A 281556-nucleotide genomic window follows, 5' to 3' on the forward strand; every position below is an offset into this window, starting at 1 on the left:
TAGATTGTGCCCCAAAAATCATTTCCATAGGTTGATCCTAACCCTCCAATCTATAGAGGCTTAGGATCAACCCGATCAACCCTCTAATATTAGGATCAACCCTCTAATATTCAGTCCCTTTATAGATCAGAGGGTTAGGATCAACCTATGTAAATGATTTTTGGGGCACAACCTATTTAGGCTGTGGCCCATCTAATGGACGGTTTGGCTCACCATATGGTGCGGGCCATACCATACTTTTTAATAGTGTGAGGAGTGCGATCATCAAAATACGATAGTGGTGATATCATTTCCCTATTTGCACATCCCCAAATAAGAATAATTTGCAATAATTTCAGGGAAGTGACATATTCATCCTTCGTTTTACTTGAGGCAGCCCCATTCTAGGGTATTTATGAATTTTGAATTTTTGACTACTCTTTTACACTAGAGGACGCTGTCCCAAATATAAAAACAGATAAAGGTTTCTGAGCGATACCTCATATAGCTTATTTGAGCAAGCTCATAAAAATAGGGTAGGTAGCAATGTTGCTTGGATTATGTTTGATATTGATTCTATAAGACCTAACATAGATAGGGTGTTACTAAGAAATTATTTCCATAGGATCATGATAAGCGTTAATTTGTGAAGGTTTAAATTGAAGTCTAGAAAATGGGTCCATTTTGTGCTTGTACAGATCGAATGGTTAGGATGATTGTATGTAGATGGTTTGTTAAAAACACCCTATGTCCCTATCTATGTGAGGTTCTATGGAATGAATGGGTTGGATGAGTCAAGCAACATGAGAGATGGTGTATTTATAGTGGCTTCGTTAGATAAGCTATAAAGCTCAAAAACCTCGCCCCATGTAAAAAAGGGGACATATAATTTCCCAAATTTTATTTGCAGATTAGGACCGAATAACAGGTTCGTACGCTTCCCTTATTTAGAATTTGAAATAGTTTTGCTGTTCCGACTTCCAAGCGGGTGTAATTTCTCTCTCGATTCAGTTCGTTCTAGAAACAAAATCCATCTTTCATTTCTTCTCTGCGTCGATATCGCGACAAAAGGAAAAAAAAATTCCTCTTCCTTTCAGCTTTCTCCGAAACCCTAGATTTTCTCTTCTCGATCTCGATCTGCCATTGCTCTGCCACTCCAGTACTAGAGCATATCTTTTACTTCTTTTTCCTCTTTCTCCTCGCCATGTATCTCAGTTCAAAACCCTAATTCTCCCAAACAGGTCTCTCCTCTGTAACCCTATATGAAACCCTAGCTTTTATATCTATAGCTTAGATCGGCCATGGCTCCTCCAATGCATTCTCAGAGATCTTCTCCATCACCTTCTCAGCCATCCGGGTAAGTCAATTTCCCTAATTTCCCCTCACTTTCTTTTACTAAATTCGTTCTAAAACCTCATTCTCTGTTACAGAAAAGGTGAAGTTTCAGATCTCAAACTCCAACTCCGGCAACTGGCCGGAAGCCGAGCGCCGGGCACCGATGATTCAAAACGCGAGCTCTTCAAGAAAGTGATATCTTACATGACTATTGGCATTGATGTTTCATCTCTCTTTAGTGAGATGGTGATGTGTTCTGCAACATCAGATGTTGTTCTGAAAAAGATGTGTTATTTGTATGTTGGGAATTATGCAAAAGGAAATCCAGATCTAGCACTTCTCACTATCAATTTCCTTCAGAAAGATTGTAAAGATGAAGATCCGATGATACGAGGGCTCGCGCTGAGGAGCCTATGTTCCTTGAGAGTGATGAATCTGGTTGAGTATCTTGTGGGACCGTTGGGATCGGGGTTGAAGGATAATAACAGTTATGTTAGAATGGTGGCGACGATTGGAGTTTTGAAGTTGTATCATATCTCTGCGTCTACTTGTATTGATGCTGATTTTCCGTCGATGCTTAAAAGTATCATGCTTAATGATTCTGATGCTCAGGTAGGATTTCTTTTCTCAATGTTGCATTGATGAAGGTTTCATGCATTTGATTTTTGCGAGATTTGTTGATGTACACAAATGGGTCCTGATTGGCTCTATTCAAGTATGAACAAAATCTGGTTTTAACAGTAGTTGCTTGATAGGGAGAGTTATCCCTCTCTGGTAGCAGGGGATATTCTTACAATCATGTTTATAGCGTGTGCTCTTATTAAATTGCAATCGTGGCTATGCTTTAAATCTCTGAGTAGGAGATTTCTTTATGGTGGCTTGGGTAGAAGCAAATAAGACTAATATCTACCTTTTCATTGCTCCTTTGGTTGTTTAGTCAAGGGATGATTTATAGAGTATACCAATATTAGTTGGTCTCTATTTTTTTTTATTGTAAAATGAATGTGTAGACTCAAGATGGAGGGTATTAGTCAAGGATATTCATTGCAAAATAGATATGAAAAAGGTATGTGATCATATGGAGTCGGATTTTCTTGGGATTTTTGCTTGGAAGGATGTGGTTTATAGATTGATGGGGTTCTGTACATGTCCCTTAATCTCTTTTTCCTTTCTTGATCCATGGTTTTCTCAGAGGGTTTCTTGCCAACCTTTATGGCTTTGGGGCAAGGGACTCTCTGCGCCTTTCTTTTTATCATCGTGATGGATGACCTTAGTGGAATCATCTTATGGGTAGGGAATCATGAACTCTTTATGCTTCGTTTGGTTGCACAAAAGCTCGGCAGCCGTCGGAATTTAGTTTGGATTTGGCATGCTATTCCACGTTTGGTTGCCAAAATGAATTGGACTCCCATTTATTCCCTTGGATTTCTCTCATGTAATGATTGCTTGTCTCTTTCTTGTCCCCTTAATCCAAAAGCAAAGAATTATGGTTGAACTTTCTAGGGAATGATACTCTCTCTCTATCTCTCTCTTCCCTCTCTCTCCTCTCTCCATATATTGGTAATGACACTCCCTACTTTTTCTCCTACTCTCCCATTATTTGCCGCGCAACCAAACACTACTACACAATTTTCCAAGGTAATTCTAGGCAAATCAAAATTCTTGCCTCTTCCCTTTGACTTCTTATTCCACTACTCTCCGAGCCAGTCCAAGCAACCAAACGTAGCATTAGGAGGTTCCAAACTAGAGACTCAAATACATTTATCTCATCTTCTATTTTTAGATGATAAATTCTGATTTTGCGATATTGTGTTGGATCATTACAATCCTCCTATCTATTTTAAGTTCCATTGAAGTGTTTTCCATCTGTGGAGTGAATATGTGAAATGTGTGATTGTGAGAGTTACGATGGAGGATGATGTTCTTGGTAGATCTATTGGGGGTTGGGTTGCAAAGTATGCTTCATATCCCCATATTTTGACCTATCTTTGTGAGTGTGATCCTTCTAAGCTGGTGTAGGACCTAGTACTGGCGAGATTCAAAAGAAAGTTAGTAATATGGGAGCAATAATAGATTCCCATTGGGGTTTTGGGGTGGGGGGGGGGGAGTGGGGGGTCGATGCTTTTATTTAAGTCTACATTGGAAAATTTTCCAATTTACTTTCTTTCCCTTTTTAGGATCCCAAGGGTGGTGAGAGAAGCTAGAAATATTTCAAATGGTTTTTTGTGGGAGGGAAGAAGTGAAATTAGAAATTTCATATCATCAATTGGAAGGATTTTCATAGAGCTTAGAAGGGTGGGAAATACGAATTGGAAACATAGAGAGAAACTTATTATGGGGAAGTGGTGCATAAGTTCGTTGCCAATCTTGTTGAGATTTCCAGTGAAAGTATTAGGTATAGGGTGGGGTGGGTTTAAGGCTTGGAAATATTATTAGTATTTGTTCTTTGTGTAGGCCTTGGTGGGCGCTAGGACCCAGATCAGAGGTTGGCCGTGTGGTCCTAGGCTTGTGTGCCAACAATATCCCCAGACATTGCGATGATGGTACTTAATAAAGGTAATGGTTGCGCCTTTCCCATCACCAATTGGTTTTGGGATAGCTGGTAGCACCACAATCCTACAAGTGGTATCATAGGGAAGTCGAGTGTTCGAATCCCCTTGGGGTCATTGTTGAGAGAGGGGTGGGAGATTGTTGGCCTGGGTGGGAGCTAGGACCCAGATTGGAGGTTGGCCTCGTGGTCCTAGGCTTGTGTGCCAACAATGCTCCCAAACACTGCGATGGTGCTACTTAATAAAGATAATCATTGCGCCTTTCCCATCACCAATTGGTTTTGGGATAGTTGATAGCTCTATGATCCTACACTTTGTTTACTAACTTTTGTTGGTTATTTCCTAGGGAAGGGGGTTGAGGTAAAGGTTTGGTATGAAGTTTTAAGTGATCGGGTGATCTAGGTATGTCTTGAAAAGAGATCATAGAGATGTAGAAATTGCTTGATGAGTGTATAGTCCTAGTGTGGGCTTGGTTAGAAGCATTTTTTAGCTGGAGACTAGAAGTGGTCTTTCTTAAGTCTTTCTTTTGAGCCTTAACTTTGGGGTGAGAGTCCCCCCTTTGTTATGTGCAAAGTTATCAAGTGTCTACATTTCTTTAGAATTTTGTCAGTTTGTTGAATGGTGGTAGCAAGATACAACTCTCAGACAAGTTTAGAATATGGGTTCTAGAGATTCCCTTATATGTGCATCATATGCAAATCAACAAATTGATCAATGGACATCTCTATTTGCAGTGCGGTAGCAAGAGAGGTGTGGATCCATCTTCTAAACCTCTTTTGAATATTTTGGACAGCTCATGCATCAATAGCCGAGTTGGTTTGTGGTTAGGTGGCAGGCCCTTTTTGACATCAGTGGTTCGATTTTTTTGTTGTCAACTAGTTAGCTTAATAAGCTAATCAGGCTAAAATTATCTTGTAAGCAGGTAGTGCGAGACTCCAAATTATTCAATATTTGGGAGGCCCTTCTTTTGTTTACACCCCTTGTTAGGTTGTGTGTGGTGCTCCCTTTTTCTATTGCATGGGCAAATGCATGGAGATAAAATCTATATTCAAAGGTAGTCGTGAGGGATGACATCAGTTTTTTTGTGGAGATTCGCGGACGCGATTGAGGAGATTCATGATTTGACAGAGGACCATGGCATTGAATTTAGACACACATGGCAATCTGCCAATTGTGAGGTTGGCAGGCTTGCTTTTTCGGTGTTGCTAGAGATGACATTTTAGTTTTCGGTGTTTATTGTTGATCTTTCTTCTATTTTCTTGAAAAGGACATTCATAGATATTCGTTAGATTCTTTAGGGATTCCTTTGTTTTCACTGCTGTATTGGTCTCTTGCAAGAAAAGAATTTGGGGCACATATGTGGACGATTAGTATTTAGAATTGGGAAAACGTTTGTAGAACCTATACTCATTCAGGGTCGATAGCGGCTAGATGGAGTCTGCCTCAATGCTTCCAAACTAGGACTCGGATGACAACTCGGTCATGGTAAAAGGGAGTCGGCTCCGGCAACTCAATGACTGGATGGGATCCCTTTGGTTGCCGTGTTGTATATGGACCGAGAGAATCAAAGAATTTTTGGGGATAGCGAGTCATGAAAACCAATAATTGACAGCTAGTTGTCCATCAGATATTGGTCTCTTGCAAGAAAAGAATTTTGGGGCACATATGTGGACGATTAGTATTTAGAATTGCGAAAACGTATGTAGAACCTATGCTCATTTAAGGTCGATAGTGGCTAGATGGGGTCTGCCTCAATGCTTCCAAACTAGGACTCGGATGACAACTCGGTCATGGTAAAAGGGAGTCGACTCGGTCAACTCAATGACTGCAACAATCATTTAATCATTAACTCGGACAGGTCAAATGAGTTTTGATTGACTTGCTTTGGCAAAACTCGAACTAGTAGAGAACTTTGACATTAGCTATCGAGGCAACCTTGGTTTGGCTGAGTTGGTTGTGTATTTAGTTGTGTTGCACGGATTCTTTGCCTCCTATGTCGAATCCGTGTCGACATGCATTTCGGTCATGTATTCATGTGGCACACATCTAGATTCTTGTCGTAGCCATTTCACGCACGAATCCTGTTTTTTAAGGTGAACGTGACACATCGCTGTCGATTTTAAAATTTGAATCTTGTAAATTTTCCCTTTAAATGCATTTTTCTTCTGAACTTTTTTCTTTCAAAAGCACAACTAGTCATCTCTTAATAAAACCTTAATGCTTCGACCCTCTACACTTAAACATCAACCCCTCTCCCCCTTCTCTTTCTACTCTCTTAATAAAAACGCTAACGTCTCAACCCTCTCCCTTCAAAATTTTCATGAATCTATACACACACACATTTAATTTTTTTTTTATTTAATAAAATTTACCTTATCCATGAATCCTACTTTTTTAGGGTTTGCTGAATCTGACACATCGAATCCGTGCTAGATCCCGACATGTGAATATGAATCCATGCAACAAAGGCTTAGTTGTCGATTTCGTTTCAGTCGCCATTTCGTTTTGGCGACCAGAACGGAACGTTTCAGAAATTTCGGTCATTTCGTTGGAAACTTTTCGTTCCGCTACGACGAAGGGATTTTTTTTAATACTTAAAAATATAAAAAAAACGAAAAAAAATCAGATTTTAGAAAAGTATAAGAAACATTTAAATGAGCCAAATATGTAAAAGATCCAATATTTACTTAAAGGAAAACCACAGTTAACTGAAATGTTGACATGAGTGTGGACCATGTGTGTTGAGTGTTGACCATTGCCTGACAAGATGAAAAATTTTTAGAGACCAAATTATGAGATTTTTTTACCGGCCTTTTGGGATTAATATTGTTTGGGCATGATAGAATTTATGAATTTTTAAAATGGGAAAAATACCCCATCGTTTGTAAGTTAAAAAATTGACTCGGCCCGATTTTTTTCAAATTTTGTACTAGAATTGGAAAGTTGACTTTTGTCCTTTTAGAATTGGGTCTTGAAACTATTTTTAACGAATCCAAATGGGGAGGGGGGGGGGTATTCCTTTATTTACGTGTAAATCTAAAGTAAATGGACATTAAAAATAGTAAAGACATTTACTTAAATGACCTAAGAGAACCAAGAAGAAACAAAGAGAGTAGAAGTAAAACAACTAAATTTTCAAAATTTCGGCCGAAATCAGGAATTTCGGCCTTTACGGACGAAATTTCTGAAATTGACCGAAATCCAGAACGATACGGTATAATACCCCATTTCGTTCTAGTTTTCCATTTTGGGCGAAACGAACAAAAATTACAACTAAGAAAAAAAATATTTTGAAAAGGATTATGTGGAATCAGACATTAAAAAAAAGAGAACGAAAAGAAAATACAAGAGCAACAAAGAAGCATAACTAGAGTTCTTCCTGAAAAGATATTTGCTTTTTCAATTGAGATGGGATGATTCTTTGAATCAAAGAATGATCAATAATATAAAGTATTTAGGTATGCATTTGGGGATCGTGGAAATCTTCTTCAACCCTATTGGGTATGCATTTGGGGATCGTGGAAATCTTCTTCAACCCTATTGACCTGAAGAACTTGAATGAAGAGGAACTTCATGCTTTGGCCGGGTTGGATGTGTATTTAGGTTCTTCAACCATATTGACCCGTAGAACTTGAATGAAGCGGAACTTTATGCTTGCTAATATCGCTATGAATATTCAAGTATCAGGTCCTTTCTGGGTGAATGGTGACTGACACTGTGATTGTGCTGGCGTGTAGATCGAGGCCGGGCCTTGGCGTCTTGATAATTTGATCTAAGAGATGGGTGACTTTACCTTAAGTAGAGATTTGTCATGTTCCTTGAATCATATTTTGAGGAATGCTAACGACACGAGGGATACACTTTCTTGCGGGCATGTCGTTCTTTAGTTATTTCTTGTCGTTTCTATTGGCGGCGCCTCGTCTCCTTTGTAATTTTGCTTGTTGCCGTCTTGCTAATTTGATCTAAGAGATGGGTGACCTTAAGTAGAGATTTGTCATGTTCCTTGAATCATAGTTTGAGGAATGCTAATGACACGAGGGATATACTTTCTTGCAGGCATGTCGTTCTTTAGTTATTTATTGTTGTTTCTATTGGCTGGGCCTCGTCTCCTTTGTAATTTTGCTTGTTGGTTTCTTAATAAATCTTCTTGTCATTTTTTCTGTACTGGTATATAATTTCTGTTTCCGACATTTGCTTTAAGCTTCCTAGAATTGTTCTATGCCTATGACGTTGTGAAACTTACATTTTGAGATCTTTTTCTGTTTGACGCTATGTGGTCATTAGTCTATTGATAGGGAATCTGCTACAAATGCAAAATTTCATTGTACCACTTTCCCACCAAGCACTTTTTTCTGCTTCATAGATATCTTATGTGGATCAATGAATATCATGGATTTGACTGTCCTTAAACAGCCATTGGCATTATTTATATGACGCATTGTTGTATTGTTCCTTTTTTTCTGTTGATGTTTATATGTCATGCTCTGCACAACTACCCATATTTTTTATTTGAATTGTTTTACAGTACCTTTTTTTTTTTCAGGATAAATTCCTTAAAGATTTATAATTACCAGAATGCAATCCCCATATGATTATATGTGTATGCTAATCATTTTTTTATTTTCTTGCCCAGAAGTCTCGTGCTTTCTCTGACTAGGTTTGCTTGCTGTTTGATACTAATGGTGATAAAGAATAGAAAGAAAATTACCTGAAGGGCAAAAATTGTCAACATATGCCCTATCTGAGTGTCTGTATGCTTATGATGTTGAAACTACTTTTGTTATGATGTAGTTCATAGGAGTTATAGTTGGCGATCCATGTCTTTAAATTTGTTAGTGGTAATTTCATATTAAGTCGTGGTATCTTTGCTAGGTGGTTGCAAATTGTTTATCCTCATTACAAGAGATCTGGAGCTTAGAAGCGAGTACTTCTGAGGAAGCATCAAGGGAGAGAGAAGCATTGCTTAGCAAGCCAGTAGTATATTATCTTTTGAATCGGTATGCTCTTCTTTTTTCTAGATCTTTGAACTCTGTTTAACACTGTCACTACTTCGTTAAAAGCTACGTCATCATGATGGATAAACTTATACTTGCCATCAGTCTAACAGGATTGTTGAGGTCCTATTGATGTTTTGTTTTGATGGAAACACGATGCTAGTTTGTTTGATTTAGGTATTCACATCTTTAGAAAAATGCTTTGGATTTGAAGGAACAATTTGCATACCCCTTTGCTGACAAGGCCTAATATGAAGCTCTAGTTAGCCAAATTCTAGTAGTCATTCTTTCCTATGGAGCATGGGCAGATAATTTACTTCACATCCCAACTCCTCATCTAAGTATCCGATCAATAAGTAGGTGTTTGCTAAAGAGTAGAGGCATACTTGTAATTTGTGCAGCTATTGGCATATTTGTAATTTTAATTATATGGCTTTAGTATGTATACCATTATATAATGTTTTTGATAATAGGAATAATAGAAGGTACACCTCCAAGTTTGAGTTCCTCGTCCTATTCTTTCTCCATATTGTAGCAGAATTTACATGGTATCAGAGAAAGTATAATCTTGATCAAATCATCGTACCCTCACCTCAAAGATGAGAGTCAGTAGTTCAAAGTATTCAATCTAAAACCCAAATTTTCCTCTCATTCTCTTCGATCGAATACTTCAAACCAAGACCCACCCATAAACCCTAAGCGCTCCTTCTTTCCTTTTGCAAATCCTTCGTAGCCCCAAAACCCAAATTCCTCACTTGGTAATCTCAAAAACCAACTCCATCTTTATGTGGCTCAAAGCCTAATGTAACGCCCTGTTAAATCCTATTTTTTTCATGGCTTATGTACTTTTTTTTTTAAGAAGGCAACTTTATTAAAGAGAAAACCGATGGGACAGTTGATTCGAAAAAAAGAAAAGAAAACCAATGGGACAGTGGCCGGGGAAGCCCCCAATTACAAGAAAATTAATACTCTACTTCATTCCCAATCTTAGCTATTAATCCTGTTCCGGTTGGCTTTTTTGCTCACTGGAATGGAACATTTTGATCTTCCATTATGGAAAAGATGCTAGCCAACCCCAACTAGTTTGGGACAAAGGCTTAGTTGAGTTGAGTTGAGTTGAGTATTATGGAAAGGATGCTATAGTCGGTAGAATTTTTTTTTGTAAGTAGTTAAAAAAAATTAAAGAAATGGTATCGGCAAAAGTGTCATTTTGGAGAGTAAAAGGCATCAATTTCCCTTCAAACTAACATAAAAAACTGTTGGTACAAATGGGTCCAAACTGAAATTTCAAAAGAAATGCCAAATTTTGGAAAATTTTGTGGAAGAAAAGGGAAATGAACAAGTGATGGAAATTGGCAATTTTTTGTGTTTTAACCCTCCCATTTATTTGAGGGTAAAATGACATAAATTCCCCTAAAAACAACTATAAAATGGGTAGAAAAGTAGACTAAATTGGGGGAAATGAAAATAAAAAATAAAAAAGAGGAATTTGAATTTTTTCTAGAAATTTGATTCGGTTTCAGCCGGAATAGGGGTTTTTGCTCTGTTTCGTCTGGTATGGACGTAACGTAGCAAAACAGGGTAGAATGGACAAGATTTTTGACCAAAATGTTGCACCCTGTATCATTATTCCGTTCTAGTCACTGAGATGGAAATTTCTGGATGAAAAACGGGGATTGTTAACTAAGTTCCCAATTTTTTCCAACATGTCACCATAAAGGCCACTCATGACAACTACCTACTTTGGGAGTGTCAAATTCTTCCCATTGCCCTTGCTCTTTTAGATGGGCTTGCAATTCTAAGGTGATCGAGCCTCTGGTTCGACAAAGTTAAGTTACACAAAAACATGTTCAATTTTTGCTGGTTGACAGCAGATGTGTCCTCTTCTTCTTTTTAATTAGTATTGCCATTCATAAAATGTAAATTGCCAGTATGGTGCAATGGAGCTCTGGCTGCTACATCGCTTAGAACAACTCCACAATTTCCCTTGATATCTATCTGAAGGACGGACTAGACACCAAGGAAATTTTCGGATCACACGTGTTCTTCCTTCACTCTCTTTTGTCAAATTTCCTTGACTCATCAGATCTGCTTCTTTATCATCATTATTTTCTATTTATTGACAATTTTGATTTTCAAAGAGTTCGATGGATCTTGGTCCTTCATCATCTCTTTTCCTTTAAATTCCATTCTAACCCAGATTGCCTTAATCTGTTTTGTTTTTTCATTGTTACTTCTCACGCGATTTATTTGTCTTTTTCTGTCCCTCCGCGTCCAAAGTTCTTTTTGGCACCAATCTGGCATTCCTTCATGCTGTGGCCTATCCTATACCATTCTTTACAATAAGAAGGTAAGTTTTGATACAAGTAGGGTTGCAACTTGGGCCAGACTCAACTGGAACCTGATGGGCTCAACCTGATTTCAGCTAGGGTTGGGTTGGCATTCATCAGGGTCACTTGGGTTAGGATTGGAAAAAGGCAGCCCAATTTAATTTTGGGTTGGGTTAGGTTAGGATTGAGACCTTGGGCAACCTGACCCGACCCAAACCTGACTCGGGGGCGCACTCACTCTTACGGTGTATCTTTCCATGATGGGTCAACAAGGAAATGGGAACAACGCCTTAAGCCATTAGGTGTAGGTGCTTTCTAGCGGTGGAATCATCTACTTCTTCATATTTGACCCAAAACCGACATCCCCGTAATTGTACATTGCTTTTATCGCAATTTCAAAATCTTGGGGTTATGGGGTTTTTCTCCCTGTTTTTGCACATGGCCATCCCAAACCCGATTCATTCCAACCCAACCTGATTTGGAAAATCGGTTTGGTTAGGGTTGAGAGATTTAAAGGCGGTTTGGGTTAGGGTTGACCCTCCATGGAAGATTCTACTCCTTCAATTCGTGGCCATAAATTCAGTCCATCACTTTGTTTTCTTACCATCAATTTAACGGCCACAAATAGGGCTGGCAATTTCACCCGCCCTGCCCCGCCCCACATGGGGCGGGGACAGGGACTTAAAAAATTCCCCGAAGGGGGGATGGGGCGGGGAAGGGGATGGAGATGGGCCTGCCCCGTTTTAATATGCAAGCCATTATCAATATCCTCTTATTTTAGTATTGTTTTAGTGTTTTTTTTGTTAAAACTAAATATTTCTTTTAGGCTAGTGATATTGAAACTACCATATTTTAATAAGTGCACAAACACGGCTTGTCTTTTTCTTTTTTATAGGCGTTAAAAAAGTTTTTTTGAGGTGAGGTTTTTTTGTGCGGTGGGGATGGGGCGGGGATGGGGATTAGATATTCCCCGTGGGATTCCCCGCCCCATCCCCCGAAGCGGGGATGGGGCGGGGATGGGGGAATCTTCCTTCCGGCGGGGACGGGGAGTACAACATCCGCGCCCCCACCCTGCCCCGTCCCGTTGCCAGCCCTAGCCCACAAATTGGAGGGATTGAATCTTCTGATAGAGGATTTTGATCAACGGTCCATCTCTGGCAAGCTCTAAAGGATAAGTGGTTTCACTTCTATTTTCCCTTTGAAAAATATGTGCATCCATCATATAAGAACCCATCATAAACTGGAAAGTCTGTTATCTTTTAATCGAACAATACTGCTATATGCTAAGTGTTCTGTTGGAATCTGGTGCCCTTTTTAGTTGCTTTTTGGATGAAAATATTAAATTATAACCTTGGTATTTTCAATTTAGTATTACTTAACTATAACTTAACTTAACTTAACTGTAATTTATTTGTTCTTTTCTAATGCTGCAATTCTTGAAAATTTTCCCTGCAAAAGCATACACATTTTTAGCTTGTTGGTCCATATTCATAAACATTGTTAATGAATCACATTATGTAGCAAACTTCATCTATGGAATTCTACACTTGAATATTTGATACCATCTAACAAAACTTGTTACTTCACAGGATAAAGGAATTCAGTGAATGGGCTCAATGTCTTGTGCTTGACATGGTCTCCAATTATGTACCCTCAGATAGCAGTGAGATATTTGACATAATGAACCTCCTTGAGGACAGGCTTCAACATGCAAATGGTGCTGTTGTCTTAGCTACAGTCAAGTTATTTCTGCATCTGACCATGTCTATGGCTGATGTTCATCAGCAGGTTTTTTGCGAAAATCACTTTATTCATGGTTTGAGAATGAAGGAATGGTTACTGTTTTTTTTTTTTTGAATGGTAAAGGAATGGTTACTGTTATTGTTAGTTTCTCAGTACTTGAACACTTAGAGAACTTCCAGAGGTTTTTGTTTGGGCTTCAAATGTTACTCGTGCCATGGATGTATGAGTCATTTGTCATTAGTAGTATCCTCATTCAATGGTCTTTCCCGACAAAGTTCCATATTTCCATTAGTTTGACATACACTACCTGAGTCAATGGATTATGCATGCACATGTGTCTTAGATAAAAATTTTTTGGCTTGTTAGTTTGTTCCAAAATGCTGCTGCCACGTGTTCTCATACTTGTCAGTTGCTTTGAACATGCTCCTTGCTCCTTGACTTTGCTTATCCATTTGCAGCTGGAAAAATAAATAGGACGAGTTAGCTGCCACAAGAAGTATTCCCTCCCCCCCCCCCCGCCCCTCGGCAATAGAAAACAACCTGTGAGATTATTAAATTTCTTTGGACATTGAATTGGGAATATGAACTTGTAGTTGCATGCCTTGGTCCGGAATACCTGGTGCTTTGTGCGTTTCCGATTAAGCATGCAGTTGGGCCTATGATGCTCATTGATATGCTTTAAAAATCCTGATAGCAGATTTTGTGTAGTAGTGTTCTAAACTTTCTGATGGATTTGTCTGTAAAGATGACTAGAAAAAAATGATTGATGTATCGAGGTGCTGGAGAGAGACTGACCAAATTCAATACATAAAGTAACATCTTCAGAGTTCTAGATTGTTCTTGGGCAAGATTGGTCAATACTGTGGAATATATAGCACTTTTAGTGGTTTTTAGTCCCAAAAGTTTTTTTTTCGGGCAATAAGATCTAGAAAGAATTGACTCCCAATTTTTTCTAATTTGTTGTAACATACCATGTCCAATTCCACTGGCATGCACAGGTGCACACTAGCTTAGGAGGTTAATGATTAAAGGATGAGATAAGTTATGCTACGAGCTCTCTAAAAGCCACCATAAGTTTTCATATCTGTATCACTTAGTTACTTTTATGTCAGTTGCTCTAACTCATGCTGATGCCTCCATATCTACACCAAATAGTTTTGACTTAGATTTAGAGTTTAGGTTACCAAAACTTGTTTTTGGGTGGTCATGTTTGTCACATAAATGGCCCTTTATAGATTATCATAAATTGTTTTTGGGTGGTCTAGTGTTTGTCACATAAATGGACCTTTGCATTCTTCCATCTTTTAACATGCAAGGACATGCTTATCATTAAAAAAAAAAAAATGCAAGAACATGCTTCCTGTTGTGATCAATTCATTTGCACTCATACCAAGCCTTTAACTTGTCATACTTTGAGCCCTGTTTTATTTCATTTGTTTGCACCAATCATTCTAGGTGTTATTTTCTTTCATGTTATGATGTACCACAAGGTTTCTCTTAGCCTTCCATTGATTCCTTATTTTGAAATTGAAATTTCCTCATCAGCATGACATTTCCCTTCTCTATATGCCTCCGGATATTAATGCTTATTGTTTATTCCTTTTAGACCATCTTTTTTTTGTTTCCTAAGTGCTCCGTTAATCTTATGTACTCAACTTTCTGTTTAGGTGTACGAACGTATCAAAGCACCTTTACTCACCTTAGTGAGCACTGGAAGTCCAGAACAATCTTATGCAGTTCTGAGCCACCTGCATCTCTTGGTGATGCGTGCCCCGATTCTGTTTTCATCAGACTACAAACATTTTTATTGCCAATACAGCCAACCATCATATGTTAAGAAACTGAAACTTGAGATGTTGACGGCTGTGGCAAATGAAAGTAATACCTATGAAATTGGTAAGGGCACTATTATCACGATCTGCACTTCTAAAATTGTGGATGCTACTTGACGTTGGATGTATACAATTTTTCCTTATCTGTGGAGACTTTTCCTCCAGTTAGAGGCATGTCTTGATAGGAGGAATAATAGAGTGAAGGGCGCCTGCAAAAATCATCTTCAAGGGGGCTCCTATTGGTTGATTTCTGCAAAGTACAGTTATGGTGGCGCAGGAAAAAGTGGATGGCGCAGGAAAAAGTTGAAACCGTGTTGACTTTGCTGAAATCAACCAATAGGGGCGCCCTTGAAGCTGATTTTTGCAAGGGTGCTCTTCATTCTATCATTCTTCTTCTTGATAGATTTACTTTCTGACTTATTGAGTCTATTTCAGTGACGGAATTATGTGAATATGCTGCAAATGTTGATGTGCCCATCGCAAGAGAGTCAATTCGAGCTGTAGGAAAGATAGCACTGCAGCAGTATGATGTGAATGCGATTGTTGACCGGCTTCTTCAGTTCCTGGAGATGGAAAAGGATTATGTTACTGCTGAAACCCTAGTGAGTATTTTGTTCTGTGAAAAATGTTTACCTAGGCTTTTCAAGTCACATGTTTTTTTAAGAACTCATTGGATTATCATTGATCCACATGAGTGACTCCGTTTTGGCCCTAATGTATCAATCAAAAAGTTGTTTAGTTTTTTTTTTTTTTTTTTGATGACATAGGGTATCCCCACCCCAATTTTAGGCATGGACTATAGTTGCTTGAATTTCCTGAGTCAAGCTCAAGCAAAACATGCTTCACCAACCATCGAGTTGGCAAAGTCAATCCTATTTTGCCTTGGCTACTTGTTGACCCAGCGCGAGTATTTAAACATTGTATAGATGTAAAAAATTAATAAGGTTTTTGACTTTGTTGTTATGTTCTAAATTAATATGATTTTCTCTTTATGGACAGGTACTTGTGAAAGATCTCTTAAGAAAATATCCTCAATGGAGTCATGATTGCATTGCAGTTGTTGGGAATATCAGCAGCAAAAATGTTCAAGAGCCCAAGGCCAAGGCAGCTCTATTATGGATGTTGGGGGAGTATTCTCATGACATGCTCGATGCTCCTTATATTCTAGAAAGCCTTATTGACAATTGGGATGATGAGCATTCTGCAGAGGTAATCCCGTTTTCATTTTCTCTCACCTATAAACCGCTTCAAGACTTTCTGTTTCTTTTACTGCAGGACATCAGTTTTATCTAGTTATATTAATGTTATATAGGGCTACATATCTATTTTTTTAGTGTATTCCTTAGTGTGATACTCTTATTTGCGCAATTGTATTTGATAATATACTTTGTGAAAAGCTTCATTGCAATGGCATGCCTATTATGTTCGGTGTTTGATACTTTTAATGAAATAAGCATCTGTGATGAAGAACGCTTGTGTGACATACTTGACATTTTCAACAGAAAGTTGTAACTTCCAATTCAATTTATAGCAAAACCATTTTTGGGTTATAGTTTGCTTGACATGAGAATGGAAGAAAATGATCCACGTAGAAGAACCCAACTAGAGCCAGGATTAGAGCCGGGTAGATTCCTTTCACCTTCTTCATGAAATTTTTCTAAAGGATTCATTTAGCCGACCCCAACTAGTTTGGGACAAAGGCTTTGTTGAGTTGAGTTGAGTTGAGTTGAGTTGAGTTTGCTTGACATGACAATGCACTGTGTTTAATTTTTTTATTGTTTTGGGGCGAGGAGAATTCTCTTGTGATGGGAGTTAGGTTTTCCATTTATGTCAATTTTAGACTTCTTCCATTATTGAAGAACAGGTAAACAAAGAAATTCTTGTGTTAAAAACTTATCTGCACTTTACTTTCTGTTGCATTGCCACTGTTACCATCTATCCTCTTGTCCATTCTTGTAAAGGTGCTTGAAGACTTTATATCGCTGTGTAAGTAGTTGTGATGAAGCATTGAAGGACTCTACGAGTTGACCGAAGTCCTTTTTTCTCCCAATTGACCAAGTTTTCATCAACTTGATCAAGTTTCTGTCTTTTTTGGTTGAAGACTGGAATGGGGTTTTTGAAGTCCGTTCAGATTTTTTTAGTTAATTGTAAAATATGTTGAGAGAAAAACAAACGGGGAGATAAAATAGAAATCTATCGCTCAAATGAGAAAGAAGGGAAAGGAACTATTTTGAACACTGGAAAAACATGGTGAGCTTTTTATCAACTCGATCAAGTTTTGATGTCATTCAGTGACAAGTTTTGATGTCTTTCTATGACTCAAAAGAAAATTGATGTCGAGATTTTAATTCTCATTTGACATTTTCTAGTACATTGTAAAATATATCGATTGTAATATTGAGAGAGAATGCCATTCAAAAAAAAAAATATTGAGAGAGAAGAATAATATTTTTTGAACAAGTGAAAATTTATTAAGAAAAAAGGAAAGCCCAACTGCCCTAAGGAGGCCGAGTCAATACAAAATCCGAAGGAAACAAAAAAGCTACAATGCAAGCATCTTGTGCTAGATCAACGATCCTGAACCTGTTGCATTGAAATTTGCTATGCTGTCAACGGAAGTGTTTCCTTCTCTATGAATATGGGAGAAAGAACACTCCACCTCCCTCAAAACATCGTTAATCTCTCTAAATTGGTGTCTAAATCTCTACTGGAGAAGACTCCTTCCAAAGCCAACGAATTGTATTTAGGGAATCACCTTCGATCCCTAGTTTTGTAGCTCCAACTGGAGATATCAATCCGACGACATTCCATACAATACGAACTTAGGCCTCTGTCGCATCACACCTTAGGGCCTTCGATCAAGCGAATAACCTGGAATTAGGTACTGTTAAAACATATAAAGGTAGTTTTGTCTTTTCATATAGTTTTAATATAAAATAATAATCGTGAGGGTGAGGAGAGAACTCTAACGATTCTCCCTCTCTCACAACCCAAATCTCGACTTCTTCTTCGTGTCCTCCTCAATCTTCATCTCTTCAACTTCATGTGTTAATCTAACATGGTATCAGAGCCATGTAGATCAACACTATCCCCTTCATCTTCAAAACCCTACCCCTAACAATAAACCTATACGAAAATCTAACCCTAACCCTAACCTACACAAAACCCAGCCCCCCCTCTGCTTTGTAGCACACTCCAAACCCTCTTCCCTGCTCCGTACGACACCCCACACCCCACCTCTACTTCCTTGCTTGCTTGCTGCCACCTCCACACCCCATCTCTGCTTCGTACGACACCTTCCAGCACACCTTCTGCTGGTCACGACCCTCCCAGCCCATCTCTCTGCTTCGTACAACCCCCCACGCACTCCTTCGTTGGTACGACGCCCTTAACCCCCTCTTCTCTGCTTCATGGTCCTGAAAATTTTTTTTAAGGGATTTTATGCCTTGATTGAGGAGGCATAGGTGTTCTTGATTCCTTCTTGGTATTTTGTGGTTACGTTGTCTTCATGAAGGATTTTGTGGTTGTTCGTTGGTGATGATAGTTGATGTTTGTTAGTTGGTGGTGATAGGTGATGTTGTGGTTGGTGATTCAATACTTTTCGTGGTTGGTGTACTGGATATATGGGTGTTGGTTGGCTCGTGGTGTCTGTTCATATTACTATTTCCGTGTTGGTTATGTGCATGTTGGTGGTCGTAGTGTGTTGATGGTTGGTGTGACTCTCAATTTGTTCGTGTGGCAGCTTTATTAGTGGTTTGTTTATTGATGCTGGGTGGTGGTGTTTTCCGTATGTTGTTGCTTATGGCTATTCAGGATTGTGTTTCGACTACACTTGTGGTGGTCTGATATTTGGGTTTGTTTCCCGTATTTGTTGGATATTTCATTTTTCCTCCTTTATTGTTTTCCAACATTCAGATATTGTTTATGGAACCCACTGACACATCTTCGTTGTCGATGGCGTCCTTGAAAACTGATGTGGTTTCTTCCTCTGCACTAAGTCCTTCTACTGGTTACTCTCATGCTGAAGCCCCTCTTCAGATGAGTTCGATTCGTTTGGATGGGAAGAATTATCCTCCCTGGAGGAGAGCCGTTCGTACTTATCTTCTTGGTCGTGGGAAAGTACGCTTTCTAGAACGTCCTCCTCCTCCAACTACGGATCCCTCCTTTGAGAAATGGGAATAGGAGGATGCTGTAGTCAGATCTTTTCTTTGGAGTTGTATGGATTCTCAAGTGGCCGCTAATATGATGTTCCTTGACTCTTCTAAGGAGGTTTGGGATTATGCTCCAACATTGTACTCTGGTGCTAACAATGTCACACGCATGTGTGACCTGTTCTCTAATTGGTTAGGATTCCAGCGTGGTGACCTGTCTCTTTCTGACCATTTCAGCTCTTATCAGGCTCTTTGTCAGCAATTGGATTTACTCATGCCCTTTACTGTCGATCCTGTTGAGCTTGCGGGCCGTCAGGAGGAGATGCGCGTAGTAAGATATCTGGATTCTTTAGGGCCAGATTACTTACGGTTACGGCAGCAGATTGTGGGTTCTGGTAGCTTGCCATCACTTCAGGAGACTTTTTCTCGAGTTCAGCATATGCGGGCTCTTCCAACGACGAATAATACTCTGGATAGCTCTGCACTAGTTACCTCTTATGGTACTGACCGTGGCTGAGGATCTGGCCATGCTGGTCGTGGTGGTTGGGGCCGTGGTCGTGGTCGAGAAGTTACTGGACGAGGCCGTGGTCGGGAATCTTGGACTGGTCGTGGACGTGGGTCTCGATTCTGTACTCACTGTAGGTTGGAGGGACATACCATTGACTATTGTTATGACTTACATCCGGAGCTTCGTCCTTTTCGACCTACTGCTTCTGTTGCTACATCTGATGGTTCTAGTTCTGCCCTTGCTACTCCTGCACATTTGCTTGCTGCCACTTTGCCTACTGCTGATCAGATGGTAGTCCGTCGTGCCGAATATGAAGACCTCATCCATCTGCGTGATAGAGACAAGCAACCTGCTGCCACCTTTGCCCAACCAGGTAGCTCATCTTGTTTCATTTCTCGTCCATCCTCTGAATCATGGCTCATTGATTCAGGGGCGTCTCATCATATGACCGGTAATTTTCAACTTCTTTCTTCTTTACAGTCAGCACCGCCTACTGTGACATTAGCAGATGGGACAACATCACTAGTCTCTGTGGTTGGTGTGGTATCCATCTCTAATGGTCTTTTACTATCCTCTGTTCTTTATGTTCCTTCCTTCCCAGTTAATCTATTATCTGTGCGTCATTTGACACGAACTTTGATATGCTCTGTTTCATTCTTTCCCTCGCATTGCACTTTTCAGGATCTGAAGACTGGGAAGAGGATTGGTAGGGGCCGTGAGATGGGTGGCTTATATTACCTTGATTCCTTACCGACTGGCGTTGCACTTCGTACCTCTGCCGATACTTATCAGTGGCATTGTCGTCTGGGTCATCCTCCTGCAGACAAATTACGAAAATCTCCTTTTATTAATAAATCTATTGAGTCCTTTTCATGCGAGTCTTGTGAGTTGGGAAAGCACCATCTAGTGTGTTTTCCTACGGGTGGTGGTAGGTGGTCATCTAGACCTTTTGAACATATTGATTCAGATGTTTGGGGTCCTGCCCAAACTACTTCTTTATATGGTTATCGGTATTTAATTCTCTTTGTTGATGTTTTTTCACGCAATACATGGTTATACCTTCTCAAGGAACGTTCTGATGTGTTTACTGCTTTTCGTAGTTTTTATTTTGAAATTGAGAATCAATTTAAATGCTCTGTCTCTTATTTTCGTACTGATAATGCCAAAGAGTATTTTTCCAGTAGTAATGGTTTCAATCAGTTTCTTGACTCTCGAGGTATTATTCATCAGTCTTCGTGTGCTTATTCTTCCCAACAAAATGGGGTTGCCGAGCGCAAAATCCGACACCTCTTAGATATAACTCCGCACTATCATGTTCCAAATGCGAGTACCAAAGGTATATTGGGGTGATGCAGTCCTCACGGCATGTTTTTTTAGGGAATCAAATTGCATCTTCTGTACTTTCTGGTGAGACCCCATTCTCAGTTCTTTATCCACTGGGTAATCCTTTCCCTTTATTGCCTCGTGTATTTGGATGTACTTGCTTTGTTAACAAATTAGGCCCAGGATTGGACAAATTAGACCCTCGTTCTGAAAAATGTATCTTTTTAGGTTATTCCAGGACTCAGAAAGGATACAAATACTATAGTCCTACCCTGGGAAGACTTTTGTTTCAGCAGACGTATCCTTTTTTTGAGGATACTCCCTATTTTTTAGATTCTCAGGTTTCTTCTGTTGAGCCCTAAAGTCTAATTTTACCCATCCCTGCTTCGGATGTTATTACTGATAGCCTTGAGTTCCCTTCGGACGCAAATATGAAAGATTCTTCCTCTTCGGCCGAACCTGTGCCAGATTCTCCGAATGTTCCTCCCATGAATGAGCCAAAAGTATACAGCCGACGACCGAGACCGGTAATTCTGCCTCCGTCTCCTCAACCAGCCAATCCTACTTCTCTGTCGGATGACCAACCCTCCGAATGTTCCCCTTGTTATCTCTGATTCTCCTATTGCTACTCGTACTCGTTCACGTACGACTGCTCATCCTATTTCAAAGTTTGTCTCTTATGATCATCTTTCACCCAACTTTCGCTCCTTTGTTTCCAGTGTTTCTACTATTTCTATTCCAAAATTGGTTACAGAGGCACTATCTCATCTTGGCTGGAGAGCTGCAATGGATGCCGAGATGGATGCCCTTCACTTAAATAAAACCTGGCAGCTTGTTCCGCTACCTTCTGATGCGCAGGCAGTTGGCTGTAGATGGGTGTTTGCTATTAAGTATCAACCGGATGGGACAATTGAGCGTCTCAAAGCCAGTCTGGTAGCAAAAGGTTATACTTAGACGTTTGGTGTGGATTATCAGGAGACATTTTCCCCTGTAGCCAAATTACCTTCCGTCAGAGTGCTGATCTCCATTGATGTTAATCGTGGTTGGCCGCTTTATCAGTTAGATGTGAAGAATGCTTTTCTTCATGGTGACCTCACTGAGGAAGTTTACATGGAGCAACCTCCTGGGTATGTTGCTCAGGGGGAGATGGGTTCATCAGTATGTCACGTCAGGAAGGCAATCTATGGGTTGAAGCAATCTTCGAGGGCTTGGTTTGAACTTTTTAGTGGTGCAATTATGTGGTTTGGTATGACACAGTGCTCAGTTGATCATTCCGTGTTTAGCCATCATTCCAGTACAGGATATGTGTTCCTAATTGTTTATGTAGATGACATTGTTATTACTGGAAATGATCAAGACGGAATACATAGACTGAAGATGTTTCTTCAGGAAGAATTTGCAACAAAAGACTTGGGTCGTCAGGTATTTTCTTGGAATTGAGGTGGCTCATTCTAAACGTGGTCTTTCCTTATCGCAGAGAAAGTATACTTTAGATATTTTAGAAGAGACATGCTCCATGGGAATAAAACCAGCATCTATTCCTATGGACCCAAATGTCAAACTTCTTCCTGAACAAGGAGATTTATTGGATGATCCAGGTCGATACAGGAGACTAGTGGGAAAGTTGATTTATTTGATTGTTACCAGACCTGATATCTCATATGCTGTAGGAGTGGTCAGTCAGTTTATGAGTTCTTCTCACACATCTCACTGGCTGCCGTACTCCAGATTGTTCGATACTTGAAAGGCACACCAGGAAAGGGATTATGCTTCAGAAAGAATGGACATGAGATTATAGAAGGATTCACTGATGCTGATTTGGCTGGTTCTCTAGCAGATAGAAGATCCACAACTGGTTACTGTACATTTGTTGGTGGTAATATGGTGTCCTGGAGAAGTAAAAAGTAAGATATTGTGTCTAAATCTAGTGCAGAAGCCGAGTACAGAGCTATGTCCTATACTACTGGAGAGTTGATTTGGTTGCGTTCCTTCTTGTCAGAGATTGGTTTTCCTCCTTCTGGACCATCACGGTTGTATTGTGATAATCGGTCAGCTATGTATATTGCCAACAATCCGGTTTTTCATGAGCGAACCAAGCATATTGAAGTTGATTGTCACTTCATTCGTCAGGATCTAAAGAGGAGAGATTTGCACCATGTTTACTAGGTTCATAGATCAACTTGCTGATGTGTTCACCAAAGCGTTAGGGCCTGCAAAATTAAAGGATGCATGTAACAAGCTAGGAATGTATGATATATATACATTCCAGCTTGAGGGGGAGTGTTAAAACATATAAGGGTAGTTTTGTCTTTTCATATAGTTTTAATATAAAATAATAATCGTGAGGGTGAGGAGAGAACTCTAACGATTCTCCCTCTCTCACAACCCAAATCTTGACTTCTTTTTCTTCTCCTCCTCAATCTTCATCTCTGCAACTTCATGTGTTAATCTAACAGGTACAAAAACACCCCCTGATCTGGTCACAGTGTTACTCCTGTAAATAACCTTACTACTATCTTCAAAATTCATTTTATTCCGCCTTGTGGCTGAGGGAGCCCAAACGCAAAGAGCCCTGACAAGTGGGGACACTCCCCACTAATTTGACTCCAATCGTCAATAATGGCTTGAATGGCTATACCAGTGAACTATTTTGCTTTAGAAGCATGCTAAGAAGACTCAAATATAATCTAGTTTATGACTTTACCAACTCATCTGCATAGTCTGCTATTAAAAATAGTGATCACCAATCATCGCAGAGAGCTTCAAAAACTTTTTGGAAGGGAGTTCCCTTCCCTCAGAAGAGGGGTAAGGGAGTTCCCTTCCCTCAAGAGGGGTAACAACCCATTGCGGACCTACCCCTTTAATATAAACAGCAACTGAAGCCCTAGGGTTGGCAACACAAGCATTGAGGTTTGGGGAGGATTTGGCCACAGGCTCCCCACATGAATTATCCATCCAGAAAAAGGCATTCTTAACTTTGTCAACACAAAGCAAAGTTTGGAAAAGAAGATTGGAATGCCATCTTTCAATTTCTCTCATCTGGGGGATTCATTAGCCACCCGTCCCGTAAGCCTCGGACTCACACCATTTTTGGTAGTTAGAGTAGGGAACTCTAGCCCATAATTCATCATTGTTTTTTAGAACTCTCGAAAATAATTTTGCCAAAAGTGCATAATTTTGGGTTCTGATGTTCTTTATACCAAGACCACCATCAACCTTTTGATGGCACAATGTTTCCCAATTAATGAGGTGAACTCTTCTAAAAATAAAATAATCATTCCATAAGAAGTTTCAAGGCGGGATTCAATTCTCTCAACCTGGTCCCAATCTTGCCAGTAGAAATTCCCATCTCCATGCGGAGGCCAAGATATTTTATTGGAAGGGAGGATGCACTGAAGCCTAGCACAAGCAATATATTCCACCTTAGGGAACATCAAATTAATGTTAAAGACTAAAGATGGTCCCAATCTTGCCAGTAGAAATTCCCATCTCTAGTGGGAGGCCAAGATATTTTATTGGAAGGGAGGATGCACTGAAGCCTAGCACAAGCAATAGATTCCACCTTAGGGAACATCAAATTAATGTCAAAGACTAAAGATTTATTCCTGTTAATTCTTTGGTTAGTAGTCTCCTCAACAAGAGATATAGTAACACTAATCCTACCTGCCTAGACAGCGATGCCTGCAAGAAAATAATTGTGCCATCCACATACTGATTATGAGAGATGAGTGGGCCGCTCGTGCAGGTTTCCATGCCCTTGAGAAAGCCGATCTCTGCAGCTTTGGATAAAATGAAGCTGATGTTCTCTTCTACTAGCATAAACAGGAATAGTGATAGCGGTCCCCCTTGTGTCTAAAACCCTTAAAGTAGCCAACCTGACTGCCATTAATAAGAATGAAAAAGCTGATAAAGGCGACACCCCACTCTTTACATTTTTTTCATTTTCCTCAATGTCTACATGAGGAGGGGCCATTCAAGCCAGTCTAAGCTTTCTCAGGATCTAACGTCAAAAGCATACTTGTAGTGCTACAACTTTTCGTGGAGTCCATCACTTCATTGGCTGCCACAATCCCGTCTAAGATTTGTTTAGAAACCAGCTTGGTTGAAATCTTTTAGGAGAACAATAATATTCAAGAGGATGTTAAGAAACTATTGCTAAAATAAATAAGTAAAGAGTATGTTTAGAACCAACTTGATTTGTCATTTCTCTCTTGAGAGCTGGACTACCTTTTGAATATTTACAGACATGAGCAGAGAAGAATACCCCTAGTATTTATGTTGAAGCTCCAATGTTTTCTTAAAAGGTTGCTTGTTACCTAAGAAATTGATATTGATGCCCTGTAACAGATTTTGTGAAAATATCAACTAATTGATATTTCAACTAGAACTGGGAATTAATTCATCATCTTCAACCTTTTTCTTTCATAACTTGATGGTGAATCTCAATGCGATTTGTATGAGCATGAAAAACTTGATTCAAGCCAAACTTGATTGAACATTGCTTGTTGCAGTTAGGTGTCCCAGCATGAAGTGGTATCTTTAGTTTGTACAATAAATATGTACCTGTCATATTTGATGATTGCAGAAGCCAATGATTTATGTTCAGTGTCCGTGTTTTTTTCAAGCCACAGTTCTTTGTTCTTGCTACTCCATGAAATGAGACAATCATTCATCATAGCAGCACATCTTGTCACTAATCTTCTTTTGCTATGTTACAAATACGTTCTTGAGAATTTATTGGTGAGGGGAAATCTCAGGATAGATTAAAATTTTTTTCCCGGGTTTATATCCGGGAAAAAGATAAAAATAAAATTATTTAAAAAATATATAAATATATAAAATTTAAAATAAAAATATCGGGATAATAATTTGATATTATCGCAATATTTTATGATAAATATGAAAATATTGCTATACTTTTAAAATCTTGGGATTCTTTGGGGATTTTGTAGTTTTATCAAAATGTCGTGATAAAAACTCGATAATTTGAAAATATCGGAGATATTTGTGACATAGTTCTTTTGTCAGGTCACCTGTCCAATCAACATCAGAGTAAGCAAGAGCTATTAAATGTGCAACTCATTTGTTTGTATAAAACAAACCATATAATGTAGTAACTCTAGTATAATGCAAGAAGCACTCGTGATCTGATGCCTGGGTGCTGCTAGGCTCACCAATAGCAGTTTAGCATAATGCAATTGCACTTGAGATCTTATGATCAACATGGGTGCCGATCTCGTTAGATCTGATGCGTAGTTCTGTTGGTATAAATTTGCCTTTTTGGCATTTGCTTCATTCTATACGAAAGAATTTTTTTAATGGAAGCTAGGTCTTATTAACTTCACGATTCATATTCATTTAACCGCATTGATTTCATCATTATTACTTTCCAAGTCGCCCCACCCCTCTTCCTTCCCCATCCTGTTACCAACCACCCTCTACTTCTAGTCCTATTGCCGCCCCCCCTTCACCCCCAATATTGTAACCACTTATATTGTAGCAGCACACCCACCCCCACCACCACCCCCCCCCCCCCCCCCCGGCGGCATTTCTCTCCTAGCCGCACCTTCCATTCTCCCTTATAACCCTAACTGCCCCCTCCTTCCTAACTGTTCATACCCATTGGTTGATTTCTCTTTTGTGCCGATCTATTCCTTGATGAGTTGATGGTCTGAAGTTTCCTCCGTCTCTCTTTTATCTTTTGGTTTGGGCTCCAGACAACGGATGTTGCTGGTTTTTCGATGGTTGGTTGCATGTTTGTTCCGCGGCCGTGTGATGTTATGTTAGGCTGATTGGTTGACAGATGTGTTGTTGTTCCCTTCTTTTTATTGGCGTTGATTGGTAGCTTGTACACTCGGGTTTCTTTTCCGTTCCGGTGCCCACCTCTCCTCTTTTCTCTCCATCTCTTCTTCTCTTCTCTCTTCTCTCTTCTCCTTTCTCTCTCATTGAGGTTCGGATATTTCGAACAAAGACCATTTTGAAAGTTGACTTTCTTGCATTGACAAGGCAATTTGACTTTACAGACTCCTGAGACATATGATTTATCTTTCCTTTTCTTTTGGTAAAATTTTTAGTTTAACCTGCTTACAAATGAACAATTTATACGATCCCAAATGAACTATTTATCTACCAAAATGTCACCCTTTGCGTATTTCGAGTTTATTGAATTGTGTCATTTTTTGCATGCTTCATCTATATCATCTTCTTTTGCAGGTTCGCTTACATCTTCTCACTGCGGTCTTGAAGTGTTTCTTAAGAAGGCCACCCGAGACTCAGAAAGCTCTGGGAGCTGCTTTGGCTGCTGGTCTTGCTGATTCTCACCAGGTATTGCCTGATTTATGTTCTATTTACTGAAACTTGATAAGTATGTATAACCAAGGTTTAAAATTTCGGTTTCGGTCTTGGTTTCGGCAGTGGCCTAAACTGAAATTTCGGCCGAAATTTTGTAACAACCCAATTTTTTCTGAAAAAAAATAAAATAGAAATGGCCAAAATTTAGCCGAAATCTGGGCCGACACCGAAGTCATGTACTGTCGGTGTCGGCCCTGGCCGAAATCTGAAATTTTGGCCAAAATTTTAAACCACGTGTCTATGAATTCTTGTAAGTTGGATAACATATTGTGCATTAATTTGCCATTGAATATCTTTTATTGCAGGATGTTCATGACAGAGCCTTATTCTACTACAGGCTTTTGCAATATGATGTATCTGTCGCAGAACGTGTGGTGGACCCTCCCAAGCAAGCAGTTTCTGTCTTTGCTGATAATCAGAGCAGTGAAATCAAAGATCGGATATTTGATGAATTCAACAGTCTATCTGTTGTATACCAGAAGGTGACACCAAGTTCCTTGACAATTTTCTTACTTCGAATGGGTAATAACCCATTTTGGTGATTATGGGTTTTAATCATTTTCCCCTCGAAATATAACAAGGCATTCTACGATTTACAATGCTGCGAAGAGGAAATATTAAAGACAAGCATTTTCAGAAACAACAAAGTAGGAGGTTATCTGGTACCTCCTATTAAGCAACTATTAACTTCTAGTAATATTATTGTCGAATTGCGCAATGGTTAAAATTTGAAAGAGAGGTTTGATAACAACAACAAAAAAAAAGAGAAAAAGAAAAGAATGGTTAAAGAGAATGGCTTGAAAAACTCCTGCGCTGCAGTGAAAAAAGGTGGTCTTATAATTCAAATGAGGCTACCATTTTTATCTTGTTATTTTTCCTATCTCAAGGTTCTACAAGACCACAGCAATTTCCAAGTGATCATGGTTTCTTGTGCTGATCCATAACTCCAAAATTTAAGGTTCCTCCTTCCCATGTAACAACAAAAGATGTTCATTCTTTTTATGTACAATATGAAATAACTTCTTGCATTTCTAAATAAAGCAGCACTTTCTCTTGGGAACTTGGTGAGTTTTTTCATTGTTTTCAAGCAATTCGTGGTGTCTTTATGTGACATTGAATGCTTTTATTTTCACCTCCACAAAGCCAAGGTTAAGTTTTCCAGTTACAAATTTCGAGAATTTTATGTAATTGCCTTAATGTCTCAAGGCTTCTTTAGCATTCTTGTCATTTTTAAGTGTTAGAATAAGCATTAGCTATAGGGATATTGTCATCATTGTACTTTGCTCTTCTTATATAAATACTTAAGTGTGGGGGAGTCCAGCCCTAACTCACAATTCTCCTTCTCTTCTCTCTCGTAACATGGTATCAGAGCCCTAGGGTTTCCGATCCCTAGGGACAGCTGCCAGCCTCCATCTTCTCCATAACCTTCCCTCTCCACCACATTCCTAACTCACATTTCTTCTTCTCATCTCTCTCGTAACATTAAGGATGATGTATCTTATTTGGGGTGGGTACATAGCTCTAGCTGCTAGCTGTTGAGAAGAAGAAATAACCACTTTAATAATTGAACTGCAGGAATCCCGTTTATGTCAGTTGTTATTGCCTTAATCTTTTCCAACGATGTAGGAAATTACAATTTTGAGCTGGTGGGTTGGTCCTTTGAGTGCTCAAGTTATTACTAGTAGTTCCAAGGAGCTTACTTCTCAGAAAAAATTAGTTCCAGGAATCTTGTACTTAGGCTACAGGCCCTCCTTGTAATCTCATGCTCTTGATTCCTAAATCCTTTGGGTCATATATTATCTTTTTTCTAGATTCTATTGGCGCTCCTGTTGATTTCTTCTGCTGCCCTGCCAAAATTCACATCACGGGGCTGTTATATGGTTGTTTGCAGTTGGCCTGCTTGACCAGTGAGAAGGAAAATTTACATTTTGGTCTGTGTATATGTATGTGTTTTAGAGCTTTGTGTTTTTCTTGTAGCACATAACTTTAGGAGTTCATTAGTCATATATTTTGATTTTTTCCCATGGTGTTTTTTGTAGATTCTCATTTCTTCTGTTCTTCTTCAAAATAATCTTGTAAAATTTATAGGTTTAGTATAATTCCATATATCTAATTGAAGGCCGACAAATCTTGCAGCCTTCTTACATGTTCACTGATAAGGAACACCGGGGACCGTTCGAGTTCTCTGAAGAACTTGGAAGTTTGTCTATGTTAACAGAATCTGAGGATAATGTCCCGGCTCAAAGATTTGAAGCAAATGACAATGATCTGCTGCTAAGCATATCTGAGAAGGAAGAAAATAGAGTTCCTACTAATAATGGCTCTGCCTACAGTGCCCCTGATTATGAACTTTCTTCTATGCCATCCGTTTCGAGCCCTAGTTTGCCATCTTATGTTCCGCAAATCAGCTCAGGCATTGACGACCTACTTGGTTTGGGTCTGCCTGCCGCCCCTGCTCCTGCTCCTGCTCCTGCCCCTTCACCTCCTCCTCCATTGAAGCTTAATGGGAAACCGGTCCTAGATCCAGGAACTTTTCAGCGGAAATGGAGTCAACTGCCGATATCTCTGTCACAGGTTTATTTCCTCTACATTTGTGCCTTTTTATGTTTCTAGTTTGTCGTGAGTAAATTATTTCTCTTTACTGTTTTTGATAGACCTCCTTTTTAATTGAATGTATTATGTATCTTTTACTCGGAGTGTCTCTTTTGCTCTGCAACCTTGCTATTTCTAGATTTTTGGGTACTAGATAGTTGATTTCCCAGTGTTTTTTGCTGATCCCGCTTTCTGGGGCTTCTGGTAGTTACGATACTTGGAATGTTCATGCGTCCAAGATGTTTTTTAACTGCTCCCAAATACTTCACTTGGTGTAACTTCCATTATGATGAATGGATATCATATACAGCCATTTTTTTAATCATGTATAACTTGGACACAAAGGGTTTCGGATATGGCAGCTTGAAGATTCAACAATATGCCAATTTGCCAGCACAAACATATTAAGCTATAAACCGTTAGTATCAAAATTTAAAGATGCCCAAGATATTAAAAATATAGAAAAGCCTGATAAATTAGGAAATACTATAAACTAACCCAAACCATGTGCTGTCATGTTGACTCGTCTTTCTATCATTAAGGTGGACATCACTAAGAAACATGAACGTTTTGTACTTGTAACATTGCTCTCATCATGATGAAAATTAGGGGTGGCCAGAACCGAACCAAACCCGAAGAACCGAACCGGAACTGAAGAACCGAACCGGAACCGAACTGTTTAAAAATATTTTTGGTCCGGTTCGGTTCCACTGATGAAGAACCGAACTTATTCGGTTCGGTTCCGGGACTAATGTTCTCGGTTCGGTTCTGGAACCGAAGAACCGAACTTTGAATATATATATATATATATATATATATATATATATATATATATATATATATATATATATATTCTATTAATCTATTATACATATACTTAATAATATAAATTACTTATAATATTAATAAGTAATAGTTAATACTATTCTTATAATAAGAAAGTAACTTATATTATAACTTTAATTAAAAGTTTTTATAAATTATAATTAATAATTAATAATTAGCCATTAGAACCGAAGAACCGGACCGGACCGAACCGATTATGTTCGGTCCGGTTCGGTTCGTTCCTACTGTGTACTACGGTTCGGTTCGGTTCTTACGGTTCATGGAACCGAGAACCGAAAAAAAAGTAACCGAGAACCGAGAACCGAACCGGTTGGCCACCCCTAATGAAAATCGAGATTCTTGGTAACAGAATCAAGTCTATATTCTATTTGTTATCCATTGAACGAACTACAATCAGATGTTTAGTGAATCCTACCCTTGAGGAAAATCTTGAGTTACTTGTCTACATTTTTGTATGTGTAGATGCCCCACATCTGTTCAAGTAGTCTGGTATCTTGAGCATTGGAATTTTAATGCGACCCATACGCTCATTCACATCTCTTTTATCTCTTATGACAATTGTATTTGGTTATTTCTTGAATGGTATTTATTAATATTTTCTTTGTTTCATATACAGCTTGGAATCCATGACATTTACTTCATACTTCATTTGGTCAAAATGTGGTATTACAAATGCATAAATCGGTTCGCGATTTAATTCCATTCTTAAAGTCTGCTTCTGCTTATGGTTTGCTTTCGAGTACTTCCCTTATGCATCATAAAGACTACAGTAACACCAATTCTTTCAGTTCAGGGTGCCCTTCATACTTTGAAGTCTCACAATAGCTTGTCACTTCAGGCCATACAATAGCTCATTGTTTACATTTGTTCCAACTCTGGTTCTTACTCTGTATTGCTTCTAATAACTAGGATTTTTTTTATATAATTAGGATCTTTGCAGGGTAACACTCGCAAAGCATTCCTGAAATCCTTAGTGGTGAGGTTCCTTAACCCCCTTATGCAGATAGTAGGCCCAATAAGAGGCATATTGGCCCATTATGATTTATTTTCATGTTATTTAGTTTCTAGGATTTTATTTCCATGTTTTTAGTTTTAGGGCATTTATTTTCCATCGATTTTTATTTCAATTGCCTATAAATAGGCCTCATGTATTAGGGATTTGAAGCTTTTGGATGATTAATTGATTGATTGAGATTTTCCCCTCCAATTTCCTCTCTTTTTCTCCCCCAAGACTTCTTCTCGTTCTATTCTTCTGTTCTTCCCTCTCGTCTCTTCTCCCCTAATTTCTTCCTCTATTCTTCTCTTCTTCTCCTCTTTCTTCTATTTCTCTTTCCGGTCCTACATCAATTTGGTATTAGAGCGAAGGATCCAAGATCGTCTTCAACCTCCGCATCAACACCATCAAAGTTTGCAGCACGAAGCTTCAGATTTGCTATAGTAAAAGCTATTGTTGCTGCTTGTTTTCACGAAAGAAATAGCTCTGAGATAAACTGCAAACCAGTCCCGGAAACCCCGATTTTACCTTATCCAAACAGCCGCAATCATCCCATCTCCTTCTCCTTAACCATCCGATCCCTTTTTCTCTCTAACCCGAGTGGCAAGAAACCCAACCCCACCTCCTTCCTCACCACCATATTCACCCCAACTCCACTAGCACCTTGCTGCCATAGCCTTCGATAGCAGCCTTCCTTAATCGAATCCTTCAAACCCTCTTCTTTCACAACCCAAAACCCATCTCCACCACCCCTACAGAAGAAACAACACTCCTTCTCCTACAAAACCCTAACCCTTAAACTACTAATCCACACCCTCAACTTTGATCCCCAAATCAGTCCCATATTTCCCCTAAAACTAGCACCGGAAACAACCCTTCTTTAGCCTTCAAACCCTAATGCAGCCTTTTTCAAATCCACTCTTCCCTCTGCCCCCCTTCTTCATCGGACACCGCCGGACTTCCCACTTCCCACTGTATTCTCTGTGGCCACTAGCCGTGGCTTTGCCGGCGTCATCACCATTTTTCCGGCATTCTGTCCTTCTTGGGCTATTGGGTTTCGTGTGCTGTGAGGAAACTCATGTGTCTCCTGTTATTTCCGAAATCTTGATAAGGTAAGTTTCCTTATCTTTATAACTTAGCTCCTTATTCCATATGATACCCCATTGCTCTGTCTTTCAATATTAAGTGGTCACGTGACCTCTTGAGCTAATAAACCCCTTGTTTTCCTCAGACAGCCCCCATCTTGATTCTCTTTAAAGACATCTTTAATAGCCTCCTCCCCCTATTCTCCTTTAGTCACCCTCTTTTATAAATTATCAAGGTGATTTATACCCCTTTTTTTTCCTTGGACCATCCCACTTATGTAAATCACTACTTTCACCCCTCTTTTTCCCCTTGTGCACGCAATAGTTTAATACAGAGCATATTTCGACCCAATTTTTTTTCTTGGACACCCCTCTTTAATTATTTGCGTCAGAGTTAAAAAAAGAAAAAGATAACAAAGAAAAAGGAAAAAAGAGAGAATTTCATTTCTTTTCTCTCTCTAGTTTCTCTCTCCTCATCCGGGCTATTTCCACTCGGAATTGATTCGTGTCTTCAACACGGAAGTTGTTCCGTGTGACCAGCAGAGCACATCCATCTAAGTTTCAGTAGTAGACAACGACTTTCAACCTAGTTTGAAAAATCTCAGCGATCACGTTCCATCATCCGATCAGTAGCTCTCTGACACCCGATCTTTGGACAATGCGACGTTGATTCGCCCCACTATGATTACTGCACCACATGTTCCATATTTCTATGGTTATGATGACTACTACTATCCCTATGGAGATTTCAAGGATGCATGTCTAGAATGGATTAAGGCTCTTAATGCATACCATACGTACTATGGGTATGCTCATCAGATAACCATTTGCCGAGTCAAGGATATAGTGTACAACGAAGCCAGGTCAAAATGGAGATTCTTCGTGCTAGAGCACCGTTATTTGGGAAAACCACCATTCCATCTGTGAGAAGAAGTTTGTTGTGAGTTTATGAGGATTTATGCATATCAGTATCAGCAGAGGTTACTACGTGAGAGTGCAGTGTATAAACAACGAATGATGCGCGAAGAAGCCGCTCGACGTAAAAGAGAAGCCGAAGCCCACTGTAAACAAGAAGTCGCATATCCAGAGCGTCACATACGTGAGTGGGATTTGCAGAGCCGCTTAGCTATTTCTTCTCTCCCATCACCGTTGATGATATTAGTTCTAACGAAGGAGGGAAGGAAGTTGCTAACACTATTGATGAGCTGGATGCTAGTGTTGACGAGACCATTATAGTTGTTGAGCCCATGATTATGTTAGATACAGAGTCCATGATGGCAGATATAGAGTCAGAGATGACAGATATAGAACCAGAGAGTCCAGTGACTGATGAGGCCGACGTCGACGAGCATGGCGATTCAGAGATTCCCCCAGGACCGATTGCCGAGCATCTAGAGAGACAGTTTGACACTTCCACAATCGAGGCAGATATTGTGGCAGAGCCACATGAGGTTGATCCATTGACAGAGTCGACCGAGCACCGTCACGAGTCAAATGCGAGTGACCTGACTGATGAGCCATTACCTGAGACGGATGATCGAGAGCATATTGTTGAGGATTGCCCTATCGTTGAGCTGGTTGAGCAGATTGTTGAGATTTGTGCTGACACAGAGGAGTTTGTTACGCAGCTTGATCAGGAGGTCTTAGCATTTGCAGAGATGGGTTCAGCTGGGCCAAATGAGACTACAGAGGCGAGTATTATTGAAAAGTTTTGCTGAGGCTTGCTAGAGATTGACCTTGTAGAGCAGGGATTGATGCTACCCAAGGCCATCACTCTAGTCCAAGTTGCTATATTCCTTGCCGTATTACTTGTCACTTTGTCAGGGGAAGTTCGTTTCTTTATGATTCTCCATGGATGATGTCTTCTATATTGATACGCTCATGTTTCATAACTTTTATAGATATCACGAGCGTTATATGATATTCGAGGCTATGGTTGATTGCGACTCATACTGCTTGAGTGGGTTGTCTATATATTTGATCCAGGCGGATTAGAACTCGAGGGCGAGTTCTTTTCAAGAGGGGGAGAATGATGCAGATAGTAGGCCCAATAAGAGGCAGATTGGCCCATTAGAATTTATTTCCATGTTATTTAGTTTCTAGGATTTTATTTCCATGTTTTTAGTTTTAGGGCTTTTATTTTCCATTGATTTTTATTTCAGTTGCCTATAAATAGGCCTCATGTATTAGGGATTTGAAGCTTTTGGATGATTAATTGATTGATTGAGATTCTCCCCTCCAATTTCCTCCCTTTTTCTCTCCCAAGACTTCTTCTCCTATATTCTTCTCGTTCTCTTCTTCTATTCTTCCCTCTCTTCTCTTCTCCCCTAATTTCTTCCTCTATTCTCCTCTTTCTTCTATTTCTCTTCCCGGTCCTACATCACCCCCATATTAAAATTTGTTTCCATAAGCTACCTTTTCCCTAATTTTTTTTATGAATGATAAGATTTTAATAGAAAAAAGAAAACCAACAACATTCACTGACCATGCTGTCATAAATGAGAGAAATGGGAAAAAAAAACCCCAAATAAACTCGAAAAAGCCTCGAAAGAGGTCTTACCGGGTGTAACAACTCTTTCCCTAGCTAAGGAGTCTGCTTCCTTGTTGGCATATCGACAAGTGTATTTCAACATGACTATTCTCTTCCAGCCGTTTTTTTTTTTGAAGAAAGGTAATTTTATTAGATCAAAGGATGAGACTGAGATGGTCGAAACAAGCCAAGAGGGCAGGAACCATACAACCAAATTAATACAAATACAGTAATCATGGGGAAGAGAGTCAAATGACTCAATAATTGCTTGGTCCACTCCTGATTGAGCAAGCCAGTTCGCCTCTCTATTAGCCAAATTCCTTACGTGCAGAAGGAAACCTGAAAGTCCTCCAGTCAATCCTGGATCTCCTCTATAAAATCCGCAAATCTCCAAGGGTGGGGGCTTCTCCCATCCAACCATCTAATATCATTCAACGACTCTCCTTCCACAATTAATTGGCTCTACTCTCTCTCTGGATATCTAATGCCTTGCAAGACTGTCCTAACTTCCATTTCGTTTGTGTTCCTGATCCCAATTGGGCCTGAAAACACCCACCTTGTCAGGCCACTGTCGTCCATGAGAAGCCCTCTAATGTGATCAAGGATTACGAATGCTTGACCCCGCCAAAGTTTAATTTTACCATGCCTTGCTTGCGGGGACATCATCTGGGACGTGTCTCCCTCCATTCTCTATTGGCGTAAATCTCCCTCCAGTTACACCATATATCTGTGGAAGAGATAAATCTGAATCTAGGCAGGACTCGCCCAATAATTCACTAGCCAGATAATCTTCATGAAAAGAATAGAAGGAATTTAACCATGCTACAATAAACACAAATACACACTTAGAAACTATCACATAAGCTAAACAACCATTCGTATTGGCTTAATAATATCAAATGTCATGTCAAAAATAGTAAGATTCATTCTAAACATAAATATCACACATGCATTGAAAGCTGATGATCTTGCCATTTCTTTAAGTTTTCAATTTACTCAGCTTATTAATAGAATGATATTTCCTGCGTATATAGTTACTTTTTTTTTTCCCGGTTTGTGGGTGCAGGCAAGGAACCAAACTTCTAACTTTAGTCTAGACTTACTTCGAATGTCCAACCCCATGAAAGTCACCACATGTCGGCCAAAATCGACACTTGTCAGTGGAAGCTTAAATCCATGCGCTCATCACACAAAGCCTCATGCCACAATCTAATTTTGTTACTAAATTTTACCCTGAAGCGAATACTGTCTGTGGAACCTTGTATGAAAAAAATCTCTTCAAAATCCAGTTTCAGAGAGGTTGGTGCTATCTTCCCCCGACAAAATCTGGCAGTCACCTCTCCCAATCCATTTTCATAGTAAAACCCTGTTCATAACTCTAGTCTCCTTATCCCCAACCCTCCTCCGTGGTATCTTTTGCCTTCTCATTCGAAATGAAATTACCGTGGAGGATATCATCCTGTTTTTTTTTTTTCTTTTTCTTTTGGGAGGATATCATCCTGTTAATCACACTATCTGGACAATTGAAGAGAAACAAGTAATAAATCGACATATTAGCTAAAGCTAACCTAATGTTCATTTACTTAGGTTTGATTGCACTCTGAGTCTAAATTGGGCATTCTGTTCGGTTCGTACTTCCACTTAAGAAATCATCAGTACCTTGCATACACTTAGATGACTATTCTATGAAGGGTGTTGTGCTTACCTGGAAATCTCATGATTTCACCTCGGGTCTTAAAGTAAATAATTATCTACTCTTCGTTATCGTTCACTTGTTTCCTATTGCTTCTCGCTAGTGTTATTTGCTTGGGAAAAAAGCACTCACGGAAACCCTCAATGGTGGGGTTAGGTTAGTAACCAATTCACAAATTGGTCCCAATTTGTTACCTAATCTCTGCAACTTTGTGCTTTCATGACTTTACTTGGGCATATGATGCATAGTATGCAAAATGTATAACGGAAAAATAAAGTCAATCCATAATAACAACATTAAAACTTCTCTAGTTCAAAAGAACGGATAGAAAAAATCCAAAAAAAAAAAAAAAAACGGCGAATGAAAAAAATGGTTTAAAATGGCATCATTATATTAATATAACATGATAAAAACTTGTATTTATACATCCAAAATTTAAAATACCTGTTGATGCATGCCCCAAATTGTAAAATCTAAAATAATAACCCATGATTCATCTATTTCTCGTCATATTTTGCTAACTAAATTATACATAAAAAGACTGAAATGTTTTATGACATACATGCTATGGAATGTTCAATGGACAAAAAGGTCTCAACATCAGCTCTTCACCACCTAAGACCTATGTTGCATCAATACTGGTAAGGGTGTTTGAATCTAAACAGATATCAAGTGTTGGATTCGTCAAACCTCAAAAAGAAAGATGCATGAATTTGGCAAATTATATTTATCAATTCTCAAATTTTATTTTTTTACATAATAATATGGTTATAACATATAAATATATTAAAAATTTAAATAGGTTAAGTAAATTAATGTTTTATTTTCATAGTAGTTCAAAAAATCATTATTTTTTGAACTACTATAAAAATCACTATTATAATAGATAAAACTCAAAGCATGCAGTAATTGTATAGTTGTGGTAATGGTATTCGGAAAAAAAGAAGATAAAAGAGATCTAGAAGTATCACAGAGAAACCTAAAGTATTGGATCTGACATATGTCTGACTTGGATACTTCACCCATTTAGAAGAATCCGTGTAACATAGCTTGAGGCGAGGAAAGAACCCTGTTTTGTAGTTCGTATGAAGCACTTGAAGCTTATTAACATATAATTGGATTAGGTTCTTTTTTTAAGTAGATAATCAGATAATCTAACAATGTATGTTTTCTATTTCCAAACACTAGATCTCAGTTCAACAGATTACCATTCAAAAAAAAGAAGTTCAACTGATCTTTAGCGTGAAAAAAGACAAATGACCAGTGGACGGATTTCCAATTGCATTTCATCAAAGATATGGGGAAGTATTTAAAGAAGATGTGATGGCTTTTCTGGAATTGCATATTAAAAAGAAAGAACAATTGAGTTAAAGGATTTTCATCCTATTAGCTTGATTCATAGTGCTTATAAGATTTTTCCTAAGGTCTTAGCAAGAACAAAAAAAAGAACCGATAAAAAAAAAAAACTAAAGAAGGCATGAAGGATGTAATTTCCCGAATGCAAGGAGCATTTGTTAAGCATAAACAAATTCTCAACGCTATACTTATTGCAAATGTCTTGATTCTAGAGAGGGAAGGATTATAGGGAATAGTTTCTAAAATAGATATGGAGAGAAAGCATATGACCTTGTAGAATAGGAATTTGTTGATCTCATCCAACAAAAGATAGGATTTGGTGAGGAATGGATAAAATGGATAAAGGAGTGTATGTCATCCGAACAGATAGGATTTGGTGAAGAAGCTGGCATTTTCGGTGAAAATTTTATGAAAACCGAAATATTGCCCTTTTTTTACACAATTTTGGCTGAAATTTCAGCTCTGTTTCTATGGTGGCCGAAACTGACACCGGATCCAACATTTAAATCCTTGCATCTCATTTATATTGAGACACAATTGGGTGGCTTATTACTTAGCTAGAGAAGGTGTAAACAGTTGGGTTGTGGTCTCGTCGTTGTGCGTGGGCCTTAGGAGTTATGGACTTTGTAGATTAGGTAATATATCGAATGATATCTGTGAGATATTTTCCTCCATTCGATGTCTATTTCTTTCATATTTTAAGGGACGCGAATGAGGAGTTATGGACTTTGTAGATTAGGTATTATATCGAATGATATCTGTGAGATATTTTCCTCCATTCGATGTCTATTTCTTTCATATTTTAAGGGACGCGAATGATTCGGTTGGTTCTCAAGGAAAAGAGGAGATAGATGTATTAAGGTGTGGCATGAGTTGCTCCTGTTGTATGGTTAAGTAATAAACTGTTGCCTTTAGAAAAATATTTAAACAGAGAGATCTTTGAAGTGATGCAATCTCGGGCCTCTTACTAAAAAAAATTCAAGGGAGTCATTAGACCCGGTGGGGTTAGGGACATTAAGGTTTGACCTTGATGTGATGCTAGGCTCTATCAGGAATTTTACCCAACACCTGAAGGGCGTTATATGAACTTACCTAAGGCATTTAATTACGGGGGACTCAAAGTAGGGGTGCAACTCGGGCCTCTTACTAAAAAAAATTCAAGGGAGTCATTAGACCCGGTGGGGTTAGGGACATTAAGGTTTGACCTTGATGTGATCCTAGGCTCTATCAGGAATTTTACCGAACACCTGAAGGGCGTTAGATGAACTTACCTGAGGCATTTAATTACGGGGGACTCAAAGTAGGGGTGCAACTCGGGTCGGGTTGAGGCCAACCCGAACCCAGCCTGAAACTCAAATCTTCCAACCCTGACCCGACCCGACCCGACCCGACCCTACGCTCAACCTGATGGGGGCTAACCCAACCCAACCCGAACCCGACCTGATTTCCCAAGTTTCCTCTAATCTATTTTCAAAATGGCTTGGATTTTAATAAATATAATTCATTGGAGGCGATGGTTTTTTCCCAAGACATTAAAGTCACAGGGAAGAAAAAAATTCAAGTCCTGCCAACTTTCAGTGAAAACCAACAAAACTAAGAAGACAAAAATACAAAAAAACTGCTACCTTTAAAAAAACAAAAAAAGGGAGAAGGGAATAAGGAAACATGACCAAAGTAAAGTATGTAGACATACTGTTCTTCGCAGAAAAGCGAAGAGCGTCCTCAACAGTTAGTGAGAAGAAGAAAAAAGCGAAAACAATAAGAGTAAGAGAAAAGAAGAAGAAGAAGAAGAAGAAGAAGAAGAAGAAGAAGAGGAAGAGGAAGAAACTGAAAAACTCCTAAGAAAAAGATGAAAAATAGTACTCCGCTATCCCTTTTTCTTTGTTTCTTTTTCGTCTTCTCCTCTTCTTCTTCCTCGGACGGGTTTAGAGCTGGGCGGTTTTTGAAGTGGTAATGGTGGAAAAAAAGAGGCGGGCTGTTTTGTTTGATTTTGGTTTTGCTTTTTTTTTCAAGGCTAGTAAATGTCATAGACAATTGAGACAGCTGGACAGGACAACTTTAAAGTGGAAAAAGGAGCTCGTTTTTTAAATTTTCTCTTGGATTTTATATTATTTAATGTTAGAAATAAAGGGTGCGGTTCTTGGAATTTATGTTATTTAATTCACGTGACAGCTAGTAAGATTTTTCTCTTGCGTATTGTGTTTTCTAATTCTGGAAATAAGGCGCAGGCCGTGCAGCAGTAAATGAAAAGCTGGATCGCGTGTTTTTTGGGTTTTTAGAGTTGGGTTGTCGGGTTACAAAGGACTCAACCCTAACCCGACTAGAACATAACTTGGGTTAGCCTTTTCCCAACCCTAACCCAACCCGACTTGGGAAAATCTTAACCCAACCCAGCCAAAGATTGGGTTGAACCCGACGGGTTCGGGTGTAACCCGACCCAAGTTGCACCCTAACTCAAAGTGGACTTTTATCGAACACTTGGGGGCTGAGAATGAATGAGCCAAGAGGAAGAGAGATGAAGGAAATAGGGAATAGGGAATCAAGAAAAAGATAAATATGGAGATATCGGTAGAAAGGGAAATGGTTTATGATCCCAACGAAGGGGGAGCGGTTTATGAACCCAACCGAGTAGGGTGAGAAAAGTGATGGGAGAAAAGAGAAGGAGAAAATAAAGAGAGAGAAAGATAGGTTGAGGGATAGAAAACTAGAGAGAGAGAGAGAGAGAGAGAGAGAGAGAGAGAGAGACTTCAAATCTTTTTCATTACATTACATAAACTTGAAGAAAAGCTCATGGCGTTCTGTATATATAAGAAAAATAAAGAGGACTAGAAAGTTCCAAAACCTTAAACAAAAACCTATTACTTTGGATTAAAATACCCTCTAATGACTTGATGACTTAAAATTTTCGTAATACAAACGTGGGACCTGAAAATAAAGACGACTAGAAAGCTCCAAAACCCTAAACAAAAACCTATTACTTTGGACTAAAATACCCTCTGATGACTTAAAATTTTTGTAATACATATGTGGGCCCTGTTTAAAACACTCATAACTCAAAGAACATAAGTGATTTTGATAGGAAAAGACTGTGATGCCCCTTTTATAACTTAAAGGACTTAAAAACACTTAAAAGCATAGTTGTAAATTCCGTTTCGTTTCGTCCGGAATGGACGAAACGAACCGGTTTCGTTACAATTCCGGAACGAAATTCCAAAAATTTCGTTCCGGTGGAAATTTCGTTCCATTCCGGCCATTCCGGACGAAATTTTCCGAAATCCGGAATTTCGTTCGGAATGGACGAAATTCTCCATTCCGGCCGGAATCGTGCATAAGGGCTAGTTTGACTAGATTCCATTTACTTAAGATTTACATGTAAATAACGGAATACCCCCCTTTTGGATTTATTAAAAATAGTTTCAACACCCAAATCTAAAAGGAAAAAAAGTCAACTCTCCAGTTCTAGTACAAAATTCAAAGAAAAATGGTCGGGTCAAAATTTTAACTTTCTTAACTTCCAAACGGTGGGGTATTTTTCAAATTTTAAAAATTCATAAAATCTATTTTGTCCAAACATTATTAAATCCCAAAAGTCCGGTAAAAAAAATCTCATTATTTGGTCTCTAAAAATTATTCATCTTGTCAGGCACTGGTCAACACATTGGTAACAGACTTTTTTTTTCTAATGAATGATGTATTGATACCTCATGTTATGAAATATGGAACTTAATCACGTACCCACGTACCCGTGTCGTGTCGTACCCGCACCCTGACACATATTTTGGACTATTTATTAGTTTTTCATCTTTTTCTATTGATTTTTTATTTTTTTGAATTTTTCTCATATTTTTTAATATATTTTTTGTGTGAACGAAAAGTTTCGACCGAAATGCACCGAAATGACCGAAATCCCACCGAAATTTCGTTTCGGTGGCCAAAACGAAATGGCGACCGAAACGGAATTTACAACTATGCTTAAAAGACATAAAAATTAGAATATGGGCCCAAGGATAGTCCCCATCATACTCCCTCTATTGAAAAGATTCGACTCCGTCGAATATAATTATTGGAATGACTGATGGGAGTTTGTCGACTTTGATCCTCGTACAATCTGAAAATAGTTTGCCTTTTCAGCGGACTAGGTATTTCCAACGCATAAGAAGTTTTTTCTAGTTTTGTTGTCGGTTTGAACTTTGAAGTAATGTGATACCAAAGTGCGCCCTCGATGTACTTGTACCGTGGCAACTTAGGCAGAAAAATTGAGATTCTTCCACTTCCTTAGATTTGTATATGCTCGCTCTTGCAGACTCGATTAAATAAGTCTGGGAGGGATCCAAATACTACGGTCAATAACTTTGTTGGAGTGATATGAAGTTCTAGTTGATTATGTTGAACGACTTTCCCCTTCGATGTCTGTTGGATGATGGTTGATGCCCTTTTAACCATGAGATAGTGTTCACGGGCTAACTTTTGACGGACCAACTCTGAAGGATGATTGTTGCTTTTTAAATCCTTAAATAATATGAGCGAGCTACATATTGTCAGAATTGACTTTGGATGATGAGTGCAGCTCTAGTCCGTTGCTTGATGTCGAGCACTTCTTGCGCTATCAATCTCGCACACAAGCCTAGAACTGAATGGCTAAAGTGAGTTGTCTCTTGTACACTTGCTTAGCCCGGACATTCGCCAAGTTTTTTAGATCATCAAACACACGGAATGCTTCACTGCTTGTGCCTTAACTTTTTCGTCTTAAATCATTCTAGCTCGCAATATTTTTCATTCTTGGAAAGTCTTCAGAGCTAACTTTTTCAAAAATAGGTCCCTCATGTCACGCCAATAAGTGATAGGCAATTTTCCCTTTACGCGTCGTTTCTGCTTCAGTGATAGCCACCACTCCAAGGCACACTCGACCAGAGTTGTCCTGGGAATGGAAATCATTTGGTCATCACTTGGGTTTTGTTACCATAAATACGACCACATTGTTTCTATCCAATCAATACATTCTTGTTCAGTAAATCCATAAAATCTTGGTACGTCTCTAATCCTCGGATCCATGAGTTGGGTTCTTCAAGTCATATACATGCTATCCCAAGTAGCCATTCGAACCTAGGTTCGGATATCAACCTGATGTGATCCTAGGCTCTATCGGGAATTTTACTGAACACCTGAAGGGCGTTTATATGAGAAAAGTGTTCCTGCGCAGCTGCGCAAGGAGCTCTCTGCGCTTAAGTGGCTTAAAAAGCCACCGATTGGTCACTTTTTGTGGACCCCGCAGAGGTAGACCCACTATACGAACCAATCGGTGGCTTTTTAAGCCACTTAAGCGCAGGGAAGCTCTCTGTGCAACTGCACAGGAACACTTCTCTCTCTCTCTCTCTCTCTGTATGTGTGTGTGTGTGTGTGTGTGTGTGTGTATATATGAAAATAAAGAGAACTAGAGAGTTCTAAAACCCTAAACAAAAACATATTATTTTGGACTAAAAAACCCTCTAATGACTTAATTGGACTTAATTACTTAAAATTTTCGTAATATATACTTGAGCCCTGTTTAAAACACTCATAGTTCAGAGAGCATTAGTGATTTTGATGGAAAAAGACCGTGATGCCTCTCATGTAACTTAAAGGACTTGAAAACACCTAAAAGACGCATAAAAATTAGAATATGGGCGCAAGGAGATGGTCCCCATCATACCTGCTTCATGTGGTATTTTTTCCATCCCATCGGAGGGATTCAAGAGAAACAACCATTTCACTGACTTCTTTCTGCCAATTAACGACCTTGTAATAGTGTAGTGTAAAATAATAAAAAATAATTAAAAAAGAAATGTGCAAGTATGTTCCTCCTTAAACTAATTTCAAAGTGATTATATTGGCACATTTATCCTATCTCTTAACGTAATGTCTGAACGCTTGATCATATGTTTGGAAAACTCGTCTACTCAACTCAATTTTGTCAAGACCTGGTTGTTCAATGGGGTGACTTGCTTCTGTTAAACCCAAAAAATCTGGATGAACTACTAGGGAAGCGTGAAAAGTTAGACTACATAATTTTCTTCAAAAAAGCGGTTTAGCATTTTTTTTTTTTTGGTGGTGGTAGCGGGTGGGTGTGTTGAGGGGGGGGGGGGGGGGGAGGTAAGCTGGTTTTGTACCCTACAACCTCAAGGTTGAGGAACAAAACCATATCCAATTCACCTAGAGGTCCAACCGTAAAACTGGAAAAGCTAGGTTAGTATTTGACGAAGTTCTCAGTTGAGTTGCAGATTTTAAGCCAATACCTAATTCCCGGGGTGCAACATGAATTGGATTCCTTCATCATCAAGCCTAATTTACTCTTCCCCATGTGGCCATTAGTCAATAATGATCCTGCTGCTTAGGCCCTGTTCGTTTAAGATTATGCCAACCGATTGTGAGTCCAAAACCAATTATTGAACTCAAATGTTTCACTTGCTTTCTTTTTCTTTTATTGCTTCCTTGACTTTTGATTTTGTTATTCCTACAGTGGTAATATCTCTCGACTCCTACTAATCGATATGCACGTGTTTCACTTTGCAGGATAGCTCTCTAAGCCCTCGCGGAACTGCTGCTTTGACTTCACCTCAAGTCCTCCTTCGACACATGCAAGGGCACTCCATCCAATGTATTGCCTCTGGGGGTCAAGTTCCAAACTTCAAGTTTTTCTTCTTTGCACAGAAGGCAGATGAATCAGCTTCGTTCTTTCTGGTGGAGTGTCTTATCAACACATCATCAGCAAAGGCGCAGATGAAGGTCAAAGCCGACGATGGGAATGCCGCCAATGCTTTTGCAGCTTTGTTCATGTCAGCGTTATCTGGATTTGGTACATCATAATCCATATATGGCACAATTTTCTTTTGGGATCAGGTCAGAGATTAGGTAATCTTTCTTTTTTTGTTCCCTTCCCCTCATATTGCTTGATGTAATTTACTTGTTCTCTTGGTTGAATCCTCAACTCTCCGAGGAGAAAATACAGTAATTTATTTGTATCTATGGAAAAAACCATTTAGATGTGAGGAAGAAAATAAAAGCAAATGTTTTCATTGTAGCCCTTTCTCATGTCACAAAAAACCAGTCATCTAAAGGGAGTTGTGGCTGGAAAACAGGAAATAAAAAAAATCTCCAAAAGTATTTTTTCCCCTTCTCTCAAATCCATGACTTTCGGAGGACTGATATCCGCACTACCATATTTTGATATTGTCACTGCTCACTTTGTTTTTAACTTTTCTGATTGGTTGTTGATACCATATTGAGAATTGTAATGGCCGTAAAAAGCTAATTTAAAAGGTGTAGAACAGAGTAGTAGTGAGTATTGTTGCTATCAAATATGGTGGTGCCAATATCAGGACCTGTTTTTCGTGATCCCTCTCTTCATTCGTTATATCAAATATTATAAGTCAGTAAATGTGGCACGTGTTACTATATATGCCCGTTATCAAGTACTATAATTCAGTAAATGTGGCACGTGTTAGTATATATGCCCTTAAGCCTTCGTAACATCTAGGGGTGCAACTTGGGTTCAACCCGAACCCGGCGGGTTCAACCTGATTTTGGCTCGGGTTGGGTTGGCATTTCCTCGAGTTGGGTTTGGGTAAGTCGGTTTGGGTAAGCGTTGAGGCCCTGGCAGCCCGACCCGAATCTGGCCTCCGTCATGTAATTTTATCTTAATTTTCTTTGGGTTATTGTATTTTTCTGTTTTGCGCAAGGTGAACCATAAGCAACCCGACCCGATTTTGGGTAGATGGGTTGGGTTAGGGTTGAGGGAATGCTATCTCGGGTTGGGTTAGGGTTGGCATCAATCCGATACAACCCGACCCGAGTTGCACCAAGTAACATCAAGAGTATGTGGGGGTTTTAATTTGTATTTTTATGTAGGGAGATGATTTTTTTCACCCTCCGTAAGGATGGATACCCCCCCTCCTGTTAACGTGATTTGATGTCAAAAAGCGTTAAAAGTTGACTGGGGGGAATTAGAATAGGATTGGAATGTGATGTCAATACTGATTCCTGATTCCAGCAATCCAAACACAGCGTATGACTTCAATTTTGCACATTGTGTCCAAATAATCAATGTTTTATTTACGTAGATTCCATTATGTTCCAATGAATCAATTCTAGTTCTAGGAATCTGGATTCAAGTTCTATCAGGTCCTAGAGAATTAATTCTAGTTCGAGAAAATCGATTTTAGTTCCAAAAAATTGACTCTAGGCCGTAGAATTGATTGTTGGGCCCCAAACAGTCCAAACTTATTCGTTAAAAAGCAAAGTCTATAAATTTATGTTACAAACTACCCCAAAAGTTCTCCAAAATTATCCTTCCATAGTTGCAACTTTGCAAGTCACTACACAAAACTGTAGAAAGAAAAAGAGGTGGCGTGCCACATGAGGACGTGATCTAGGCCGCACGCTGGAAAACCGATGGCCAGCATCTCAAAACCGCCCAAAAGTCCCTAGCTCTTTAGGGTGGGGCCCACAACCACCAACCATCAGCCTGATCGACCGTCCATCTTTGCCCAATGCTGAAAGCATCATGACCCACCATGGGTGGCTGAAATCCGTCTACACGCTGAAGACCTCCGTACGAGCCCACTACACATTTAGAAAACCCAACAACACCACTTTGCTTTCTCACATTTTTGTTTTCTTGAACTTTTTAAGTGCATTGTATTTACCATACCTTCAACACAACTCAAATCCGAAATGTATCAGATGATCCAAACTGTCCATTAGATGGGCCACAGCCTAAATAGGTTGTGCCTCAAAAATCAGGTCCATAGGTTGATCCTAACCCTCCGATCTGAACATTAGAGGGTTAATGCTAACCATCTATAGATTGGAGGGTTAGGATCAACCTATGGAAATAATTTTTGAGGCACAAGCTATTTAGGCTGTGGCCCATCTAATGGACAGTTTGGATCATCCTGTGGTGCGGGCCATACCGTACTTTTAATAAAGTGAGGAGTGCTCTCATCAAAATACAGCAGTGCTGATAACATTTCCCTAAAAAAAAAAAAAAACCGTATTATTTGTCCAATGCTTGCAAGAGGATTCTATACCAGCTGTTGAATATTAATCGAACTTTAGGCAAAAATTAAGTAGTTATCTCTGGCTGTGACGATAAAACAAAATCCTGGCTGTGAAGATGAGATAAGTCTACAGATAATGCATTGGATCAAAGCAACGAAGACGTTCCCAACGAGCACGGAGTATTAAACACTAAGTGGTCTTCCTCTCTATCTAAGTCCTCATGCTTAGATCAACAGAATCACCGGCTTTTCCTCGGTAGATAAGGGATCAACCAAAGAAGAACTCGAATAGCTCTTGTTTTCCTTGATGTGTGTTACTCCCATGGAGCATTAAGCAACCACTTAATATAAATATTTAGGGATTAGGGTTGTTTCCCCTTGCAGATTCTTACTAATCCAGGACTTCATTGAGAGTTAATTTAGCTAGCCCTAAACACATTTAGGAAAACCATCTAACACCTCCTAAACGACTATGGTTGTTCAATATAGGCTACCCTAATGAAAACACGTTTCCAACACACTCAAGATTAAATTATCCACCCAGGATGCCCAATCCAAGGAACAGATTATCCAATGATTTCTATCCCCTTGGAGAACAGCCCCAAGAGGTTGCCACCCCATCACAGCTTAACATTTTAAACGAGAAAAACTTGTGTGTTTGAACAGCTAGGTGATCCCCACTTACTAAAACATATAGTTTAGCACATTTACACAAGCAATGATACATTCACCGTTTTGTATGTAATAATATACAGACATGACACAGCCATCTAAGGATCTGAACTTTGATAGCCAAGAGCAACAAGGAGCAAGCTTGAGATCAGTAGCAGGTAGAAAAATAAGTAATTTAAGCATCTAAAAACCAAATATGCCAGAGCTGAAGTGGCACCCAGAGTCGAAAGGTTCCTGCAACTTGATCAGAACTATGAATCTGCATTCTTTAGAGTACTTCCACACCACTAGATTGGCAATTCTCAGTTTCAGATCCATTGATATCCACCCATACTTCATTCACACGCCCGATTAAGCGGAAAGGAGAGTTATACTGAGCAATCGAGTAAGCGTACTTACCGTCAAAAGCAGTCGAGTTTGCCCATGGAGTTCTGCTCAAGCTGTCAGCAAGTCTCTCCGCTTCCTTCACAATGTTGCTGTCCCTAGCAAACCCGGAAAACTTCCTGACGGCAACGCAATGAGTTCCCCATTTGTCTGGATGCAATTTTAGCTCAGGGAGAGGAAGGGGCGGCACCGCTTGGAATTTCAAGGGAAGGTACAGACGAATAAAGTAGGCCGAGGAGTGTAGGGGACCTTCCCCCGGGACAATGCTTGTCACGACAGGAGCGGTCATTGCAATCCGAGAAGAGTTCAGGTTGGCGCCTTGAATGTACTGAAACAATCTGAAGATAATTGAAAAGATTCAATAAAGAGAGACGGGTCTATGTTCGAAAATTTGTAATTCATTTGGAAATATATCTTCTAGTTAAATGCTACTGAGAAAATGAAAAACCAGATAATTCCAACTTGGAGCACAGCTAAACCAAGTCGAGATCATCAACTAATTTTAAACACTGGTATTCAAAGATAAGGTAAGCAATATAAAGGAAACAATGAACACTTTGAAGAAAGATATGATGAATAAATATTTTAAGGTGAATTTTGAGTAAAATTTGTTCTATGCCCATTTCATGTCAAAAGAAACAGATGAAAAACTCGTGAAACATATACAAGCTCGATCATTCACTAATTGATGCTACAGCATCCAGGAAACGTTGGGCATGTGTGCAAGAGAAAGTAGGACATGGGAAGCGACTAGCGAGTAGGCAAGCTCTTACAAACTTATCACTTGTTCTTTGATAGAAGATTAATTTCAAAGTTCTATTAAAAAGACACTGATCTTTATGAGAACCCAAGTGTTTTTACTCTTAAAAATCGATTTCATAGAAAAAGCCAGCTCATTAATTTAAGAAAGAATTCACTCCAAGTTCGAAGAGGTATATTATCAAATGAACAGCCTTGAAATGATAATCTAGAAAGGACATTCTGCCCTACAATGTACAACAACGCCTAGAACAGTCTGCAAAGTTCATTTCAAAAAAAAAAAAAAAAGAGTTTGCAAATTTAAACTGGTTGAAGTCTACATAAATTTCTTGTACAAATATTTAAGAAGTCAATAGCATGTCAAGTAGCCACAAATTAAATTAAACATAGAGCAATTTGCTTATATAAAGTCAATCAATAAATATCACCTCCTCTTGAAACGCAAAAAAAACTGATATACGTGAAAAGGTAAAGCAAAGCATTAACGACATATAACTAAAACAAGTACAAGTAATTAACAGAGACAAGAGCAAGAGTTCCATCTACAACCACTAATGGAATTCAAAGTAGTCTTTAAATAAGCATAGCAAATCATTCTTAAAAATATCTTTGATGTCTTCCAATTTCATCAGATTAAGGCATAAGCTTTTTAAACTCCTAAACTCTATCAACTATTTGACCAATTTTCAACACTACTCGGGTTCCAGCATAGGTGAGAGAATGTGTACCCCAACAGCCATGTCTGGCATGTCAATTTCTTTTAATTGTTGCTGTCCTTATTCCATAGCAAATAATCAAAATAAAAAATAAATTCAAACTGACAAGGTAAAGTAACCCTAATATTAACAAGAGAAAAGCATACAATTGAAGTACCATTAGGAACATACCGGGTTTCCTTAAAGTACTGATTGTGTGCACTCTTCATCAATTTTTCCTACAGCCTCAAGTATTGATGAGTAGGTAATGAGATCATATTCAAATCCATTCAATTTCATCTCTTTCATCAGCTTCGCAGCCTCCTCAAGCATACCATCACGGCTGAGAGCACCAAGAACTGTGTTGTAAGAGACAGCATCTGGTTTAATCTTAGATTTCTTCATTTTCGATAACATATCCATTGCCCATTTTGGGCCACCTGTCCTTGCCAATCCATTCAATATGATATTATGAGAATTTATATCTGGATCACAACCCTGTTCTTGCATAGTTCGGAGCAAGGACTGAGCTTCATCAATCATGCTAACTCTTACCATCCCCGACATCAGTGCATTGTAAGCATATAAATCCGGACGGCACCCAAGTTTCTTCATTTCATCAAAAAGATCTAGGGCATCACCAAGACGCCCACATTTTCCAAAGTGTTTGATCATGACGGCATACACCCGGGAACTTGAAGACCCACAATTCTCTTTTAATTCATGGAATAATTCATTCGCGGCTTCATATCGTTTTGCTTTTCCAAGAGCATTAATTAGACTGCAATAGGCAGCTGGGCAAGGAGGGAAACCCTTCTCATCCATCTCCTCAAGCAAAAGCAACGCTTTCTCGACTCGATTGGTCTTACAAAAACCATCAATCAGAATCGAGTAAGTATAAGCACTTGGAATAATCCCTTTTTCCTTCATTTTCTCAAATAAGGACGCGGCTTCGGATGCGTGAGATTTTGATTCGAAAAGAGCTTTGATCACACTATTATATGTCACCACATTTGGCATGCATTGTAGCAAGGCCATTTCCTCGAACAACTTAATGACATCACTTAACCGACCCGCCTTCCCTAAAACATTGATTAAATTGTTCATAAGCACAACATCTGGCTTGCAACCCTTGTGTTGCATATCAAGAAAGACTCCGTAAGCCTCCTCAACTCTTCCGGCTTTACCAAGACCTTTTATCAACTCGGTGTAAGTAAAAACGCTCGGAGCGCAACACTTAACTTTCATCTCATGTAACAAACTCAGTGCCTTCTCGACCTTTCCTGACTTGAAAAAAATACTCATCAAAGTGGTATAAATCTTCTCTGTGGGTTGCAATCCATTTTCCTGCATCTCCTCAAACAGTCTCACGGCTGAGTCTTCACGGCCAAGTTTGCCAAATGTGGTGATAAGTGCATTGTAAGTTATGGTGTCCGGAAAGCAGTTTCCTTCATTGCACATCTCGTTGTAAAGCTCGTGGACCTTTTCATGGTGACCCTCTTGCATTAACATAACTATCATAGAGTTGTAAGCGTTCACAGATGGCTTGCACTTTCGAGCCTTTATCTGGTAGAAAATTGAGCATGCCTTGTTAACCATCTTTGCCTTTCCAAGAAAGATAACTATCTCGGATAATTCCGAAGAGTTGATGACACAAGCACTCCGAACCATGTCTTGGATTGTTTTCCACATCTCACCAACCAGTCCGGCTTCCTCCAAACAATGGATTAGAGCCATGTAAGTGGTTGAATCATGCTCGAAATTCTTTCTCTTTCCAGCCCATCTGAAGAATTGGATTTTCACGCCAATTTCAACGTTGACCTTCATGACTTCACGAACCAGTTGATGATCCACCTTCAGCATTAGCACTTCCAAGGCCTTCTCTGCATCTGGGCCCCACTTAAATATTTTCAAAATTCTCATGAACCTTCCATCCAATGTGCGAACCGAGCGATCATTTCTCAATAGCTTGGTGTTCGTGGGCAACTTTGAGAGGCTTTCTTTGAGATTTGGTACATGGAACATCTGGACAATGTCTTTTTCTGCACAATTTCACACAATTGGAACATGTAATTGTAATTCATCAAGAACTCAAATTAGAAGAAAATAGAATGCAGATCAGATTCTTAGTCTGAATTTTTACGAGATCGACAATTACAGTTTTCTCAAACAGCTACATACTACATAGCAATGTAACGATTAACAACAGGAAAAAGTGAACCTAGACATTGTTATTTCCTTCAAGTCTCAAACGATCAGATTTCATTCAGGCCCTGTCGTTTGAGATTATGATAACCGATGGTGAGCCCTCAAACCGGTTATTGGACTCAAAATTAATGTAATTTGGGTCCAATAATCGGTTTGGAGGCTTACCATCGGTTGTCATAATCTCAAACGAACAGGGCCTTAGTCTTCAAAAGTTTAAAAAATCTTGTCTCGCCTGAGTTTGGCTGTCATGGATATACTCAACAAATGCTTGAGCATCCTCGCTATTTCTGGCATGAAATGGTAAAGGGACCAAATCTAGACCTGATCTAGACTTCCACCATGAACAATCTCAAATGCTAACTTGGCCGCAGCTCAATTTACTATAGCATTATAAGCAAACTCTTCTCATATGACTAAGTCTCACCGAGACTTTAGGTCTTCGACTATGCTTTACAGTAGATTCCAAGCTTTGGTTCGTTAGCTCTGTTTGACCGTCAGCCTGAGGATGGTGGGCATTAGAATATTGTAGCTTAGTTCCCATACTCTTCCACAAATTCCTCCAAAATTGAATCATAAACTTCACATCGTTGCCTGATGTGACAGTGTTTGGAAGCACGAGTAAGATGACAAGTTCATTGAAAAACATTTGAACATGCGAAGCATCCGTCCTTCCGACTCGACAAGAAATTTACCATTTTTTGAAGAAAAAAAAATCACATATAGAATCCACTGCTTACCATTCAAAAAAAAACAAAGAGAGAGAGAGAGAGAAAAGAGAAAGGAAGAAAGAATCCACTGCTTGTTGAGTTCTATCCAAACCCAACCAAGGTTTTAAATTTTGATTTCGGTTTTGGTCGCCGCGCAAGGAAACGTTTCGGTTTTGGTTGGAAATTTTGGTAAAAAATCTATAAAATCATAAAAACACATACAAATGATAGAATTTAAAGATAAAACTTCAGGAAATGCTAGAATAAGTATAAATATACACTAAGAAATCATCACATAAGCAAAACAACAATCCGCGATCATTTCAAAAACATTGAACACCAACTGACATGCACTATCACACATCTCTCGTAATTTCGTACATATCAAATTTTACATGTAATTCGTACATATATTTATACATAATACATGCACCACATTCCTCATGCAATTCATATAAATATAAATACACAATACAAAGTGATAATGTATACCGCTATTACACTTACAATTTTGGTTTATGCATTTCGGTTGTTTCGGTTTCGACTTTGGTGGGTATGGAAACGGTGGAAATTTAAAACCATGAACCCAACACAAAGTCCATACTTAGATATTCCATGGATCGTATGGGTCAGAGAGGGGTATAAAGGCGGTATTTTGGGAGTGGCCTTTAGAAGCTTGATAGACAATACACTGATCTACATAGCGTGCAACGACTCTTCGCATATGTGACCAATAATATTTTTTTCCTCAATTAGTGTCGGAGTTTTATCATTAGTGTCGAAGTTTTATCATGACTAAAACATCCTCTGAAACCTTCACCATGAAGTTCACAAATGATCTCAACTCAAATTGAGCAATCAGTACGCACAACTTAGCACCGCGAAAGAGATACCCATTTTGATGTAGAAATTTCCTTTTTGGATCATCTCCCCATACGAATTGTTGATAAATGTAATTGATGAGGCCGTCTTTGTAGATAACTTCTATGAAGTCGAGCCCTACCACTTAAACCATCGTTTCTATGCTTTTGCTTGAAATAGTTACTAAAATACTTGACGAACAAAAAAATATTTGACGAATAAGCAAACTTACAGGCGACCAATATGCTTGCCGGCACAGTCCAAATATAATAAGTCATCTAAAACAAGAAATCATTTCTTTTAGTTAAAGTAAATAAAGAAAAAAATCATTCAAAATGGAAGAAAGCACAGATACAAGTTCAAAACATTGTGCGCCGCTCTATTTCTACGACAAGGAGAATCCATATCACTCGAATGAAGCTGATACAATCAATATGACTGATACGTATCACTGATATGGGCGTTAGTGCGTTACATATCATTACGGCCTTCGGCTAGTATATTGACTGATAGTAAATTTTGAACCATGGTGTAGCTAGACAACTTGGTGACCATTAACATCAATTTTTTGTCTATAGTCATCTCCTTGCATTCAGTGAATCGATGAATTCTTTGGTGTGCATGTGCCCATCTAATTCGAGTATCTCCATACTTATTCCAAAGTCACGATAGCATTCTAATTGTGGAGTGAGTCGGTGATGCTGTGCCAACATGGCAGCCAAGTCATGCCTAGGTGGTTTTGGTGGAGTTCCAAGGTGCATTCCCACAATAATGTTGATGGCCCGTTTTGAACCTGATTTTTGGGCTTCTAAATGGCAGAATCATGAAAAGTGATAAACTACAAAGTTGTAGGTCTCTTTGAGATCTTTCCAACAAGTATTTGTGCTCGAAAATTGGTCAAGTGGTTAGAAAGTTATGGCAGTTTTAGTGGACTGTGTCTGTAGGTGCCCAAAACAGTCAAAGTTAGTGAGTTCCAATGCAATTAATGTTATGTTAGTCCCTAAGCTAGCTAGTGGAGAAGCTTGAACAAATTTACTTTGGTTTTCTTTTATTTAAAGAGTAAGAAACCATCTTTAGAGGGGATTTTGGATGTTGATTAACTTGTGTAATTGATGGAATATCAATTGGGTTGAGCTTTGCTCCCATTTTCTTCTTCTTCTCTAAGTTGTGTTCTTGATTTCTATATTTTCTTCTTCTTCCCTCTTAAGCACCCGCATTAGTCGGTCATCCCCAAATCATCCATTGTCGTCTTGTCGACAAAATAGATAATCAGAGCCCCACAAAAAGTTGAGGTGTGTGCTGAATATAAATCTCAATTCTCAATGATGCAATCCTCATCTAGGACACTCTCATTCTCGTGCATCCTCCAAAAGTTGATTCCAAAGTCATTGCTAGCTGACCTAGTTGTAGCACTATTTGTAAAGTCTCGTCAATATGATCAATCTGTTTTTCTATGGCAGCCTTCTTGGGAGCTATCGAGTCCATGATTTCCACAAGAAAACCTACTCTGGTAGTAATATGGTTGATAATTAAATTACAGCCACTGACTTGTTATTGACCCCAAAAAATTCCTGAATTATAATTATTTTCAGATCAAGATATGTCCCTAAGGGCATGCTTGGCTACAATGAATTTTTTTCCTGGAATATTAGCTTGCCCAATGGTGAGGGACAGCGGGTGGGTGGGTGGGTGGGGGGGTATGGGGAAAGATACGAGAGGGACTGAGAGAGGTAAGGACAAGAAAAGCCTGAAAAGTCGGGAAACAAAAAACTTCACTCAAAACACAAATGGCTTTTTCCTATTTTTTAGCCACTTCTCACCCTCAATTCATTCGCGCCCTCTAAAATCTCTCCTTCTCCCATCCACCCTACGCCTCTCATCATTTGGAGAAACAAATTTATCAGGAAAAAAATTTCAGGCTGCCAGTCATGGCCTAAAAGTTCATAAATACCAGAAATTTATAATGCAGGCCTTCCCGTAGATTTTGATTCAACAACACTAGCACTTGATCTATCGATTGAGATGTAGATATGAAGAGCCTCCTCTAAAATAAGGGCTTGAACAATAAATGACAAGGTCTTTAAAATTTTAGAACACAGAGAACTACTGTTGACAAGACAAAGACTACAATGGATGACAATCCTATAACAGGGAGTCAAATGCAAAAGCTCAAAACACTACAAGCAGCTAAATAGCACTATTTGTAAAAGGGTAGATTCAAAGACCATAGTTACCAGAAACTTCCTAGTAGGATGGGAAGCTCGCTTCCCCAGAATTCGCTTCGGAAGCTAAGTACTCTCTTCCCATATTTAAGGGAAGCACACTTCTCATACGGTTCCCACATGTTTCCTCTTAATTAAGAGCACGCTTCCTATTTAGGTGACTATTTCTTCCTAAAAGAATATTTTTTCGTTTTGATAAAATGTTGAAGGGACAACATATTTTAAAAAAAAAATGCATTTAAAGTTTGAAAATTGATCTCAAGTTTCAAATAAAAATTATGCGGATCTTTTTGTAAAAACTTGACTTTAAATATACATGAATAAAACATGTGAAACTGTAAATTCTTACAACTTGCAATTCTAATATGTCACGAAGTCTTATTTTCTACTTGTAATCATTACCCTATATTAATCATTTATCCCTGACCTACTACAATCATACTCTTTATATGTTCTTGTTTGTTCCAATGAAGCTTTTTACATGCTTTATGTTGACAATCAATGGTGCTTCGCACACATTTTCTCTTTACTTCTTTACTTTATTTACAGCATTTCGCTTCTCGCATTTTCTCTTTTTTAAACCCCTTGCTTCCCGCATCGCTTCTCGAACTCGCTTCCCACTCTGGCAATTATGATTCAAACACCGTACGCACTAAAAGAACTCAATCCCCCAAGTATATCTCAATCTTGGGAGATTCAGAACATTGTGAGTGGCCAAAGAACTCAAAGCCAAAAAAGAAGAGTATATACTTGAGTTGAATGTTAGATTGAAATTATTGAATAATGTATAAAGGTAGTTTAGGCAATACTTCTATTGCAGAGGGTATTACAGTCATTGTATCATGTTGCCCTATCTTGGGCCTATATATACATCATTTACATAAGGAGCTCCCTTAGTGGAGAATCTCCATTTCTCTACTCCTCTTCATCTTCTTCTTTAACCTAATCCCCATTTCTAACATGGTATCAGAGCTTTAGGTCTGATCCTCACAAAAAAGGAAGAAGAAAGAAGAAGAGCCATCACAAGCCCATTCTCTTTGGCCCTGTTTGGTTGCAAAAAACATGGAAGACGGCTCGGCATTTCCCGGAATATGAAATGCGAGATGTTGTTTGGTTGCAAAATTTGAGCTCAAATTCCATTTGACTCCAAGCCATGGAGGGGACATCATTATTAGCTTTTTTCCTAGGTGGCGCCTAAATGGCGGACTTGTCCCCTCTACTAATCTTCCAATGGAGAAACTCCATTTTGGTAGATTTTAGAAGGGAGAAGAGTAGAATATGTCTTGTCTTGTCTAATCATTACATTTTTCTCTCTTTCTCTCTCTTCTTTTTCTCTTTCTTCTACTACTTATTTTGGTAATGACACCCCTACTTTTCCACATGGTTTGAGGTCCAACCAAACACATTACCACTTTTCCCCTATTATTCTCTAGACAAGTCTACACATCTCCCATCCTTGTCACCTCCTTGTTGACTACTACTACTAAAATCCCAGCAAACCAAACAGGGCCTCTATGTTTCTCACAATCCCTCTCTCGGTATTTTCTCTCATGTTGGGTGTTTACGGCAAACCCACAACCCTTTTGTTTACAACATCTTTTTTTCTCTCCTTTGGCGCATTTGCGCTAGAAAATCTCTCCACACAAATTCCTCAAATCTCTCTCCCTATTTTTTCTGTCCCAAAATACCTAAAATCTCACATCCGTTTCTCTTTTTTGGCCGTAAACATTTCTCTCAATGCATTTGCGCAAAGCCCAATTTGGGTTTCTCTCTCTCTCTCTCTCTCTCTCTCTCTCTCTCTCTCTCTCCGCATGGATGTCTCCCTATTTGCGCAAATCCTTTTCTCCCTTTCCTCTTTGTCGTAATCCCAAAAACACAAAACAAAAACAAACAAAAAAAGAAACACAAAAATCTCAGATTCTCCATTCTCTTTGCCGTGACATCCCAAACCTCAACTTTAAATCCCTTATTTTCTCTTTTCTATATTTGTTTCGGGATTTAGATCTACTCCCCAAAATCCTTTTTCCATTCCCAAAACTCCACCCTAATCCCTTATTTTATCTTTTCTATTTTTATTTTTATTTTTTGGCTTCTATGGCCTTGGGCTTCGTTTAGATCTACTCCCCAAAATACTTTTCCATTCCCAAAACTCTACCCCAAATCCTTTATTTTCTCATTTCTTCTATGGCTTTTCTCTTGATCTCCAAGGTGCACCCCAAGTGTTGATGAAATGTCCAAGAGGGATTTGGTGCCTTAAAAGTCTTCTTTTCTTTGCAAGTTGAAGGTATTCGGCCTTCAACTTGAGAGGGAGTGTTGTCTAGTGTTGTCTTGATGTTGTTGCCTTGGTGATGTCGTCTCCGGACTCACGTAGCCTCGCCCGAGGGGAGTGTTGGTGGTTGGTTGGTGCTGTTCTTCCTCGTACATCTTGTCGTCTTCACTAGTTGATGTTGTTAATGTTGTTCACCCTTCTATGGCTTGTTTCTTCCTCTCATTGTCGGTCCTGTGTATGGTGAGTTACTTCTTCGCATTGTTAGTTCTTCGAATTATTCATTGTTTCTTCTTCACATTCTTGGAGTTGTTCTTGGCATAGTTTTATGCAGTCATCGTGGTTTGAGTTGCAATCCACTTTTCATTATCAGGCTATATGCTTGGTCTTTAGCATGGCTATCGGCCTTATCTCTTTAGGCGATGTGATGTCGTCAACCTTTGTCTACAAACGATGGTGTCCCCCATCGTTGGTTGGTTATCTTCAGGCGACGGTGACCCTCGTCGGCCTTGTCTCCAGACGATGGTGCCCCCATTGTTGTTGGTTGGTTATCTCCAGGCGACGGTGTTTCCCATCGAATTTGTCTCCAGAAGATGGTCTCCCCATCGTTGCTTTGTTATCTTCAGGCGACGGTGTCCCCCCGTCAACATTGTCTCTAGAAGATGGTGTCCGCCATCGTTGGTAGGCTATCTCCTGGCGACGTGCTGTTGTCAACCTTGTATCTCCAGACGACGATGCTCCAGTCGTTGGTTGGTTCTAATCACCTTTCCGGCAGTTGTTCTTCTTCTATTTGCGTTGTGCTGCTCAGTTGATGTCTCTGCTCGTGGTACTTCGTCGTTACTTGTGTGAAAGGCTTTGGTGTGCTTATTTTGCTTGTGCTTTAGAGAGCCTTCAACAAGATAGATTCACAAAATATAATTGAGCACTTATCATTTGCATGTTCTTCTCTAAAGTTTCTAAGCAAGGAATTTTACCATGGAACCTCACAGACATTTCAACAAGCACTTGGAGTACACGCCATTGGAATGACAAGAAACAATACCGATATAGGGGGCTGATGATCGTGGATACCAAATATGCCTGTTGTTAATCAACAATTCATCCAAAGCATACAAATTGAAAGCAAGCATGAGCTTTTCAATTTGTATTTTCTGTTAATGCTCATACAGATAAGGACATGGTGAAACTTCCACTTCTCCAAATTGGCTTCATCGTTCCAGAAATTTTAATGCTCATGTGAATAACAGCAAGAGAGGATATCCTAAACGTATTATGCAAAGGGAAACTCACGAGATTTTGGAGGACTATTGCAGCTCTTGTCGAATGCCCTAAAACGCTTTCAAGCGGACATCAATGTTGCCCTCTTTGATTCGCCTGATGCTTTGAAATGAGACAGATTTTGGCAAGGGGATGCCAAAATTCGAAACATTAAGGGGCCGTTGGATACGCGGATTTTAGAATCCAAGTATTTAGTTTGAAAACAGTGTAAAAGAGGGTTAGAGACAAGAGAAGAAGCAGACCAACTGTCGTTTTTTACTCATTTTTTACTTCTCTCCCTTCTTCCCATCAGCAAGAGAGTAGCAGATCCTCCCATATTTCCAGGTTTTAGAAATCTTAGGACACATGAGAGATTTTTAAAGCCTGATTTTCTTGCTTAAAATCCAAGAAACGTTGCCACGACAGCACACAGCAGCTTGATCCTGAACCCTCTTTTACACTGTTTTCAAACTAAAAACCTGGATTCTAAAATCCGCGTATCCAAACGGCCCCTAAATGATTTCAAAACCTTGTAATCTACAAGGGTAAAAACAGGAACTAGGAAGAAAAGCTTGAATCACGAGCTTGTAACTTCCTTGTTCAATTGAACATAACAAAAAGGGGGTAGAAACCCTAAGTCTCAAATAGAAATCATCCAAAGCTCCTTACAAAATGAATATGAGGGTTTATATAGGCCATTACCCAAGGTTTAAAACCTTAAATTACACTTACTAAATGAGTGACTAAAATGCCCAAAAGACTAAAACTAGTTAAACTACCCCTAGCTATTAAAACAACTAAAGACTACTTTAATGAGCTTTTTTATTGAGCTTTTTTTTTAAGGCCGATGTAAAATTTGTTGAAGGGGATGCCCTACATCAGAGTTTCATAGTATATACACTCTAGCTTGAGGGGGAGTGTTGAATAATGTGTAAGGGTAGTTTAGGCATTACTTGTATTGTAGAGGGTATTATAGTCATTGTATCATATTGCCCTATCTTGGGCCTATATATACATCATTTACATGAGGAGCTCCCTTAGTGGAGAGTGGAGACTCTCCATCTCTCTACTCTTCTTCTTCCTCTTTGACCTAATCCCCATTTCTAAGAGAAATTAAATCTACATGCATCTTCATATCAGAACCACGTGAAAAAAGAACATAATAAGTAGTAGTAGTAGTAGTAGTAGCAGCAGCAGCAATCTATAGAAGAACTCGGCATAAGTCGATAAACTAGGTGCTCAAAATAGCAATCCAATATTGACAACAAGACTATCCAGAAAAAATCCCCTAGAGATTCACATAGCCCTTGTATAGAACAACCCAATAAGAAGGAAATCTAAAACCCATACTATCCCCTCAACTTCGATTCCCAACACAATTTCCTAAAGCACTGAAGCGGGATTTGCCTTCCACATAGGAAACCTTTAAAATTCAACCTTAAAACTTAGAAAATTCAAGGGAAATGCCCAAAAACACTTCAATCAAATAAGGCATGTGTGGGGGTGCAAGGGTCCTCCATATCTTAGCTGAAATCTTTTTCAATGTCTCCTTCGCTAACATTAAATTGAAGAAGATTTGACCAAAAACCCGCCTTTTGTATCTGACTCAGATCCTTTGGTTCCTTTCCACATGAGAAACAACCCACTCCCACACTACCTTCTCCCCCACTCATAACATTTTGAAATCCTCGCCTCTTTATCCAATGTAACTGAAAGAGGCTCAAGAACGCATAGCACAAAGTAACATTTTCTAAACACACGTCTATCCAGAATCTAATATCCTCTTCCCACCTACCCTGAACCTTAAAAAATCATCTTTGGCCTCACATATACACCATTGTCCACCTGAGCTTCTCCCTAAGCATCGCCTCCCTCCCTATATTTTCCCACAATGACTTTCCTCTATATCATCTCCTTTTTCTCCCCAAACCTCTCTCCGTGGTGAGGATTGCCACCAAGGAAATCTAAAACCCATAAAATCCACTCAACTTCGATTCCCAACACAATTTCCTAAAACACTAAAGCGGGATTTGCCTTCCACATAGGAAACCTTTAAAATTCATCCTAAAAACTTAGAAAATTCAAGGAAAATGCCCAAAAACTGTAAGCCCAATGGTTCCCATGGGTTAATCATTCACCTTACCTTCTTGTTTTGATGCTAGCAAACTAAATTGATTAGCATTTATGGACTAACGTTTTGCTTTGAGGTGTTGTGGTGTACACAGGAATTTCATGTCATAATCGCCATCTCTTCACAACACATGGCTTGTGGATCAAGGATCAAAGGAACCAAGAGCTCGCACCTACATTGGAGACGTCCTCATTTGAAGATGTTCAAATCAAGAAGCCCATCATGAAGATTCCCCAAGTTCCCAACAAAGTGTCAAGAAGAAGCTTGGAGATGAACATGCCATGGTGACACCTCATATACCTCAACATGCATTGAAGATTGGAGGACAAGTCACAAGAGCAAAGACAAGATCAAGATGTTCACCCAAGCCAAAGAAGTCCAAGAAAGTGCAAAGGAGCAAAGACATTCCAAGAAGACTCAAGGTTCTTATTTTTAGAATGTATTTGGACTCATCTTGATTTTATGTTTAAATGCACTTTCAAAAGGTTTTCAAATGTTTTTATACTCAACATTTTACATCTTTAAAAACCATCAACACACCCAAAAATGTGTTTGAAAACCTTGGACTTTAGCCCAAAGACCATGGCCCAAAAGCCCCTGAAGTTTTAAAGTTAAAATGGATTTTTTACCAGGGCCGGTCGACCGGGTTAGGCCGGGCGACCGCGGGATAGCATCTCGAAATCCAGGGCATCCTGAATTTGATCGGGCCGGTCGATCGGGCTGAGCCGGGCGACCGTGGAAGTGTTCCTGGAAAGTCAGGAACAATCAGTCATGGTTTGGGCGGGCGACCACTGTCGGTCGGGGACCGAGATAGGTTTTTTAGCCAAATTTTCTGAGTAAACAGTTAGCCCTCGCTGGGCGACCGCCATGGGCCGGTCGACCTCGACGATAAGAAATTTGAAAATATAATAGGGCGCCCGATAGGGGCGGGCGACCGCTGTGGCTCTGCCCATGAAGAAAGGTGAAGACATGGGTCTCCTCTTCGGCCCGTGAAGAAAGGTGAATCATGTAAGAGGGAGTGTCCCTCTCAAGGCTTCGTGTGAAAAGGGTTTGTTCCCTTTAGAAATGGAGGAGTCGGGTGTACGGCTTCATCATTTTTAGTGGAGATCCCAAGGAGGTAAACTTGGAAGAGTGGAGTAGGACTTGTGATTGATCGAACCACTATAAATCTTGTGCCTTGTGAATGGTTGCTCTTCTCTCTCTCTCTCTCTCGCAAATGTGGTGATTGGTAATCTCTAACCCTAACTTGTTTATGCTTTTAATGGAACAAGGGTTAGTAAATGCACTTGATTTAAATATATAAACCCTAATTGCATTATAATATATATTTGAACAGGAGTTAGTAAATGTACATGATTATAATGTCTAAACCTTAGCCTTGATCATTATGCTTATTTGAACAAGGGTTAGACTAATTAGTACTTAATTAAATAGATTAATTTTTAATCTTCCCCTAATTAAGCCTAAAATTTCTAATTGATCAATTTACCCCCCTTCTTGGGTTGTCACACCTGTATTTCATTTGGTATCAAAGCTTAGGCTCTTAAACAGATTTTTAATTTTAAAAATTTACAAGAGAAAAGATCTGTGACAATCCCTATGGATTTTTAGAAAGGCCGATCCACCCTAATTCCACCATTCTTTGATGGAACAAATTACGGAGCTTGGAAAGCACAAGTGCAAGCCTATCTCAAATCCATAGATAATGACATTTTAGATGCCATTAAAGAGGGAATTTATTTTTCAAGGAAATGCACTGAAGGTGATATAAAATTGTTTTCCTTGAACTCAAAGGCATGATCTCACTGTGTTGTGGTTTAACTGCTAACATTTTTTACAAAATTTCAAATTGCATCAATGCAAAAGATATTTGGACTTCATTAAAAAATATTTTTGAGAAAAATGTTTTTCTCTTCTCAAATGATGAAATTCTTAGACAAAAAGAGACTTTACACAAATCTTTTGCAAATGAAGTTTCTTTAAAACATTTAATTCATGATTTGGAAATTCAAATTGAAAATTTGAAATTGCAAATAAATGAAAGTTTGAAAAGAAATAAAAAATTAAGTCAATTGAGCATATTTTTTATAAATAAAAATGTCGACTTGAGAAAGAAATTATAAGCCTTGAAATTACAAACATTGAACTTGTTGAAAAATATAAATATGTTTGTGAAAATGAAGAACAAATGAATGAAGAACTCTCTAATAAGAATCAAAAACTTCAAGAAGAAAAATATACACACTTCTAAGTCTTGTGATTCTAATTGCTCCTCATCTACCAATCATAATTATTGTGGTAGATTCGGGCATCACAATTCTGAGTATAAGCTTGGAATTGTGAAATCTAACAAGTTTGTTTGGATAAGAAAAGGTACACTCCCACAAACAAACTTGGATGGAACCAAAGGGATTTAGGTTCCAAAAGAATCCCTCTAATGTAATTAGTGAATGAGTTAGTTTAGGGGTTATGCTAAATTGCTTTATCATTCACATTCATGCTAGATACTATAATTTATTGAATACTCTTTGTATCTAGTTTTTATGAGCATAGATACTCATCATTGTACATGTTCTTAATAGTCTGTATCTTTGCTCATTGTGCTTAAATGATCACATTTTTTTGTGCTTTATTGAATATCTTTCTTGATTAAGCCTAAGTGCAAATCACATCACTTGTGCACTTAGCATCCACAAGAGAATCCACAATAGAAAATTCAAATGTGAAAACCATATGTGTGCTTCGATGTAAATTAACCATCATTTTTGCTCTTGAGTTCAAATTGATCTTTCAAGTTCATTCATATCATTGTTGAATTCTTTGTAGGACAATTTTGGCATTTGTTAGATCTTGTATATTCAACTTAGGAAGAATATCATTTCTAGGAAAATTGAGTGTTAAAAGTCTTGTCTAAGGAAATCCACTCAAATCCTTTCTTAGACATCTCATTTGCCTAAGTGAATAAGCATGTTTATTACTATGCACCTAGTTGTCCTTCTAACCCACTCTTATGTGCTTAATGATTATCATTAAATGCATAAGAAATCTTGATGGGTTAAATTGATGTATTCCAAAAAGCTTAAAATAAATATTCTCTCATGACTAAGATAAAACTATCTATTCATAGTAGTTCATTTTGGAATGCGTGTGTCCAAGGTGTTCATCACTTGACATTCTCTAGAAGTCCTTGGATTATTCTCTACTGTAGAGAATTGAAAATGTGTCTAGATTCAATTTATGAACTCGGTTGAGTAAAATTGAAAATGTGTTAGGAATCTAGTACCATTGTTGGGCAGTTTCTCATTGTTATGGTTATCATGTAAAACATTGTGATGGGAACACTTGTTTCCCACATCTTGGTTTTCCATGGGCCTTTTGCACTCTGTGCTTAAAAGCCCTATCTTATATATAGTGGTTTGTGGATGTAGGCATAGATGTTTGGACCATGATTCTTGAGTCCAAACGTAGTAGACTATCCATGAGTGCTCTCATTAAATTAGCCATGGATGTCACTCTTAGACATGGGATTCTATTGATCCCTCTTATAATGTCCAAGTCCTATAGATTTAAGCTTAATTGTTAATCTATATAATCTATAGTCATTTCCCCTTGTATGCTACTAGGTACATGGTGAAGATGGTAAACTTCAATTTAAAAATCACTCAATTGGTACTCTTAGTCCTCTTACCTAGTAAGATGGAGAATGTACACTCACCTTTAATTAAAACACTAATTTATTTGGCTTTTAGCCAACATCTTAACCATGATAAGCCATATGTGTTTTGTATGTTATACTTATATATTATTTGCACATATTTAGGGAGAGCATGGTTTGCTAGGTTGTTGTCATCTCTTTTGGTATCATATGACTACCTATAGCAAATCATGCATTAATGGCCCAATGGTGGTTTGAAAGTCATTCACCTTTAAATCCCTTGGTGTCCCTTAGGTTGGATAGCCCTTTGGATTCATACATTGTATGAGTCACTTTCAAAGGGAGAGATTAACATGCTCAATGTCTGTCCATGCATCTTATCATATGATGTTTGATGTGCATCACATATGATAAGTACACTCATGTGGAGCCACATTGCTCCATATGTGTTGTATTTGGGTCTTGTCTTATTCTTTAAATTTGAGATCATCTCTCATCTTTTGACAAGTTCCCTTGGCCTAAAGCCTTTGGGCCATATCCTTTTTTGGCCGTATACTTATCTTGGATAGACTTATATGTTTCTATCTCTAGTAATGATAAGTATCATGTTCTAGAGTTTGAAAAACCTCTAGAACTCTCCTTAATAGAATAGTGATTGAGATCATCCTATCTCCTATGAAGTAATCTCTTATCATGTGCTCTTAAAGATAAGAACATCTTTAATCATGATAAGATCCAATGGATGTGCTTTTACATTCATATCTAAGCCATTGAATATTGTCAGGCCTTACATTATAAGAATTATCTAAGACCAATGACAATTTCTTAGAAGAGAGATGATTTAAAAATATTTGAGTTTGTCATGTCCCATCATCTCTTCCAAAATTCTAGCTTCAGAGGACTCCACTCAAATCATATGTCCTTCGCGGCTTGTCTATGGTACTTGTCTCATTCCATCATGCCAGATGTAATAAGATGGTAGATGTACTCAATTTTCCTCTGTCCAACTCTACATTCTTCCATAGTGAAGGATGAACAGAGACTAAGGAAATTGAAGATTCATGTCTAAAGGCTGGCATGTGCACTTCATGCTCATCCTCTCAATGATGACCCTTTGATGAAGGAGAAGATTTAAAACAAGTACCCAATCTCTCAAATCCGGGAAGAAATTTTAAAAATGCTACCCTTACATGGAAGAAAGGGTTAAGCATTGATCTAAGCTCTTGTAAACAATTATCAGTAAAAAAGTTCCGAATAGATTCCTTTGAGAGATTTCCAAATACCACTCTCGGCATTTCAAGATATATTAATTGAAATGTGGTATTATTCTTCCATCTTGAGTTCATGTATATGAAGCTTTATAGTTCTTATCTATACATATATACATGTTCTTTGGTTGCCATGGATATGGTATATACTAATCTATTTTTGTATCCATGTGCATTTTTATATCAGACCATATTCATTTCATTTGGTATATCTTTCGTCTGATATTCCTCCATTCACATTTTAAATGAAAAATTCTTTTGAATTGATCAATAATGAATGGTTAAGGTGATTTCAAATTAAGGGCCTATGTGCTTGCAATTCAAATTTATATTTGGATGCACATAGTCAGGGGGAGTTTTAAAACTCTAGGGAAAGCAACTTATGCTTCAAAAGTTATTTTATAATTCTGTGCATGTTCATGCTCAGGAAGAGACTTGTCTGCCCTATGACAAGAAAACCCCCATTCAAAGCAACTTGTGAACCCAAATGGTCATGTCATCAATCTGAGCATATTCTTGCTCAGGTAGAGACTCATCTAGTTGCAAATGAAACCCAAGTGTTTAATCACTCACCTTTTCAACCATTCTTCCTTGTCATGCCCTAACATAGGTTTCACCTAGGGCCTCTGACAAATACATAGGGGGAGAGCTAAATGGTTTCATATTCATGTTTATAAAGATCATTGTGATATGCTCACAAGATCTATTGCCCCCATATTTGTGCTTAACTAGAAAACTTTAGAACAAAATAAAAAAAGGGGAGGCGTATCATGCATTTTACTTTGTTTTTCTATTTTGATAAGCATTCTATGAGCATAAATGTTATATCATATACCATATATATAGCTTATATACGCTATCATTCAACATGACACCCCACTTGCACTTTCACTTGCATATCCCTACCTTTTTGTTGTTGCCAAAATGGGGAGAGTTTTTAGGAATTGATTAGGTAGTCCAATTTTATATGCACCACATGCTTTACATTATCATTTTGTACTTGTGCATATAGTGAGGGGGAGCATTGCTTCATTGTTTGTAGTACTTAAATGCTTATTCATATATTTGTTTAATATCTCCGGCCTCCCTAATCAATTTGTTTGCCATCATCAAAAAGCGGGAGAATGTAAGCCCAATGGTTCCCATTGGTTAATCATTCACCTTACCTTCTTGTTTTGATGCTAGCAAACTAAATTGATTAGCATTTATGGACTAATGTGTTGCTTTGAGGTGTTGTGGTGTACACAGGAATTTTATGTCATAATCGCCATCTCTTCACAACACATGGCTTGTGGATCAAGGATCAAAGGAATCAAGAGCTTGCACCTACATTGGAGACGTCCTCATTTGAAGATGTTCAAATCAAGAAGCTCATCATTAAGATTCCACAAGTTCCCAACAAAGTGTCAAGAAGAAGCTTGGAGATGAACATGACATGGTGACACCTCATGTACCTCAACATGCATTGAAGATTGGACGACAAGTCACAAGAGCTAAGACAAGGTCAAGATGTTCACCCAAGCCAAAGAAGTCCAAGAAAGTGCAAAGGAGCCAAGACATTCCAAAAAAACTCAAGGTTCTTACTTTTAGAATGTATTTGGATTCCTCTTGATTTTATGTTTAAATGTACTTACAAAAGGTTTTCAAATGGTTTTTATACATAACATTTTACATCTGTGAAAACCATCAACACACCCAAAAATGTGTTTGAAAACCTTGGACTTTAGCCCAAAGACCATGGCCCAAAAGCCCCTGAAGTTTTAAAGTTAAAATAGAATTTTTACCAGGGCCAGTCGACCAGGCTAGGCCGGGCGGCCGCGGGATAGCATCTGGAGATCCAGGGCATCCTGAATTTTATCGGGCCGGTCGACCGAGCTGAGCCAGGCGACCGCGGAAGTGTTCTTGGAAAGTCAGGAACAATCCGTCATGATTTGGGCGGGCGACCGCCGTGGATCGGTCGACCGAGATAGGTTTTTGAGCCGAATTTTCTGAGCAAACAGTTAACCCTCGTCGGGCGACCGCCATAGCCGGTCGACCGCGACAGCCATAGCCGGTCGACTGCGACAGTAAGAAATTTGAAAATATAATAGGGCGCCCGATAGGGGCGGGCGACCGCTGTGGCTAGGTCGACCGCCGCAGTCGAGCAAACTAGCCGTTGGGGAGTTTTCTGCTTGACTTTTTCAAGCCGATTATTTACAGCTTTACTCCAATCGATGATATTTTCAAATACACTAAATATACATGATTAAAACCTATCTCTACAAGCTTTTGAACATTTGAGAAAGATCAAATCTCATTTCTCTTTGAGCTTCAACGTTTTATTTCAAAAGCTAAAAACCACTTTGATCTTCCATTTCTACATCTTATCAAGAGGCACTCCATAGGGCTTTACATTTGTATTTTCTTGGAGTAATTGTGAGCATACAAAGTTGTAATCTGCCTATTAAGAGGCATTGAGTGGTTTTCATTTTATTTGTTCTTCAAATGAGGGTCTTCTCTTCGGCCAGTTAAGAATTGTGAAGACGGGGGTCTCCTCTTCGACCCATGAAGAAAGGTGAAGACAAGGGTCTCCTCTTCGGCCAGTGAATAAAGGTGAAGACGAGGGTCTCCGATCCGGCCCGTGAAGAAAGGTGAATCATGTAAGAGGGAGTGTCCCTCTCAAGGCTTCGTGCGAAAAAGGGTTTGTTCCCTTTGGAGATGGTGAATTCGGGTCTAAGGCTTCATCATTTTTAGTGGAGATCCTAAGGAGGTAAACTTGGAAGAGTGGAGTAGGACTTGTGATTGATTGAACCACTATAAATCTTGTGCCTTGTGGATGCTTGCTCTTCTCTCTCTCTCTCTTGGACATGTGGTGATTGGTAATCTCTAACCCTAACTTGTTTATGCTTTTAATGGAACAAGGGTTAGTAAATGCACTTGATTTAAATATATAAACCTTAATTGCATTATGATATATATTTGAACAAGGGTTAGTAAATGTGCATGATTAGAATGTTTAAACCCTAGCCTTGATCATTATGCTTATTTGAACAAGGGTTAAATTAATTAGTGCTTAATTAAATTGATTAATTTTTAATCTTCCCCTAATTAAACCTAAAATTTCTAATTGACCAATTCACCCCCCCTCTTGGGTTGTCACACCTATATTTCAAAAACACTTCAATCAAATAAGGCATGTGTGGGGCCGCAAGGGTCCTCCATATCCTAGCTGAAATCTTTTTCAATGTCTCCTTCACTAACATTGAAGAAGATTTGACCAAAAACCCGCCTTTTGTATCTGACTCAGATCCTCTGGTTCCTTTCCACATGAGAAACATAGACCACCTCAAGAACGCCAAAAAGGTTAAGAAGAAACAAGGATTCATCATCCACAAAATTTCTAATCAACAACCCACTCCCACACTACCTTCTCCCCTACTCATAACTTTTGAAATCCTCGCTTCTTTATCCAATGTAACTGAAAGAGGCTCAAGAACGCATGGCACAAAGTAACATTTTCTAAACACACTTCTATCCAGAATCTAATATCCTCTCCCCACCTACCCTGAACTTTAAAAAATAATCTTTGGCCTCACATATACACCGTTGTGCACCTGAGCTTCTCCCTAGGCATCGCCTCCCTCCCCATATTTTCCCACAATGACTTTCCTCTATATCACCTCTTTTTTCTCCCCAAACCTCCATAACCATTTCTCCAGCAGATCTTTATTCCTCGCAACCAATCTTCCAAGTCCCAAACCCGCTTCTCTCTTAGAATTGCATTCCTATTCCATGTGTCTTATCTGCTTTCCCACCTCGCATCCCTCGCATAAGAAATCCCTCTATAACTTCCCCATCTTCTTTATGACCTCCCTTGCAATCCCGAAAATAGTTTATATGTGGCTAGATTGGAAAAATCTGCAAGGCTATCCTGCTACCAAATGTCAACAGATTCCCCTTCTTTCAACCCCAACTTCCTCTCTACTCTCTACGTACCAGATTCCACACACAAACTCTTAGAAAAGATCTGCAACCCTAGAAAAAAAGCCCCAAATAAGTTATCAGTAATCATTGCAGCCAAATGATAGCCAACTCGCTCACCAGTGCTAGGGCTTCTAATAGAACTAGAGTATCGCGAGCCCTGAATATTCATCAAATAACCAAAACAAATAAAAACAGAAACCTTAGAAGAACCTTCATCTCTGTATGATTCATCATTCCACCATTGAACTTCTCAACAAAACAAAAACAAAAAAAGAAAAGAAAACATCAGCATAGTGATAGGTTTCTAGATGCTCCCTCTAAATATTTCAACCATAGAAGACCACGACAAATGAAATTGAACTCCTAAAACATTAATAAATAAATAGACTGAATACATAATGAACTGAAACCCGATTGCAAATAAAGAAAGGAAGTAGAGCAGTGCCTCATACCTGTTTGAGGAATTCTGGCACAGAGATGAGGCGAAGATGAAAAGGCTCTTTTCAAAATGCTCGACCTCGAAATCATCATTCCTACGGGTCTGTTCAATTGCCAACGTCAGGTCACAAAGGAAAATAAATGGTGTGAAAGGAAAACAAAAATTTGAGTTCTGTTGCAGAGAAAAGAAAAGAAAAAACAATGAGAGGGAGAGGGCAGAGGGGTTAAGAATGAAATGATCTATCATATATCCTTTGTTTTGCAAAAGCGTCGCGCTGCACAATAAAATGGTTCGTTGCCCTCTCACAGCCGTCCGATTGAATACACGGCCCGGATTATAAGGGTTAAAACCCATTCCAAAAAGGTAATCCGGTAACCCTCTTCTCTTGTCTATGTTTTTTAGCCCTAAAACCAGGGAAGAGACGATCTCAAATTCCTGCTAAAAAAGGACGCCATTTTCTAGCTAGGCCTATCCCTTGTCTCCTCTTTAGCACCACTTTCTTTCCCTCTCATTGAAACCAATACAGCAGAAACACAGGGGACGTAGAGTCTGCTAGAAAGGGTAATAGTAAGGAAAATCTTTTTTTTTTCCTTGGGAGAAGGCATGTTTCTCCTTCTATCTACCTTCGTTGGCGATTTGGATGGGTTTGGAGAGTGTTGGGGGTAAAATCGGCACCATCCGTCGATGATCGACACGTGGCATTTCCGACTATATAGAAACCGACTTAGTGGTTTTAGTATGAATTGTCACGGACCTTATCTCATCCGAATAAGTAGCAACGTTCATAGTTAGGAAATCGCCCCTCAAAGAGGCACTGTACTCTAAGGCGGTGACTTTCTACCTATAGGAAGTTCATTGAATAGTAACTTGTTCGTTAAGGGAAATAGGATATCTATTAAAAATTGATATAAACTTATCTCCCGAGGAAATCAACCAATTAGGAAAGACTCCTAAAACAGCAGGATTCTAATCATTGAGGACTCATTTCTCTATAAAAAAGGGCCCTTACTTCATAATGGAATTATGTTAGACTTGATGCTCAAAAAAGGGGTACATAGGCAACTTGGGAAGACCAGGTTCAGTCACAATCATCTCCCCCTCTTTCTCGTTGGAAATAATCTGAATCCCATCTCCTTCCCTTCAATTCACCTATGATTCTGATTTCTAGCTTAAATATTGAAGTATCATAATTCCGGTACTACTAACATCTTTCTGTGAGTATGAGTTGCTTACAGGAATAACTCTATCACTACTAGATTGTGTAGAGCCGGATTTCGGCATCATCAGATTGGCGCCATCCGTGGGACCACCATGACGAATTCGAGATCAAAAACTTCAAAATCCATCCCAGCTAACCCATAAGGCGAAGGAGTAATGACCAGGAGTCAACCACAGGCTACAATCCCCAAGAATCAAGTTCCGAAAGAAATGCCTAATAACGACGACACTACTCCAGTCACTATAACCATGTTCAACCAACTTGCATAGCAAGTGGGGAACGTTTCGGTCGCCCTTCAGGAAAAATTGAGACATCTACCACCCACCCCCCACCAATAGTTCAAAATGTCAATGTTCCTCCACTAATCGCGGAAGTAAGAAATTCGCCTTCAGAGGAAGAACAAGACGAATCACCTAAGGGCAAAAACCCTCGCAGTCGAAGGCCAGTAAATCACTGACCTTCTGCTTCGATTACTAGTCCCAGGCCGAATCACGGGAACGGGGAGGCGAACGATCGACGAGCACTGGAATTGACTTTTAGGCCTATTCCGACCCAGAACAACAACGTCCCCCAAAGGGCTAATAGCGCAGGAAACCAGAACCAAGAGCAAGACAAGCCGCATCACAATTTGAGAGACAAAATTAATGCGCCTGATTCAGGACTCCTTGCCGAACTTCAGCGACAAGTTAGAGAGATGCAGCGCCATGTTAAGAAACCTTATGAAACAGATCTTCTTGCTGAGTGGGAGAATGAAATACAATCACCGTTCGTAGAAGTCATAGCACGGGCTCAATTGATACCGAATTTCGACCTACCTAGGCTTGATCTCTACGATGGTACAACTGATCCATTGGAATATCTTCAATCCTATAAGAGGGCGATAGAATTCAAAGGTGCCAACGACATAACTATGTGTCACGCCTTCTCTTCATATTTGAAAAGAGGAGCGAATAGTTGGTACAGCCGTCTTAAACCTAACTCCATATCCTCTTTTCGAGAGCTAGGTAGGGAGTTTGTGACCCACTTCGTCAATTGTCGGCCACAGAAAAAACTTGCTGACGCACTCCTCGCTCTCCGGCAAGGAAAGGAAGAAACCTTACGATCTTTTATATGTCGGTTCAGGACTGAATTATCACAAATCAAAGACCCTAAACATGAGATGGTTAGAGGGGCCATGAAGTCAGCTGTCCATCATAGAGATCTCAAAGTAGCCTTGAGTATCGACCCTCCCCTAGATCTCCAAGAACTAATGGCGGTAGCAGATAAATATGTCAACAATGAAGAGTCATTCACAATGGAGAGAGAACTAGAGCTTGTGAAAGCCCCAGAAAAGAGGAAGGAGGAGGCTCGGTCGAATAATGGTCAGGCTAAACTTCCTCGATCCGATAATCGGCAGTCACAATCTGGCAACCGAGCTCCCTCGCAACAATTCAAAAGATACAACTACACTCCTTTAAATACATCCGTAGCAAACATCCTTTATGAAATCCATGGAAAGGAAAATCTTCAATGGCCACTAAAGATGAAAGGTACCGGTCGAAAGCGTAATACTAGCAAATATTGCCATTTTCACGGCGACCATGGTCACACAACAGATGATCGTTATAATCTGAAGAGTGAAATCAAAAAGTTGGTGGGGCTAGGGTGTGTTGATAAATACTTGTTGAACCTGAAGAATAATGGACCTTCCCATAAATCTGAGGTTCCAAAGATGCTCGGTCCTTCTAATCCGACCCAATCGACCGTCGGGACTGAACAAACCAGACAGATTTCCGAAGTTAGACAACCCCTGGACATAAGGACCGACGCTTCACTCAGGATTGCAGGGAATATCGATGTAATCGCTGGAGGACTGGCCTCAGGAGGACCAACAATTACCGGACAGAAGGCTTATGCCGCCCAAATCCATGCGGTGGAGGCTCCAGCAAAGAAGTTGCGATTGGATTCTACTGATAGTGAAGAACAGATAGTCTTTACTAAAAAAGACTACGACGACGTCCACCTCCCTCATGACGATGCGATCGTTGTCCGCCTTATCATCGCCAATTTCAATGTAAGTAAGGTAATGATAGACACCGGTAACTCTGTCAATATTTTACATTACAACGCTTTTAAAGAGATGCACTTAGAATTGTACAGACTCACACCAGTAGAATGGTCAATCTCCAGATTCTTCAGCGGATCGATTCGTATTGAGGGAAGGATAGACCTCCCTGTTACGTTCGGTACAGAATCCCACCAGAAAACCATCATGCAGACTTTCCTGGTTGTTAAAGTCCCCTCCACCTATAATGCCATAATAGGGTGTCCGGCTCTGAACAAGCTTGAAGCTATCGTCTCCACACCTCATCTCAAAATCAAATTCCTGACAAAAGCAGGAGTCGGAGAAGTAAGAGGAGATTAGGAAAGAGCTAGAAACTGTTACGCTGATTACACCAAAGTGGTGAAAAAGGAGAAGGAATCCCTTCAAATAGCCGGTACCAACCCACATTCGGATAATTACCAGACGCGCAGAGAACCGGTAGAAGAGCTGACCCTGATACCGTTGTTCGGGAAAGATGATGAAAGAACGGTCCAGATCGGCTCACTCCTCACTGGTAAGATCCGAACCAACCTGGTCAATTTTTAAAAGCTAACGCAGATGTTTTTGCATGGTCTGCTTTAGATATGCCAGGTATCCCGACGGACGTTGTCGTCATTCGGCTCAGCGTCGACCCCCCTCATAGACCCGTTAAACAAAAGAAACGGAATTTCGCTCCTGAGCGACATAAGGCCATAAAGGAGGAGGTCAATAAACTCCTATAAGCGGGGTTCATCCGAGAGACGCATTATTATCCAGAATGGCTCGCCAATGTAGTAATGGTTAAAAAGGCGAGCGGGAAGTGGCGGATATGCGTGGATTTTACTGACCTAAACAAGGCCTGTCCAAAAGACCACTACCCCCTCCCCCGAATTGACATGTTGATAGATGCTACATCGGGCCATGAGATGCTTAGCTTTATGGATGCTTTCTCTGGATATAGCCATATACGTATGCACTCCCCTGATATACCAAAGACGTCCTTCGTCACAGAGCAAGGACTGTTCTGTTATAAAGTCATGCCATTTGGCCTTAAGAACGCGGGAGCCACGTATCAGCGGCTGGTGAATAAAATTTTCGCCTCACAAATCGATCGGAATATGGAGGTTTACGTGGATGATTGTGGACCCCGATCTGAGAGGACGAGTGCGGCGAGGAACGCGAGGTCCCCCTACAATCCTCTAAGATCTCCACAATGAAAGAGAGAGCTCTGCCAAGGAACTCTCGAAACTGTTGCCACCCTCACAACATAGCATGAGTGGCGATACAAAACGAATGAGATACATCCTGATCAGGAGCCAGGGCTCGAAACCGAGATGTACCTAAAAATAACTCAGAGTCGCCATCCATGGACACGCCATGGAACCAAAACAAATGCTCTGTTTGCAATGGATAACCAGAGATACAAAAGGCCCGTGCCTAGTGACGAATGGGGAAGGTCTGAAGAGCACCCCCAATTCGCCCGAGTGCGAACACTTGGTCTCTTATGCCATTTATTATTAACCTCGAAGAGTTTTGGGCTAAAATCATGTGAAATGGAAACAAATATCCCCGAGTGGACGTCTAACTAATCATGCATGACTCGGGGATGAAATAATAAGCATACACAACATAAATGAAAGAAGTGTGTCACCTAAGCATCGCTAGGTTATGAGTGACATACCTAACTGGTGTCTAAGTTCTGGTGAACAAACACATGCATGCTACAGCTAAAGGTATAAGGTCTGCGCATGAAAGTAAGAAAACATAGCAAAACAAACAACATAACAAAACAACAAATCCTAAGACTCTAAACGATTTAGCCCGAGCCCTCAGATGGTCTGATATTCATCCAAAGAAGCCTACGTATCCCCGCCTCCACGAGAATCAAGGCAACGTAGTTCTTCGCACCTATTCTAAGCTATGATGCCTAAGACACCTGGACCTCTATCCTAGACTCGATCTAAAAGACCGGACCAGTTATTAAAGCTTCTTGAACAATTATTTAAATTCCAGTGAATTATAGATTTTAAGACACCCTATATGCCCTAACTAAATGCAGGTTAGCCCTAAGCTAATGCAGGTGGTTCCTACAACCTATGTGTAACTAGGCTGTGTGTCCTAAGGAAAACAATGGGATCACTAACGCATCTTAGACCTAGTCATCAGTCGGTGATGTGAATCGCCAACTGACCGGACGGAGGCGCTCCTAGCTAGGACAAACTCCTAACTCTAACACAAACACACAACAAGCACACAAGAAAAAACAAACTCCTAACTCTAAAACTCTCTATCTAGGACAAACTCCTAACTCTAGAGGAAGATCTTTGGAAAACAAGGTTTTCAAAGGTTTTTGAAAGATTTTCAAAGTTTATTTACAAAAGTTTGGCTGGACCTGGGACGAGAATCCCAAGCTGCACTACGTACCTCGTGAGAGAGGATCAAGCCAACGTAGTTCGAAACGAACTCTCTTAACTAAAACCTAACACTTCAAATGATTTAACGGTTTTTTAATGTTTTCCAAATGTTTTTGATATTTTTAAAGTTTTCAAATGTTTTTGAGTTTCAAATTTCTAATGTTTTTTGGATTTTAAAGCTTTTCCAATGTTCTGGACCTTAAAATATTTTCAATCTTAAAGGGAACACGTAAGCACAACCACAAACTAGGGCAAAGCCCTAAATCCAAAAGGGGAAACCCCGAACAAGCAACTAACGCCTCAAAGAGACGATCCACAATAAGAAAGATAGTGTCCCAAGAACAGAGAAAACAATCTAAGATCTCAAGCAGGGAAGGCTCTATATGACTGAGTTAGTCTCTAATGGAAAAACTCTCTAATAACACTACCAAGTCAAAGACTCGCTTTAAAAGAGGAGGCCACTCTAACATGAGGCTAGGTAAGCCTCCTAAAGGGGAAACTCTCTATATGAGACAAGGCTTGTCTCTGAGACACAAATGACGTAAACAAGGGTTCTGATGAGACTGGGCAAGTCTCCTGTATACAAAGGAGGGGAGCGCTACTTGGACTGAGCAAGTCCCCTAAGGATGGGCTTGGTATATTTATCAAAATAAGGTAAAGCCAACAAGACTTGCTACGCTCACTAAAACAAGATACACCCCCTATTCACTTGACTATGAACCCTTATACATAGAAGAATAGTCCTTGAGATATCCATAAACACAGATTCGGATAACCAACAAAAGCTTTTGGACATTATCCAACCACATGACAGCTATCACTATCATTTCTTTCCATTTTATCATTAACCCATCACAAACAATTCAAATCTACAAAACCATAAGGAAAAATGATAAACCCTGCCTAGCTTGTTAAATGTAACCACGGCGACATCATATGCTAACTTTTTAGATTAAGTCCCAATCATCACAACATGATATTTGAGAGCGTAACAAGCTCAACTGACACACGAAAGCCCAACTGCAATACAATTCAAGACCTAGAAAGTAAGAGGGTCACATGTCCGCGATTACAAGGAAAATTCTCACATGGTATAATGATTTGGTGAGTAAAATGAACAAGCTAGAGAGGGAGACCATAACAATTGGCATTAAATGGGACAGAAATTATAATCTTCTATAGACGAAAGGACATTCTAAATGATCGAGAGTAGGGGTAGAAGATAGTCATAATCTTATAAACAAAAGGAGCCTGAACATCAAACTATACAATGCATTTTACTCATTCCAAGACGATAGACAGCACCACTATACATTCACAAACTAGGTGCGGCATAGATGGGCAATTTGATAGCCTAGCACTCACAATCAACCTGCTTCTTAGAAGACCTTTGCTGGACAAATTATTTTGCTGAAGGCACACATACCTTCAACTTATGACAAAGCCAATAAATGAGCAAATTTTTCCCTGTGCATGCCTAAACAAAAACATGACGGGCTGCTACTATCTAATGAAGTGAGGCCTGCTACTACAAAAATACATGAGGGCTGCCATTATGCTTAATCGACAAAACAACATTTTGCTCATCTGCTGTACATCAACACTAATAGAGTTACAATAACTCTCCAAACAAAGAAAGGTACTTCACTTGACATACATCCACATACAGGATAGAACTTGGTCCCTTGGCTCCAGCCAGCCTAACAAGAGCAGCTTTGTCTTTCATTATTTAAACAGCTGTTAAAATGTTCACAAAAAGCTCTTCGAAACCCATTAGAAAAGAGAAGACAAGTTACCAAAGCATGGTAGTGGCAATATCAGTAGGCTAAATCAAATAGGTAACGGTAATTTTAGAGTAGTGGGAAGAATGAATAAAGAACTCAATAGCAACCCATTAGAACAGAGAAAATGCAAAACAATCCATAACCTCAAATACCCTAACCAGTTGTTATACCTCTTCAAATATACCTATAGTTGATGCAGATTACTCCAAAATAACAAGAAACAGAAATGCAAGAGAGAGAGAGAGAGATTTACCGCTTTTTGCAGAGACAGAGAGGCTCTTAGTTTGGAGGAAGAACCAAAGGGAGAAGGATGTGAGTTGGAGCTTGGGAGGCCGGAGTTGGAGCTCCAACAATGGCCGACTCCCTCTTTCTGCTTTTCTAAAAAAAATGGGAAGACCTCCTTCTGCTACCGCTCCTCTCTGCTGAATTTTCTCAACATGCGAAAATAGGTTCAGGGTCTTAACAATGGTGGCTGAGAAATGGCTGGGGGATGGTGGTGGTTGTAGGGGAAAGAAGGAGAAAATAATGGTGAAATGGGTTTGGGGTAATGGGAATATGGGATGGGTGGTGATGGTGATGTGGGTGTGTCGGATTCCGGTAGGAGCCACCGGAATCAATGGATTTGGGTTTTGGGTAAATGAAAAAAAAGGGTTTGTATAAATGGGAGATGGGGTTTAGGTTGGGTTTAAGGTTAATGAAATGGGTGGAAATGGGTTTTGGGGTGTAGAAATGGGTGGAAAGGAAATGGGTTTAGGTAAAAAAATGAGAGGGGTTTGGTTGTGGTTGTGACGAAGATGGAGGAGGTGGGTGGTCGAGATGGGCTAAGGAGGATGGAGGAGGAGCATGGAGATGATGAAGCTAACAGCCGGAGGAGAGGGTGGGGATGGAGCCGGATTCCGGTGAAGAATCCACCGGAGAAGATGGGTAGATGGAAATGGGTTTTAAGGGTTTGAAAGGGGTTTTGGGTGCGGTGGTGATGTGGTTGGGGACGGGTTCTGGTCGGAGAAGTTTCCCTCTCTGCAATCTCTTCTCCTCCTCTCTCTGTTTCTCTCTGCTTCACTTCAAAAACCCCCCCGACCCTCCTCAAACCCTATTTCGCTGGGTTTTAAGGAGAAATGTATTCGGCCCCTTTTCCTTCCCAGGCCACCCCCCTTTGCAGTGCATTTACAACTACTCGAAAATTACGGGGTGGTGCCTTGAGTAAGACCAACCCAAGAAAAATGAAATGAGTTTGATCCCCTCCTTCTCCATGGACAACCAACCCTAGTGTATTTATAATTACTTTTTATACCAGCAGGGGGGGATCAAGTAGAAAACAGGGGGAAATAAATTTGCAAAAAATATCTTCTCTTTAAAAATGATCTCAACCATCAAAATCACCTTTTTATTCAATGGTGAGGATTTGGAGCTCTCTAACCACCTAGGAAGGTTCCAGGAAGCTTCCTAAGATTCTCCCACAACCAATTATGTTGCACAATAATCCGCATACCCCTGTTCCTGCCTCGACAACCCGTTACGGAAAATTTGAACTGATTTTCTAGATTCCTGCGCACCCCTGCTTCTGGCTGAATCGCCACCCTTATTCCTACACTACACTACTCTACAAATGTCGTCCGTTTGCTAAGCAGACCACGACGGATTTTGATGAAATTTTATGGGGATTCTAGTGGGACCCTAACCTAGCTTGGGAACAAATTTGGGACACTAAAACGCTAGTTTGACAGGGTTTTCATCCTACCGATACTTATTAGGGTTCGGTCAAAATGGGGTGTCTACAATGATATGCTTGTTAAAAGCTTAAAAACCACCGACCATGTTACTGACCTTCAGGAAGCTTTGACGGTGTTGCAGAAGTATCAGATGGAACTCAACCCCTCGAAGTGTGCCTTTGGGGTAACCTCAGGCAAATTCCTCAGATTCATGGTAAGTCAACGAGGGATAGAGGCTAATCCCGAGAAAATTCAAGCCATTCTTAATATGACACCCCCAAGAGCCGTGAACGAGGTACAACGACTTGCCGGAAGAATAGTGGCCTTGAGCCGATTCATGTCTAAATCCGCCGAGAAATGCCTCCCATTCTTCAAGATACTGAAAATTATGAAAGATTTTCATTGGACAAACGAATGCCAAGAAGCATTCGAAAAACTCAAGCAGTACCTCCAGTCTCCTCCAGTATTGATGAAACCACTACCGAATGAAGAGTTATACCTCTATCTAGCGGTAAGCTCCCTAACTAACTGTTAGTGTCGTACTTGTCAAGCAAGAACAATGGACGGAGCACCCCATATATTATGTCAGCCGAGTACTACACGACGCCGAAACAAGGTATCATCGAAAAGTTTGCATTTGCGGTAGTCGTTGCCGCCAGAAAATTGCATCCATACTTTCAAGCCCACACTGTAGTTGTTCTCACCGACCAACCATTGCGCAAAATCCTTCAAAAACCTGACACTTCGGGGCGATTAATCAATTGGGCGGTAGAACTTCACAAATTTGACATACAAGTGCGACCTCACCCCATAATTAAGTCGCAAGTACTTACCGACTTTGTGGTAGAATGCATGGCTCCAACCGAAGACTTCGCGGGGCAGGAGGAGATAAAAGATGAACAAGAAAAACAATATCCATGGATGTTGTTTGTCGATGGATCAGTTAATGCAGGCAGAAGAGGAGCAGGATTAGTCTTGGCCGGACCCGATAAATTTCTAGTGGAATATGCTCTAAAACTCGACTTCAACGCTTTTAACAACGAGGCCGAGTATGAGGCACTCCTGGCCGGACTGGCATTAGCCCTTGAATTGGAAGCCGACTGACTAAAAGCCCATAGTGATTCACAACTCGTTGTTGGACATATTAATGGACTCTATGAGGCAAAAGATAGAAGGATGCTTAAATACCTAGAAAATGTGAGAGGGAAAATCTCCCTTTTCAAAGAATTTGAGATTGTGCAAATTTCTAGAACCCTTAATGCAAGAGCCAATGCCCTATCCAAAATGGCCTCCTCAGAAACCACTAGCTGGGGAAACGTGCATACTGTGGTTCTCTCCCGTCCCAGCATAGAGAGAGAGCGAAGAAGTTACTCATATTGATCACGAACCCAGCTGGATGGACCCCATAATACAGTACCTCAAAGACGGTACCTTGCCAGAGGTCCGAAAGGAAGCAAGGAGAATTACTGCTAAATCCGCCCTTTACATCCTGAAAGGTGAAGTGCTCTATAAATGATCATTTTCTTAGCCACTACTAAAGTGTCTCTGACCCACAGACGCCGATCGAGCAATGACTGAGGTACATGAAGGCATATGTGGAGATCACTCGGGGGGCAAGGTGCTGGATCACAAGATCCTTCGCCGAGGATTCTTTTGGCCAACCATACTGGAAGATGCCCTGAACTATGTCAAGAAGTGAGAACAGTGCCAAAAGTTTTCATCGGTACCTCGTCAGCCAGCAACCCAATACTCCCCTATCTCCAGCCCAATCCCCTTTGCGATGTGGGGGGATCTATTAGGTCCCTTTCCACCATCAGTCGGTGGGCATACGATGCTATATGTCGTGATAGACTATTTCACCAAATGGGTAGAGGCCAAAGCAGTAAAAAAGGCCACCTCTAAGGCGACATAAACTTTTTTCTACCATGACATCATATGCAGATATGGAATACCAATGGTGTTGGTCACCGAAAATGGACCACAGTTCGCTAGTGAACAATTCAGGAATTTTTGCGAAAGACTCATGATCGAACAAAGATTTACTTCGGTCGAACATCCACAAGCAAATGGACAAGTTGAGGTAACCAACCGAATTGTCCTTCAAAGTTTTGAAAAACGAGTTGAAGACGCCAAAAACACTTGGGCATCAGAGTTACCAAATGTCCTATGGGCCTACCGAACTACTCCACGCACCGCAGCTGGTGAATCCCCATTCAACCTAGCATTCGGTGTCGAAGCAATTATTACAGTTGAGATAGCCATCCCTTCTCCGAGGGTCGAGTGCTGTAATGAAGATACGAACGACGAACTCATGCGAAGCAGCTTGGACCTCGTTGAAGAGACCAGGGAGAAAGCTCGCATCAGAGTCGCCGCATACCAGCAAAGGGTTGATCGGTACTATAACCATCGGATGAAAGAAAGAGCTCTTAAGAAAGGCGATCTGGTACTTCGACGGGAAGAGGTTTTAGACCCAAGGAATGCCGGAAAACTCGCCCCCTCGTCATAAGGATCTTACGCCCAGGAGCTTACCAATTGGAAAATCTAGATGGCTCACCGATCCCCAAGACAAGGCATATGCAAAACCTAAGGAAATTCTATCAATAAGTCTAGTTAGTTTTTCTTTAATTAGTTTTTGTTATTTTCTTTTTCTTTTTTCAGATGCAGGAATAATTAGAAATAGTTCTTCTGAAATGATGTAATAAGGAATTTAGCTTGATGAAATAAAGTTTAAATTTGTTTCAAAAGTGTTCCTATTATGTTTCCATGTGTTAAATATGTTTCTATACATGCTTGAAAAATAATAAATAAATAATTTCAGCCCCCACCAACTGTGTAGGCAAACTGAGTAAATAAGGTAAAATGCTTGTCAAACCTTTAAAAACAGGTAGAGACAAAGCCCTTACATACCTATGTTTTAAAAATATAAATTACATAGTTAGCCTCACAAGGTTGACACCCACCGACCGAGCAAATAAGCCGATCGAGTAGGGTAAGGCACTTGTCCGACCCATTAGACAGGAGGACTCGATGCCATTACATCAGTTAACCTCTTAAGGTTAATGCCCACCGACTGAGTATTTAAACCGGTCGAGTAGGGTGAGGCACTCGTCTGACCCATTAGACAGGAGGACCCGATGCCCAGATCTTCGGATCAACCAGATGATAGTAAAGTGCGACTGAGGTTGATCATCCCGATACCACTAAAAATATCATTGGTTATGAGTTCCTTCCTCATAAAGGAGGGCGGGTCAGTCGACTTCGAATTGATTAATCGAAGAAAGACGACCGACGTGCAAAGCACAAAGGGAATACCCGAAAATTGTTACCTTTATAAAGGAACAATAGAGTGTATCCCTAAATAAAATGGGAACAGGACCAAAGGTCCGACCTACTTCTCATAAGAAAAGAACGGACCAAATGTCTGGCCACTTCTTTCCCTGGATTCCCCCTTTTTTATTTTTAAATAAGATTGAGAGAGGAAATAACCAGAGTAATAAAAGAAAACCCCGCCCCTCACAGAGGAAAGGCAGGAGGTTCATAAAATCAAAGCGCGAGTCTCATTCCCCCCATAGGGGTGAGGAATAGAACTCGTGCATCGTATTCATATAAATAAATAAAAGGTACTCACAATGCCAACAAAGGCACGATCTCACAAGGTATATGCCCCATCATGAAGGCAAATATTACAAACCAATAAAATAAGTTTGTGCGCTTCAAGCTCATCCAAAAAAGGAACTTAAACATTAGTAGGAGGAGGATCTAACTCGGTCACGAGCGGAGAATCAGTGGCCACGGTATCGGTCTTAGGGGCGGTGAAGTGCTCCATCAGAAAATCCGGCCCATAATTTGCAAGACTTGCCTCTGCATTCTTCGAACCCTCTCACCTCAAAATCGAGAGCGTGGAACGCTACTTCGAAGCCAAAGTCCTCACCTTCCTTAAATTTAGTTACCGCTTCTGCCGCAACGACCAATCGCTCCTGGTCTAATTCATTGAGAGCCTCCTCTGAGTCTTTAAGCTTCTTTTGAGTGTCCTCTAAATCCTTCTGAAGCGCAGCAATAGTCTCCTCATGGGCCTTCTCTTTCACCCTTTGTTCGGACACTTGGGTCTCTAGAGTACGATTTTCCCCCTCTAGACCGCTAACCGCGTCCCTAAGCTTTAGATTATCCGCTAAAGTGTCCATAATACGGTTCGAAGCCATGGCACTGAGGTCATTCATCTAACAAAGGATAGCAAGGTCTAAGTCTAAGTGGTATAAAGAGAAGAAGGAAAGAGGAAAGGCCCAATAATACTTATTATCTTCTGTTGATGGAGGAAGGAGAGACTTAAAGCCCCGGCACTTAGCTTCCGTAACTCTTCTTTATCCCTCAGAAGCACAATGTTCAGGAACATTTCCACCCCAACCCGTTGGTAATGAATGGCAGAATCTTTGTCTCCAGCTTTCTAAGAAGGGACGAAGGGCACGCCCTGTATTTTGGCCTCCTCCTCTGCCATCTCGACCCGGTGAAAGAGAACTTGAGTTTGCCTACCCCCATCAACAGTGAGGGAGGGGGAAAGATCGCTAGCACCTCCATCAGTTGGTGTCCCGGAAGTATACTCCTTCAGCTTTTTCGCCGGTTCCGATCTCTCTCCCCCGGACGGTTCCTTCGACTTCCCAAAAAGATACGTCAGAGGAGGGGCGGTAACGGGTTGGTTTCCTCCATACCTGGCTCTTTGGGCCCTCTCTAATGCTGCTACCGATATAACGGGAGCAGGTCGCGAAGAAACATCGGGCCTTTTGGGAGCCTTATCTTTTTTGGGAACTCCAGTCTCCTCTTGAGCTTCATCCTCTTTCGAAGCCTCGGCCTGTTGAGAAGACATTCCTGCACAAAGGAGTATAATAATTATTAGACTCTTCAACAGGGACGTAATTGAACGAATAGGTACGGAAGCGAGAATTACCGCTCTCTGAGGATCCAACCCCTTTGATGGAGACTCTAGGACGAATAACCTTGCGGCACAAGCCATATTCAACGAGCTTTTCTTGGTCTTTGAACTCCCGGGTGTCAATTTTAAAGCCCGATGAGATAGACTCAAATATCTTACTCCGCATGTCTCCTAGCTTTGGCAGAACACTTAATCTGTAAGCTGAGGGTTTCCTCCAATTGAAGGGGAAATCCCATCCAGCATGGGTAGGTGGCCGAATGAATAGGAACTCATTTTTCCAACCTTTAATAGAAGAAGGGGTCTTAGCCCCGATCATAATGTTTCGGCGATGTGTGATGGTCAACCATTCCCCATCATCCATAAGTTTAAAGCACTGACAGAACTACAGAAGATATCGTCTGATAAATCGGCATTCAGAATCTTGCTTTTGGCCAAGTAGGCCAGTAGATTTCTTCAACTATTTGGGAAGATCTGGGAGGGAGCGATCCCATAGAACCCGAATAACCTAGGGATCACTTCTATTAAGGAGAACCGTAAACCTCCCTTGAATTCTTCTAGATAGAAAGCCGTTTGGCCCAAAACAGAGCTTTCACAGGCTCGCTCGGTGGAACTGGGTATGCAAATGGAATAGTCATCGGGAATGAGGTACTCATTACGAATGCCATCTATGTTCTTCCCTATCATGGTACAAACCTGAGTCATGACTACCTCCGGCCTATGGGGTCCCCCGACATCCCCCATGGCCTCAAAAAAACCGGCCGACTCTTTGGCCAAAGAAACATGTTGCTCTCCTATCGACTTCTTCATCACCAGACCAGCAGGGACTTGACCGGGTCTATAAAACAGTAGTGGTAGCCATCGAGTCAGTCCTTGTCCTTTTCGATACTTTTGGAACCTTCTCTTTTTTACTAGATTTCCTTTTCTTGCTAGACTTTGCCGGAGCCGGTGGCTCGCTAATGCTAGCCTCATCCCTAACCTCTTCGTTTGAAACTACCCTACGAGGAGATTCAGAGTTTTCATGTGACCTAGACTCGCAGAAAGGTTCTGCGAGTCTGTGGCTCCAGACATGTCGGAGAACGAAAAATGAAAGAGGAAGAAATACTTACTAATTTTAAACGTGAGGTAGACTCTTCAAGATGAGGAGAAGTTTGTTGTCCACTAGAACCCTCTTCGAATGAAAAGTAGATAGTAAAAAAAGGATTTGAGTGAAATATAAGGAAGATAAAACGCTTTATATATGGGGTAAAATGCTTGGGAGGGAAAAACCAGGGTTACCATTCTAAGAAGAAACACGTGTCACGCCCCTAGGCAGTGTGCCTCACATCTACCATCATTGCGCCGAAAAAAGTGGCGGTTACCTTTATCAGTAAAAGACGCCACCTCCCAAGACAAAAACCACCAAAAAGGAGGCTGGTACACGACTCGGCATCGACTATGTACCTCTACTGGGACTTGGATCGGTAACGAACTATTCTCAGGTAAATACTGATTTATGCGAACACAGGTAACTAATGTAAATGATGGAGCCAAAATGAGATAGTTCAAGTAAACTTATGACTCGGTGAATACACGCCCGAATTCATGCGAGCAAAGTGTAAAATGAAACAGAAGCTATATGAATGATAGGTGTAAGTAAAGTAGACTGTGACACATCTGTAGTTGTTGAAAGTGCTGTTATTAGGTGGGTTGTGTTGTGTCAATGTTTGCCCACGAGGCCACATGCACCAAGTTGAAGCTTGAAGTTGTACGCCTATTGCTTGTGAGAGGGGCATGTATAGTTGAATGTGTAGTTGGCACATCTATACTCCATCTTTGTTGAGTGGTCTGATTGGAGCACTTGGCATGCCACCCCTCTTATGAGTTATCAAGGATTGATCCATGAAATTTTGATTGTGTGGGCTAGATTCTAAACTACAAGGAGGAATCAAGGTTTTTTTATATGCATACCAACTGTTTGTCAACTGGTCTGTGAGGGACTACACGTTTGGATTGGGGCTGCACACCAACCGTTTGTTCGGTGGCCCGTGAGGAAGCTAGAGCTATTAGAAGGGTTGCATCCTACATAAGGGGACTGATTTGCGCCCCCCCCCCCCCCCCATGGGGTCCCTCCGGAGTGGGTCTAGCTATGATGATGTTGAGGTGCATGTGATAACACGTTTGGCCGCCTCTATTGACACACGATTTGCCCGCCTTGAACGCACCCTACTTGAGGCTATGGAACGGTTGGTAGCTCAATCAAGGAGGGGTGAAAATTTCAAGGCAGCAATTGAGCCTCCTGATTTAGGGAGTTCCATTTCCACATCACTTGGCATAGAGATACCATCCCTTCATCGATACCCGCCAATAACCCAGAAGGATAATACAACATCAATCGAGAGTGATGCAAGTGACCTCTTTGCTTGCACGCCTACACCAATGCCGCCTTCGTCAGTACAACAGATGCCAATGCATATCGAGATCATTGGCATTGAGTCCAAGTCGAGGGTGAAGAGTCTGTTAATGATGACAGTGATAGTAGGGATGGCTCACCAACTCTTCAGGTGCATCGTATTGGTGTTCCTCCTTATGTAGAGGGCACAATAAAGGTGCATGGCTTACCAATTCGGTCTGTGCTCCATGATAGGAATATTGCTTTGGACATCCCACTCTTGTTGACCCTCACATTGGAAGGAGCGCCTACGGGCATGCCACCTAGAGAAGCTCAATCGATAATTGTCCCCTATCTCGAGGAACTGACGTGGGACCCTCGGGACCCCAACACTAATCGACGAAGCTGCCATCAGTATTTCCTCCCTTTTCATGGAGGACATCAAGAGCTTGAGCCCGATGTACCACCAAGATTCCCATTTGATCGCGGACGACACAATTACATGGTAGTATCATTTCTCTTCCAATTGCTTGGGGGCAAGCAATTTGGGAAGGGGAGATTTGTAATGTTCCCTTTTAGAAACATTGATCTAGTGTTTGTGGATCGAATGGATGGGCCGTGTGGGACAGATTTTTGTGTGATTGAACATCATTCATGGGGCCGGATCATGCAGAGGTGGCCTACTTATGAGGCAAATGGAGTGGGAGTCACTCTATAGGTCATGGCGCCAAGGGCCATATAGCATTCAAAGAGGATATGATATGACACTTTGGAGTGTTTCAGAGTGGTACTGAAATGATAGGGGCACCCCTTCTGTGTGCATTGGGCAAAAGCCATTCTCTTTGACATTTTTGCTTAGGCATTGATTTGATATGGGCACCTTGTTTTGTATTGGTTATAAGTAGGTTGGATAGGTAAGGAAAGGGCTTATGCATGCTTATTATCTCCTTGTCTCGAAATGAAGTTGGTTAGTGTAGCCGATCAGCCGTGGTAGTGAGATAGTGCATCTCCTACATGGTGAAGGTGCAGTGAGCACCCCATCTATCCTCCATCCCCCATCCTCCTCGCAGCAGTGTGCACTTGGAGATCGCCCATCTTCCACAATCATTCAAGAGAACACCCCCTCCATGAGCAGTACGCCCTTGGATGCGGCAACCATCTATCCTTCCCCATCTACTCTTCTCCTTCCCTACATATTCTCCACAACATCCCTCCATGTAATCCCCCCGATCTTTTGTGTGTGACTGAATTGATACATGAAGAGATTAACTTCAGATTGCCCATCTTCCACCTATCTTTATATTGTGTTTTTGCATATGGTATATTAAATGGAGTGCTGCCATTAGTGCTAGATGAATGCAATGCAGTCTTTTTCTTGAGTGTTTAATGTTCTTTATAGAGGTTGAAGAAAAGGGTCATTACATCAACTCAATTTTGTCAAGACCTGGTTGTTCAACGGGGTGACTTGCTTCTGTTAAACCCAAAAAATCTGGATGAACTACTAGGGAAGCGTGAAAAGTTAGACTACATAATTTTCTTCAAAAAAGCGGTTTAGCATTTTATTTTTTTGGCTGGTGGTAGTGGGTGGGTGTGGGTAAGCTGGTTTTGTACCTACAACCTCAAGGTTGAGGAACAAAACCATATCCAATTCACCTAGAGGAGTTGAGTTGCAGATTTTAAGCCAATACCTAATTCCTGGGTTGCAACATGAATTGGATTCCTTCATCATCAAGCCTAATTTACTCTTCCCCATGTGGCCATTAGTCAATAATGATCCTGCTGCCTAGGCCCTGTTCGTTTAAGATTATGCCAACCGATTGTGAGTCCAAAACCAATTATTGAACTCAAATGTTTCACTTGCTTTCTTTTTCTTTTATTGCTTCCTTGGCTTTTGATTTTGTTATTCCTACAGTGGTAATATCTCTCGACTCCTACTAATTGATATGCACGTGTTTCACTTTGCAGGATAGCTCTCTAAGCCCTCGCGGAACTGCTGCGTTGACTTCACCTCCAGTCCTCCTTCGACACATGCAAGGGCACTCCATCCAATGTATTGCCTCTGGGGTCAAGTTCCAAACTTCAAGTTTTTCTTCTTTGCACAGAAGGCAGATGAATCAGCTTCGTTCTTTCTGGTGGAGTGTCTTATCAACACATCATCAGCAAAGGCGCAGATGAAGGTCAAAGCCGACGATGGGAATGCCACCAATGCTTTTGCAGCTTTGTTCATGTCAGCCTTATCTGGATTTGGTACATCATAATCCATATATGGCACATTTTTCTTTTGGGATCAGGTCAGAGATTAGGTAATCTTTCTTTTTCTTGTTCCCTTTCCCCTCATATTGCTTGATGTAATTTACTTGTTCTCTTGGTTGAATCCTCAACTCTCCGAGGAGAAAATACAGTAATTTATTTGTTTCTATGGAAAAAACCATTTAGATGTGAGGAAGAAAAGAAAAGCAAATGTTTTCATTGTAGCCCCTTCTCGTGTTACAAAAAACCAGTCATCTAGAGGCAGTTGTGGCTGGAAAACAGGAAATAAAAAAAATCTACAAGAGTATTTTTTTCCCCTTCTCTCAATTCCATGACTTTCGGAGGACTGATATCCGCACTACCATATTTTGATATTGTCACTGCTCACTTTGTTTTTAACTTTTCTGATTGGTTGTTGTCTTGTTGATACCATATTGAGAATTGTAATGGCCGTAAAAAGCTAATTAAGGTGTCGAACAGAGTATTAGTGAGTATTGTTGTTATCAAATATGGTGGTGCCAATTTCGGGCTCTTTTTTCGTGACCCCTATCTTCATTCGTTATATCAAATATTATAATTCAGTAAATATGGCACGTGTTAGTATATATGCCCGTTACCAAGTACTATAATTCAGTAAATTTGGCACGTGTTAGTTTATATGCCCTTAAGCCTTCGTAACATCTAGGGGTGCAACTTGGGTTGGGCTCAACCCGAACCGAACCCGATAGGTTCAACCCGATTTTGGCTCTGGTTGGGTTGGCATTTCTTCGGGTTGGTTTAAGGTAAATTGGTTTGGGTTAGCATTGAGGCCCTGGCAACCCGACCAGAACCTGACCTCCGTCATGTAATTATATCTTAATTTTCTTTGGGTTACTGTATTTTTCTGTTTTGCGAAAGGTGAACCCGAAGCAACCCGACCTGATTTCGGGTAGATGGGTTGGGTTAGGGTTGAGGGAATGCTATCTCGGGTTGGCCTCAACCAGATACAACCCGACCCGAGTTGCACCCCTAGTAACATCAAGAGTATGTGGGGTTTTAATTTGTATTTTTATGTAGGGGGTGATTTTTTCACCCCCCTGTAGGATGGATACATCCCCCTTTTAACGTGATTTGATGTCAAAAAGCGTTAAAAGTCTGCCAACAACTCACGTAAAAGGGGGCTGTACCATCCTGCAGGGGTGGGGGTGAAAAAAAAATCACCTCCCTTTTTATGTAACATATTTCTATTTTCTTCAACCTGCCCATGCCCATCTCAACAACCGTAGTAGTTTGGTAGAGGCAAACTTTGGCTGAACCCACGCCCATTGAATAATAATACAACACCAATTTGTGGCATATTAATCAAGAGTGAAATGGACGCTCATTCGAATCCAAGTCAACACGCCCATTTTCCTATTTGAGGAAACCAAGGTGAGTTTTATGTTGATGGCGTTGAGATGGGAAAAAAAAAAAATGATAATAGCTATAACGTGTAGGTTCAAGGTCTTGTTTTGTGAGATTTTATATGGTGCAAGCCCTTATAGTCCTGTATTTTTCAAAAAAGTACTGTACGGACACATCATAGGATGATCCCAACCCTCCGATCTATAGAGGAACTGCATATTATGGAAAGATCTATAGATCAGAGGGCTGGGATCATCCTATGAAAATGATTTTTGAGTAACAACCTATTTACGTTGTGTTCCTTCACATGGACGGTTTGGATCGTCCTATGATGTGGTCTGTACAATCATTTTTGAAAATTACGGGACTATAAAGGCTTACACTATTTAATTTCTCTTGTTTTGGCTGGGAATGCTAATATTTAGATGGTTTGATGATGGGATTGGATTTGCTTCATTTATTTTCCAATCTCCCGTGAGAAAATCCACGTTCTCTTGTAGGCCCTGTTTGGATTGGTAAAACTTTGACCGGTTCATGATTTAGAGGGAAATGATGCGGTTATGGTTAATTTAGAGGGATATATTATCATAAAGGACAATGATATCGGCACTCTCATATTTTAATAATGACACTCCGTTCTGAACTAACGTTTTTTTGCCCCGTTTAGAAGTTACTTCAAATCAAAAAGTAAAAAAACCACACCGGTAGAAAAATACCAAAAGAAATAACAAAAAAATAATAATTTAGACACACTTATTAGCTACATCCCCTTAATGTGTATTTAAATTATATTTAATAAGATGATGTGGTCTAAAGAATATCGAACGGTCAGGGAGTGTTTTGATTGACTAGATTCAGCACAGCTCTGCTCTGCCCGTCCAAGGAAGAAACGGACTCAGGATCTTGGAAATGATATTTCCGCCCCTTTTATCACCAGGGACACCCATTTGCCAGTGTACTTTGCAATCAAAGCCATTGGATTTTTCTGACATAAAGTACATTAGCCTCCTTTTTGCCATTGATACACTGACGCTGGGTGTCCCTGGTGATCAAAAGAAAAGAGGAAAAGATAGATAGATGCAAGGGCCCTCTTTATGCAAGGGCCGCGGAAGGGCCCTTCAATTTTTATATCAACATCATTTTTAAAGTTGGTTGAGAAACTGAATTTGGTTGCACTTAATGATTTAAAAAAGAATTAAATTTTTGTCTGTTTGTGCGCTCCTGCATAAAAGAGAATTGTCTAGGGACCATTGTAGAAAGGCATTTCGTGACTGATGCATGTTAGACAAAATCTGCTGAAAAGTGCTGTGTTGCATGCCCTCACATACAACAAATAGCCGTGAAATTCCTTTGTGCATTGGCCCGAGCAAATCCCTCTAAAAAGATAAAAAATGTTAGCACTTAAACAAAAAATATAGCGCAGTGACATCCCCCAAGATGCAATCCCCCATTCAAGTCCACAGCCGGTACAACACTACTCCAAACACCTCTCTCTCTCTCTCTCTCTCTCTCTCTCTCTCGCAACATGATTCACATGAACCGTTGGTGGGCCGAATAATTAATTTGTTGAAATCTTTGAACAAGATATGCCCCACCCATATTTTTCAAAATGATCTCTACAGCCCACACCATAGGATGATCCAAACCATCCAGTTGATGGGCCACAACGTAAATAGGTTGAGCCACAAAATATAATTTCTATAGGATGATCGTAGCCCTCCGATCTAAAGAGAAACTGCATATTATGGAAACCTCTATAGATTGGAGGGTTGCAATCATCCTATGTAAATGATTTTTGGGGCACAACCAATTTATATTATGGCCCATCAATTGGATGGTTTGGATCATCCTATGGTAACGAAAGTGGTGTGGGTTCATATGATGCTTGATGTATAAATATAGATTGTCAATTTTAATGAGTTGTATTCACCATGTTGGATGCTATTTTGGTTGGTATTGTAGTTTTTTGACATATTATGATTTATTTGGATGCTTCTTTGGAAGCTAAGTCTTTAATTTTTCTTAATATATTTTGTTGTTTCTTGTGTAGTGATTTAGTAGACACATTTTTTGTTGTTGTTATCTTAGCAATTATATTTCTATAGTGGGAATGTCTTAGTAATCATATATGATTTGACATTTTGGCCAAAAAAAAAAACGGAAGACTTGTTTATTGGGATGATATGAAAATTTGATTTTATTCCAATGCTACCAAACAGTAGAATCGGAATCACAATTAATTCCTTTGTCAAATTCCAATCCTAACCCAAACATAGAAAAACTGAATTTCCATTTCTTTACTGGGGGGAATTAGAATAGGATTGGAATGTGATGTCAATACTGATTCCTGATTCCAGCAATCCAAACACAGTGTATGACTTCAATTTTGCACATTGTGTCCAAATAATCAATGTTTTATTTACGTAGATTCCATTATGTTCCAATGAATCAATTCTAGTTCTAGGAATCTGGATTCAAGTTCTATCAGGTCCTAGAGAATTAATTCTAGTTCGAGAAAATCGATTTTAGTTCCAAAAAATTGACTCTAGGCCGTAGAATTGATTGTTGGGCCCCAAACAGTCCAAACTTATTCGTTAAAAAGCAAAGTCTATAAATTTATGTTACAAACTACCCCAAAAGTTCTCCAAAATTATCCTTCCATAGTTGCAACTTTGCAAGTCACTACACAAAACTGTAGAAAGAAAAAGAGGTGGCGTGCCACATGAGGACGTGATCTAGGCCGCACGCTGGAAAACCGATGGCCAGCATCTCAAAACCGCCCAAAAGCCCCTAGCTCTTTAGGGTGGGGCCCACAACCACCAACCATCAGCCTGATCGACCGTCCATCTTTGCCCAATGCTGAAAGCATCATGACCCACCATGGGTGGCTGAAATCCGTCTACACGCTGAAGACCTCCGTACGAGCCCACTACACATTTAGAAAACCCAACAACACCACTTTGCTTTCTCACATTTTTGTTTTCTTGAACTTTTTAAGTGCATTGTATTTACCATACCTTCAACACAACTCAAATCCGAAATGTATCAGATGATTTGGGATAGTCCCTAAACTCTTGATAAATCGATCAGTTTCCGTCGATCAACAATCAAGATCCAATCAAGAAAATATACAATAAATCCAATAATGAAGAAGATAAAAAAAAGGGAAATGTTATCAGCACTACTGTATTTTGATGAGGGCACTCCTCACTTTATTAGAAGTACGGTATGGCCAGTACCATAGGATGATCCAAACTGTCCATTAGATGGGCCACAGCCTCAAAAATCATGTCCATAGGTTGATCCTAACCCTCCGATCTGAACATTAGAGGGCTAATGCTAACCATCTATAGATCGGAGGGTTAGTATCAACCTATGGAAATAACTTTTTGAGGCACAAGCTATTTAGGCTGTGGCCCATCTAATGGACAGTTTGGATCATCCTGTGGTGCGGGCCATACCGTACTTCTAATAAAGTGAGGAGTGCCCTCATCAAAATACAGTAGTGCTGATAACACCTCCTAAACGACTATGGTTGTTCAATATAGGCTACCCTAATGAAAACACGTTTCCAACACACTCAAGATTAAATTATCCACCCAGGATACCCAATCCAAGGAACAGATTATCCAATGATTTCTATCCCCTTGGAGAACAGCCCCAAGAGGTTGCCACCCCATCACAGCTTAACATTTTAAACGAGAAAAACTTGTGTGTTTGAACAGCTAGGTGATCCCCACTTACTAAAACATATAGTTTAGCACATTTACACAAGCAATGATACATTCACCGTTTTGTATGTAATAATATACAGACATGACACAGCCATCTAAGGATCTGAACTTTGATAGCCAAGAGCAACAAGGAGCAAGCTTGAGATCAGTAGCAGGTAGAAAAATAAGTAATTTAAGCATCTAAAAACCAAATATGCCAGAGCTGAAGTGGCACCCAGAGTCGAAAGGTTCCTGCAACTTGATCAGAACTATGAATCTGCATTCTTTAGAGTACTTCCACACCACTAGATTGGCAATTCTCAGTTTCAGATCCATTGATATCCACCCATACTTCATTCACACGCCCGATTAAGCGGAAAGGAGAGTTATACTGAGCAATCGAGTAAGCGTACTTACCGTCAAAAGCAGTCGAGTTTGCCCATGGAGTTCTGCTCAAGCTGTCAGCAAGTCTCTCCGCTTCCTTCACAATGTTGCTGTCCCTAGCAAACCCGGGAAACTTCCTGACGGCAACGCAATGAGTTCCCCATTTGTCTGGATGCAATTTTAGCTCAGGGAGAGGAAGGGGCGGCACCGCTTGGAATTTCAAGGGAAGGTACAGACGAATAAAGTAGGCCGAGGAGTGTAGGGGACCTTCCCCCGGGACAATGCTTGTCACGACAGGAGCGGTCATTGCAATCCGAGAAGAGTTCAGGTTGGCGCCTTGAATGTACTGAAACAATCTGAAGATAATTGAAAAGATTCAATAAAGAGAGACGGGTCTATGTTCGAAAATTTGTAATTCATTTGGAAATATATCTTCTAGTTAAATGCTACTGAGAAAATGAAAAACCAGATAATTCCAACTTGGAGCACAGCTAAACCAAGTCGAGATCATCAACTAATTTTAAACACTGGTATTCAAAGATAAGGTAAGCAATATAAAGGAAACAATGAACACTTTGAAGAAAGATATGATGAATAAATATTTTAAGGTGAATTTTGAGTAAAATTTGTTCTATGCCCATTTCATGTCAAAAGAAACAGATGAAAAACTCGTGAAACATATACAAGCTCGATCATTCACTAATTGATGCTACAGCATCCAGGAAACGTTGGGCATGTGTGCAAGAGAAAGTAGGACATGGGAAGCGACTAGCGAGTAGGCAAGCTCTTACAAACTTATCACTTGTTCTTTGATAGACGATTAATTTCAAAGTTCTATTAAAAAGACAGTGATCTTTATGAGAAACCATGTGTTTTTTACTCTTAAAAATCGATTTCATAGAAAAATGCCAGCTCATTAATTTAAGAAAGAATTCACTCCAAGTTCGAAGAGGTATATTATCAAATGAACAGCCTTGAAATGATAATCTAGAAAGGACATTCTGCCCTATAATGTCAACAACGCCTAGAACAGTCTGCAAAGTTCATTTCAAAAAAAAAAAACAAAAGAGTTTGCAAATTTAAACTGGTTAAAGGCTACATAAATTTCTTGTACAAATATTTAAGAAGTCAATAGCATGTCAAGTAGCCACAAATTAAATTAAACATAGAGCAATTTGCTTATATAAAGTCAATCAATAAATATCACCTCTTCTTGAAACGCAAAAAAAACTGATATACGTGAAAAGGTAAAGCAAAGCATTAACGACATATAACTAAAACAAGTACAAGTAATTAACAAGTACAACTAAAACATCAAGAGTTCCATCTACAACCACTAATGGAATTCAAAGTAGTCTTTAAATAAGCATAGCAAATCATTCTTAAAAATATCTTTGATGTCTTCCAATTTCATCAGATTAAGGCATAAGCTTTTTAAACTCCTAAACTCTATCAACTATTTGACCAATTTTCAACACTACTCGGGTTCCAGCATAGGTGAGAGAATGTGTACCCCAACAGCCATGTCTGGCATGTCAATTTCTTTTAATTGTTGCTGTCCTTATTCCATAGCAAATAATCAAAATAAAAAATAAATTCAAACTGACAAGGTAAAGTAACCCTAATATTAACAAGAGAAAAGCATACAATTGAAGTACCATTAGGAACATACCGGGTTTCCTTAAAGTACTGATTGTGTGCACTCTTCATCAATTTTTCCTACAGCCTCAAGTATTGATGAGTAGGTAATGAGATCATATTCAAATCCATTCAATTTCATCTCTTTCATCAGCTTCGCAGCCTCCTCAAGCATACCATCACGGCTGAGAGCACCAAGAACTGTGTTGTAAGAGACAGCATCTGGTTTAATCTTAGATTTCTTCATTTTCGATAACATATCCATTGCCCATTTTGGGCCACCTGTCCTTGCCAATCCATTCAATATGATATTATGAGAATTTATATCTGGATCACAACCCTGTTCTTGCATAGTTCGGAGCAAGGACTGAGCTTCATCAATCATGCTAACTCTTACCATCCCCGACATCAGTGCATTGTAAGCATATAAATCCGGACGGCACCCAAGTTTCTTCATTTCATCAAAAAGATCTAGGGCATCACCAAGACGCCCACATTTTCCAAAGTGTTTGATCATGACGGCATACACCCGGGAACTTGAAGACCCACAATTCTCTTTTAATTCATGGAATAATTCATTCGCGGCTTCATATCGTTTTGCTTTTCCAAGAGCATTAATTAGACTGCAATAGGCAGCTGGGCAAGGAGGGAAACCCTTCTCATCCATCTCCTCAAGCAAAAGCAACGCTTTCTCGACTCGATTGGTCTTACAAAAACCATCAATCAGAATCGAGTAAGTATAAGCACTTGGAATAATCCCTTTTTCCTTCATTTTCTCAAATAAGGACGCGGCTTCGGATGCGTGAGATTTTGATTCGAAAAGAGCTTTGATCACACTATTATATGTCACCACATTTGGCATGCATTGTAGCAAGGCCATTTCCTCGAACAACTTAATGACATCACTTAACCGACCCGCCTTCCCTAAAACATTGATTAAATTGTTCATAAGCACAACATCTGGCTTGCAACCCTTGTGTTGCATATCAAGAAAGACTCCGTAAGCCTCCTCAACTCTTCCGGCTTTACCAAGACCTTTTATCAACTCGGTGTAAGTAAAAACGCTCGGAGCGCAACACTTAACTTTCATCTCATGTAACAAACTCAGTGCCTTCTCGACCTTTCCTGACTTGAAAAAAATACTCATCAAAGTGGTATAAATCTTCTCTGTGGGTTGCAATCCATTTTCCTGCATCTCCTCAAACAGTCTCACGGCTGAGTCTTCACGGCCAAGTTTGCCAAATGTGGTGATAAGTGCATTGTAAGTTATGGTGTCCGGAAAGCAGTTTCCTTCATTGCACATCTCGTTGTAAAGCTCGTGGACCTTTTCATGGTGACCCTCTTGCATTAACATAACTATCATAGAGTTGTAAGCGTTCACAGATGGCTTGCACTTTCGAGCCTTTATCTGGTAGAAAATTGAGCATGCCTTGTTAACCATCTTTGCCTTTCCAAGAAAGATAACTATCTCGGATAATTCCGAAGAGTTGATGACACAAGCACTCCGAACCATGTCTTGGATTGTTTTCCACATCTCACCAACCAGTCCGGCTTCCTCCAAACGATGGATTAGAGCCATGTAAGTGGTTGAATCATGCTCGAAATTCTTTCTCTTTCCAGCCCATCTGAAGAATTGGATTTTCACGCCAATTTCAACGTTGACCTTCATGACTTCACGAACCAGTTGATGATCCACCTTCAGCATTAGCACTTCCAAGGCCTTCTCTGCATCTGGGCCCCACTTAAATATTTTCAAAATTCTCATGAACCTTCCATCCAATGTGCGAACCGAGCGATCATTTCTCAATAGCTTGGGGTTCATGGGCAACTTTGAGAGGCTTTCTTTGAGATTTGGTACATGGAACATCTGGACAATGTCTTTTTCTGCACAATTTCACACAATTGGAACATGTAATTGTAATTCATCAAGAACTCAAATTAGAAGAAAATAGAATGCAGATCAGATTCTTAGTCTGAATTTTTACGAGATCGACAATTACAGTTTTCTCAAACAGCTACATACTACATAGCAATGTAACGATTAACAACAGGAAAAAGTGAACCTAGACATTGTTATTTCCTTCAAGTCTCAAACGATCAGGATTCATTCAGGCCCTGTCGTTTGAGATTATGATAACCGATGGTGAGCCCTCAAACCGGTTATTGGACTCAAAATTAATGTAATTTGGGTCCAATAATCGGTTTGGAGGCTTACCATCGGTTGTCATAATCTCAAACGAACAGGGCCTTAGTCTTCAAAAGTTTAAAAAATCTTGTCTCGCCTGGGTTTGGCTGTCATGGATATACTCAACAAATGCTTGAGCATCCTCGCTATTTCTGGCATGCAATGGTAAAGGGACCAAATCTAGACCTGATCTAGACTTCCACCATGAACAATCTCAAATGCTAACTTGGCCGCAGCTCAATTTACTATAGCATTATAAGCAAACTCTTCTCATATGACTAAGTCTCACCGAGACTTTAGGTCTTCGACTATGCTTTACAGTAGATTCCAAGCTTTGGTTCGCTAGCTCTGTTTGACCGTCAGCCTGAGGATGGTGGGCATTAGAATATTGTAGCTTAGTTCCCATACTCTTCCACAAATTCCTCCAAAATTGAATCATAAACTTCACATCGTTGCCTGATGTGACAGTGTTTGGAAGCACGAGTAAGATGACAAGTTCATTGAAAAACATTTGAACATGCGAAGCATCCGTCCTTCCGATTCGACAAGAAATTTACCATTTTTTGAAGAAAAAAAAATCACATATAGAATCCACTGCTTACCATTCAAAAAAAAACAAAGAGAGAGAGAGAGAGAAAAGAGAAAGGAAGAAAGAATCCACTGCTTGTTGAGTTCTATCCAAACCCAACCAAGGTTTTAAATTTTGATTTCGGTTTTGGTCGCCGCGCAAGGAAACGTTTCGGTTTTGGTTGGAAATTTTGGTAAAAAATCTATAAAATCATAAAAACACATACAAATGATAGAATTTAAAGATAAAACTTCAGGAAATGCTAGAATAAGTATAAATATACACTAAGAAATCATCACATAAGCAAAACAACAATCCGCGATCATTTCAAAAACATTGAACACCAACTGACATGCACTATCACACATCTCTCGTAATTTCGTACATATCAAATTTTACATGTAATTCGTACATATATTTATACATAATACATGCACCACATTCCTCATGCAATTCATATAAATATAAATACACAATACAAAGTGATAATGTATACCGCTATTACACTTACAATTTTGGTTTATGCATTTCGGTTGTTTCGGTTTCGACTTTGGTGGGTATGGAAACGGTGGAAATTTAAAACCATGAACCCAACACAAAGTCCATACTTAGATATTCCATGGATCGTATGGGTCAGAGAGGGGTATAAAGGCGGTATTTTGGGAGTGGCCTTTAGAAGCTTGATAGACAATACACTGATCTACATAGCGTGCAACGACTCTTCGCATATGTGACCAATAATATTTTTTTCCTCAATTAGTGTCGGAGTTTTATCATTAGTGTCGAAGTTTTATCATGACTAAAACATCCTCTGAAACCTTCACCATGAAGTTCACAAATGATCTCAACTCAAATTGAGCAATCAGTACGCACAACTTAGCACCGCGAAAGAGATACCCATTTTGATGTAGAAATTTCCTTTTTGGATCATCTCCCCATACGTATTGTTGATAAATGTAATCGATGAGGCCGTCTTTGTAGATAACTTCTATGAAGTCGAGCCCTACCACTTAAACCATCGTTTCTATGCTTTTGCTTGAAATAGTTACTAAAATACTTGACGAACAAAAAAATATTTGACGAATAAGCAAACTTACAGGCGACCAATATGCTTGCCAGCACAGTCCAAATATAATAAGTCATCTAAAACAAGAAATCATTTCTTTTAGTTAAAGTAAATAAAGAAAAAAATCATTCAAAATGGAAGTAAGCACAGATACAAGTTCAAAACATTGTGCGCCGCTCTATTTCTACGACAAGGAGAATCCATATCACTCGAATGAAGCTGATACAATCAATATGACTGATACGTATCACTGATATGGGCGTTAGTGCGTTACAAATCATTACGGCCTTCGGCTAGTATATTGACTAATAGTAAATTTTGAACCATGGTGTAGCTAGACAACTTGGTGACCATTAACATCAATTTTTTGTCTATAGTCATCTCCTTGCATTCAGTGAATCGATGAATTCTTTGGTGTGCATGTGCCCATCTAATTCGAGTATCTCCATACTTATTCCAAAGTCACGATAGCATTCTAATTGCGGAGTGAGTCGGTGATGCTGTGCCAACATGGCAGCCAAGTCATGCCTAGGTGGTTTTGGTGGAGTTCCAAGGTGCATTCCCACAATAATGTTGATGGCCCGTTTTGAACCTGATTTTTGGGCTTCTAAATGGCAGAATCATGAAAAGTAATAAACTACAAAGTTGTAGGTCTCTTTGAGATCTTTCCAACAAGTATTTGTGCTCGGAAATTGGTCAAGTGGTTAGAAAGTTATGGCAGTTTTAGTGGACTGTGTCTGTAGGTGCCCAAAACAGTCAAAGTTAGTGAGTTCCAATGCAATTAATGTTATGTTAGTCCCTAAGCTAGCTAGTGGAGAAGCTTGAACAAATTTACTTTGGTTTTCTTTTATTTAAAGAGTAAGAAACCATCTTTAGAGGGGATTTTGGATGTTGATTAACTTGTGTAATTGATGGAATATCAATTGGGTTGAGCTTTGCTCCCATTTTCTTCTTCTTCTCTAAGTTGTGTTCTTGATTTCTATATTTTCTTCTTCTTCCCTCTTAAGTACCCGCATTAGTCGGTCATCACCAAATCATCCATTGTCGTCTTGTCGACAAAATAGATAATCAGAGCCCCACAAAAAGTTGAGGTGTGTGCTGACTATTAATCTCAATTCTCAATGATGCAATCCTCACCTAGGACACTCATTCTCGTGCATCCTCCAAAAGTTGATTCCAAAGTCATTGCTAGCTGACCTAGTTGTAGCACTATTTGTAAAGTCTCGTCAATATGATCAATCTGTTTTTCTATGGCAGCCTTCTTGGGAGCTATCGAGTCCATGATTTCCACAAGAAAACCTACTCTGGTAGTAATATGGTTGATAATTAAATTACAGCCACTGACTTGTTATTGACCCCAAAAAATTCCTGAATTATAATTATTTTCAGATCAAGTTATGTCCCTAAGGGCATGCTTGGCTACAATGAATTTTTTTCCTGGAATATTAGCTTGCCCAATGGTGAGGGACAGCGGGTGGGTGGGTGGGTGGGGGGGATGGGGAAAGATACGAGAGGGACTGAGAGAGGTAAGGACAAGAAAAGCCTGAAAAGTCGGGAAACAAAAAACTTCACTCAAAACACAAATGGCTTTTTCCTATTTTTTAGCCACTTCTCACCCTCAATTCATTCGCGCCCTCTAAAATCTCTCCTTCTCCCATCCACCCTACGCCTCTCATCATTTGGAGAAACAAATTTATCAGGAAAAAAATTTCAGGCTGCCAGTCATGGCCTAAAAGTTCATAAATACCAGAAATTTATAATGCAGGCCTTCCCGTAGATTTTGATTCAACAACACTAGCACTTGATCTATCGATTGAGATGTAGATATGAAGAGCCTCCTCTAAAATAAGGGCTTGAACAATAAATGACAAGGCCTTTAAAATTTTAGAACACAGAGAACTACTGTTGACAAGACAAAGACTACAATGGATGACAATCCTATAACAGGGAGTCAAATGCAAAAGCTCAAAACACTACAAGCAGCTAAATAGCACTATTTGTAAAAGGGTAGATTCAAAGACCATAGTTACCAGAAACTTCCTAGTAGGATGGGAAGCTCGCTTCCCCAGAATTCGCTTCGGAAGCTAAGTACTCTCTTCCCATATTTAAGGGAAGCACACTTCCCATACGGTTCCCACATGTTTCCTCTTAATTAAGAGCACGCTTCCTATTTAGGTGACTATTTCTTCCTAAAAGAATATTTTTTCGTTTTGATAAAATGTTGAAGGGACATATTTTTAAAAAAAAATGCATTTAAAGTTTGAAAATTGATCTCAAGTTTCAAATAAAAATTATGCGGATCTTTTTGTAAAAACTTGACATTCAATATACATGAATAAAACATGTGAAACTGTAAATTCTTACAACTTGCAATTCTAATATGTCACGAAGTCTTCTTTTCTACTTGTAATCATTACCCTATATTAATCATTTATCCCTAACCTACTACAATCATACTCTTTATATGTTCTTGTTTGTTCCAATGAAGCTTTTTACATGCTTTATGTTGACAATCAATGGTGCGTCGCACACATTTTCTCTTTACTTCTTTACTTTATTTACAGCATTTCGCTTCTCGCATTTTCTCTTTTTTAAACCCCTTGCTTCCCGCATCGCTTCTCGAACTCGCTTCCCACTCTGGCAATTATGATTCAAACACCGTACGCACTAAAAGAACTCAATCCCCCAAGTATATCTCAATCTTGGGAGATTCAGAACATTGTGAGTGGCCAAAGAACTCAAAGCCAAAAAAGAAGAGTATATACTTGAGTTGAATGTTAGATTGAAATTATTGAATAATGTATAAGGGTAGTTTAGGCATTACTTCTATTGCAGAGGGTATTACAGTCATTGTATCATGTTGCCCTATCTTGGGCCTATATATACATCATTTACATAAGGAGCTCCCTTAGTGGAGAATCTCCATTTCTCTACTCCTCTTCATCTTCTTCTTTAACCTAATCCCCATTTCTAACATGGTATCAGAGCTTTAGGTCTGATCCTCACAAAAAAGGAAGAAGAAAGAAGAAGAGCCATCACAAGCCCATTCTCTTTGGCCCTGTTTGGTTGCAAAAAACATGGAAGACGGCTCGGCATTTCCCGGAATATGAAATGCGAGATGTTGTTTGGTTGCAAAATTTGAGCTCAAATTCCATTTGACTCCAAGCCATGGAGGGGACATCATTATTAGCTTTTTTCCTAGGTGGCGCCTACATGGCGGACTTGTCCCCTCTACTAATCTTCCAATGGAGAAACTCCATTTTGGTAGATTTTAGAAGGGAGAAGAGTAGAATATGTCTTGTCTTGTCTAATCATTACATTTTTCTCTCTTTCTCTCTCTTCTTTTTCTCTTTCTTCTACTACTTATTTTGGTAATGACACCCCTACTTTTCCACATGGTTTGAGGTCCAACCAAACACATTACCACTTTTCCCCTATTATTCTCTAGACAAGTCTACACATCTCCCATCCTTGTCACCTCCTTGTTGACTACTACTACTAAAATCCCAGCGAACCAAACAGGGCCTCTATGTTTCTCACAATCCCTCTCTCGGTATTTTCTCTCATGTTGGGTGTTTACGGCAAAGCCACAACCCTTTTGTTTACAACATCTTTTTTTCTCTCCTTTGGCGCATTTGCGCTAGAAAATCTCTCCACACAAATTCCTCAAATCTCTCTCCCTATTTTTTCTGTCCCAAAATACCTAAAATCTCACATCCGTTTCTCTTTTTTGGCCGTAAACATTTCTCTCAATGCATTTGCGCAAAGCCCAATTTGGGTTTCTTTTTGTCGCACGCAACCTCTCTCTCTCTCTCTCTCTCTCTCTCTCTCTCTCTCTCTCTCTCTCTCTCTCTCTCCGCATGGATGTCTCCCTATTTGCGCAAATCCTTTTCTCCCTTTCCTCTTTGTCGTAATCCCAAAAACACAAAACAAAAACAAACAAAAAAAAAAACACAAAAATCTCAGATTCTCCATTCTCTTTGCCGTGACATCCCAAACCTCAACTTTAAATCCCTTATTTTCTCTTTTCTATATTTGTTTTGGGATTTAGATCTACTCCCCAAAATCCTTTTTCCATTCCCAAAACTCCACCCTAATCCCTTATTTTATCTTTTCTATTTTTATTTTTATTTTTTGGCTTCTATGGCCTTGGGCTTCGTTTAGATCTACTCCCCAAAATACTTTTCCATTCCCAAAACTCGACCCCAAATCCTTTATTTTCTCATTTCTTCTATGGCTTTTCTCTTGATCTCCAAGGTGCACCCCAAGTGTTGATGAAATGTCCAAGAGGGATTTGGTGCCTTAAAAGTCTTCTTTTCTTTGCAAGTTGAAGGTATTCGGCCTTCAACTTGAGAGGGAGTGTTGTCTAGTGTTGTCTTGATGTTGTTGCCTTGGTGATGTCGTCTCCGGACTCACGTAGCCTCGCCCGAGGGGAGTGTTGGTGGTTGGTTGGTGCTGTTCTTCCTCGTATGTCTTGTCGTCTTCACTAGTTGATGTTGTTAATGTTGTTCACCCTTCTATGGCTTGTTTCTTCCTCTCATTGTCGGTCCTGTGTATGGTGAGTTACTTCTTCGCATTGTTAGTTCTTCGAATTATTCATTGTTTCTTCTTCACATTCTTGGAGTTGTTCTTGGCATAGTTTTATGCAGTCATCGTGGTTTGAGTTGCAATCCACTTTTCATTATCAGGCTATATGCTTGGTCTTTAGCATGGCTATCGGCCTTATCTCTTTAGGCGATGTGATGTCGTCAACCTTTGCCTACAAACGATGGTGTCCCCCATCGTTGGTTGGTTATCTTCAGGCGACGGTGACCCTCGTCGGCCTTGTCTCCAGACGATGGTGCCCCCATCGTTGTTGGTTGGTTATCTCCAGGCGACGGTGTTTCCCATCGAATTTGTCTCCAGAAGATGGTCTCCCCATCGTTGCTTTGTTATCTTCAGGCGACGGTGTCCCCCCGTCAACATTGTCTCTAGAAGATGGTGTCCGCCATCGTTGGTAGGCTATCTCCTGGCGACGTGCTGTTGTCAACCTTGTATCTCCAGACGACGATACTCCAGTCGTTGGTTGGTTCTAATCACCTTTCCGGCAGTTGTTCTTCTTCTATTTGCGTTGTGCTGCTCAGTTGATGTCTCTGCTCGTGGTACTTCGTCGTTACTTGTGTGAAAGGCTTTGGTGTGCTTATTTTGCTTGTGCTTTAGAGAGCCTTCAACAAGATAGATTCACAAAATATAATTGAGCACTTATCATTTGCATGTTCTTCTCTAAAGTTTCTAAGCAAGGAATTTTACCATGGAACCTCACAGACATTTCAACAAGCACTTGGAGTACACGCCATTGGAATGACAAGAAACAATACCGATATAGGGGGCTGATGATCGTGGATACCAAATATGCCTGTTGTTAATCAACAATTCATCCAAAGCATACAAATTGAAAGCAAGCATGAGCTTTTCAATTTGTATTTTCTGTTAATGCTCATACAGATAAGGACATGGTGAAACTTCCACTTCTCCAAATTGGCTTCATCGTTCCAGAAATTTTAATGCTCATGTGAATAACAGCAAGAGAGGATATCCTAAACGTATTATGCAAAGGGAAACTCACGAGATTTTGGAGGACTATTGCAGCTCTTGTCGAATGCCCTAAAACGCTTTCAAGCGGACATCAATGTTGCCCTCTTTGATTCGCCTGATGCTTTGAAATGAGACAGATTTTGGCAAGGGGATGCCAAAATTCGAAACATTAAGGGGCCGTTGGATACGCGGATTTTAGAATCCAAGTATTTAGTTTGAAAACAGTGTAAAAGAGGGTTAGAGACAAGAGAAGAAGCAGACCAACTGTCGTTTTTTACTCATTTTTTACTTCTCTCCCTTCTTCCCATCAGCAAGAGAGTAGCAGATCCTCCCATATTTCCAGGTTTTAGAAATCTTAGGACACATGAGAGATTTTTAAAGCCTGATTTTCTTGCTTAAAATCCAAGAAACGTTGCCACGACAGCACACAGCAGCTTGATCCTGAACCCTCTTTTACACTGTTTTCAAACTAAAAACCTGGATTCTAAAATCCGCGTATCCAAACGGCCCCTAAATGATTTCAAAACCTTGTAATCTACAAGGGTAAAAACAGGAACTAGGAAGAAAAGCTTGAATCACGAGCTTGTAACTTCCTTGTTCAATTGAACATAACAAAAAGGGGGTAGAAACCCTAAGTCTCAAATAGAAATCATCCAAAGCTCCTTACAAAATGAATATGAGGGTTTATATAGGCCATTACCCAAGGTTTAAAACCTTAAATTACACTTACTAAATGAGTGACTAAAATGCCCAAAAGACTAAAACTAGTTAAACTACCCCTAGCTATTAAAACAACTAAAGACTACTTTAATGAGCTTTTTTATTGAGCTTTTTTTTTAAGGCCGATGTAAAATTTGTTGAAGGGGATGCCCTACATCAGAGTTTCATAGTATATACACTCTAGCTTGAGGGGGAGTGTTGAATAATGTGTAAGGGTAGTTTAGGCATTACTTGTATTGTAGAGGGTATTATAGTCATTGTATCATATTGCCCTATCTTGGGCCTATATATACATCATTTACATGAGGAGCTCCCTTAGTGGAGAGTGGAGACTCTCCATCTCTCTACTCTTCTTCTTCCTCTTTGACCTAATCCCCATTTCTAAGAGAAATTAAATCTACATGCATCTTCATATCAGAACCACGTGAAAAAAGAACATAATAAGTAGTAGTAGTAGTAGTAGTAGCAGCAGCAGCAATCTATAGAAGAACTCGGCATAAGTCGATAAACTAGGTGCTCAAAATAGCAATCCAATATTGACAACAAGACTATCCAGAAAAAATCCCCTAGAGATTCACATAGCCCTTGTATAGAACAACCCAATAAGAAGGAAATCTAAAACCCATACTATCCCCTCAACTTCGATTCCCAACACAATTTCCTAAAGCACTGAAGCGGGATTTGCCTTCCACATAGGAAACCTTTAAAATTCAACCTTAAAACTTAGAAAATTCAAGGGAAATGCCCAAAAACACTTCAATCAAATAAGGCATGTGTGGGGGTGCAAGGGTCCTCCATATCTTAGCTGAAATCTTTTTCAATGTCTCCTTCGCTAACATTAAATTGAAGAAGATTTGACCAAAAACCCGCCTTTTGTATCTGACTCAGATCCTTTGGTTCCTTTCCACATGAGAAACAACCCACTCCCACACTACCTTCTCCCCCACTCATAACATTTTGAAATCCTCGCCTCTTTATCCAATGTAACTGAAAGAGGCTCAAGAACGCATAGCACAAAGTAACATTTTCTAAACACACGTCTATCCAGAATCTAATATCCTCTTCCCACCTACCCTGAACCTTAAAAAATCATCTTTGGCCTCACATATACACCATTGCCCACCTGAGCTTCTCCCTAAGCATCGCCTCCCTCCCTATATTTTCCCACAATGACTTTCCTCTATATCATCTCCTTTTTCTCCCCAAACCTCTCTCCGTGGTGAGGATTGCCACCAAGGAAATCTAAAACCCATAAAATCCACTCAACTTCGATTCCCAACACAATTTCCTAAAACACTAAAGCGGGATTTGCCTTCCACATAGGAAACCTTTAAAATTCATCCTAAAAACTTAGAAAATTCAAGGAAAATGCCCAAAAACTGTAAGCCCAATGGTTCCCATGGGTTAATCATTCACCTTACCTTCTTGTTTTGATGTTAGCAAACTAAATTGATTAGCATTTATGGACTAACGTGTTGCTTTGAGGTGTTGTGGTGTACACAGGAATTTCATGTCATAATCGCCATCTCTTCACAACACATGGCTTGTGGATTAAGGATCAAAGGAACCAAGAGCTCGCACCTACATTGGAGACGTCCTCATTTGAAGATGTTCAAATCAAGAAGCCCATCATGAAGATTCCCCAAGTTCCCAACAAAGTGTCAAGAAGAAGCTTGGAGATGAACATGCCATGGTGACACCTCATGTACCTCAACATGCATTGAAGATTGAAGGACAAGTCACAAGAGCAAAGACAAGATCAAGATGTTCACCCAAGCCAAAGAAGTCCAAGAAAGTGCAAAGGAGCAAAAACATTCCAAGAAGACTCAAGGTTCTTATTTTTAGAATGTATTTGGACTCATCTTGATTTTATGTTTAAATGCACTTTCAAAAGGTTTTCAAATGTTTTTATACTCAACATTTTACATCTTTAAAAACCATCAACACACCCAAAAATGTGTTTGAAAACCTTAGACTTTAGCCCAAAGACCATGGCCCAAAAGCCCCTGAAGTTTTAAAGTTAAAATGGATTTTTTACCAGGGGCGGTCAACCGGGTTAGGCCGGGCGACCGCGGGATAGCATCTCGAAATCCAGGGCATCCTGAATTTGATCGGGCCGGTCGATCGGGCTGAGCCGGGCGACCGTGGAAGTGTTCCTGGAAAGTCAGGAACAATCAGTCATGGTTTGGGCGGGCGACCGCTGTGGGTCGGGGACCGAGATAGGTTTTTTAGCCAAATTTTCTGAGCAAACAGTTAGCCCTCGCTGGGCGACCGCCATGGGCCGGTCGACCTCGACGATAAGAAATTTGAAAATATAATAAGGCGCCCGATAGGGGCGGGCGACCGCTGTGGCTCTGCCCATGAAGAAAGGTGAAGACATGGGTCTCCTCTTCGGCCAGTGAAGAAAGGTGAATCATGTAAGAGGGAGTGTCCTTCTCAAGGCTTCGTGTGAAAAGGGTTTGTTCCCTTTAAAAATGGAGGAGTCGGGTGTACGGCTTCATCATTTTTAGTGGAGATCCCAAGGAGGTAAACTTGGAAGAGTGGAGTAGGACTTGTGATTGATCGAACCACTATAAATCTTGTGCCTTGTGAATGGTTGCTCTTCTCTCTCTCTCTCTTGCAAATGTGGTGATTGGTAATCTCTAACCCTAACTTGTTTATGCTTTTAATGGAACAAGGGTTAGTAAATGCACTTGATTTAAATATATAAACCCTAATTGCATTATAATATATATTTGAACAGGGGTTAGTAAATGTACATGATTATAATGTCTAAACCTTAGCCTTGATCATTATACTTATTTGAACAAGGGTTAGACTAATTAGTACTTAATTAAATAGATTAATTTTTAATCTTCCCCTAATTAAGCCTAAAATTTCTAATTGATCAATTCACCCCCCTTCTTGGGTTGTCACACCTGTATTTCATTTGGTATCAAAGCTTAGGCTCTTAAACAGATTTTTAATTTTAAAAATTTACAAGAGAAAAGATCTGTGACAATCCCTATGGATTTTTAGAAAGGCCGATCCACCCTAATTCCACCATTCTTTGATGGAACAAATTACGGAGCTTGGAAAGCACAAATGCAAGCCTATCTCAAATCCATAGATAATGACATTTTAGATGCCATTAAAGAGGGAATTTATTTTTCAAGGAAATGCACTGAAGGTGATATAAAATTGTTTTCCTTGAACTCAAAGGCATGATCTCACTGTGTTGTGGTTTAACTGCTAACATTTTTTACAAAATTTCAAATTGCATCAATGCAAAAGATATTTGGACTTCATTAAAAAATATTTTTGAGAAAAATGTTTTTCTCTTCTCAAATGATGAAATTCTTAGACAAAAAGAGACTTTACACAAATCTTTTGCAAATGAAGTTTCTTTAAAACATTTAATTCATGATTTGGAAATTCAAATTGAAAATTTGAAATTGCAAATAAATGAAAGTTTGAAAAGAAATAAAAAATTAAGTCAATTGAGCATATTTTTTATAAATAAAAATGTCGACTTGAGAAAGAAATTATAAGCCTTGAAATTACAAACATTGAACTTGTTGAAAAATATAAATATGTTTGTGAAAATGAAGAACAAATGAATGAAGAACTCTCTAATAAGAATCAAAAACTTCAAGAAGAAAAATATACACACTTCTAAGTCTTGTGATTCTAATTGCTCCTCATCTACCAATCATAATTATTGTGGTAGATTCGGGCATCACAATTCTGAGTATAAGCTTGGAATTGTGAAATCTAACAAGTTTGTTTGGATAAGAAAAGGTACACTCCCACAAACAAACTTGGATGGAACCAAAGGGATTTAGGTTCCAAAAGAATCCCTCTAATGTAATTAGTGAATGAGTTAGTTTAGGGGTTATGCTAAATTGTTTTATCATTCACATTCATGCTAGATACTATAATTTATTGAATACTCTTTGTATCTAGTTTTTATGAGCATAGATACTCATCATTGTACATGTTCTTAATAGTCTGTATCTTTGCTCATTGTGCTTAAATGATCACATTTTTTTGTGCTTTATTGAATATCTTTCTTGATTAAGCCTAAGTGCAAATCACATCACTTGTGCACTTAGCATCCACAAGAGAATCCACAATAGAAAATTCAAATGTGAAAACCATATGTGTGCTTCGATGAAAATTAACCATCATTTTTGCTCTTGAGTTCAAATTGATCTTTCAAGTTCATTCATATCATTGTTGAATTCTTTGTAGGACAATTTTGGCATTTGTTAGATCTTGTATATTCAACTTAGGAAGAATATCATTTCTAGGAAAATTGAGTGTTAAAAGTCTTGTCTAAGGAAATCCACTCAAATCCTTTCTTAGACATCTCATTTGCCTAAGTGAATAAGCATGTTTATTACTATGCACCTAGTTGTCCTTCTAACCCACTCTTATGTGCTTAATGATTATCATTAAATGCATAAGAAATCTTGATGGGTTAAATTGATGTATTCCAAAAAGCTTAAAATGAATATTCTCTCATGACTAAGATAAAACTATCTATTCATAGTAGTTCATTTTGGAATGCGTGTGTCCAAGGTGTTCATCACTTGACATTCTCTAGAAGTCCTTGGATTATTCTCTACTGTAGAGAATTGAAAATGTGTCTAGATTCAATTTATGAACTCAGTTGAGTAAAATTGAAAATGTGTTAGGAATCTAGTACCATTGTTGGGCAGTTTCTCATTGTTATGGTTATCATGTAAAACATTGTGATGGGAACACTTGTTTCCCACATCTTGGTTTTCCATGGGCCTTTTGCACTCTGTGCTTAAAAGCCCTATCTTATATATAGTGGTTTGTGGATGTAGGCATAGATGTTTGGACCATGATTCTTGAGTCCAAACGTAGTAGACTATCCATGAGTACTCTCATTACATTAGCCATGGATGTCACTCTTAGACATGGGATTCTATTGATCCCTCTTATAATGTCTAAGTCCTATAGATTTAAGCTTAATTGTTAATCTATATAATCTATAGTCATTTCCCCTTGTATGCTATTAGGTAAATGGTGAAGATGGTAAACTTCAATTTAAAAATCACTCAATTGGTACTCTTAGTCCTCTTACCTAGTAAGATGGAGAATGTACACTCACCTTTAATTAAAACACTAATTTATTTGGCTTTTAGCCAACATCTTAACCATGATAAGCCATATGTGTTTTGTATGTTATACTTATATATTATTTGCACATATTTAGGGAGAGCATGGTTTGCTAGGTTGTTGTCATCTCTTTTGGTATCATATGACTACCTATAGCAAATCATGCATTAATGGCCCAATGGTGGTTTGAAAGTCATTCACCTTTAAATCCCTTGGTGTCCCTTAGGTTGGATAGCCCTTTGGATTCATACATTGTATGAGTCACTTTCAAAGGGAGAGATTAACATGCTCAATGTCTGTCCATGCATCTTATCATATGATGTTTGATGTGCATCACATATGATAAGTACACTCATGTGGAGCCACATTGCTCCATATGTGTTGTATTTGGGTCTTGTCTTATTCTTTAAATTTGAGATCATCTCTCATCTTTTGACAAGTTCCCTTGGCCTAAAGCCTTTGGGCTATATCCTTTTTTGGCCGTATACTTATCTTGGATAGACTTATATGTTTCTATCTCTAGTAATGATAAGTATCCTGTTCTAGAGTTTGAAAAACCTCTAGAACTCTCCTTAATAGAATAGTGATTGAGATCATCCTATCTCCTATGAAGTAATCTCTTATCATGTGCTCTTAAAGATAAGAACATCTTTAATCATGATAAGATCCAATGGATGTGCTTTTACATTCATATCTAAGCCATTGAATATTGTCAGGCCTTACATTATAAGAATTATCTAAGGCCAATGACAATTTCTTGGAAGAGAGATGATTTAAAAATATTTGAGTTTGTCATGTCCCATCATCTCTTCCAAAATTCTAGCTTCGGAGGACTCCACTCAAATCATATGTCCTTCGCGGCTTGTCTATGGTACTTGTCTCATTCCATCATGCCAGATGTAATAAGATGGTAGATGTACTCAATTTTCCTCTGTCCAACTCTACATTCTTCCATAGTGAAGGATGAACAGAGACTAAGGAAATTGAAGATTCATGTCTAAAGGCTGGCATGTGCACTTCATGCTCATCCTCTCAATGATGACCCTTTGATGAATGAGAAGATTTAAAACAAGTACCCAATCTCTCAAATCCGGGAAGAAATTTTAAAAATGCTACCCTTACATGGAAGAAAGGGTTAAGCATTGATCTAAGCTCTTCTAAACAATTATCAGTAAAAAAGTTCCGAATAGATTCCTTTGAGAGATTTCCAAATACCACTCTCGGCATTTCAAGATATATTAATTGAAATGTGGTATTATTCTTCCATCTTGAGTTCATGTATATGAAGCTTTATAGTTCTTATCTATACATATATACATGTTCTTTGGTTGCCATGGATATGGTATATACTAATCTATTTTTGTATCCATGTGCATTTTTATATCAGACCATATTCATTTCATTTGGTATATCTTTCGTCTGATATTCCTACATTCACATTTTAAATGAAAAATTCTTTTGAATTGATCAATAATTAATGGTTAAGGTGATTTCAAATTAAGGGCCTATGTGCTTGCAATTCAAATTTATATTTGGATGCACATAGTCAGGGGGAGTTTTAAAACTCTAGGGAAAGCAACTTATGCTTCAAAAGTTATTTTATAATTCTGCGCATGTTCATGCTCAGGAAGAGACTTGTCTGCCCTATGACAAGAAAACCCCCATTCAAAGCAACTTGTGAACCCAAATGGTCATGTCATCAATCTGAGCATATTCTTGCTCAGGTAGAGACTCATCTAGTTGCAAATGAAACCCAAGTGTTTAATCACTCACCTTTTCAACCATTCTTCCTTGTCATGCCCTAACATAGGTTTCACCTAGGGCCTCTGACAAATACATAGGGGGAGAGCTAAATGGTTTCATATTCATGTTTATAAAGATCATTGTGATATGCTCACAAGATCTATTGCCCCCATATTTGTGCTTAACTAGAAAACTTTATAACAAAATAAAAAAAGGGGAGGCGTATCATGCATTTTACTTTGTTTTTCTATTTTGATAAGCATTCTATGAGCATAAATGTTATATCATATACCATATATATAGCTTATATAAGCTATCATTCAACATGACACCCCACTTGCACTTTCACTTGCATATCCCTACCTTTTTGTTGTTGCCAAAATGGGGAGAGTTTTTAGGAATTGATTAGGTAGTCCAATTTTATATGCACCACATGCTTTACATTATCATTTTGTACTTGTGCATATAGTGAGGGGGAGCATTGCTTCATTGTTTGTAGTACTTAAATGCTTATTCATATATTTGTTTAATATCTCCGGCCTCCCTAATCAATTTGTTTGCCATCATCAAAAAGCGGGAGAATGTAAGCCCAATGGTTCCCATTGGTTAATCATTCACCTTACCTTCTTGTTTTGATGCTAGCAAACTAAATTGATTAGCATTTATGGACTAATGTGTTGCTTTGAGGTGTTGTGGTGTACACAGGAATTTCATGTCATAATCGCCATCTCTTCACAACACATGGCTTGTGGATCAAGGATCAAAGGAATCAAGAGCTTGCACCTACATTGGAGACGTCCTCATTTGAAGATGTTCAAATCAAGAAGCTCATCATTAAGATTCCACAAGTTCCCAACAAAGTGTCAAGAAGAAGCTTGGAGATGAACATGACATGGTGACACCTCATGTACCTCAACATGCATTGAAGATTGGACGACAAGTCACAAGAGCTAAGACAAGGTCAAGATAATCACCCAAGCCAAAGAAGTCCAAGAAAGTGCAAAGGAGCCAAGACATTCCAAAAAAACTCAAGGTTCTTATTTTTAGAATGTATTTGGATTCCTCTTGATTTTATGTTTAAATGTACTTACAAAAGGTTTTCAAATGGTTTTTATACATAACATTTTACATCTGTGAAAACCATCAACACACCCAAAAATGTGTTTGAAAACCTTGGACTTTAGCCCAAAGACCATGGCCCAAAAGCCCCTGAAGTTTTAAAGTTAAAATAGAATTTTTACCAGGGCCAGTCGACCAGGCTAGGCCGGGCGGCCGCGGGATAGCATCTGGAAATCCAGGGCATCCTGAATTTTATCGGGCCAGTCGACCGAGCTGAGCCAGGCGACCGCGGAAGTGTTCTTGGAAAGTCAGGAACAATCCGTCATGATTTGGGCGGGCGACCGCCGTGGATCGGTCGACCGAGATAGGTTTTTGAGCCGAATTTTCTGAGCAAACAGTTAGCCCTCGTCGGGCGACCGCCATAGCCGGTCGACCGCGACAGCCATAGCCGGTCGACTGCGACAGTAAGAAATTTGAAAATATAATAGGGCGCCCGATAGGGGCGGGCGACCGCTGTGGCTAGGTCGACCGCCGCAGTCGAGCAAACTAGCCGTTGGGGCGTTTTCTGCTTGACTTTTTCAAGCCGATTATTTACAGCTTTACTCCAATCGATGATATTTTCAAATACACTATATATACATGATTAAAACCTATCTCTACAAGCTTTTGAACATTTGAGAAAGATCAAATCTCATTTCTCTTTGAGCTTCAACGTTTTATTTCAAAAGCTAAAAACCACTTTGATCTTCCATTTCTACATCTTATCAAGAGGCACTCCATAGGGCTTTACATTTGTATTTTCTTGGAGTAATTGTGAGCATACAAAGTTGTAATCTGCCTATTAAGAGGCATTGAGTGGTTTTCATTTTATTTGTTCTTCAAATGAGGGTCTTCTCTTCGGCCAGTTAAGAATTGTGAAGACGGGGGTCTCCTCTTCGACCCATGAAGAAAGGTGAAGACAAGGGTCTCCTCTTCGGCCAGTGAATAAAGGTGAAGACGAGGGTCTCCGATCCGGCCCGTGAAGAAAGGTGAATCATGTAAGAGGGAGTGTCCCTCTCAAGGCTTCGTGCGAAAAGGGTTTGTTCCCTTTGGAGATGGTGAAGTCGGGTCTAAGGCTTCATCATTTTTAGTGGAGATCCTAAGGAGGTAAACTTGGAAGAGTGGAGTAGGACTTGTGATTGACTGAACCACTATAAATCTTGTGCCTTGTGGATGCTTGCTCTTCTCTCTCTCTCTCTTGGACATGTGGTGATTGGTAATCTCTAACCCTAACTTGTTTATGCTTTTAATGGAACAAGGGTTAGTAAATGCACTTGATTTAAATATATAAACCTTAATTGCATTATGATATATATTTGAACAAGGGTTAGTAAATGTGCATGATTAGAATGTCTAAACCCTAGCCTTGATCATTATGCTTATTTGAACAAGGGTTAAACTAATTAGTGCTTAATTAAATTGATTAATTTTTAATCTTCCCCTAATTAAACCTAAAATTTCTAATTGACCAATTCACCCCCCCTCTTGGGTTGTCACACCTATATTTCAAAAACACTTCAATCAAATAAGGCATGTGTGGGGCCGCAAGGGTCCTCCATATCCTAGCTGAAATCTTTTTCAATGTCTCCTTCACTAACATTGAAGAAGATTTGACCAAAAACCCGCCTTTTGTATCTGACTCAGATCCTCTGGTTCCTTTCCACATGAGAAACATAGACCACCTCAAGAACGCCAAAAAGGTTAAGAAGATACAAGGATTCATCATCCACAAAATTTCTAATCAACAACCCACTCCCACACTACCTTCTCCCCTACTCATAACTTTTGAAATCCTCGCTTCTTTATCCAATGTAACTGAAAGAGGCTCAAGAACGCATGGCACAAAGTAACATTTTCTAAACACACTTCTATCCAGAATCTAATATCCTCTCCCCACCTACCCTGAACTTTAAAAAATAATCTTTGGCCTCACATATACACCGTTGTGCACCTGAGCTTCTCCCTAGGCATCGCCTCCCTCCCCATATTTTCCCACAATGACTTTCCTCTATATCACCTCTTTTTTCTCCCCAAACCTCCATAACCATTTCTCCAGCAGATCTTTATTCCTCGCAACCAATCTTCCAAGTCCCAAACCCGCTTCTCTCTTAGAATTGCATTCCTATTCCATGTGTCTTATCTGCTTTCCCACCTCGCATCCCTCGCATAAGAAATCCCTCTATAACTTCCCCATCTTCTTTATGACCTCCCTTGCAATCCCGAAAATAGTTTATATGTGGCTAGATTGGAAAAATCTGCAAGGCTATCCTACTACCAAATGTCAACAGATTCCCCTTCTTTCAACCCCAACTTCCTCTCTACTCTCTACGTACCAGATTCCACACACAAACTCTTAGAAAAGATCTGCAACCCTAGAAAAAAAGCCCCAAATAAGTTATCAGTAATCATTGCAGCCAAATGATAGCCAACTCGCTCACCAGTGCTAGGGCTTCTAATAGAACTAGAGTATCGCGAGCCCTGAATATTCATCAAATAAGCAAAACAAATAAAAACAGAAACCTTAGAAGAACCTTCATCTCTGTATGATTCATCATTCCACCATTGAACTTCTCAACAAAACAAAAACAAAAAAAGAAAAGAAAACACCAGCATTGTGATAGGTTTCTAGATGCTCCCTCTAAATATTTCAACCATAGAAGACCACGACAAATGAAATTGAACTCCTAAAACATTAATAAATAAATAGACTGAATACATAATGAACTGAAACCCGATTGCAAATAAAGAAAGGAAGTAGAGCAGTGCCTCATACCTGTTTGAGGAATTCTGGCACAGAGATGAGGCGAAGATGAAAAGGCTCTTTTCAAAATGCTCGACCTCGAAATCATCATTCCTACGGGTCTGTTCAATTGCCAACGTCGGGTCACATAGGAAAATAAATGGTGTGAAAGGAAAACAAAAATTTGAGTTCTGTTGCAGAGAAAAGAAAAGAAAAAACAATGAGAGGGAGAGGGCAGAGGGGTTAAGAATGAAATGATCTATCATATATCCTTTGTTTTGCAAAAGCGTCGCGCTGCACAATAAAATGGTTCGTTGCCCTCTCACAGCCGTCTGATTGAATACACGGCCCGGATTATAAGGGTTAAAACCCATTCCAAAAAGGTAATCCGGTAACCCTCTTCTCTTGTCTATGTTTTTTAGCCCTAAAACCAGGGAAGAGACGATCTCAAATTCCTGCTAAAAAAGGACGCCATTTTCCAGCTAGGCCTATCCCTTGTCTCCTCTTTAGCACCACTTTCTTTCCCTCTCATTGAAACCAATACAGCAGAAACACAGGGGACGTAGAGTCTGCTAGAAAGGGTAATAGTAAGGAAAATCTTTTTTTTTTTTCCTTGGGAGAAGGCATGTTTCTCCTTCTATCTACCTTCGTTGGCGATTTGGATGGGTTTGGAGAGTGTTGGGGGTAAAATCGGCACCATCCGTCGATGATCGACACGTGGCATTTCCGACTATATAGAAACCGACTTAGTGGTTTTAGTATGAATTGTCACGGACCTTATCTCATCCGAATAAGTAGCAACGTTCATAGTTAGGAAATCGCCCCTCAAAGAGGCACTGTACTCTAAGGCGGTGACTTTCTACCTATAGGAAGTTCATTGAATAGTAACTTGTTCGTTAAGGGAAATAGGATATCTATTAAAAATTGATATAAACTTATCTCCCGAGGAAATCAACCAATTAGGAAAGACTCCTAAAACAGCAGGATTCTAATCATTGAGGACTCATTTCTCTATAAAAAAGGGCCCTTACTTCATAATGGAATTATGTTAGACTTGATGCTCAAAAAAGGGGTACATAGGCAACTTGGGAAGACCAGGTTCAGTCACAATCATCTCCCCCTCTTTCTCGTTGGAAATAATCTGAATCCCATCTCCTTTATGATTCTGATTTCTAGCTTAAATATTGAAGTATCATAATTCCGGTACTACTAACATCTTTCTGTGAGTATGAGTTGCTTACAGGAATAACTCTATCACTACTAGATTGTGTAGAGCCGGATTTCGGCATCATCAGATTGGCGCCATCCGTGGGACCACCATGACAAATTCGAGATCAAAAACTTCAAAATCCATCCCAGCTAACCCATAAGGCGAAGGAGTAATGACCAGGAGTCAACCACAGGCTACAATCCCCAAGAATCAAGTTCCGAAAGAAATGCCTAATAACGACGACACTACTCCAGTCACTATAACCATGTTCAACCAACTTGCATAGCAAGTGGGGAACGTTTCGGTCGCCCTTCAGGAAAAATTGAGACATCTACCACCCCCCCCCCCCCACCAATAGTTCAAAATGTCAATGTTCCTCCACTAATCGCGGAAGTAAGAAATTCTCCTTCAGAGGAAGAACAAGACGAATCACCTAAGGGCAAAAACCCTCGCAGTCGAAGGCCAGTAAATCACTGACCTTCTGCTTCGATTACTAGTCCCAGGCCGAATCACGGGAACGGGGAGGCGAACGATCGACGAGCACTGGAATTGACTTTTAGGCCTATTCCGACCCAGAACAACAACGTCCCCCAAAGGGCTAATAGCGCAGGAAACCAGAACCAAGAGCAAGACAAGCCGCATCACAATTTGAGTGACAAAATTAATGCGCCTGATTCAGGACTCCTTGCCGAACTTCAGCGACAAGTTAGAGAGATGCAGCGCCATGTTAAGAAACCTTATGAAACAGATCTTCTTGCTGAGTGGGAGAATGAAATACAATCACCGTTCGTAGAAGTCATAGCACGGGCTCAATTGATACCGAATTTCGACCTACCTAGGCTTGATCTCTACGATGGTACAACTGATCCATTGGAATATCTTCAATCCTATAAGAGGGCGATAGAATTCAAAGGTGCCAACGACATAACTATGTGTCACGCCTTCTCTTCATATTTGAAAAGAGGAGCGAATAGTTGGTACAGCCGTCTTAAACCTAACTCCATATCCTCTTTTCGAGAGCTAGGTAGGGAGTTTGTGACCCACTTCGTCAATTGTCGGCCACAGAAAAAACTTGCTGACGCACTCCTCGCTCTCCGGCAAGGAAAGGAAGAAACCTTACGATCTTTTATATGTCGGTTCAGGACTGAATTATCACAAATCAAAGACCCTAAACATGAGATGGTTAGAGGGGCCATGAAGTCAGCTGTCCATCATAGAGATCTCAAAGTAGCCTTGAGTATCGACCCTCCCCTAGATCTCCAAGAACTAATGGCGGTAGCAGATAAATATGTCAACAATGAAGAGTCATTCACAATGGAGAGAGAACTAGAGCTTGTGAAAGCCCCAGAAAAGAGGAAGGAGGAGGCTCGGTCGAATAATGGTCAGGCTAAACTTCCTCGATCCGATAATCGGCAGTCACAATCTGGCAACCGAGCTCCCTCGCAACAATTCAAAAGATACAACTACACTCCTTTAAATACATCCGTAGCAAACATCCTTTATGAAATCCATGGAAAGGAAAATCTTCAATGGCCACCAAAGATGAAAGGTACCGGTCGAAAGCGTAATACTAGCAAATATTGCCATTTTCACGGCGACCATGGTCACACAACAGATGATCGTTATAATCTGAAGAGTGAAATCAAAAAGTTGGTGGGGCTAGGGTGTGTTGATAAATACTTGTTGAACCTGAAGAATAATGGACCTTCCCATAAATCTGAGGTTCCAAAGATGCTCGGTCCTTCTAATCCGACCCAATCGACCGTCGGGACTGAACAAACCAGACAGATTTCCGAAGTTAGACAACCCCTGGACATAAGGACCAACGCTTCACTCAGGATTGCAGGGAATATCGATGTAATCGCTGGAGGACTGGCCTCAGGAGGACCAACAATTACCGGACAGAAGGCTTATGCCGCCCAAATCCATGCGGTGGAGGCTCCAGCAAAGAAGTTGCGATTGGATTCTACTGATAGTGAAGAACAGATAGTCTTTACTAAAAAAGACTACGACGACGTCCACCTCCCTCATGACGATGCGATCGTTGTCCGCCTTATCATCGCCAATTTCAATGTAAGTAAGGTAATGATAGACACCGGTAACTCTGTCAATATTTTACACTACAACGCTTTTAAAGAGATGCACTTAGAATTGTACAGACTCACACCAGTAGAATGGTCAATCTCCAGATTCTTCAGCGGATCGATTCGTATTGAGGGAAGGATAGACCTCCCTGTTACGTTCGGTACAGAATCCCACCAGAAAACCATCATGCAGACTTTCCTGGTTGTTAAAGTCCCCTCCACCTATAATGCCATAATAGGGTGTCCGGCTCTGAACAAGCTTGAAGCTGTCGTCTCCACACCTCATCTCAAAATCAAATTCCTGACAAAAGCAGGAGTCGGAGAAGTAAGAGGAGATTAGGAAAGAGCTAGAAACTGTTACGCTGATTACACCAAAGTGGTGAAAAAGGAGAAGGAATCCCTTCAAATAGCCGGTACCAACCCACATTCGGATAATTACCAGACGCGCAGAGAACCGGTAGAAGAGCTGACCCTGATACCGTTGTTCGGGAAAGATGATGAAAGAACGGTCCAGATCGGCTCACTCCTCACTGGTAAGATCCGAACCAACCTGGTCAATTTTTAAAAGCTAACGCAGATGTTTTTGCATGGTCTGCTTTAGATATGCCAGGTATCCCGACGGACGTTGTCGTCATTCGGCTCAGCGTCGACCCCCCTCATAGACCCGTTAAACAAAAGAAACGGAATTTCGCTCCTGAGCGACATAAGGCCATAAAGGAGGAGGTCAATAAACTCCTATAAGCGGGGTTCATCTGAGAGACGCATTATTATCCAGAATGGCTCGCCAATGTAGTAATGCTTAAAAAGGCGAGCGGGAAGTGGCGGATATGCGTGGATTTTACTGACCTAAACAAGGCCTGTCCAAAAGACCACTACCCCCTCCCCCGAATTGACATGTTGATAGATGCTACATCGGGCCATGAGATGCTTAGCTTTATGGATGCTTTCTCTGGATATAGCCATATACGTATGCACTCCCCTGATATACCAAAGACGTCCTTCGTCACAGAGCAAGGACTGTTCTGTTATAAAGTCATGCCATTTGGCCTTAAGAACGGGGGAGCCACGTATCAGCGGCTGGTGAATAAAATTTTCGCCTCACAAATCGATCGGAATATGGAGGTTTACGTGGATGATTGTGGACCCCGATCTGAGATGACGAGTGCGGCGAGGAACGCGAGGTCCCCCTACAATCCTCTAAGATCTCCACAATGAAAGAGAGAGCTCTGCCAAGGAACTCTCGAAACTGTTGCCACCCTCACAGCATAGCATGAGTGGCGATACAAAACGAATGAGATACATCCTGATCAGGAGCCAGGGCTCGAAACCGAGATGTACCTAAAAATAACTCAGAGTCGCCATCCATGGACACGCCATGGAACCAAAACAAATGCTTTGTTTGCAATGGATAACCAGAGATACAAAAGGTCCGTGCCTAGTGACGAATGGGGAAGGTCTGAAGAGCACCCCCAATTCGCCCGAGTGCGAACACTTGGTCTCTTATGCCATTTATTATTAACCTCGAAGAGTTTTGGGCTAAAATCATGTGAAATGGAAACAAATATCCCCGAGTGGACGTCTAACTAATCATGCATGACTCGGGGATGAAATAATAAGCATACACAACATAAATGAAAGAAGTGTGTCACCTAAGCATCGCTAGGTTATGAGTGACATACCTAACTGGTGTCTAAGTTCTGGTGAACAAACACATGCATGCTACAGCTAAAGGTATAAGGTCTGCGCATGAAAGTAAGAAAACATAGCAAAACAAACAACATAACAAAACAACAAATCCTAAGACTCTAAACGATTTAGCCCGAGCCCTCAGATGGTCTGATATTCATCCAAAGAAGCCTACGTATCCCCGCCTCCACGAGAATCAAGGCAACGTAGTTCTTCGCACATATTCTAAGCTATGATGCCTAAGACACCTGGACCTCTATCCTAGACTCGATCTAAAAGACCGGACCAGTTATTAAAGCTTCTTGAACAATTATTTAAATTCCAGTGAATTGTAGATTTTAGGACACCCTATATGCCCTAACTAAATGCAGGTTAGCCCTAAGCTAATGCAGGTGGTTCCTACAACCTATGTGTAACTAGGCTGTGTGTCCTAAGGAAAACAATGGGATCACTAACGCATCTTAGACCTAGTCATCAGTCGGTGATGTGAATCGCCAACTGACCGGACGGAGGCGCTCCTAGCTAGGACAAACTCCTAACTCTAACACAAACACACAACAAGCACAGAAGAAAAAACAAACTCCTAACTCTAAAACTCTCTATCTAGGACAAACTCCTAACTCTAGAGGAAGATCTTTGGAAAACAAGGTTTTCAAAGGTTTTTGAAAGATTTTCAAAGTTTATTTACAAAAGTTTGGCTGGACCTGGGACGAGAATCCCAAGCTGCACTACGTACCTCGTAAGAGAGGATCAAGCCAACGTAGTTCGAAACGAACTCTCTTAACTAAAACCTAACACTTCAAATGATTTAACGATTTTTTAATGTTTTCCCAATGTTTTTGATATTTTTAAAGTTTTCAAATGTTTTTGAGTTTCAAATTTCTAATGTTTTTTGGATTTTAAAGCTTTTCCAATGTTCTGGACCTTAAAATATTTTCAATCTTAAAGGGAACACGTAAGCACAACCACAAACTAGGGCAAAGCCCTAAATCCAAAAGGGGAAACCCCGAACAAGCAACTAACGCCTCAAAGAGACGATCCACAATAAGAAAGATAGTGTCCCAAGAACAGAGAAAACAATCTAAGATCTCAAGCAGGGAAGGCTCTATATGACTGAGTTAGTCTCTAATGGAAAAACTCTCTAATAACACTACCAAGTCAAAGACTCGCTTTAAAAGAGGAGGCCACTCTAACATGAGGCTAGGTAAGCCTCCTAAAGGGGAAACTCTCTATATGAGACAAGGCTTGTCTCTGAGACACAAATGACGTAAACAAGGGTTCTGATGAGACTGGGCAAGTCTCCTGTATACAAAGGAGGGGAGCGCTACTTGGACTGAGCAAGTCCCCTAAGGATGGGCTTGGTATATTTATCAAAATAAGGTAAAGCCAACAGGACTTGCTACGCTCACTAAAACAAGATTTACCCCCTATTCACTTGACTATGAACCCTTATACATAGAAGAATAGTCCTTGAGATATCCATAAACACAGATTCGGATAACCAACAAAAGCTTTTGGACATTATCCAACCACATGACAGCTATCACTATCATTTCTTTCCATTTTATCATTAACCCATCACAAACAATTCAAATCTACAAAACCATAAGGAAAAATGATAAACCCTGCCTAGCTTGTTAAATGTAACCACGGCGACATCATATGCTAACTTTTTAGATTAAGTCCCAATCATCACAACATGATATTTGAGAGCGTAACAAGCTCAACTGACACACGAAAGCCCAACTGCAATACAATTCAAGACCTAGAAAGTAAGAGGGTCACATGTCCGCGATTACAAGGAAAATTCTCACATGGTATAATGATTTGGTGAGTAAAATGAACAAGCTAGAGAGGGAGACCATAACAATTGGCATTAAATGGGACAGAAATTATAATCTTCTATAGACGAAAGGACATTCTAAATGATCGAGAGTAGGGGTAGAAGATAGTCATAATCTTATAAACGAAAGGAGCCTGAACATCAAACTATACAATGCATTTTACTCATTCCAAGACGATAGACAGCACCACTATACATTCACAAACTAGGTGCGGCATAGATGGGCAATTTGATAGCCTAGCACTCACAATCAACCTGCTTCTTAGAAGACCTTTGCTGGACAAATTATTTTGCTGAAGGCACACATACCTTCAACTTATGACAAAGCCAATAAATGAGCAAATTTTTCCTTGTGCATGCCTAAACAAAAACATGACGGGCTGCTACTATCTAATGAAGTGAGGCCTGCTACTACAAAAATACATGAGGGCTGCCATTATGCTTAATCGACAAAACAACATTTTGCTCATCTGCTGTACATCAACACTAATAGAGTTACAATAACTCTCCAAACAAAGAAAGGTACTTCACTTGACATAGATCCACATACAGGATAGAACTTGGTCCCTTGGCTCCAGCCAGCCTAACAAGAGCAGCTTTGTCTTTCATTATTTAAACAGCTGTTAAAAGGTTCACAAAAAGCTCTTCGAAACCCATTAGAAAAGAGAAGACAAGTTACCAAAGCATAGTAGTGGCAATATCAGTAGGCTAAATCAAATAGGTAACGGTAATTTTAGAGTAGTGGGAAGAATGAATAAAGAACTCAATAGCAACCCATTAGAACAGAGAAAATGCAAAACAATCCATAACCTCAAATACCCTAACCAGTTGTTATACCTCTTCAAATATACCTATAGTTGATGCAGATTACTCCAAAATAACAAGAAACAGAAATGCAAGAGAGAGAGAGAGATTTACCGCTTTTTGCAGAGACAGAGAGGCTCTTAGTTTGGAGGAAGAACCAAAGGGAGAAGGATGTGAGTTGGAGCTTGGGAGGCCGGAGTTGGAGCTCCAACAATGGCCGACTCCCTCTTTCTGCTTTTCTAAAAAAAATGGGAAGACCTCCTTCTGCTACCGCTCCTCTCTGCTGAATTTTCTCAACATGCGAAAATAGGTTCAGGGTCTTAACAATGGTGGCTGAGAAATGGTTGGGATGGTGGTGGTTGTAGGGGAAAGAAGGAGAAAATAATGGTGAAATGGGTTTGGGGTAATGGGAATATGGGATGGGTGGTGATGGTGATGTGGGTGTGTCGGATTCCGGTAGGAGCCACCGGAATCAATGGATTTGGGTTTTGGGTAAATGAAAAAAAAGGGTTTGTAGAAATGGGAGATGGGGTTTAGGTTGGGTTTAAGGTTAATGAAATGGGTGGAAATGGGTTTTGGGGTGTAGAAATGGGTGGAAAGGAAATGGGTTTAGGTAAAAAAATGAGAGGGGTTTGGTGGTGGTTGTGACGAAGATGGAGGAGGTGGGTGGTCGAGATGGGCTAAGGAGGATGGAGGAGGAGCATGGAGATGATGAAGCTAACAGCCGGAGGAGAGGGTGGGGATGGAGCCGGATTCCGGTGAAGAATCCACCGGAGAAGATGGGTAGATGGAAATGGGTTTTAAGGGTTTGAAAGGGGTTTTGGGTGCGGTGGTGATGTGGTTGGGGACGGGTTCTGGTCGGAGAAGTTTCCCTCTCTGCAATCTCTTCTCCTCCTCTCTCTGTTTCTCTCTGCTTCACTTCAAAAACCCCCTCGACCCTCCTCAAACCCTATTTCGCTGGGTTTTAAGGAGAAATGTATTCGGCCCCTTTTCCTTCCCAGGCCACCCCCCTTTGCAGTGCATTTACAACTACTCGAAAATTACAGGGTGGTGCCTTGAGTAAGACCAACCCAAGAAAAATGAAATGAGTTTGATCCCCCTCCTTCTCCATGGACAACCAACCTAAAAATGATCTCAACCATCAAAATCACCTTTTTATTCAATGGTGAGGATTTGGAGCTCTCTAACCACCTAGGAAGGTTCCAGGAAGCTTCCTAAGATTCTCCCACAACCAATTATGTTGCACACTAATCCGCATACCCCATGTTCCTGCCTGGACAACCCGTTACGAAAAATTTGAACTGATTTTCTAGATTCCTGCGCACCCCTGCTTCTGGCTGAATCGCCACCCTTATTCCTACACTACACTACTCTACAAATGTCGTCCGTTTGCTAAGCAGACCACGACGGATTTTGATGAAATTTTATGGGGATTCTAGTGGGACCCTAACCTAGCTTGGGAACAAATTTGGGACACTAAAACGCTAGTTTGACAGGGTTTTCATCCTACCGATGCTTATTAGGGTTCGGTCAAAATGGGGTGTCTACAATGATATGCTTGTTAAAAGCTTAAAAACCACCGACCATGTTACTAACCTTCAGGAAGCTTTGACGGTGTTGCGGAAGTATCAGATGGAACTCAACCCCTCGAAGTGTGCCTTTGGGGTAACCTCAGGCAAATTCCTCGGATTCATGGTAAGTCAACGAGGGATAGAGGCTAATCCCGAGAAAATTCAAGCCATTCTTAATATGACACCCCCAAGAGCCGTGAACGAGGTACAACGACTTGCCGGAAGAATAGTGGCCTTGAGCCGATTCATGTCTAAATCCGCCGAGAAATGCCTCCCATTCTTCAAGATACTGAAAATTATGAAAGATTTTCATTGGACAAACGAATGCCAAGAAGCATTCGAAAAACTCAAGCAGTACCTCCAGTCTCCTCCAGTATTGATGAAACCACTACCGAATGAAGAGTTATACCTCTATCTAGCGGTAAGCTCCCTAACTGTTAGTGTCGTACTTGTCAAGCAAGAACAATGGACGGAGCACCCCATATATTATGTCAGCCGAGTACTACACGGCGCCGAAACAAGGTATCATCGAAAAGTTTGCATTTGCGGTAGTCGTTGCCGCCAGAAAATTGAATCCATACTTTCAAGCCCACACTGTAGTTGTTCTCACCGACCAACCATTGCGCAAAATCCTTCAAAAACCTGACACTTCGGGGCGATTAATCAATTGGGCGGTAGAACTTCGCAAATTTGACATACAAGTGCGACCTCACCCCATAATTAAGTCGCAAGTACTTGCCGACTTTGTGGTAGAATGCATGGCTCCAACCGAAGACTTCGCAAGGCAGGAGGAGATAAAAGATGAACAAGAAAAACAATATCCATGGATGTTGTTTGTCGATGGATCAGTTAATGCAGGCAGAAGAGGAGCAGGATTAGTCTTGGCCGGACCCGATAAATTTCTAGTGGAATATGCTCTAAAACTCGACTTCAACGCTTTTAACAACGAGGCCGAGTATGAGGCACTCCTGGCCGGACTGGCATTAGCCCTTGAATTGGAAGCCGACTGACTAAAAGCCCATAGTGATTCACAACTCGTTGTTGGACATATTAATGGACTCTATGAGGCAAAAGATAGAAGGATGCTTAAATACCTAGAAAATGTGAGAGGGAAAATCTCCCTTTTCAAAGAATTTGAGATTGTGCAAATTTCTAGAACCCTTAATGCAAGAGCCAATGCCCTATCCAAAATGGCCTCCTCAGAAACCACTAGCTGGGGAAACGTGCATACTGTGGTTCTCTCCCGTCCCAGCATAGAGAGAGAGCGAAGAAGTTACTCATATTGATCACGAACCCAGCTGGATGGACCCCATAATACAGTACCTCAAAGACGGTACCTTGCCAGAGGTCCGAAAGGAAGCAAGGAGAATTACTGCTAAATCCGCCCTTTACATCCTGAAAGGTGAAGTGCTCTATAAATGATCATTTTCTTAGCCACTACTAAAGTGTCTCTGACCCACAGACGCCGATCGAGCAATGACTGAGGTACATGAAGGCATATGTGGAGATCACTCGGGGGGCAAGGTGCTGGATCACAAGATCCTTCGCCGAGGATTCTTTTGGCCAACCATACTGGAAGATGCCCTGAACTATGTCAAGAAGTGAGAACAGTGCCAAAAGTTTTCATCGGTACCTCGTCAGCCAGCAACCCAATACTCCCCTATCTCCAGCCCAATCCCCTTTGCGATGTCGGGGGATCTATTAGGTCCCTTTCCACCATCAGTCGGTGGGCATACGATGCTATATGTCGTGATAGACTATTTCACCAAATGGGTAGAGGCCAAAGCAGTAAAAAAGGCCACCTCTAAGGCGACATAAACTTTTTTCTACCATGACATCATATGCAGATATGGAATACCAATGGTGTTGGTCACCGAAAATGGACCACAGTTCGCTAGTGAACAATTCAGGAATTTTTGCGAAAGACTCATGATCGAACAAAGATTTACTTCGGTCGAACATCCACAAGCAAATGGACAAGTTGAGGTAACCAACCGAATTGTCCTTCAAAGTTTTGAAAAACGAGTTGAAGACGCCAAAAACACTTGGGCATCAGAGTTACCAAATGTCCTATGGGCCTACCGAACTACTCCACGCACCGCAACTGGTGAATCCCCATTCAACCTAGCATTCGGTGTCGAAGCAATTATTCCAGTTGAGATAGCCATCCCTTCTCCGAGGGTCGAGTGCTATAATGAAGATACGAACGACGAACTCATGCGAAGCAGCTTGGACCTCGTTGAAGAGACCAGGGAGAAAGCTCGCATCAGAGTCGCCGCATACCAGCAAAGGGTTGATCGGTACTATAACCATCGGATGAAAGAAAGAGCTCTTAAGAAAGGAGATCTGGTACTTCGACGGGAAGAGGTTTTAGACCCAAGGAATGCCGGAAAACTCGCCCCCTCGTCATAAGGATCTTACGCCCAGGAGCTTACCAATTGGAAAATCTAGATGGCGCACCGATCCCCAAGACAAGGCATATGCAAAACCTAAGGAAATTCTATCAATAAGTCTAGTTAGTTTTTCTTTAATTAGTTTTTGTTATTTTCTTTTTCTTTTTTCAGATGCAGGAATAATTAGAAATAGTTCTTCTGAAATGATGTAATAAGGAATTTAGCTTGATGAAATAAAGTTTAAATTTGTTTCAAAAGTGTTCCTATTATGTTTCCATGTGTTAAATATGTTTCTATACATGCTTGAAAAATAATAAATAAATAATTTCAGCCCCCACCAACTGTGTAGGCAAACTGAGTAAATAAGGTAAAATGCTTGTCAAACCTTTAAAAACAGGTAGAGACAAAGCCCTTACATACCTATGTTTTAAAAATATAAATTACATAGTTAGCCTCACAAGGTTGACACCCACCGACCGAGCAAATAAGCCGATCGAGTAGGGTAAGGCACTTGTGTGGACCCCGATCCGGGACGGGCGTGGAGGACGGGCCCCCGCGCGAGTCTCTCTAGATCGTCCACGTGAAGGAGAGCCCCACCAAGGAACTCTCGAAAGAGTGCCCCTCACAGCATGAGCGGCGATGTAAAGTGAGATACCTCTCGATTCGGGGACTAGCCCAGATTCGAGGCGTACCTTAAACAAAGAAGAGTCGCCATCCAAGGAAGTGGGCCCTGGATCCCATGCTGTGCTCTGTTGCAACGGATAACCAGAGATATAAAATAGGGTTCGTGCCTGATGACGAATGGGGAAGGGATTAGGCGCCCCCAATTCGCCCAAGTGCTAGCACCTGGTCTCTTATGCCATTTATTATTAATTTTGAAGAGTTTTGGGCGAAAATCATGCGAAATGGGAACGAATATCTCCGAGATAACGTCTAGCTAATCATGCATGTCTCGGAGATGAATAAGAAGCACACACAAAAGAAATGAAAGATATGTCGCCTAAGAATAGCTAGGTTATGAGTGCCATGCCTAATTGGTGTCTAAGTTCTGGTGGACAAGCACATGCATGTTACAGCTAAAGGTATAAGATCTGTACATAAAAATAAGAAAACACAGCAAAACACACAACACAACACGACTCGACACACGACCCGACACGACAAACCCTAGACTCTAATGCAATACTTGACTCGGACCAGAATGGCCATCCATCCTAGCTGCACTACGTATCCCGGCCTCGGGAAGAATCAGAGCCAACGTAGTTCGGTGCCCTATTCTAAACTACGATGCCTAAAACTCTAGGACCGCTATCCTAGACTCGATCCACTAGACTCGACTGATGTTTAAAGCTTTTTGTGCGATTGCTTAAATTCAAGTGGATTGTAATTTTTAGGACTCTATATGCCCTAACTAATGCAAGTTGATTAGCCTTAAGCTAATGCAGGTGAGCCCTATATCCTATGTGTATCTAGGCTGTGCATTCTAAGGAAAACCATGGGTTGACTATATGCTTCCTAGTCTAGCCATCGGTTCGACTAAATGTCTAACCGATCGACTTGAGGCCTCCTAACTCTAGGGACACTCACACGACAGGACACACCATATCAATACAAATCAGGACCGACTCCTAACTCTAAAACACCCTAAATATCTAGGACAGACTCCTAACTCTAGGGGAAGATCTTTTTTGAAAAGGTTTTGAAGTTTTTTTGTATTTTTTTGGAATATTTGAAATGTTTATTTTTAAAGGTTTGGCTGGACCTGGGATGTGGACCCCAAGCTGCACTACGTACCCTGTTGAAAGGGATCAAGCCAACGTAGTTCGGACTGAATTCCTAACTACTCTGCAAATGACTCAAGATTTTTTGAGATTTTTGATTTTTAAAATGTTTTTGGATTTTGAATTGTTTTTGAGATGTTTTTGAATTTTCAAGTGTTTTTGGAATGTTTTTGTTGTTTTCAAGTGTTTTTGGAATGTTTTTGTTGTTTTCAAGTATTTTTGAAATGTTTTTGTTGTTTTTTGACACCAGAGAATAAAATCCTATCATCATAAGGGTAGGGAGACTTCTGGAATCCCGCAAAGGTTGGACAGCATCCTATGCTTTGCGAGGGAACGAACAGGAAAATAACTCGGCAAGGGTTGGACAGCATCCTATACCTTGCAGGAGCGGGTAAAGATCACGATTTGATGAGAGGATGGACGGAATCCTAACCCCTATGATGACAGGAAAAAATTCCTGGACTGACTCTAGGACTGACTCCTGTGCTGAAGACTGTTATAATTACTATTTATAATTACTATACAAGATTACTATTCAAAAATACTATTCATAATTACTATTTATAGATACTATTCAAAACTACTATTCATAATTACTATTTATAAGTACTATTCAAAACTACTATTCGTAATTACTATTTATAAGTACTATTCAAAACTACTATTCATAGTAGGACCCGCTGATGTGGGACCCGCTGTTGTGGGACCCGCTGATGTGTGACCTGCTGTGGGACCCGCCGATGTGGGACCCACTGCGGGACCCGCTGGGACCCGCTGTGGGACCCGCTGTGGGACCCGTTGTGGGACCCACTGATGTGGGACCCGCTGATGTGGGACCCGCGGATGTGGGACCTTCTGTGGGACCCGCTTTGGGACCCGCTGTGGGACCCGCGGATGTGGGACCCGCTGTGGGACCCGCTGTGGGACCCGCGGATGTGGGACCCGCTGTGGGACCCGCTGTGGGACCCGTTGTAGGACCCGCGGATGTGGGACCCGCTGTGGGACCTACTGATGTGGGATCCGCTGTGGGACCCGTGTAGTGCAAAGAATGAATAATTAAAAAATAAAAAAAATGAACTTACACCACAAGAGATCCAGGAAGGTGTTGACAGAGTCGTGCTTGTGTGGGGCCCGCTGATGTGGGGCCCGCTGGAGGTGGGGTGGAGGAGATGGGGATGCCGGTGGAGCTCCGGTGGTTGGTTGGGAGGATGCCGGAGAAGGTGGCCGGAATCCGGTTGGGTTGCCGGAGGAGAAGACCCTTCCTCTCTCTCTCTGCAGATCTCTGTCTCTCTCTCCCTCTCTCTGCAGATCTCTCTCTCTCTCTACAGATCTCTCTCTCTCTCTCTCCCTTTCTCTGCAGATCTCTCTCTCTCTCTACAGATCTCTCTCTCTCTCTCTCCCTTTCTCTGCAGATCTCTCTCTCTCTCTACAGATCTCTCTCTCTCTCTCCCTTTCTCTGCAGATCTCTCTCTCTCTCTACAGATCTCTCTCTCTCTCTCTCCCTTTCTCTGCAGATCTCTCCTTTTCTTTTCTTTTTTTTTTCTTTTTTTCTGCTCAAGAGGGTGAGAGAGAGTGGGAGCTGAAAACAAGGAGAGGATGAGGCCGAGAGAGGTCAGGAGCAGAGTCCCCCCAAACTTCTAATATTTGCCCAAAAGTCATCATTCCACCTTGGATCCCAAAATAATGATGATGTCTTCTCTTTGAAGATAGAATAATTCGGTGGGAAACTTTGACCACCGAATAATTCGGTGGGAAACATCAATTGCATAGGAGTGGGCCCCACTAACCACTTAATTAGAAAAAACACAATTATATTTAATGGGCACACCCTCACCTGGTAATTGCACACCCATAAACAAAGGGGTTGATATTGACACACTCATTTTGCTCTTTTCTCATTCTCTCACGACGCAAATAAAATGGAAGTTGATATCCACACACCCATATTTGACAAAAGCACAAACTCTGCTTGTCCTTTCCTCAAATTTTTGTCCGAATTAATTATAATTTTGCAAAGGCGCTCTTGGGAATAGGAACAACTTCCCGGGAATTTCGCACCCAAGAATGGGCACTGGGTAAGTAATCATTCGGGTTTTCTTCGTATTTGGTTCTTGAACTTTTCGGGATCGGTTTTAGACACTTCGGGAACTTGATACTGACACTGATTCTTAGGGACTTCGAATTTGGCTCCGAGACTCAGATTTTAGGATTTATTCAATTTTGGGGATTTTAGGGCCTTGTCAAAATGGGGTGTCTACAGATGCCCCTCTTTGGCAGCGTGTGCTTGTCGCACGAAAGCCAAAGCCGAGCAGACAACACATTTTGACTGGCCCAAAAAAAATAATTTTGGACTTTTGTTTTTTTTTTTTTTTTTTTTTTTTGGATTTTTGAAAATGATACTCACAAAGATAACATGGTGAAATAGCCTTTCACCGGACTCTGACTCCACAAACGCTGGTGAGATAGCCTCTCTTGAACTCGTAACTCAATAATGGATATATGGATGAGATAGCCTCTCTTGCAAAACTTTAAAGGATTGATTTGGCTGCGAGAGAGCCGGGAAAGATATTGGTTTGGTAGCGATTGAACCAGAAGCCGAGAATTGACTTGACTGCGAATGAGTCGGAAGGTCAAAATTTGCTTGGTTGCGAGCGAACCGAAAAGCGAAGGGTTTGACTTGACTGCGAAAAAGCCAAAGTCAGGGATACTGGCCGAGTTGCGAATGAACTATGAGACCGAATAATTGACTTGGTTGCGAATGAACCAGAAAGTCAGGGATTGACTCGACTGCGAATGAGTCAGAGTTAGGGAGATTAGCTTGATTGCGAATGAATCAAGAAATCAGCAAGAAACTTGGCAGCGAATGAGCCGAAGAGTCTAAGATTTTAGCTTGGTTGCGAATGAACCAAAAGACTGGAATTTGATTTGAGCTGCGAATGAGTTAAGAATTGGAAGATTGACTCGACTGCGAAGGAGTCGAAGTCAGGGAGATTATCTTGATTGCGAATGAATCAAGAAATCAGCGAGAACTTGGCAGCGAATGTGCCGAAGAGTCCGAGATTTTGACCCGGTTGCGAATGAACCAAAAGGCCAGAATTATGACTTGGCTGCGAACGAACCGAAGTCAAAGAGATTAACTTGACTGCGAATGAGTCAAGAAATTAGAAAACAGGCCTGACTGCGAATGAGTCGGAAACCTAAGATTTTGACCCGGTTGCGAATGAACCAAAAGGTTGAAGATATGCAAACCTGAATTTGGATCTGAGAAGATAGCATCTTGGCAGATGATCAGGGCGGAATGATTAGACAATTATCATGATCAAACCTATAACCTGGTTGCGAATGAACCGAAAGGTGGAGGTTATGAGCGAGACTGCGAATGAGTCAAAACTCAAGGATTGACCTGGTTGCGAATGAACCGAAAGGTCGAAGATATGCAAACCTGAATTTGGATCTGAGAAGATAGCATCTTGGCAGATGATCAGGGCGGAATGATTAGACAGTTATCATGATCAAACCTATGACCTGGTTGCGAATGAACCGAAAGGTCGAGGATATGAGCGAGACTGCGAATGAGTCAAAACTCAAGGATTGACCTGGTTGCGAATGAACCGAAAGGTCGAAGATATGCAAACCTGAATTTGGATCTGAGAAGATAGCATCTTGGCAGATGATCAGGGCGGAATGATTAGACAGTTATCATGATCAAACCTATGACCTGGTTGCGAATGAACCGAAAGGCCGAGGATATGAGCGAGACTGCGAATGAGTCAAAACTCAAAGGATTGACCTGGTTGCGAATGAACCGAAAGGTCGAAGATATGCAAACCTGAATTTGGATCTGAGAAGATAGCATCTTGGCAGATGATCAGGGCGGAATGATTAGACAGTTATCATGATCAAACCTATGACCTGGTTGCGAATGAACCGAAAGGCCGAGGATATGAGCGAGACTGCGAATGAGTCAAAACTCAAAGGATTGACCTGGTTGCGAATGAACCGAAAGGTCGAAGATGTGCAAACCTGAATTTGGATCTGAGAAGATAGCATCTTGGCAGATGATCAGGGCGGAATGATTAGACAGTTATCATGATCAAACCTAAATTGGGATCTGGGAAGATAGCATCTTGACAGATCAACAGGGCGGAATGATTAGACAGCTATCATGATCAAACCTAAATTGGGATCTGGGAAGATAGCATCTTGACAGATCAACATGGTGGAATGATTAGACAGCTATCATGATCAAGCCTAAATTGAGATCTGGGAAGATAGCATCTTGACAGATCAACATGGCGGAATGATTAGACAGCTATCATGATCAAACCTAAATTGGGATCTGGGAAGATAGCATCTTGACAGATCAACATGGCGGAATGATTAGACAGTTATCATGATCAAACCTAAATTGGGATCTGGGAAGATAGCATCTTGACAGATCAACACGGCGGAATGATTAGACAGCTATCATGATCAAACCTAAATTGGGATCTGGGAAGATAGCATCTTGACAGATCAACACGGCGGAATGATTAGACAGCTATCATGATCAAACCTAAATTGGGATCTGGGAAGATAGCATCTTGACAGATCACCACGGCGGAATGATTAGACAGTTATCATGATCAAACCTAAATTGGGATCTGGGAAGATAGCATCTTGACAGATCAACACGGCGGAATGATTAGACAGTTATCATGATCAAACCTAAATTGGGATCTGGGAAGATAGCATCTTGACAGATCAACATGGTGGAATGATTAGACAGCTATCATGATCAAGCCTAAATTGAGATCTGGGAAGATAGCATCTTGACAGATCAACATGGCGGAATGATTAGACAGCTATCATGATCAAACCTAAATTGGGATCTGGGAAGATAGCATCTTGACAGATCAACATGGCGGAATGATTAGACAGCTATCATGATCAAACCTAAATTGGGATCTGGGAAGATAGCATCTTGACAGATCAACACGGCGGAATGATTAGACAGTTATCATGATCAAACCTAAATTGGGATCTGGGAAGATAGCATCTTGACAGATCAACACGGCGGAATGATTAGACAGCTATCATGATCAAACCTAAATTGGGATCTGGGAAGATAGCATCTTGACAGATCAACACGGCGGAATGATTAGACAGCTATCATGATCAAACCTAAATTGGGATCTGGGAAGATAGCATCTTGACAGATCAACACGGCGGGATGATTAGACAGTTATCATGATCAAACCTAAATTGGGATCTGGGAAGATAGCATCTTGACAGATCACCACGGCGGAATGATTAGACAGTTATCATGATCAAACCTAAATTGGGATCTGGGAAGATAGCATCTTGACAGATCAACACGGCGGAATGATTAGACAGTTATCATGATCAAACCTAAATTGGGATCTGGGAAGATAGCATCTTGACAGATCAACACGGCGGAATGATTAGACAGCTATCATGATCAAACCTAAATTGGGATCTGGGAAGATAGCATCTTGACAGATCAACACGGCGGAATGATTAGACAGCTATCATGATCAAACCTAAATTGGGATCTGAGAAGACAGCATCTAGGCAGATCAACAAAGCGGTATAATTAGACAATCATCATGATCAAACCACTCTAGGAACCAAGAACACGAAACTCAAGAAGGAACAATTTTGATTCAAGAAATCGAGATTGTGATCGAGTCCATTACAAGATTGATCGTCTCTTGCCGAGAACGTTAGGAGTGTGCGATCTCTGTTGAGAACCAGACACAGGTAACTTGCTGAGGTTTTGAGTATTGACCATTTTTTCTGAAAGAACTGAATTTTGCCGGGGATTGAAGGCTGCGCGAGCAAATTCTAGACTCCACTGAGGAAATTGATTTTCTGGGGAAGTTGACCTTTCAGAGAGTGCACTTGTCTGAGAAGTTTGAAGTTTGGCTCGAGATATACTCGTACATCTCTTATCTCAACTTACTGAAGACATTGGCACTGATTGCCTTTTGTGCTTGATATCTTTTATGACGCAAGTCATAAAAGATGCCCCTAGTATATTGTGTTTCCATGACAGGAGTTTTAAGGAGGCAGGGCAATGATGGTTGAAGAAAAGATGCTTCGTTTCATGAAGGCTCGAGGATGCAAAGTTCTTTTGTATGGAGAGAATAGGACAATAACCATGATGGCTGAGTCTGGAAATCTCTTCTTTCGCATGGCTCACTTTTGGAGGCTTAAGGTCTCGGGTAGGTTTGAACAAGATGTCTCCCGCCCCTTCTGATACCTAAACCAGGATTTACTCTGAATTTTCTTCGCAATTTGGAGGACACGCTCCCATTCTTCTAGCACCCGACAGTTTGGACTTTGCAAGGAAAGGGAACACAAATATGAAGGAGGAATAGATTTCCAAGGACTCGGTCAAAGAAGATTCTTGTTGTTCGGAGGACTCGACTCGCTTTCGACTCACTCTTGGATCTGATGTGTTATTTTTCAAGGGTATGGCTTAGCCACTCTTAGAGTATTTCGAAGACCGTGTCAAGAGGCACTATTCTCCTTTTTCGGTGTTTATGTCATGATTATTATCCCTTTCGGATTGCTCGGTTTCAATGCCCCTAGTTTAGATGAATGTTAAAGTAAGCTTGCTGGCACTACTTGGACTCCGAGATTTTACCCTGGTTGAAGACTGTTTCTCCACCTCAATGATTCACTTTTTGCTGGAAGTCATTGCCATTGACCAGATTGCCTTTTCAGGTTTTCAATCTGACGGACCGCTTGCCCTAACTTTTGCCTGGTTCGCCCTTTCGGGTTTTGAATCCAGCGGGCTCGATACCCTAACTTTTGCCTAAGCTGACTTTTCAGTTGTCAACTTAGCGGGTGAATGACCCTAAATTTTGCCTAGACCGCCCTCCCGGGTTTTCAGCCTAGCGGGTCTTCAGATTCCATCGTTTTTTTTGTTCTTGACTTTGAACCTCTGCTTGTTCACCAGAAGGACTTTCTAAGTGGGCTGGGGTTCAAAACGGTTGGATATTTCTTTTGGATTTCAAAGTTTCGACTAGACTTGGATTGGCCAGGTTGCCTAAGTACCCCAAAAATGGAGGATCAGGTCCGCGCAGTTCGCTGGGGTTTGGAACAGAATGATTTGGCTTTAAGCTCAAAAGTTGAAAGGGAATATTTTGATTTTTATTCCAAAGGTTGAAAGGGAATAATTTGACTTTTATTCCCAAGGTTGAAAGGGAATAATTTGACTTTTATTCCCAAGGTTGAAAGGGAATAATTTGATTTTTATCCCAAAGGTTGACCGAACCTGAATTGATCAGGTTGCCTACGTACCTCCGAAGAGTTGGGGATCAGGTCAGACGTAGTTCGGGCCGAAATGCCCCTGGTTTGCGGGTGTTTGAAAAGAATGTTTGATTTTGTTGAGGCTCGAAGGTGTTCGCAAAAGGATTTTTTTTGAACTTGGGATTTTTGGCGTTTAAGGCTCAGGCGTCCAAGGATGGCCTTCTGATGTTTTGGCATACAAGCTTCTTGAATGGCTAAGGTTCAATGGCTTTGAACTTTTTTTCTTTCTCTTTTTTTTTTGAGGAGTCTGGCGGCATTTCCTTGCAAGACTTCATCTGCACTGTGCAAGCTAGACTGATTGAATTCCCACTTTTTCTTTGGGATCTCGCACTGATATTCGGGATTCTACGGCTCTGGGTCTTCTATGAATGCTGAAGATGATTTTGAAATTTTCAATCCATTTATCGACTCTGCTTCCTGCGATTCTGACGTTCTTGAGGAGTTGACGTGGGGCATGCTCCCTTCTCCTTTCGTCTCTGGATTCTATCTTTCTTTTTTTGTTCATTTGAAATGCGGGAATGCCCTTACCCTTTGATTACTTTGACTTAGAATTCCATCGTAATGTATAGCCCAAGTATTCTTTTTGGGGTTCATGTTCTATGCTCATGACTTTGTTGTCCGAAAGTCTTCTCTCAATTTTTCATTAACTTCACTTGATATCTGGTATTCTTCGTTTGAAATTTTTGCTTTTTCGACCCGATGTCTGAAGCTGAGGGTGACTTACGTTGAACAATGCCAAGGCACGCTTCAGGTTTATCCTCATAGGACCAAGCAACACTTCTTTGAACCCTCTAAATAGGTTTATCGATTCTTTGCGCTCTTCGGGAGATTTTGCCAATCCTTATTTCCCGAGTTTCGGATTTGGGTACCACTATTCACGGTATCGATTTCATCTTCAAGTGGCTTTGCTCGACATCTTCCCCTCGTTTGATCAGCTTTCAAATCTCGAGGAGAATTTCATCGGCATCCTCGTCCGAGGAGGGTGTCTTAATTTGTTTATTAACATTAGATCCAAGAGTGAACATATATAAGAATACTGACGACACTGGAATCAAATGTTCGTTGCATTGAATGTTTGAAGTACATACATTGATTTTTGACGCGCCACGATAGGCTCTCCATCAAATTTAACAAAAGACTGGATATTGGCTCACAATAAGAGAGACCAATAAACACAACGTACTTAGAATTGACATTGACATGGTTAGACTTACCAACTTTGACAGGGAGGGTTGGTATACACACTTCAAAGCAAATTTCAAAGATGTGACACTTCATCGGAGGCAACGAATTGGCGCTGAAAGTTCAAGGACAACGTGCCTTCATTAATGATGATAATGATTGGAGAGAGCAATCCTGGAGTTAGAATCTCAGAAGGGAGGGCCTCTTTGGTTTCTGTTGACCCAGCTCAAATTGTTCTTTAGCACCTGACAATGGCAAGGCTTTCTCTGGTATGATATTTTCAAGAAGTTCAAGCTCTGACATTTTTCTTTTCCCTTCCCAATCATTTTTCAGGCCAGAAGTGGTACAGGTAAAGGTGGTAAGATATATGAAGGGTTGAATGGGTGAAATGGTTCCCATGGTGGGTGTAGGAGGTGCAACACGGTTAGGTGTAGGGTTCTTGGAAGCATTTGAGTTCGAGAAGACTGAGGGGATCCCTGTCTATCAGGTCTTGAATGTCATCATCGTCTCTCTCATTTATGTCAAGATGAGATTTTCAGTGTAAGGTACAGCAGACTGGCTAGACCAAGCGAGTTTAGAAATGAAAGCTCTTTTGGGGTTGATGGGAGACGAGTGACTAAGACTCCTTTCATGGACACCACAAACACTAAGCTCAATGAGAATTAATCACATGGCAATGCAATGCGCAAGTTGAGACAAAAGGTAGCACCAATACATCCTTCCGTTGGGTAAAATCCGACAGCATAACAACTGTACATAAAGATGTGGTACGGCAAGTACATGGTTTGTCAACAAGCCAAAAAGGATGATGATCACACTCAAGGTATTTGGAGAAAATTCGACAGCATAACGGCTATACCAGGAGATGTGGTAAGGTAAGCACATAGTTTGTCAATGAACCCAAAAGGATAATGATTACGTTCAAGGGTTCTGAAAAGAATCAGCAGCATGACGGCTATACTAGGAGGGTCTCAGCAACTAAACATGAAGAGTATGCCGTCATGATCAAGATAAAGCAGGGCTCTCAGCAAGAACACACACTCCGATAATGATAATGGCAAGATAGACTCACAATCGACATGTGGAACACGGTCTGATCAGGATCAATCAAATGATCAAGCTCACGGAAGACAGATCATGACTAAAAGAGCCAAGAATCTGATGATAATCCACAGAATGGATAGATGGGGAAAAATTGATTAGATTAGAAGGAAACCTAACTAAGAAGCAAGCCCTAATCTAATAATAAATATATACATATATATATATACATCCTAACCAGGGGCACCAACCCTAGTCTAATCTAGCGCAGCCAAGAAAATCTTGACCCAGAAGTGTCTGTGAGTGTACTAGATAACGCGGCGGGTAACCACGGTGTGACTTACCCTTCTACACTACATGGGTAGGCTGACTTCTATCCTAGGCTTACATATGCTGGTCGCACATGTTCGTCCTATATGAGTACATATATATAGTGTCCTAGCAAGGGTTCCCTAATTTTGGTTCTAAAGGGAGAAACTAATATATATACATAATATAATGAAATAAAAGTAGGGCCCGGGCATTTCTGCAGGGTACTATGCTTATGACCATACCCTTGATGTATAACGCCAGCACACCCAGCATTATACAAAGTATGTTCATTGCTCATCGGCTGCTGTAGAACACCAGCACACCCAGTGTCTACGGCTGCAGCTCCGGCGCATAGCTCGGAAATAGATACAACGGTTCCCATCTGGTACGCGTCATATCTATTCCCTGAGGCCAATAATGAAAATGATGAAAGAAATAAAGAATATGACAATGTATGATGTGCGATGTGTGAATCCCTTGTTTTATTTACGCGCCTACTTGGTGCCCCTGGATTTCTAACGATAAAGTTCCCATTTAACTCGATTTTGGCCCAAATTTCCTCAAAATTAGTAACAATGGCATTTTTACAGAGTTAGGCAATGTTTCAAGAAATCCCCAGCAGAGTCGCCAGTCTGTGGACCCCGATCCGGGACGGGCGTGGAGGACGGGCCCCCGCGCGAGTCTCTCTAGATCGTCCACGTGAAGGAGAGCCCCACCAAGGAACTCTCGAAAGAGTGCCCCTCACAGCATGAGCGGCGATGTAAAGTGAGATACCTCTCGATTCGGGGACTAGCCCAGATTCGAGGCGTACCTTAAACAAAGAAGAGTCGCCATCCAAGGAAGTGGGCCCTGGATCCCATGCTGTGCTCTGTTGCAACGGATAACCAGAGATATAAAATAGGGTTCGTGCCTGATGACGAATGGGGAAGGGATTAGGCGCCCCCAATTCGCCCAAGTGCTAGCACCTGGTCTCTTATGCCATTTATTATTAATTTTGAAGAGTTTTGGGCGAAAATCATGCGAAATGGGAACGAATATCTCCGAGATAACGTCTAGCTAATCATGCATGTCTCGGAGATGAATAAGAAGCACACACAAAAGAAATGAAAGATATGTCGCCTAAGAATAGCTAGGTTATGAGTGCCATGCCTAATTGGTGTCTAAGTTCTGGTGGACAAGCACATGCATGTTACAGCTAAAGGTATAAGATCTGTACATAAAAATAAGAAAACACAGCAAAACACACAACACAACACGACTCGACACACGACCCGACACGACAAACCCTAGACTCTAATGCAATACTTGACTCGGACCAGAATGGCCATCCATCCTAGCTGCACTACGTATCCCGGCCTCGGGAAGAATCAGAGCCAACGTAGTTCGGTGCCCTATTCTAAACTACGATGCCTAAAACTCTAGGACCGCTATCCTAGACTCGATCCACTAGACTCGACTGATGTTTAAAGCTTTTTGTGCGATTGCTTAAATTCAAGTGGATTGTAATTTTTAGGACTCTATATGCCCTAACTAATGCAAGTTGATTAGCCTTAAGCTAATGCAGGTGAGCCCTATATCCTATGTGTATCTAGGCTGTGCATTCTAAGGAAAACCATGGGTTGACTATATGCTTCCTAGTCTAGCCATCGGTTCGACTAAATGTCTAACCGATCGACTTGAGGCCTCCTAACTCTAGGGACACTCACACGACAGGACACACCATATCAATACAAATCAGGACCGACTCCTAACTCTAAAACACCCTAAATATCTAGGACAGACTCCTAACTCTAGGGGAAGATCTTTTTTGAAAAGGTTTTGAAGTTTTTTTGTATTTTTTTGGAATATTTGAAATGTTTATTTTTAAAGGTTTGGCTGGACCTGGGATGTGGACCCCAAGCTGCACTACGTACCCTGTTGAAAGGGATCAAGCCAACGTAGTTCGGACTGAATTCCTAACTACTCTGCAAATGACTCAAGATTTTTTGAGATTTTTGATTTTTAAAATGTTTTTGGATTTTGAATTGTTTTTGAGATGTTTTTGAATTTTCAAGTGTTTTTGGAATGTTTTTGTTGTTTTCAAGTGTTTTTGGAATGTTTTTGTTGTTTTCAAGTATTTTTGAAATGTTTTTGTTGTTTTTTGACACCAGAGAATAAAATCCTATCATCATAAGGGTAGGGAGACTTCTGGAATCCCGCAAAGGTTGGACAGCATCCTATGCTTTGCGAGGGAACGAACAGGAAAATAACTCGGCAAGGGTTGGACAGCATCCTATACCTTGCAGGAGCGGGTAAAGATCACGATTTGATGAGAGGATGGACGGAATCCTAACCCCTATGATGACAGGAAAAAATTCCTGGACTGACTCTAGGACTGACTCCTGTGCTGAAGACTGTTATAATTACTATTTATAATTACTATACAAGATTACTATTCAAAAATACTATTCATAATTACTATTTATAGATACTATTCAAAACTACTATTCATAATTACTATTTATAAGTACTATTCAAAACTACTATTCGTAATTACTATTTATAAGTACTATTCAAAACTACTATTCATAGTAGGACCCGCTGATGTGGGACCCGCTGTTGTGGGACCCGCTGATGTGTGACCTGCTGTGGGACCCGCCGATGTGGGACCCACTGCGGGACCCGCTGGGACCCGCTGTGGGACCCGCTGTGGGACCCGTTGTGGGACCCACTGATGTGGGACCCGCTGATGTGGGACCCGCGGATGTGGGACCTTCTGTGGGACCCGCTTTGGGACCCGCTGTGGGACCCGCGGATGTGGGACCCGCTGTGGGACCCGCTGTGGGACCCGTTGTAGGACCCGCGGATGTGGGACCCGCTGTGGGACCTACTGATGTGGGATCCGCTGTGGGACCCGTGTAGTGCAAAGAATGAATAATTAAAAAATAAAAAAAATGAACTTACACCACAAGAGATCCAGGAAGGTGTTGACAGAGTCGTGCTTGTGTGGGGCCCGCTGATGTGGGGCCCGCTGGAGGTGGGGTGGAGGAGATGGGGATGCCGGTGGAGCTCCGGTGGTTGGTTGGGAGGATGCCGGAGAAGGTGGCCGGAATCCGGTTGGGTTGCCGGAGGAGAAGACCCTTCCTCTCTCTCTCTGCAGATCTCTGTCTCTCTCTCCCTCTCTCTGCAGATCTCTCTCTCTCTCTACAGATCTCTCTCTCTCTCTCTCCCTTTCTCTGCAGATCTCTCTCTCTCTCTACAGATCTCTCTCTCTCTCTCTCCCTTTCTCTGCAGATCTCTCTCTCTCTCTACAGATCTCTCTCTCTCTCTCCCTTTCTCTGCAGATCTCTCTCTCTCTCTACAGATCTCTCTCTCTCTCTCTCCCTTTCTCTGCAGATCTCTCCTTTTCTTTTCTTTTTTTTTCTTTTTTTCTGCTCAAGAGGGTGAGAGAGAGTGGGAGCTGAAAACAAGGAGAGGATGAGGCCGAGAGAGGTCAGGAGCAGAGTCCCCCCAAACTTCTAATATTTGCCCAAAAGTCATCATTCCACCTTGGATCCCAAAATAATGATGATGTCTTCTCTTTGAAGATAGAATAATTCGGTGGGAAACTTTGACCACCGAATAATTCGGTGGGAAACATCAATTGCATAGGAGTGGGCCCCACTAACCACTTAATTAGAAAAAACACAATTATATTTAATGGGCACACCCTCACCTGGTAATTGCACACCCATAAACAAAGGGGTTGATATTGACACACTCATTTTGCTCTTTTCTCATTCTCTCACGACGCAAATAAAATGGAAGTTGATATCCACACACCCATATTTGACAAAAGCACAAACTCTGCTTGTCCTTTCCTCAAATTTTTGTCCGAATTAATTATAATTTTGCAAAGGCGCTCTTGGGAATAGGAACAACTTCCCGGGAATTTCGCACCCAAGAATGGGCACTGGGTAAGTAATCATTCGGGTTTTCTTCGTATTTGGTTCTTGAACTTTTCGGGATCGGTTTTAGACACTTCGGGAACTTGATACTGACACTTATTCTTAGGGACTTCGAATTTGGCTCCGAGACTCAGATTTTAGGATTTATTCAATTTTGGGGATTTTAGGGCCTTGTCAAAATGGGGTGTCTACAACTTGTCCGACCCATTAGACAGGAGGACTCGATGCCATTACATCAGTTAACCTCTTAAGGTTAATGCCCACCGACTGAGTATTTAAACCGGTCGAGTAGGGTGAGGCACTCGTTTGACCCATTAGACAGGAGGACCCGATGCCCAGATCTTCGGATCAACCAGATGATAGTAAAGTGCGACTGAGGTTGATCATCCCGATACCACTAAAAATATCATTGGTTATGAGTTCCTTCCTCATAAAGGAGGGCGGGTCAGTCGACTTCGAATTGATTAATCGAAGAAAGACGACCGACGTGCAAAGCACAAAGGGAATACCCGAAAATTGTTACCTTTATAAAGGAACAATAGAGTGTATCCCTAAATAAAATGGGAACAGGACCAAAGGTCCGACCTACTTCTCATAAGAAAAGAACGGACCAAATGTCTGGCCACTTCTTTACCTGGATTCCCCCTTTTTTATTTTTAAATAAGATTGAGAGAGGAAATAACCAGAGTAATAAAAGAAAACCCCGCCCCTCACAGAGGAAAGGCAGGAGGTTCATAAAATCAAAGCGCGAGTCTCATTCCCCCCATAGGGGTGAGGAATAGAACTCGTGCATCGTATTCATATAAATAAATAAAAGGTACTCACAATGCCAACAAAGGCACGATCTCACAAGGTATATGCCCCATCATGAAGGCAAATATTACAAACCAATAAAATAAGTTTGTGCGCTTCAAGCTCATCCAAAAAAGGAACTTAAACATTAGTAGGAGGAGGATCTAACTCGGTCACGAGCGGAGAATCAATGGCCACGGTATCGGTCTTAGGGGTGGTGAAGTGCTCCATCAGAAAATCGGGCATAATTTGCAAGACTTGCCTCTGCATTCTTCGAACCCTCTCACCTCAAAATCGAGAGCGTGGAACGCTACTTCGAAGCCAAAGTCCTCACCTTCCTTAAATTTAGTTACCGCTTCTGCCGCAACGACCAATCGCTCCTGGTCTAATTCATTGAGAGCCTCCTCTGAGTCTTTAAGCTTCTTTTGAGTGTCCTCTAAATCCTTCTGAAGCGCAGCAATAGTCTCCTCATGGGCCTTCTCTTTCACCCTTTGTTCGGACACTTGGGTCTCTAGAGTACGATTTCCCCCCTCTAGACCGCTAACCGCGTCCCTAAGCTTTAGATTATCCGCTAAAGTGTCCATAATACGGTTCGAAGCCATGGCACTGAGGTCATTCATCTAACAAAGGATAGCGAGGTCTAAGTCTAAGTGGTATAAAGAGAAGAAGGAAAGAGGAAAGGCCCAATAATACTTATTATCTTCTGTTGATGGAGGAAGGAGAGACTTAAAGCCCCGGCACTTAGCTTCCGTAACTCTTCTTTATCCCTCAGAAGCACAATGTTCAGGAACATTTCCACCCCAACCCGTTGGTTATGAATGGCAGAATCTTTGTCTCCAGCTTTCTAAGAAGGGACGAAGGGCTCGCCCTGTATTTTGGCCTCCTCCTCTGCCATCTCGACCCGGTGAAAGAGAACTTGCGTTTGCCTACCCCCATCAACAGTGAGGGAGGGGGAAAGATCGCTAGCACCTCCATCAGTTGGTGTCCCGGAAGTATACTCCTTCAGCTTTTTCGCCGGTTCCGATCTCTCTCCCCCGGACGGTTCCTTCGACTTCCCAAAAAGATACGTCAGAGGAGGGGCGGTAACGGGTTGGTTTCCTCCGTACCTGGCTCTTTGGGCCCTCTCTAATGTTGCTACCGATATAACGGGAGCAGGTCGCGAAGAAACATCGGGCCTTTTGGGAGCCTTATCTTTTTTGGGAACTCCAGTCTCCTCTTGAGCTTCATCCTCTTTCGAAGCCTCGGCCTGTTGAGAAGACATTCCTGCACAAAGGAGTATAATAATTATTAGACTCTTCAACAGGGACGTAATTGAACGAATAGGTACGGAAGCGAGAATTACCGCTCTCTGAGGATCCAACCCCTTTGATGGAGACTCTAGGACGAATAACCTTGCGGCACAAGCCATATTCAACGAGCTTTTCTTGGTCTTTGAACTCCCGGGTGTCAATTTTAAAGCCCGATGAGATAGACTCAAATATCTTACTCCGCATGTCTCCTAGCTTTGGCAGAACACTTAATCTGTAAGCTGAGGGTTTCCTCCAATCGAAGGGGAAATCCCATCCAGCGTGGGTAGGTGGCCGAATGAATAGGAACTCATTTTTCCAACCTTTAATAGAAGAAGGGGTCTTAGCCCCGATCATAATGTTTCGGCGATGTGTGATGGTCAACCATTCCCCATCATCCACAAGTTTAAGATCTGGGAGGGAGCGATCCCATAGAACCCGAATAACCTAGGGATCACTTCTATTAAGGAGAACCATAAACCTCGCTTGAATTCTTCTAGATAGAAAGCCGTTTGGCCCAAAACAGAGCTTTCACAGGCTCGCTCGGTGGAACTGGGTATGCAAATGGAATAGTCATCGGGAATGAGGTACTCATTACGAATGCCATCTATGTTCTTCCCTATCATGGTACAAACCTGAGTCGTGACTACCTCCGGCCTATGGGGTCCCCCGACATCCCCCATGGCCTCAAAAAAACCGGCCGACTCTTTGGCCAAAGAAACATGTTGCTCTCCTATCGACTTCTTCATCACCAGACCAGCAGGGACTTGACCGGGTCTATAAAACAGTAGTGGTAGCCATCGAGTCAGTCCTTGTCCTTTTCGATACTTTTGGAACCTTCTCTTTTTTACTAGATTTCCTTTTCTTGCTAGACTTTGCCGGAGCCGGCGGCTCGCTAATGCTAGCCTCATCCCTAACCTCTTCGTTTGAAACTACCCTACGAGGAGATTCAGAGTTTTCATGTGACCTAGACTCGCAGAAAGGTTCTGCGAGTCTGTGGCTCCAGACATGTCGGAGAACAAAAATGAAAGAGGAAGAACGACTTACTAATTTTAAACGTGAGGTAGACTCTTCAAGATGAGGAGAAGTTTGTTGTCCACTAGAACCCTCTTCGAATGAAAAGTAGATAGTAAAAAAAAGGATTTGAGTGAAATATAAGGAAGATAAAACGCTTTATATATGGGGTAAAACGCTTGGGAGGGAAAAACCAGGGTTACCATTCTAAGAAGAAACACGTGTCACGCCCCTAGGCAGTGTGCCTCACATCTACCATCATTGCGCCGAAAAAAGTGGCGGTTACCTTTATCAGTAAAAGACGCCACCTCCCAAGACAAAAACCACCAAAAAGGAGGCTGGTACACGACTCGGCATCGACTATGTACCTCTACTGGGACTTGGATCGGTAACGAACTATTCTCAGGTAAATACTGATTTATGCGAACATAGGTAACTAATGTAAATGATGGAGCCAAAATGAGATAGTTCAAGTAAACTTATGACTCGGTGAATACACGCCCGAATTCATGCGAGCAAAGTGTAAAATGAAACAGAAGCTATATGAATGATAGGTGTAAGTAAAGTAGACTTTCATTAATTTGCTAAACCATTTACAAGAGGGGTGATTCATAGCCAAAATCATGTAAAACGAAGAAACAAAAAAGATCAGTGAACACATAAAAGATTGATGAAGACCGCCCGGCAAAAAAGAGCCCGCCTCGGATTCTAAGAGAAGTGCAAAGAACAATGTTCTCGCCTTCTCGCCAATGAGACCAGAATCTAGGGGCACTGAGCGATATCACTCGATAGGCTCTACAGCGGAGGGAGCTCCCGAGGGACCGGTGTTCTCCGACAGTTCCGCGACGCGGGCGCGCAGCACTGCGTTCTCATCCTCCGGAAGGGTCGCCTTCATCTCCAGATCGCTCATCTCCTCCTCCAGTTCTATAAATCGGCCGGTGAATCTTATACTCTGATCTTTGGCCTGCCTCACTGAGCGTTGGTAGTTGCGAGCAAACAACCTCATCCCCTTTAAGTCAAACATCTTGCATTGGGCGTCTGATTGGGCAGGAGAAGAAGGTTCAGCCTATAGGGCCCTATTTGTAACACCTTGGGTTTTTAAAATAATATTAATGGATGATTAGGACTAAGAAGATTTGAGTAAAATCTCTTAAGACCTTTTAACTAGATCCATTTGCATTTTCTTTGGATTGAGGAAAGATGGAGGCCCACAAGGCCTAAGATCTTAGACCATTAGACCTAGGACTAGATGGTATTTTAATTTTAATATGATCGGGATTGATAAGTGGTATAATTAGTAGTTACAACAATGGTAGAATAGACTTTATAAGAAATGAGGGCAATAGATGTAGATTGTTGTTTCACCACGGGTAGAATGGTCTTTTTAAGAAGTGGAGGCAAGAGGTGTAAATTTGTGAAGCATCAGTGGTAAAAATCCAAACCAAGGAATCCATATCTCATGGCTTTAATCCATTTATTGTCATTGTCACGTGTCAAAGAACATAAGTGATTTTGATGGGAAAAGACTGTGATGCCCCTTTTATAACTTAAAGGACTTAAAAACACTTAAAAGACATAAAAATTAGAATATGGGCCCAAGGATAGTCCCCATCATACTCCATCTATTGAAAAGATTTGACTCCGTCGAATATAATTATTGGAATGACTGATGGGAGTTTGTCGACTTTGATCCTCGTACAATCTGCAAATAGTTTGCCTTTTCAGCGGACTAGGTATTTCCAACGCATAAGAAGTTTTTTCTAGTTTTGTTGTCGGTTTGAACTTTGAAATAATGTGATACCAAAGTGCGCCCTCGATGTACTTGTACCGTGGCAACTTAGGCAGAAAAATTTAGATTCTTCCACTTCCTTAGATTTGTATATGCTCGCTCTTGCAGACTCGATTAAATAAGTCTGGGAGGGATCCAAATACTACGGTCAATAACTTTGTTGGAGTGATCTGAAGTTCTGGTTGATTATGTCGAACGACTTTCCCCTTCGATGTCTGTTGGATGATGGTTGATGCCCTTTTAACCATGAGATAGTGTTCACGGGCTAACTTTTGATGGAACAACTCTGAAGGATGATTGTCGCTTTTTAAATCCTTAAATAATATGAGCGAGCTACATATCGTCAGAATTGACTTTGGATGATGAGTGCAGCTCTAGTCCGTTGCTTGATGTCGAGCACTTCTTGCGCTATCAACTAGCCCAAAGGCCTAGAACTGAACGGCTAAAGTGAGTTGTCTCTTGTACACTTGCTTAGCCTGGACATTCGCCAAGTTTTTTAGATCATCAAACACACGGAATGCTTCACTGCTTGTGCCTTGACTTTTTCCTCTTGAATCATTCTAGCTCGCAATATTTTTCATTCTTGGAAAGTCTTCAGAGCTAACTTTTTCAAAAATAGGTCCCTCATGTCACGCCAATAAGTGATAGGCAATTTCCCCTTTACGCGTCGTTTCTGCTTCAGTGATAGCCACCACTCCAAGGCACACCCCACCAGAGTTGTCCTGGGAATAGAAATCATTTTGTCATCGCTTAGGTTTTGTTACCATAAATACGACCACATTGTTTCTATCCAATCAATACATTCTTGTTCAGTAAATCCATAAAATCTTGGTACGTCTCTAATCCTCAGATCCATGAGTTGGGTTCTTCAAGTCATATACATGCTATCCCAAGTAGCCATTCGAACCTAGGCTCGGATATCAACATGATGTGATCCTAGGCTCTATCGGGAATTTTACTGAACACCTGAAGGGCGTTTATATGAGAAAAGTGTTCCTGCGCAGCTGTGCAAGGAGCTCTCTGCGCTTAAGTGGCTTCAAAACCCACCGATTGGTCACTTTTTGTGGACCCCGCAAAGGTAGACCCACTTTACGAACCAATCGGTGGCTTTTTAAGCCACTTAAGCGCAGGGAAGCTCTCCCTGCGCAGCTGCACAGGAACACTTTCCTCTCTCTCTCTCTCTCTCTCTCTCTCTCTCTCTGTATGTATGTGTGTGTGTGTGTGTGTGTATGAAAATAAAGAGAACTAGAGAGTTCTAAAACCCTAAACAAAAACACATTATTTTTTATTAAAATACCCTCTAATGACTTAATTGACCTAATTACTTAAAATTTTCGTAATATATACTTGGGCCCTGTTTAAAACACTCATAGTTCAGAGAGCATTAGTGATTTTGATAGAAAAAAACCGTGATGCCTCTCATGTAGCTTAAAGGACTTGAGAACACCTAAAAGACGCATAAAAATTAGAATATGGGCGCAAGGAGATGGTCCCCATCATACCTGCTTCATGTGGTATTTTTTCCATCCCCTCAGAGGTATTCAAGAGAAACAACCATTTCACTGGCTTCTTTCTGCCAATTAACGACCTTGTAATAGTGTAGTGTAAAATAATAAAAAATAATTAAAAAAGCAATGTGCAAGTATGTTCCTCCTTAAACTAATTTCAAAGTGATTATATTGGCACATTTATCCTATCTCTTAATGTAATGTCTGAACGCTTGATCATATGTTTGGAAAACTCGTCTGCTCAACTGTAATGTTCCCTTTTAGAAACATTGATCTAGTGTTTGTGGATCGAATGGATGGGCCGTGTGGGACAGATTTTTGTGTGATTGAACATCATTCATGGGGCCGGATCATGCAGAGGTGGCCTACTTATGAGGCAAATGGAGTGGGAGTCACTCTATAGGTCATGGCGCCAAGGGCCATATAGCATTCAAAGAGGATATGATATGACACTTTGGAGTGTTTCAGAGTGGTACTGAAATGATAGGGGCACCCCTTCTGTGTGCATTGGGCAAAAGCCACTCTCTTTGACATTTTTGCTTAGGCATTGATTTGATATGGGCACCTTGTTTTGTATTGGTTATAAGTAGGTTGGATAGGTAAGGAAAGGGCTTATGCTTGTTTATTGTCTCATTGTATGGAAGTGAAGCTTGGCTAGTGTAGCCGACCATGCTAGTGAGATAGTGCATCTCCTAAATGGTGAAGGTGCAGTGAACACTCCTCTATCCATCCGCCTATTGAGTGAAGATGCAGTGAACATCCTCTACCTCCATCCACCGTCCATTCCAAGTGCAGTGCGCCCTTGGATCCGACAACCATCATCTTCTTCCCACATTTTCTCCACCATTCTCTTCTCAATTTCCCTCCCCCATCATACTCTTTTGTAATTGGTAATTGGGAATTGCAGGAGTCCATGTGATGAATGTAAATGTTGTTCCTTTGTGAGTTTTTATCTATGAGATTGTGATTTTGAGTTTTATGTATGGATTTATATAATCTTATGAGGAGATTCATAAGGGTTATTACAAGTGGTATCAGAGCTGCGTCTTGCCATCCTTTGTAGCCCTTAGAAGTCACGAAGAAGCTGCGAAGAATTCGAGCCACTTCTCATATGTTTTTTGTTGTTGTAGAGACTTGCCCAAGGACGTCTCCAAGTGTTTGAAGAAATGCCTCAATGAGATGGGCTAACTGGGAGTTTTAGGGTTGTTCTATCATTGGCACACCAACTGTTTGAAGAAAGACCCAAGAGTATACACGAATTTGGCCAAATTTTGGATGCAGAAATGCCCATCCAAGGACGCCCTCCGTATGTTTGATGAAATGCTTCACTAAGCCTGCCAACTGTTTGTTGCAAAAGCCTCCTGCCGATGATATAGTCGACGTCACACCAGAGCTGCGATGAAAATGGAGCAATGTTTGGTCCGCATTGGGTTACCGGATTGCTCTAGCTACAACACTCTCCAACTGTTTGAGGAAATTCTCCAGTGAAGGGCACGGTTCTAGGCAGTTTAAAGTTGCAGAAATACTCTTGCAATTTCGCCTCCTTGATGTTTGATGAAATGCCTCAAAGAGACTTGCAAACTATTGTTTGCAGGGACATTCCAGCAGTGATGCCCACCAGCTGTTTGAAGAAACGTCTATGCGAACCATATTGCGAAGGGGCATAGCGTAAACCTTCATACCTTATTCAACACAACTTGTTTGCTCGAACCTGCACACCAACCATTTGTTGGGTGCCCTGTGAGACGTTAGAAAGGCATGCACAACAAGTGCTTATTGTTTGGTCTGTGACACATCTGTAGTTGTTGAAAGTGCTGTTATTAGGTGGGTTGTGTTGTGTCAATGTTTGCCCACGAGGCCACATGCACCAAGTTGAAGCTTGAAGTTGTACGCCTATTGCTTGTGAGAGGGGCATGGATAGTTGAATGTGTAGTTGGCACATCTATACTCCATCTTTGTTGAGTGGTCTGATTGGAGCACTTGGCATACCACCCCTCTTATGAGTTATCAAGCATTGATCCATGAAATTTTGATTGTGTGGGCTAGATTCTAAACTACAAGAAGGAATCAAGGTTTTTTTATATGCATACCAACTATTTGTCAACTGGTCTGTGAGGGACTACACGTTTGGATTGGGGCTGCACACCAACCGTTTGTTCGGTGGCCCGTGAGGAAGCTAGAGCTATTAGAAGGGTTGCATCCTACATAAGGGGACTGATTTGCGCCCCCCCCCCCCCCCCCCCCCATGGGGTCATTCCGGAGTGGGTCTAGCTATGATGATGTTGAAGTGCATGTGATAACACGTTTGGCCACCTCTATTGACACACGATTTGCCCGCCTTGAGCGCACCCTACTTGAGGCTATGGAACGGTTGGTAGCTCAATCAAGGAGGGGTGAAAATTTCAAGGCAGCAATTGAGCCTCCTGATTTAGGGAGTTCCATTTCCACATCACTTGGCATAGAGATACCATCCCTTCATCGATACCCGCCAAAAACCCAGAAGGATAATACAACATCAATCGAGAGTGATGCAAGTGACCTCTTTGCTTGCACGCCTACACCAATGCCGCCTTCGTCAGTACAACAGATGCCAATGCATATCGAGATCATTGCATTGAGTCCAAGTCGAGGGTGAAGAGTCTGTTAATGATGACAGTGATAGTAGGGATGGTTCACCAACTCTTCAGGTGCATCGTATTGGTGTTCCTCCTTATGTAGAGGGCACAATAAAGGTGCATGGCTTACCAATTCGGTCTGTGCTCCATGATAGGAATATTGCTTTGGACATCCCACTCTTGTTGACCCTCACATTGGAAGGAGCGCCTACGGGCATGCCACCTAGAGAAGCTCAATCGATAATTGTCCCCTATCTCGAGGAACTGACGTGGGACCCTCGGGACCCCAACACTAATCGACGAAGCTGCCATAAGTATTTCCTCCCTTTTCATGGAGGACATCAAGAGCTTGAGCCCGATGTACCACCAAGATTCCCATTTGATCGCGGACGACACAATTACATGGTAGTATCATTTCTCTTCCAATTGCTTGGGGGCAAGCAATTTGGGAAGGGGAGATTTGTAATGTTCCCTTTTAGAAACATTGATCTAGTGTTTGTGGATCGAATGGATGGGCCGTGTGGGACAGATTTTTGTGTGATTGAACATCATTCATGGGGCCGGATCATGCAGAGGTGGCCTACTTATGAGGCAAATGGAGTGGGAGTCACTCTATAGGTCATGGCGCCAAGGGCCATATAGCATTCAAAGAGGATATGATATGACACTTTGGAGTGTTTCAGAGTGGTACTGAAATGATAGGGGCACCCCTTCTGTGTGCATTGGGCAAAAGCCACTCTCTTTGACATTTTTGCTTAGGCATTGATTTGATATGGGCACCTTGTTTTGTATTGGTTATAAGTAGGTTGGATAGGTAAGGAAAGGGCTTATGCATGCTTATTATCTCCTTGTCTTGAAATGAAGTTGGTTAGTGTAGCCGATCAGCCGTGGTAGTGAGATAGTGCATCTCCTACATGGTGAAGGTGCAGTGAGCACCCCATCTATCCTCCATCCCCCATCCTCCTCGCAGCAGTGTGCACTTGGAGATCGCCCATCTTCCACAATCATTCAAGAGAACACCCCCTCCATGAGCAGTACGCCCTTGGATGCGGCAACCATCTATCCTTCCTCATCTACTCTTCTCCTTCCCTACATATTCTCCACAACATCCCTCCATGTAATCCCCCCGATCTTTTGTGTGTGACTGAATTGATACATGAAGAGATTAACTTCAGATTGCCCATCTTCCACCTATCTTTATATTGTGTTTTTGCATATGGTATATTAAATGGAGTGATGCCATTAGTGCTAGATGAATGCAATGCAGTCTTTTTCTTGAGTGTTTAATGTTCTTTATAGAGGTTGAAGAAAAGGGTCATTACATCAACTCAATTTTGTCAAGACCTGGTTGTTCAACGGGGTGACTTGCTTCTGTTAAACCCAAAAAATCTGGATGAACTACTAGGGAAGCGTGAAAAGTTAGACTACATAATTTTCTTCAAAAAAGCGGTTTAGCATTTTATTTTTTTGGCTGGTGGTAGTGGGTGGGTGTGGGTAAGCTGGTTTTGTACCTACAACCTCAAGGTTGAGGAACAAAACCATATCCAATTCACCTAGAGGTCCAACCGTAAAACTGGAAAAGCTAGGTTAGTATTTGACCAAGTTCTCAGTTGAGTTGCAGATTTTAAGCCAATACCTAATTCCTGGGGTGCAACATGAATTGGATTCCTTCATCATCAAGCCTAATTTACTCTTCCCCATGTGGCCATTAGTCAATAATGATCCTGCTGCCTAGGCCTTGTTCGTTTAAGATTATGCCAACCGATTGTGAGTCCAAAACCAATGATTGAACTCAAATGTTTCACTTGCTTTCTTTTTCTTTTATTGCTTCCTTGGCTTTTGATTTTGTTATTCCTACAGTGGTAATATCTCTCGACTCCTACTAATTGATATGCACGTGTTTCACTTTGCAGGATAGCTCTCTAAGCCCTCGCGGAACTGCTGCGTTGACTTCACCTCCAGTCCTCCTTCGACACATGCAAGGGCACTCCATCCAATGTATTGCCTCTGGGGTCAAGTTCCAAACTTCAAGTTTTTCTTCTTTGCACAGAAGGCAGATGAATCAGCTTCGTTCTTTCTGGTGGAGTGTCTTATCAACACATCATCAGCAAAGGCGCAGATGAAGGTCAAAGCCGACGATGGGAATGCCACCAATGCTTTTGCAGCTTTGTTCATGTCAGCGTTATCTGGATTTGGTACATCATAATCCATATATGGCACAATTTTCTTTTGGGATCAGGTCAGAGATTAGGTAATCTTTCTTTTTCTTGTTCCCTTTCCCCTCATATTGCTTGATGTAATTTACTTGTTCTCTTGGTTGAATCCTCAACTCTCCGAGGAGAAAATACAGTAATTTATTTGTTTCTATGGAAAAAACCATTTAGATGTGAGGAAGAAAAGAAAAGCAAATGTTCTCATTGTAGCCCCTTCTCATGTTACAAAAAACCAGTCATCTAGAGGCAGTTGTGGCTGGAAAACAGGAAATAAAAAAAATCTACAAGAGTATTTTTTCCCCCTTCTCTCAATTCCATGACTTTCGGAGGACTGATATCCGCACTACCATATTTTGATATTGTCACTGCTCACTTTGTTTTTAACTTTTCTGATTGGTTGTTGTCTTGTTGATACCATATTGAGAATTGTAATGGCCGTAAAAAGCTAATTAAGGTGTCGAACAGAGTAGTAGTGAGTATTGTTGTTATCAAATATGGTGGTGCCAATTTCGGGCTCTTTTTTCGTGACCCCTATCTTCATTCGTTATATCAAATATTATAATTCAGTAAATATGGCACGTGTTAGTATATATGCCCGTTACCAAGTACTATAATTCAGTAAATTTGGCACGTGTTAGTTTATATGCCCTTAAGCCTTCGTAACATCTAGGGGTGCAACTTGGGTTGGGCTCAACCCGAACCGAACCCGATAGGTTCAACCCGATTTTGGCTCTGGTTGGGTTGGCATTTCCTCGGGTTGGTTTAAGGTAAATTGGTTTGGGTTAGCATTGAGGCCCTGGCAACCCGACCAGAACCTGACCTCCGTCATGTAATTATATCTTAATTTTCTTTGGGTTACTGTATTTTTCTGTTTTGCGAAAGGTGAACCCGAAGCAACCCGACCTGATTTCGGGTAGATGGGTTGGGTTAGGGTTGAAAGATTTAGAGATGGGTTGGGTTAGGGTTGAGGGAATGCTATCTCGGGTTGGCCTCAACCAGATACAACCCGACCCGAGTTGCACCCCTAGTAACATCAAGAGTATGTGGGGTTTTAATTTGTATTTTTATGTAGGGGGGTGATTTTTTCACCCCCCTGTAGGATGGATACATCCCCCTTTTAACGTGATTTGATGTCAAAAAGTGTTAAAAGTCTGCCAACAACTCACGTAAAAGGGGGCTGTACCATCCTGCAGGGGTGGGGGTGAAAAAAAAAACCACCTCCCTTTTTATGTAACATATTTCTATTTTCTTCAACCTGCCCATCTCAACAACCGTAGTAGTTTGGTAGAGGCAAACTTTGGCTGAACCCACGCCCATTGAATAATAATACAACACCAATTTGTGGCATATTAATCAAGAGTGAAATGGACGCTCATTCGAATCCAAGTCAAGACGCCCATTTTCCTATTTGAGGAAACCAAGGTGAGTTTTATGTTGATGGCGTTGAGATGGGAAAAAAAAAATGATAATAGCTATAACGTGTAGGTTCAAGGTCTTGTTTTGTGAGATTTTATATGGTGCAAGCCCTTATAGTCCCGTATTTTTCAAAAAGTACTGTACGGACACATCATAGGATGATCCCAACCCTCCGATCTATAGAGGAACTGCATATTATGGAAAGATCTATATATCAGAGGGCTGGGATCATCCTATGGAAATGATTTTTGAGTAACAAGTTCCATCACATGGACGGTTTGGATCGTCCTATGATGTGGTCTGTACAGTCATTTTTGAAAATTAAGGGACTATAAGGCTTACACTATTTAATTTCTCTTGTTTTAGCTGGGAATGCTAATATTTAGATGGTTTGATGATGGGATTGGATTTGCTTCATTTATTTTCCAATCTCCCGTGAGAAAATCCACGTTTTCTTATAGGGCCCTGTTTGGATTGGTAAAACTTTGACCGGTTCATGATTTAGAGGGAAATGATGCTGTTATGGTTAATTTAGATATATTATCATAAAGGGCAATGATATCGGCACTCTCATTTTTTAATGATGACACTCCGTTCTGAACTAACGTTTTTTTGCCCCGTTTAGAAGTACTTCAAATCAAAAAGTAAATAAACCACACCGGTAGAAAAATACCAAAAGAAATAATAATTTAGACACACTTATTATACTGGAGATGCGGGGTATCGATCCCCGTACCTCTCGCATGCTAAGCGAGCGCTCTACCATCTGAGCTACATCCCCTTAATGTGTATTTAAATATATTTAATAAGATCATAGTCTCTTGAGAATTTCTAAAAAATAACACACTTCAAACAAAGAAAAATGTATTTTGATCGAACGGTCAGGAAGTGTTTTGATTGACTAGATTCAGCATAGCTCTGCTCTGCCCGTCCAAGGAAGAAACAGACTCAGGATCTTGAGGGGATGTCTCACTAAAAAAAGGGAAATGATATTTCCGCCCCTTTTATCACCGGGGACACCCATTTGCCAGTGTACTTTGCAATCAAAGCCACTGGATTTTTCTAACCTAAAGTACATTAGCCTCCTTTTGCCATTGATACACTGACGCTGGGTGTCCCTGGTGATCAAGGGCCCTCTTTATGCAAGGGCCGCGGAAGGGCCCTTCAATTTTTATATCAACATCATTTTTAAAGTTGGTTGAGAAACTGAATTTGGTTGCACTTAATGATTTAAAAAAGAATTAAATTTTTATCTGTTTGTGCGCTCCTGCATAAAAGAGAATTGTCCAGGGGCCATTGTAGAAAGGCATTTCGTGACTGATGCATGTTAGACAATATCTGCTGAAAAGTGCTGTGTTGCATGCCCTCACATGCAACAAATAGCCGTGAAATTCCTTTGTGCCTTGGTCCCGAGCAAATCCCTCTAAAAAAGAGAAACAAGGTTATCACTAAACAAAAAATATAGCGCAGTCACATCCCCCCAAGATGCAATCCCGCCTTCAAGTCCACAGCCGGTACAACACTACTCCAAACCCCCCCTCTCTCTCTCTCTTTTGCGCGCAACATGATTCACATGAACCGTTGGTGGGCCCAACAATTAATTTGTTGAAATCTTTGAACAAGATAGGCCTCACCCATATTTTTCAAAATGATCTCTACAGCCCACACCATAGGATGATCCAAACCATCCAGTTGATGTGCCACAACATAAATAGGTTGAGCCACAAAATATAATTTCTGTAGGATGATCCTAGCCCTCCGATCTAAAGAGAAACTGCATATTATGGAAACCTCTATAGATTGGAGGGTTACAATCATCCTATGTAAATGATTTTTGGGGCACAACCAATTTATATTATGGCCCATCAATTGGATGGCTTGGATCATCCTATGGTAACGAAAGTGGTGTGGGTTCATATGATGCTTGATGGATAAATATAGATTGTCAATTTTAATGAGTTGTATTCACCATGTTGGATGCTATTTTGGTTGGTATTGTAGTTTTTTGTAAGGCTGCAACTCGAGCCGGGTTTTACCCGACCCGAAAATAGCCTGGGTCGGGTTCAGGTTTCATGGGTTTCGGGTCGAGCCGGGTTCAACATTCAAAAACCCGCATGAATCTCGGGTCGAGCCGGGTTTGAAGGGGCCCGACCCGACCCACCCGAGTTACATAAGTTATAGTATGTACATTTTTTTCTATTGTTAGTTAAAAGTTAAAGGGATAATTACATTTACACCCCCTCTAGTTTCTGACACATCCACTTCCACCCCTATAGTTTAAAACGTGACAAATACACCCTTGTAGTTTCAATTTGTTTAAGGTAGGCCCCCTCAGCTGAAGGTTCGTCCATAGATTGAAGGGTTAGGATGATCCGATGGAGCTGATTTTTTGGGCACACCCTATCTATGTCAGGATCCATCAAATGAACGCTTTGGATCATCCAAACAATGTGGGCCCACATTATTTGGATGATTTTTTGGTAGTGTTTGGATTCGGGTAGGGGCCCACATTATTTGGATGATCTAAAGCGTTCATTTGATGGGTCCTGACATAGATATGGTGTGCCCAAAAAATCAGCTCCATCGGATCATCCTAACCCTTCAATCTATGGACGAACCTTCAGCTGAGGGGGCCTACCTTAAACAAATTGAAACTACAAGGGTGTATTTGTCACGTTTTAAACTATAGGGGTGGAAGTGGATGTGTCAGAAACTAGAGGGGGTGTAAATGTAATTATCCCAAAGTTAAAAGTGAAAATCCACGCACCCACTGTTACCGTATGTGAGTGTAATTTCTGCTTCTATGAGTTGAGTTGATTCAAGTGTTTGATTCAGCATTGTTTGATTGTAATTACAACATTGTTTGATTACAGCATTGTTTGATTCAAGTGTGATGTGAGTGTAATTACATCATTGTTTGATTCAAGTGTAATGTGAGTGTAATTTCTGCTTCAATGAGTTGAATTGCCTTGCAAAACAAGAATTTTCCTTAAAAATTTGCGTCAACGTGAAAAAACCCGACCCGATCCGAACCGACCCGAGATTTATCATGGGTAGGGCCGGGTTTGGGAATCGTGGGTTTTCCGAAAAAAAACCCGACCCGACCCGACCCGAGATATTTCTCGGGTAGGGTTGGGTTCTCCAAAACCCGACCCGCCCGACCCGAGTTGCAGCCCTAGTTTTTTGACATATTATGATTTATTTGGATGCTTCTTTGGAAGCTAAGTCTTTTATTTTTCTTAATATATTTTGTTGTTTCTTGTGTAGTGAATTAGTAGACACATTTTTTGTTGTTGTTATCTTAGCAATGATATTTCTATTGTGGGAATGTCTTAGTAATAATATATGATTTGACATTTTGGCCAAAAAAAAAAACGGAAGACTTGTTTATTGGGATGATATGAAAATATGATTTTATTCCAATGCTACCAAACAGTAGAATCGGAATCACAATTAATTCCTTTGTCAAATTCCAATCCTAACCCAAACATAGAAAAACTGAATTTCCATTTGTTTACTGGGGGGAATTAGAATAGGATTGGAATGTGATGTCAATACTGATTCCTGATTCCAGCAATCCAAACACAGCGTATGACTTCAATTTTGCACATTGTGTCCAAATAATCAATGTTTTATTTACGTAGATTCCATTATGTTCCAATGAATCAATTCTAGTTCTAGGAATCTGGATTCAAGTTCTATCAGGTCCTAGAGAATTAATTCTAGTTCGAGAAAATCGATTTTAGTTCCAAAAAATTGACTCTAGGCCGTAGAATTGATTGTTGGGCCCCAAACAGTCCAAACTTATTCGTTAAAAAGCAAAGTCTATAAATTTATGTTACAAACTACCCCAACAGTTCTCCAAAATTATCCTTCCATAGTTGCAACTTTGCAAGTCACTACACAAAACTGTAGAAAGAAAAAGAGGTGGCGTGCCACATGAGGACGTGATCTAGGCCGCACGCTGGAAAACCGATGGCCAGCATCTCAAAACCGCCCAAAAGCCCCTAGCTCTTTAGGGTGGGGCCCACAACCACCAACCATCAGCCTGATCGACCGTCCATCTTTGCCCAATGCTGAAAGCATCATGACCCACCATGGGTGGCTGAAATCCGTCTACACGCTGAAGACCTCCTTACGAGCCCACTACACATTTAGAAAACCCAACAATACCACTTTGCTTTCTCACATTTTTGTTTTCTTGAACTTTTTACGATAAAACAAAATCCTGGCTGTGAAGATGAGATAAGTCTACAGATAATGCATTGGATCAAACCAACGAAGACGCTCCCAACGAGCACGGAGTATTAAACACTAAGTGGTCTTCCTCTCTATCTAAGTCCTCATGCTTAGATCAACAGAATCACCGGCTTTTCCTCGGTAGATAAGGGATCAACCAAAGAAGAACTCTAATAGCTCTTGTTTTCCTTCATGTGTGTTACTCCCATGGAGCATTAAGCAACCACTTAATATAAATATTTAGGGATTAGGGTTGTTTCCCCTTGCAGATTCTTACTAATCCAGGACTTCATTGAGAGTTAATTTAGCTAGCCCTAAACACATTTAGGAAAACCATCTAACACCTCCTAAACGACTATGGTTGTTCAATATAGGCTACCCTAATGAAAACACGTTTCCAACACACTCAAGATTAAATTATCCACCCAGGATGCCCAATCCAAGGAACAGATTATCCAATGATTTCTATCCCCTTGGAGAACAGCCCCAAGAGGTTGCCACCCCATCACAGCTTAACATTTTAAACGAGAAAAACTTGTGTGTTTGAACAGCTAGGTGATCCCCACTTACTAAAACATATAGTTTAGCACATTTACACAAGCAATGATACATTCACCGTTTTGTATGTAATAATATACAGACATGACACAGCCATCTAAGGATCTGAACTTTGATAGCCAAGAGCAACAAGGAGCAAGCTTGAGATCAGTAGCAGGTAGAAAAATAAGTAATTTAAGCATCTAAAAACCAAATATGCCAGAGCTGAAGTGGCACCCAGAGTCGAAAGGTTCCTGCAACTTGATCAGAACTATGAATCTGCATTCTTTAGAGTACTTCCACACCACTAGATTGGCAATTCTCAGTTTCAGATCCATTGATATCCACCCATACTTCATTCACACGCCCGATTAAGCGGAAAGGAGAGTTATACTGAGCAATCGAGTAAGCGTACTTACCGTCAAAAGCAGTCGAGTTTGCCCATGGAGTTCTGCTCAAGCTGTCAGCAAGTCTCTCCGCTTCCTTCACAATGTTGCTGTCCCTAGCAAACCCGGGAAACTTCCTGACGGCAACGCAATGAGTTCCCCATTTGTCTGGATGCAATTTTAGCTCAGGGAGAGGAAGGGGCGGCACCGCTTGGAATTTCAAGGGAAGGTACAGACGAATAAAGTAGGCCGAGGAGTGTAGGGGACCTTCCCCCGGGACAATGCTTGTCACGACAGGAGCGGTCATTGCAATCCGAGAAGAGTTCAGGTTGGCGCCTTGAATGTACTGAAACAATCTGAAGATAATTGAAAAGATTCAATAAAGAGAGACGGGTCTATGTTCGAAAATTTGTAATTCATTTGGAAATATATCTTCTAGTTAAATGCTACTGAGAAAATGAAAAACCAGATAATTCCAACTTGGAGCACAGCTAAACCAAGTCGAGATCATCAACTAATTTTAAACACTGGTATTCAAAGATAAGGTAAGCAATATAAAGGAAACAATGAACACTTTGAAGAAAGATATGATGAATAAATATTTTAAGGTGAATTTTGAGTAAAATTTGTTCTATGCCCATTTCATGTCAAAAGAAACAGATGAAAAACTCGTGAAACATATACAAGCTCGATCATTCACTAATTGATGCTACAGCATCCAGGAAACGTTGGGCATGTGTGCAAGAGAAAGTAGGACATGGGAAGCGACTAGCGAGTAGGCAAGCTCTTACAAACTTATCACTTGTTCTTTGATAGACGATTAATTTCAAAGTTCTATTAAAAAGACAGTGATCTTTATGAGAAACCATGTGTTTTTTACTCTTAAAAATCGATTTCATAGAAAAATGCCAGCTCATTAATTTAAGAGAGAATTCACTCCAAGTGCCTTGAAATGATAATCTAGAAAGGACATTCTGCCCTATAATGTACAACAACGCCTAGAACAGTCTGCAAAGTTCATTTCAAAAAAAAAAAAAAAAACAAAAACAAAAAAGTTTGCAAATTTAAACTGGTTAAAGTCTACATAAATTTCTTGTACAAATATTTAAGAAGTCAATAGCATGTCAAGTAGCCACAAATTAAATTAAACATAGAGCAATTTGCTTATATAAAGTCAATCAATAAATATCACCTCTTCTTGAAATGCAAAAAAAACTGATATACGTGAAAAGGTGAAGCAAAGCATTAACGACATATAACTAAAACAAGTACAAGTAATTAACAGAGACAGGAGCAAGAGTTCCATCTACAACCACTAATGGAATTCAAAGTAGTATTTAAATAAGCATAGCAAATCATTCTTAAAAATATCTTTGATCTAATAAATGAATATGGTCAGATACATTAATAAATGAATGTTACAGCATATACATTACACAAGTATTTAAGTAAATCCATTTCTGTGAATAATCAGACAAACACACGGGTATATAAGTACTCATATACTAAAGCAATTACTATTGAAGATTGATCCAAAGAGTAGGAACAAGCGACTATCAGCATTTGATGTCTTCCAATTTCATCTGAAGAAGATCAATCAAAGCACTTATATTTTTAATTAACATATTTGCAAATAGTAGAAGAGAGGGGAAAAAATAGAGATTAGAGGACAGAAGAGGAGAAGCTTCGAGGAGCGGAAGTGATGCGGATTGTAGGCCCAATAAGAGGCATATTTGCCCATTAGCACTTTTAGGGATTTATTTGAATGTTATTTATTTTCTAGGATTTTTATTTATATGCTATTTAGTTTCTAGGATTTTATTTCCATGTTTTTAGTTTTTAGGGATTTTATTTTCCATGATATTTTACTGCCTATACCCCAACTAATTTGGGACAAAGGCTTTGTTGAGTTGAGTTGATATTTTATTGCCTATATATGCCTGTTGTAGTGGACTTTGATTGTTTTGATGAAATAAGATATATTGAGAATTTCTCCCCAAATTTCTTCTTCTTCTTCCTCATTCCCCTATATCTCTTCTGATCTTCTTCTTCCTCCTTTCTCCTCTTCAATTTTTCTTCCTCTGGCCTGCATCAATTTGTCTGTGATGAATTCGTGAAGGTCTATGCTCGAAAGGCTTATTATCAATATCACCAACAGGTAGCTCACGAGGAGGCGGTTCGTTGTGAGAGAGTAGGCGTTTGAGGTGTACTGTTAGAGGATAGCTTGGGAGGAAGCAGCTCGTCGTCAGTGGGATTCACGATGGGGTCAATTATCTATACTGTCTCCTCCTGTTGATGGGGCTACATCTCCAGAAGGGCAGTAAGAGGCCACGACTGATATTACCGACTCACATGACGAGCCACACACCGATGATATTTTGATGAGACCATTATAGACGTTGAGTCCCAGCCTATGTCATACCGTGATCGGTCAAATACAAAGCCAGATACAATGTTGTTAGTGTTCCGACAGATGATATCGTTGATGAGGCCGACGTCGATGAGCATGATGATTCAGAGTCCCCCAGGGCCGATTGCCGAGCATCTAGAGAGCGAGCTTGACACTTCCACACTCGAGACAGATATTGTGGCAGAGACACGTGGGCTGATCTATTAGCAGAGTCGACACCGTCATGAGTTAGAGGTGAGTGACCTTACTGATGTACACTTACCTAAGACGGATGATCAGGAGCTTATTGTGGAAGATTGCCCTATCTGTGTGCTGATTGAGCAGATTGCAAGACTTTGTGCTTAGACAAAGGATTTCAGTACACATGATGATCATCAGGAGAATTGACAGTCTGACATCACTGAGCCGCATAAGATACTCACGAATGAGCTTATTGGTCTTATTGGTGTTGACCTTTTGGAGGATGGACATAGATTGGTATTGCCTATAGTCATCATGCCAATCCAGGAGGAGGACATAGCCATCTTTCCAGCTTCTTTGATTCTCAAAGAGGTTTGCGTCTTTATGGATCAAGTTCCATACCACCTTCACAAATATCACGAGCATATATGTCATTCGAGCCTTCGATGGGTTACTACTCCTATTACTCGAGATCATCCACATATTTGACCCAAGTAGACTACCACAATGATGAGACTAGTTGGGGAACTTGAGGTCGAGTTCTTTTCAAGGGGAGATTGATGCGGATTGTAGGCACAATAAGACTTATTTGCCCATTAGGACTTGTAGGGATTTATTTCCATTTTATTTAGTTTCTAGGAATTTTATTTCTAAGTTATTTAGTTTAAAGGATTTTATTTCCATATTTTTAGTTTTTATGGCTTTTATTTTCCATGATATTTTATTGCCTATATATAGGCCTGCTGTCGTGGGCTTTGATAGTTTTTGATGAAATAAGATTGATTGAGAATTTCTCCCCCAGCTTTCTTGCTCTCTCCCCAACCCCCCTTCTCTATTCTTCGTCTCTTTTCTCCTCTTTCTTTTATTTCTCTTCCTCTGGCCAGGATCAGTAAATTTCTTTGTTAACAAAAATTGAAAAGCCCACAACTTTCCTCTATATATTGTGCAAATACATGATGGGCCCCATCACATTGCCTCCCTTATTAAGATAGTACTTTTGAAGCTAGGCTGAAAAGCCCCCTCAACGTAAGGCGCAACTCTCGAAAAGGGGCCACCAGCCGCCCGAATCACTGTAGCAATGAATAAGTTGCTCGACTTTCTCCAAGTGACCCACTAGCCAAGAATGAAGAAAGAATTCTTATAAACGAGACCCTAAAGGCACAGCCCGGAGCAGACTTATTCCTCGCGCCAAGGAGCAAGCCTTAAGGCAAAGGTGTTTGTTGGCCTAGAGACTTCGTAACATCTCCTTCATTGATTCTTAAAGACGTCCTCTGTGTACCTTCTTTCAATTTGAATCTCATTTCGGTCAGGGCCTCCTGTTCCCAACAATCAACGAGAATATCATACCCCGCTAATATGAACCATACGAGCACATCCTCTGTCACCCCCCACTGCGCTTACAGCTCTATACACCAACCCAACTTGCTCTAAGTCCTATAACATAAGTGATGTGACCCATCTCATAACATGATTCTAACACTCCACAAGCTGGAGTGTAGATATCACCAATAACCATCTTGGAACAAATATGGGTGCTCTGACTTCGACTAATTGCCATGATGAATATATGACTTCGACTAATTGCTTTCATGAATATATCATATAACTGGTCTTAATGATCTCAAATACGGCATAAATACTTCCACATCTATAACTTTCCCCCTAATGAAATGTAAGTTCACTTCAATGTGTTTTTTCTTCCCATGAAAGACTGGATTGATAGAAATATGAGGCAGGTTGATTGTCGCAAAATAATTTCACTGAAAGATAGATAGATGATAGATCATACTGAGACCAATTTCTTGAAGTAAAATCTTCAATCATGTTAACTCACAAGCCACGTGAGCCATAGCTTGATACTCTGTCTTTATGGAAGATCCTTGCTTCTCTATATTAGTAGGCTATCCACAATGAATTTACAATAACCAATACTAAATCTCCTATCTAAAGGAGAACTAACCCAATCAACATTTGTATATCCCTCCTTGTGAATGAGCACGACTTATACAGTATCCTGAGACCAGAGGCACCTTTAAGGCATCTCAATAAATGAATCACACCTTTCCAATGTGGAACATGTGTAGTGTACATAAATTGGCTCAACACACTAATTGCTAATGTGATATTTGATCTGGTAATTGTACAAAAGGGGACTCTACCAACCAACCTCTATCTTCCTCGATCCTCAAATAGATCTCCTTGATCAACAACAAGCTTGGTATTGGGATCCATGAGCATGTCGAATGGTCTTGCCCCAAAGTGACTTGTTTTTTCAAGCAAATCTAGTACATAAATACTTCCACTGAAAAAATTAATACCGAGTGTCCATTGAGTCAACTCAAAACCCAAAAAATATCAAAGTTTTCTGAAATCCTTAGTTTGGAAACGTCCAAAAGAAGCGATTTTAAGCTATTAATACCTCTGTGATCGTACCCATAATCACAACCATGATTAACAGAAATGCCCCCGGAAGGTGCGAAGCACAGTTCTGGAGAATCACGTTTTGGATGCAAGAAACGCAAAACGCAATGCTTCTAAAAAACTGGAGAAGTGCGTTTCCAATTCGTGGGAAGCACACTTCAATTTTGCGAAGCGTGTTTCCCAATTTTTTATTTCCTTCTTTTATTTTTTAGAATATTTTTCCTTCACTTCTATTCTTTTTCTTTTCAATTCATTTTTCGTAATCCATTTTTATTTTAAATTTTTATTAAATCATAAATCTTCAATTGTGAAAAGAGGAAAGTGTTCCTGAGCTCAAGCTCAAAAACACATGTGGCCCCACATTTTTGGGGGAGTTCCAAAGCATTCATTTGGAAGGCCCTTCCATGGGTAGGGTGTGTACCAAAAATCAGATCAATAGGATCATCCTAACCCAATCAAAGGTGGAGGGGAAAATAGACAGACACTGTGTCCATGAAACCCATTTTTCCCCTCCACAAATGGCAGGGTTAGGATGATCCTATGGGGCTGATTTTTGGTACACACCCTATCCATGGAAGGGCCTTCCAAATGAAAACTTTGGATCCCCAAAAAATGTGGGGCCACATGTGTTTTTGAGCTCGAGCTCAGATTATTTGAGCTCGAGCTCAGGAACACTTTCCTCTTGTGAAAATTGTTAATTTCTTAATTGATTAATTATAAGATGAAGAAGAAAAAGTGTGTATTTAAAGTTTCCTTTTTATTTTCCCTATATTCTCTATTTTTCTTTGATTTTCTAATTCAGTAAAAACTATCCATTTGTCCCACTTCGTTTTAGTTTATAAGTAATGTTGGTGTGTATATTTGGCTATATTCAATTGACAAGAAAAGTAATGTTAGTTTCTCCATTTAAGCGGCTGAACCTTTAATCATTTAAGTAGATTAATGATTTAATCGTGCATTTAAAACTTGAATTTTTTTTGTATTAACTTTGATATTGGATATTCTGATCAATGATTGAGAATTGGAATTGGATATAATTAGTTATTTTGGTTGGAATTCATACTTAATGTTGGTTGAGATTTTGATTCATTTATGGTGGTTGGATTTGATTTGCTTATTTTGCTTGGAAACTTGAATTCACTTGCATTTAAATTTTACAAACACTGAAAAAATTATTAAAACTTATTTCTATTTGTCCTTAATTTTTTATAATTATTTTATTTTTATAATTTTTATTATTTATTTTATTTTCCACACTTCTTGTTTGCTTCCCTTTACGCTTCTGTGTCGCTTCCCATGATGCTTTCTGAACCCTTTGCACTTCTCACTTCTCCCTTCTCGAGAGCCCTCGCTTCGCACTTTCACTTCCCATGCCGACAACTATGATCACAACATCAACAACATAAATCAACAACACAATTTTACCTATCTTAATACTTCTGATAAGTATTAAATGATCACATCTCTTTTTTTTCCTTTGAAAATGTAAATGATCACATCTCTTTAGCTTCGCTAAACTTGTCAAACCGCACACTAAGTGACTATTTCAGGCCATAAATCAATTTCTTCAATCTGTACAATTTTCATGACGCCCTCTAAGGCAATGTTTGGCCGCAAAAACGCTCGGCATCCATTGGAATTTCATATGGAGATGGTTGTCGATTCCTCATTTGGTTGCAATATTGCATTGAAATTCCAGGAGACTCCCCAACATTTTTCTAGCATAATAATTGCTTGTCTGCCCATGACGCCCATGTCTCTCCTCACATTGAAACCAAATTCTACCATAAAGGAAGAATTTTGGTAGAAAAATCTTGGAAAAGGTAATTTTTCTCTCTTTCGCTCTCTTCCCTATCTCTCTTTTCACTCTCTATTTTGATAATGACACCCCTACTTTTTCCACTACTCTATGAGTCTATGCCACACAACCAAACACTACTTACCACAATTCCACTATTCTCCGAGAGGTAATTTCTAGACAAATCAAATGCTCGTCTCTTCCCTTTTGATTTCTTATCCACTACTCTCCGAGTCACCCCCACTCATCAAAACATAGCCTAAGCAACAAACCTAGGAGATTGCTCCATATATATTTCTTGCAAGTCACCACTCAAGAAGACATTCTTTGCATCAAGTTAGTAAAGAACAAAGATACAACTCGTAAGGACACAATCTTCGCAACTAGGGAAATCATCTCTACACATTGTATGTCTGAGTGCAGTACATGGCAACCAATCTTGCCTTCAATGTTCCACAGATCCATCGGGTAAATAGTTTACAATATAAATCCTCTACACCCCAGAGCATGTTTACTAGCAAGTAGACTTGATATCTCTCAAGTTTTATTCGAAATGACGATCATGCATCTCGTCCTCCATTGCTCTCATTCAATTAGAATGAGCTTGGACCTCTTGTAGAGTCCTAGGGTCAAACACAGAAGAAATTTAAGCAAAAATAACTATGCAACAAAGGAGACAAATTATTGAGCCAAAAAATTGAGAAACAGAATGTGTACAAGAACTGGTACCTCTACAAAGAGCAACAGGAAAATCATCTGTCAATAGAAAAGGCGGAGAATTTGTAGACGATGAAGATTACGTAGGTGTCACATAATTTGAAAAGACCTTCTTGCGAGCAAACATAAAGTTGAAGTGGTCTCTTAGAGTATTTGGCATATTAGTATGGGGTAAAAAAGAACATGAAGACTCAAAAGAGAGAGATAACGGAACAAGAAGAAATGAATCACCAGTAAACTAGCTCACAACAGAGAATAAAAAACTGTTAGAATAAGCCTATCAGGGGCATTCTTGTCATTGTAGCCTTCTTTTAGTATATAAATACTTCAGTGAGGGGGAGCGTAGCCCTAACTCACAATTCTCCATTTCTTCTTTCTCTCACGTAACATGGAATCAGAGCCCTAGGTTTCCGATCCCTAGGGCACTTACTAGTCCGTGAATAGGGCACTAACCACGAACATGACAACATGCTTGCTAATCCATGAATAGGACACTATAACCATGAACATGGCACCAAACTAGTTAATCAATGAATAGGGCAGCATAGCCCTCAAATGGCTCCCTTCACACAAACAGACAATAGCACTCACTAGGGAACACTAGATCAATGGCTCCATTCACACAAATGGACAATATCACTCACTAGGGAACCCTAGATCTGGTGGTTCGAAATATGCATCAAGAAAGATAAGAAAAGAATGAAGGGAAGGGAAGGGAAGATGCGGATCAGATCAGTGCTCTAATAACATAGAAAATCCATGATAGGTCCCATTACATTAATTCATATAAGTGACATAAGTGATGGGATCCATCTCATTACACAATTCTAACAAAATCAAAGAATAGGACCTAATTGAAATTGATTATATATTATATTGGTGTAAGCAGTAGAAAAGACTAGCAGATCCTCGTGTGATTTACTAAGTTCAGACATTTCAAATGAAGAGAGTTGCCTGCTGCAACATAACTTGGAGGGGTATTTATCCTGCAAGCCCAAAGCCTACAAGTGCAAGAACACTTCTATTATAGGACTGTCGATTACTACTTACAAGAAGTGGTTGTTCATGAGGCTTCTTGAGTTGAATTGAGCCAACTCACATATGTCAGTAGTAGCTAGGACGTTTTAAATGGTTGGTAAGAGAAGGAAATGCCGTCAGGGTGTTGTAGAGTTGAAGGATGAAAAGATGCAAATGGTGGAGGAAATACAATTGAGCCATTTGTACTCAGTAAAAGTGGAATCAAATTCCCGGAATCAGCAACAAACTGGTGGTGAGTATATGGTGGTGAGTATTGGCAAGATCGGTGATCAAGTTGAGTTAGGAAGAATAAGGCATTTGGTAATTTTGCTAAATTCCCCTTAAGTTGCAAAGGAGAATGCTTTGAGAAAAATTAACTTGGTCCATGGGCTGTGTTTGCCTCTACAATAGAAACCTATATAATAGAACATCATACTAAGATAAATGGAGAAATAGATGCCAAACAATTGATAAGAGTATCGCGACAAGGACATATTGCATGTCCCTAAATAATCAGAAACTAAAACTAGAGACGTCTCCGACACAGGATTAAAACCATCCACCCTTTCTCACATCGAAACTCGGGGAAAAATAAGGGCCATGTTCAGTTCTTGGGCGGGTTTCCTTGGAATATCCTTTGGCGTCCCGTTTGGATGCACCAAAAAGTGGGAAATTAAAAATAAAAGTACAGACTTTCTATTTCCTAGCTTTACTTGGTTGCCATTTACTATTCACATGGCAGTCCTTGCCTGGTGTAAATTTCCTAAATGCAAGCCATTTTGAACTGTTTGACTATCCTCTCAAATGAAGAGAAAAGGGAAAGTAAATAAATGGGAAACCACATTCCTTTTCTTCAACTTTGGTATTACACGTGCCCAATTGGACCCTTGAGAGGAAAAGTGAAATTAGGGGTAAAAGGCATGGGAGCATTTCCAGGGGCACGTGGGGCAATAATCCGGGAGATGCTGTTTTCTGGTATTTTTTTTCTTTTTATGACTGTTTTCTGGTAGATTAATAACAGGATTGAAGGCTTGTACGTTGTAACAAAATAGCACTTGGTGCCACTAGAACTTGCTGGGTAAGAACAGATCTCATTGGTATTGTTTCAAACAAGTTCTCAGTTGAAGTATGCCTTTTTATCTCACCACATAAAAACAGTTTCAATGAGAACATCAGATCTCAAGTGATAATTTTGATTGTTGAAGCCAATAAATCAGGGTGGGGAATTGAGAACTGCAAAATCACCAAATAGAATTCTGGATATGACTCAATTTCGTGTAGTGGAACACACTATATTTCCCAACATGAAACAACATCAACATGTATATTTTCTTTTAAGCATCTCCATGTGTATTTCAGGAGATTCAATACCAAGCAAAACACATCAATAAGCAACAAACTTTTATTGATGAACAGAAAGACTCCTAAATTAAACATGAGACCTTCTCAACATAAAAAACATTTGAAATTTGTGTAGCCCATTTCTATGTAGGATACGCTATGTAATTTATGCCAACAATCTCCAATTCCTTTCTTGATATGAAACAATAATCATACAACTGCTAGGATTTCAGAATGGTCACTCCATGTCCGTGAATTCCTTGATCAAACGGGCATTGGGCATCCCTCTCTGGCATATCCAGTAACATTCATCCACACTTCGTTTAACCGACCAGTAGCACGGAATGAAGCATTATACTGAGCAATCATGTAACCATACTTATCTTCGAAAACAGCTGAATTTGCCAAGTGGGACCTACCTATGTTGTTTACCAGACTGTCTACTTCTTTAATAATGTTTTCATCCGTGGAAAATCCAGAAAACGTCCTTACTGCTACACAATGATTTCCCCATTTGCCAAACTGCAAATTCAACTCAGGAAGGGGAGGAGGAGGTCCCTCTTGCCATTTTGTGGACAAGTAGAATCTCACAGTATACTCTGATGACTGCGTCCCTGGGATGACACTTGTTAAGATGGGAGCAGTCATCACAAGTCGGGAAGAATTCATGTTACCACCATGAATGTATTGATACAACCTGAGGAGATCAACACCAACATTCAGTGCAAAGTACATAAGCTTTTTAATAAATTCATGTGAACTGAGATCCAACAATGGAAAGTTGAGGGGTCTTAATAGATAGCATTCATGAATTGAGAGCAAACAATTATAGTTTCAAATGAAATACAAAACTGGAAGAATAATTTGTATGAAAAGAGTGTCAAGTAGGGGAAAGATGCTAAGGCATTAAAGAAAAAAAGGCGAGAGTATTTGCACATAAAAGTGGTGGCACAACATTGAAATGTAAAGCATGTTTGCCTAAGGAGCCAGCTAAGTGATTGGTCATAAACATAAAAATTAGTGGCTGTGACAAAATGAGTTCCATCTACATAGTTTCGATTTTCAAATCCATTTTTCCACCAATAAACAAATTATACTGGGAGATTGTCAACTCATTCATCAAAAAGTCCCAACTGAACAAATAGTTTTCCATGCCTCATGAACAACTTTAATATTGCTAATGGTGCTCATAAAAGCTTCTAATCGAGGACAGCCATACCTCCTGAACAACTTTTACATTGCAAATGGTACTCATAAAGGTCTAAGGAAAGTAAAAAAATCACCCATGGCAGATTCTTTCAGGGAGGGAAATTGATTCTTGAACTTTACATGGGTATAGATAAGAATTAACCAACTCGTCTAGCGATTGATTTTAGTTACTCTTTCTATACTTTCAATTTTGTAACCCTTGCCACCATGTCCTTTGTTTTCTGGTATTTTGCACTTTTGTTTCCCCACAAGAACTCAGTATATCACACCAAATACTAAATTCATTGATTCATCTATACATTATCTTATACCAAGTAATGAATTCATCAAGATACACAACATTTTCTCCGACAATTCCCCCCAGCCCTCCCTCTCTTTCTACATCTACTCCAAAACAGTTCATGCATTATCAAAAACAATCTACTGTTCAAAACATGAACTCCCTAGAAAGTAAAATGCGTAACACCACCCAGTAATGGTAAACACAATATTTCATAATAAAAAGTATTTCACTTGACATGGCAGTACAATAATGTCTTCACGCACCCACATTAGGCTTCACAGTTCTAGTAGTACGTTTACAAGTGTCAAAAGGAGTGTCGATACATGTCAACAAGTGTGTCCGTGCCAACACTCGTGTCAGATGGAAATTCAATGTGTCAGCTAAATCATAAAATATTTCAAACCATAAATACGATCAATTTCAATAGTTAGTTCTTCCACTAAAATAGAAACTAATGCATAGTAGTTTTCAATTCCAACAAAACCCATATCATTCATTTCTTCCAAGCTATTCAAAAATTAAACATACAAAAATAAAGAAAGCAAAAAACGCAACCAAATCTTCAATTTACATATAGCATTCACAGCATCAATTTTCATAACTGGGTCCCCATAAAATCCACTGTAACCCGTACCAATCCAATGAAAACAAATATATCCATTTTCCCCCTAGGTGGGTTCGTTTAAGTCTAAAGAAACCTTGACCCAATGATCAAATTTCATCCCTTTTAGCTTTCACAAGAGGTTTCCCACTTCCTAGTTAAAATTTAAAACAGCATGTACTAACTTTTTAATTCCAAGATAACAAGTATTCATTAAACTAATAAACAATGAGAAACACTTGACTAAACCTTCAAATTTCACACAACATGAGTACAGAATCAATTTTTTACAGGTGCGTACCTCATTAAACTCCAAAAGAACTGTAATCTAAGTCCTCAGCCCCAAGGAGACACACATACAGAGCCAAATTAGAGGCAAATTAAAGTCGATAAAGAGCTCGATTAATCCTTCAAAACCCGAAAACTCCACTGATGGATTCAGAAACCTCAAAATAACTTGCATTGCCTTTTCTAATTTCAAGAAAATAAAACAATCCCGCAGAACTAGCCAACTCCTTGAATAGTCGCTTACCAGGAAAATTCAATTGAATCCCCCATTTCTTTATGTATAACAAAGAAAAAAAAAGGGTATAATTCATCTTCTAAAAATCACATCGTTTCAAGGATCCGTTTAGTTGCATCACTTTCTTTAAAAAGTACATGGAAAGTGTACTTATTAATGGATTTCTTTTACAGTTATTAAATGGATCGAGTGGTTTTGCAATGAATAAATCAATAAAAAAATCCACTTTCCACGTTTTTTCTTTGAAAAGCGATGCAAAGAAGAGTTATAAAGAAAAATCAACAAACACAAGATAGAAAGGAATACCTGTGGAAGCCTTCTTTGGTGGCCTTATCGAAGGAAATCCCTCTAACCGAAGCAGACATCCATGAAGAGTCTCTATACAGTCTGATTTCAAAATCTGATTCCGAATGGACAACAGTGAATTGGGGGGATTCAATACCCAGAACCAAGAGATAAGGGCAGAAGAAGAAATTGATGAGGAAGAGAGACAGGAGGAATGAAGAGAGCTTCTCCATCATCTTGTGAAGGGAATGTGTGAGACCTTCAGTTGGAAGACATGGCCTTAAGTAGTCTTGGAAATCGTATGTAAAAGACATAACTAGACTTGGTAATAGGTGCAATTACGGTTTTGTCCCTTTATGCAATTCGTCCGGTTCAACTTGAAAAAAAGTCGGGTTCGGGTTCAGGTTCAGGTTCAGGTTCGGGTTCAGCTTCGGGTCGATGGTTTGGGAAACCCGACCCGAGTCAAACTCGACATTTTTTATGAAAATTTCATTTTATAAACTTAAGAACTCGGGTTGGGTCGGGTTGAAAAAATGGGTTCCTCGGGTCCGGTTGGGTCGGGTCAAGGGTTTGGGCAACCCAACCTAAGTGAAACCTGGCATTTTTTATGAAAATTTTATTTTATAAGCTTAAAAACTCGGGTTGGGACGGGTTGAACCTCGTCGGACCATAAGTAATAATGTATATTGCATACATGGTTTTAAACCGAAATTTTCCAAAATTCTGAATTTTGGCCTTAGAATTTCGGTCCGAAATTTTGAGAAATTGAAATCTTTTTATTTTTATTTTTAATATGTTACAAAATTTTGGCTGAAATTTTTGAATTTCGGTCCGAAATTTCGAAATCAATTAAATATTCTTTTTTAAACTATTACCAAATTTCGACCGTTGGGAAGTCCGAAACTGGTACCGAAATCGAAATTTTAAACCATGATTGCATAGACCACTCATACCTTAGATGAACACTGCAATCAATGAGGCATATTGTATTGGAGCAATTAGATTTTACTGAAAGTCATATGGCATTTAAAGCACACTATTTCATCTCTCTCTATAAATGGTTCAACTCTTGCAAGGTCAAATTGAGCAGAATACTTTATTGGTCAAAATTTGGCCTAATACAGTAGTTTTCTGACATGTATAAGTTCTAACCTATCTCAATCTTGTGCGCTTTCTGGTTTCTTGTTTGTTTGATACCTCTCTACATAAGACCAATGTCGACTTAGGGGGACTTAATTTTTTCTCACTTCCTAATGTGGACTAAACTTTAGAAATGAACCCAAGATTTCTTAAAGCAAAGGTGAAGTACTAGAATACCCTTAAGTGTTTAAAAACCAAAACCAAAACCAAAACCAAAACAAGAGTATTTTTTCATGAAATTCTTTTGTAAAACTTTAGAACACTTCTGACACTTCCTGTTTGGTTGCAAGTAGTTTACCTTGTAGACCAGTTGTGGAAGTAGTGTCTGTTTGTGGAGTAGAGTAGTGGTACAGGGTGTCTTTACCAATATAGAGAGAAGCATCATCTCTAAGAAATCCAAGCAAAAAAAGATCTTTGTGTGGTTTTTTGCATTGATTTTGTTGGGAGGAGACAAGCATGACACATCAGCATATAAGCAGAATTTCAATAATATATTGGCAGCCAAGCAAAAGAGTTTAATTTGTTGAGGTGACACCAAAAAAATAAGCAAAATCCCTAAACCTCATTTTATATGACTAAAAATGTGCTCACTTCAGTCTTTAGCAATGATTACCTCAATTGTTGGCAGTGATTATAAACACCCCAAAGTGCAGGTTTGTTGAATCTCCCCAAGTTTAACTCTCTCTCTCTCTCTCTCTCTCTCTCACACACAAGTCTGATTGACTGATCCTAGGGAATTTCTAGGCTTCATCCAAAAATACAGTTTCCTTTCTAGTTGGAGCACCAGTAGGACCCACTCAATATGTCATTTAGATTCCTTCTCACGTCCGAGGTCCCATCTTTCCTAACAGCAAGAACAGGCTCAATAAAATCCGTCCTCATTGCCTTCCTTCTTTTAGGACACGTTTGGCTACCATAAATTTTTTTTTTCCTGATAAACTAGTGTGTCCAAGTGGTGAGAGAGGGATATAGCCGATAAAGTTGCTAAAATTCAGGAAACAAGTGTTGAAAAGTTGCTAAAAATCAGGAAACAAAAAACTCTACTCAAAATATGATCGACTTTTCATGATTATTAGCCAATCCTCACCCTCAAGCCCTCTCAAATCTGTCTCCTCCCACCCACGCTATCCCTCTCTTACTGTTAAAGAATAATAGATTAAATAACACCATCTCCAATAGCTTAAGCTTTTGGAGTAATTGGTTGTTTCACATGGTATCAGATCAAAGGTTATGGTTTCAAAACTACTTGATATTAAAATTCCACATGGAGTAGCCAACCAAGAAAAGAGGGGCTACATGTGCCACTTGTAGGCCAACCCTAAGAAGAGGGGCTACAATAGAGTCTTGGGATTGGCTACCCTACCCACTGGGAGCTGTTTCGACGTGAACTGAGGAAGGGAAGCTAATCCAAGGTTAAAATAAACCCCAGGTTGCTATCCTCACGGAAAACAGCCCATAGGAATATAAAAAACAGTGGCTTGTCGGAATGGTTTGGCAAACAAACCAGACTGTAGCCATTTTATCGAAGTGGGAGGAACTTGAGCATTGTTTCAATAGAAAAATAAAAAACTAATCCAACTTTTGATGGTTCTTAATACAAAAGGAGACTAAACAACGGTATAGAAAGAGCAATGAAGAGTATTTTGGGATTAGTGGCAGTGTTGAAATTCGCCACCTCAGATTAATCTATTTGTTAATGGACGAGATCAAGTTCCATGATATGATCATAGACCAATCCACCATGATGCTTGGAATTAAGTTGATCTGATAATGCTCGTGTGGGCCACACATTTTGTCTGCCATCTCTCTGAATTAAGTTGATCTAATAATGCTCGTGTGGGCTACACATCTTGTCTGCCATCTCTCTCTCTCTCTCTCTCTCTCTCTCTCTCTCTCTCTCTCTCTCTCTCTCTCGTAGTGGCGGGCACACTGTGGTTCCACATTCATCCAAAATCATGCATCTTGGTTTGACCATCTTAGATTAGGGGTGCAACTTGGTTCGGATTGGATCGGGTTGAGGCCAACCCTAACCCAACCTGAGATAGCATTTCCTCAACCCTAACCCAACCCCCCTCTAAATATCTCAATCCTAACCCAACCCATCTAACCCGAAATCGGGTCAGGTTGTCGGGTTGGGTTCGGGTTCACCTTGGGCCAAACAGAAAAATGAATAGCTCAAAGAAAATAGAGATAAATTAGAGGATGGAGGTCGGGTTCGGGCCGGGTCGGGTTGCCAAACCATCAACCCTAACCCAATCCGAAATTAAATCGGGTTGGCTTTTCCAAACCCTAACCCAAACCAAGCCACAGAAATGCCAACACAACCCAAGCCAAAATCAGGTTGAATCCGTCGGGATCGGGTTGAACTTGACCCAAGTTGCACCCCTATCTTAGATTAGAGGTTGTGTTTCACCTCCCATTGCGGCTATGTGCGTAGCCCGAAATCAGCCCTTTTACATTTTTGTGAAGGGCGTAGATTAGAAAGACAAATGATACCTCCTTTTCTTCCTCAAGCCACCCCCTAAGTGTAAAATAGGAGTCATAAATAAACAACAGGGGTTGCCCCGGAGAAGAAATAGGGGTTGAAACCATGAGTTTTATTGAGACTAATCTCAGCCCTTCAGAAAAAAAAGAAAGTGAACAGGTTGATTTCGGGTGACACACTTGGCCACGACGGAGGTGAAACCGTCTGCTTATTGAAAAGTTTTCTTAGGGATTCTAAACCATGTTTACAAAAGTTTTCAAAATTGAGAAAAAAATCTCGATTTTTTATGGTCCATTTGAAACTTCAAAAAAATCCCAAATAATTAAAAAAAAATTCCTTTTTCGAATTACATGTAAATTTATAAATTGATACTGGATTTTTCGAATTAAAACATGAAATATGTGAATAAGTATTTAATTCTTGATGGGACACAAATACGGCGTCGTTCTCAGATATCGCCACGTGTCGCCCATGCACAAGGAGAACCTAGCTATCATGAAGGAAGACGTTGGTAAATGATAAAGACCATGCAAACATGACACGCGTTACCGTCTAGGCCTCATCATCACAAACTATGGAAGGAGATGGCCGGCGAAGCCACACGCGCCGGCAAGGCAGGGGACGGCCCAATCCTGCAAAGGAAGGCTTTCTCTCCATAATGATGAAAAGGGCCGCGCGCCTCCCTTTAAAAAGGAGGGAAATGAGGAAGAGAGGATCCCCACATTTTTTAGGAAGGATTTCCCCCATTCTCAGCCCCACAGAAAAGCAACTGGAAAAAGAGGCGAGGCAACAACAGAGGAGACTAGGAACGCAGTCCTACTCTCCCTACTAGCCCCCTCCGACTTACTCATTCACACACCCAGAAAGGAGCATGCGCGTTGGCCCTGGTAACCTTGATCAAAACCCCTTCTCCTTTTCGCTGTCCTTTATATTGATTGGTCGAAGGATCTGACTTGGGTGTCGAAGTGGTCGTCCGGGACCCACCCCGGACCCCCTGACCCCCTTTGTTTGTGATTGCAGACCCCGCGGAGGCCCTCTACAGACCGCGCGATCACCGACCCGGATTCAGACGCCATCATATTGGCGCTATCCGTAGGACTCGTCGAGTACTGAACGCCTTATGACGATGAGAAACCACACCCAACAGCAAGAAACAGGGGTAATAACCAGGAGTCAGGCTCAGCGTGCGCAAACCAGCAGCTCAAGCTCCCGAGAGCCCAACTCACCACTCTCGGGTCGACACGGGCCCTCCTCTAGCACACCGCAAATGGTCTCCACTATGGAGATGTTCAACGAACTCCGCCGAGAACTACTCTAACGCTTGCCTCCTCCGGCCCCGGAGAGGCCCCTGACGACGCAGGACCAGACAGAAGCCTATGACGAAGGCAACGAGGAACAGCTAGGGGAGCGTCATCCCCGGCGAAAGCGAGCACCGACTCGCTGGACGCCGTCCCCATCAGCGAATAGCCCTTTGCCCCCTGCGGCTAGGGGACGCCAGCGAGACAGCGGGAAGCAGGCTACGCTAAACCGCACTCCCCCTGTCCAAACTGCCCGCCTCCAGGAACCGCCCCTGCCTCGGGCGGAAGAAGTGGTAACCTCAGCGCAACCGCCCAGCGTGGATCCCATAGCCGACCTGCAGAGGCAGATTCGAGAGGTAAAACTGGAAATGAAGAAGCCCTACGCCCATGGCATCCTCGACGAATGGGAAAGAGAAACGACATCCCCAGTCACCGCGGAAATCCTAAAGACCCCTGCAGAAGCAGGCATAGACCTCTCCCGTTTCGGTCTATACGACGGAAGCACTGACCCCCTCGAGTTCCTCCAAACCTTCAAAAGGGTAATGACGCTCCGAGGCGCGTCGGATGGATTCATATGCAGAGCCTTCGCCTCCCTATTTAGAAAGACCGCTAACGACTGGTACATGAGATTAGAGCCCGACTCCATCGCATCCTTCCACAAATTCGGGAGGAAGTTCAGTGCAAGATTCGCCAACAACCGCCTCCGCCATGATCCAGCCGACGCCCTCTTAGCCCTCAGGCAGGGAAGAAACGAGACCCTAAGAGACTTCATGTTAAAATTCAACGCCGAATTGGCCCAACTCTCTAACATGGACGTCCAAATAGCGGTCGCCACACTAAAGCATGCCACCACCGATCTGAATTTAAAGCTGCATCTCACCCTCAAGCCGCCACGGGACCTACAGGAACTTGAATCCAAGGCTGACAAGTTCGTACGGGCAGAAGAAGCCTGCACCCGAGAGCGGAACCAGCCCGGCCCCGATGAAAGAAAGAACAACGAGGGCCGAAGGATCCTGAGGCCGAGGGCCGAGGAGAGACAGGCGAGTCGGAACCCCATCCCCGTCTTCGAAAGACTTGGAAGCGCCCCGCTAAAGGTTCCCCTCTCCCATGTCCTACTAGCCATCAGAGATCAGGGTCTCCTGACCCCCCCAAACGAATGGCCACGGACCCAAAGAAGCGGTCCACCAAAAAGTTCTGCGAATTCCACGGGGATCACGGCCACGAAACTGACCATTGCTTCCACCTCCGCCTCCAGCTGGAAAAGCTGGCCGAGGAGGGCCACCTAAACCAATATCTCAGGAGCCCTGGCGAAAGTTCGCGCGAGGTCCAGCATCCACCCGACGAGCCCGGAAGCAGGCATCGGTCACCCGATAGGCGCCGGTCTAGCGGCCGCCGCCGATCCACTAGCCGCCACCGATCCCAAAGTAGGCATCGCTCCAGAAGCAGACGTCGATCCCGCAGCAGGCACGGCGCACACCACCATCAGCGCCCCCGGAAAGACGAGCCCCCCGAACAACCACAGGCCCGCGAACAGCCGCCTACCATCATAGGAAAAATCAATGTCATCGCGGGAGGACCGACAAAAGCCGGTCGACGGGCTTATGCAGAGCGGGTGTTCTCCATGGATATGCCCTCCAAAAAGGCCCGAACGGATCCGCCCCAACAAGACCAGATCATTACTTTTTCCAACGAAGACCTCAACGGGCTGCAGGTCCCGCACGACGACGCACTGGTCGTCAGACTAGTCGTCGCCAACTTCGACATAGGAAAAATTCTGGTCGACACAGGAAGCTCCATCAACGTATTGCACCTCGGAACTTTTGAAGAGATGAAACTAGGCAAAGAGAGGCTGGGACCCGCAGAGTATTCCATCTACGGGTTCTCCGGTGCGTCCGTACGGGTCGACGGCAAGATCGATTTACCCGTGACCTTTGGGACGTACCCCCTCCAAAAAACCATTCTGACCACCTTCATGGTCGTAGATATACCATTCACTTACAGCGCCATCATCGGGTGCCCCGCTCTAAGAGATTTGGGGGTAGTGGTCTCCACCCCCCACCTCAAGATGAAATTCCCCACTCCAACCGGAGTAGGGGAGGTCCGGGGACAGCAGATGATAGCACGCCAGTGCTACGCAGCAAGCCTAAGAGGAACCAATGCTCCGGCCGAAAACTTCACAATCGATAGTGAGGACCCCCGGCAGCGGGCCCGCACAATCAGAGGAGAACCCACCGAGGAGCTAGACTCCATCCCAATAGCCGAAGATCAGCCGGAGCGACACATCCGGATAAGTTCCCTACTGAAAGGCCCCCTGCGAGACCAGATGATCACCTTCCTTAGAGCAAACAAAGACATGTTCGCATGGTCCGCAAAGGACATGCCCGGGATACCCAAGGAGTTGGCCGTTCACAAGTTAAACGTGAACCCATCCCTTAAACCCGTCCGGCAAAAAAAGAGGAACTTCGCGGTAGAACGTCAAACTCACATAAAGGCCAAAGTAGAGAAGTTGCTGCAAGCCGGGTTCATCAGAGAAATCCGATACCCTGGGTGGCTGTCTAACGTCGTCATGGTCAAAAAAGCTAGTGGAGGCTAGCGGGCCTGTATAGACTTCACAGACCTAAACCGGGCCTGCCCGAAGGACCCCTACCCCCTCCCGCGCATAGACCAACTCATCGACGCCACATCCGGACACGAACTCCTCACCTTCTTGGATGCATTCTCGGGCTACAATCAGGTGAAAATGCACTAGCCAGACATCCTAAAAACAACGTTCATTACCGATCAGGGGGTCTACTGTTACATCGTTATGCCATTCGGGCTAAAAAATGCGGGCGCCACCTACCAGCGGCTCGTAAATAAGCTATTCCGGGCGCAAATCGGAAGGAATGTAGAAGTATATGTAGACGACATGCTGGTAAAAAGCATGGAAGCCTCCAAGCACATCTCCGACCTTCAGGAAACTTTCGACACCCTGCGGCGAGCCCGGATGAAGCTGAACCCCGCCAAATGCGCCTTCGGAGTAACTTCCGGAAAGTTCTTAGGGTTCATGGTTAGCCAGAGAGGGATCGAGGCCAACCCTGAAAAGATCCAGGCCATCCTAGACATGGAACCCCCGACAACAGCAGTAGAAGTACAAAGGCTCGCAAGTCGAATCACGGCCCTCAGCCGATTCATGCCAAAGTAGGCGGAGAAATGCCAACCCTTCTTCAAACAACTGAAAAATATACAAGAATTCGAATGGACCCCGGACTGCCAAGAAGCATTCGACGCCCTGAAGCAATACCTTCAGACACCACCCATACTCGCCAAACCCGAGCCGGGGGAGGAACTATTTCTGTACCTAGCCATCAGCCCCACGGCATTGAGTGTGGTATTGGCCAAGCAAGCCGACAAGAAGGAACATCTGGTGTACTACGTGAGCAAGACTCTCCACGGTGCAGAGGTCCGGTACCTAAACATAGAGAAATTCGCCCTCGCAGTCGTCAGCGCCGCCCGGAAACTCCGCCCCGGGGCCTACCAGCTAGAACGCCTCGACGGGACCCCAGTCCCTCGCAGTTGGAGCATGGACAACCTCCGAGAATTTTACCAGTAAAAAGATAGGGTAAGTCTCATGTTTTCCTTTAAAAATATGACGAGTGTTTTGTTTGTTTCCTTTTTGTGTTCCTAGAAGCAAAGATGTATTTTCCTCCTTAACAAATCAATGGAATAGCGTTTCTACATAAGCCATATGCATCTCCACTTTCCGGCCCATGATAAATAAGGGACCCGAAAGAAGACAGGGAGTGAGAGAGAGGTATCACTGTAGACACCCCCATTTTGCTTTACTTTAATCAACAAAGAAGTTAGTGTTCTTGTTATCAGTCTCTTTCAGTGTTTTCCATTCCCGTGTCCGCTCCTCTTGTTTTCTCGATCTTTTCGGTTATTTCTGTCATGTTTTGCGTCGTCCTGATAATTGTTGAGAGGGGCTGTTCGCAAGAATTAAAGCAAGAGAGAATTTGGACCCGTCGGTAGGCCCGCATTGAACATTTGTTTAAATTCGGATCAACCAGGGGGCCCGCATATTGTTTTAATGAAAAATGAGTTTTGAGCCTACTTCGATCCAATGCATAAAGATGTCCATCAAGGGAGCGGTCAAGATCTCAGAGAAGTCATTTTTAACAACCAATTTACATGGTGGCCCACTAATCGGATGATTTGGATCATCTTATCAAGGTGGTGTTAGAGGAGGCGCGGCCAATTCAAACTGTGGCCCATTCAAAATCGAGCGGTTCGGATCGTATAATAGCTTATCTGATTTCGCCCGAACAAGATTCGGTCAACTCAAATGGGCCTACCAAGGGTTTCAAAATTTTAATTTTCGAAAGTTATGAGAGAGTTATGCACAAATGGAGTTCATTTTTGAATGGGGATGCGTTAATATTTAAAAAGTTTCGAGATCTAGCAGATTACCTGTTCGGCCAATATTTTATGGAACCTCCAATTTTGCAAATTTTGTCTAATGGGACCCACATTAAAGCGTCCTAGAGCTCTCTTTTGATAAAAGGTTAAAGTGATAGTAACTTCTTTTTCAGATCTATGTCATCAGATCCTATATTTATTGAAACTAGCAGCCTCCATGTTCATCCGAATCTCTCATGCACTCGTGTGTGGGTCCCATTTAGAATATATTATAAATAAATGCAACTTTGGGGGTCGTCCATACCTTTCTGAACTATGATTCCTCATTGGAAGGTTTGCTATAAGAGGATTTGGTTTAAAAAAAGGAAAAAGAAGATGCTATAAATAGAAAAGACCAATAATCTTTTTCTAAAAAAAATGGAGGATATGGCTTCTTTTATTTCAATTTTTTAAAAAGAGGGATATTCCTGTAGCTATTTTTGGAGGGTAGCTATGCGTGTAATCAACTTTGGAAGGAAGTCTCTGCATGCGTATTTTTTTAGAAAGCCGTAGCGATATTTGGGAAAGAGACTTGATCTTTGCAAAAGAAAAAATTTGGAAGGGATCAATTAGTTTTGGTTTTCGGCAACTTCTTCCTTCTGAGTTGAGAATATTGGCAGAACTCTGTTGGAGAGAGGAAGAAAAAGAATTTTTTGAATCAAAAAAGAAAAAGCAGAGCATCGTATCTGTTGGGGGGGGGGGGTGATCTCACTCTCTCTTCCTCGCTCGATCCCCCTCTCTCTGTTTCTCCACAGCCCTTTCAATAGCCCTCCATCCCACTCTGATTCTCTCTCCATCTTGCAAAACAGAGTAGTGAGATTGTCAAAAAAAAAGAAGAGAAAACACCGAGCCAAAAACCGTGGCTCTGTTTTTCCCTCCCAACAGCAGATCTCTCACTCTCCCCCACAACCCTCTGTTTCATCTCCTCTTCTCACGACTCTCGGCCTCTCGCTCTCACCTCACAGCCCTTTCAATCCCTCTCTCTGTTTCTCCATCTCATCCACTCCCCATCTCTCAAAAAACAGAGTGTTGAGATTTCAACTTCTAAAAAAGAAAAAAAACGCAAAAAACAGAGAGACGTATTTATTCCCTTCCATCTCTACCTACATATCCCAATCTTCTCTTTCTCAACTCCTTCTCTGTCATCTGATCTCTCCCCTCTATCTCACTCTCTCCATCTCTATATTTCTTTCCCATTCACTCCCTTTCCCTCTTATTCTTTGTCTCGTTCATCCACCAAAAAAAAAAAAACAAAAAAAAAACAGAGCTTCTGTTCATCTCTTTCATTATCTGTTTCTCTTATTCATTATATATCTGTTTTCTCATTCACTCTCTCATCTCTCTATACATTGTTTTCTCATTCACTCTCTCATATCTCTATATATCTGTGCCATTCACTTTCTCATCTCTCTATATATCTGTGTCATTCACTCTCTCATCTTTCTATATATCTGTGTCATTCACACTCTCTCTCTCTCTCTCTCCCTCTCTCTATCTCTCTCCCTCTCCCCATCTACAGTGAAGATAACAAAGGAAAAAATAAAGAAAAAAGCAAAGAAAGAAAGAGAAAGAAAGGAGGTCGGATAGCACGTCGGCGGAATTTTCGGATTTTTTGGCTCTTGGATTTGGCGAGGATCTCGACTACAGGTAGGTACACGATTCTTAGATTTTTTCAGGATTGTTTGGTATTTTGTATGTATTTTGCATGATTTTTAAGCATTTAATTGAATTTAATTCAATATTATATGTGTGAGCTAAAAATCATGATCTGCATGAGTGTTTCAAATCCGTTTCGTCCCGAAATTTAATACAATGTTCTAATTAGATAGACTAAAATAACTATCGGATCGGATCGGACATTGAATCAAAGGGTTTTGAAAATTTGAGTGAAGAGTGGAATTTTATTTAAAATAATGTCCGAGAAATTACGAAATTCAAAAAAATAGCCATCTTAGGATGATCTATTTCTTGGAGTTTTAAATTTTTCTTGCTTTCATCACATCAGAACAAGTTTAAAGGACATTTTCCGGAGTCGTAATTTTCTCGAAAATCGTGTTTTAAAAATAGAAAACTCTTCAAAAATATCTTTTCGACGAAGAAGAATAAAATATATACTAAACAGATTCTAAAAATAATGAAATTTCTTGAAAAAATAATATGGTACTAATACATTCTACCATGAATTTTTGGATTTTTTTTGGTATATTATTTTATGCTTTCTTTGAAAATTATCAGATTTTGTGAGAATTTTTACTGACATCAGATCTCAATTAAAATTTACAAAATTTTACAGTAGTCTTATATTCTATATTTATTGTTTCTGTAAAAGTTTCAATTGATTTGGATCTTGTTGCCTATGGGATGTAGTGTTAATTCATAATCTGGTCGAAAATTGAAAAATTCGAAATTGATAGTAAATAGTTTCTAAAATTCATGAAAATCTCACAGCATTCTATGTTTAATTATATCTTGTTACTGTAGAAATTTCAATAAATTTAGATTTCTATTTCTAGTAGTTTTTATGTTATTTTTGCAATCTGGTCTTATTATTGTTAAATCAAAATTAAATATGAGCTTAATGTAAAAATCTGCAAAACTCTTTCAATAAGCTACATTCTATCACATCTTGTTGCTGCAGAAATTTCAAATCATTTCGAATTCGTTTGCAACAATTTCACTTGTAAAATCACTCATATGGTTTAAAATTGATAAAATCCACTCAAAATTGAAATTAATCGAAAATCATCATAAAGCTTCTAAAGAACCTTAAAATTCTGTCACATATTCACTCCTTAATCCATTGAAACAGAAATTTTAAGATCTTTAGATTTCCCTGGAAAAATGGCCAGTGTGTCCACAATCGTATCTCAATTGCAATCGATCTTTGACAATTTGAATATTTAAGCTATAGCATGTTATTGGCTCCGAGGTTACTATCTACGGAAATCCTGAGATATGCCAGGCAATAAGATGCTATAACCCAAGTATTAAATTGCACAAGGAAAGAACGCACGATTCCCTTTTTTGGATGCTATTCTGAGCCGAAATTGGTGAAACTTAGAACCATTGGTATTCCTTAAATGTCTATAAATTGAAAATCCTTGAAATCTGAAATTAATTAACTTCAAGAACTGAAATCGATTCATCTCGCGTCTCTCGGAACCGTTGGATTACGGTTTCTGTCATAAGAACCCTTAGAGCCTAATTTAGGAACACTGGTGTCAGGTTGTGTCCTAGGCTTTAGGGAGTCTTAGGTTTTAGGGAGTCCTAGAGTTAGGAGTCCAGCCTCATCACGTACGTTTGCTATAGATAGCAACCGTGCTATAGGTTTAGTTACACTAGTCACCCAATCTTTCCCTAGGACAAGCCTAGTAAACTAGGATGTAGGCTAACCTGCATTAGTCTAAGGAACAACTTGCATTTAGATAAGAATCATATAGCATCTTAGATGAAATCCTAGGATAATAAAATCCTCAACTTGAATTAAATAACTCCTCTTAAAACTGTTGAAATAGTCAAATCAGTCTAGGTTTGTGTCTTAGTTGAGTTAGGCATAAGTAGCTTAGCTTAGGTGCACCGAACTACGTCGACTCTGATCCCAGTGAGGCTTGGGTACGTAGGCAGCTTGGATGTCTGATGGCATACCAACCGCGAGTCGGCTCCACAACAAATTGTGGGGTTTTGTATATTAATTTTCTTGTAAATGCTTAATTAAATCACTTAAGATTTTCCATGAAATTAGAATTTTAGGAGAACTTTCACTTAGATACAAATAAAGAAATCAAGATACACATTTAGGATTCACACTGAAATTAGATCATAGGATGCATGTCACGTAGTTCGCATACTAACAAAGAGTTGAATGAGCCATTTAAAATAAATTTAAAAGAGTTAACTTTTGGAATTGAAGACCGATTATCGGGCAGGAATGGTGCATGTGGTGGATAACTCCCCATACCTTCCATTCTTGTAACCAGGTAGCGAGTCTAGATTTCTGGTAAATTATGGGTCCTAGATCCCACATCTAGGTGGCGACTCTGTCAGTCTCTTTTGTGTGGAATTCGGATTGCCTTAGTGATCCCAAGTTCACATAAAAGATGAATTAAAATCAATACTAAAAATGCACACGCCAATCACGTGGGTACGAGAGACCAAGAGAGAGCGCGGCTCGCTCCCCACCCCCTCTCGCGGGATCGGGTCCCACAATCACCGGGGCCACCCCCCTCAAAGATACCCTAAAACGCTCCCCATGAAAGACAGGGAGTGAGACAGAGGTAGCATCGGGACTGATCCCCCCGAGAATACCCTAAAATGCTCCCCATGAAAAAAAGACCCCTCCTTTAAGGGGAGGCGAGACCCATTAACCCCAAACTGATCACTCGAGGGGAAGATAGTCCTTCCATAAAAAAAAAGAGACGCCCTGCGGGGTGCACTAGGAGTACCCGTGCCAACAAAAATCTCAACTCAAATAGCCCGAAGAGCAAAGAGCTTGCGGCACGTCATACATAAAGGAAAGAAAGATAGTTCAAATGTTATTACAGACCAAGTACGCCAATAATGCCAAAAAAAGAAAGGGCAAACTTCCCGAGGCATCCGAACATTACTGAGCCCCCTCAGAAGTCTCGGCAACTACAGGATCTGCCAAGGCAGCCACCTCCTCCTCAGCCGACCCCGGCACTTCTACCGGTACCGCCGAAAGACCCTCCGGAGCGCCTCCCTCAGCCTCATGCATAAGCTTGTCAAGGGGGAAGGAAGGATCGACCTCGCGGACATGCCGCCGGGATTCAGCAAACGCCTCTATCTCAACATCCACGCTGAACGCGGCCGCGGCCTTGAAAAACTCCTCAGAGTCGCGCCATTCCTCCCGCGCCCTCGCCAGCTCCCGGACATGCGTTTGTCGAGCCACAGCCAATTTGTCCGCCGCACGGCTCCTCCCTTCCATAGTTCTCCTGAGGTCTTCCCGAAGTCGAGCGACAGTGTCATCAAAGGTCGCCTTCTCTGCTTGGGCTTTGTCCAAGTCCTCGCTCAGCTGCCGGACTCGCTCCTCAAAAGCACCTATTTCAGCCTCATCCTCAAGCAGGCACTGCACCATCCCCCTGGCATAGCTTTGGGACTACAAAAGCAAGCCATCAGAAAATTTTCAACACACAGTATCAAAAACAACAAAGAGAGAAAAGTACAACCAGAAAATCGGCCACCCGGTACTTACGCAAGATGTTGATTGAAAATACTGAGCCCCCAGAGCCCTACGATCAAAGCCCTCCAACTCAGCCTTGTCGCTAGGAAGAGCGGTCGTCACCCATAGCTCCACCCCAACCCGGGGATTCGCGAGAACGCTATCTTCAACGCCGATCTTCCAGTCAGGTTTAAACAGCTCCCCTCGCACCTGGAAGCTCTACGGCGGAAGCTCCACCCACTCCAGGAGAAGCTTGGTCATCACCGCCCCCTCCATCCGGCTTGGCGCGTCCTCCGAAAAGATAGAAGGACGGGCCGCATGACTAGCTTCCCCCTGTCGAGCGCCACAAGGGACAACCCTCTTAGCAGAAGGCTCTGACTCCGGAGGAGAAGACCTAGCCGCCCCCTTTTCTCCAACCACACGACCAGAGGGGCTGGAAGGCACGGATGCTGGAAGCCTCGCTTGCGACCGACCCAGCCTAGCCGCGGCCATAAAATCAGAAGGGATCTTCTTGCGGCTCGCCAGACCCTTCGTCTCCGCCGCAACCCCTTTCCCCTTACCAGCGTCACCAGAAGAAGACATACCTCATGCCAAAAACAGGAGAACAACAACTGCTCAGAACAAAGGGGAACAGCAACAAAAAAAGGGGGGGGGGAAGGGGGCTCACCGCAATAGCTGGCGGAACTCTCCCCCGTTCCCTCGCCCACACAACGGATCCTCCCCTCCGCAACTCTCAGCAAACCGAGCCTCTTCAGGCCCCTCTCCCACCTAAACTCAGAAACGTCAATAGCCTCCCCAGAGGCGAGCTTTCCCAAATCAAACTTGCTGTAATCAGACTCGTCGGGGAGGGACTTCCTTCGCCACTCAATGGAGAGCCTCCAAGAGCGAGGAAAGTCCCAGCTAACGTCCGAAGGAGGAGTAATAAACACATACTCCTCCTTCTACTTTTTGATGGAAGAAGGCAAGTTCGCCGCAATTTTCACCTGAGGACGCTGGGTCAGATATAACCAGCTGTCCTCCCCCTTCACCAACGGGCTAAGGGCAACGCAGGCCCGGAGCAGCGGAAGGGTAGGCTGAACCTTGTGAAGACCCGCCTTTGGCCACAAAGGCCAGGAGAGTGCGCCAACTATTAGGCGCCAGTTGGGAAGGGGCCACCCGGTAAAACTCAAGGGCCTCCACTATGATACCTAAAAGCGGGAACCTGACCCCCGCCCGAAAAGCTTCGACATAAAAGGCCACCTCTTCCTCCGTGGCACCTTCGCACACCCCCCCTAGAGGAGGGAACCCTAATCCCGTATTCATCGGGAATGTGAAACTCCCTCCTAACCTTCTCCGCCGCCCCTTCTCCCAAGGTGTTCCTGAAACACGTCACCCGACCGGGACGAATAACGGCGCCATACCGGATGTCCCTAATCTCCGCCTCACGAGCAGAAGAAACTCGAGCAGGAGACTCCAGAGGAGCGGCCTCCACCGATGACTCAGAAGCCCCGGAGCTATCTCTCAACTCCGTAGGCTGTTGTACGTCTCGAGAGTCGCCGCCCCCTCCCTCCACAAACAACCGCCTCCTTTTTCTTGGCAGAACCCTCTCTACTACTTCCACCGACTCAGAAGAGGGACTCTGAGGAACAGTCGCGACAGACATCGTAAACTATCAAATGCTGGATGAAATAAAAGGCACAAGACTCACCGGAAGAAGGTTGGTGAAAAGCAATACGTAGAAAAACCGCCGTGGAAGAAAACCCGTTTCACCCGAGGAAGACGAAGAAATAAGATAAAGAATGAAATCCCCAAAAAGGCTTTAAAAAGGGCTAGGGTTTCGACATGCGTCGATTGATCTCCCTCCCTTTCTAATCCGATGGGACGCGCACACGTGGCGCCGATTGGAAAACTCAAGGGAAGCGCCAAAAGTCGAAGCGCCATACTGAAAAGACATCGCTACCCCTATCGCTAAGTGACTTCCCCAGCAAGCCATCCCTAAATCCTCCTCACATACGATGGCAAAGGGCTCGGAACCCTTCCCAAGGGCTCGGCATACAAATCCACAAGATGGAAAAGGCCACGTACGATGGCAAAGGGCTCAGGACCCTCGACAAGGGCCCGGCAAACGAATCCACAAGATGGAAAATACAGCATACGGCAATACCACCAAACAAAAAAAAATATATCAAGCACAGCAGAAAAGGCTCAGGTCGCGCAGAAAGGCAAACATGCGAAAGGAAACCAAACACAAGATACAAGTCATAAAAATAAGCAAAAAGGGCCCAAAAAGGAGCCATTCATAAACTACTTCCTTCTGGCCCACGGGCCTACAAAAGGGGGAAGTAGAAACAAAAAGGCACGCAGGCCCGGGCCCCCAAGGCCCCCAACAAAAAGAGGCCTCCTCCAAAATCCTGTTCATCCCGCCACCTCCAGCTCAGAGCGACTGGCCGCTAAAAGAGTTTTCTGCATCAGAAAGCTCCTTATCACTCTGCTCCTCCTCCGAAGAGCTCCCCCAACGCCGATTCTCAGCGAATCGGGCCTGGTCATTTAGCCAGCGCACCCGATTCCTCAACAAATCATTCTCCGCCCGCAAGGCCGCAATCTCCCGATCCATGTCAATCATCCGGCTGCAAACTGCCATTTCCCTACGATGGACACGGGAGAAGAACGACCGGTGGCGATGAACAAAAGCTTCATGGGACTCCCTCTCGTAAAGGGGAGGAAGGGGAGAGCGCGGGGAAAACCCTGGAGGCGGGTTCCTCTCAGGAATCGCTTGCCGGGGCCCCAACCCGTCGGGGTTAGTCTCGGGACTACTGAGAGGACTCCCCTTGGTAGCAACTCTCCCCCCACCACTTATAGAGAGACCCTGGAAAGACGACGACATTTACGATGAGCCCGAAGATAGGCCGAAAGAAAGCAAAAGAAGGGAAAAGGAACAAAAAGGTAATCTGCATACAAAGCAGAAGGCCTCGCTTCTTATAAACCCTGTGAAAGACCCATGGGCAGGAGTTCAAAGCAATTGGCCTACGCGTGTCGGTTGCCCATTTGGTGGCCAACCGGCACCACATAATGTCACCGCAGTTCCTCGGAAAGGAGCCGCCGGACGAAACGGCACGTCTTCTCGCACCCTAAGGCCCCCATAAATGCTTTCGTCACGATATTCCTTAACCAGGTAAACAAACCTGCCCCCTTGGACCAGTCAAAGGACCAAAAGGTAGTATTATGACGAGACATAAAAAACGGTGCCGTTCCCAGCTTTTGCCGCGTGTCGCCCATACACCCACGCAGCCAAACCTTACCCCCTCAAAGCACCCCCGACTCTTCCCCACCAAAAAGGAGAGGGAGGGGCCCGGAGGCAGGAAAGCAAGCAGAAAGGGCCCAATCCCAATCTCACCAAAGAAAGACACGCACCCAGGATCGGGGCCCCGACACGAGGCCACGACCCACGAACGCAGCCGGTGAAGGAAATTAAAAAGCGCCGGGAAAAGGCTCGGAAGCCCCCGCAGGTCCGGAGTGACCGCCACAGGTCCTCACAACCAAGATAATTCATATCAAACAGATGGAGAAAACAACACAGAGAGGCACATCGCGAATTCATAAAGATTACCCATTCACATCATCCTGGCCCACAGGCCTACAAAAAAGAAAGGGAAACAAGAAACAAAGCGCAGGGCACGCAGGCCCCAAAATCCCCGACAGGAAAAGGGAAAGGCACGCAGAAAGACAGGAGAAGCCAGAGACTAATCAGAGAAAGACTCATCTCCCGAAGGGTTCTCCTCCTCTTCCCAGGAGCTCTCCAGTAGGGGGTCCACCTCGTATTTAAACAGCTGCTCATTGAGAAGGTGAACCTTGTTCTGTAGAGCCTCGTTCTCCCGCTTCAAGACCTCAATCTCCTTGCCCATCTTCAAAATACGGCCACGTAATTCTGTTCCCTGGTGGTAAGCTCGGGAGAAAAAAGACCACTCCCTGGCGACACAGGATCGAGACGACTAGTCTTCCCTAGGCAAGGAGAAAAGGCGAAGGGGGGGGGGGGGGAAGCCGGAGGAAGAACCCGGGTTCTTTCTAGCCTTGTTCCGACGAGCCGCAAGATCCTCCCCCGGATCGGAAGACAGGTCGGGGTCACTCGACGATTCCTGGAAGAGGCGGGCCTTGCCCCTAACTCGCGAAGGAAAACCAGACATGTTGTTGAAGAAGGCACGAAAGGACACCTACTACAAAGCGCCAGGGTAATCCCCCTTTTAAACTCAAGAAGGAAATCCTGGTGCCTCGAAACAAGGCAACCCATCTAACGACGCTACCATTTCCCGGGGACGGTCGCCGGATAAAACGGCACGCCTCCTCGTACCCCGAAGTCCTCGTAAATGCCCTCATCATGACGTCGCTCGAACAAAACGTTACTCCCTTGGCCCATTCAATGGACCAAAGGAGTAAGGGGGAGTTATGATGGGACACAAATACGGCGTCGTTCTCAGATATCGCCACGTGTCGCCCATGCACAAGGAGAACCTAGCCATCATGAAGGAAGACGTTGGTAAATGATAAAGACCATGCAAACATGACACGCGTCACCATCCATGCCTCATCATCACAAACTATGGAAGGAGATGGCCGGCGAAGCCACGCGCGCCGGCAAGGCAGGAGACGGCCCAATCCTGCAAAGGAAGGCTTTCTCTCCATAATGATGAAAAGGGCCGCGCGCCTCCCTTTTAAAAGGAGGGAAAGGAAGAAGAGAGGATCCCCACATTTTTTAGGAAGGATTTCCCCCATTCTCAGCCCCACAGAAAAGCAACCGGAAAAAGAGGCGAGGCAACAACAGAGGAGACTAGGAACACAGTCCTACTCTCCCTACTAGCCCCCTCCGACCTACTCATTCACACACCCAGAAAGGAGCCTGCGCATTGGCCCTGATAACCCTGATCAAAACCCCTTCCCCTTTTCGCTGTCCTTTATATTGATTGGTCGAAGGATCTGACTTGGGTGTCGAAGGCCCTCTACTGACCCCGCGATCACCTACCCCCGGACCCCCTGACCCCCTTTGTTTGTGATTGCAGACCCCGCGGAGGCCCTCTACTGACCCCACGATCACCGACCGGGATTCAGACGCCATCAATTCTCATATATTATTTGTAGATCACCAGAAATTCAAAATTATTAGAAAAGACATTATAGTGAAAATCACACTTACATCCCATCTAATAAGCGTATGCAGTTAGCATTGATTACAAAGTCCAGAATAGAGAAAAAATCGGCCGGTCAAGAATTCAAATAATTTAAAATGTTGGAGAGAATTAAGAAAAATTGATAAAAATAAAATTATATAAATAATAAGAAAAAAGAAGAAGATAACAAAGATATATGATCAAGAAAAACACCTGCATTCAGTTCAAGCCTAATAGTTTTATGAGAAAAAAGATAATGGGTGTCTAATAGTTTTTTTTTTATGGTAGAAAAGTTTTTGGTGTGTTTTTTTTTTTTTTTTTTTTTTCGGTTTTTATTTTTAGAAATGGCTCTAAATACATTTAGAAAATGTAGGATCCCAGTTGTTGGCAAAGTTGCCTCATTTCCCACAAAAAAAAAAGCTTGGAAAGTGGGTTTTTAGAAACCCTATGGTATAAAACCCTCCTCTTTAATGTGGGAGTGGGTTGTGGCAAAACAAGAGTCGCAGCAGCATAGAGGTGTGTTGACTATGTCTAGTGTGTGTGTGTGTGTGTGTGTGTGTGTGTGTGTGTGTGTGTGAGAGAGAGAGAGAGAGAGAGAGAGAGAGAGAGAGAGAGAAGGTTTCTTGGGTTTTCGTCTCCGAGTTTTTTCCCTTGGGTTTTCTCTTGTGGTTTTCTCTCGGGGTTCTCTCGGTGTACGGTCTTGGGTTTGAGAAGGCAAGGAAAGGGTTGTGAGTTTGTGGGTTTTGGTTTAATCCATTGTAATCTTTGTATATTGTTTTTCTCATAGTGGAAGAACGTGTTTCTCGCCCGTGGTTGTAGGCTTGGCCAAACCACGTAAAATATTGATGTTCATCTTATGGCTTGATTTATTATTTTTACTTTTCCGTGAAGTTGAGCATGATTAGTTCGGATTTCCCGTGCAATTTTTTTCGACACCAGAGATAGCAATTACATAATGCAATTTTAGTTGATTCAAAGTATGAATTTGATAAATTACATATTCAAGTTGTTAGCTACAACTGTGTTTCCCGTATCAAAGGTTAAAGCTGAAGGATCAAGGCATCATTGTGGCAGTTTTATGTCCTAATTTTCACGGCCTTCTAGAGGTTATAATTTTCCCAGGCTCAAAACTTTCCATCTAGGCATCCAGTTTTGCTACATCAAGAGATAAGTTAACTCTGATAAAAGAAGGGAAATGATATCACCACCACCATATTTTGATGATCGCACTCCTCACTGTACTGAAAAGTACAGTATGGCCCGCACCATATGATGATCCAAACCGTCCATTAGATGGGCCACAACCTAAATAGGTTGTGCCCCAAAAATCATTTCCATAGGTTTGTCCTAACCCTCCGATCTATTGAGGGGTTGAATATTAGAGGGTTGATCCTAACCCTCTATAGATCGGAGGGTTAGGATCAACCTATGGAAATGATTTTTGCGGCACAACCTATTTAGACTGTGGCCCATCTAATGGATGGTTTGGATCATCCTATGGTGCGGGCCGTACCGTACTTTTCAGTAATGTGAGGAGTGCGATCATCAAAATAAGGTAGTGGTGATATCATTTCCCTAAAAGAATCCAAATCAAAATCACTTGCTTGGGGAACTTGTCTTTTCATCTTCCTTAGCATTAACATCTATAATACTAGATGAAGGATCTGTTGATCCACCATTAATGGTGTTACCTCCTCCTGTTATGTTTCTCAAAAGAATATTGTTCCTTAAGACACTGTTTGGATGCAAGAATTTTGTTGCAAAGTTTAGAAACGAAAATATTTCCAAAACTTTCTAGTTTTTTTACATAAGAAACAACATAACTTGAAATAGAGCTCTCGAATTTCCTCAGCACGCACAAGATTTCCTTACTGCTCCTCCAATGTTGCCCATGTCATCCATGTTACATAACTTTGAGAATTTATATTCATTGAAGATCTAAATAATCTCCTAGAAGTTGAAAAGTTACCAATTCTCTGTTCTAGAACCATGGTTTGAAATTTCGACAGTGGAGACCGAAACCAAAATTTGCCGAAATTCGGAATTTCGCAAAATCCCAAATTTTGGCCAAAATTTTGGAATTTCGAGAATTTCGGCCGAAATTTCGAGAAAATTTATTTATTTATTTAAAAAAAGAAATGTTAGAAATTTCGGCCGAAATAATTTTGAAATTAATTAAATAATCTTTTTTAATTATTACAAGATTTTGGCCCGAAATTTTGGATTTTGGTGGGATCCGAAATTGGTACCGAAACCGAAATTTAAACCTTGTCTAGAACACCCCAAGCCTGAAGGCAACGAGCAATTAGGGTATCCAATTTTGGGTAAAGTGCATGGCCTTTCTTCCAAAGATGATGCACCGAGATTATTAATGTAAGAAATTAGGGTATCCAATTCTACTCGCGACTCTGTGTTCCCTCTCCCCTTCATTAGAAGGAGATGAAATCAAAGTCAGGGTTGAAGTATGTTAAGAAAATAGCGGCGTAGAGAGGCTAATCGTGTAAAAATAATAAAGCAAATTGGCAAGCAAGCAGAAAAATAGAGAAGAAAAGAAGTAGGGAGAAAAGTGAAACAAAAACAAACACACCAGATTTACGTGGTCCGGCAAAGCCTACGTCCACGGGCGACTATCTCTTATTCTTCCTTTATTTAATAATGGCAGCAAAGTACAATAGAATACAAACCCTCAAAATCTCCACAAAGTTGTTTTTTCTTTGTTTTTGGGATTTCACATACAAGCAACAACCCACAATTGTCAAAAACCCAAAAAGGAATAGGTATCCATATTTTGGAGGAGTTTCCAATATTTGGGAAACCAAACAAAGAAACGTTGTTTTCATTATTAGTTTGCTTCACCTATAAGCAACCTAATAAAAGAAGTTGCCATTATTTGGCATGGCTTCACTTTTTCAACAAGTATTGGTATCATGGCGTAAAAAAATCAAACTTTTAGGTTGATATTATCCATACACACTGATCTTTATCTAATTATGATGAGATAGGGTGTATCTCATTCATCAAACCTAGACCACTTTGCAAATTCGCAACTCAACTCAACTCAACTCAACAAAGTCTTTGTCCCAAACTAGTTGGGGTTGGCTAAATGAATCCTTTAGAAAAATTTCATGAAGAAGGTGAAAGGAATCTACAGGGCTCTAATCCTGGCTCTAGTTGGGTTCTTCTACGTGAATCATTTTCTTCCATTCTATCCTATCCAAGGTCATGTTCTCTGTTATGTTCCTAGCTATCAAGTCTTTCCTCACTGTTCCTACCCAAGCTGTTTTCGGTCTGTCCCTACCCCTTTTTACTCCATCAATTTGGCATGAGTCGCCTCTTCTCACTGGAGCATCCAAAGGCCTACGTTGGATATGTCCAAACCATCTTAAGCGCTGGTCTCTCATCTTCTCCTCAATTGGTGCCAACCCCACCTTTTTGCGAATGTCTTCATTTTTAATTCTATCTAACCTTGTGTAGCCGCACATCCATCTAAGCATTCACATCTCCACTACACTCATCTTATGCACATGCTGCTTCTTGGTGGCTCAACATTATGAGCTGTACAACATGGCTGTGTAGACACCCCATTTTGATCAAACCCTAAATAATATTGTTTGAATAAAACCCTATCAAATAAGTGAATTAGTGTCTCAAATTTTACCCTAAGGTAGGTTAGGATCCCAAGTAGGTCCTTGCAAAATTTCAGGAAAATCAGCCAAAAAATACCTAATAAGACAAGCCGATTTGTGTTAATATTGTGGTGTCCTTTTCATTATGAGGAATAAGAGAGGAGTGGATTAGCTTAATGGAGGCATCTATTAAAGAAGAAAAGATGAATCAGGGGGATGTAATTGTCAAAGTAGGGGTTGACTAATGAAGAAAAGGGTGAGTGTATCATTTTCACTTAGAGTTTCTTCAACCAGCCCCCTTTTACAAAAAATGCTCGGAAAATACGCTAGAGAGGCTATCTAGAGGAAATCAAGGGGATGGAATTTATCATTACCCTTTATAAAAGGGGAATCAAGGCTCGTTTGAAGGTCATTCTCGTTTTCATAAAAATTAGAGAAGAGAGCAGAGAGAGAGAGAGAGAGAGAGAGAGAAAGAGGGTTTCTTAATATTCTTCTTCTTTGATCAATTCTTACCGGAGCACCGGTCAATCTCCGGCCATATTTCATTCTCATCCACCTTGTGTTCATTCCTCTGTTCGTCTTTCTCTAGAAGTTGTAGACTGGATCTTCAAAAACAGCTTTAAACCTATTTCGAGTCTCAAACCTTAACTCAAGCTTCAAAACTTTAGATTAAATCCTAGAATTTCTAGTTTCTTAGTTCCTGCCTTAGATCTATATATTCTAACCCTAACTCCAGCACTAGAAACCCTCGATTTACCTTCCTTTTAACCACAAGCTTCGGATCCATTTTTGCTAGAGTTTTCTCTGCAATTTCAGACAAAGGTTTAAGAAAGAAAAGAGAAGAAGCAAAGGTGAAATCGAAAATTCATTTGTAAGTCAGGTAATGATCTCTTCTTTCTATGATTTTATTTGTATATAATCATGATTGTGATGCTAGTGTATAGGCGATCGAGATATGTTTTGAATATCTTTGTTATGTAGAATTTTGTGATTCCTTGGATGATGTTATAATGCTTCTTTTACTGAAATTGTTTGGATCAGTCAATTTTATTTGTCTATGATTCCATTGTTTTATCATTTCTTTGAATGTGATTTATGTCTTTGTGATGATTTGTGAAATAAATCGTGTATCTGTGGAAAATACGTTCCTATTGGTTAGATCAGTGATTGTTTGAAGTCGTGCTTGCTTGATTTGAAATTTTGGCTTTAATTGAGGTAAGGAAAACTTTGATTTCAAATTACTTTTATAGGTTTGGTGATACGGTTTTCTTTGAAGTAAACAAGTTATAAGTAGTGATTGGATTTTGCCTTTACTTAATCTTAAATAATATGAAATTGTGGACCCCGATCTGAGGATGATGAGGAAACAAGTCCCTACATCTTCTCGATCTCCTCATGAAAGTGAGAGCTCTACCAAGGAACTCTCGAAACAAATGTGAAAATCCAAGGGTGGTCCCGAAATGGCAACTATGAGGAGTGAAAATTATTAGGTTGCTTAGCAAGTTTTAACCTTTTGAAAACTCAAACCTAATTTAGAAATTAAGAGATCAACAATGAAATTCATGCACACAAGCTAAATCTAAAGGTGCAATGCAAATAAAGAGCAAGAGTTCAAGAGAGAGTGCACCCGAGATTTAAAGTGGTTCGGTCCTCAAAACGCGAGGCCTACTCCACTCCACCAACAAAAACCCATTGATGGCTTCACTATGTGATCTTCTTAACTTCGGCGAAGATCGCTGCCGATTACAAATTCCGATTACCTTTAACCTTGGTGGCAATCTTCACCACGAAGAGTGGGCTACGCTTCTCCGAACACTCGCCCGAATACAATCTTGATAAAGAAAGAAAGAACTAAAAACAATCCCTCACAAGGGTTTACAAATAGTAGAAGATGTACAAATTGAGCCTATGATCCAAATCCTAATCTTAGAGGATGAGAGGCATAAACAAGCTTTGATTCACTCTTGGGATATTCAAGTAGAGTTTAAGAGTGTTAGGATTGATGGTCTTGAAGTTTAGAATGCCCATATATATAGGAAAACCAAATTATGACCGTTCAGTGGCATTGTGGTAATTTCTGGAAAATTCCCAACGGTTAAAAATCCGACCGTTATAGTGTTCTCGGAGTTCCGAGAAAAAATCTCGGAGTTCCGGGAATACAAACAGAAGTGAGAAAATGTCTACTAGACCATTTCTCGGAGCTCTGAGATTTCTCGAAGTTCCGAGCTCGGAGCTCCGAGAATTTTCTCGGAGTTCCGAGAAGCCTATGTCAAGCAGATTTTCAATTTTTATTTTTGGGCTTCCATCTTTACACCAAGTTTGGATTGTTATGAGGGTTCCACATTGTTGGAACACCACAAGGACAATCTCTTATACATTTAGGGTGTGTGATATTAACTTATTTATGCCTCTTAAAATCTAAATTAAGATTGGATCTTTTACAATCTAAATTGACTTCGATCTTCAATGCGATTCTTCAAATCTTCATTCGTCTTGGACTTCGATGTCTTTGGCCTTCATGATGTGGTCCAATGAGATCTTCTTGGCCTCAATCCAAGCAATGTTGTCTTAGCACCAATGTGATCTACAACTTAGACAATCAAACACATTAGTGATCATAAATCACTTGTGTATTGGAATCATCAAAATAAGATGGGAATGTCAAGGTGGAAACCATTGGGATTACAATCTCCCCCTTTTTTATGATGACAAGCACAAGAGATTTTCCAATAAAAGCATACATATTTTCCTTACACTAGAATTCTCTCCCCCTTTGTCATCAATAAAAAAGATTGGGGTAAAAGAGAAACAAAGGGATGAAATATACAATTTAAGGCTCCCCCTTTTTCAAGGAAAAAGACAAACTTAGAACTCCCCCTATTTGGAAAACAATTTCAATGCAAGAGGGGATTTTTAACTACCCATAAAAAGATATTCAATTTTAATTATATTAAGCCCCTAGTCTAAGCACATATGATGAAAATCATATGGGGGCTTTGGGAACCCAAGATTTCTTGGTTCCACCACAATCCCTAATCTTAGATGCACATTGGAATTGGTAATGACCATTTATTCCACAATAATGGCATCTAACATGAGGGTTGGATAAGCTAGTCCTATCATAAAATGCTTGATTAGGTCTATGACTAGCCTTCTTTAAGATTATGTCAATTATTTTGTCACCATATAGGAATCCATGGAGACATAATCTTAACATTTCATTTTCATTATGAAGATGTGTTATTTGATTTAAAGAATCATTAAATTCATCTTCATAAGATTTGGAAGAGCTTGCCACATCTTGAAATTGTGCTAACTGGCAAGTTTTCTCATCCAAACAACCCTTAAGGGTTTCAATCTCAAGTTGAAAATTTTCAAGTTGTGCTTGAAATTTGGAAGAAGATGATTCATTTTTCAAAACATCAAGTTCATTTTCTAATTTAGAAATAGATTTTTTAATAACTTTGTTTTTTGAAATTTGAGAATGCAAAGTAGAGCACAATTCATCATAAGATATTCTTTCACTATCACTACTTGATGAATAACAAGAGGGGTTAGAATTTACCTTAACTTCATGGGAGAGAGCCATGAGGCAAAGATCATCCTTCTTTTCTTCCCCTTCAAGTGAGCTTTGTCCCGAGGTGCTCAAAGCATCCCAACCGGCGGCAATAGCCTTATGCTTCTTCCAATCCTTCTTTCCCTTATACTTTGAGAAAGATGACTTGAGAAGTGGACACTCCGGTCTTTTGTGTCCCGTCTTCTTGCAATTGTAACATCTTATAGCTCCCTCAACTTCACTTTCTTCTTTCTTCTTCGTTTTGTCCTTTTTATGTTTCTTTCTCCATAAGCTTTTAAATTTTTTTAAAGCTTCTTCTTCATCACTATCCGCCTCACTTGAGGATGATGAGTCCGTTTTTACCTTGGAGACCTTTAGAGCTAGAGATCGGCTTTCTTTTTCCTTCTCTTTTAGCTTCTTCTCCTCTTGTCGGCTAGTGAGGAGCATCTCATGGGTGATGAGAGATCCTACAAGCTCTTCCACGGTTAGCGCCTTGAGATCCTTTGATTCTTGAATGGCAGTGACTTTTGGATCCCAATGTGGAGGAAGTGACCTAAGCAACTTACTCACAAGCTCATCAGTAGGATAAGATTTACCAAGATTAGCTAGTTCATTAGAAATTTTAGAAAATCGGGTATACATTTCAGAAATGCTTTCATTTTGACTCATTCTAAACATTTCATATTTGCTCTTTAACAAGTTTATTTTGGAATCCTTAACTTGAGATGTTCCCTCATGAGTAACGGCAAGTGTATCCCAAATAACCTTGGCGGAATAAAAAAGAGCTACTCTATTAAACTCCTCCGTAGATAGGGCGCAAAACAAAGAGTTTATGGCTTTGTAATTTAAATTTGCATGCCTTTTCTCTACGACATTCCATTCTTCAAATGGTTTGGAAGGCAACATGTATCCATTTTCAACAATGTGCCAAAGTTCCACATCTATCGAAAGAAGATAGATGCGCATCCTTGTCTTCCAATGTCCATAGTTGGACCCATTAAAGAAGGGAGGTCTAGTTGTGGAATGGCCCTCCAGAAGTCCGGCTCCATTTGTATTTGCCATTTCACAATTAGAAAAGTTGCCAAAGATCTTATGATCTTTCCCTTGTTGAAATTTAAGAAAAAATTTACCAAAGATTTTAAGATAAGAAAATCTTTTAAGAGCCAAGGCTCTGATACCAAGTGAAAATCCAAGGGTGGTCCCGAAATGGCAACTATGAGGAGTGACAATTATTAGGTTGCTTAGCAAGTTTTAACCTTTTGAAAACTCAAACTTAATTTAGAAATTAAGAGATCAACAATGAAATTCAAGCACACAAGCTAAATCTAAAGGTGCAATGCAAATAAAGAGCAAAAGTTCAAGAGAGAGTGCACCCGAGATTTAAAGTGGTTCGGTCCTCAAAACGCGAGGCCTACTCCACTCCACCAACAAAAACCCGTTGATGGCTTCATTATGTGATCTTCTTAACTTCGGCGAAGATCGGTGCCGATTACAAATTCCGATTACATTTAACCTTGGTGGCAATCTTCACCACGAAGAGTGGGCTACGCTTCTCCGAACACTCGCCCGAATACAATCTTGATAAAGAAAGAAAGAACTAAAAACAATCCCTCACAAGGGTTTACAAATAGTAGAAGATGTACAAATTGAGCCTATGATCCAAATCCTAATCTTAGAGGATGAGAGGCATAAACAAGCTTTGATTCACTCTTGGGATATTCAAGTAGACTTTAAGAGTGTTAGGATTGATGGTCTTGAAGTTTAAAATGCCCATATATATAGGAAAACCAAATTATGACCGTTCAGTGGCATTGTGGTAATTCATGGAAAATTTCCAACGGTTAAAAATCCGACCGTTATAGTGTTCTCGGAGTTCCGAGAAAAAATCTCGGAGTTCCGGGAATACAAACAGAAGTGAGAAAATGTCTACTGGACCATTTCTCGGAGCTCCGAGGATTTCTCGGAGTTTCGAAAGCCTATGTTAAGCAGATTTTCAATTTCTGTTTTTGGGCTTCCATCTTTACACCAAGTTTGGATTGTTATGAGGGTTCCACATTGTTGGAACACCACAAGGACAATCTCTTATACATTTAGGGTGTGTGAGATTAACTTATTTATGCCTCTTAAAATCTAAATTAAGATTGGATCTTTTACAATCTAAATTGACTTCGATCTTCAATGCGATTCTTCAAATCTTCATTCGTCTTGGACTTCGATGTCTTTGGCCTTCATGATGTGGTCCAATGAGATCTTCTTGGCCTCAATCCAAGCAATGTTGTCTTAGCACCAATGTGATCTACAACTTAGACAATCAAACACATTAGTGATCATAAATCAGTTGTGTATTGGAATCATCAAAATAAGATGGGAATGCCAAGGTGGAAACCATTGGGCTTACAATGCCACCCTCATAGCATAGCACGAGTGGCGATATAAAATGAGATAGATATCTCTTGATCCGGGGCCAAGGCTCGAAACCAAGACACACCTAAAATAAACTCAGAGTCGCCATCCATGGATAGGCCATGGAACCCCAAAATCAAATCCTCTGTGTAATGGATAGCCAGAAATATATATGGGCTCGTGCCTGGTTACGAATGGAGAAGGTCCGGAGAGCACCCCCAATTCGTCCGAGTGCAAGCACTTGGTCTCTGATGCCATTTATTATTAACTCCAAAGAGTTTTGGGTAAAATCAAGTGAAATGGGAACAAATATCCCCGAGTGAACGTCTACCTAATCATGCATGACTCGGGGATGAAATAATAAGCACATACAAAACAAAATAAAAGATGTGTCACCTAATCACAACTAGGTTATGAGTGACATGCCTAGCTGGTGTCTGAGCTTTGGTGGACAAACACATGCATACTAAAGCTAAAAGTATAGGGTCTATACAAGAAAGTAAGAAAATAACAACAAAACATACAATATGACAACACAACAAATCCTAAGACTCTAAATGATTGAGCCAGAGTCCTTGGATGGTCTGATGTTCATCTAAAGAAGCCTACGTATCCCCGCCTCCACGAGAATCAACGCAACGTAGTTCTTCGCGCCTATTCTAAGCTAGGATGCCTAAGACACCTAGGCCTCTATCCTAGACTCGATCTAAAAGACCGGACCAGTTATTAAAGCTTCTTGAGCGATCATTTAGATTTCAGTGAATTGTGGATTTTAGGACACCCTATATGCCCTAACTAAATGCAAGGTAACCTTAAGCTAATGCAGGTGATTCCTACAACCTATGTGTAACTAGGCTGTGTTTCCTAAGAAAAACACAAGGGCGGACTAACGCATCCTATTCTAGTCATCAGACTGGACGGAGGCGCTCCTATAACTCTAGGACAAACCCCTAACTCTAAAACAAGCACAAACAAACACACAACAAATCAAAGACTAAACCCTAACTCTAAAACTATCTATCTACAATAAAATCCTAACTCTAGAGGAAGATTTTTCGAAAACAGGTTTATGAAATATTTTTGTACTTTTTAAAAGAGTTTGAATGATTTATTTACAAAGTTTGGCTGGACTTAGGATATAGATCCCAAGCTGCACTACGTACATCGTGAAAGAGGATCAAGCCAACGTAGTTCGAAGCGAACTCTCCTACCACGCTCCTAAAACTCGACACCTTAGATTTTAAAAAGTTTTCAAATGTTTTTGATGTTTTAAATTTTTGATGTTTTTGAGTTTTCAAATACTCCAATGTTTTTGAATTTTAAAGCTTCTCCAATGTTTTTGGATTTTAAAATGTTTTAGATGTTTTCAAATTCTTAAATGCTTTAAACCTTTTGGTCAAAGACCTAACGGAACACGCAAAGCAACACCCTAGGGCCAAACCCTAGAGCTAACAGGAGAAACCCCTAAACCAGGTAAGCTAACTATTAAGGATAACGAAATGATCTAAGATCCCAAAAGACAAAGCTCTAATGAGACTGGGCAAGTCTCCTATACACAAAGGACAGGTGAGGCAAAGACTCTACAATAGCCACTAAAGGACAAATGAGTCAAAGACTCTCTAATAATGCCATCTAAAAGGACGAATGAGTCAAAGACTCTCTAATAATGCCACTTAAAAAAACGAATGAGTCAAAGACTCTCTAACACTCTATAAGGGGGGAACAAGAAAGACATAGCATGTCTTTCAGCTCAAAAGGGAGACAAACAAGGGATGTTCTATAAATGAGGCACTGTACGCCTCCTATGGGTACCTCTTTATTATAACCAAGGTTAACTCCCTAAAGGGGAGGCCCTAAACAATGAGGCTTGTCCCCATAGGGGAGCTGCCTAGCGAGACAACCATGTCTCCTAAAACGGAACTCACCAATGAGACCACAATGGTCTCCTAAATGAGGGAAAAAGATCTACCTAAAGGTGTCGAAAAGACTAGGAAAGTCCACTAAGTAAAGAAGGGAACACTACTTGGACCGAGCAGGTCCCCTAAGGGTGGGCTTGGGCTAGCGCCTTCATCGCCCATGCAATGAATTAAGGATCTAAAGACCAAAACTTGATTTTCCATCACCCGAGATTTGGAATCTCTCGGTCACTTAATCAAATGCTAGAATGGTTTACAGAAGAAAAACATTAAGTTGAACCAGGGGAATCCCCTTTACTTTGTTACCTCAGGTTAATCCTTCATGTTCTCATTTGCATATTCTTATGCAAATGAAATTTCCGGAGTCACATTAAGGAATAAAAACTTTATTAAGATAAGAACATCACTGATGAAGGAAGAAAGATATAAATATCCGTTCACCCTCCCTTTATACTCAATTTAGAGAACTAATGCCAGTATAATTATTTAAACAACTGCACTAACCCATCATGACTTTTACCAATGTCCATCAAGACAATTTGGACTATTCAAAGAAAATGTTATGGTGATGAAACCAATTAAAAGCAAAACATGGTAACTCTAACACCGGCAGCCAACTATCAATATTATCAACATGCAAATCTCATCATCACACCTATTCATTTCACTACCCACTATCACTGTCAACAAGCAATTAAAATATGCACAAGGATAACCATCATATTAAGAATAAAATCTGAAGCATAAAAGATTATATTTTGTACTAAGAGTTAATGAAAGTGACCTTTAATAAGGCAATTTATACCTAGAATGACCTGCCATGGAGGTGCGATATATATAAAGGACCTAAATAGTCACATGGTTTAGATGCAAAATCTTTACCCTCTATTTTAATTATTCCAGCTATTCCACAAACCAATCTGAGCACAAAATCATAATATTTGAATATACCTCGGTAAATGATGAGTAGCTAAGACCCTATACAAATCACACATATTTTTCTTTTTCTTTTTTTTTTCTTTTTAAAAAAAAATGATCGGACATGAAAGATGCAATAAGCTTCTCAGAATTACCTGCCAACAACACGTAATCATAAGCATCGATTTTCAGCATCTATTAATAATTCATCTCACCTTTATGTTCAAACAACTCTTAAAAATAATCATTTTTTTGTTAGCAGATCATACCCAATAAAAAAAAATTAATTCTATTAACATCAGGTTTGGGGTATCATTCCTGACCCTATGTACTTTGATGTGAACCATTTCAAAATTGTAACAGTGAAGTAAAAGAAGGATCATATGAGCATTATTCAAACACCAGAAAATCATTATTCAAGAAATATTTGAGTAACCTCAGGACATCGCAATCGATCTGCAGTCATGGCACATTTTCACACTCTTTTTAGATCACCGAACACAACGATTGAAATCGATGATACAAATCTTTGATTTATTTATTCGTAATCATAAGAAACTCAGGTATGAACGAAAGCTGAGAATAAAATAAAGATCAACCACAATGCAATTACACTATGAAAACATTCTAACAATATAAATCCAATCAAAGCTAATGCACAGATCTACTAATGAATGAGTGTGCAAATAATAGTATCCCTACATAAAACACTTTTGTTAGAGGTAAATGAACAAGAACTTATTACAACTCCATAAGTGAACCTTTAACGAAGAATACAAACCAAGCTCATCAGTTCAAGATACAAATCCCAAGCCGCAGAGATTAATTCAAACCTACCCTAGCAACATAACACCAGCCATATGCATGTCTATACATTATCATGTTTCAATGGCAACACCATTATTAAGCATGTGCAACAATTCTAAGGGTAAATAATAATAATGAAAAGATAGCATTTTATACACAGACAAAGGTATAAAGTGATCTCCTACTTACTCTAACCTGGACGCACACACCTGTACATGGACCTAAAACCGAATTCGTCTGCATATGCATGATGATACAACAGAACTGGAGGTTGAATGAATTGGTCTTGTACAAAGCAGAGGGGTAAGAACCATAGACCGAATTATATTAACAAGGAATATGAGCCATGGACTGAATTGAAGGCTAACATTATGTAAAAACTGGGGCTGATTTATGCAAAATAAGGAACGACATCATATAAAATATGGGCTGACTCATGTAAAACAGGGGCTGATTTGTGCAAAACAGGGAATCATATAGTGTAAAATTAAGGCAACAAATGACATGTCCCAAAAAAAAAATCTGAAATACATGTAAGCTGAATATATCAATTCTACAAAACTAAAAGACAATGGGATCTGAACAGTAAGACTATGTCGATAAGAACCCTTTCCAAGACTAGGATTAAATTGCTCCAATTAAATGATTCCACACAGATTTGACTGTACATGAGAAACTTGTGCTCTCCTCAACAGGGATATGTGATCATAATGCTCTTATCAGATCAAGGTATATCCATCACAAAGCAGTAACCTTCCAGTATTATGCAACTGGAGAATTTCTTATAAAGAAAAAATGAACATACAAGAGCATATAGTACCCTACATAGTGATATCGACACCATTATCCAAAACAAGGCTGAACTAATGCCATTTCCAATGGATTCACAGATACAAGCTAAAACCATATGTATGTTAAGTCACGCAAGTTTAATAGCCCTAGCTGATCAACATGGCTAAAAAAAAAATACATTGACTTACACAATTCAATTTTGTGCTAACAAGATCAATTCACAACCATACCTCCACAGGCATCACTTCATTTCAGCTAGGTATACCGAAATATACACAAAATTGAACAAGATTTTATGATGACCAGTCTATTTAAGGCTCTACTCTAAATATTCTGCATATGTCCCATAATCTATCATCCATAGCACAAGTCATGAAGATAAAACAAAAGCATTCTACAATCTCAGGGCTTAAATTATTACTGGCCACCAAATGACTTATTCTTACAAAAGAAATCTAGAATTAATGAAACTTACCTCAATTTCATAGCTACTCGAAGAATCTTGCTCGTGCTTACTCTTCCTTATAATCTGAAATTTCAACAACAAAGAAAGCCACAACCACAAGGAATCACTTCAGATCTCGGGATAACGGAGATGATGCTCGGGGAAGATAATTGGCGTCGGCAAGATTTCTGGGAGGGTTACCAGAGAAGATGAAAATGAAAATTGGGGGTTTAGATCTAAGGCTAGGGTTTTAATGGCAATCGGTCAGATTCAAGGTATTTGGTATTTGGAGGTGTAGAAATGGGATGGTGATGGAGAGAGAAATGGCCGGAGAAAGGACTATTGGCCGGAGAAGATGGGTATCGGCCGGAGGAGAGGGTGGGGATGGAGCCGGATTGAATGGGGTTACAACTTTCAGGTTTAATGGAGGAGGGTTGATGGGGATTCTGGGTTAGAAAATGGTGGAAGAAGAAAATCTAGGATTTCAAAGCAAATAGGTGGGGTAATAGCTTGAAGAAAGAGGTGAAATTGAAATAATGTGGTGGTGATGGCCGGCCGGATCTTGGCCGGAGCTCCGGTCAAACACAGCGAAGAAGAAGATTGGTAAACCCTTTTCTTACTCCCGCTCTCTCTCTGTCTTCTCTCCCTTTGCTACCTCTGCTTTTTTTAATTTTTGCCCAAATGAGGAGCTCCCCTCTATATTTCCAATGAAAATGGGGCTTGGTGAAGGTGATTGGGTTTTGGGGTTTTGGATTTTGCAGAAGAAGAGAAAAATGGAGGAGAAGATGGAGATGATGGTGGCTGTGAGGAGAGGATGGAAGAGGTACTGCCGGATTCCGGCAAGAATCCGACCAGGGAAAGGTTTAATGGTGGTAAAAGGGTTTGGGTATTGGGTTTTTAGAGAAGACAAAAAAATGATGCTAGGGTCGGTGGCCGGCGGAAATGGGTGGAGAAGATGAGGGTGGTGATGGTAGCGATGGTGGTGAGGGGTCGATTGGAGTTCCGGTCAGAGATGATGCTCGAGAAGAAGATCCCAAAATCCCTTTCTCCCTCTCTGGTTTTGCTTCACGAAGAAATGGAGATCTCCCTCATTTTTGCCCTCATTCGGTGGTTATATCGATAGGAAAATGATATTTGAGCCCCCTCCTCTCTACTTGGACAACCCACCTCTAGTGGATCATGACTACTCTTTTATACCCAAAATGGGTGGTCCAAGCAAAAAGAGAGGGGGAAATTTTTTATGGAAAATATCTTCTTGAGGGTTGATCTCAACCCTCCAAAACCCCTTTATGAATCAAGGGCCGGGATGGAGGCCTCCTAACAACCTAGGAGGCTTCCTAAGATGCCCCCTAACTAATCCTAGTCCTAAGCCCTCATTAATCCTAGATAAAGCCTAATTGTTACTTGCAAGACAAGAAAGGGATCTCCCTTATTTACAAAACTGCCCTCTCCTCGGATAATGCACCCCTCATTATGCTATACACTAATCTGCACACCCGCTTATCTCCCTGGACAGCCCACCATAGTAAATTTGAACTGGCTTTCCAGGCTCGGGCGCACCCCTCTTTCAGGCTAAATCGCCACCCTTACTCCTACACTACACTAACCTACAAAATTCACCTGCTTACCAGGCAACTCACGACGGATTCGAATGAAATCTTACGGGGACCTAAATGAGACCCTAACCTATTCTAGGAATAAATTGGTGGCATTAAAGCACTAGTTTGATAGTGTTTTTATTACAACGAGGCTACCAGGGGTACGGTCAAAATGGGGTGTCCACAGATGCCCCTCTTTGGCAGAACGTGCTTGTCACGCGAATGACAAAGCTGAACAGACAACACATTTTAATCGACCTGAAAACAAAGCAAATTTTTGGGTTTAAGGCTCTAAAACGATATTCACAAGGGTAAGACTCAACTAACAATAGAGAGATAGCCTCTCACCGACTCTTAACTCGGCAACTACGACATCTCAAAGAGATAGCCTCTCCCTAATACTCATGACTCAACTATCTAAACTAGTTAGCAAAGATGAACGAACAATCATAAAGCACAAGCACAACGTTTTTTATTTTTTATTTTTTTATTTTTTATTATCAGGCCAAATCAAAGTAAACACAACAATTGCTCAAAGAGCGCAAACCAAACAAACAAATCAATCACTTCAATCACCCAAAGAGTTTTCATTTTTTTAATTTTTTAGAAACCTTTTGAAACTTGTCTAAAACAAGTACAAATTCAAAACACTCAAAGAGTTTTCATTATTTCAAATTTTTTTTTTAGAAACCACGTTGCAACTTGTCTAATACAAATACAAATCCAAACACTCAAAGAGTTTTTTCCTTTTTAGAAACCTGCAAAATAAGCCAAAGACCAATGTATTGAGACTTGTCCAAGACAAGTACAAAATCAAACACTCAAAGAGTTTTTTTTACATCATGTCGATCAGTCTAAAACTTACTCGAGCATTTATTAGGGTACTCGAATATTTGAGCCAAACTCAAACATCTAATACCGAGGCGAAACTAAGTCTCAAGTCAGGCGATAGATATACAAATCATTGCTGAAAATACATCTGTTTTAACTATCCAAGTAACTCTGACTCCTCTCTTTCAACGTAGTGAATCACTCCGGATTACGCGGTCCCGTTAAACAGTTCCACATAAATCCAGATTCGTCTGTCCTGCTAAATAGTCCCACACAAACCTCTTCGTAGATACACATGACTCCTAACATGTTAGGAAGCTGCACATTGCGGAACGATGATTAGGCAAGTCACTACTTGACATTGCACTACTAATCATCAGGGTACTAAATACCCGGGCGAAGGAAGAAAAGACCAATCCGTGGAACACAGGATTTGAAATATTTTCCTTAATGCAACCCTCAAAATGATCAAAGAGAATTCCAAACCTTGTAACATAGGTTTGATAATTTCCCCCCTTTTAAAACGAACGAAGAAAAGACCAAACCATGTAACACAGGTTCAGCGAGTTCCTCCATTAAAAACCTTTCAAAACAACCAAACCGTGTAACACAGGTTCGGTAATTTCTATCTCTATTAAAATCTTTCGAAAAGACCAAACCGTGTAACACAGGTTTGATAATTTTCATTTCTGTTAAAATTTTTTCAAAAAGATCAAATTGTGTAACACAGGTTCGGTAATTTTCTTTATTAAAAACCTCTTTCAAAACAACCAAATAGTGTAACACTAAATCCGGCAATTTCTTACTCTATTAAAGACCTCATTTTCAAAACAAACGAAGGACTGGGCCGTGTAACATGAAGCCTAGTAATTCCTTACCTTATTAAAATCTTTAAAACGGCGAAAGAAAAGGTTAGACCACGGAATATGGAATCTGTCCATTTCTATCTTTATTAAAATCTTTCAAAACAATAGGAAGCTGAGAAACTCAAAATGACTGAAACAAGAGATCAACTCTTAATGATTTCATTGATGAACCAGTCATCTCTTCGCAAAGAGTAACTGAGATGCATGATTTTGGTCAAAGACCGGACTCAAGTAACTTGAAAGAATTTTCGAGGGTCAAACCTTTTGAAAGATACAAAGCATTCGACTAAAATTTGAAAATCACTGGAGTGAAATCTAGACTTCGCTGAGATAAAGATTTTTCAAAGAAATTCAACTCCAAAGGAGAATAACTTGACTAAGAAGCTCAATATAAAGAGTGTTCGAACTTCTCTAGTCTCTATTTTATGAAAATATTTATCTCAAGTATCAATGATAACTTGACATCTTTTATGACGTAAGTCATAAAAGATGCCCCTAGTATGATTACTTCCATGGCGAAATTCATTAGAGAGCAACACAAAAGGAATGGGCCAAAGGCTTTTATTACTGCACACTTGAGATTACAACAAATTCTTTTCATAAACACCTGGTTTACAAGGCTTTTCACAAGTACAAGAAACTCGTTCTGTTGAAAAATTTCCTTCATCTCCGCCATTTACTGATACTGGAACTGAGCTAAAAGCTTGTCACCATCTAAACACTGGTCTGCTTCTCCGAGTCTCTGCTTCTTCTTTTTTTATCACCCCGGCTTTGGGAAGTATACTGACTAGACAGGACTCTGAAAATTGACCTCGACTCGATAAAAAAGAAAGACTTTAACAAATAACGACCAAAGACTTTAACGAGTTCAAAACAGGACTCTAAAAGATTGAATCGGCTTCTTAAACTGATACACATTTTAAAATGGTTAAAGGTCCACCACTCTTAGAGTCTTTTGAATACCATGTTTAAAGATGTTTCAACCTCTTTTCAAGATCTCCATTATGGTTATTATCCCTTCAGATTGCTTAGTTTCAATCTCCCTAACTCAAAGAGTAACAAAAGAAACTCTGCTGGCGCTTACTAAGACATTACAGAAGAGCCAAAGAGAAAACAAAAGTTTAATTGGCTTCCAAAAAGCTCTGTCCTCCATGAAGTCCTTGCCATGACCAAATCCTCCTTTTGGGTTTTCGATTTAGCGGACCGCACGCCTTAATTTTTGCCTGGACTTCTGCCCTTGCAGATTTTCTATCCAGCAGGCTCAACACCTTGATTTTTGCCTAAGTCGCCATTTCGAGTTTTCAACTTAGCGGATGAAATGACCCTAACTTTTGCCTAGACTGCCCTTACTGGTTTTCAGTCTAGCGGGTCTAAGACTCCATCATTTTTTCTTTATTTTTCTGTTTCTCTACAAACCTGGGCCTAAATACACCAGAAGGACTATCAGGTAGGCTTAGGTTCGAAAAGGCTAAACCCTAATATGTTTGGATGTAATTGGACCGAAACTGGACCCTCCAGACTACCTACGTATCCCTGAAGAAAATGGGAATCAGGTCTGCGTAGTTCACCCCATTTGGACTTCAAGGAATTTTCCTTCAAAAAGCTGCAAAAGACGTGACCGAACCCGAATTGATCAGGCCACCTACGTACCCTTAAAAAGGGATCAGGTCATAACGTAGTTCAAACTACTCTTTATTTTTTTACTAAAAAAAAATGCCCCTAGTTTGGGTTTATCAAAGAAAACAAGTTTTTTTTTATAGGCCCAAAGGGTTTGCAAAACAGTTTAAAACATTTAAGTTGTTGGCTCAAAGCTCAGGTCGATCAAAGACGGCTTTCTGGTGTATTTAAGCATAATACTTCTTTAATTGATCCAGGTTTGTAGGTTCATTTAATTTTTCTCCATTTTCATTGAGGAGTCTTACGGCTTTTCCAGGCAAGACTTCATCGACGATATACGGATCAGACCAGTTTGGCCTGAATTTACCTCTCGGATCAAACACTGGTGCCCTGTAGGACTTCAAAACAAGATCTCCAGGCTTTAAATCTCGGACTCGGACTTTCTTGTTGAAAGCTCTCTCAATCCGCCTCTGATATCCCTGGAGATGGTACAATTCTCTCAGCCTCTTCCCATCTATCATCTGCAGCTCATCATGTCTGGTTCTAGCCCATTCAGACTCTGGGAAGTCAGCTTCCATCATCACTCTCAAAGAGGGAATTCTCAACTCTACTGGCAAAACTGCTTCCATTCCGTACACCAAAGAATATGGAGTTACACCTGTTGAAGATCTGATCGACGTCCGATAAGCCCATAAGGCATATGGAAGTTTGTTCGACCAGTCCTTATAAGTCTCAGTCATCTTGCTAATAATGACTTTAATATTTTTATTCACAACCTCTACAGCCCCGTTTGTTTGAGGTTTATAAGGAGATGACTTTTGATGCTTTATCTTGAATTCTTCACACAGGTGTAACACCTCTTTCTTGAAATGCTACTCATTATCTGAAATCAGCTCGTGAGGCACTCCGTATCTGCAAATAATGTTGGCACGGATGAACTTCACAACTGTGTTTGAAGTTATTGAAGCATACGAAGCGGCTTCAATCCATTTCGTAAAATAATCAATAGCCACCAGAATGTATTCATGCCCGCTCGAGGACCTCGAATAAACCTTTCCAATAATATCAATCCCCCACACTGAGAACGGCCATGGAGAAGTTAAAGAGTGCAACTCCGAAGGAGGAACATGAATAAGATTTGCATAGACTTGACACTTATGGCATTTCTTCACAAATGCGAAGCAATCTGCTTCCATTGTGGGCTAATAGAATCCAAGTCTCAAAATCTTTCTTGACAACATTTTCCCATTCATATGAGGTCCATAAACTCCCTCATGTGTATGCTCAATAAGCACTGCAGGTTTGTCTTCTTCTACACACAAGAGTTGTATGCCATCAAATGACCTTCTGTACAGCTCTTCACCACAAATAATGAAGTTGGCAACCAACTTTTGAAGAGTCTTCCTCTATTTGCTTGAAGCTTCTGGGGGATGCCCTTTGCCTGAAATAAGGTTTCTGATATCTGTGCACCAAGGCTTCTTGTGGGACTCGATCCCGCGAGAGGGGTGGTGCGCGAGCCGCCACGCTCTCTCTTAGTCTCTCGTACCCACGCGATTGGCGTGTGCTCTTTTTTTATTGATTTTAATATTTCTTTTATGTGAACTTGGGATCACTAAGGCAATCTGAATTCCACACAAAAGAGAGTGACAGAGTCGCCACCTAGATGTGGGATCTAGGACCCATAATTAACCAGAAATCTAGACTCTCTACCTGGTTACAAGAATGGAAGGTATGGGGAGTTATCCACCACATGCACCATTCCTGCTCGATAATCGGTCTTCAATTCCAAAAGTTAACTCTTTAAATTTATTTTAAATGGCTCATTCAACTCTCTGTTAATGTGCGAACTATGTGACATGCATCCTATGATCTAATTTCAATGTAGATCCTAAATGTGTATCTTGATTTCTTAATTTGTTTGAATTCAATCTAAGTGAAAGTTCTCCTAAAATTCTAATTTCATGGAAAATCCTAAGTGATTTAATTAAGAATTTACAAGAAAATTAATATACAAAACCCCACAATTTATTGTGGAGCCGACTCGCGGTTGGTATGCCATCAGACATCCAAGCTGCCTACGTACCCAAGCCTCACTGGGATCAGAGTCGACGTAGTTCGGTGCACCTAAGCTAAGCTACTTATGCCTAACTCAACTAAGACACCGATCTAGACGGGATTGACTGTTTCAACAGTTTTAAGAGAAGTTATTTAATTCAAGTTGAGGATTTTATTATCATAGGACTTCATCTAAGATGCTATATGATTCTTATCTAAATGCAAGTTGTCCCTTAGACTAATGCAGGTTAGCTTACATCCTAGTTTACTAGGCTTGTCCTAGGAAAAGATTGGGTGACTAGTGTAACTAGACCTATGGCACGGTTGCTATCCATAGCAAACGCACGTGATGAGGCTGGACTCCTAACTCTAGGACTCCTAAAACCTAAGACTCCCTAAAACTTAGGACAAGACACGACACCAGTGTTCCTAAATTGGGCTCTAAGGGTTCTTATGACAGAAACCATAATCCAATGATTCCGAGAGACACGAGATGAATTGATTTCAGTTCTTGAAGTTAATGAATTTCAGAAAAATAGATCATCCTGAGATGGCTATTTTTTTGAATTTCGTAATTTCTCAGCCATTATTTTAAATAAAATTCTACTCTTCACTAAAATTCTAAAAAACCGTTGATCCAATGTCCGATCCGATCCGATAGTTATTTTACTCTATTTAGATAGATCATTGTATTAAGTTTCGGGACGAAACGGAATTGAAACACCCATGCAGATCATGATTTTGAGCATACATATTTAATATTCAATTAAATCCAATTAAATACTAAAAATCATGCAAAATACATAAAATATACCAAACAATCCTGGAAAAATCCGAAAATTGAGCACCTACCTGTGATCGAGATCCTCGCCGAATCCGAGAGCCGAAAAATCCGAAAATATCCCGCCGATGTGCGATCCGATCCGATTTCTTTCTTTCTTTTTCTTGTTTTTCTTTACCACTGTGAGAGTGCCGTTCCTCTGTTGAGTGTGAGAGTCGCAGGGAAGAGCAAGAGATAACAGAGAGAGTTGAGAGAGGTAGAGAGTGAAAGATATAGAGAGTGAGTTGAGAAGAGTGAATAAGAGGGTGAGTGAGAGTGAACGAGAAAGATAGAGTGGGAGTGAGAGCGACAGACAGAGAGGGAGTGGGAGGGTGACCGAGAGAGATGATGAGATAGAGGGAGAGTGGAGATAAGCAGAGAGGGGGAGTGATGGAGAAAGTGAGGTTGAGAAAAAAAAACAGAGAGAGAGACTCGGCTGGTGAGAGGGAGAAGGTGACAAAACAATACTCTGTTTTTATGTTATTTTTTCTCTTTTTTTTATACAGAGTTCTTATTTGGGAAGGTGCAGAAGGGATGGGAGGTAGTAAGGCTGTGGTGAGAGAGAGAGAGAGAGAGAGAGAGAGAGAGAGAGAGATAAGAAAAACAGAGTATGCAATACTCTGTTTTTCACATTTTTTTTTAAAAAAAAAAAAAAAACCGAGACAACCAAGAGAGAGAACTTGAGGAGATAGAGAGATTGGGATTCAGATTGAGAGAGAGAATGGGAGTGAGGGCGAGAGAAGAATGGAGAGCTTTCCACCGAAAGGGAGGATGCTCTGCGTCTTTTTTGTTCTCTTCTCCAAATCTCCCCTCTGCTCCCGTTCTCCTCCTCTTTTTTCTTTTTTTTCTTTTTATGAGAGCCACCGTAACTTTCTTTTTTAGAATCCAAGCTTGCCTTTTGAATCTTTCTTTTATTATCGAAACTCCTCCTCCCCCATCGCAACTCTCTTTGTATATAACATATATTGCCTTTTATCTTTTCTCTTTTTTTTTTAGTCGAGAACCGATCGTTGCTATTCTTTTCTTTTCTATTATGGAACCTTGCTAAAATTTCACAACAACCTTCTTTATATTAATGTATACTCTTCTTCTTCTTTCTATAATGTTATTTAAAAAATGATATGGAGATCAATCTGGATATAGAAAGAAACCGAACCAAGAGCATACTCCCGTGGTTAAAAAAAAATCTTTTTTATCTTAAATGGCGAAACTACCCCTCATGGCACATTCGACCAAGGCATCCCTCAAATTGGCTTTTTTTTTTCGAAGTAATCCCGATTGTCCGAATGATTGGGCCATAATATAAATTGGTATATCCTATAAATCACATTCGTGGGATGATCCAAACAGTTCATTTGGTGGACCACGATATAAATGGGATGCTCCCCTTCTTAAATGAGATAATCCGAACGATCCACTTGATGGGCTTTGACATAAATTGGTTGCACCTGCTAGAACATCTCCATGGGCTGATTTGATCCGTTCACTTTGACAGGCCATGGCATGGACAACTTGTATCCTCCAAATATCATCCCCACGGGATGATCCAAACCCTTAAATTTATAAAGTTGTGTCTCAAAAATCACTTCCGAGGATTATCCGAATGATTCAACTTGATGGTCAAAAATTGGTTGTTTTCACAAAATGACCTCCCTGATATCTTGACTGTTCCCTTGATGGGTATCTATATGCATTGGATCGAAGCAGGTTCAAAACTCATTTTTCATTAAAACAATGTGCGGGCCCCCTGTTTGATCCAAATCTAAACAAATGCTCAATGCGGGCCCACCAAACGGATCCAAATTCTCCCCTTGCTCGGATTCTCGTAAATTACCTTTCTCAACACTTAGCGGGAAAATACGAAACACAGTAGAAATGATCGAAAAGATCGAGAAAACATAAGAAGCGGACACGGGAATGGAAAACACTGAAAAACCGATAGCAAAACACTAACTTCTTTGTTGATTAAAGCAGAGCAAAATGGGGTGTCTACACTTCCCATCTGGACACCTGGCTGAAATCTCTATGGCATTCACATGCGCTGGGGCATGTAGACACCCCATTTTGACCGTACCCTGAGCCTCCCGTGTTTGAGCAAAAACCCGACCAAATTAATCAGCTAAGGTCTCAAACTTCACCCTAGGCTAGCTTAGGATCCCATGTAGGTCCCTGCAAATTCATCGAAATCCGAGCACGTTTGCCTGGCGAACGGGCTGAGACAGTTTCGTAGTGCAATTTCAAAAGGAGGGTGGATTATCCTGGATGATGCCGAACCTGGGCCGAATGGGACAAGAATGGCGGGTGCGCCATATCAACTTTCCGCGCGCCCATCATTTTCGAGTGCCATTATCAAAAAAATTTTGTTCTATAAATACAAAATCAGATCTCATTTTTAAACAGAAAAAGAGGAAAAATTCGCTGGAGAGGCGAAAAATGGGGGTTTATCATTTTCTTTTTCTTCTCTGGTGCGATTCGGCCGGAATCCGGTCAAATTGTGACCGGTTCATCTTCTTCTAGCAATCCTCTATTCGTCTTTGCTAATTTCTACATTTTTATACTATTCAAACCCTTACAGATCTGAGAAAGAGAGAGGGAGAGGGGAAAATGGGGTTTCTTGTTTAGATTTTTTTGTTTTGATCATCACTCCCTCCGACGATCTTCGCTTCTTCATTGCCGAATTCAACCATTTCACTGCTATATTCTTCCTCATTATTACCAGAATCTGTCCTTCATTCCGGCGAATCCCTGGCTGGCTAATTCTTTCTCGCCGGCAAAATACACTCTCCAGATTTGATCTCTCCGGCTAGCTTCATTGATTCCGACTGATTTTCGGCCTTATAATTTGGTATTTCCAGCTTCTTCCCTTTCAGCTCCTTTCCTTCCATAGCTTTTACCATCTTCAAAACCTTAGATCCAACCGAGTTCTGTCATTTCTACCTACGAAACCCTAGGTCCATTCCCTATCTTCATCATCAACCATATCGTTCTCATCTTTTGATAATTTCTTAGATCTCTTTTAACTCCCTTCTAAATTTTAGATATGAGAAATCAAAAAGGGGATTTAGGGTTTCTTATAAGCAGAGCTGAGAGAGAGCTCGAGGGAAAGGTTTTTCTTTGAGTAAGATTTGAGTAGAGAAGGAATAGAGAGGAAAAAGAAGGGACTTCCGGTCTTCTTCTCCAATCGTTTCGCCGGAGTCTGCCATCTCTACAAATCCTCCGGCAAATCCGTCAATCGGTAATGATCTTCTCCATTCTTTGGGTTTCAATTTCAGATCATCCGAAAGAGATCTAGGAGCAGAGAAGAAAAATGAAGAAGAATCGCATGTTTCAACAATTTCTGTAAATTCCGTTGACTCATCTCCGATCCGGTCATTGTTTAGGTCAGAATAGCTTCCATTGTCCAACCCTGCTGGAACGAAGGTAATCTTCTCAGATTAGGATCTAAATAGAAATTGTATTTATTATAAGGGCCCATTTAGATACGTTTGTTGTGTATTTGGATTTGGAATTGAGTTGTGAATACAAAGTGATCAGATCCACCATCTCCTGTTGAGGGAAGACAAAGAAGGAAAATGCTGGATCTGTGGGTTTCTGATCACTTGTTTACAAGGCACATTTGGAAATCCAAGTATTCGATCCAAATCCAAATTGCAACATAAAAGGGCTATGAATGTGAGAAGTCAAAATCAAAATCCTTTCGGCAACCGAATGGACCCTAATGATGTTAAGTCTGATTTGCTTTAATGCCATCAATTTGGGTTGCTTGTATTAAAATGGAGTTACAAAATTTGTTTAGAGATTAGTTCCCCTGTTTGCTCCTTATCTCTGAATTTTGTCTCTTTCTTGGTTGATTTTTGGTATTTTCTCATCTATTTGGTTATGAGTACTGACCGTATTCCAAAGCTTGATTTTGTTTGTCCAAACGTTTGTAACCTTGAATTGTGGCTATCCTTTATGAGAAATAGTGTCATGATTGTTACATAGCATCAATTGGATTTGTCTGATATATTTTTTTTTAATTAATTGGATGGCTGCCCATGTTTAAATGTTAGTTGTTTTGTAATCCAATTTGCCTTCTTCCAATTCAATTGATGTGTTTTCAGCAAATGTTTCAAAAGAATGATAATTTTCTTTAATTCCAGAATGACTAAAAGTGAATGAGCATAGCGTATATGTGGGTGCGTCATTATCAGTGCAGTGGCTCAAGTACTTGCTTCTTGTACTTGATTCATTCAAATATTTGTCCATGTTCCCGTCCCAATCACTAGGATACATAGATCACCTGTCTTTCATGTGGTTGGGTAGCTTATGTTATTCATTGAGAATCATGGCAATCTAAATATCTCAAGCTATTAACCATAAGCTAGATCAGTACCCTTGTAGGAGCATGTTTGTAATGACACTCCTCTTTGGTTGGGTAGTAGTGTAATCAGTTTCGTTTTTTTAAACGATCATTTCAAATGCACAATACCTTTATATCCATGTCAAAGCCATCTAGAACTGTGAGAATTGACATTACCATATTGTGATGGTAGCATTACCCTTCATATAAGGTTTGAGAATGAGGAATCTGACTTATGTGCTTGATGTGTTCCAACATTGATAAGATCAATTCTATGAGATTCATATTGTGTTATTTTTTTACTTGGGTTGGGTTTAGCTTCTGTTGGTATTCCTGTTGGCCATTTACTTCTCTAAGTTTTAGAATAGCGTGTCTTTCTTTCTTCAATTTAGTAGATGTGTATCTATAGGAAAGAAAGTTATATAGTCATTTTACTTGATTGGAAGTCAAATACTTGTCTTTTGTTGGCTATGTGTCTCCATATTGCTCTTTTGGTCTTGCATAGAAATTATTTTTACATGGTCATGTATCCGAGTTGTGTAATCCTTACTAAATTTATCTGCTTGTGAATATTATGTTAGCTTGGTGGAGCTTGTATAATAATACGGATGTGCTAGCTGGAGTTTCCCTTTTAGGAGACGAGCTGTGTCTCGATACAAAGTCATACCCCTTTTAGTAGACTTTCTTAGTCTTTAAGGCATTCCTTAAACCTTAGGTCCCTCTCATATGAAAGGGCAATGAAGGTGCTAGCCCAAGCCCATCCTTTAGAGAAATCTACCTAGACATGGTAGTGTTCTTTTCCCTTCTTCTTTTCTTTAGATAAAGACCCTTTATCCTCTTAAATGCCTCAGATTATAAGAGCCCAGTCATCGCAGAGGCGATGAAGGCATTAGCCCAAGCCCATCATTTGGGGAGACTTACTTAAGTCTTATGTCCCCTTCTCTTTCTTCATCTTAGGAGACTGTCCAAGTCTTTTAGATATTCCTTTTAGGCATTAGATTCCCCTGTCATTGTAAGATAAGGGCGATGAAGGCGATAGCCCAAGCCTATCCATAGGGGACTCGCTTAGTCCAAGTAGCACTCCCCTCATTTATTTTTAAGACTTGCCCAGTCTTTTGTATCTCTCAAAGCATAAAGTCCTTCTCATTGCCAGGGAAATGAAAGAGTCGTCTTGAGCATGGAGGAGATAGGCTATGTCTCATGTAGGAAAATTCAAACCTTTTGGAGACAGGCTTTGTCTCATTGTCCCTACTTATCCTTTTGTTTTAGGAGACATGTCATGTCTCATTAGAGCCCTTCTCAGAGTCATTAGCATAAGAGTCTGTCCTTAGCTAGAGAGTTAATCTTTCAGGAGCCTGTCCTATCATCATAGGGGTTAGGATTCTTTCCAACCTCTCATCAAATCATATGATTTTATCCAAGTTCCTTGTAAGGTATAGGATGCTGTCCAACCCTTGCGGAGCTGTGATTCTGTTCTTTTCCCCCGCAAAGCATAGGATGCTGTCCAACCTTTGTGGGATATCAGGAGTCTGTCCTCCCCTTATGATGATAAGATTCTGTCATCTTGTGTCAAAAACTCAAAAACACTTGAAAAACCAGAAAATCATTTCAAAAATCCAAAAATCTCAAAAATCTTGAGTCCTTAGGAGAGTAGTTAGGAATTTCTGTTTCCGAACTACGTTGGCTTGATCCCTTTCCACAGGGTACGTAGTGCAGCTTGAGATCTATATCCCAAGTCCAGCCAAACTTTTAAAAATAAACATTTCAAACCCTCCAAAAAAAAATTGCAAAAACTCTTCAAAACCTTTTCAAAAAGATCTTCCCCTACAGTTAGGAATCTGTCCTAGCCGTTTGGGTGTTTTAGAGTTAGGAGGCTGTCCTGATTTGTATTGATATGGTGTGTCCTGTCATGTGAGTGTCCCTAGAGTTAGGAGGCCTCGAGTTGGTCGGTTAGACATTTAATCGAACCGATGGCTAGACTAGGAAGCATATAGTCAGCCCGTGGTTTTCTTTAGGATGCACAGCCTAGATACACATAGGATGTAGGGCCTACCTGCATTAGCTTAAGGCTAATCAACTTGCATTAGTTAGGGCATATAGAGAGTCCTGAAAATTACAATTCACCTGAACTTAAGCAATCGTACAAAAAGCTTTAAAAATCAGTTGAGTCTAGTGGATCGAGTCTAGGATAGCGGTTCTAGATGGTTAGGCATAGTAGTTTAAAATAGGGCATCCAACTACGTTGACTCCGATTCTTCCCGAGGCGGGATACGTAGAGCAGCTGGGATGGATGGCCATCTTGGTCCGAGTCAGGTTGCATTAGAGTTAGGACTCATTTTGTCCAGTCATGTATAGAATTGAATTGTGTTGTGTGTTTTGCTGTGTTTTCTTACTTTCATGTACATATCCTATACCTTTAGCTATAACATGCATGTGTTTGCACACCAGAACTCAGACACCAATTAGGTATGACACTCATAACCTAGCTATTATTAGGCGACACTTCTTTCATTTCTTTTTATGTATGCTTATTATTCATCTCCGAGACATGCATGATCAGATAAACGTCTTCTCGGAGATATTCGTTCCCATTTCATATGGCTTTCGCTCAAAACTCTTCAAAATTATTAAGTAAATGGCATAAGAGACCAGGTGCTTGCACTTGGGCGGATGAGGTGCTCTTTAGACCTTCCGAATTTGTAACTAGGCACGAACCCTCTTTTTATAATCTCTGGTTATCCGTTGCAACAGAGCATAGTATGGGATCCTTGGCCCACTTTCTTGGATGGCGACTCTTCTTTGTTTAAGGTACGCCTCGAATCTGCGCTAGTCCCCGAATCGAGAGGTATCTCATCTTTGTATCGCCACTCATGCTGTGAGGGGCACTTCTTTTGAGAGTTCCTTTTAGAGCTCTCCATTCACGTGGATGATCCTGAGACTGTTCATGTGGGGCCCGTCCCACCCCCTCTCTCGGATCGGGGTCCACAGAGCCCACTGAAGTCTGACAACTAGTGGATGAACCTCCATTGATACAGAAATGTCTACATCGAGGCCAAAGTAGCCAAAGCGTCAGCGAAATGATTTCTGGTCCTTGACAAATGAGTGAATGTGATGCTCTTGAACTTCCTGACCAGAGATTCCAAATACGTATTATAAGAGATCAGTTTATCTTCTCGAGTTTTCCATTGCCCATTAATCTGGCAAATGATCAAGATAGAATCCCCAAATATGTCAATATCTTGAATCTGTAAAGCTAAGGCTGCCTCCAGTCCGGCGATACAAGCTTCATACTCAGCCATATTGTTCTTGCATTCAAACTGCAGCTTGATAGAAACAGGAATATACTCCTTTCGAGGGGATATAAGCACAACTCCTACTCCCTGTCCTCGATTGTTGACAGCTCCATCAAAGTACATAAGCCACTTAGTACTCGAAGTCTCTTCTTCAATATCCATGATCTCTTCATCAGGAAAATCTGCCCTCAGAAAAGCATTCTCTTCAACAGGTGCATCAGCCAACTGCTCAGCAACGATACTCCCCTTAACTGATTTTTGAGTGACATAGGTGATATCGAACTCCGATAACAACAACAACCACCTTGCAATCCTTCCTGTAAGAGCGGGCTTCTCAAACAAGTACTTTAACGGATCCATCCGTGATAGCAAAAGAACTTTGTTTGACAGCAGATAATGTCTAAGCCTCTGGGTAGCCCAAACTAATGCTAGACATGTCTTCTCCAAAACTGTGTACTTTAATTCATACTCTAACATCTTCTTGCTGATGTAGTAGATAGGCTTCTCCCTTTTAGACTAAGGATCCTGTTGAGCAAGCATGCAACCCATCGCTGTATCTGTAATAGACAAGTACAATAGCAACGGTTGGCCTGGAATGACAGGTGATAGAACAGGTGGCAAGGATAGGCACTGCTTAACTTTTTCAAAGGCCTCCTGACATTCTTCATTCCATTTCTTCGGGGAATTCTTCTTCAGAAGCTTGAAAATGGGTTCACATGTCATCGTCAGATGTGCTATGAACCATCTCAGATACTGAACTTTGCCAAGGAAACCTCGGATCTGCCTTTCTGTCTTCGACGGCTGCATTTCTTGAATCGCCTTGATCTTTTGTGGGTCTACTTCGATCCCTCTTTCGTTGACCATAAACCCTAAGAGCTTTCCTGATGTAACACCAAAGACGCACTTGCTCGAGTTTAGACGAAGTTGATATTTCCTGATCCTTTCAAAGAATTTTCTCAGGGCGACAGTGTGCTCAGGTCGAGTCTTGCCTTTTACATTCATGTCATCGACATATACTTCGACCTCTTTATGAATCATATCGTGTAAAAGAGTTGTAACAACCCTCTGATATGTAGCACCAGCATTTTTCAGACCAAACGACATCACTTTGTAGCAGTAAGTACCCCACTGAGTAATGAAAGCTGTCTTCATCATATCCTCAGGCGCCATCTGAATATGATTGTAGCCTGAGAACCCATCCATAAAGGATAAAAGAGCATGTCCAGCTGTATTATCAACTAAGAGATCAATGTTTGGAAGAGGAAAGTCATCTTTAGGACTTGCCTTGTTCATGTCTCGAAAATCGACACACATTCAAACTTTCCCGTCCTTTTTGGGCATCGGTACAATATTTGTAAGCCATTTTGGGTATTCAACAACTTGAATAAATTTTACTTCTAACAGTTTCTTTACTTCTTCATAAACTTTCAACTCCCATTCAGTTTTGAGTTTTCAGAGCTTTTGCTTCTTTGGCTTAATACCAGGGATTAAGGGTAAGCGATGCTGAACAATTTCCTCACTTAATCCTGGCATGTCATCGTATGACCAAGCAAAAACTTCCTTGAACTCTTTAAGTAGGGTGATTAATTCCTCACGTTCTTCAGAAGATAAAATTTTGCCAATTCGAATCTCCCGAATCAGGGTTTCATCACCAATGTTCACAATTTTAATTTCCTCTTCGAGTGGTTTTGCTCGGCGACTCTCTTCCTGTTGAATCATGTGTCTGATTTCAGGGGGAGTGTCGTCGGCATCCTCGTCAGATGGGAAGTCTTGATTGTTATTATTAATATTATCAGATTTTGAAACAGAAACATTAGAAACAAAAGTAGAGACATGAATGTAATCAGAAGAAGAATCCTTTATTTCATTGAATGTTGAATCAAGTACATCAAATGATGAATTACCTACATCGGGGTTTACAATGAACTTTGGACTCATTTTTACAGACTCAATGGATATGCTGACACTTGTGTCGACTGACTCAGAACTATGTAAGAAAATAGTGTCCGACGCTTTATTAGAAACAATCTCTGTCTCGATCTCACTAAAGGAAGAAGAACTGCTACCGACCTCAAGAGACTCGACCTTTATAGTACCTGCATCAAAAGAATTGTTAGAATAAAAAGACTCCGAATTAGACTCAGAGACTGACATATACTTACGGACAACTGACTCTTCTGAAGGGACACGAATGTACTGAAAAGTGACCTGAGGTATGACCTGAGAGGTCCAATTAGTCAACGGTTCCTCTGCCGGGATGATTAAGTGAGTAGGATTCAGAATCAAAGCATTCTGCTCGATTACAGCAACGTTGTGAAACTTCTCATGAAATAGCGAACTCAGAAGGCTCGGTTCTATGTGTTCTGCCCAGTCTGTTTCTGGCTCAATTTCTGTGATCTGCACACCTCCCGACTCATCTTCTAACTCCAGATAAAACAAAATTTTGAATCCCGACAACCTCTGTCCTATACTCTCATCCAGCCACATCTCAGCAAATCCATAGAAAGGAAAATCTGCACCCTCTCTTCGGAACCGGCCATTCATTGTCAAATTAATCGGCGCCATCGGTAATTCTAACCCTCTTCGGCGACATTCGGCCCATTTCATCATCAGCTGTTTCTTTTCTTTGACTTCTTTCTTTGTGGGTTTGTACCCCAGCCCAAATAGACCATTGAATGCATTGAATTCAGGGAACTCAGTCAGACCCTGATGATATTTACCTAATCCAGCACCTAGTATGTACCTTTGCCGGCGAATCATCCTGATGACATTCGGATTAGTGCTGGTTAGGAAACATATTTCCTCATTCATGGCTTCCTCAAAAGTGATTGCAGTCACTTCTAGTGAAAACCCAGTCAGACTTATATCATCGGCCTTTCCCACAGTCAAATCTTGAGTAATAAGCCCTATTTCAAGGTCTGGGTCTCCCTTTACAGTTATCATTCTGTTTTTGTGAAGAAACTTCAACTTTTGATGAAGAGAGGATGGAACAACCCCGAACTTGTGCAACCATGGGCGACCAAGTAACAGCAGAAATGAGGCTTTAATATCTAAAACCTAGACTCTATTTCGAAGTCTTCTCCTCCGATCTGTATCTCAGTTACTAGAGTTCCGATTACATCTCTGCGAGTGCCATCATACGCCAGAATACCCTGCTCAGATGGGACAAAGTCTTCAGGACCAAATCTAAGGGTTATCGCAGTACTCAGCGGGCAGACATTCAAAGCAAAGCCGTTATCGACCAACACCTCTGGCACCTTCTTCTTATTACAAACAACTGTGATTTTCAAAGATTTGGTGTGGTCTCGGCCTTCAGAAGGCAGGTCATCATCAGTGAAAGATAAGGTCTTAGACACTTTTGTCATGGCAACCAAGCTCACTAATTCATCAGGAGTAGTGTCAACAGAAACTTGCGCGGAGTTAAGCTCTTGAAGGACTAACTTCCTGTGCTTGGATGAGGCCATGAGTAAACCCCATACTGAAATATTAGCCTGAGTCTTTTTCAGCTGCTTCAGTAAGTTCTCCTCTTCTTCATCTGCACTGACCTTATTCTGCCTCTGGTTTTCTGCATTTCTCGCAACCTCTGCTGGATTTTCTACACTCAGCTCCGGAGGTTAGAATACACGTCCGCCTCGGTCATATGACGCATCTCATCACAATGGTCATCTAGCAACAGTAACTCGTTTTCTTCCATTCAGACAACATACGGCTCTCTACTGTCTTTTTCTTCAAAATCCTCAGCCCTTAGGACATACGGAGCTTTCCTTGTCTTTTCTGTATTATCAATCTGAAATACACAAGACTGAGATGACGACGACTCGGTAAATTCATTTTCATCAAAGGAAATCACGTAACGCTCTTTCCTTTCTACTACTTCCAGCTCCTTTCGTCAAACTTCATCACATAGGTTTTTTCTGTGGTTATGGCACAAATGAGAGTTGACGGATCAAGCAAAGGTTCATCAGTAAAGATGGCATTGGTAGCGGAAGGAGGCATAGCATGATGGTTAGGAAGCGGGTTCTGAGTAACATTCGGTCGCTCAACTGCAAGCTCGTCCTTGTCAATCATATTCTGGATTGCATGCTTCAAGGCCAAACAATTGTCAGTCAGGAGCCCCGGACCTGTGTGATATTCACAGTATTGATCCATCTTCCAGAATGTTGGTAAGGGATTAGGGAGAGGTTTAATATCCGGGAGCCGGATCTTTCTATCTTTTATCAGCCTCTTGAGTATCATTGTTATAGGATACGGAAGAGGATCAAACTTCCTGTCAAAAGTACCTCTCCTTGGCGCCCTCGTAGCTTCTGTAACAACCCTAGCCACTGGCCTGGTGTAACTAACAGCGTGAACCTCCTTAGGCTGGACCATAGGCCTTTTACCTTCTCTAATCTCAGAAGAAACCTTGGCTCTCAAGCCTTTTGCTATGGCATCCTCAGTCTGAGTACCAGTCTTGATCAGATGATCAAAACTCGGGTAATGCTGCGGAGCAAGAAAATGAAAGTACTGGGGAGATAGACTCTTGAGAACTAATTTTATCTGATCTGATTCAGACATTCTTTGGCTCAGCTGAGCAGACTTACGTCTCCAGTGCCTGATGAAGAAAGTAAAGGTCTCCTGAGGACCTTGCTTCAGCTGTTTTAGGTCTCTTTGTGACCTCAATACCTTCTTCCATTGAGAACTGCTCTATCAATTTCTCCGAAATATCCTCCAGGGTTCTCACCTCCTCTGGCTACAGCATTAAGAACCATTTCTTTGCAATTCCTATCAAAGAAATCAGAAATAACTGTGCCATCTGCTCGCGGCTCAGACCGTACTGTTGTGATAGAATGATAAACCATCTCATGTGATTACGCGGGCATCCGGTTCCATCATACTTATCATAATCTGGAGCTTTAAAGTTTGGAGGCAAAGAGACTGTCGAAGACATTATCAACTCAAAGACATCGAACTTCTTGGGCCCTTGGAATTTCATCTGCTCCATCTCTTGAGCCATCTTGACAAATTTCTCAGACATTTCCTTTTCAAATTTCTCATACATCTCTTTTTCTCTGTCAACTCTTGGAGCACAATATTCTGCAGCATATTGGTCATCATCTAAATCAACTTCAAAAGACGAGATAGCAGGCCTATTCAACTCCGGAGCTGTAACATGAGAGGTGGAAGTATGGGACTTTTAGATGCAGAAGCCTTATCACTCATTTGAGTTTTCATGTTGGCCATCTCCTCTTTCATCCTCGCCATGTCTCGGGTGAGATTTTTCATCATCTCTTGCATACTCAGTAGAAGGTCAGTCGAGTCAGCCATTTGGTTTACCTCAAAGGAACCTGAAGACTCTGGTGAAGATGGTAAAGGTATTGTCGATGACACAGGGGAATCAAAGTGACGAACGAGTCTAGACACTGAAGTAGGTCTAGACCAGGCAGGCTTAGCTTGGGAGTCCTTTTTCGGAGCGATGATTGCTATCTTTCATAATCCTGATTGGAAGTTAACAAACTAGATTAAATGATTGGCAAATGAAATAAGATAGTTTGCACCAATAGAGAGAAAAGAAAAACAAACATCCTTTGTATTGACTATATTGACAGGTTACAACGTCAGCGATTGGTTACATATAGAATGATGAAACTATGAATCACTGACTGTCTATAACATGTATCAAGTAAAATTTCTTTCTTTAAATTTTCATCTATAATAAAATCAGATTTACAATCTTTGACTCTGATTATATTCAAGTAAAACAAATGAAGATAATAAAGAAATGATAATCTCACGCCGAAGATCCTCAAAGCTCTGCAATCCGAGCTCTTTTGCCTGCGAGCTTTCCTGGTAACTCCCCACGCCGGACCTTAGATGTTAAGGCAAACCTCTTTTCCACGACCTTATTTCTCCAAGCAGCTATGATGGACTGAATGAGATCAGGAGACAATTTTTCACACAAAGGAGGTGCTACAGTTCCGGGAGGACAAGGATATCCCGTGATCTGATGAAGCAAACGGATTGGTGCATAAAAGGTTGACCTTTCCAAACCCATGAGATACACGAATGGATGTGGATAAGTGCTAGTGATAACTTGCAAGCAAGAATGACTCACACAACAAAACTGAGTTTCCTCCACATGCTACAACCAATTACGCCACTCATCAATGGATTGCAGTTGGTTGGCCATTGGTTGCCAGGATGAGAAATCCTTCAGGGTGTACTTGTCATGGCTTTTTGGCTGGAGGATACTGAGCTTTTCACAAAGTCATACGTACAACAATTTTACACATCCAAAGAAATTATCATGAACCTCCTGACGAGCAATAAGGTCCAGTCCGGAGAAAGATTCTGCGAGTATGGTGGGAACATGATTCCTTCCTTCATTGATTTGATCCACCACAGCAAACAGGGCCAAAGGAGCATTACAAAGAATCTCCATGAAGCACGTAACGTGCAAAGACACCAAAAATCAAAGCATTACGCCGACAACTCTGAAAACGGGAGTCAGCAGGGTCAACATTTTTAGAAAAATGTTTGATGAGGTCCTGGACTCGCACGCCTGTGTCTGTGAGATATGACAGAGCATCAACCGTGGAATTTTTAAACAATTTGCAGAAAAGGGAATGAGGGTCATCTGGACTCAGAGGTTGGACCCAGAGTCCCTCCAATGGGAGCTCCAATAGGACGCACCAATCCTCAAAGATAGGACAAAATTCAAAGGAACCAAATCTAAAGACATGAAGAGTAGGATCCCAAAGATTGACAGCTGCTTGGAGAAATTTCCAGTCTATGCCGAGTATGCTCAAATGATTGAATGTACTAATAAACTTCTCAGCCATACTCCTCTCTGAATGTTCACACGGAAGAGTTTTAATAGTCTCCTTTATCCAACTCCTCAACACATTGTTCGCCATGATCAAACCTAACACCCAGACAAGACAAAATCATGAGAGAAAGGAGATATCCATAAACAAATGAAAGGGATAAACTTGACGATCAATTATAGGGGAAGGATACAATCTGGGACATTGAATTTTTCATCAAAGATGAGAGATAACCAATAGATCAGAAAATAGACCGCGGCCATAAAATGAGAAAAGAAGGTCGCAAACCGGATCTAAATCTGGCGATGAAAATCATCAACTGTGCGATCAAGATGATCAAAATGATAGACCATGGTCATAAGGACAGCGAACGGGCTATCGACCAGATCTCAAGACAAAATAGGTAGACAGACAATCAAATACCCTAATGAATAATAGATACACAAATTGAATCTATGACACAATCAAAAGAATGGGTACATAATCACAGGGTAACAAATAAATTGTGACCACGAGAACGATATGTACATGCCACTAACCAAGTGAAACTAAAAGGATATAAATACAACTGATCAAACTAGAAGTTCTCACTAAAAATGGGTTCCAAGCTAATCAAGGTTATACATGGGAATCAAGACAAGGTAAACTGACTCCAAAGGATAGCAATCATGCTTAACATGTTTTGGATAAAATCCAGCAGCATAACAGCTATACGAGGAGGTCAAAGTCTAGACAAAGTAAACTGACTCTAAAGAGTAGCAGTTATGCTCGAAATGTGTTGCGAAAAATTCGGCAGCACAACGACTAGACAAGAAAGTCAAAATAAGGTAAACTCATGGTTTAACTAACTCTAAGAAATAGCGGTCACGCTTAACATGTTCTGCAAAAAATTCGGCAGTATAACGGCTAAACAAGAAAGTCAAGGTAAGGTAAACTCATGGTTTAACTAACTCTAAGAAATAGCGGTCATGCTCAAAATATTCTGGATAAAATCCGGCAGCATGACGACGCTAGAAAGGATTTCCACAGCTCAATCAAAGGTATATGAGTAATGGTTACCAGAGAAAGGTGATCAACTGAAGGACTGATCAAAGGTGAGAACATATGATAACGGATTAAATCCTATGGTCAACAGATCAAAGGACAAATCATGGCTAAGATAATGGCAAGCAAAAGCCACTGACTAGATCTAGATCTGAATACAGAATGGATATAACCGATTGAAATGAATAAGGAATTCTAACTAAGAGGAGAGCCCTAATATATATAATCAGTATATATATATACATATACCCTAACCAGGGGCACCAGCCCTAATCTAATCTAACGGAGTCAAGAAAATCCTGACTCAAGACATACTGATGAGTGTACTAGGACCGTGTTGTAGCCATATAAAATGAGCTACCCTAGTCTACAAATGGGACAAAGCTCCTAACTTTAAGTTCCACATGTGTGAGCAACACATGTTCGACCCTATATGAATGCAATGTATACATATATAAACACGGGTACTTCCTAGTTGGATTTTACTAAGTCAGTAAGTATATACATAATATATAAAACAAAGTAGAGCTCCAGACTCAATCTATCGGGTACTATGTGTATGGACCATACTTAATATGTATAACACAAGTACACCTAGTGTTATACATAGTATGCTTCATTGCTCATCGGCTGCTGTAAACACAAGTACACCTAGTGTTTACGATTGCAGCACTGGCGCAAAGCTTGAAAATAGATACAACAGTTCCGTCAGGGTAAGGACCTCAGTCTGGCACGCACTGTTTCTATTTTCGTGGAGCCAATAATAATGAAACACAATAAAAGAAATGAAGAGCAAACAATATGATAACATATGATGTGCAGTGTGTGAATCCCTTATTTTATTTCTGCACCTATCTGGTGCCCCTGGATTCTAACGATAGAGTTCCCATTTAAAATAATTTTAGCCTAAATTTCTCCAAAGTTAATAAAAATGGCATTTTAACAGAGTTAGGCAATGTTACAAAAACTCTCCAGCAGAGTCGCCAGCCAGTGGACCCCGATCTGAGGATGATGAGGAAACGAGTCCCTACATCCTCTCGATCTCCTCATGAAAGTGAGAGCTCTACTAAGGAACTCTCGAAACAAATGCCACCCTCATAGCATAGCACGAGTGGCGATATAAAATGAGATAGATACTTCTTGATCCGGATCCAAGGCTCGAAACCAAGACACACCTAAAATAAACTCAGAGTTGCCATCCATGGATAGGCCGTGGAACCCCAAAATCAAATCCTCTGTGCAATGGATAACCAGAAATATATATGGGCTCGTGCCTGGTTACGAATGGAGAAGGTCCGGAGAGCACCTCCAATTCGTCCGAGTGCAAGCACTTGGTCTCTTATGCCATTTATTATTAACTCCAAAGAGTTTTGGGTAAAATCAAGTGAAATGGGAACAAATATCCCCGAGTGAACGTCTACCTATTCATGCATGACTCGGGGATGAAATAATAAGCACATACAAAACAAAATAAAAGATGTGTCACCTAATCACAACTAGGTTATGAGTGACATGCCTAGCTGGTGTCTGAGATCTGGTGGACAAACGCATGCATACTAAAGCTAAAAGTATAGGGTCTATACAAGAAAGTAAGAAAACAACAACAAAACATACAATATGACAACACAACAAATCCTAAGACTCTAAATGATTGAACCCGAGTCTTTGGATGGTCTGATGTTCATCCAAAGAAGCCTACGTATCCCCGCCTCCACGAAATCAAAGCAACGTAGTTCTTCGCACCTATTCTAAGCTAGGATGCCTAAGCCACCTAGACCTCTATCCTAGACTCGATCTAAAAGACCGGACTAGTTATTAAAGCTTCTTGAGCGATCATTTAGATTTCAGTGAATTGTGGATTTTAGGACACCCTATATGCCCTAACTAAATGCAAGGTAACCCTAAGCTAATGCAGGTGATTCCTACAACCTATGTGTAACTAGGCTGTGTTTCCTAAGGAAAACAAAAGGGCGGACTAACGCATCCTATTCTAGTCATCAGTCGGCGATGTGGATCGCTAACTGACCGGACGGAAGCGCTCCTATAGCTCTAGGACAAACCCCTAACTCTAAAACAAGCACACAACAAATCAAAGACTAAACCCTAACTCTAAAACTATCTATCTAGAATAAAATCCTAACTCTAGAGGAAGATTTTTCGAAAACAGGTTTATGAAATATTTTTGTACTTTTTAAAAGAGTTCGAATGATTTATTTACAAAGTTTGGCTGGACTTGGGATATGGATCCCAAGCTGCACTACGTACCTTGTGAAAGAGGATCAAGCCAACGTAGTTCGAAGCGACCTCTCCTACCACGCTCCTAAAACTCGACACCTTAGATTTTTAAAAGTTTTCAAATGTTTTTGATGTTTTTGAGTTTTCAAATACTCCAATGTTTTTGAATTTTAAAGCTTCTCCAATGCTTTTGGATTTTAAAATGTTTTAGATGTTTTCGAATTCTTAAATGCTTTAAACCTTTTGGTCGAAGACCTAACGGAACACACAAAGCAACACTCTAGGGCCAAACCCTAGGGCTAACAGGAGAAACCCCTAAACCAGGTAAGCTAACTATTAAGGATAATGAAATGATCTAAGATCCCAAAAGACAAAGCTCTAATGAGACTGGGCAAGTCTCCTATACACAAAGGACAGGTGAGTCAAAGACTCTACAATAGCCACCAAAGGACAAATGAGTCAAAGACTCTCTAATAATGCCATCTAAAAGGACGAATGAGTCAAAGACTCTCTAATAATGCCACTTAAAAGAACGAATGAGTCAAAGACTCTCTAACACTCTATAAGGGGGGAACAAGTAAGACATAGCATGTCTTTCAGCTCAAAAGGGAGACAAACAGGGGAGGTTCTATAAATGAGACACTGTACGCCTCCTATGGGTACCTCTCTATTATAACCAAGGTTAACTCCCTAAAGGGGAGGCCCTAAACAATGAGGCTTGTCCCCATAGGGGAGCTGCCTAGCGAGACAACCATGTCTCCTAAAACGGAACTCACCAATGAGACCAAAATGGTCTCCTAAATGAGGGAAAAAGATCTATCTAAAGGTGTCGAAAAGACTTGGAAAGTCCACTAACTAAAGAGGGGAACACTACTTGGACCGAGCAGGTCCCCTAAGGATGGGCTTGGGCTAGCGCCTTCATCGTCCATGCAATGAATTAAGGATCTAAAGACCAAAACTTGATTTTCCATCACCAGAGATTTGAAATCTCTCGGTCACTTAATCAATTGCTAGAATGGTTTACACAAGAAAAACATTAAGTTGAACCAGGGGAATCCCCTTTACTTTGTTACCTCAGGTTAATCCTTCATGTTCTCATTTGCATATTCTTATGCAAATGAAATTTCCGGAGTCACATTAAGGAATAAAAACTTTATTAAGATAAGAACATCACTGATGAAGGAAGAAAGATATAAATATCAGCTCACCCTCCCTTTATACTCAATTTAGAGAACTAATGCTAGTATAATTATTTAAACAACTGCACTAACCCATCATGACTTTTACCGATGTCCATCAAGACAATTTGGACTATTCAAAGAAGATGTTATGGCGATGAAACCAATTAAAAGCAAAACATGGTAACTCTAACACCGGCAGCCAACTATCAAGATTATCAACCTGCAAATCTCATCATCACACCTATTCATTTCACTACCCATTATCACTGTCAACAAGCAATTAAAATATGTGCAAGGATAACCATCATATTAAGAATAAAATCTGAAGCATTAAAGATTATATTCTGTACTAAGAGTTAATGAAAGTGACCTTTAATAAGGCAATTTATACCCAGAATGACCTGCCATGGAAGTGCGATATATATAAAGGACCTACATAGTCACATGGTTTAGATGCAAAATCTTTACCCACTATTTTAATTATTCCAGCTATTCCACAAACCAATCTGAGCACAAAATCATAATATTTGAATATACCTCGGTAAATGATGAGTAGCTAAGACCCTATACAAATCACACAATATTTTTCTTTTTAAAAAAAAATGATCGGACATCAAAGATGCAATAAGCTTCTCAGAATTACCTGCCAACAACATGTAATCATAAGCATCGATTTTCAGCATCTATTAATAATTCATCTCAACTTCATGTTCAAACAACTCTTAAAAAAAATCATTTTTTGTTAGCAGATCATACCCAATAAAAATATTAATTCTATTAACATCAAGTTTGGGGCATCATTACTGACCCTATGTACTTTGATGTGAACCATTTCAAAATTGTAACAGTGAAGTACAAGAAGTATCATATGAGCATTATTCAAATACCAGAAAATCATTATTCAAGAAATATTTGAGTAACCTCAGGACATCGCAATCGATCTGCAATCATGGCACATTTTCACACTCTTTTTAGATCACCGAACACAGCGATTGAAATCGATGATACAAATCTTTGATTTATTTGTTCGTAATCATAAGAAACTCAGGTATGAACGAAAGCTAAGAATAAAATAAAGATCAACCACAATGCAATTACACTATGAAAACATTCTAACAATATAAATCCAATCAAAGCTAATGCACAGATCTACTAATGAATGCGTGTACAAATAATAGTATCCCTACATAAAACACTTTTGTTAGAGGTAAATGAACAAGAACTTATTACAGCTCCATAAGTGAACCTTTAACGAAGAATACAGACCAAGCTCATCAGTTCAAGATACAAATCCCAAGCCGCAGAGATTAATTCAAACCTACCCTAGCAACATAACACCAGCCATATGCATGTCTATACATTATCATGTTTCAATGGCAACACCATTATTAAGCATGTGCAACGATTCTAAGGGTAAATAATAATAATGAAAAGATAGCATTTTATACACAGACAAAGGTATAAAGTGATCTCCTACTTACTCTAACTTGGACGCACACACCTGTACATGGACACAAGATTTTATGATGACCAGTCTATTTAATTGCTCTACTCTAAATATTTTGCATATGTCCCATAATCTATCATCCATAGCACAAGTCATGAAGATAAAACAAAAGCATTCTACAATCTCAGGGCTTAAATTATTATTGGCCATCAAATGACTTATTCTTACAAAAGAAATCTAGAATTAATGAAACTTACCTCAATTTCAAATCTACTCGAAGAATCTTGCTCGTGCTTACTCTTCCTTATAATATGAAATTTCAACAACAAAGAAAGCCACAACCACAAGGAATCACTTCAAATCTCGGGATAACGGAGATGATGCTCGGGGAAAATAATCGGCGCCGGCAAGATTTCTGGGAGAGTTACTAGAGAAGATGAAAATGAAAATTGGGGGTTTAGATCTAAGGCTAGGGTTTTAATGGCAATCGGTCGGATTCAAGGGATTTGGTATTTGGAGGTGTGGAAATGAGATGGTGATGGAGAGAGAAATGGCCGGAGAAAGGAGTATTGGCCGGAGAAGATGGGTATCGGCCGGAGGAGAGGGTGGGGATGGAGCCGGATTGAATGGGGTTACAACTTTCAGGTTAATGGAGGAGGGTTGGCAGGGATTCTGGGTTAGAAAATGGTGGAAGAAGAAAATCTAGGATTTCAAAGCAAATAGGTGGGGTAATAACTTGAAGAAAGAGGTGAAATTGAAATAATGTGGTGGTGATGGCCGGCCGGAGCTCCGGTCAAACACAGCGGAGAAGAAGATTGGTAAACCCTTTTCTTACTCCCGCTCTCTCTCTGTCTTCTCTCCCTTTGCTACCTCTGCTTTTTTTAATTTTTGCCCAAATGAGGAGCCCCCTCTATATTTCCAACGAAAATGGGGCTTCGTGAAGGTGATTGGGTTTTGGATTTTGCAGAAGAAGAGAAAAATGGAGAAGATGGAGATGATGGTGGCTGTGAGGAGAGGATGGAAGAGGTACTGCCGGATTCCGGCGAGAATCCGACCAGGGAAAGGTTTAATGGTGGTAAAAGGGTTTGGGTATTGGGTTTTTAGAGAAGAAAAAAAATGATGCTAGGGTCGGTGGCCGGCGGAAATGGGTAGAGAAGATGAGGGTGGTGATGGTAGCGATGGTGGTGAGGGGTCGATTGGAGTTCCGGCCGGAGATGATGCTCGAGAAGAAGATCCCAAAATCCCTTTCTCCCTCTCTGGTTTTGCTTCACGAAGAAATGGAGATCTCCCTCATTTTTGCCCTCATTCGGTGGTTATATCCATAGGAAAATGATATTTGACCCCCTCCTCTCTACTTGGACAACCCACCTCTAGTGCATCATGACTACTCTTTTATACCCAAAAGGGGTGGTCCAAGCAAAAAGAGAGGGGGAAACTTTTTATGGAAAATATCTTCTTGAGGGTTGATCTCAACCCTCCAAAACCCCTTTATGAATCAAGGGCCGGGATGGAGGCCTCCTAACAACCTAGGAAGCTTCCTAAGATGCCCCCTAACTAATCCTAGTCCTAAGCCCTCATTAATCCTAGATAAAGCCTAATTGTTACTTGCAAGACAAGAAAGGGATCTCCCTTATTTACAAAACTGCCCTCTCCTCGGATAATGCACCCCTCATTATGCTATACACTAATCTGAGCACCCGCTTATCTCCCTGGACAGCCCACCACAATAAATTTGAATTGGCTTTCCAGGCTCGGGCGCACCCCTCTTTCAGGCTAAATCGTCACCCTTACTCCTACACTACACTAACCTACAAAATTCACCTGCTTACCAGGCAACTCATGACGGATTCGAATGAAATTTTACGGGGACCTAAATGAGACCCTAACCTATTCTAGGAATAAATTGGTGGCATTAAAGCACTAGTTTGATAGGGTTTTACCCGGGGTACGGTCAAAATGGGGTGTCCACAGAAATTCGCTTATTGATTATTGTTAACTAACAATTATCTTCTAATTTTTTTAATGATGTGTTGCGATTCAATATTATCTGCTTGGTGTTAGCATCCTTTTGGTCATTGGATCCTATGATTTTGTTTATGAGTAGACGAGATTAAATTTCAAACTGTTAAGGTTGATTAAATGTACTCTCCTTGATAAATAATGCTCTGTTCGGTTATTGATTATTGTTAACTAACAATTATCTTCTAATTTTTTTTAATGATGTGTTGCGATTTAATATTATCTGCTTGGTGTTAGCATCCTTTTGGTCATTGGATCCTATGATTTTGTTTATGAGTAGACGAGATTAAATTTCAAACTATTAAGGTTGATTAAATGTACTCTCCTTGAAAAATAATGCTCTGTTTGTTCATATATATATATATATATATATTATTTTCATTCAATAGTTTGTGTTGTTTCAATGCCTCATTTTGTTCAAGGAATTGAGGACAAGGCTAGTGTTAGGCTTATTTGATTGAAGTTGTTAGGATTTATGATATCATTTTTGTGTTGAGTTTGCTGTGTTTTGGTTTTCATAACATTTTCCTACTGATCAGAACTTAAGAATATAGCTTTTTACTTGATGCGTGATTTTCATCTTACTCTTTGTTAACAAGTCTTTTAATTACTGTTTATATTGTTGTTATTTTTTTTTAGAACATGATATAGGTATGAGATTAGGTCATTTTGATAAATAATAGTGGAAGGTTTTAATCCATTATTTTCATAGTCCATTATGTTCATCTTTTGAAAGAAAAGAGAAAGTCAGTAGATCATATCTTTGATGACCTCCACATGTAATTGTGTGTTTGCAATTAAGTTCTTACATAAGTCATTTTAACACAATCAGGTTTAATTATTTTTTTTATCATTATCATTATCATTATTATTAGGAAAAATGATAAAAAGCCGTTTTTTGGACTATTCTTAAAAAAGCAGTGGAGAGTTGAAAACGACCAAAGTTGTAGACACCCCATTTTGACCGTGCCCTAATCCCTTCAGTTTGAGCAAAAACCCAACCAAATCAATCATCTAGGGTCTCAAATTTCACCTTAGGCTAGCTTAGAGTCCCACCAAGGTCCCTGCAAAGTTTCGTCAAAATCTGAGCGCGTTTGCCTAGCGAACGAGTCAAGCAATGTTGTGGTGCAAGTTCGCAGAAGGGGGGTGGATTATCCTGGAGGAGGCAAATCCAAATCCGGATAAGACACAATTGTGCCGTGCGCCTATCAAAAATTTGCGCGACCGCGCGCCCATCAAATTGATCATGCCAATATCCCACACCTCAGATTTTCTATAAATATGAATTTAAATCATTTTTTGAGAAAAGGAGGAGAAGAAAGGGGATCTGCAATTCATCTCCTCCGATTATCATTTTCTCCGATCATCCTCCGCAGAGCTCCGACCAAGTTCCGTGCATATAGGTGGGATTCCAAACCCTGAAATTCAGATCTGAGATCTGGAAGAGAGAGAGAGAGAGAGAGAGAGAGAGAGAGAGAGAGAGAGATCTGCAATTTGTCTTCTCCAGCAAAGTTTACCGGATCCCGGTCTTCTTCTCCGATCATTACATCGGAACTCCGGCCAAGCTCCAACCGGTGAATCCTTTCTTTTTCCCCTGTTTCTATTTTTATTTTCAAATCTCTTCCAAAAACTCATGATTTAACACCATTAGCAAGATTCGAACCTAAATCTGAGAGAGATTGAGAGAGATCTGTGAAGAAAAGGAGAGATTTCCGTGAGAAGAGAGAAGCAGAGAGCGAGAAAGAGAAAAATCCTAAAATCCAAACCCTATTTTGTTTTCCCCAAACCCTAACCCTCGATCTCTCTGCTCTGATCGATCATTTCTGATTTGCTTTGGAAGCCTTAATATTCTAGATTTCTAAACTAGAAACCCTATTTCTTCTCAAGCTTTATCCCTCCGGTCAAGCTCTGATTGAGCTCCGGCGAGCTCAGGCCAGATCTGCCATCAGTAGATTCTCTTGGATTCCGGCAATTCTCGGAGGATTCGGTCAATTCCTTCAACTGTATTCATCATCCCGTTGAAGACTGATTCTATCGAAGAGGTAAGTATGATTTGACTCCTCTCTTGTAAATCAACTACAATTCCAACCCCTGTTTGAGTCAACCCTTTATTCCAGCCCCTATTTTCTGCAGCCTTTGTTTCACCCCTGCTAGGAACCTGGGAATTTTGCCTCATTTGGTTTATTCTGTGAATGGTTAAGTTCATCCTTCCCATTGATTATCCTTTAAATGGCCAGATAGGGTTGCTATCAATAAGGTTGTGGGTATTGGATTAGTCTTTTTTTTTTTAGAGGAGTTGATAGAACTTTAAGGTTAATGATCTGTAATGGTTCTATTTGGTGATCGAGTGATAAAATACAATTCTCAACTGATCATGTGCTCTGAGTCCTCATTTTACTTCACCATTTTCCATCCTTTGCAGGTTTTGATATGATTTGGCAAGTGATTTCTTCTATTAAGCTTTGTCATATCATGACAGTTGCCTTGCTATATCATGATTTTTCCACTCAGTCTGTGTGAATTGCTATATGTCCCTAGTTGTTGAATGATTCTGTGTTCATACTTTTTCAAGATGTTATTTACTCATGCCTGTTTTTATTATCATTTGCTATGTATACTCTTATACTGTAGGTAGAGTATCTTGATATGAGAATATATTCCTATGGAGAAGAATAAAGAGCAGGGTGGATTAGTGTTTATGTTATATGGTAAAAATCATTTTCTTTAGATTAGAAGTAGGCTGGTGGTCACACTATTCTAATTGATTCTCTCATTTTTGTTAAGTCAGTTTGTACAACTATATAGATTTTAAGTTCATCATTTTTACTCAATATAATGTCCTACTATATAGGGTAAGGTCAGTGTTAATTCATTTTAATTCGGTGGATAGTGTTGTGTCAAGATAACCATATTCTCAGACCAGGCTGTATAATTCCTTTGATTATTTTTCCATACGAGATGTAATACCAATTGTTCAGAGAAGGAGCTCCCGCAAGAAGTTTCAGAAGAAATCAAATTACTTCGTCTCAAATCACAGCCAGATGAACCTGAGGAGCCCACAGACCCTCTGCACGAAAAAAGAATGAGGAGAATCTACAAGGCACTGGACTCGGACGATGTTGAACTCGTAAAACTGCTACTAACTGAATCCAATATCTTCTTGGATGATGCCAAGGCTCTTCACTATGCTGTTGCCTGTTGTGATTGTAAGATTGTGGCTGAGGTGCTGGAACTAGGGTTGGCTAATGTCAATCTCAAGAATGCCAGAGGTTACTCAGTGCTTCATGTGGCTGCCATACGTAGGGACCCGGCGGTGATTGTGTCGCTACGCACAAAGGGTGCTTATGCATTAGAGTTGGCAGAGGATGGTCAAAGTGCTGTTAGCATCTGTCGGAAGCTAACAAGGACAAAGGATTATTATGCAAAAAAAAAAAAAAAAACAGAGCAAGGACAGGAGTCAAACAAAGACAGGATATGAATAGACATTCTGGAGAGAGAGATGCGGAGGAAGCCAATGGCTATGGATGAGTCAACATCATCAATGGTGATGGCTGATGATTTGCACATGAAGTTGTTGTACCTGGAAAACAGAGCTGAAGAAAACAGAAATGGTGATTTTATTAGCATATAAGGTGCAACACTAGAAGAAATCAGAACAGCCACAGAGCTTGCTAATGTTGCTAAGTTCATAGATAAGCTACCAAAGGCCTTGACACGATGGTTGGCGAGCATGGGACAACTGTCTGGTGGAGAGAAACAAAGGATTGCAATTGCAAGGGCGATGAAGGCGCTAGCCCAAGCCCATCATTAGGGGACTTGCTCAGTCCAAGTAGCACTCCCCTCTTCTTTTCAAAAGACTTGACCAGTCTTTTATATGTGTATACCCTAGACATTAGAAACCCATTCATTGCAAGGGCAGTGAAAGAGTTCTCTAGAGCCCTCTTAGGAGACAAGCTATGTCTCGTGCAGAAATGTCTTACCCTAGTAGGAGACAAGCTATGTCTCGTGCAGAAATGTCTTACTTCTTTAAGAGACAGGCTTTGTCTCATTAGTGAGTCGCACGTAGGAGGCTTGCTTAGCCTCATCATTAGAAACTCCCTTCTTAGTTGAGGACCGACTTGGTCTGTTAAAAACCATACCCTTCTTATCTTCTCTTCCCTAGGAGACATGTTATGTCTCATTAGCACCTCTCTTAGAGTCATTTGTTTGATAGCCAACCCTTTAGCATAGGAATCAGTCCTTAGTTAGAGAGTCAATCTTTCAGGAGTCTGTCCTATCATCATAGGGGTTAGGATTCTGTCCAACCTCTCATCAAATCATGTGATTTTTATCCACTCTCGCAAGGTATAGGATGCTGTCCAACCCTTGCAGAGTCGTGATTCTGTCTTTTCCCCCCGCAAAGCGTAGGATGCTGTCCAACCTTTGCGGGATATCAGGAGTCTGTCATACTCTTATGATGATAGGAATTTGTCCTCTTGTGTCAAAAACATCAAAAACATCTGAAAAACTAAAAAACCCAAAAATCTTGAGTCATTAGGAGTAGTTAGGAAATTCTTTCCGAACTATGTTGGCTTGATCTCTTTCCACGGGGTACGTAGTGCAGCTTGGGATTCACATCCCAAGTCTAGCCAAACCTTTAAAAATAAACATTTCAAGCCTTCAAAAAATACAAAAAATCTTCAAAACCTTTTCAAAAAGATCTTCCCCTAGAGTTAGGAATCTGTCTTAGATAGTTGGGGTGTTTTAGAGTTAGGAGGTTGTCCTGATTTGTATTAATATAGTGTGTCCTGTCGTGTGAGTGTCCCTAGAGTTAGGAGGCCTCGAGTCGATCGGTTAGACATTTAGTCGAACTGATGGCTAGACTAGGAAGCATATAGTCAGCCCATGGTTTTCTTTAGGATACACAGCCTAGTTACACATAGGATGTAGGGCTCACATGCATTAGCTTAAGGCTAATTAAATTGCATTAGTTAGGGCATATAGAGAGTCCTAAAAATTACAATTCACATGAACTTAAGCAATTGTACAAAAAAGCTTTAAAAATCAGTCGAGTCTAGTGGATCGAGTCTAGGATAGCGGTTCTAGATGGTTAGGCATAGTAGTTTAGAATAGGGCATCGAACTACGTTGACTCCGATTCTTCCCGAGGCCGGGATACGTAGAGCAGCTGGGATGGACGGCCATCTTGGTCCGAGTCAATGCATTAGAGTTTTAGGATTCATTTTATCCAGTTATGTTTAGAATTGATTTATGTTGTATGTTTTGCTGTGTTTTCTTACTTTCATGTACAGGTCCTATAGCTTTAGTTGTAGCATGCATGTGTTCGCACACCAGAACTCAGACACCAATTAGGTATGACACTCATAACCTAGCTATTATTAGGCGACACTTCTTTCATTTCTTTTATGTGTGTTTATTTTTCATCTCCGAGACATGTATGATCAGATAGACGTCTTCTCAGAGATATTCGTTCCCATTTCATATGACTTTCGCCCAAAACTCTTCAAAATTATTAAGTAAATGGCATAAGAGACCAAGTGTTTGCACTTGGGCGGATGAGGTGCTCTTTAGACCTTCTGAATTCGTAACCAGGCACGAACCTTCTTTTATATCTCTGGTTATCCGTTGCAACAGAGCATAGTATGGGATCCTTGGCCCACTTCCTTGGATGACGACTCTTCTTTGTTTAAGGTACGCCTCGAATCTGGGCTAGTCCCCGAATCGAGAGGTATCTCACCTTTTATCGCTACTCATGCTGTGAGAGGCACATTTCTTTCGAGAGTTCCTTGGTAGAGCTCTCCATTCACGTGGATGATCCTGAGACTGACGCGCGTGGGGGCACGTCCCTCACCGCATCTCTCGGATCGGGGTCCACAAAAGTGAAGTGCTTTTCACTGTTCATAATTTTTGGAAGACCAAATTGCCCCTCCCTCTTGCCCATTCATCTGACAGACATCATATCATATTGTAAAAAGGTTTTTTTATATTCCCTTTTGCCTTTCTTCACACGTCAGTTTCACCGACCACCAAAAGCTTTCATCTTCATCATCTACTCTATTACTTTTCTCCTCCATTAAAACTGCGTTTGGAGATTGCAATGTAGGTAAATCTGTATGTGGTTGTGATTGAGGTAAACCAGTTTATTTTGTGCTTTGTAGAGTGTTTTTGGTTGAGGTAAACCTGTTTATTGAGTGTATGTAGTTTTGTAGAGTGTATGTAGTTCTGTAGAGTGTTTTATGAAAACCTATTGATTTGTGTTATACTCATTCCGGAACATATGTTACAGTCAATCCTTAAACACTATTAAAGTTGTTCAAAAGTTATTTATTGGATTGGATTCCATGTAGTAGATATTGTCTCATTGGATTGGATTCCATCCTTTAATATTGTTTGAGGATTGTTGGAATAGTGGTTGAAAACTGCATAATTACTGGTTGACAGGGTATAAATAGTGGTCATTACACTGTCAGTAGTAGTTAATTTGTCTAATTAGTTGTTCAAACTCTTCCCACACTGGTTCGGGGTTGTTCGATTGTTGTTGATTGGATTGGATTCCATGTACTTCATGTACTTTAATAGAGGTTGCAACACTGTCAATAGTGGCTAATGTGTTCAAGAGTTGTTCAAACTTGGAGTAACACTGGTTCAGGGTTGTCCAAATTTCTTTCTTTGGATAGAATTCCAATTACTTCATAATGAGTCATTGGATTGGATTGGATTTCAACTACTATACTAGTGGTTGCGGATTGTCGGAATAGTGGTTAAAGCTGTGTAATTAGGGGTTGAACTGGTATCAATATTGGTTGCAAAACTGTGAATAGTGGTTAGTGGGCATAAGGAGTTGTCCAAACTCTTCCCACACTGGTCCAGGGTTGTACAAATTTTGTCCACTGGATTAGATTCCATCTACTTCCTATTTAGTTGGATTCCATCTACTTCATATTGAGTGATTGGATTGGATTCCATCTACTAAACTAGTGGTTGAGGATTGTTGGAAAAGTGGATGAAGCTGTGTAATTAAGGGTTGAAATGATATCAATAGTGGTTGCAACACTGTGAATAATGGTTAGTGTGCATAAGGAGTTGTCCAAACTCTTCCCACACTGGTCCAGGGTTGTCCAAATTTTGTTCATTTGATTGGGTTCCATCTACTTCATATTGAGTGATCGGATTGGCTTCCATCTACTGTAGTAGTGGTTGAGGATTATTGGAATAGTGGTTGAAGCTGTGTTCTTAGGAGTTGAAATGATATCAATAGTGATTGCAATACTATGAATAGTGGTTAGTATGCATAAGGAGTTGTCCAAACTCTTCCCACACTGGTCCTGAATTGTCCAAATTTAGTTCATTGGATTGGATTCCATCTACTTCATATTGAGTGATTGGATTGGATTCCATCTACTGTACAAGTGGTTGAGGATTGTTGGAATAGTGGTCAAAGCTGTCTAATTATCGGTTTAAATGATATCAATACTGGTTGCAACACTATGAATAGCGGTTAGTGTGCAGAAGGATTTGTCCAAACTCTTCCTACACTTGTCAAAGGTTGTCCAAATTTTATTCATTGGATTGGATTCCATATACTTCATATTCAGTGATTGGATTGGATTCCATCTACTCTACTAGTGGTTGAGGATTGTTGGAAAAGTGGTTGAAGCTGTCTAATTAGGGGTTGAAATGGTATCAATAGTGATTTCAATACTGTCAATAGTGGTTAGTGTGCGTAAGGAGTTGTCCAAACTCTTCCCACACTAGTCCAGGGTTGTCCAAATTTTGTTCATTGCATTGGATTCCATCTACTTCATATTGAGTGATTAGATTGGATTCCATTTACTCTACTAGTTGTTCAGGATTGTTGGAATAGTGGTTGAAGCTGTGAATTAGGGGTTGAAATGATATCAATAGTGGTTGCAACACTATGAATAGTGGTTAGTGTGCATAAGGAGTTGTCCAAACTCTTCCCACACAGGTCCATGGTTATCCAAATTTTGTTCATTGGATTGGATTCTATATGCTTAATATTAAGTGATTGGATTGGATTCCATCTACTCTACTACTGGTAGAGGATTGCTGGAATAGTTGTGGAAGCTGTGTAATTAGGGATTGAAATGGTATCAATAGTGGTTACAATAATTTGAATAGCGGTTAGTGTGCATAAGGAGTTGTCCAAACTCTTCCCACACTGGTCCAGGGTTGTCTAAATTTTGTTGATTGGATTAGATTTCATCTACTTAATAGTGACTGATTGGATTAGATTCCATCTACTGTACTAGTGGTTGAAGATTGTTGGAATAGTGGTTGAAGCTATGTAATTAGGGGTTGAAATTGAATCACTATTGGTTGCAACACTCTGAATAGTGGTTAGTGTGCATAAGGAGTTGTCCAAACTCTTCCCATACTCGTCCAGGTTTGTCTACATTTTGTTCAATAGATTGGATTCGTTTTACTTCATATTGAGTTATTGGATTAGATTTCATCTACTGTAACAGTGGTTGAGGATGGTTGGAATAGTGGTTGAAGCTGTGTAATTATGGGTTGAAATGGTATCAATAGTGGTTGCAACACTGTGAATAGTGGTTAGTATGCATAAGGAGTTTTCCAAACTCTTCCCACACTGGTCTATGGTTGTCCAAATTTTGTTCTTTTAGTTGCATTCCTTCTACTTCATATTGGGTTATTGGATTGGATTCCACCTACTCTATTAGTGGTAGAGGATTGCTAGAATAGTGGTTGAAGCTGTGTAATTAGGGGGTTGAAATGATATCAATAGTGGTTGCAACACTATGAATTGTGGTTAGTGTGCATAAGGAGTTGTCTAAAGTCTTCCCACACTGGTCGAGGGTTGTCCAAATTTTGTTCATTAGATTGGATTCAATCTACTTCTTATTGAGTGATTGGATTCCATCTACTATACTAGTGGTTGAGGATTGTTGGAATAGTGGTTGAAGCTGTGTAATTAATGATTGAAATGGTTTCAATAGTGGTTGCAATACGGTTAATAGTGGTTAGTGTACATAAGGAGTCATCCAAACTCTTCCCACACAGGTCCATGGTTGTCGAAATTTTGTTCAATGGATTGGATTCCATCAGCTTCTTATTGAGTGATTGGATTGGACTCCATCTACTGCACTAGTAGTTGAGGATTGTTGGAATAGTGGTTGAGGCTGCGTAATTAGGGGTTGAAATGATATCAATAGTGGTTGCAACATTGTGAATATTGGTTAGTGTGCATAAGGAGTTGTCCAAACTCTTCCCACACTGGTTTAGGGTTGTCCAAATTTTCCTCATTAGATTGGATTCCATATACTGTACTAGTTGTTGAGGATTGTTGGAATAGTGGTTGAAGCTGTCTAATTAGGGGTTGAAATGGTGTCAATAGTGGTTGCAACACTGTGAATAGTGGTTAGTGTGAGTAAGGAGTTGTCCAAACTCTTCCTACACTGGTCCAGGGCTATCCAAATTTTGTTAATTGGATTGGATTCAATCTACATCATATTGACTGATTGGATTGGATTCCTTCTACTCTACTAGCTGTTGAGGAGTGCTGGAATAGTGGTTGAAGCTGTGTAATTAAGGGTTGAATTGGTATCAATAGTGGTTGCAACACTATGAATAGTGGGTAGTGTGCGTAAGGTGTTTTCAAAACTCTTCACACACTGGTCCATGGTTGTCCAAAATTTGTTCATTGGGTTGGATTCCATCTACTTTATATTGAGTGATTGGATTAGATTCCATCTACTCTACTAGTGGTTGATGATTGCTGAAATAGTGGTTGAAGCTGTGTAATTAGGAGTTGAAATGATATCAATAGTGGTTGCAACACTGTGAATAGTGGTTAGTGTGCATAAGGAGTTGTCCAAACTCTTCCCACAGTGGTCCATGGTTGTCCAAATTTTATTCATTGGGTTGTATTCCATCTACTTCATATTGAGTGATTGGATTGGATTCCATCTACTGTACTAGTGGTTGAGGATTGTTGGAATAGTAGTTGAAGCTGTGTAATTAGGGGTTGAAATGGTATCAATAGTGGTTGCAACACTGTGAATAGTGGTTACTGTGCGTAAGAAGTTGTCCAAACTCTTCCCAAATTTGGTATAGGGTTGTCCAAATTTTGTTCATTAGATTGGATTCCATCTACTTCATATTGAGGGATTGGATTGGATTTCATGTACTGTACTGGTGGTTGAGGATTGTTGGAAAAGTGGTTGAAGGTGTCTAATTAGGGGTTACAATTGTATCAATAGTGGTTGCAACACTGTGAATAGTGGTTAGTGTGCATAAGGAGTTGTCCAAACTGTTCTCACACTGGTCCAGGTTTTCCAAATTTTGTTCATTGGTTTTGATTCCATGTACTTCATATTGAGTGATTGGATTGGATTCCATCTACTCTACTAGTGGTTGAGGATTGTCGGAATAGTGGTTGAAGTTGTGTAATTAGGGTTTGAAATGGTATCAATAGTGGTTGCAACAATGTGAAATTTGGTTAGTGTGCATAAGGAGTTGTCCAAACTCTTTCCACAATGGTCCAGGGTTGTCCAAATTTTGTTCATTGGATTGGATTCCATCTACTTCATATTGAGTTATTGGATTGGATTCCATCTACTGTACTAGTGGTTGAGGATTGTTGGAATAGTGGTTGAAGCTGTGTAATTAAGGGTTGAAATGGTATCAATAGTGGTTTCAACACGGTAAATAATGGTTAATGTGCATATGGAGTTGTCCAAACTCTTCACACACTGGTCCATGGTTGTCCAAATCTATTTCAATTGATTGGAATCCATCTTCTTCATATTGAATGATTGGATTGGATTCCATCTACTATACTAGTGGTTGAGGATTATTGGAATAGTGGTTTAACCTCTGTAATTAGGGGTTGAAATGATATCAATAGTGGTTGCAACACTGTCAATAGTGGTTACTGTGCATAAGGAGTTGCCCAAACTCTTCCCACAGTAGTCCAGGGTTGTCCAAATTTCATTCGTTGGATTGGATTCCATCTACTTTATATTGTGTGATTGGATTGGATTCAATCTACTGTACTAGTGGTTGAGGATTGTTGGAATAGTGGTTGAAGTTATGTAATTAGAGGTTGAAATGGTATAAATAGTTGTTACAACACTGTGAATAGTGGTTAGTGTGCATAAGGAGTTGTCCAAACTCTTCCTACACTGGTCTAGGGTTGTCCAAATTTTATTCATTGGATTGGATTCCATCTACTTCATATTGAGTGATTGGATTCGATTCTATCTGCTGTACTAGTGGTTGAGGATTGTTGGAATAGTGGTTGAAGCTGTGTAATTAGGTGTTGAAATGGCATCAATAGTGGTTGCAACACTGTGAATAGTGGTTAGTGTGTATAAGGAGTTGTCCAAACTCTTCCCACACTGGTTCAGGGTTGTCCAAATGTTGTTGATTGGAAGTGATTCCGTCTACTTTATATTGAGTTATTGGATTGGATTTCATTTACTCGACTAGGGATTGTTGGAATAGTGGTTGAAGCTGTGTAATTAGTGGTTCAAATGGTATCAATAGTGGTTGCAACACTGTGAATAATGGTTAATGTGTTACTAGTTGTTTCGTACTTCTAAAGTGGTGGTTTAAAGTGGGTTGTCACCCTGCAGGAATTACGCAAATGGTGGGGGCAGAGGCTTCCTTTATCTTACATGTTGATGGGTACTTGAAGGATGTCGTGTCATTCGAATATGTTGCGGGGACGAAGATGTGTTTAATTGTGAATCGCGAATTAAATTTCTTACAATTTCAGTGGTAATACACAAAAGAATTGGGACCAAGGCAGCCAACAACATTTCCTTATCTTTAAAATGTCGATATGTTGTAGATCCATATCAGATCTTTTTATAAGAAATTCAAAATGATAGTGACCTACAGCTTATGATGATGGTCTTTGACAATAGCTGCTTCAATTCTTTGAGCCTATACATAACGAAAGAGTATAGAATTGGAGGATTGAATTGTTAAGACCCAATAAATGTTTCTCTAGCGTTCTGTACTCGAAATGCAGAAGGAGAGAATGAATCACCAATTCCACCTGAACGAGATCTAAATGATCAAGGACAAAGAGAAGGACATACAATCCATAGGTAAAACTGATTCAAATGAAGGGGTCTTTTTCACTTCTCTCATTCAAATCTTAATTCCATTATTCTAATACATCGTTGCTCAGGTACGAACCAGAATTTCATGGAGAATATGATGATCCTAATTGTCGTGGAAATCCTCCTGTATCGTGTTCTCTTCCAATGCCACCGGCTTTGAGCCCCAATGTTGCTCCCAGAAAGCAAAGACATGGCGAACGACATCCCATTCATAGGTACAAAGCTATTCCACTAATGGGGGGAATTGTTGCCATACATCCATTTTTTCGTTCTAACTCAAACCTGGCACAGATATGAAGTAGACTTGAATGAAGATTATGAAGATGGGTATTTTAATGCCATAGACCAGACTGAAACAGAATATGACAGGACTGATCATACGACCAACGCCATGTAAAGTAACAATTTCTCTAATTGAGAACTTGTTTATTTGTGTAATGAAGTATGCATCCTATGTACTAGCCTAACTATGAGTAGTAAATTCAGGAGCGATGTGGCCTCTAGTAGGGATTTAGAAGGAGATATTCATGTCAATGATGTGCAGGAAGACAATGATGGTTGTAGCACGGAAGACACCGATGATGAAGACTTCGATGTAGAAGGGGATGATGTAGATGAGAATGTGGGTGAAATGGATGATGTACATAAGAATGTGGGTGAAGGGGATGACGTAGGTGCCAATGTGGGTGATATGTTAGGCAATACCGTGACAAGGAATTCAATGGTAGTGCATGATATGGTCGTTGGAGATGATGAATTTAATGAGGGTAATTTGGGAGTTGAGGAGTTGAAGGTTGGGGCACTCTTCTGAAATTTGAGAGTCTTTAGGAAGATGGCAAGAGAGTACGCAGATGCACACCGATTTATATATGTCCCGATTGAGACAACACCCAACAAGTATGACCTTAGATGCAAGGATCGAAGATGCCCATGGCGTCTGACAGGGACCACCTACTTGGATTATGTTAAGGTAAAAGGTTTATACCAGATCATACATGCTCAAATTCATTGAAAGGAAATGATCATCCCCTCGTCAAATCGTCTTGGTCTGTTGAAACCTGCTTAGGTTTATTCCCCCATCCAGGAGACATCAAGCCAAGTTTGATAAGAGAATTATCAAGGATCGTTGGGGCATATCTATATCCTACCAGAAAGCGCATATGGCAAAGGTCATTATCCACAAAATTAAGTGTGGAAATGCTGAGGCGTCTTATCGGATCCTTCCTGCATATGCTCACGAGATGGTAAGAATTAATCATGGATGTATTATGCATGTATGCCGATCTCGAGACCTATGGCCAAATGGGGATGATAAATTTGGTCCTCTACTCTTCTCATTTGCCCCTACCATTCGTGCCTTCAATACCATTAGACCCCTGGTCCTTGTCGATGGGACACATCTTCGAGGTAAGTATAGAGGAATTCCGCTAGCCGCAACTGGCATAGATGGTAATGGTGGATTATTTCCGTTAGCATTTATTGTGGTTGAGGGTGAGTCATATAAAACTTGGCTATGGTTTCTGCTTCTGTTCCGTCATACGATGATGTCAGCAGAAAGGAACATTATTACGATTGTGTCTGGTCGAATGAAGGGGTTGCCTAGAGCAGTAGCTGAGGCATTACCCGGTTCATACCATAGCTATTGTATTCGCCATATGAGTCCCAATTTTTATTCAACTTTTAAGAGTCAAGTTCTTCGTAGACAGTTTGTGAGAGCTGCTTATGCTCTCAGAGAGAGTGTGTTCAAAGATGCGAGGGATAGAATCAAAGAGATGAATATAGAGGCATACAAATGGATAGAAGAGGTTCCGAAAGAAAATTGGGCCAGCGTATATTTCTAAGGGTCGGGACATAATGTGCAAACGACTAATGCGGCTGAATGCTTCAATTCCATACTGAAGGAGGCAAGGGAGTTGCCGATTACATCACTCGTGGGTCACATTAGATGGAAGGTTTTAGACTTCTTTCAAGCACGCCAAAAGTTGGGGCATTCATGGAATAGGCATTTGACAGGTAAGGCAGAAGAGTGGTTCGCATCGGCATGTGATAAAGCCCGTAAGTATACACCTTATGCGTGTAGTTGGACAGAATATGAAGTGAAGTCATTAACTAATGCGGATCGGGTGGACTTAGAAAAAAGAAAGTGTACATGTGGACGATTCCAAACAATGGGAATGCAGTGCGGGCATGCCATAGCAGTCACGGGGTTGAACCATTTGGACCCATATCTATATTGCCAGGAACGGTTCTTCGCCGATACGTATCGGAATACATATGATGGGGTGGTTCATCCCACGCTTGATCGATCACAATGGCCGGAGCCTCCCAATAGTTTGACCTCAGTATTGCCACCACTAGTAAGACAACAACCTGGACGACCTCGTAAATGCCAGTTGTTGAGAGGGTTGCAAATAGGAACACATCACAATTGTAGTACATGCGGCGAACCTGGACATAATAAACATCACAATTGTAGTACATCCGGCGAACCTGGACATAATAAACGATCCTGCAAAAATCATCCTCTTGTAAACTGTGGAGCAAATGTTACACCCATTATGCCTTCCGAACCTATACAGAACAGGTACGTGTTTTAATTTTGTTGAATTATTAGACACTAATGATTGTCCACAATACTACTCACATTTACTTGATCGGTATAAATATTTTTTGTAGGTCTGGTATATCATGCCAACCTCCATTCTTTGTGTAGCTACAAGAGGAATTTTGGTAGGTCTGCTATAACACGTAGTGAGAAGTATGAACTGATTTTTTTGTAAAGGTATACTATGCAAACCACCGTTCTTTTTCGTAAGGAGGTGTTGCTTTCTGTTCGGGTACATCCTCCATTCCCCTCCATTCCTTTAAGTATGAACGCTTAAAAAAAATTTTGCAAAGCAACAAATATATGTACCTTTGTAAATTTCAGACTTCCATACGAACATTGCATGAAGAGTGGACCAGGGGTCCGTCGTGAATACATCTACAATAGATGAAAAACTACGCAAAAGCTATGCCATTTACATTCCCCCATAAGATCAACAAATGTTCAAGAAGTATCCAAAAGTTAGCATTCACAGAAAGAAGAACAATCATCCAAAAGCTATGTCAAACTGATTCGTTCAAAAAGTATCCAAAAAAGATGAAGACAAGAGCTATAATAGTAGCATCTGAAAAAAAACATCTACGATCTTCTGCGAAGATCATGAAGGAAACACCTTCTCTGTGAAACTACTCATCTGAGTCGTTGTTCGCTTCCTCGCAGTCCTTCCTCCACTGGACCACAAAATTCTCTACAGCGGCAATCTTGTTGTCCTGAGCAGTCATTCGTTCAAGCACCACATTGTGCTGAGCGGTCAAAGTGGTCTCAAGCACCATCAACCGCTGCATGAGGAACTCTTCGGTGATGCCTTGCCCTTGACGACCGGCAGGTTGACCAAGCCTCATCCTCCTCAGTGATGCGCTATCAATAGGAGGGGATGGATCCTTTGTAAATTCGTCGTGCAGGGGTACATTAAAGTGCTCGAATATGCAACTGAGGATCATGCGGAAAGGTAGAGATGCCCTTTTCGCCCAACGATTTCACTCATGAAACGGAATATTAAGTTAGCAATGTTGATTCTTCGTTTGGTGACGAGGCAATAGAGGAGGAAGAATTCGAAAGGACGCACGGCCTCATAGGTTCCAGAACGAGGGGTAATGTCGTGGGCAAGGATTCTGTGGAGTACTTGAGGTGCGTGCTCGAGGTGTTGTGAACGAATATCAAATTCAGGATCGTATTCTACAAAAATTTCTTGGTAGATAGTGGCCTCATCGAGACCATAATTTCCACTCATGTCTTTCGCCCAAAAGTAAGCGGGTTCACCATCGTCTTCGATGTTCATGATTTGACAGAAGAGTTGGCGACTCAATTTAATGTGGACGGAGTTTACATTCGACTCAAGGGTCAAGAAGTCATCAGAAATCATTAGATCGGCATAAAACAAAAGTATCAACTCTGGATAAATCGGTTTCTTCAAATCTAATATTGGGGTCCAACCTTGAAAATAAAAAAAGCTAGCGATATCATAACGATGCAACTCGGGCAGATCTACATACCGTTCGGATAAGATCTCGCGCAACTGTAGTTCTCCGTAGCGCTTTCTCGCTTTGTCGTTGGCAAAGAAACGAGCTTAAGCTTGGGATCCATGGTTTCTCCGACCGCTTGTCGCTTGCGTTATTGGCTTCGTACTACCCTTGCCCACTTTCTCCTTGCTCTTCACGTTTTTGGGAGCCATGTGTGACGAGGGAGGTGTTGCACGAGTATGATTCTTAGGGTCTTCAGGGTTTGAGGCATTTCTGTAAATCTTCTTGGAAATTGGTGGAGGAGGGAATGGAACTTATATGGGTTCTAGGGTTTTTTAGATAGGGTTTTTTGGACGAAAAAAATGAAGGGGTATCCACTCGACTCTTCATCACAATCTTAAAGGGAGGGTTGGTTGATCTCATTGAATACGCCATTTCGGGTTTTCGCATTTTTTTTAAAGGAACTAAAGTCAACTCCGGAGTCGACTTTGAGTATATTGTTTCTCTTAGAGTCGACTCTGAGAATACTATTTTATGTAGAGTCGACTCGAGAGTCGACTTTGACTCAACTTTTTCAGAAAAAAAAGAAAGTGAAGTGCACTTTATACCACTGATCGGATTACATTATCTCCAACTGTTTCAAAGAAAGAGTACATTGCACTTTGAACCACCATCTATCTAGTAACGAGACGAATATGCGAATAAAACAACAGGAGCAGATTAGATAAAAATCGAAACTTCCAATGTATCCATACATCCAATCATCCCTTCTTCGATTTTTACAACGTATGTAAGTTGTTTAATTACACCAAACAATGAAGAGGACCGGTTAATAAAATAACAAATTGCTCGACGTTCGCAAAGTCTTATACATTGACACGCCCATACACACCCTCTAAGAATTCGTCGAGTATAGTTCTTCTCATGGAAGTAATGTCAGCCTGCCAGAAGTTCAAATCTTCATCTTTGCTCAGGCAATCCATTTCCTTATTAACAAATAGGCCACAGTCAAACCTACAAGAAGGTCAGATAAGACAAAGTTAGAACTGACCATATTTCATAGCTATAGGGAAAAGTTCAAAATAGGTTACATCACCCGTTATTCTATATGGGCTGATTAGTAGGTTCAAGCACTTCACATTATGCGTGTCCTCGAAGAACTTTTGAAGGTAACGAATCTGTGAAACATCGATCAGTACGTAAGGGATTGAAAATAAATATGAAATTAAAGTAAGTCTATAGAGGTACTTACCACTGGCAACGCCTCTGGATAATATGTACCATCTTGAAGAGAATTGTACACTACGAAACATTCCTTAACCATATCCAATTCTAGCAGGATCCAATGATTTGGGACATTCAAAGGAATGAGGACTCTTCTTAGTTCTGAATGTGGGATTTCCTGTAGACGTTGAACGTATTTGGGAAGCGTCTCGGGACCAGTATAGCTGCTATCGGTCATACATTGCTATCGAACAAAAAGGAACAATGAGACGGCAACTAATTTCATATCTACTCATTCAAGGGATATTTATATCGTTCTAGCCTTACGTATAAATGTGTAGAAATGACAACTCATGCCCATCTTCCTTCCTTTCTTTCCGTAGCTTCATTCCTCTTGTTTATGTAATCTGTGTAAACGTTGATAACCTACATATTAAGACGTATGTCAGTAGATTCAAATTAAAATCAATGGTCAGTGTGAGGCCAGTTAAGTTAATGAAATGACTGACTTATGGGAGAGCTTAACCACCCTCTAGGTTTCAAGACTGTCAGAAAATATTAAAGAAGCAAAAGCATAAACAAATAGGACATACCATTTTCACTAACTGACCACTCAACATTCCTCTCTTATAACCCCAACCCATCTCTGACAGACCTCATTTTCACCCTCTCCCCCATTAAATCTAACCTATCTCCATTACCACCAGCATCCCCATTTTCCTCCATCCAAAATAACACACCACACCAGTCCCCATCTCTCCCCTTTTCCATCTCCGTTCCACCCATACCAACACCACTAGTATCCATCCTTTTCATCTCACCAAATCACATCCACATCACCCAACAGACCCAATCCCCATTTCCCTCATCCCTCACACCCACGCCCAAAACCCACATACAGTAAAAACCACAAACCGAAACAAAACAAAACAAAAACAAAAAAAAAAAACTCAATCAAACAATTCGCTCAAAGGTTTCAAGACTTACGGGAGAGCATAACCACTCTCGAGGTTTTGAGACTGTCTTGATGTCCTCCTTGCACATGTAATAGCAGTCACTTTCGACGACCTTGTGACTACAACACAAAACAATGAGTATTGTTAGACTTTGTTGATGCATTAGATGAAATTGTTGGTCCATCGCATAAAATTGTAAGGTAAGGAAGCATACCAGTTAGAAAGCGCCCGAATAACTTTGAGCTTATCGGATCTTTGTTTCTTGACATCTCCATCGATGCTCTTCTTCTTCTTGGGACCAGGTGAAGTGAATGGTGACTTCTTAGTGGGCCCTGGTTTCTTTGGCCTCATGCCTTCCTTCACCCCTCTAATAATGCTGTCAGGAGCCTCCTTTTGTTTCTGTTCAGTTTCTTAACTGTCAAGTACATCGAAAATCTCACTCACATCCACTCCTTTCTCTCCACCCTGCCTCTCCTTCGCTCTCCCTACAAGTTTCTCTAAAAACTCATTCACCTCCCAACCTTTCACCATTCGCTCTTTCTCTCCACTCTCTCCCTCTACAGCCTTCACTTCCTCCTCCCTAACATCTTGCCTCTCTCCACTCTGCCTCTCTCCACTCTGTCTCTCTCTACAGTCTTCTCTACAGTTGGGATCTCATCCTCCTTTTCATCTTTCTCCTCATGTATATGAGGAGTCACAATCTCGTTCACATCCCCTCCTTCGTCTCCACCCTACCTCTCCTCCACTGTCCTTACATGTTTCTCTACAATCTTGTTCACCGATCCCTCCATAGTCTTCTCTACAGTTGGGACCTCATCCTCCTTTTTGCCTTCCTCCTCATATATCTGAGGAGTCTTCCTCCTCTTTAGTTCCTTCAACTCTTCTTCAAGATTGCTTACACTCCTCTTCAACAAATTGAATTATGTAAGGGAAACATGTATCTCTCCCTCATCTTGCCTCTCTTTCCCACGTGCCTTTCTTTCAAGCTTTCCTCTTTTCTGAAGAAGACAGAATGAGAATTCCATAGCATTAGATTAGGATGGAGTATATAAACTGAAAATTCACTAAAGAGGATAATTGATTACCAATATAGCCTCAGATTTGGCCATCGTCTCCGTCTCTGCAATGGAGACATCAACCAGCACATCAAGGGAGCTAGCCACTGCTTCCTTGCCTCCAGATACTGCTTCCTGTCTTCTATTAGACGTAATTCTGTTGCAAGAGGCTTTATCCTCCTCACCACCTGAAATACATTTTGTTTTTACATTTAGCAGAATGACCACAATATGCGAATACAGAAACAAATTACTTGCACCTCACCTGTTTCTTTTCCAGCTCTCCACCACTAATAATGTCAATCAAATTACTATGTTCCTACCTCCTCGTATCCATCTCAGCGGTCTACTTGAATAGACGAGGACTCACATCGAGATGCGTAGGTTCCCACAGATCCATATGCTCAAATAACCATACCTGAAACGTTGACATACTTATTTATTAGATAAGAAATCAGTTACAAAATATTTGAAATTTGCAGAGTTTGTCAAATTCACCTGTAATAGAATCGAGCATCCGAGTATCTCCCCTTCCCCTTGTCAGTATATGCATCTAAAGACTTTATCAAGTAGTCATACACGACATATGCCCATGCAACATTTCCTATGGTATCCATATCTATGAAGGGGAAGAGGCAAGAAGAGGCCTTATGCGTCGTTTGGGGGAACAAGAAAGTGCTAAACAGTAGCAAGAAGACATGCTTCACAGTCGCCTCCACCGATTATTTCTCCTCCCTATCTAACTCGGCATTGATTACTTCCAAAATCTCATCAAATGTAGCTGACTGGCCACTAAACCTCCAACCTTGCACATAATCCGTGCTACCCCCAATCAATTTGGATCTTTCCCCTACGATACTTAACCCTAAAATCTGTGCTACATCCCTTACTTCGAACAGCACTATCACACCACCTATTGTAAAGGCCCTATGTTCTTTTTGCCAAGAACTTACCAAAATGGTCGTAAGTTTTTTGTGTAGTTCGACCCCTTCTAGATTGACCAGATGTCCAAATGGGCTTGTCTTTATTAAATCTTTATGCTCTTCCCTAAGTATTAAGGACTGCATGCAATCGTGAAAACGGGTAGGACAACATCTAGACCAAATATAGGGTGCCTGCTCATAAATGCATTATCGTAAAAGCGTACACACTTAAAAAACATTGGTAATGAGTGAATAAATATACGGGTAGAAGTCACAGTCACTCACCATGATGTCAGCCTAGCCTTACTCCGCCCTTCTCTCCAGAAACAAAACCATTGCAGTATGTGAATAGATATTAGATTTCAACCACACATATATATATATATATATATATATATATATATAAATATATATATATATATATATATTTACTTATTTAAACCACTACTGAAATTAAACCACTATCAAACAATAAGTACAGAGTTCAACCACTATTTCAACCCATTTCAGCCACTAAAACAGATTTCAAGCACTAATTCAAATCATACTTTGAACAGTGGGAACTTTGAACCATAGACACTTTCAATAACTAAAAAAGACACTATAAAAAATCAAAACAGATTTCAACCTAATTCAACAACAATTCAACCAAACCCTAACAAAACCCTATTTCAACCAGTAAAAGATATTTCAACCACTATTTCAACAAATGTCAACCACTAAATCAGGATTCAACCAGTATTTCAACCAATAAAACAAAATTCAACCACTATTTCAACAAATTTCAACTTCTATAACAGATTTTAACCAGTAATTCCTCACCACAAACCACTAATTAAACTCAATCCCCACAGACAAAACCCCTAAAGGAATAGTACTCGAAATTGGATTTCAAAACCCTATTGACTCCAAATTGCTTTTGCAAAACCCTAAAAAACCCTAAAAACCCTAAAAAAGTGATGGAAATTGATTTAGCATAACCCTAAAAGAATAGGGGCTGAAATTGGTTTAGAAAAACCCTAAGAAAACCCTAAATAATGGTTGAAATTTGTTTGCCAAAACCCTAACAAATTGCAAAACTAAAAAGTAATGGAAGATGACAAAAGAAAAAAAGCAATGGGTTTTGAATCTCTCACATTTGTAAAACCCATTGAAGAAATGTGTTTTGCATTTCTTAAATATTAAAAAAAAACTATGACAAGATGAGAATACTTACTTCAACTTCCTTCAACTATGAGAAGACGTGATGGGGGTTCACCGGCGTGCAAAAACGGCCGGACGAAGGATTCAACGGCGTCAATAAACGGCGGAGTGAAGGATTCAACAACATGCAAATAACGTAGAAAACGGCCTTTTCTTCTCCATCGAAGGGGTTCACCGGCGTGTGATTTCGGTCTCCGTCGGAGGGAGGGTAAACGAACGGCGATTTAGGAACTGGGAAGGGGGTTCACCACTAGTTTATAACACACACACTGGGAACCACTCTTTCAACACTATAACCCATTTTATAAGTTCGACCACTATTTAGGAACTTTCACCCTCTATTTCAACACTCTAAACCACTACGGTTCCCAATAGTGGTTGAACACATAGAAAAAACCCAGACAGAACCCAAAATAGTAGTTGAGATTGGTTCTGCAAAATCCTAACAAAACCCTCAATACTGGTTCACATTTGCAAAACCGTAACAAACCCTTACATTTGAAATTGGTTTGCAAAACCCCTCAAAAAACCCCTTAATAGCAGCTAAAATTTGTTCTGCAAAACTCCAACACAAAACCCCTAAATAGTGGTCGAACTTTGTTTTGGGAAACGCTAACAAAGAAACCCTAAATAGTGGTTGACATCGGGTTTGGAAAACCCAAACATACCCTATACATTGGTTGAAATAGGTCTTGCAATTGGTTTTGCAAAACCCCTATGAAACCCTATATAGTAGTTGAAACAGGTTTTCCAAAGCCCTAACATAACCATAAATAGTGGTTGAAAAAGGTTTTGTAAAATCCTAACATGCATAATTTATCAACCAATGGAAGATGAGAAAATATTTCAACCAAGGAGTTCTCAATCTCTTAAATCTGTAAAACCCATTGAAGCAATGGGTTTTGCACATATCAAATCTATTGAAACCCTAACAAGCAATGGAAGATGAGAAAAACATTGAAGCAATGGAAGATGAGAAACCCATTACATATGTAAAACCCATTGAAGCAATGGGTTTTGCACATATTAAATCTGTTCAAACCCTAACAAGCAATGGAAGATGAAAAAACCATTGAAGCAATGGAAGATGGGAAAACCTACTTCAAGGGAGATGAAAAAATCCGGCCGATCTTTAACGGAGGGATTCCCTGGCGACAAAAAACAGAGGGCGGGCGTTGACAGTGGGCTCACCAGATGAAATCGTCGGTTTTTTCCTCCCAAAGAAAGAAGTCGACGAAAGAGAGAGGTAAAGGGAGAGAGAAGGTGAATTTCAAAATTAATAATATAATAATAGATGTCATTGAAAAGAGGTCAAGGGCAATTTGGTCCTCCAAAAATTGTGAATAGTGAAAAGCACTTCACTTTGGTCGTTTTCAACTCTCCTTTTTGAATAATAGTCCAAAAAAGGCTTATTTTGGTCATTAACCTTTATTATTATTCATTTGAGGTGAAATAATGTTAATTCAATCATGCTTTGGAGCTATATGGTTCCAACCTGTTTTATTTCTTTGGTAGATATGTAAGAATTTTAAGGGAACTGTAATTATTTTTAGTACTAATGATTTGAATATTGAAAGATAAGTCAAAGGAAAGAAAGAATGGCTTATACTGAATATGAATTTATGTTGTTTGGTCTAAGCACTTATTCTATTAATACAATAACATGTTTATGTTTTGACCAGTATTTAATTTTGATTCTGTCATTGGTATAGCTTGAGTCTCTTTGGTTATTCATAAGGGTTGTTATTAATATGGTTGCACATATTTGGTTGATTATTTTGCTTTGAAAGAACTGGTTATGATCATATATGGATAATTTTTTCAAATGTTTATTTCAAACAAGTTGCCAATATTATATTAGTTACCTTCCTTTGGTTGTTAGTCGCTATCATATTGCTTGACTGTCATATTTCCATGGAGGATATGCTCTGTTATGATTAGTTGCAATTATGATTATCTTCCTGTTTCTCTTTGTTACTAGATGGATTTAGAAGGATTTATATTTAAGAGTTGATTCAACATCATCAGTTTCTTTCTGATACATGCTTTAAGAAATGAGAGAACATTTCCTACACACTTGTGTAGGTAAGTTACCTACACACTACCTTAAAATACAGTGGGGGCCCACATTGTTTGGGATTTGAATGGTCCTCACATAGATAGGGTGTCCACAAAAAATCAGATCCATAGGATCATTCTAACCATTCAAACTATGGAGGCAAAAAATGGACTAATTTGTGAAGGTTTATACACGTCCATTTTACCTCCACAAATCATAGGGTTGGGATGATCCTATGGATCTGATTTTTTGTGCACACCCTATCTATGTGAGGACCATTCAAATGAATTGTTTGGATCACCCAAACAATGTGGGCCCCCATTGTATTTTAAGGTAGTGTGTAGGTAACTTACCTACACAAGTGTGTAGGAAATGTTCTCTCTTAAGAAATACAGTCTCAATTATGGCTCACCATATTTTAAGGCACATGATTTGTTCAGTTTAGTTCAGTTTCCTGTATAGAGTTTCAATTCCAGTTTTCATACATTTTTTTTTTAAAGTTCAGTTCAAGAAAAATCCAATTTTGAAAAGTTAGTGAGCTTAAGCTTAAAATATTGTTTTGTAGCTCGAATCTTGGTGTTAGTGTGTATTAAGGTTTGTAAAACAGGGAGTATACGTTTTGGTGTTATGTTCTTAGGTTTGTCCTTTGAATTGAGGTAAAGAAGTTCAAAGGTAAATTTATATGTGAACCATGATGAATTGTTTGAATGAATGAAGACATTAAACCTAAAAGACCTTATTTTTCAAAGATTGCCTTGCGCACTTCCTGTTATGTCCTAAATTTTGTATTAAAAGAATTCCTTAGAATTTCTTTTAAAAAATGAGGTGAATGAAAGAAAGTACTATCAGTTTCAGACCAGGTTTACTTAAATGTTCATTTTGCCTTTATAATTGAGAACTTTATGCCTAAGGTCTGATTTATTTCTCTCCTGTGTGAATTTATGTCTTTTAATTCATCTAGAAAAGTCAATGTGGCCTGATTGTTAGGTAAGTAAACTTGTTTGCATAATTGGATTCAAAATAGTTTTGTTTTCATTAAGTTTTATGAATGTGTTGTTGTGAACTTTTCACAAATTTTAAGTTGTTTTGGTCATGTTAAAAGTGGAGAATACAGTGCATGTCCGAAATCATGGTTTGTCATTTATAGAATAAATGTTGTCCAAGTTATTTGAAAAACTGAATTGCTCACATCATTTAGCTGTGTGTGTAATTCTACTGAATCTTGTATACTTGGACTACAATATCGTGATATGTTGAGGAGTGGATTGAATTATATCATTTTGTATTTCAATTATAAGTTCTCAAGTGAAAGGTTTATTTCAATCAGGTTTTAAGGCGTCATGTTATTTTTTTTATTATCCTATCTCTTGGAAATGATATTAGTTGAGGTATGTTTTTTTATTCCATAGCAATATTTCATCAGGTAAGAATCATATGGAAGTTGTTTAGAGTTACTCTCTACTCATCTGTTATATCTACTTTATCTTGGTCAAGGCGAAGTTTTCTTTATTATCCAAATTGTGTTTTGCCTATAGGTGAGTGTTTCAAATGTGCATCTTCTTGCCCTCATTTTACCTCTGTTCATTTCAGATATCGTTAGTCCCTCTTTAGGTTATGTTTCAGAGTTGAAAAATAAGTTTGTATTTGTAGTAGACAATAGTGGTGATGTTCAGGAAAGATACGCAAGCTTTTATGCATTTATTAAGATGGTAGTGCCCGTACTAGTAATTCATATGTCCAGACGATGTTGCACCATTAGAATTTCTTTTGTAAGCAAATTTACTACCTATCAGTTCATTTATATTAGAGTGTACACACATCAATTCTTTAACCCTACAAAGTGCCTTGAAATCATGAAGGTTGTTAGAAATAATGAACGTAATTGCTGCAGATTAGGGTTGTTTAAATTTAGCTACGCATTAACCTCCCAATGATTCATTTTGTCCGGATGAGATAATCTTCATGTTGAATATTAAATGAGTTTCATTTTTTTTTACAATCCTTGGGCCTTGATTAGGGATTTTGCTCTAGTTACTTTTACTTCGAGTGGTTATGAAGCTTTTTTTTTAAGATGAATTTAATTCATTTTGGTTAGCATTGTATGAGTTTTTTTATGACTAAGGATCTTGGACTGTATGTATTGATGTCTTGGGTTAGATTCCTTCAATAATTAAATATTGTCACTGTTCATATCTTTATTAGTCGAATTTATATTTCACTATTTTTGTAGGTAGTTTATTCTGGGCTCTCCAGGATGATTATTTCGTTTTGAACTTATTTTAATGTTTTGGTCTTAAGTATGTAGGAGGATAGCATAAGGATAAGTTTGGGTCTCGCTTGCATGTCTTAAGTTTCAATTATATTAGGTTATTCAAGATCTATGCCTTATATCACTGTCTTTTCGGTTCCTCTTTAAAACCTTATCTTTATAAGACTGCTTTAGTCTCTTGAGATTATCTCATATTCATTTCTCATTCAAGGGCAATGAAGGAGTCATCTAGAGCCCATCTTTTAGGGACTTGCTCGGTCTAAGTAGCATTTTCCCCTTTTCCTTTTTATTTAAGGGGACTTGCTTAGTTCCTAGAAATATTTTAGTTATCTATCCCCCATCATTGCAATGGTGATGAAGGAGTCATCTAGAGCTCATCCTTAGGGGACTTGCTCAAGTCCTAGTAGCATTCACCTCTTTTCTTCTTCAATTAGGGGGACCTGCTTAGTCCTTAAAAATATTTTTAGTTATCTTACCCTATCATTGCAAGGGCTATGATGGAGATATCCGGAGTATCTCCTTTTAGGAGACAAACCTTTGTCTCAGTAGCAAAGCCCATCTTTATGAGACAAGCCTTGTCTCATTAGAAAAGTACTCTCTTTTAGGAGACTATCCAAGTCTCACAAGTTGCACCCCAATTAAGCTAAAGACTAACTTAGTCTTTTAGACATCATATTCCCTTATTTGTCATTGCAGGGGCAATGATAAGGTTACTTGGAGCCCTCTATAGGAGAGACATACACTATTTCATTAGTGATAGTTGTTTCTTCTTCATTCAGGAGACATGCTTTATCTCATGTGCTTTAGTTATTTCTCCTCCTTCTATGAGACATGCTTTGTCTTATTGGCCCTTTTTTTGCAGAGTCATTAGTTTAGAGGTCAGCCCTATAGATTAGGAGTATACCTTTTAGTTAGGAGTTTGTCCTATAGCATAGCCTTCTTTCATAGAGACTAGCTTAGTCTTATTAGAGCTTTACCTTCTTGGGATCTTATAATTTCATTTACCTTTGAACACTAGTTTACTTGTTAGGGATACCCTTAGGTTATATGGATTCTGTCTTTAGTGTTGACACTCCGCCAGGCTGTGGATCACAAAGTGTGGTCATATAGGTTCCCTTTAGCTGAAAGGGTGAAAACAATTAAAAACTAAAAAACAACAGAAATATAAAAGACAAAAACAACTTAAAAGACACGAAAAATGTATTTTGAAAAAGATGTTTCCGAACTACGTTGTCTTGATCCTATTCCACGAGGTACGTGGGCAGCTTGGGACCCTCATCCCAAGTCTAGTCAAACCTTGTAAATAAAACTTTTCAAACCTTTCAAATAAAACTTTTCAAACCTTTAAAAAAAATCTTTGAAATAAAACTTTTAAGCAAAATCTTTTAAAATCTTTCAAAGAAAAAATATTTTCAGCTTGTTTTCAAAGTTAATAAGACGGTTTTCGAAAACCTAAAGAAAAATAGTTTTCAACCAATAACAAGGAAGAAAAGGTTGTTGTGGACAGCACTTTGAAGTTAAAACTCTTATGAGAGTTGATTTCATTGGACACAGGCTATAGGTAACGAGGATTGCCCTCTTGAGCCTATAAGCCCATTTTCTTTCGCAAACCCTTTTTTATCGATTCTTTGATTCATTGATTTGTGTGCTGACATTTTTAAGTATAGTTTTGCTTTAATCACATGCTTAGCCGTAGCATTTACATACTTGTCTTATCTTGTCTATTCACTTATTCACATGCTTAGCTGTAGCTCTTTATTGCTTATTCATTTATTATCTCTTGATTACTTGCTTAACTGTAGCTTTTTATTGCTTACTTATTTATTCATATTATCTTGATTATCTGCTTAGCTATAGTTCTTTACTGTTTATCTGCTTATTTTATCTCATCATATATCTGTTTATATCTGCTATTACCTGCTTAGTTGTAGCTGTGCATGTGGTTGTTTACTGCTTTCTTTGATGTGATGAGTTAGGATTAGATGTGATGAATTAGGAATAGTAGAGACATGTAGCAAAGTTGTCTGGTATTAGATTAGCGCTAGTTTTCTTTGCCTCCTTGTGAGACGGTGGATTTTAGTGTTCTTTCCAATGTCATGTGATACTGATATCAACTCTCCTTAGGCATGGGTGTTTTTATTTTCTTTTGTATGATATTGTCCATCCTCGGGTCATGCATGTTTAGGTAGACATTTTCTCAAGGATGCCCGTTCCCATTTCACATGATTTTAGCCCAAAATTCTTCGAAAATAATAAAAATGGCATAAGAGACCGAGTGCGCTCAGGCGAGTGGGGAGGCTAACACCTTCCCCACTCATAATCAGGCATGGACCCTTTCTTCTCCGGTTATCCATTACACTGAGTATATTTTATGGGTTCCATGGCCTTATTCCCTAGATGGCGACTCTTTTATATTTTTAGGTACGTCTTGGTTCCGAGCTTTGACTCTGAATCAAGAGAAATCGCACACGCCATGACTTATGCTATGAGGGCACACTACATTTGAGAGAGCCTTGGCAAAGCTCTCTAATGTGTGGAGATTGAGAGGCCCCTTGGGCAGCCACGAGATCGCAGGTCCACAGGCTGGCCTCACAGCTGTCTTATAAAATTTTTCCTTTAACTTGGTAGGGATTTTTCGGTCGCATAGAACTCCTAAGGCAAGCTTCCACTTCAACCAACCTGCTCTTATTCTATGGTTAACATCCTCTTCCAACTCTCCTTCTTTATGTAGAATTGAACCAAGATAGCGAAAGATATCCCTCTTAGGTGCCTCCTGTCTATTCATATTTAGTACATCCTCATCCCGCCTCCTTACATTACGAAAGTTGCAGTTCATATACTCTGTCTTAGTCCTACTCAGTCTAAAACCTTTGGATTCCAAAGTAGTTCTTCATAACTCTAACTTAGCATTTACTGCTGCTTTGGTTTCGTCGATTAATACTATGTCATCTGCAAATAACATACACCACGGCACCTAATCCTAGATACCCTCAGTAAGCTTATCCATAACTAGCGTAAAAAGATAAGGGCTTAGAGCTGATCCTTGGTGCAGTCCTATTGTAATTGGAAACTCACTAGACGTGCCATCCGTGGTTCTGACACTAGTTACTGCTCCATCGTACATATCCTTAATCACATCAATATATTTAGTAGGTAATTTTTTCCTTTCAAGGACCCACCATATAACACTCTTGGGAACCTTATCATACACTTTCTCCAAATCAATGAAAACGATATGAAGGTCATTTTTATTTTCTCTAAATCTGTCCATCAACTGCCAAATCAAGAAGATAGTTTCCATAGTCGATCGTCCGGGCATGAAGCCAAACTGATTATCTGACACCTTAGTCTCTTTTCTTATTATATGCTCAATTACCCTCTCCCAAAGTTTCATTGTGTGGCTCATTAGCTTAATTCCCCGATAATTAGTGCAACTCTGAATATCCCCTTTATTCTTATAAATATGTACTAATGTACTCTTCCTCCACTCACCAGGCATCTTCTTAGTCTTCAAAATATTATTAAATAATCTAGTTAACCAAACCAAACCTAAATCACTCAAGCATCTCCAAGTCTCATTATAAATATCGCCAGCCCCCTAGCCTTACCTAATTTCATATTTTTCATAGCTACTCTTACCTTTGATGTTAGGATTCTACAAACAAACTTCCGGTTTGTATCATCAAAAGCGTTATCAAGTTCTCCCAAATTCGCTACAGGTTCTCCATTAAACAGTTTATCGAAGTAACTTCTCCACCTCTCTTTAACCTCGTTTTCTTTTATTAACAATCTTTGATTCTCGTCTTTGATAAATTTTATATGATTCAAGTCCCTGCTCTTCCTTTCTCTCATCTTTGCAAGCTTGTAGACATCTTTTTCACTCTCTTTCGTCCCTAACCTGTGGTACAAATTGTCATATGCGTTGCCTCTAGCTTCCCTTACTGACTTCTTAGCTTCTTTTCTAGCCAATTTATACTTCTCAATGTTCTCCTCATTTCAACACTTATGCAAACATTTATAACACTCTTTTAGACCTACTCGGCTTTTGGACCTCCTCGTTCCACCACCACGTGTCTTTAGACGGCGGCCCCCTTCCTCTAGATTCTCCAAGTACCTCTCTAGAGAGCTTGGGATTTAGACCTACTACTTTGAATCTTTTCCTTCACAAAGGTATGTGACTTCAATAATAAAGCTTTTCATTTCCTATAATTCTTTGAGGGTGTTGGGTTTTTATTTTGTAGTGGGTATATGTCTACATTCCATATGCTCTATTTATCTCTCTTTGTTTGATTATGTTTGTATGAATGCATCTATGTGTTTCTATGTATGTCAGTACATGTATATATTTTTCTATGCATACATAAGTGTAGTGGCTAATTTTATCCAACGGTTGGCACCATATAATGGTGCATCTCCTATTTGTTGGCCATGTGGAAGTCAGATCATCTAGGACTATCCATCAAGTGGGATTCACTTTCGATTACTCATAGACCCAAAATTTTGGTCTGTTTGGGCCATATGCCCAAACAGACAATTGGTCTGAACGATTTATGTTCTGTTTGGGCCATATGACACCAATTTATTTATGCACCTGTATTGATAAAACACCTAGGATATTTATGGATCATTGAACGGTCCCTATATATTGGGTATGGCCTACCCACATCACCCCCAAAAATAAACGGTTTGGATCGTTTAGATAATTAGGCCCTGCTTCCTTTTGGAGTTTTTGGGGCTGCCTCAAAAATAAACGGTTTGGACCAATCATGAAAGTAGGCCCTGCTTCTTTTTGGGATTCACGAGCTTAGGAAGAAAATGCCCATTCGATGATCCAATCTCTTGATTTGTGGCACTCAATTAGGACAACTCTACAATGAAAACACTTCTAATCGAAGGTTGGGGATCATTCAACGAGCCCTATTTATTGGTTTTGGCCTACGAACAGCGGCCCCAAAAAATGAACGATTTGGATCATCCAGGCAAGTAGGCCCAGTTTCCTTTTTGGGGCTGCACAATATGCATAGGGTGACGGCTATCGTTTATGGCCCATGCATGCCATGGCCCGAAATAAATTATGTGCTTGCCTTATTAATGATTGTCACTCAGTGTTCCTATCATTCTTGGGTTTGTCCCACAATTTTGCCACATATGCTTTGATGGGTGTATGAAATACAAGTAGGCAACCCAATTAAATTTTTGTTCTTAAAGAAATGTGATGTTAAAATCAATTTATCAATTTAAGCAATTTAAATCTAACCCTTGTTAATATAGATTAAAAATAAATACAAAGGGAAAGAAGTTACCAATCACTAAAGAGAAAGGGGAGAAGAGAAGCACACCACAATGGACAAGAGATTTATAGTGGTTCGATCTATCAACAAGACCTACTCCACTCTTCCAAGTTTGGCTCCTTGGGTACTCCACTAATGATTAAAGCTTTACAAACGCCTTCTCCGCCTCCGAGGGAACAAACCCTTTTCGCTCCAGATTCACCTTTCTTAACGGGCCGAATCGGAGACCCTCTTACAACATCAAGCTTCTCCTTCAAAGGCCGAAGTGAAAACCCACTTCTCAAACTTGATTCGCCTTTCTTATCGGGCCAAATTGAAAACCCTCAATACAAAGAAGAACAAATAAAGAAAAACTCTCTTAGCCTCTTGATAGGCTTGATATAAGGCTTGATATAAAGATAATAGCTCTCACAAAGTCTCCAAAAAATAAGCAAATCAAAGCCCTATGGAGATCCTCTTGATAAATGAAAATGAACAAATCAAAGCTCAAAGAGGAAAAACTAAAAACCTTTAGATCTGAAAGTGTAAGCTCACAAAGATTTTAAATGATCTTCCAAAAAGTTATTTAGTTGGTCTATGATAGGGTATAAATAGCCCATTTGAAAATATGACCATTTGGGGGTAAAACCATAAAAAACTGGGTTGAAAAAGTCAAGTCCTGCAAGCCCCAACGACTACATTTCGATACCGGCACTGTCGACCGAGCTGCCGTGGTCGCTCGCCCCTATCGGGCTCTCTCTTTTTTATTTTGAAATTTCTATCGTCGCGGTCGACCGAGCTTATCGCGGTCGCCCGCCGAGAGCAATCTGGACTTTTTATTTTTGTCCAGATCCCTATCCGCGATCGCGCGGCCCTATGGCGGTCGACCGGCCTGACCATGATGGATTATTTCTGGATTTCTATAAACAAATCCGCGGTCGCCCGGGAAAGCCCCGATCGACCGACCCGCTAAAATTCGGTAGGTGCTGGGTTTCCAGCACACCTACCGCGGTCGCCCGGGGAACCCCAGTCGACCGGCCCTGTTTGAAAATTCAATTTTAAATATAATAAATTCAGGGAGTTGGGCCATGGTCTTTGGGCTTTTGTCCAAGGTTTTCAAATATGTTTTGGAGAGTGTTTATGGTTTCCAAAGATGTTAAAGTTGTTTACGAAAATCATTTTGAAAACCTTTTTGAAAGTGCAAATACATTTTAGAAGAGGACTCTAATACAATCTAAAAATATCTAACCTTGAGTCTTCTTGGAATATCTTCGCTCCTTGGCACTTTCTTGGACATCTTGAACTTGCGAGTGAACTCTTCGACTTGATTTGGGTCTTGTGACTTCCTCCATTCTTCGAAAATGTTGAGAGGTACATGAGGTGTCTCCAATGCTAGTTCAACTCCAAGCTTCTACTGGCACCTTGCTAGGCAACTTGTGGGATCTTTGACTTGAGCTCTTGATGAACATCTTCCAAGGATGATGTCTCCAATGTGTGTACAAGCTCTTCGATTCCTTTGTGCATGTTGATCCTCAAGTGATGTGTTAAGTTGAGTGAGTTGTGTAATGGTGATTGACATGTAAAATTCCTGTCTAAGCCACAATACTACAAACCAACACATTATTCCATAAAGACTAATCAATTTGGGTTTGCTAGCATCAAAACAACGAGGAAAAGGTGAATGGTTGAACCCATGGGAACCCTTGGGCTAACAATGTAGCTTCCTATTTTACACCCATGCATAGCATGGGTTCCGAGTACTAGTATATGTATGTGTTTATAAACATATGAGAAAAGAGTTCCTACTCTCTAGAGTAGATAACTTATCTACTCTGTAGGCTTAAAATAGAGTGGGGGCACATTGTTTGGGTGATCCAAATCATTCAATTGATGCGCCCTCAGATAGATAGAGGCGCCAAAAAATTCAGCATCATAGGATCATCCCAACCCTTCTAACTGTGGAGGCAAAAAATGGAGAGATTTGTGAAGGTTTATACCCGTCCATTTTTATCTCCAAAAATTGAAGGGTTGAGATGATCATATGGAGCTGATTTTTTGGGCACACCCTATCTATGTGAGGGCCCATCAAATGAATGGTTTACATCGCCCAAATAATGTGGCCCTTACTGTATTTTAAGCCTAGGGGAGTAGATAAGTTATCTACTCGATTGAGCACCAAGAGAATGATCTCATCTTCAAATGATCTTGGGCAAACAAATATAAACTACCCTAGTGTCTTACACTAGCCTAGGTAATCTATAGATCATAATCAATCTCCATGGGAAACTAGTCATCCGCCCAATTGCCCAGAGGGAGTAATTAAAAACAGAAATAATTAAATTACATTGCGGACTTTAATATTACAAACCATTAAATAAATCATCATATCAAAACATCCATATAAAAATCATGCATCTCATGCATGAAGTGAGGTCCATTCTCTTTTTTGCCCATCTTTCACCAATAACGATCAATTCGCACAAATACCAGGTTAATTCAATTTTGATTAACACACAACCATTCTGATTTTAATTAGAAACATCATAAAACACTTTTATATGGTCTAATAAATCAGCGTAGAAAATTTTGCACGAAAACAAGATCGTTTGACTTTGAAGAACAAAATTGTTCCATACCGGAACACAATTCGAAATAGCATGACCTTTCAAGTAACTTTGAGTGGGATATAGTTACTTGAATGCTTTCTTAAGGATATGATCATGCTACATACACCCCAAGACATTATTTGAAAAGTCTATGCTTGAGTTATAGGATTTACAAATCGTTTGGGTTGGAGAAACAAAAACCCAAATTAATTTTCAGAATTAATTTCCATAATTTCAGTAACTATTTCCAGACTTTGAAAAATCATATATCCTAAACCGCTCATCAGATTTCAATGATTCTTGATGTGTTGGATTCGTATTCGAGTCTACTTTCCAACCATGTAAACGATTTGTCTAGAAATCCACCATGCAGTTCAGTTTTATTATTTTCCGACAAACAGTCCTATGTTTATTAAAACACACAAAAACTAGGAACCTCAGATAGCAGGGATAAACATCCGGACTCACAGTGGATCACCGCATGATCTATCTTTGGTTCGTTAGCCTCCTAATCTATTCCCTAGTTATCTCTGATACCACTTGTTAGAAAGGTTAGAAAAACCTAGAGCAAAATTGCTACACGTAGCGGAAAATTAAACCTTGTAGAACAAATTTTTTGCTCTAACCCAGGATTCCTAAGGACTAATTGATTTTTATTATGATTTAATAAACACAAATATAAATATCTTTAAGTTACTGTAGAGAAGAACTCGTCTGCTTGATCTACTCCTAAAAAATTCTCCAACGATCTAATCGATGCAAAACCGCAAGTTGATCCGATGGATTCCTTTCATTGCACAAAGGATCTTGTAAACAACTCTTTGTTTAGTTTATAATCTGATCTAAATCAAATTATAATATATGAATATGTATTTAGATCAATGGAGCTTGGTTGGATATTTGTCTTGGACTTAGAAAAGACAAAACTAGTTGATGGAATTGAAGAAGAAGAAGAGAAAGACTTTGGAGTGTCTCTACCAATTTTCAGCACATGAAATTATGGAAGAGTTGTTACAAAATCTATTCATTTTTCCTGTATTTATAGAGTTCTCAATTTTCATATGCACAATCCAAAGTTTCTAAAGAAATCCTAAAAATAATGGAAACTAGCCACAATTAGAAGCTCCAATTTGGAAACAAGCTAATTTGCTTTTTCAAAATAGAAACCAAACAATGTGGGAATGTTTCTAGAAATTCTTAGACTTTTAGAAAGCCCTATATTGGGGTTTTTACCAAGTAAAAAATGTGGTTGCTTTATTGGATAAAAATAATCCCTAAAATATCTCATACACTCTTTCCTTTTTCTACATTCCCGCAATAATGATGTAGGTCAAATTTCGACCTCATTTTTGGACAAGTAAATGGTCGAATTAGAAAAAATCATAAACTACAAAGTTGTAGATCTTTCAAAGTTCTTCGAAACAAGTACACATTAATATTGGCCAAGAGATGAGTAAGTTATGACTGTTTTAGTAAAACCAGTCTATAAGCTAAACTTACAATTGTTTATTTAATTTTTTTAATTAAATAAAAAAAATTCCTCCCATCGAATGGGCTAAAAGCTCCATCCATATTTTTCTATAATTCTCAAAATAACCTTTATGGTTAATACTTAACCATTTTGGTATTCCTAATGTATCCCATTCTGCAAATACACTATATACTTGTGTATATCCTTTCAATGCTCCAATGCCACGAAACTAGTTCGTATATGCAACCAAATAAATACGGGACCTCTATCTAATAGATTATAATAGGTCAATCGAGTAGTGAGTGGGATCATAGCAGGGATTGAACGGTAGATCTTGCAGAACCCATAAATGGGCCTCACTGCGATTATTGCTCTGTAGCTAATGCTACAATCGCATTGAGTCAATGGCCTCCATCGAGACGTAACCCTAAAGATAACCGTCAAATCATCATACCCCTAATCACATCAAATGTGCAAGTCCCTTCTCCAAGTCCACATCTACCGAGTTGAGTCATATGGGGAGTGGACATTAACTACCCCCTGGGCTCACTCGTTCTTTACCTTTCAGTCAAGCAGTGTCGGCCCGCACATGCATTTGCTAAAACCATTTCAAAATTTATTTTGTGAAAACTTTTTGATAAACATTTTATCAAATCCACCTGGCCAGGTATTTTTCTAGGCCTACTTGTCTGACCAAAACCGTAGATGTTATCTTATAAAATAGGTTGAGAATTCTATGTTGGGTATCACTATTGACCTCGAAGGTTCGTTCAACACTCCAATACTACCCTCTGGCGACTCTAAGAGAATCACAGTTAGATAGACAAAAAATGAAAGACTCGCCAACAGCCTAATATGACCCCTCAGGTCAAAGGACATGTAAAGGGTCCTGTCTGGTAGAATAGCTCAACTTTCTCCTGTTCACAAGCTATTCTAATGTGATTTTGTCCAGTACGCAATCTCATTGTCGTACCCATTCTATCTTGCTTAGGGTCCACTACCCAAGTGATTGAGATAAGTCACTACACATCTCGTGCATGTAGGCAAGATAGATGCTAGTTCTGTAGAGGAGGTGTCCAACCTCAACCCCAACTAGAAACTACTAAGGTCTGTAAAGAACCGGAATCCCATATCTCCTTGCTCCCTAGGATTTGTGAATACATGAGCATGGGTTTCCTACTTTGCTACCTAAAGACAAATACGTGTCAATGATAATTAATATATCACACATATTTAACTTTTAGTACTTATAATTTGTCATGAAATGAAATATTTATTGATTAACATGCGAAATATACTGGGTTTTAGGGTAGCAACTCTAACAGGCACAACTAAACAAAAAAAAATCTCCAAATTCCAATCCTTTGTCGATATACCCTACACCAACATACAAAGGAACAAAATAAGTAATTTAAATATATATATATATATATATATATATATATATATATATGCACCATGAATTCAACAATGCAAATTACTAACGAAAAATTAAGTAAAATCCACTAATTAACCAACTATTTACCTGTCCAGAGAAAATTAAGTAAAATCCACTAATTCCATTGTCAATTGTGATAGAATTCACAGAACTAGCCAAACCTTTCACACGTATAAAAAGCAAATGTCAAATAATTAAAAAGCATATTTATAAACTACAATTAGAAAAATAAAAAACTTAAATTGAATATATAGGTACCATCAATTGAAGCCCGCAACCAATCTTGCCCACAAATTAGAGCATCTACCGTCTCTGGAAGTATGGAACTACGATTCTGATCTAGTACTCTACCTTTAGTACTGAATGCAGACTCTGAAGCTACAGTCGATATGGGAATCCCCAAAACTTCACGAGCCATTATAGAGAGAGTGGGATAGTTAAGTGCGTTGGTTTTCCACCAATTCAATACATCAAATTTATCAGTGAGATGAAATATGATAATGGCTTCATCCAAATAATGATCTAAGTCTGCCTTCCTTTCCACCCTTAAAGAACTTTCTATAGCAAATTGGTGAAATCGATTCATCTGATCTTGTCGAGTTGGATTAATATTGTGCTCTACCCTTTCCTCAGTCTCAAAATTAAAACCTGAGAAAGATGATCTCATGGTAGACGAAGCTTGTTTTCTTTCATACTCTCAGTAAATATCTCTAATGGCATTCTTGACTTTTTGGAGTTCCATCTTAATTCTTTCGAAATAGTAAATTTTGGGGTAGTAAAACTCCAATAGTTTTATCTTGTATCTAAAACCACTACAATCCATAAGATCAAGCTACAGTCTCCCCAATACTTATCAAACTTCTCTTTCATTCTATCAACAATAGATCTCATAAACAGTTTCTCCCACACATATGCCTCATGCAATATACACTGAATTGAGACTAATTCAGGAGAAAATATATTTGCAGTAGGAGTCTTGGTAGCAGAAAAAATATTAGTAGCATCATAAAAAAACTTTCAGAAACTTACAAATAATTTCAGCATTTTCCCATTCATCTTCTGTAGGTGCAACTTGGTAATTCAGATCAAGTTGTGTCATTTGAAGAAATGCAATCTTATATTCTAGTGCGACTTGTAACGTAAGGTATGTCGAGTTCCACCTAGTTGGAATATCAAGGCAAATCTTCTTTTCACTATTTACCTTTGACACTTTAGTTAACTCTTGAAATAGTTGTTGACGTGATTGTGAAGCTTTCACATACTTGACACTCTCACGAACCTTGTGAATCACATTATTAATCACTTCCAAACCACTTTGTACTACCAAGTTTAATATGTGTGCATGACAACGAATACGAAAAAACTTACCCTCAAGTGGAAGTGTGTCATGTATTTTTTCTTTCAACTTGGCACACATGCTGTCATTTGTTGTCAAATTATCTATAGTTATGGTAGATATCTTTCCATCAATTTTCCACTCTAATAATTGTCGATAAATTGTATTACAATTTATCACGATGTGAGGAGATGGTTCCACTGCAAAATTTATTATCTTCTTATTCAACACCCACTCATGATCCACAAAATGAGCCGTGAGACAAATATATCCAAGAGTTTGGTTGGATGTCCACATGTTTGTTGTAAGGCTGATACGGCCAGGAATAGTTTCAAATACTGTTGAGAGTTTTTCTTTCTCTTTCCTATAAATTGCTAAGCAATCAAACTTTATCGTGCTCTTATAGACCATCTTGAATAACGACTTAAGATTCTTAGCAAATTTAATAAACCCGGGGTGTTCTACCATCTTAAAGGGGTATTCATGCAACATTATCATATGAGCAAGATCTTTTCGATTTTGATTTTGATCAAACTTAAAATTACTAATAGAAGTACTACCATCTATTGTTGCTTGACCCCAAGACAACATTTTTGTCTTATGTCATGATTTTTTCTTTTGGTGCAATGATTAAGGTGTCGTTTAAAGTGGGTAGTTCCACTAGTTCTTGAGCCCATGAAATTCTTCTTACAATGTTTGCATATAGCCCACACAACCCCATTTGAATCTTCTTCTTTTTTCAAAATCATTCCAAATGGCTGACCTTAATTTCTATCGTTTAGGGCCAGGTGGTGAGTGGTTTCCATCATTAACATTATCATCCACAGTAGCCCCGGACAATGTTGAATTAATTTCCTGCATAAAATATAAAAATAACCATGATAATGTCTAGCTAGTCTACCATCATTCAATACCCACTAATACGAATAATTATTCAAGAAATATAACTACAAATATTCAAGAAACATAGGGAGCAATACATAAGATAAAACATAAAAATGCAAGCTTGTGAGAACAACATAAAGATCTAAGTAGAATAAAAAGGAAACATTTATCAAGTCATGGTACTGGTAGGGTAGCTTTGTTTGCTGCAAGGAACAATAAAACAATGTGATTTTCATGGGAGTTGAACACATCTGACCACATTTGAAAAGTATGGTACTGCCCACATAGAAATGATGAGAGGTCGTATATTCCATTGATTAAAAGTCGTATAGTCCATTATTTTTCAAAAAGTATGGTACGGCCCACATCATAGGATGATCCAAACCATCCATGAGATGGGACACAACCTAAATAGGATGTGCCCCAAAAATCATTTCCATAGGATGATCCTGACCCATTGATCTAGATATGTAGGTTAGGATCAAATATGAACAACAAAGTGATTTAGTTTCAGCAAGGATAATAAAATGTGGAAAAAGCTTTTGAACTGATACTGAAATTTTGAATTGCACCTACCAAAAAAAATTAAATTCAGAAGTGCAGAATAGGGACTAAAGCAAAGAAAAATCTTTTGAACTCATTATTGAACTTCATATTTAATAATCATCTGTTGCATAAACACGTTGGCGAAAACATAGGATCAACCATCACCATGGAGGTTAGGACCATGGTGGTCGATCAATGCAAAAGCCATTATAAAAGTTGTGGCTTTTTCCATGCTAAAATATGCAAGACAGATCCATAAATGAACTATGCAAAATTAGATCGAAAAATCTGGATGTAAGGTATTAAATATTGGAGTTTAATTTGCTGTTTTTTTCTGAAAAGAGAATAGAAAACATTAAACAAGAACTTCATGCGTGAATTCGTTGCTTACTGCTCGGATGCCGCAACAGCGAGATTCCGGCGGCAAGGTTGCGGGGATGGCAAGGATTAGGGCAAGTGGCGAGTGACAATAGAAGAGACGAGGTGAAGGCTTGAATGTGAATCACAGAAAGGAGAGGGTGAGTTAGGGTTACATTGTTATAGGAAGCAAGGCTGCAAGGGACAAGGGGAGATGTTTTTTAGAAATTAGGAGTGTGGGAAGGGTTTGCGTCGTGTGAAGGAAGAGGAGATTGATTTTTTTATTCTACAATTACAGAAAGAATTGGAAGATAAGATTAGACCTGGCAAACGGGTCACCCGCGCGGGTACGAGTACGACCAGCGCGGGTACGTACCCGCTGGGTTCGGGTAAAAACTACCCGCAGTTCCATGGGTTGGCTTTTCACTAACCCAGACCCAACCCGCGCGGGTTGGGTAAACCTGCGGGTAACCCAGCAAATACATATTTTTAAAAAAAAAAAAAAACGTTTTGCGGCAATGGCGATTTCATTTTCTATGGACCATAATCCCATAGAAAATCAATGGCAGAGATTGTACTCATAATCCCATTTTCTATTGTATTACAAACCCATGTCATACAAACACTTAATAGTAGTATCTCATATGTACACTGGAAGTTTACCACGCCTGAGCTTCTTCTTACACATTGAATTTTACAAAACAAGAGTCCAATCCCACATGTAACCCCTCACGCTACACGGGTATAACTATAACCAGGGCCAACTTGTAACTGTTACTAGCATACAGGTAACAAGAGACCAATCCCACATCTAAGACACAAATAATCAAGTCTTAACTAACCACAAAAAATGCATTTGTATTCAATGTCCAGCATTATGCTTTGAGAAAGTTTGGAAGGACAAAAAACCGTAGAAAAAACAATGAATCGATTCTTTACTGTTTAGTGAATGAAAAGTTGAAAACTGAAGAAAAAACCAAACCCTAGTTTTGATGGGTAACCCGCGGGCACCAGGGCCTGACCCAGGCCCACTTGCTAGTCACAGGTATGGGCCGGGTGCTGGTATTTTTTTGACGGGTAAAAAAATTGGTACCCGTACCCACAAATTTTGCTACAGGCCAGGTGTACCCGAGGGTACGGGTGCCATTTTGCCGGGTCTAGATATTATTGCTTTCGAAAAGGGGGGAAATGCGAATATGGAAATGCTAAATTGGAATTTTTTTGATGAAAATATCCTTCATAGAACAGTTAGAATTCCGAAAATTTGGAGGGTATTTATATAAGGCATTTCGGATTGTGACTATCTGATGGACATCTGTTGCACGTAGGACTGTCAATCGGGCCGAGCTTGGGCGGGCCTGAGGTGCTCAAGCTCAGCCCATGTCTATACAACGGGCTTCGGGCCGAGTTCGGGCCTGACTAAAACCTCTTATTTTCTGCACGAGAAAAGACTAAGCCGAGCACAGAAAAGCCAATTTCATAGAAAGCCATTAAACTTGTTGGCTTTGGCATGTGAGAAAAGCCACACCGATTGATTTTTTGCCAGATTTTGTCTTATTCATTTAATAAATCTAAGGTCGAACTATAGCCTATAGGATATGATGATCCAAACCGTTCATATGGAGTGGGCTGAAGAGGGGCAAAATAAAGAAAGAAAAATAACCTATTAATGTCGAACTATAGCCTATAGGATATTAATGTTTAAGTAACCTATTTAATTAATATCTACTGATTTTTAAGGAATAAAAAATCTTGAAAAATTATATAGTAAATATATTATCGGGCCCGGGCCTATAACGGGCTGGACGACCCTTGATCAAGCTCAGCCCAAATTAGAGTTCGGGCTTCAACTTTTGACCAAGCTTGGTTTGGTTTGTTCTTATTTTAATTATGGGCGGGCTTTTAGCGGGCCGAACGGGCGGGCTTCGAGCTTGCCCATCCCGATTGACAGTCCTAGTTGCACGCCCATATCCAATCCGAAAATTTTCGGATCCCACATTTGGTGATCCAAAATCTGCCCATGGATCCTAATGATATGCTTAGATCCTGTTCGTTAACGTTTGGATCCGGATGATCCATCAGACCGTCTTGATCCATTGACACCCCTACTTTTAGTTTGATTATTCACCAAAATCCACAAATGACAGGCTGAGTTAGTGCAAGTATCAAAATATAGTATTGTTGATATCACTCCCCTGGGCAAAGTATTTAAAGAAGAAGAGATAAACCAGGAGAGTGTACTTATCAAAAACATGGTTGAACTAGCATCATTTCTTAGTTAAACAAGGAAAATACACGGCTTATCGAGACAAGGATGTGCCAATATCAATTCTTGTGTGCAAATGATTAAAAGAGAAAAGACAAACAGAAGG

General features: G+C 40.3%; 12 protein-coding genes, 3 long non-coding RNA genes, 1 other non-coding gene and 1 pseudogene across 19 annotated transcripts; 11 read left to right on the forward strand and 6 right to left on the reverse strand.

The window, feature by feature from the left end:
• Positions 1–829: 829 nt before the first annotated feature.
• Positions 830–45248, forward strand: LOC143853987 (adaptin family protein). The gene is made up of 11 exons (XM_077363682.1): positions 830–1336; positions 1410–1926; positions 8736–8860; positions 12777–12975; positions 14598–14826; positions 15198–15364; positions 15762–15971; positions 26958–27068; positions 27401–27577; positions 29232–29669; positions 44741–45248. The coding sequence occupies exons 1-11, from the start codon at positions 1281–1283 to the stop codon at positions 45032–45034; spliced, it is 2523 nt and encodes an 840-aa protein (XP_077219797.1). The 5' UTR covers positions 830–1280; the 3' UTR covers positions 45035–45248.
• LOC143862030 (uncharacterized) lies at positions 17802–20891 on the forward strand. The gene is made up of 3 exons (XR_013240129.1): positions 17802–19794; positions 19902–19980; positions 20103–20891. It is a non-coding gene; the product is annotated as an uncharacterized LOC143862030 (long non-coding RNA).
• Positions 45249–48166: 2918 nt separating the features above from the next.
• LOC143868057 (uncharacterized) lies at positions 48167–48571 on the reverse strand. The gene has a single exon (XM_077376159.1). It carries the CDS (start codon positions 48569–48571, stop codon positions 48167–48169), a length of 405 nt encoding a protein of 134 aa, XP_077232274.1.
• Positions 48483–78586, reverse strand: LOC143853994 (pentatricopeptide repeat-containing protein At3g16010-like). Of its 2 annotated transcripts, XM_077363693.1 has the most exons (4): positions 78446–78586; positions 70727–70815; positions 49929–51778; positions 48483–48620 (listed from the first exon to the last, which is right to left on the reverse strand). In XM_077363693.1, exons 2-3 carry the CDS (start codon positions 70803–70805, stop codon positions 49938–49940), a joined length of 1920 nt encoding a protein of 639 aa, XP_077219808.1. In that variant the 5' UTR covers positions 70806–70815; positions 78446–78586; the 3' UTR covers positions 48483–48620; positions 49929–49937. The 2 variants fall into 2 exon arrangements, with proteins under 2 accessions (XP_077219808.1, XP_077219814.1); XM_077363699.1 differs by lacking the exon at positions 70727–70815 and having other exon boundaries at positions 78446–78579.
• On the forward strand, positions 72627–74336 carry LOC143868073 (uncharacterized). The gene has a single exon (XM_077376160.1). It carries the CDS (start codon positions 72627–72629, stop codon positions 74334–74336), a length of 1710 nt encoding a protein of 569 aa, XP_077232275.1.
• Positions 78587–80483: 1897 nt separating the features above from the next.
• Positions 80484–81005, forward strand: LOC143868104 (uncharacterized). Its single transcript, XM_077376161.1, has one exon. The coding sequence runs from the start codon at positions 80484–80486 to the stop codon at positions 81003–81005; it is 522 nt and encodes a 173-aa protein (XP_077232276.1).
• Positions 81006–81855: 850 nt separating this feature from the next.
• LOC143868119 (uncharacterized) lies at positions 81856–82407 on the forward strand. The gene has a single exon (XM_077376163.1). The coding sequence runs from the start codon at positions 81856–81858 to the stop codon at positions 82405–82407; it is 552 nt and encodes a 183-aa protein (XP_077232278.1).
• A 6012-nt stretch (positions 82408–88419) lies between these two features.
• On the forward strand, positions 88420–89670 carry LOC143862036 (uncharacterized). Its single transcript, XR_013240130.1, has 2 exons — positions 88420–89012; positions 89159–89670. It is a non-coding gene; the product is annotated as an uncharacterized LOC143862036 (long non-coding RNA).
• A 4896-nt stretch (positions 89671–94566) lies between these two features.
• On the reverse strand, positions 94567–125267 carry LOC143854007 (pentatricopeptide repeat-containing protein At3g16010-like). Of its 2 annotated transcripts, XM_077363709.1 has the most exons (4): positions 125127–125267; positions 117419–117507; positions 96596–98445; positions 94567–95279 (listed from the first exon to the last, which is right to left on the reverse strand). In XM_077363709.1, the coding sequence occupies exons 2-3, from the start codon at positions 117495–117497 to the stop codon at positions 96605–96607; spliced, it is 1920 nt and encodes a 639-aa protein (XP_077219824.1). In that variant the 5' UTR covers positions 117498–117507; positions 125127–125267; the 3' UTR covers positions 94567–95279; positions 96596–96604. The 2 variants fall into 2 exon arrangements, with proteins under 2 accessions (XP_077219824.1, XP_077219833.1); XM_077363718.1 differs by lacking the exon at positions 117419–117507 and having other exon boundaries at positions 125127–125260.
• LOC143868135 (uncharacterized) lies at positions 94826–95230 on the reverse strand. Its single transcript, XM_077376164.1, has one exon. It carries the CDS (start codon positions 95228–95230, stop codon positions 94826–94828), a length of 405 nt encoding a protein of 134 aa, XP_077232279.1.
• On the forward strand, positions 119310–121019 carry LOC143868152 (uncharacterized). The gene has a single exon (XM_077376165.1). The coding sequence runs from the start codon at positions 119310–119312 to the stop codon at positions 121017–121019; it is 1710 nt and encodes a 569-aa protein (XP_077232280.1).
• A 1804-nt stretch (positions 125268–127071) lies between the features above and the next one.
• LOC143868183 (uncharacterized) lies at positions 127072–127593 on the forward strand. The gene has a single exon (XM_077376166.1). It carries the CDS (start codon positions 127072–127074, stop codon positions 127591–127593), a length of 522 nt encoding a protein of 173 aa, XP_077232281.1.
• Positions 127594–151524: 23931 nt separating this feature from the next.
• On the forward strand, positions 151525–156067 carry LOC143862042 (uncharacterized). The gene is made up of 2 exons (XR_013240131.1): positions 151525–155309; positions 155456–156067. It is a non-coding gene; the product is annotated as an uncharacterized LOC143862042 (long non-coding RNA).
• A 1812-nt stretch (positions 156068–157879) lies between these two features.
• TRNAA-AGC (transfer RNA alanine (anticodon AGC)) lies at positions 157880–157952 on the reverse strand. The gene has a single exon. It is a non-coding gene; the product is annotated as a tRNA-Ala (tRNA).
• Positions 157953–161976: 4024 nt separating this feature from the next.
• Positions 161977–175387, reverse strand: LOC143854021 (uncharacterized). Of its 2 annotated transcripts, none has more exons than XR_013237338.1 (2): positions 175140–175278; positions 161977–162689 (listed from the first exon to the last, which is right to left on the reverse strand). XR_013237338.1 is itself a non-coding variant. In XM_077363729.1 (2 exons), the coding sequence occupies exons 1-2, from the start codon at positions 175352–175354 to the stop codon at positions 172482–172484; spliced, it is 648 nt and encodes a 215-aa protein (XP_077219844.1). In that variant the 5' UTR covers positions 175355–175387; the 3' UTR covers positions 172261–172481. The 2 variants fall into 2 exon arrangements, 1 of the variants encoding a protein (XP_077219844.1); XM_077363729.1 differs by lacking the exon at positions 161977–162689 and adding an exon at positions 172261–172914 and having other exon boundaries at positions 175140–175387.
• Positions 175388–238531: 63144 nt separating this feature from the next.
• Positions 238532–243037, forward strand: LOC143868214 (BTB/POZ domain and ankyrin repeat-containing protein NPR2 pseudogene; annotated as a pseudogene).
• A 9644-nt stretch (positions 243038–252681) lies between these two features.
• On the forward strand, positions 252682–253362 carry LOC143868230 (uncharacterized). The gene has a single exon (XM_077376168.1). The coding sequence runs from the start codon at positions 252682–252684 to the stop codon at positions 253360–253362; it is 681 nt and encodes a 226-aa protein (XP_077232283.1).
• The last annotated feature ends 28194 nt before the right edge of the window (positions 253363–281556 follow it).

The sequence above is a fragment of the Tasmannia lanceolata genome, unplaced genomic scaffold, assembly GCF_043159265.1.
Source record: "Tasmannia lanceolata isolate RefF3 unplaced genomic scaffold, GAP_Taslan_0.1 ptg000003l, whole genome shotgun sequence".
NCBI classification, from domain to species: Eukaryota; Viridiplantae; Streptophyta; class Magnoliopsida; order Canellales; family Winteraceae; genus Tasmannia; species Tasmannia lanceolata.

Excerpts from the sequence above, each read along its gene's own strand:
- LOC143853987 (XM_077363682.1), top strand. The coding sequence starts at position 1,281 with ATGGCTCCTCCAATGCATTCTCAGAGATCTTCTCCATCACCTTCTCAG. Across the intron at positions 15,972-26,957 it reads ATGATGAGCATTCTGCAGAG|GTTCGCTTACATCTTCTCAC; the intron begins GTAATCCCGTTT and ends CTTCTTTTGCAG. Across the intron at positions 27,578-29,231 it reads TATCTGTTGTATACCAGAAG|CCTTCTTACATGTTCACTGA; the intron begins GTGACACCAAGT and ends CAAATCTTGCAG.
- LOC143868057 (XM_077376159.1), bottom strand. The coding sequence starts at position 48,571 with ATGACCGCTCCTGTCGTGACAAGCATTGTCCCGGGGGAAGGTCCCCTA.
- LOC143853994 (XM_077363693.1), bottom strand. The coding sequence starts at position 70,805 with ATGATGATTTCGAGGTCGAGCATTTTGAAAAGAGCCTTTTCATCTTCG. Across the intron at positions 51,779-70,726 it reads TGCCAGAATTCCTCAAACAG|AAAAAGACATTGTCCAGATG; the intron begins GTATGAGGCACT and ends GAAATTGTGCAG.
- LOC143868073 (XM_077376160.1), top strand. The coding sequence starts at position 72,627 with ATGCAGCGCCATGTTAAGAAACCTTATGAAACAGATCTTCTTGCTGAG.
- LOC143868104 (XM_077376161.1), top strand. The coding sequence starts at position 80,484 with ATGTCAGCCGAGTACTACACGACGCCGAAACAAGGTATCATCGAAAAG.
- LOC143868119 (XM_077376163.1), top strand. The coding sequence starts at position 81,856 with ATGGTGTTGGTCACCGAAAATGGACCACAGTTCGCTAGTGAACAATTC.
- LOC143868135 (XM_077376164.1), bottom strand. The coding sequence starts at position 95,230 with ATGACCGCTCCTGTCGTGACAAGCATTGTCCCGGGGGAAGGTCCCCTA.
- LOC143854007 (XM_077363709.1), bottom strand. The coding sequence starts at position 117,497 with ATGATGATTTCGAGGTCGAGCATTTTGAAAAGAGCCTTTTCATCTTCG. Across the intron at positions 98,446-117,418 it reads TGCCAGAATTCCTCAAACAG|AAAAAGACATTGTCCAGATG; the intron begins GTATGAGGCACT and ends GAAATTGTGCAG.
- LOC143868152 (XM_077376165.1), top strand. The coding sequence starts at position 119,310 with ATGCAGCGCCATGTTAAGAAACCTTATGAAACAGATCTTCTTGCTGAG.
- LOC143868183 (XM_077376166.1), top strand. The coding sequence starts at position 127,072 with ATGTCAGCCGAGTACTACACGGCGCCGAAACAAGGTATCATCGAAAAG.
- LOC143854021 (XM_077363729.1), bottom strand. The coding sequence starts at position 175,354 with ATGATGGAGAAGCTCTCTTCATTCCTCCTGTCTCTCTTCCTCATCAAT. Across the intron at positions 172,915-175,139 it reads ACCAAAGAAGGCTTCCACAG|GTTGTATCAATACATTCATG; the intron begins GTATTCCTTTCT and ends TGATCTCCTCAG.
- LOC143868230 (XM_077376168.1), top strand. The coding sequence starts at position 252,682 with ATGGCAAAGGTCATTATCCACAAAATTAAGTGTGGAAATGCTGAGGCG.